At 40.5% G+C, this 204758-nt stretch overlaps 12 protein-coding genes and 1 long non-coding RNA gene across 23 annotated transcripts; 6 read left to right on the forward strand and 7 right to left on the reverse strand.

The window, feature by feature from the left end:
* Positions 1 to 11835: 11835 nt before the first annotated feature.
* Positions 11836 to 27327, reverse strand: LOC114361823 (extensin). 2 transcript variants are annotated; one of them, XM_028317012.1, is made up of 5 exons: positions 26428 to 27327; positions 25503 to 25703; positions 24452 to 24646; positions 15487 to 16719; positions 11836 to 14277 (listed from the first exon to the last, which is right to left on the reverse strand). In XM_028317012.1, the coding sequence occupies exons 1-4, from the start codon at positions 27076 to 27078 to the stop codon at positions 16219 to 16221; spliced, it is 1548 nt and encodes a 515-aa protein (XP_028172813.1). In that variant the 5' UTR covers positions 27079 to 27327; the 3' UTR covers positions 11836 to 14277; positions 15487 to 16218. The 2 variants fall into 2 exon arrangements, with proteins under 2 accessions (XP_028172813.1, XP_028172814.1); XM_028317013.1 differs by having other exon boundaries at positions 26443 to 27326.
* A 4896-nt stretch (positions 27328 to 32223) lies between these two features.
* On the forward strand, positions 32224 to 33905 carry Rpn3 (regulatory particle non-ATPase 3). Its single transcript, XM_028317014.1, has one exon. The coding sequence runs from the start codon at positions 32320 to 32322 to the stop codon at positions 33805 to 33807; it is 1488 nt and encodes a 495-aa protein (XP_028172815.1). The 5' UTR covers positions 32224 to 32319; the 3' UTR covers positions 33808 to 33905.
* Positions 33906 to 34707: 802 nt separating this feature from the next.
* On the forward strand, positions 34708 to 36413 carry Dnaaf6 (dynein axonemal assembly factor 6). Its single transcript, XM_028317026.1, has 3 exons — positions 34708 to 35016; positions 35209 to 35414; positions 35822 to 36413. The coding sequence occupies exons 1-3, from the start codon at positions 34920 to 34922 to the stop codon at positions 36077 to 36079; spliced, it is 561 nt and encodes a 186-aa protein (XP_028172827.1). The 5' UTR covers positions 34708 to 34919; the 3' UTR covers positions 36080 to 36413.
* Positions 36414 to 38400: 1987 nt separating this feature from the next.
* LOC114361832 (serotriflin) lies at positions 38401 to 44446 on the forward strand. Of its 4 annotated transcripts, none has more exons than XM_028317029.1 (7): positions 38401 to 38585; positions 38984 to 39155; positions 39547 to 39680; positions 41268 to 41413; positions 42861 to 42895; positions 43270 to 43429; positions 44197 to 44446. In XM_028317029.1, exons 2-7 carry the CDS (start codon positions 39071 to 39073, stop codon positions 44426 to 44428), a joined length of 792 nt encoding a protein of 263 aa, XP_028172830.1. In that variant the 5' UTR covers positions 38401 to 38585; positions 38984 to 39070; the 3' UTR covers positions 44429 to 44446. The 4 variants fall into 4 exon arrangements, with proteins under 4 accessions (XP_028172830.1, XP_028172831.1, XP_028172832.1 ...); XM_028317031.1 differs by having other exon boundaries at positions 38435 to 38585; positions 38992 to 39155; XM_028317032.1 differs by having other exon boundaries at positions 38435 to 38585; positions 39004 to 39155.
* Positions 44447 to 44531: 85 nt separating this feature from the next.
* On the forward strand, positions 44532 to 50865 carry LOC114361828 (PH domain leucine-rich repeat-containing protein phosphatase 1-like). The gene is made up of 6 exons (XM_028317025.1): positions 44532 to 45275; positions 46271 to 46862; positions 46966 to 47159; positions 50098 to 50339; positions 50400 to 50600; positions 50661 to 50865. The coding sequence occupies exons 2-6, from the start codon at positions 46337 to 46339 to the stop codon at positions 50863 to 50865; spliced, it is 1368 nt and encodes a 455-aa protein (XP_028172826.1). The 5' UTR covers positions 44532 to 45275; positions 46271 to 46336.
* Positions 50866 to 55321: 4456 nt separating this feature from the next.
* LOC114361825 (protein outspread-like) lies at positions 55322 to 112184 on the forward strand. Of its 6 annotated transcripts, XM_028317017.1 has the most exons (16): positions 55322 to 55508; positions 67653 to 67725; positions 68905 to 69069; positions 86734 to 86865; positions 87273 to 87433; positions 87729 to 88082; positions 88155 to 90995; positions 93153 to 93595; positions 102479 to 102689; positions 103388 to 103557; positions 104461 to 104631; positions 105977 to 106129; positions 106633 to 106732; positions 107638 to 107716; positions 109357 to 109470; positions 109838 to 112184. In XM_028317017.1, the coding sequence occupies exons 1-16, from the start codon at positions 55350 to 55352 to the stop codon at positions 109933 to 109935; spliced, it is 5424 nt and encodes a 1807-aa protein (XP_028172818.1). In that variant the 5' UTR covers positions 55322 to 55349; the 3' UTR covers positions 109936 to 112184. The 6 variants fall into 6 exon arrangements, with proteins under 6 accessions (XP_028172818.1, XP_028172822.1, XP_028172816.1 ...); XM_028317021.1 differs by lacking the exon at positions 107638 to 107716; XM_028317015.1 differs by lacking the exons at positions 93153 to 93595; positions 102479 to 102689; positions 103388 to 103557; ... (4 more) ...; positions 109357 to 109470; positions 109838 to 112184 and adding exons at positions 92022 to 92232; positions 95861 to 96030; positions 96952 to 97128; ... (3 more) ...; positions 101475 to 101588; positions 102196 to 102315 and having other exon boundaries at positions 88155 to 91435.
* On the reverse strand, positions 112180 to 115862 carry LOC114361827 (sesquipedalian-1-like). Its single transcript, XM_028317024.1, has 4 exons — positions 115798 to 115862; positions 115500 to 115685; positions 114872 to 115015; positions 112180 to 113925 (listed from the first exon to the last, which is right to left on the reverse strand). Exons 1-4 carry the CDS (start codon positions 115823 to 115825, stop codon positions 113768 to 113770), a joined length of 516 nt encoding a protein of 171 aa, XP_028172825.1. The 5' UTR covers positions 115826 to 115862; the 3' UTR covers positions 112180 to 113767.
* Positions 115863 to 116370: 508 nt separating this feature from the next.
* On the reverse strand, positions 116371 to 122524 carry IPIP (Inositol phosphatase interacting protein). 2 transcript variants are annotated; one of them, XM_028317023.1, is made up of 5 exons: positions 122096 to 122524; positions 121380 to 121565; positions 120098 to 120241; positions 118604 to 118767; positions 116371 to 117538 (listed from the first exon to the last, which is right to left on the reverse strand). In XM_028317023.1, exons 1-4 carry the CDS (start codon positions 122298 to 122300, stop codon positions 118610 to 118612), a joined length of 693 nt encoding a protein of 230 aa, XP_028172824.1. In that variant the 5' UTR covers positions 122301 to 122524; the 3' UTR covers positions 116371 to 117538; positions 118604 to 118609. The 2 variants fall into 2 exon arrangements, with proteins under 2 accessions (XP_028172824.1, XP_028172823.1); XM_028317022.1 differs by lacking the exon at positions 116371 to 117538 and adding an exon at positions 117545 to 117734.
* Positions 122525 to 123993: 1469 nt separating this feature from the next.
* LOC114361831 (lipase 1-like) lies at positions 123994 to 125323 on the forward strand. Its single transcript, XM_028317028.1, has one exon. It carries the CDS (start codon positions 124097 to 124099, stop codon positions 125321 to 125323), a length of 1227 nt encoding a protein of 408 aa, XP_028172829.1. The 5' UTR covers positions 123994 to 124096.
* A 432-nt stretch (positions 125324 to 125755) lies between these two features.
* LOC114361822 (mediator of RNA polymerase II transcription subunit 13-like) lies at positions 125756 to 154741 on the reverse strand. The gene is made up of 27 exons (XM_028317011.1): positions 153959 to 154741; positions 152295 to 152457; positions 151550 to 151672; positions 150997 to 151116; positions 150775 to 150867; positions 149811 to 149973; positions 147903 to 148192; positions 147172 to 147351; positions 146503 to 146714; positions 145336 to 145467; positions 144671 to 144860; positions 143437 to 143595; positions 142374 to 142829; positions 141312 to 141531; positions 141034 to 141108; positions 140796 to 140936; positions 140456 to 140622; positions 139574 to 139803; positions 138138 to 138283; positions 137009 to 137286; positions 136343 to 136413; positions 135646 to 135791; positions 134794 to 135071; positions 134178 to 134429; positions 131806 to 132056; positions 131144 to 131297; positions 125756 to 128888 (listed from the first exon to the last, which is right to left on the reverse strand). Exons 1-26 carry the CDS (start codon positions 154666 to 154668, stop codon positions 131165 to 131167), a joined length of 5379 nt encoding a protein of 1792 aa, XP_028172812.1. The 5' UTR covers positions 154669 to 154741; the 3' UTR covers positions 125756 to 128888; positions 131144 to 131164.
* On the reverse strand, positions 126577 to 131142 carry LOC114361833 (mediator of RNA polymerase II transcription subunit 13-like). The gene is made up of 4 exons (XM_028317033.1): positions 131115 to 131142; positions 130304 to 130554; positions 128965 to 129118; positions 126577 to 128909 (listed from the first exon to the last, which is right to left on the reverse strand). Exons 2-3 carry the CDS (start codon positions 130507 to 130509, stop codon positions 128986 to 128988), a joined length of 339 nt encoding a protein of 112 aa, XP_028172834.1. The 5' UTR covers positions 130510 to 130554; positions 131115 to 131142; the 3' UTR covers positions 126577 to 128909; positions 128965 to 128985.
* An 8597-nt stretch (positions 154742 to 163338) lies between the features above and the next one.
* Positions 163339 to 166664, reverse strand: LOC114361829 (uncharacterized). Its single transcript, XR_003656632.1, has 2 exons — positions 166160 to 166664; positions 163339 to 165885 (listed from the first exon to the last, which is right to left on the reverse strand). It is a non-coding gene; the product is annotated as an uncharacterized LOC114361829 (long non-coding RNA).
* Positions 166665 to 187861: 21197 nt separating this feature from the next.
* LOC114361821 (uncharacterized protein K02A2.6-like) lies at positions 187862 to 190838 on the reverse strand. The gene has a single exon (XM_028317009.1). It carries the CDS (start codon positions 190804 to 190806, stop codon positions 187876 to 187878), a length of 2931 nt encoding a protein of 976 aa, XP_028172810.1. The 5' UTR covers positions 190807 to 190838; the 3' UTR covers positions 187862 to 187875.
* Between the last annotated feature and the right edge of the window lie 13920 nt (positions 190839 to 204758).

The raw sequence follows: 204758 nt of genomic DNA on the forward strand, positions 1-204758 counted from the left end.
TTTATTTTAAAATATAGTGACTGGTTTTTATGTTTTTACAATATTTTAATAACTAATAATAAATTATACGTGGTAAGTAGAGATCAGTACGTCAATAAATAAATAAGGGTATTTTTGCTATCGGTCTGAATGACTGTATGTATGTCTGTTGTACAACAAAAATATGAGGCCCTCTGGCCTAAATATTTTTTTTGTTGAGGGACTGATATCAGTTAGAGTTCTTTTTATTGAGGTACTGATAATCCGTTTTTTGCTTCATTAGCATTTCAGAATGCCACCAGTGTCACCCTTAAAACCAATTGCGTAGAATCTTGTAACTTAGTAGGTGACGTAATCGGTAAAATTTTATCTTGTATTTAAGTAGGTAGGTACCTATTTATTAGGATGGTCCTTATTTTTCGACTTTTGAATTATCCCCGAGGCACTTTCTCATTTGATTATATACCTCTAAATATGAAATTAGCTTTTTTTGGATTTAGAGGTCGCTACCAGCTGTCAAAATATTTACAAAAAGCTTTGAAGATCTTAAATCATGGTTTTATAAATGTTTTATTTAAGTGTTTATATCACATTTTACGTGCAAATGAACATCGCATAGATAGAATAGACAATCGCTTCTTGTCCCCTTCTCCCCTCAACCCCTCTTCTGTACCGACCATGGNTTAGAAGCCCCTTATGCAAGTCGTTTGGGAGTTCCTCTTACCCTCCAGATGTTTTCGAAGACAGGTGTCAGGACGTTAACGGCGAAGTTTACATCGGCTTACATCATTTCAGCGGTGATAAGGTCGAGTCCAGGGGTCTTGCCAATTTTGAGGGATAATATTATGTATTAATTCCTATTATAGATAGGATTAATACATAATATTAATACATAATTAACTAGGAGATAGGATTTCATTTTAGAAAAGGGTAATTTTGCTTATTAAACGTTATTTAGTTAATCATTCATTAGTAAAATTACAGTATTATTGATTACTCGGTGACAAAAGTCGGGGTAATCAAGGTCGGGGTAGTCAAAAAATTAAGGTTTATCCTGAGCCCTGCCGAATCTGTAAGTTGAATCCCATATGTTTTAATACACCAAAATGCGGTGACATGGACCATTATTCCTGTACATTCTCAAGAACTTTCCATGTAAAGAAACCTAAAAAAACAGGATAGAGTAAATCAATCGTGCACTGAACCAAGGTCGGGGTAATCATATTCTTATCTCGATAACTCCGAAATCCTGCGACGAGTTGCGTTACCGATCACCTCGGCACGCAGGCCACCACTAAAGGTTCACGGGGGAGGATAGAGCTCGTTTCTAAATTGCGTAGCTAGGGACGTAGGCGCACATTAGTGTCGTGTCGGGGTAATCACGGTTAACGCCCGGACACAACTTCAAATAGTTATTTTACAAAACCTTTTAGTCATATAGTTAGCCACCAGTGTCACCCTTAAAACCAATTGCGTAGAATCTTGTAACTTAGTAGGTGACGTAATCGGTAAAATTTTATCTTGTATTTAAGTAGGTAGGTACCTATTTATTAGGATGGTCCTTATTTTTCGACTTTTGAATTATCCCCGAGGCACTTTCTCATTTGATTATATACCTCTAAATATGAAATTAGCTTTTTTTGGATTTAGAGGTCGCTACCAGCTGTCAAAATATTTACAAAAAGCTTTGAAGATCTTAAATCATGGTTTTATAAATGTTTTATTTAAGTGTTTATATCACATTTTACGTGCAAATGAACATCGCATAGATAGAATAGACAATCGCTTCTTGTCCCCTTCTCCCCTCAACCCCTCTTCTGTACCGACCATGGTACCGACGCGTCGAGATAATAAATAATATTATCATTGTACATAACATCTTAGTTCATAGCAACAACAATAATTTTGTAATATTTTTATTATTCGGCTATAAAAATAAATTAATCTAACAAATACATTTACCCCTAAATGTCTTTTAAAAAAAATAATTTTTAATTACGTGGTGGTGGCCCGCAAAATATAAGAAAAATTTTTTTTTTCGTAGGAATAAGGAACTATTTATATTATGTTATTGCTATTTATCTAAATAAGACAAAATATATGTTTTATAAACACTTAAGAGTCATTTACAGTAATAAAGTTTGAAAAAAATATTGCTGTGAAGTACAGAATCACTTTCGTGGCATCAAAAAATACAAAACGTTAAAGCTTCCAAACGAGACTCACTATTTGACTGATTTACTGAGAATACAATCTTCACATCAAGCGCTACAATTTTTGTTTACAAAAAGTTGAAATAAGTTAGAAATAGAATTCGCCACGAAGGTGACGATGAGAACCGTGGCGATGAGAAATACCCATGTATTACCGTAAAAACCTCCGGGTAATGCACTTTGGGCAACACACTGGTATTTTGGCATGCCCCAAGTGAAATGAAGTCAACCTTGCAAACATGTACTTAGGTAAAAGGAAAACGTATTAAGGACTGAATAAATTGAAAACAAAATTCTACATTGTCAATCTGGTGCTTTACTACGATCTCCTTTTATTTGTGCGATATTTCTTTCGTCCTATTATTATCAAAAAATATACAATTCCTAATAACGGTGGTTTCATACTTATTAATTCCCCGATCAACCAAACATCTTGCTTCGATCTTAACTTTTGCTACCGATTATTTCCTATCAACAATATTATCTCATGTAGAAGCAGTAGGTGGGAGAAACTAATCTTTGAAAAAATGCAAATGGTGCATTGTTTCATTATGTCAGTGAGCAAAGGTAATGTTATAATTGAAACCAGAAAACTTTTAATTGGAAGATTCGAGCTAAACTGTTAAAATTCTCTACCAAGAGATTAAAATAATTGCTGTACAAATGGAATTTGAGCAAATGAGAAACGGTTGGAATTTAGAAAAATATATACTACGTTAATATTAAGTTAAAAATAACTTCAACTACTAGCATCTACTTCAAAATGATGCATTTAATTCAGAGTGCGACTATAGACTTAAGAATCTTCAACTAAAAGTGTTCGGAAATTGCGGGCTCCGTCTGTTTGGGTATTTCGAAGCTCATCTTCTAATAGTTGTTTGTTTTAACTTAGGTACCTACTTTTCTCACAAGTCTGCAGCTAGCACTGCGTTTTACTTTAATTAAAATTTAATTACTTAGGTAGATACTTACGTGTTTTTGCTTCAATAGTGAGCTTGTCACTCATAGTCATGTTACCTACCTATGCTAATTAAGGCATTTGGTAAACAAACATCCGTTCATATTTACAATTATCTAGTTGACAAAAGAAGAAGTGGTTAGGTCGACTGCTATCTGACGCATAAGACATTAAATAATCCCAACTGATGAAAATTTAAAACTTAAGTTCTAACGGATGCCAAGTTTAATATAGCTGTACAAAGTTCTAGCTTCCTTAATCAATATACCATTATTACACTACATTTTTCGTAAGCAAGCGATATTTAACTGTTAGCCTGACAACACTCGACGCTGTCTTTCGAGTTGCAGTCATAAGTTGGGTGTGATTTAGATGCGAACTTCGCGACTACGTTTCCTGAAATAACACGAAGTTCAGCGCAAGTCTCACGTACCTACACTGAACGCTCGCGATATGGAACTAGATTTGATAAGACCGTGGTAAGAGAAGTGTGTTAAATTCATTTACCTAACAGATGTAAGTCCGTGCTATCTGCTGTAACACAAAGTACATTTTTAATGTAAAACGTGTGTAGATTACGTCCCGTTCTTTAAAAAAGTTTGCATTTATTTTTATGAAAAAACTGCACGTTTGTTTGTATTCCAAGAGAATGAAGGAGATCTAGAAACTAATTAAATATAACTTCTTTATGCTACTTCAGGATTTTTCAATTCAAAAATGATTTTTACAATGTTACTTAAGTAATGCACTACTGCTCAGTGAATTCCTTGAATGACCTGTAGAAATATTTTTGAACTCGAGGGCAACATTCAATATAAATTTAGGACGTGCTCCAAGCTATTTCATATTATTGCAGCTTATACACTTAGAGCCACTACCACTAGTAAATTAGATTTCTTCAGGTTTACTACAAGCACTACGCGAGCACTCTTGTCCGGCCACATAATTTTCGCGGTTTTAGGGTAACACGACGAAAAAGGAATGGAAGCGCTTTGAAGTAAACATTTGTGGGAATGTATCTGTGAAACCTGAGTTTACTTACCTTGTTTTTGTTTAAAAATGTTAAGCGGAAACAGCGCTTACTAAACTTTTTCTTAGTAATTAATATTAAGGATGATCAAAAGATTAAAGAACGGACAATTATTATGTGAAGATTGAGGGAATTTACAGTATGTCCCATTCTGAGGTCCCATTAAACCACTTAAGTATAGAATTAAGACACAAACATCTAAGTATATGACTTAGTCGATTGTGGTTTTTATTGAAAAGAAACTGAAACCTGCTTTTTATTTACCATATTATCAGATTAACATAATGCTAAATACTCATATATTTAGATAATAATTATGTCCCTATGCCGTAGTCTACTACGATTTATAGCTGGTTAACCATAAATAAACAGCCAAACCAAAAACAACATTGAAACAATAATTGTACAGTTAATAATTTACAAATCTGTTGCAGCTTCGACATCCAGTGGCATGTCGGACTGAAATAATAATAGGTAGACAATTTTAATATTTATTTAGCTAATGAGTTAATGCATAAAGCAGCTTTAGATTAATAATGTTTCAAATTAATAATCATAATTTCTGTCAATTATGTAATAAATGGTGTCTAATAAATGTCTTTTTATTGACACACCAGAATTCCATCTAACGTAGGTATATTTCACCCTCATTAATCACTTTCTTGAATAAGTTTTCCGTTAAATCTTTCAGACGTCTCATCTCCCGAAATAAGAAGATTCGCATACAAACTGCCTCCTGTAACTTTGCCGCTCTTCTGAAAAACTTTTGAGACTAAATGCCGCATGTACGAGTATTAAGGTAAGTGCCCCCTACTTCGGTATATTAAGGCTCTTACGACTTTAACAATTTATTTAAAAATAACCAAGCATGATATCAGTATGAAAGCTTTTGTATGCTAAACTGTGGTCTTTTGACAGTAACTTAATACATAAATTGTAGTTATATTGTTTGAACTTTTTTTAATATTAATTGTTCTGCGGACCTCTTGTTTGGATCCTGTTTCGTGATAAAATTTTGCTCTGTTTCTAAGTTCGTGAACTCATATCCCCTATTTCGGGATAAAGTTTTACGCATCGAGTTAGGATATTTTAATAATGATTAAGGGTTGAATAAATTTAAAAACGATAGTATAAATTTAGAATAAAAGAATTTTGTGAAATTGACGACATTACTTACCTACCTGAAATATTCATAAGAAATAATGTGAGTCTGTCTAGCTAGGTAGGTACGTACCTTCGTATAAAGTTTTGATTTATTATTCTAACAACATTAATCATCAGAAATGTAGGGGGGCCTTACCCCCCCCCCCTCCCCTTCGTAGTCATAAAATTTAGATTTTTTATTTCTAACGATATGTGAAAATATTCATACAAGTCTTAAGTTTAAAAAATGAGGGGGGAGGGGACTAACCCCCCACCCCTGTAGCTGCTTCAAGTGAGGGTAGTCCCCCCCCCTGAAAATAGCCCCATATACCCCAATGACTCATAATAAAAAATAATTAATTTATTACTTAGGTAGGTAAGTATTAAAAACTAAAAAATATGTCGATTTCTTTGATGTTATGTGTCATACAAGTACCTAACACTATACATTTATATATCACGAACTTGGGAAAAAGTAACAATAATTACGGTTCCTTGTTTCGTGATACTGATTATTCCAAATTCCCCAAGTAAAATTCATGGATTATTGTCAAATTGTGTCAATTAACTATTATCTATCCCATATAAAATACAAATAAACCAAGAAAAATAAAACGAATCGAATTAAAACCAAAATTACGCTGGTAGTACTTATGCTAATTTATCTTAAAATTGGTCATTTATGTGAACTTCAAACTCGTGTCATATAAATTCTAGTGAACGAAACATATACTGAATTTAGATCATGAGAAACTTAAATAAATGTATTATTTGTTTCATAACTTACATTTCAACTATCATAAATAATTATTTAAAAACCAAGCATCAAAATATTATCCATAATATCCTTGATTCGGTAGTATCACGAAACAGGGGACACCCGAAAAATAATATGTACGCTATTTCGTGAGTCAAATAATCGCAATTTTAAAGGAATTCTACGTTTTCATATAACTTTTTTCTAAGCCAAATCAATTGTCAAGGAACACATGAAACCACTATTACAAGTTTTATGCAAATGGACGTTTCTTCGCCTTTCTATAAGCTTAAGAAGTTGGAGCGCTAACCTTACGGTGAGAGCAACATTTTCACGCCGCACGGCTGTTTTTGGCTCTCTGAGAGTTTGAAGCTTCGTATTGCTCTCATTTTTGGCGCCACAATGTTGGTACTTGGTTTTTTAGATAGCTTAAATAATAGAGTTTTTGTAGTAATAAAGAATTTTTATAAATAATATTCCATTTGCTTATTATTTGAGCTAGAAAAAAAACTTACGAACTTACGTACTATCACGAACTAGTAGCCGTTTACCTTACCTGTGTAGGTATGGATGGATGTAGGCACGTCAAGGTAAGCACTGTATCATAGATGATATTAACAAAAATATCTTTGTTTGTGATGTACTTTTGGCCAGATTTATCAAGTAAGTACCTACAATAAACATTAAAGTAAATTAATTATTTTAAAAATGTAACAATGTCGTGATTTCCCGGAGGAATTTCCACCAGTTTTCCACTAAAATCACTATTTAAGTCTAGCGCCAGTATTCACAAACGATGTTTGCTTAAGTGAAGCGGCAAATCGAACGCACAGCGTTGAAAAGAGCCTTGTGATTGGTTCGTGTGAGACCCTGTGCGTCCACGCGCACTGTGAGACCTCATAGTAATGTTGTGAATACCGGCGTAAGTTACATTTTATAGGAATTATTTTGTTAACATTATTTTTGTTTTGTTACAATAAGTAATTGAGTAGGTAATCCAATAAGGCCTGTAACGAGATAATTACAGTGTTTTCTTCACAAAAACAAACATTACAGTTAAAACTGCTAAAACATCCGCCAAAAATCCAGAGACAATTTCCTGCGTTAATGAATAAAGTCAAGCGAAGTAAAAAGCGTTTATCAAGCAGTTGCGACCACTCGGTACCTAGTTTAATTAAATTTTTAATTTATTGTGAAGAAGGTCGCATGTGGCGCACTCACCGCCTTCGCAATTTGGTGTTTATCTATTTATAAGCGTTTCGGGATCCGGTATACTTACTTAGGTATCAATTACAAAACGCTTTATAAATACCTTATGTATAAATTACATTTTTATTTCATGCACTATTGAAATATAAAGGTTTAAAGCCCGCTACGCTACTTATCAAGAAACGATGCAAATTCTCAAAACTCTACATTTATAAGTCGTAGGTAGGTAATTGTTCTAGGTCCAACAAAAGAATCTACCCTATATGAGTTGTCTTCTGAAACAACTTAATGAAGATACTTACCGAAGTAAAGTACCTACTTCGTTCGTTCGTTTCAGCCGAAAGACGTCCACTGCTGGACAAAGGCCTCCCCCAAGGATTTCCACAAAGACCGATCCTGTGCCGCTCGTAAAGTATTTACCTAACTATTAATCTTTTTGCACTTAATTTTCAATACACGAGCTATATTAAGTTAAGGGCAGGTCTACAGGTAATCTCAGGAACTAATGGCCCTAAGTATCCTGTAAAATCTTTCATGAAACATTGCAACTAGCCTTACCCACTTTATATCGCGAGACACATTTAACAGTTCCCGTGGGAACTCGTATGTAGGTCTAACTAAATTCAGTGCGCGACCAAAAGCCTAGTTAAGTACAGTACCTAGACAGCATCAGACTACCTAGGTACTCGTACTTTACCTATTCCTACTAATATTTAAAAATATTTCTAAGGATGTATGTTGGATACTTTATCACGCAAAAACTACTGAACGGATTTTGATGAAACTTTACAATAGGCGTTATTGTTTATACATCAGAATAACTTAATTATAGGCCAGTAGAATTAAACACAAAAATTGATTAAATCGGAAATAATTCCTACAAAAGATTTTTTTGCTTTAATGGCTTCATTGGTTGCCCATTAAGACTCTCCTAAGTTTTCGACTTCGACGGAGTTGTGCTTAAGTGGTGGGGACCCCCGAAAGGGGCGTTTTTTCGGTTTTCCGGTTATACCGCGTAAAGGACTTATCCTATCGAAAAGTGGTCTTCATGACGGTTGAAGGGCACTTAATCCTGCACTGAATAAGACCAAATTCAAATGTTTTGGACAAACCGTTCCCGCGCTAAAGTTCGGAAAAGTAGAAAATATACGTATAATTAATGACCCTCTCCACGTCCAATGGCTTGTTACCCACAGGCTTCCAAGTCTTGAAAAGGGCCACCTCAACCAGTGTAACCCTATCAAGGCTTACGAGCTTGATGCGCCTATCCTTGTGCGTCCCAGCCGTTCCTTAACTGCGGTTGGTGCACCTCTTCCTTGCACTCTCCTGAATGACCCTGTGTTACCTACTGTGGCTGTCCCTCTTCCTTGCAGCCTCCTGCACGACTACGTTGCCTAGCCGTATGCCTGGTCCAAGGTTCGACGCCACAAAATCAACTTCGCACGCGTGAAAATAGTTTAAATACTATTTTCCGTGCTTGCAACATTTTTCTTTACTGCTTCGGCTCTATTAGTCGTAGAGTGATTGTATATATCCTATAGCCTTCCTCAATTTATGAGCTATTCAACACAAAAATATTATTTCAATCAAACTAGTAATTCTTGAGATTAGCGCGTTCAAACAAACAATCAAAAAACTCTTCAGCGTTTTAATATGAACTTGTTGTTGTTGATTTTTGGCGTCAAACCTTAGACCAGGCATACGGCTAGGCAACGTAGTCGTGCAGGAGGATACAAGGAAGAGGGGCAGCCACAGTAGGTAACACAGAGTCGTTCAGGTGAGTGCCAGGAAGAGGTGCAGCAACCGCAGATAAGGAACGGCTGGGACGAAGAAGGATCGGCGAATCCAGCTCGTATGCCTTGATAGGGTTACACTGGTTGAGGCGCTCCTTTTCAAGACTTGGAAGCCTGCGGGTAACGAGCCATTGGACGTGGAGAGGGTCATTAATTATACACATATTTTCTACTTTGCCGAACATTTGCACGAGAAGAGTTTGTTCAAAACATATGAATTTGGTCTTATTTAATGCAGAATTAAATGCCCTTCAACCATCAGGAAGACCACTTTTCGATAGGGTAAGTCCTTTACGCGGTATAACTGGAAAACCGAAAAAGCGCCCCTTTCGGGGGCCCCCACCACTTAAGCACAACTCCGTCGAAGTCGAAAACTTAGGAGAGTCTTAATAGGCAACCAATGAAGCCATTAAAGCAATAAAATCTTTTGTAGGAATTATTTCCGATTTAAAAGCTAATTCTACTGGACTAATAGGCTATAATTTGTGACAAACTGAATTCCACGCGGGCGAAGCCGTGGGCAAAATCTTGAAAATTATTTTTGTTGCAAAACTGTTTGGTGGTTGAATAACTAGACTGCATCCCACTTAATATCAGGTGCGATTGTGGTCAAATATCTGCCTTGTTATGCATTAAAAAAAATGTCCTCAAACTGAATTTAAATCGGGTGTCGTACACTATAACAGCGGCGGTTACAAACAGTCTGAAACGAAGGTTATATTTTTGATTCAACAACAATAGAATACCGATACAATTTGGCCGATGTCGCAGTAACGCGCTCACGTGCCCGCCAAGATTGATGACTGTTTGGGACCGGGAGGCGACACGATAAGGTATCTGAGCGATATGAGTGATTATGCCGGTGTATTGTTACTTTTTGTCCGTGCCATAAAATTGATATAAAACGAATTTATATCAATTTTATGGTGGGTCACTTTTCGATATTTTATGATGGCTCGACCATTGTTAATGGTTCTGGCGCTGCTATCTATTACTTTCAGTGTTTACAGGGACTGTCCATGACGTGCGTTTTTACTCGCGAGTTGCGAATCGCGCGATAGAGGTCCACATGCAATCGCGCGTTTCGCGCTAAGGTGCAATTAACTATGTAGTTAATTAACATTTTCAGAAAATTAATCATTGCTTTTATTGACAGAAATTCTTGATTGTAGAGTCTGGCTGTCACCATCACGTGCCTTACCTTAATATTGGAATTTTATCATTTACCTATTTGTCTTTACCTACCTAGTTTAATTAATCGCAGTTAATTTTGTAGGTTGTTCACAAAAAACTTCAGACAGCGTAGTTAAGTAAGTACCTAAGCTTTAGATAAAGTGTAAAATTCTGAGAACTCTACCCTTTGATCCTACCCGAGAAAGAGATCCCACAAGTGGTTAACTATTCAATTAACAAACTGTCTGCAATTTATTAAAGTTTTTCTACAAACACCGACGAGTGCAGGTAAATTACTTTATGTAGGTTGTTAAGTTCTACTTACTTATTTAAGTACCTACAGTAAAATTATACGTTTTGTTTTTTGTGAAAAATTGTCTCATTTACATAGGCCTAATGCAAAAAAGATAGGCAAGTAAATAACGTTATTTAGTACGTTTAAGAAGTACCTACCTATATCTAAACGTCCCACAACACGTGCCTTGCCTAGCAATAGGTAGGTACAGTCGAGTTCATATTGGCACTGCCAATGTTTCAAAATATTGTTAGAATTTTAACGATCAAATATTTCAATACAAACTCAAACATCGATTAAATTTAATAATATAAACTGTTCATTAACATGTTGCGGTAGCGCAATATTGACTGCGCTACAATATTTTGAAACATTGTCCATTGCCAATATTTATGAACTCGACTGTACCTAAGTATTCTATTACCTACTTAATTATATTAATTTAACTTGAGTCCGCTTTGCCTGAACGTAAGTAGGTTGCTTATTATGGAAACGTATCGCGGTACCCACCTAGGCACTAAGTCATAACTTGTTAGTGCTAGCTAAGTTATGATGACTCGACTGAGAATGGAACTTAGTGTCAAAGGGTTTTAGTGAAATGATTCCGCTCATCCATACTTAAGTAGTGATAGAAAAAGAGTAATTAAGTACAAACTGAAAACGTAGGATAGGGATTGATTTGCATAAAAAAATCAAATGGTACTTAATTGATACAGACTATTGTCTCCTATGCAGACATGCAAGTAAGTAAATCCTAAATTCCTGTGAAAATATATTTTTTCTTTCCTACCTATTTCTTTCCACATCGGTCCGAACGTGTTCTTCCACTTAGAAATAAAATTGATTTACAAGTTTCTAGCTATCGTAAAACTAAAGATGCACAGATTCAGCTGAAAAAAATAACATCCTTTTTCCTGTTGTTATTTTGAAGTTTAGTGTCGCGTAGAAAACTTGTAAATAAATATCGGCACGATTTTTCCTGAAGGACACGAAGACAGATGACCCCAATTAGTTTGTATTGAATTGATATAACATAGAACTTATAATTACGAATACATTCAGTAAATTATTAGGTAGATACTAGGTAGGTAACTGAAGAAATAGAAGGCCCCGATAAAGCAGTGTGTGAAAACGATAGTAGCTCTGGGTGTTAACGCGTTGGTGACCGCAATAGTACCTACCTACCTTGAGTAAGTAATTTCCAAATCGATATCTATTATTAAAAGTTTAGATACTCAAGCTTGTCTAGGGGTAAGTATTTTTGTAAAAAAAAAGGAAATTAATTAAAAAAGACATCAGATTTTGGTTGTTTATTTGTCAGGAAGCAAATGATTCACAGCATTGGTGGGATACAAAGGTCTTACAATACTGGGCCGAAACATTCTTTTTCCTGAGCTCGTTGATCTTCAAATTTATTAGTAGTACAACAGCTTAGAATACATTAAGTACCCAAATATAAAAATGTGGGAAAACAACGTTATACAATAGCTGTAGGATAGTACAATTTATTTATTTAGTAAAGCGAGTTCTCTTTTTTTATATAATTTTATAATAACTACACACCTTACTAAATCACAATTTCTAATTATGTCAAAAATTATTTTATCACATTTATAACATTCTGTACAAAGTAAAAAAATATTTTCATACTTCCACTAGTAAAAATAAAGCTGCATGAAAGTTTGCAACGATTAATTTTACGTGGATGATCCGTCGCGTTCGCTTCGGCGATCGCTGCGGCGACTGCCGGACCACCGCGGGCTACGTAGGCGCACTTACACATACAACTATTAAGTTATTCCCTCTAGGTTTAATCTAAATTCAACTCGTTTTAAATATCATAATAGAATTGTTAAGATATAAATAACACAATAATTACGTTACGTGGACTTACAACCTTCATAAGGAGTGACATTTCATGTGTAAAATTATAGTAGTCCCTTGATTACACTAACAGACTCTATATGCTATTATAGTTATGGATTTAGTATAGATTCACGGTGAGGGGGTGATTTCTCTGTTAAAAACATTTTGAACTTATGACAGAATTTATTATAGTAACATGAATATTTGATACTCTAGATTTGGCAACCCAAATCGTAGCTATTAGTAGGAGTAAGTAGAAACTTTTAAAAATGAGATGATGTGTTTTTAGATTGATATGTAAATACAATAAATACAGAATCAAAAGGGTGCGTGTGTAGACACACTTAAATGCATACAAAAGAGAAGCCACGCCCCACCGTGCGAGGGGCGGGCCGGAACTGAAAGAGACAGCGCGACAAGCGAATGATCGGCCGCGAACTACTCCCACCCATGCGCGTGACGCATCTGACCCGAATCAAAAACATATTTTTTATTATAATTATGCAAAAACAATTATACAACCCTTCTAATTTGAACTTTCTCAAAACGGGGACTTTAAAAAATGCAAAATTGTGATTTGTGACAGTGATCATAGAGAAACAATTGAATATACTCTATAGGGACACTCGAATCGTTACAAAGTAAATTTACAAATATACTCAATCTCTAAATATTAACTAATCATAATATAAACTGAATTATTTACAAATATGAACACGTCAAATGTGACGTGTTCAAACTTACAAAGATGTTGTTATTTACAATGACTATTTTAACATTAATTTTAAAGAGCATTGCATGTGAGCTTGATCAAAATAATCCCTTGTTCAACATCATAAACGGATCACGCCGCGTGCGATGCGATCTCTCGAATGACAATATTGACGTATTTTTTGGGTAGACAGTCCCGTGATTCAAGATTGTATGGGGCTTCCTAGTCATTAGTCACTTTCAAACGATATAATTACAAATTTTAGAAGCCCAATCATTAACTAACGTTAGAAATCAGTCTTGGGTCAAAGGAAACAATCAGTATTACTTTTATACAAAGTTCGTCTCATTTTCAAATTGAACTGTTCATTAAAGTTAGTCACATGGCTATAGTACAAGTTTGGTATGATCTCTTAGATTGTCTTAAAATACAGTTGTGTGGATTATTTTTATAGGAGAACACAGAATTTTAGGGAATTCCATTCCTCTCTTCAGTTAGAGTACCCCAATAAATGTCTCAAAATTATTTATAAAGTAAGTGTAAGATTTTTTTTTTACTTTTTCCTTCCCAACAGCAGCAGATATTTAAACGCAGAGCTTTAAATACGCCTTCACAATAGAAAGCTACATGATCAAATAACACTCATGTCCCTACTGTAGCGATAACTGAACACAAGTTTTATAATTAAGTTAAACAATATCTAAACTTATCACACTATTTGAAAACCTTTAAATATGTCTCTTGTACTAATCAAAATGTACTAAATGTTTGATCATGTTACATTTCAATCAAACTTAGTCAATACGAGATATCTAACCCACACTGTATTATAGTGTTAATTTGAAAAACTTTTTTTTTACATTTTATACCAAAATCCATTACAATATCATTAAAGTACCATTATTTGTCAATCACTTGGTAAAGCGCTGATCAAATAATGCCGTAATCTAACTTTTAACGCATATGGCACACTAATTGTTACAATGTATGACTTACGTCTGAATGAGTCCGCGATTTTCTAGATTTTACTTAACAACTGTTCTCTTTCAACATTTTCATTGCTTATCAGATAAAAAGGCAAGAATAAAGGATATTTAAACAAAACAGCAAATAAGCATATTTAATCTATGTACTGTGTTACGCGTCGAACGGCCGAATACTGAAACGCCATTTAAATATTTGACAGCCTCTCAAATAGTTAAGCAGCTCCTAAACTTACATTTCGCATACTCAAAACAATATCTGAGCAGTTCTCAATTTTTAAGCACCTCTCAAATTAAGTTGCACTCAAACGCAACTCAAATGAATTTTCGCATACTGAAACGCCATTCAACGCTAAGCATTACTCAAACAACTGTCAAATCGTCTTGAGCAGCCGTTAAATTTGAGAGTGCTTGCGCGGTATCTTAAATCCTATTCTTATACTTAAATCGACCTAAATAGTGGTAAATAATGTATGTGTCATCGTTATCATTTCTTTCGAGCCTCGAGGAAATACCTAGATCTAATCGCAGGAACGCAATAAGGCTACGCTATTGAAAAATATTATTATAATGACATGCAATTCCGAGCGAGGTTCCGCGTCTCTAAAGAAACGGTGTTGTTTCTGGATTCATAATTTGGAAGCTCTTTGAAACCCCTCACCAAATGCCATACAACCAGTGGACCAAATACTTATTATAACCCTACTGTTCTACGCAACGGGAAGTTATGAACGTGTACTAGGTGATATCTTCCACATCTAACAGCCAACTGTGCATCGTATAGTGCACGAAGTAACAACCAAACTAACTGCTATGAAATCGCATTACATAAACATGCCTATTTCTGAGGAATAAGGGGACATGGCATAGCAGCATTTCCAAGAGTTGTTGATTTGTCAATTTGATGCTCTGTCAACAATGATAAATGTCAATTGTGGTTACGTTTCGGTCCACGATCGCCACTTAATAGATTTCAACAATAAAAAGTATCACCTTTAAAATTTTTTTTAATTAAATAAAAATGCAAGCATTAAATTTTTTTATATGATAAAACGAGATTTATATATAATAGAAACTAAAAATAAACTGTTCTATGTTAAGTTGATTGAGTATATTTCCATAAAAGACAATACATAATCAAACGATGCTGCGTGTAATGGATAAAAAACGTAAAGTTATCATTTGTGTAAATGGAAACATACTTTTTTTGGTAAATGTTGCCATTATGTAAACATTTAAGAGCTGCTTAGCTGATCACGGCTTCAAATCCGTTGAGTAGCGTTTGAGAATACCATTTAAAATTGAAGGATACTTAAATTTAGGAGCCCGTCAGCTGAGTGACAGATTTGAGTAGTGTTTCAGTATTCGGCCGGAAGCTCATTTGAACATTTGTACAATTCTAACAACCTGCTGCTGTTATTGTCAGCATAATAAGTCAATTTAGATGGAATTCCCTCCAAATTCTAACAGCTAGCAGCCATAGTATGTTCGCAAGATAATTGCAGTTCCGATTTATGCTCTAGTTCTGAGTAAAATTATTGCTGTAATTCACTTGTCTCACTTTGATTGACTATAACTAATTTATGCTTATAACATTACGTTAATAAATAAATAATCAAACTAGGCAACTGGAACCACTAGACTTATGATAGTTTATATTTTTGTACGACGATTAGTTAGTATGTTATTATGCAGAATATGTATAACTTTAATGACATAATATGTATTCAAGTATAGTATTATCATAACAATTTCTTCTATAATATTATGAGTTTCAGATCTAGGGAGGAACAGTATCAGAAAATATTTTGAATATTGCCTGTCGAATCGATAAAATTTACTCTTCAATTTTTCCTACCCACGACACTGGATGGCTAAAACGTCAGTAAAAAGGTCAATCAGCCGTAAAGACAAATCGAAAATGCAATTATTCTTAAACATAAAATCACCAGTGTCCATCGGTTAGTCCAATAAGCGCACGTTGAAACTTTATCATAGGTCGACCGAACGCTTCGACCTACGATCGTCCGAGCGCGAGTTTCGATTCCGAGGGGGTCGCTACGCACAACAGACCCGACACTTTGGTACATCGGCCGAGCCGCGGCGCTTACTTGTCGGCGGTGTCGGGCGGGGCGCCGCCGAAGTCGAGCTGGTAGCCGCCGGCGCGCGTCATCTCCTCCATGCTGGGCTCCTTGCACTCGTGGCCCGCGTGGCCGGCGGCGCCGCAGTTGTAGCAGGAGAGCTTGGCGGGCGCGTAGAGCACGGGCACGAAGCCGCCGTAGGGCGCGGGCCCGGCGGCGTAGGGCGGCGCCTCGCCGTTGGCGAAGGGCGGCGGCGGCGGGCGGTAGGCGGGCGGCGGGGTGGGGTAGGCGTAGGGCCGCGGGTACTGCAGGAAGGCGAGCGGCTGCGCGGGCGCGGCGCGGCGCGGCGGGGCGGGGGTGCCGGGCGGGGAGGAGGCGGCGGAGGAGCCCGAGTCGGAGGAGGAGCGCGGCAGGCCGTACGCCGGCCCGCCGGCCCGCCGCCGCACCCCGTTCAGCTTCTCCAGCGAACGGTAGTGGTGGGCGGCTGTGATCTCGCGTAACCTCTCGTCGCCGATGTTATGTCGCATCTGAAGTGGAAATTGAAACGTTGGAGCATGTTTGTGCATACGGAGCTTAGCACTGTGCTCGAATGAGGCAGGGTCTATGCAAATATACACACCACGTATGGAACCACGTATGACCGTCCTACGTAGACGGCCACTTTCCACTCTTACTTTACCATTTAAAGATATTGTGCTAGTTCAGGCGTAAGTTGTCTCAGTACCTACATGTGGTCGGAATCGACTATTGCACATCTACGCATTGTTTTGAGCTTCGCTCTATCTAAATGCCGGTAGCACGGCGAGGCGGGGCGGCTGTCACCCGGTGAAGACAACAGAGGCTACGACGGCCCACCCGGAGTCCGGATCCAGGGACAGAGTCCTAGGTCGAGTTAACTGCATCCAGCGTTCGCCCCGTTTTGTATCTGAGCGTCGATGTGACGTCAAGGTCACCAGATGGTGCGCAGTTAACTCGACCGCGATGTAGTTTATAATTACCTCGGCCACAGTCATGTTCTCAAAGTTGGCGGCGAGGTGCGGCCGCGGCGGCGAGCGGTCCCTCGACAGGCGGCGCCGGGAGCGCGGCGAGGTGGCGCGGCGAGGACACCAGGTGAGCTACTCCGAAACGCTGTTTACGTAGTTTCGGGTCTATCTGTCACCATCGTTCAATGCTGGCATCTCGGGTTGCTTGAGAAGGATGGCAACATTCGAAGCTTCGGAAAACGCTTTTCGGAGTAACCCCGCAGAGTCGACGTCAGCCCACCCGTACCCGGAGAGTAGTTTATAATTACCTCAGCCACAGTCATGTTCTCGAAGTTGGCGGCAAGGTGAGGCAGAGGCTCCGGCGGCCCGGGCGGCAGCGGCGGCGACCGATCCCGCGACAGGCGGCGCCGGGAGCGCGGCGAGGCGGCGCGGCTGTCGCCAGGCGAACATACCAGGAGGGCTACTCCGAATCGCTGTCTACGTAGTTTCGCGTCTATCTGTCACCGTCGTTCATGCTGGCATCTCCCTTTGCGTGAGGGGGATGGCAACATTCGAAGCTTCGGAAAACGTTTTTCGGAGTAACCCCTCTGAAGCTACGTCGGGCCACCAGGACCCGGAGGCGATGGGTAGTTTATAGTTACCTCAGCTACAGTCATGTTCTCAAAGTTGGCGGCAAGGTGCGGCAGCGGCTCGGGCGGCCCGGGCGGCAGCGGCGGCGACCGATCCCTCGACAGGCGGCGCCGGGAGCGCGGCGAGGCGGCGCGGCTGTCACCAGTTGAGGACACCAGGAAGACTACTCCGAAACGCCGTTTACGTAGTTTCGCGTCTATCTGTCACCGTCGTTCATGCTGGCATCTCGCTTTGCGTGAAAGGGATGGCAATATTCGAAGCTTCGGAAAACGTTTTTCGGAGTAACCCCGCAGAGGCGACATCGGCCCGCCCGGATTCGGGGGCGGGGGGTATTACTCGAACGAGTTAACTGCGCACCTTGCTGGAATGCGACTCTTCCTTGCACCTACCCGCGCATCAACTCGCGTAAAGGTACAAGTCTACTAGATGGACTGCAGACCGCAGACAGCAAATCTCTATGAAATCTGCAACGCGGCGCGCGCCACAGCTGCAAGCCCGGCGGCCCGGGCGGCAGTGGCGGCGAGTGGTCCCGCGACAGGCGGCGCTGCTGTCTCCCGGAGATGAGACCAGGAGGGCTACTCCGAAACGCTGTCTACGTAGTTTCGGATCTATCTGTCGCCGTCGTTCATGCTGGCATCTCTGTTTGCGTGAGAGGAATGGCAACATTCGAAGCTTCGGAAAACGTTTTTCGGAGTAACCCCTCTGAAGCTACGTCGGGCCACCAGGACCCGGAGGCGATGGGTAGTTTATAGTTACCTCAGCNCCCGACACTTTGGTACTTGGGCCGAGCCGCGGCGCTTACTTGTCGGCGGTGTCGGGCGGGGCGCCGCCGAAGTCGAGCTGGTAGCCGCCGGCGCGCGTCATCTCCTCCATGCTGGGCTCCTTGCACTCGTGGCCCGCGTGGCCGGCGGCGCCGCAGTTGTAGCAGGAGAGCTTGGCGGGCGCGTAGAGCACGGGCACGAAGCCGCCGTAGGGCGCGGGCCCGGCGGCGTAGGGCGGCGCCTCTCCGTTGGCGAAGGGCGGCGGCGGCGGGCGGTAGGCGGGCGGCGGGGTGGGGTAGGCGTAGGGCCGCGGGTACTGCAGGAAGGCGAGCGGCTGCGCGGGCGCGGCGCGTCGCGGCGGGGCGGGGGTGCCGGGCGGGGAGGAGGCGGCGGAGGAGCCCGAGTCGGAGGAGGAGCGCGGCAGGCCGTAGGCAGGCCCGCCGGCCCGCCGCCGCACCCCGTTCAGCTTCTCCAGCGAGCGGTAGTGGTGGGCGGCGGTGATCTCGCGTAACCTCTCGTCGCCGATGCTATGTCGCATCTGAAGTGGAAATTGAAACGTTGGAGCATGTTTGTGCATACGGAGCTTAGCACTGTGCTCAATTGAGGCAGGGTCTACGCAAAAAACACCACATATCCACAGCCACTTTCCAATCATTTAAAGAGATTGTGCTAGTTCAGGTGCCATGCAAAAACTAATAATGTGTCTCAGTACCCACATGTGGTCGGGATCGGCTATTCCACATCTGCACTGTTTTGAGCTTCATTCTATCTAAACGCCGGTAGCCCGGCGAGGCGGCGCGTCTGTCACCCGGTGAAGATACCAGAGGCAACGACGGCCCGGCTTGAGTCCAGACCCAAGGACGGAGGGTATAACCCGGTCGAGTTAACTACACCCCGCGTTCGCCCCGTTTTGTATCTGAGCGTCGATGTGACGTCAATGCCACCAGATGGTGCGCAGTTAACTCGACCGCGTTGTAGTTTATAATTACCTCGGCCACAGTCATGTTCTCAAAGTTGGCGGCGAGCGGTCCCTCGACGGGCGGCGCCGGGAGCGCGGCGAGGTGGCGCGGCGAGGACACCAGATGAGCTACTCCGAAACGCTGTTTACGTTCGCGTCTATCTGTCACCGTCATTCATGCTGGCATCTCGCTTTGCGCGAGAGGGATGGCTACATTCGAAGCTTGGGAAAACGTTTTTCGGAGAACCCTTCTGAGGCTACGTCGGCCCGTCTGGACCCGGGGGCGGCGGGTAGTTTGTAATTACCTCGGCAACAGTCATGTTCTAAAGTTGGCGGCGAGGTGCGGTAGCGGCTCGGGCGGCAGCGGCGGCGAGCGGTCCCTCGACAGGCGGCGCTGCTGTCGCCCGGAGATGACATCAGGAGGGCTACTCCGAAACGCTGTCTACGTAGTTTCATCTATCTGTCACCGTCGTTCATGCTGGCATCTCACTTTGCGTGAGGGGGATAGCAACATTCGAAGCTTCGCAAAACGTTTTTCGGAGTAACCCCTCTGAAGCTACGTCGGGCCACCAGGACCCGGCGGCGATGGGTAGTTTATAGTTACCTCAGCCACAGTCATGTTCTCAAAGTTGGCGGCAAGATGCGGCAGCGGCTCGGGAGGCCCGGGCGGCAGCGGCGGCGAGCGATCCCGCGACAGGCGGCGCCGGGAGCGCGGCTGTCACCAGGCGACCATACCAGGAGGGCTACTCCGAATCGCTGTCTACGTAGTTTCGGGTCTATCTGTCACCGTCGTTCATGCTGGCATCTCACTTTGCGTGAGGGGGATAGCAACATTCGAAGCTTCGGAAATCGTTTTTCGGAGTAACCCCTCTGAAGCTACGTCGGGCCACCAGGACCCGGAGGCGATGGGTAGTTTATAGTTACCTCAGCTACAGTCATGTTCTCAAAGTTGGCGGCAAGGTGCGGCAGCGGCTCGGGCGGCCCGGGCGGCAGCGGCGGCGAGCGGTCCCTCGACAGGCGGCGCTGCTGTCGCCCGGAGATGAGACCAGGAGGACTACTCCGAAACTCTGTTTAGGTAGTTTCGCGTCTATCTGTCACCGTCGTTCATGTTAGCATCTTGTTGTTGTTTCAGCCAAATGGCGTCCACTGCTGGACAAAGGCCTCCCCCAAGGTTTTCCACAATGAACGGTCCTGCGCTGCCCGCATCCAGGCTCTTCCCGCGACCTTTACCAGATCGTCGGTCCACCTAGTAGGAGGCCTGCCCACGCTACGTCTTCCAGCCCGTGGTCGCCACTCGAGAACTTTCCTGCCCCAACGGCCATCGTCTCTACGAGCTATGTGCCCCGCCCACTGCCACTTGATTTTAGCAATTCTGCGAGCTATGTCGGTTACTTTGGTTCTCCTACGGATCTCCTCATTTCTGATTCGATCACGCAGGGAAACTCCGAGCATAGCCCGCTCCATCGCCCTTTGGGTGACCTTGAGCCTTCTTATGAGGCCCATAGTAAGCGACCACGTTTCGGATCCATATGTCAACACTGGCAACACACACTGCTCGAAGACTTTCGTCTTGAGACACTGCGGTATTTCGGACATGAGTATATGGCGAAGCTTCCCGAACGCTGCCCATCCGAGTTGGATTCGACGATTGACCTCTTTCTCGAAGTTGGACCTACCTAACTGGACTGTTTGTCCCAGGTATACATAATTGTCGACAACTTCGAGTGTAGAGTCTCCAACCTTCAGAGGAGTGGGTGCAACACGGACATTAGACATGATTTTTGTCTTGTCCATGTTCATTCTGAGGCCCACTTGTTGAGAGGCTCTACTGAGGCCATCGAGCATTGTGCCTAGATCCTCCAAGGTCTCAGCCATGACTACGATATCGTCCGCGAATCGAAGGTGGGTGATGTACTCGCCGTTGATATTTATGCCAAATCCGTTCCAGTCCAGAAGCTTGAAGACATCTTCCAGGGCGGTGGTAAACAGTTTTGGAGATATGACGTCTCCCTGTCTTACCCCTCGCTGCAACTGGATAGGTTTCGAGTCCCGATCCTGGAGGCGGACCGACATTGTGGCGTTTTTGTACAAACCCCTCAACACTTCGATATATCGATAGTCAATTTGGCACCTTTGGAGAGACTGTAGCACTGCCCAGGTCTCGACCGAATCGAAGGCTTTCTCATAATCCACGAACGCCAGGCAAAGTGGTTGATTATACTCCTCGGTCTTCTGTATAATCTGCCTTAGCGTATGTATGTGGTCTATGGTACTAAAGCCTTTTCGGAAACCGGCTTGTTCGGGAGGCTGGAAGTCGTCGAGCCTGCGAGCGAGACGATTCGTAATGACTCTTGAAAACAGTTTGTAGACATGGCTCAGAAGTGAGATGGGTCTATAATTCTTCAACAAGGTTTTGTCACCTTTTTTGAAGAAGAGTACCACCACACTTCTGTGCCATGTCGTAGGCGTTTTTCCTTCGAGGATGACGGAATTGAACAGCTTCTGAAGAGCCCTTAGTACCGGCGTTCCGCCTGCCTTCAAAAGCTCAGCCGTGATTCCATCATCACCCGGTGCCTTGTTGTTCTTTAGCTGTTTGAGAGCCATTCTAATCTCGTACAGACTGACGTCCGGGATATCTTCGGTATAGTGTCGGGTCAGTCAGTTAGCATCTTGCTTTGCGTGAAAGGGATGACAACATTTGACGCTTCGGAAAACGTTTTTCGGAGTAACCTTCCCGGACCAGGGACGGCGAGTAGTTTATAGTTACCTCAGCTACAGTCATGTTCTCAAAGTTGGCGGCAAGATGCGGCAGCGGCTCGGGCGGCCCGGGCGGCAGCGGCGGCGAGCGATCCCGCGACAGGCGGCGCCGGGAGCGCGGCGAGGCGGCGCGGCTGTCACCAGTTGAGGACACCAGGAAGACTACTCCGAAACGCCGTTTACGTAGTTTCGCGTCTATCTGTCATGCTGGCATCTCGCTTTGCGTGAAAGGAATGGCAACATTCGAAGCTTCGGAAAACGTTTTTCTGAGTAACCCCGCAGAGGCGACATTGGCCCGTCCGGATTCGGGGGCGGGGGGTATTACTCGAACGAGATAACTGCGCACCTTGCTGGAATGCGACTCTTTCTCGCATCTACCCGCGCATCAACTCGCGTAAAGGTACAAGTCTAAGATGGACTGCAGACCGCAGACAGCAAATCTCTATGAAATCCCCACAGCGGCTTGCAGCTGCGGCGCGCGCCGCCATGCGATTTCATAGCAGTTGGCGGTTGCAGTCTGCGGTCTGCAGTTCATCTTGGACTTGTACCTTTAGCCCCGTTCGTACCAGAGCCTCGATGTGACGTCACGATCGCCAGGTGCGCAGTGAAGTCGACCGCGTTGTTCTTTAATAATTACCTCGGCAACAGTCATGTTTTCGAAGTTGGCGGCAAGGTGAGGCAGAGGCTCCGGCGGCCCGGGCGGCAGCGGCGGCGACCGATCCCTCGACAGGCGGCGCCGGGAGCGCGGCGAGGCGGCGCGGCTGTCGCCAGGCGAACATACCAGGAGGGCTACTCCGAATCGCTGTCTACGTAGTTTCGCGTCTATCTGTCACCATCGTTCATGCTGGCATCTCCCTTTGCGTGAGGGGGATGGCAACATTCGAAGCTTCGGAAAACGTTTTTCGGAGTAACCCCTCTGAAGCTACGTCGGGCCACCAGGACCCGGAGGCGATGGGTAGTTTATAGTTACCTCAGCTACAGTCATGTTCTCAAAGTTGGCGGCAAGGTGCGGCAGCGGCTCGGGCGGCCCGGGCGGCAGCGGCGGCGACCGATCCCTCGACAGGCGGCGCCGGGAGCGCGGCGAGGCGGCGCGGCTGTCACCAGTTGAGGACACCAGGAAGACTACTCCGAAACGCCGTTTACGTAGTTTCGCGTCTATCTGTCACCGTCGTTCATGCTGGCATCTCGCTTTGCGTGAAAGGGATGGCAATATTCGAAGCTTCGGAAAACGTTTTTCGGAGTAACCCCGCAGAGGCGACATCGGCCCGCCCGGATTCGGGGGCGGGGGGTATTACTCGAACGAGTTAACTGCGCACCTTGCTGGAATGCGACTCTTCCTTGCACCTACCCGCGCATCAACTCGCGTAAAGGTACAAGTCTACTAGATGGACTGCAGACCGCAGACAGCAAATCTCTATGAAATCTGCAACGCGGCGCGCGCCACAGCTGCAAGCCCGGCGGCCCGGGCGGCAGTGGCGGCGAGTGGTCCCGCGACAGGCGGCGCTGCTGTCTCCCGGAGATGAGACCAGGAGGGCTACTCCGAAACGCTGTCTACGTAGTTTCGGATCTATCTGTCGCCGTCGTTCATGCTGGCATCTCTGTTTGCGTGAGAGGAATGGCAACATTCGAAGCTTCGGAAAACGTTTTTCGGAGTAACCTTTCTGAAGCTACGTCTGGCCACCAGGACCCGGAGGCGATGGGTAGTTTATAGTTACCTCAGCTACAGTCATGTTCTCAAAGTTGGCGGCAAGGTGCGGCNAGCGCGGCGAGGCGGCGCGACTGTCGCCAGGCGAGGACACCAGAGGCGACGTCGGGCCACCAGGACCCGGGAGCGGCGGGTAGTTTATAATTACCTCAGCCACAGTCATGTTCTAAAGTTGGCGGCAAGGTGAGGCAGAGGCTCCGGCGGCCCGGGCGGCAGTGGCGGCGAGTGGTCCCGCGACAGGCGGCGCTGCTGTCTCCCGGAGATGAGACCAGGAGGGCTACTCCGAAACGCTGTTTACGTAGTGTCGAGTCTATCTGTCACTGTCGTTCATGCTGGCATCTCGGGTTGCGTGAGGGGGATAGCAACATCGAAGCATCGAAGCTTCGGAAAACGCTTTTCGGAGTAACCCCTCTGAAGCTACGTCGGGCCACCAGGACCCGGCGGCGATAGGTCGTTTATAGTTACCTCGGCTACAGTCATGTTCTCAAAGTTGGCGGCAAGATGCGGCAGCGGCTCCGGCGGCCCGGGCGGCAGCGGCGGCGAGCGATCCCGCGACAGACGGCGCCGGGAGCGCGGAGAGGCGGCGCGGCTGTCACCCGGAGATGAGACCAGAGGCGACGTCGGCCCGCCCGGACCCGGCGGCGGAGGGTAGTTTATTACCTGAAATTGGTTGAATAATTTCATTACTAGTTGATTAAATAATAATCGCCTAGCCCAGGATGCGGGCCATTATCGTCTTATTTGTCGTTCAGGTTCGTTTAAGTCTTTATTCGACGATAAGATTATATCGTGTCACGCATCCTAAACTAGCGGGTTGTCTTCACTGCAAGAGAACAACCTTTCTGTAATTTACTAAAGGCAAATGGAGGATTTGGGCTGTATTCAATTAACATCAGGTGCGATTGTAGTGTTATACCTGCCTTTTTCTACATAAATAAAATATTCCTGAGATGGTGATAGTTAGGGTAACCTGATGTTCACATTTCTCCCTTATTCACCTCTTATGAAATCCATGATAATTATATTCAACAAAATAAACTTTGTTGCAGGCATGTTCTAATATTATTTTAGTCACCGATGTAGGTATTTAAAAATAACTGTTTCTGGCAGCGACGGTGTTCAGGCTGCTTGACATTATCAAGCCAATATTAGAGCTCTAAACTAACAGATGATGTTTTTAACTTAGACCTCTATTTGACCATCCAAACAGCAGTATTCACTCAGTTTACATGGTCTTATTCACAGCAATATGTGAAATGTTTATGAACACAATGCTATGGTGTCAATTACTAGATTATTTATTTACAAGTTTACAACATTGTTGGGCAAAATATTTAAGTAATCAATAAGCATTTTAAAGCAATACAACATCTCACTTTAACATAAGACTATTTAATAACAATATTATATCATGACTGTCCCAAGTAACTGCTATTTCCCCAACAAGATTCCAATTGGATATTTTTTCATAGACATTTTTCAACGTTGACCAATTGCTTCATATATTTTTATTTACCTCTAAAGGCTGATTGATTGGTGAGACTATAATATTTGCAGGCCACCCGTGTTGTCCTATGTATTCTCCCATGTTGTACTGTGGCATCGGTAAGCCGGGGGGTGCATGAGGGACTTCCCCGAGCATAGGCACTACACCCCCAGCCCCGGTCAATACTGGTGGAGAACTGAGCTCTTGAGGCACTGCGTCTGAACTGGGCGGCTGAAATAATGTAGATAAACAATTTAGTGAGGGGAATAAGATAATAAGGGTATTTCGTAATAACAATATTACAACACTTTTCTGTTAGATGAAACCCTGATAAAAGGGCCACATCACTAATTCAAATATTGTCCTAATCTGTCATCTTTCCTTCTATTACAAAAATGTAAGTATTGTGATTTTATTCAATATTGATGAGTTGAAAATGCTATTTGTTAGTTTACTACGAAAATAGCGAGTTTATCAATTAACAAGGATTTGTTGAAGAGCTTCGGGCACCAAAATGGTTTGTTCGTCAAAATCTACTTATATAAAAGCATGCAAACATTTTACATAATATGAAAGTGTATTTTGCTAATAAATAATATTGACTTTATACAGCACTATAGCATAACCAACAAAATTGAACTAAAACAACTAATAATGAAGCTAAAAATTATTGGATTGCGTTTTCTCTATCCTATTTTAACAAAATTGGTTGTAGACAATTTTCAATTTTGAGGTTATTTATTATGTTCTATAGTAAATAGTCTTTATTTGTCCCGTAACTAAATAATAAATAACTATGATTTCATAATAACTAACTGAAGTTTGATACATTGAAATGATAAATGAATAGCCTTGGAAAACATTTATTTACTGAATGTGACCACTAAATTAGATATCACATAGACATAGCTTCAAAAACATCAATGACATAATAATGGGATGAAAAGCTACTTACAATATTGACACTGACCTGCACCCCAGGTGTTTTTACAAACACTAAGCCAGGAGGCGGGCCCAAGCTAGACAAGTTAGGCGGTGGGACAGACATGTTGGCTGTGACACTAGGCTGTGTATGGCATACACTCACAGGCACTAAATTTATATGCTCTTGCTGCTCTGGAAAATTTATCCTCTGGTCTTCTAGTTTCAATTTATCTAATATCTCACCAAAATGTGATTTCTGGTCAAATGTGAATGCTGGATGATGTAATGCCATAGTATACAGAAGTAAAATCTCCTCCAATAGCTCTCCATAGAGATCTTTCAATAGACCACTTTGCTCCAAGCTAACCATGGCATTGTACAATGTGGTAGCACAGGCAAAATTACATGAGCGCAACAAAGACACATACAAGGCCATTTTCCGTCGGGTTCTGGAGTCTGTGTTGGCGCCCCCGATGTCGGCGGCAAGGTCTGTTGGGTTGTTGGCTCTCAGTTCGGCACCACGCAACTCCTGGAAGTCCCGCTTACCGAGCTCCTCCAGGTAGGTGCCAATAAAGCGCAATTCGAATGGCAAGCACATGTTTAGTAACGTACACATTGCATCTATGCGTTTATAGCTTTCCAATTCTTTAAACCATGATACCACGTCCTCTTTGCAAACCATTTCCAGAACACATTGAAATTTTATGTAAAGAATCAACCGGTCCCCTTCAGCCGAAGCTTGTCCGTTTCTTATAATTTTTGGCACACACAATTTCTGTGAAAATACGATGGTTGTAATCCAATAATTTTCGACTGTAACATTAGTGATTAGAAGCTTTTTATCAGTATTTCCCAAGTACAGTATTGGTTAAGCAACTACAGGCAATGCTAGTAGTTTTGTCTCTTCTCTTATCTATGGAGCAGTGAACCAAAATACGATTTCACTCTAAAAGGTCTTACATACATAAAACACTTTTTATTCAAAACTACGACGTATTACAACGGAATCGAACATAATATTCCTTGTTCTGTTGCTGCACATTGGCACAAATTTTGACAATAGTATTTTACTATGGTTTTCATAGACGACAGTGACGATCGCGTTGCTAAACATGTGTTTCATACACTGAGCTTCAAATTTGAGCTCACAATTTTAAACTAAACAATCTAAAACGATATCTCCACTCGATCTCATTTTTAATCTAAATATTTATTATTTTCATACTTCGTCCCGTTTGGTGTACTGTCGGCCGTTTGGTGTGGTGGTTCTAAAACGGACTACTATGCCGAGAGGTCCCGGGTTCGATTCCCGGCCGGGCAGAAATTGAAATGATGAATTTTAATTTCTGTGACGGGTCTGGGTGTTACTATGTATAATATGTATGTATTTAAAAAGTATTTATGTAGTATATCCGTTAAGCTAGCACCCATAACACAAGCATATTAATTGCTTACTTTGGGGCTAGATAGCGCTGTGTGAAATTGTCGAAAGATATTTATTTATTTATTTTATACTTCGTCCCTTGTTCCTTCTGCCCCCCTAGACCAAAGAATACTCATACTCCAAGAGCCCTAAATTTTTTTTTTATCCACAACGAGGAAGCTCTTGACCTGTATCTCACCAGAGCCCCAATTACGGTAACTTTTAACGTCAACAATCCAGACACGCTTCTCGATTCTGCGATACGATTGGTCAAAACAGCTGACGTACGCTGTTGAACGACCAATCGTATCGCAGAATCGAGAAGCGTGTCTGGATTGTTGACGTTAAAAGTTACCGTAATCGGGGCTCTGACCAAGTGACGATCACGCCGAACGTGCAAGCGAGCTTCACCCGGAATCCTTAACCACAGAGGAACTGGCTATCTTAACTCTAACTGCCGGAACATAACAATGCTGTTAACATTGTTGTTATGGCGACAGACTTAGGTAAGATGGTGGTAGCTAGCCAGGCGGACTTAGAACAAGCCCTGCCACCAACCAAACCGAACGGAAACATCTGCCCCCACTGGGAATCGAACCCGGGACCTCTGCGTCTGAAGCAGGTGGTCTTACCACTAGAGATGGGTTTCCACCCGGGTAAAAACCCACATGAGGGTAAAAACCCAATAAAAACCCGTTTCATTCCACCCGTGGGTGTTTACACCGGGTGAAAACAAATAATTTTATAATTATTTCAATTGGTATCTTTTCTTTATTTTTATTGAATTTTTATCATTTAAGTTTATTGATTAATAAGTAATAAGTCAACTCTCTCTTTGATGACATTACGGTATAAAGTTACAAATAACAACACCAACTACAAAGTACTTCTGCTTAAAAACTTGAAATCGAACCGCCCTTCCGCCACTGTAACGCATTGTAACGTTTTTCAAGACCTCTCCCCCCAGATTGCATTACGTAACACTAGAACACCCCCTTAGCAACAAATACCACTTCTCACTTTAAAAAAACGCTATTTTTGTTTTCACCCACCAGAATAGGTGATAATGGGTAAAAACCGGGTTTTTACCCAATTCACCCAGTTTTAACCCAATCGGGTGAAATGGGTTTTTACCCACTACCCATCTCTACTTACCACTAGACCACAGGCGGTTAAATGTTAGATGTGACAGTTGTAATGTCGAAAGATGGTCGAAAGGCCCTTTTTTGGTTTTGATTCGATCAAAAAGTGCCACTTGTTTAGACCTACAGACTGTACCGCCCCCTAGACAAGCTGCACTATTTGATTGAATCGAAAATCGAATCAATCCGTCATAACTCCATACTAAAAAAAGGCCTTTCGACCACTTATCGACTGGTTTGCGATGTGCACTTTGTTTAGCTCTACTAGACCCACAGATTTTAACACCTCATAGCTTCGACGCTTCAAGAAAAACTTTGGGGATGTCCGAAATTCGAAGCGCGTATCCACCCACACATTCGTGCAACCTTGCGAGGAACACATTATCCCATATGCCGCGCAATGGATCGCACAGATGAGAGGATGAGAGAGAGTATGACAGATGGGCAATAATGATGTAGGAATCAAGCATGTGCAAGTGGCGACGCGGTTGTCATTGCAGTGCAAATGTGCTGTGCACTCTCATTCATTATAACGAAGTTTGAATTCCTATAGATGAATATTTCGAAATGAACTGAGTTAACTTCGGAGAACTTATGTTATGGCGCAAGTACACTATGCGGGAAATTGGCCAAGATATAGTAGTTTGAACACCGTCTCGGTTACTTTCTCCTTCCCCTTCATATACATAGATGACCCACGCTGAACTGTCCCACCAAACTCAATGACAGGGGGGCGCTACCATCGTTCAACTGTATGGTTTCCAACATGGCAAAAATCGGAACCAGCGATCCGGTATAGACGGTGGCGCCCCACTGTCAATGTCATCGACAGGACAGTCCAGTATTTTGGAACTAATTTCAAAATCCCATCAATCCGTCGTCTTGGCTCTTGGCTGGATTTCGAAATTACAACTGTCACGTAAAGTCACGTTTTGCCTCTTATCTATGGAGGTAGGACAACCCTATGTGTAGATGTGTATGAACCTTTACTATCTTAAGTTGTGAGAACATTATAGTCAGGGAATTCCCTAGGAGGAAAAATAATCATAAAGATAATATACCTTTCCGAAGGAATATTATAAATCAATGTAATTATTTCAAAGTAGAACATTATGTCGTTTAACGTTTGTTTCGATCAATGTTATTGGATTGGATTCCAATGTTTGGACAAGCTATCCATGAGGGCATAAAATTTATCGACATTTTTGAGCTCAATGTTATTTGTTTACAACATCACTACTCCACCATAAAGAAAAANACTAAAAGGTCTTACATACATAAAACACCTTTTATTCAAAACTACGACGTATTACAACGGAATGGAACTTAATATTCCTTGTTCTGTTGCTGCACATTGGCACAAATTTTGACAATAGTATTTTACTATGGTTTTCATAGACGACAGTGACGATCGCGTTGCTAAACATGTGTTTCATACACTGAGCTTCAAATTTGAGCTCACAATTTTAAACTAAACAATCTAAAACGATATCTCCACTCGATCTCATTTTTAATCTAAATATTTATTATTTTCATACTTTGTCCCTTGTTTCTTCTGCTCCCCTAGACTAGTGGCATTTTTTTTTATCCACAGCGAGGAAGCTCTTGGCCTGTATCTCACCTGATGGTAAGTAATGATCAGGCCGAAGGTGGAAGCGAACTTCACCTGGAATCCTCAACCACGGAGGAACTGGCTATCTTACCTCTAACTGCCGGAACACAACAATGCTGTTAACATTGTTGTTATGGCGACAGACTTAAGTAAGATGGTGGTAGCTAGCCAGGCGGACTTAGAACAAGCCCTACCACCAACCAAACCGAACAGAAAAATCTGCCCCCACTGGGAATCGAACCCGGGACCTCTGCGTCTGAAGCAGGTGGTCTTACCACTAGACCAAAGAGGCGGTTAAATGTTAAATATGACAGTTGTAATGTCGAAAGATGGTCGAAAGGCCCTTTTTTTGGTTTTGATTCGATCAAAGTGCCACTTGTTTAGACCTACTGTACCGCCCCCCTTACAAGTTGCACTAATTGATTGAATCGAAAATCGAATCAATCCGTCATAACTCCATACTAAAAAAGGCCTTTCGACCACTTATCGACTGGTTTGAGATTGTAATGTGCACTTTGTTTAGCTCTACTAGACCCACCGATTTTAACACCTCACTGCTTCGGCGTTTCAAGAAAAACTTTGGGGATGTCCGAAGTTCGAAGCGCGTATCCACACATTCGTGCAACCTCGCGAGGAACACGTCATTATCCCATTCTTCCATATTATACCGCGCAATGGATAGCACAGATGAGAGGATGAGAGAGAGTATGATAGATAGGCAATAATGATGTGGGAATCAAGGATGTGCAAGTGGCGACGCGGTTGTCATTGCACTGCAAATGTGCTGTGCTCTCTCATTCATTATAACGAAGTTTGAATTCCTATACAATAGATGAATATCTCGACGTGAACTCAAGTTAACTTCGGAGCACTTATGTTATGGCACAAGTACACTATGCGGGAAATTGGCCAAGACATAGTAGTGTGAACACCGTCTCGGTTACTTTCTCCTTCCCCTTCATACTTCGTTCAAGCCCTTTGACATAGGCGCAAAAAAATTCGAATGTCAGGCTCAGAATACGGAACAATTCTGTATTCTGAGATGTCAGGCAAGGCGAAGCGAGGTTGCACGAAGTGAAGTGAAGTGCGACTCCACACTATCTACCTACTTCGGGCGAGTAGTCCCGCTGAAACATATTTGTTTTATATACCCCCATTTATTCTTTGCACGCAGCATACACACGGTATAGATTATTCCAGCTTCCCTTGAAAAGTGGCAAAACGTGACAGTAGTAATTTCAAAATCCCATCGCTTCGTGTCGTCTTCGCTGGATTTCGAAATTACAACTGTCACGTAAAGTCACGTTTTGCCTCTTGTCTATGGAGGTAGGACAACCCTATGTGTAAATGTGTATGAACCTTTATTATCTTAAGTTGTGAGAACATTATAATCAGGGAATTCCCTAGGAGGAAAAATAATCATAAAGATAATAGATTATTTCAAAGTAGAACATTATGCCGTTTAACGTTTGTTTCGATCAATGACCATTGCTATTGGATTGGATTCCAATGTTTGAACAAGCTATCCATGAGGCCATAAAATTTTTCGACATTTTCGAGCTCAACATTATTTGTTTACAACATCACTACTCCACCATAAAGAAAAACCATAGACAAAATAATTATCCACAGACAAACTTGACTGACGTTACTCGGCATATTTTTGACAGTAGGATGACAATTGAATTTTAGTGATTCGGGTTGTTTTGTCTCGAAAATAAAAATTTTGAGAAATTGTCGACGAAAATGGCCCCCGTGGAGCAAGATGTTGAAATGAAAAGCGTGGAGAGTCCTGCAGCAGCAAGTGATGTTGAAATGAGCGAAGTCAAGAAAGATGCTGATGTGCTCAGTGTTCAGGATTTGAGAGAACATGTAAGACAAATTGACAAAGCCGTAACATCGAAGGAGCCCAGATTTGCGATGAGAGTTCTTCGTTCTCTTCCGAGCACAAGAAGGAAGTTGAATGGAAATGTTTTGCGGGCAATTATCAGTCAACTATATCCATCAAGTTCTGACAAGGAAACCCTACTCGCCTTTGTTGAAAGCCCTGCTGCAGGTGCGGTAGAAATCGAACCACCTCGCTCCAGAAGTGCGCCCAAAACACCTGCGCCTGAAGTGGATGTATACATCCATCTTTTAGTGTTGCTACGTTTGCTGGATACAAACAAGCTAGAAGAAGCTACTGAATGCTCACAGCAATTGATGAGCAAAGTGACAGCTCAAAATCGCAGAACCCTCGACTTGATCGCCGCCAAGTGCTATTTCTATCATTCTCGTGTTTTTGAACTTACCAATAAATTGGATTTGATCAGAGGGCTGCTGCATGCCCGTCTACGTACATCTACCTTGAGAAACGATTATGAAGGACAAGCTGTGCTTATAAATTGCTTACTAAGAAATTATTTACATTACTCCTTGTACGATCAAGCCGATAAGCTAGTAAGCAAGTCTGTATTCCCGGAAAATGCCAGTAACAATGAGTGGGCAAGATTTTTGTATTACTTGGGCAGAATTAAGGCAGCGCGTCTAGAGTACAGTGATGCTCATAAACATTTAGTGCAAGCCCTACGGAAGGCCCCTCAAACTGCAGCTGTTGGTTTCCGTCAGACAGTTCAGAAACTGGCCATTGTTGTGGAACTTTTGTTGGGTGATATTCCTGAGCGTGCTATTTTCCGACAAGCACCACTCAGAAAGGCATTGGCCCCCTATTTCCAGCTTACTCAAGCTGTGAGACTTGGTAATCTTCAAAGATTTGGTGAAGTCCTGGAGAACTATGGCCCACAGTTCCGTGTTGACCATACCTTTACTCTGATTCTACGTCTCAGACAGAATGTCATCAAGACTGCAATCCGCTCAATTGGTTTGTCCTACTCAAGAATATCACCGAAAGATATTGCAAGGAAACTTGGTCTGGATTCTGCGGAGGATGCTGAGTTCATTGTTGCTAAGGCAATTAGAGATGGTGTTATTGAGGCTACTCTTGACCCAGAAAAGGGATATATGAGCAACAAGGAGAGCTCTGATATTTATTGCACAAGGGAACCTCAGCTGGCTTTCCATCAGCGCATATCATTTTGCTTGGATTTACATAACCAGAGTGTGAAGGCTATGAGATACCCTCCCAAGTCTTATGGCAAGGAATTGGAAAGTGCTGAAGAACGCAGGGAGAGAGAACAGCAAGACCTAGAGCTTGCTAAGGAAATGGCTGAAGAAGATGATGATGGTTTCCCTTGAATCATATTTAGTCTGTAACTGAAATCCTTTAGTGCATACTTACATTGTTTGTCAATCTAATTCTGAATATGCAAATATACTTTTGTGCTACTAATTAATTCTAATTTTTTTATTTTAATTTACTTTACTGTATTAATTATACCTACTGTAAACAAAACACCTACTGGTCAAATTAGAATTTAAGTTAGATTGGATTGATTAATTAATATTAAAGGACTCAGTGTTAAGGTTGCAGCCAAACCAAGTAATTTTAGAACTTATCAGCTTTACCTAGGCCAAATTAGTCAGTTTTGTATGGGCTAAAATTTATCCCAATTCCCATGTATAGCATAATCAGTTAACTGTAACCATATTTGACATGTAAGGAAAAACTGGCTTGGACCACAGAATAAGTAATAGTCTTGGACTCAAGTTAAAACATAGTCTCAAGTTAAAACTAGTATGTTTAGAATTGAGTTAGGCTGGTATCCAAACTTGAACCAAATTGTAATGTGACATGGTATTTTTTCATTATTTGCAAGTCATCAGGTTATGTGACAGCAGGGTCCCAATGATAGACTGAACAGCAGTGCTGTACCTATCACTTTCGTATTGAATTGAAAGTTGGTACTTTTATATTCACTATTCTACTGTTGCTGTTGCTCATCTCTGCTCTCACTATATTTTATGATTATAATGAATTATGATATTTTTTATAAGCCAGAGAGTAAATAATTGTACTTAGACTTTAATTCCGCCGATTTAATAAAAATAATTATTTTGTGTAGTCTGGTCTGGAATCTGGAATTGAACCTACAACAGTACAACCCATTGCGTNTGAGTACCATTGAGTTATAATGTACTACCTGAGTACAACCCATTGCGTTCATGGCGTCTAATCGCTATCGCGCTTCGGTTCAAAAAGAGTAAGCGACTGCGGTAAGCCGTAACTATAGCAACATGTTACCATGTACGAATATAATGTCATATTGATCAATCAAACAGTCAAAACAATCCCGTAGTAGACTCCCGCTATTGTATTGATATCAGCAATACTTGAAACGAAGTAGAGTCGATACTCAAGTAAAATACATAGGTATACCTATTGCATTTCCTAAACCCTACCAACCAAAATGGCAGACTTCTCACCAGCTGCTATGGAAAAGTTGGCAGAATTACTGCGACCACCAGAACCCGAGGTACTTCAAGGGAATGACCTAAATACTACAGGTAAAAGAACGCTCGATATCTTAAGGATGTCTGGAAGAGATCGCTTTATACGATAGGACCGCCTAAATTAGCTGTCTAGTTTCTGCATTCTTTTCTTGTTTGGTTTGATGTTGAAGTGTATGTTTTCTATCTAAAACTTAACAAATATCCTGCTGTAACGATTATGATACATTACGTTTCTTTCCTCAACAGACTACGAGATAACTTCCAACAGAGGAAAGCTACCGCCCGCTGATGTAGCCAAAAACACACCAAAAAACATTGAAGAGTTCGAATTACAGCAGGAGAAGGAGGCGGAGGAGTTGAGTTTCGTCGGAGGAGGAGTGACTGACCGAAAGACGCCTGAATATAAAATGAATTATCAACAAGCCGTCAGCGCAGAGGATGTCTTTCTTCAGGTAGGCTTTACCTTTCCAATTTATTAGTAACTTATGTAAGTAGTCGTAGACTTTGCTTAAGCCTTAATTATAGGTAGGTACCTAGGTACTTATACCCTAAGACGATTACGTTGGTGACGACGATCTTTTCTTGTTAGTCGCTTTTTGTAGAGCGTCAAACTGTTAAACTACGAACCACCATCGTGATTGACCACATGATTGTGTTATTTTACTTTTATTGATGCCTAAGTACCCACTCTATCTGAATGAGTAGGTAGGTACATAAACTTTGAACATCTCAGACGAAGTCCTACCTACTACTCCTTACAGAGTATTCCTGATTGAAACCAAACCATGAGGGTATCGAGATTTTTACATAGGTAAAAGCAGGCAAGAATTTTACTGACGTCTATTTCTTCATTTTGCAGATAGGCCCAAAGACCCCTTCGTCAGCCAGTTGCGAAAACCTTATAGTGCGGATCAAAATGCCGGGCGATAAGAAAGAAAACGTGGACCTAGCGGTGGACACCACCAGCGTTACGGTGACGTCATCTCAGTACTACCTCAAGCTGCCCCTCCCTCACGAGATAAACCCAGACACGTCCAATGCTTCCTGGGACTCGTCTCAAGATACCTTGGTGTTGACCTTGAAACTGGACAGGGAGTTTGACTTTATTAATTTTTAACCGACTTCAAAAAAGGAGGAGGTTATTAAAACTACTTATTTAGGGAAAAAAAGATTGTAATAGCCAAATCTACATACGGTTCAAGATCGCGTATCCAAGGTAGGATGAGTTCACATTATGTTCGATATCTACGGATCTGAAGCTTGTTATCTGTTATTATCTCTTTTACGACTCAATGCTGAAGCTTTGTGTTTCAGTTTTATTATTCGTTTTGAAACCAATTAAGTACTAATTAATACGTTATAATATCTAATGATTTATGTATGTGACATTATTTAGTTAATTAGTAGATAGAATCTATTGTATACTTACCTTACCTAGTTATTCAATAAAAAATTAAAGCTACTTACTTTGAGTTATTCTGTAGTTAATGTTTTCTTCAGTTCAAATTGTTCATGTTTGATTAAAAATCGATTAAGCTTCAATTGTATAGGTCAGTTGTAATTACGTAACAGGCAAAGCGCCAAGGCGCCAATTTGCTGGGAAGACGATACTGTACTCTACATTAGTCAGTCAGTGTCAATTGACCATCTCTGAATATGAGATTCATGTTTTGAATTGAAATAGGCCGTCGCTATTTAATGCATTTGACATTCGCAATATTAAGTAGTTTGTGACGATAATGATCTAATGTATCTCCTAGAAGCCCATTTGTACCTATTACCATTATTACCTAGTCGGGGAGATTGTTTAATGACATTTAAGTAGTTGGTAGAGAGACCCAACTACCTAACCTATTTTAAATTAACAGATGGAGCTTGGCAATTGACGCCTAGCTTTGCTTTCTTCTAAAAAAGAACTTACTTATCAGGCAACAAAATGGTAGAGACACAGATTCATCTGATAAAAGTGAAAATGTTATGTTGAATTCTCAAAATTATTGTATTTAAGCTAACGGAGCTCGTTCTCAATTATTCAATAGGTCTAATCTTAACGGTATTTAAAACGGGAAAATGATTAAAATGTAATACATAAGGTTAAAAGTAATCTACTGATCTTTTAAAATGTGTCGCTACAATGTAGTTCGGCTACATAAGTAGGTAGGTAGGTAAACACTTAGAGTAGGCGCACACCGTTGATTTTTCGTCGGCCGATAGTTTAGTCGGGCAGTTGATCAGTATGGGCATTTATGAGAGTGCGCACACTACGCCGATTCGATTTGGCCGATTCTTCATACAAATTAAAATCGGGCACAACTATCGGCCAACTAAAAATCAACGGTGTGCGCCTACTCTTATGTATTGTATAGGTACATAACTAAAGTATTTTGTATCGTTTATTTTTAAAGTGTTTTGTAGACCATATTAAGCATTTTTTGTCCCTAATAGTAATCGCTCGATATTTACAATCTTTATGTCACTTTCCTTTTAAGAGGAGGCTGTTCATCAATTTAAAGGTCACTTATAATTATTATGGCCTCAAGATTTTTTCTCCGTCATTAGTATTCCGTAGGTATTTAAATGTAACTAAGTACCGGTTTTTTGATGATTCTAAATAGGTTTAACAGGACAAGTTTACATCCGGACAGACCAATTTTTATATCCACACGTGTACCTAATAGATGTCCAAAGCCCTAAGTGGATTTGTTTTAGCCACAGATATGGAGTTTTACCAATCAACAGTTCGTGATCAATCAAATTTAATATTAAGTACTAGCACAGAATAATAATAAGTACTACGGTACTAGGTTGAATCATTTCAGGCGCCAAAAAATCAGCTCATTACGGTTTGAGTTGTGATCTCATGAAAAAGAACTGTAAACCGAAGAACTGGCTGAAAAGAAAGCAATTAAGGACTGGCTGGAAAAGTAAGAAATTTTATTTTTCAGAAAATAAAAAATAAAATGCCATAGAGAAAAAAAGAAAATTATGGCGGGAAGAGGTGAAAAGTTATAAAAAAAGCGTCGTCCGTTAAAAGTTTTATTTGTACGCATTACGCAGTGAGTGAATATAAAATGCGGCAATTAAAATTATTTTAGAGTAATTAAGAAATACCTTCGTCAAGTAAGCATTGTTTTTAGTAATGACTTTTTGCCGCAGAACGGTTTACGAGAAGTTTGAAAGAAAAACACGGTAGGTAAGTAATTATCTCATTACGATATCATGTTTCTAAGTTTCTAACCACAAGTAAGTAGTAGCCATTTACAGAGGGTAAAATGTGGCGTGAAAAAGTTGCAATTTATACACCGTGTTACTTTGCATTCTTGCCATATTCACAGTAGTCCAGTCATTTAAGCNTAAGGTAAGGTACTCTTAAGTACGTTCTTCGCGTAGTTCTTCTTCGCGAGATTTTTTGTTTACGTTAAGTAAATTAATATCAAGGATCATTTGGCAGCCGGAGCATTGGTCCGGTCGTGTAGTCCAAATCAGACGGTCGCGGGACGCAGAACTGGCGCTACTTAAATTACAAACACGCACAGTCTGGTTCAATGGTTAAAGCTACATTGTGAGATCGAGATGTCGAGTTAACTGTTCTGAATTTTAATGATTTTACAAAAGTGCTGAAGGTAAGTTTATTGCTACTTTTTAAATTTTCTTTGAAAAAGTTTAAGTAAGATGTTATAAATCTACCTCGCTACTTACAATAAAATATGATTAGTTAAATAAGTTTAAAATGCAGCTACCAATGAGCTACATTTTAATAAAATAGCCAATAATAATTTAGACACGCTATGGTAAATAAATTCATATTTCTACCTAAAAACTTCCCGCTTGAAATTACAATAGAAGACCAACGAATCGTTATTTTATGGACTTTGATTCCGCAAGGTGAGTCTTGATTGATGAATTCATTCCCCATTTAATTTTATACTAACGGCCTTTCAAATCCACGGCTGTCAATCATTTTATCGTGCCATTATGCGAAAAATTTAGTTTTAAACCTTAATCTAATTTACACTTACAGAAATATAGGTATTTATTTAGATTCGGTGTATAGTAAATCGGAAATATACTGCGCAGTCAACATTTCGACTGTAAAAAGTGATTGATTATGTCGTGTGCTACGTGGTTCTTCATTGTCCTAGTATTCCATGTGATGGTAGTACTGCAGAGTTCACGAACATGGGATAATATACGTGAGTAGCTTAATTAACTTATCGTGACTCGACTAATGCTTAATACTCGTTTGCTATAATTTCGGATTCAATCTTAGATTTTGCACTTTTAAATTATAGTTTTCTTAAATACAATGTACCTACTTGAACTTAAATAAATAGGTAGTTACTTGCTCCGCATAGAGCGCAGTGTATTCTTAAACATTTAGAAAAAAAAAGAAGTGTTCAAACTTTTATCACATCAATTTTATTATTTATCGAGTCTCTTTACTGACAAACGGCCATGACTTAAATGCTCGTATTCATGACACTCATTTAATTTTGTCCCCAGCGGGATTCAAACCCGCCATCATTAGTTGTATTTTAAAAATTAAAAGATCACGACGCTAAAGTGAATTAATTACTCTTTCAGAGCTTTTTCCAGCAAGTAAAATTCCTGATAACGCTTTAAATCCGAAACGGTCCATAGTCCGAAGAAAAATCGTGCTCTACCATAACTTCTTGCGAACCAAAGTCCAGCCTCCTGCAGCAAACATGTTGATGATGGTAAGAAACAAACTACACTCGACACCGAATAAATCGCACCTCCCGCGACAAGCACTTTCAAACGTATGCATCCCCACTTCCCACCAATAATGGCACCATTTAAAATCCTAGTTCTAAACTTCATTTCATTAATGGAAAGGTTTTTACTTACCCCAAAAATGTGTATTTAGAAGAAAGGACGCTTGAGCAAACTTTTATGGCTATAAAACTGTTAAGTTAAAATTAATCGCTATCCATCTGTTAAAGAGGACACGTGAGATCATTATTTTGTTTAATACCATTGGTCTAATTGATCCCAAAGGTGAGCCCCAAGTGAGGTCTTTTTTCAAGTCGCATAATTATGGTAGGTATACACCAATATCGTTGGGGCACCATGATTGTGTCAGAAGAAAATCTTTAAAGTTCACGTCGCGGAAGGTGCGATTTATTTGATGTTGAGTGTACCTATTTTTGTATCTTTATCATATTTCAGAAACATTCAGAAACGACGAGACTCCTTAGGAAAACAAGTCCAATGACTCTACTTATTTTATTGAGCGATAAAATTTATTTTATCGCTCAATAAAATAATATTTCAATAATTCAGTTTGTATAAAAGTAGTTGCCTATGATTTAATGATTTGGTTAAACATTGGCCAACATGTTGCAAGTTAATTTTACTACTTATTGTCGACATGTACAATATTAACTTTCTAGTTAATTAGTAACGGGTAAACCGCATGCTTTTCTTGGGCAAGCCGAATCAATTGGGCAGGGCAGGGTAAATAGTTATGTGCAAAAGTAACTTAATATTCCATTAAAAATGGCTGGCTTGATTGAAAGCGGTACACAGACGTGATAAAAATCAATAATAATACAAATAGAGTCTCGAATACGGAAATAATACAATTATCGATACGGGTCTATTATACGGGATAGCTGAAACAGCGGGGATAGAAATAGTTCTATCCCCGCTGTTTCAGCTGTGCTGTGAGATAAATCAGTAATTTGCTCTATCTTGAATATTAGAAAAATGAAATTGGGAACTTGTAAGAGTAATTAAACTTAATTTAATTAAACCTTATCATAAATAATTTTCTGATCCTGATTAAGCAGTAAAAAGGTCGCGTGTATAAAGTGCAGATTTAAGTATAAAAATCTGAACATTAATTTTCAACCGTAAACATTAATTAACTCCACGTTTTTCATTTTTTTATTTAGTTTTTAATTTACTTGATTATTTTAATTAAAAAAACTAAATAAAAACGCTTAATTAATTTTAACATCTTTGTTAATGCTAACCGAATGCTAGATAGGCTTCAAATAAGTTACGTTGACGCGGAGCTTTTCCAGCTCAGGGTTTTTTCAAATCTTTGATAGACGACCATAAAGATGCTAGGTAGGTATGTAATGTTCGAAATTCTATACGAATCTCAAGGTGTCTTTCTACCAGACGACTAGGTAACTATTTGAATTTGATTTTTATAAATCCTATCAGTATTCAACAGGCGTATGCGACAACTTGGTTAGAAGGCATTAACAAGCTTTTTACTTAATCGCAGAATAACTTAGTAAAAATTTATTTCTTAAGTTATTTTCATTTTGCAGTCATGGCACCCATTGGCCGCGAAGCAAGCGCAACAATATGCGGACAGATGCGTGTTTCTGAAACACAACGACGCCAGAGAGAACACTATCCCGCAACTTGGCAGTTGTGGACAAAATTTGTTCGTGTCTAGCCAAAAAACTCCTTGGTAAGATATTTTTAATAAGTTTTTGCGTATACTATTCATAAATTCATTTGAGTCAAACACGTAAATAAATTGATTCGCGTTCCGTTTGAAGAATGCTCAAACCTTATGTAGGTCAATCCGTTTTAAAGTTGAAAGTTGCTCTACATAAGGCTCTACATAAACCCAACCTGCCCCCCGGTTGTTAATGACTTTGGTCACAGATTATCCAATAGCTACGGTTTTGTGACAGTATATTTAAATAATAGATTAGCTAAGTAAATTTTAATATCGCGTAATACGGTGATTGACAAAAGAAACATCCTTAGTATTGTAAAAACACAATGTTTACATCTGTGATGGAGTTGAACCTAACTGTTCATCGTGTATCAGCTATATTTTTTTGCTTCAATCAATAAAACATAAAGGAACAATAAAAATTCAATGAAGAGTCAATATGAGCCAAGGTTCAGTTAAGTCCATAAATCTAAAGATAAATTATATTATCCGGCCTGTTTCTCTGTTTTTTGTCAGGTTTGACTCGATTTCCTGTGTAGTACGAACTCGTCACGATGTTTCGATTTTAAAAATACAGTGCTTAAATTCGTGATAAAGTAATTACAGATTTCACAGGTTATAAAAGTGAATAGAATAAAAGGTAGTTTTTTTCCCTATAGATCAACTTTATCAATATGACTCGAGTTTAATTGAAGGCATTAATGTGTCCAAGTTGAAAAGAAAATTAACGGACTTGATCAAGCGTGAGATAGACATCGTATGTAAATAAAGGCTGTTATTATGTCGCAATTCAATCCCGATAGCAATATAATAAGCCAAGTTAACGTGACCTTAAAGCTCTAAACGTAATAATAGTAACAATTATTGTGCTTGTTTGAAAAACAAAATAATGAAACGTGATCAACGTATTACACAATTAACCGTATGAAAAAATCCTTTGTTATGTTATGATGCAGTAAAGTTTATACAAATGTAAAAATAATTAACAAGGATAATGCATGGTTGATGATACGATGTCGTGTCAATCTAAAGGCACACCAAGCTTAAACGCTACGAACTTGACAATTAGTAGGTATTTTATCCTATGACAGATGAAGTTACTTCTGATGTTCTTCTGAGATGTAAACAAATGCCCTTGCATTTGTTTAATTTATTGCCTCTGCCTGCTAAGAAATATTTAGGTACTCTATCACTAACTAACGTGAAACACCTACTTTACCTAAGAGGGGACATGTAAGTTCCTCTCTAGTAATAATATAATGACTGATGACGAATGTTATTTTGTATTGCTGTGCCCAACCGGGTGTGCATTTGTATGTTAGTACCTAGTACCTAACAATATACAGTGTATTCATTATGTGCAATAAATAAATAAATAATTATTAGTCTGACAGAAATACGAAAGAATTTTAAAATGCTGCGTATTTTTTTCAATTCTGTCTTTAATTTTTAGGTTCTTCGCTCTCAAGAGCTGGTTCCTCGAATACCAGAACTTCNCATTCAAAGATTCTTGACAATAGTAGGTATTTTGTCCTATGACAGATGAAGTTACTTCTGTTGTTCTTCTGAGATGTAAACAAATGCCCTTGCATTTGTTTAATTTAAATATCTACTTTAGACACTAACTAACGCGAAACGTAAACTAGGTGTGAGGGGACATGACCTAAGTTCCTCTCTAGATAGGATCATTCGTCATCAGTCATATGTACGAGTACTTCGTACATATGACTGATGACGAATGATCCTGTATCATTATTAGTCTGACAGAGATACTTACGGAAGAATTTTAAAATGCTGCGTTTTTACAAATCTGTTTTACATTTTTAGGTTCTTCGCCCTCAAGAGCTGGTTTCTCGAATATCAGAACTTCACGTATGGGTTGCCAATACGCGACCTGAAGGCTGTAGGGCACTACACACAGATGGTGTGGGCCACAAGCCATAAACTGGGCTGCGGCATAGCGCATTGTGCAGGGGGACCATGGGGACAGTTTTACAACTACGTTTGTCACTATTGTCCACAGTGAGTATATTTTTCTTTTTAAACTTATAAAATCACGTTGTGTTCAAATCAAGTTCCGAAGTTGCCAATATTCGTTTACCATCTCGTATATTTACTGTTTCAGTTAGTTAACAATTAAATCAGTTTTATGATTAAACAAAGCTTTCACTTTTTGAAACTTTGGTCAACTATTCAAGATTTTATCTATCACTTCGTAGCAAATGACAAAATTTTGCACCTTTTTGCTTACAATGTACATTGTACACCTTTGTATCTTTCTTTTTATTTTAAAAATTGTGTAACTAATGCGTTACTAAGATCGACCTATGTAGCGCCTAGTTTGAAGCTACAAGCAGATGTGGTTGAAATCATCAATGCAACTACTATTTCCCACGTGCCAACGTTAAAAATTTCACGCACCATTGTCAAGTCAAATAAAATAAATTATCACGTAACTTGATCATTTAATTTGCATAAATTAGTTAATTCAGTTATCTAATTTTGACCTACTAAAATATAAATTATGTGCGTTAATACGCACTTAGTTTAGTTTTTACTTCTCTAGCTAGGGAAATGAACATCAAAAGATTTTTCTTTCGTTTAGATCTTACATTACCTAATACATAGGCTAGTTTTACTTTTTGATCAATGATCAATGACTCGATTGAGTTGTATATAATAGATGTCTACTTGTGTCTAATAAGATTTATTTATGGCCAATTTGAATCGGAGACATTCGATTTTTTCAACTCTTTGACGTCAACGTTATCAGTTCATATATTTTTCAGTGGCAACATTATACCCACTCCCGAGTTCCCGTACAAAGCAGGTATGCCATGCCAGGACTGCCCACAAAGCTGCGTAGCTGACAAACTCTGCACCAACCCATGTTTCCACCGTGACTTTTACTCCAACTGCGAGGAACTGGTCGGGCTAGCTGACGTATGCCCTCAAGGATTCTGCAACGCGACTTGTCTGTGCGGAAATAACAGGATACATAAGAATTACCCTTGGAAATAAATTGATTAAAAATGATCATCGTTTTGTTTAACTTTCTCTAAATTGAAAAAAAAAGTAAGTAAGTTGTTTAAAACGAGACATAGTGAAATCATGTTTTTAAAGAATTCATCTAAAATAGTTAATAATAATAATAACTAATTTATGAGCGACTCTATTTATGAGACATTTGATATTAATGAAAGTAATATTAACTTTCCCTATTAAAATATTTCAAATCTTATATGAATTATTAATATTGAAGACAAATTGCGTGGTTTAGCAGCATGTAAGCCCAGTTCTAATATGCACATAAATCAAAACCATCATAAAACAATAAAAATGTTTGATATGCAGTTAACTATGAGTATTAAGAAATAAAATGATGATTGAATCAATTCGTCTCTGTTAAACTTGTTAAACTTGTAGAGAGCGCTGAATCAGTATGGATTCCGTATATAGACTGTTTTTGTACGGCTGATCTGTGATCTAAGAACGCAGGGAATGCTAGGTATTCTGTACAGAAAAAGAACTATGTGTGTGGTGAGATGGTGAGATTAGCAGACAGATACTTCGCAAGTTGATAACGGAGATAAATAAATACTGAGACAGACAGATACGTGATAAGTTTAAGTTACTTATAAGGAATCCGAGCGAAAAATATCGCAGATTTTCCTTGAAATAATTCGCTCTACATTGGCGAAAAATGGAACGAAGAGTTGACTATGGCGTGTGCGTCGAGTGCGAGAACTTTCTTATGAGAGTCGCCCTGTGAAATCATGTTTTGGGAATCGTCATCTACTTAGCACATCCTTCCGTAAATAGGACAATAAAGCTACAGGTTTGCTACAACCAGCGTGGGACTTATGAGGTGAGCATTGTACAATCGACAGCACGTCAGTCTAGATACATTTTATTGCAAAGTCACACTTATTAGAACTACGTAAGATGCCACTGTGTTTAGTTGGATGTGCCGTCGTCTGTACTTTGTTTACGTCGTCGAGGGTGAACAGCACGGACGCGGCAGGTGAGTCAGCAGGTGGGGTGCTTGCTGGCGCGGAACCATGTCTGGTACTCCTTGCCCTATTTATGCGTGGGCTACCATTATTTCAAATGAAGTTAAAGTCAGTTATGTTGAATCACCTCTATTATTTTTTGTTTGTTTTTTTTTTCTAAATTTCTCCAAATGTGATTGAAAATCAAAGGGGTAGCCTAGATGTGCTAAAATGATAGCTGTGATAAAATAGAAATGAAGACTTTTGCAAAAATACATATCTAGTCCAGTCATTTAAGCTTAAATTAGGTAAGAATCTCGGAATTCGAGATACCCAGCTGTAAGCCTGTAAATACTTGTATATTGACACCCTAAATTAAAAGTTGTCTCAAAACCTACATATGGTAGGGTGTAAGCAACTATTAAATTTTAAGGTCAAAGGTCACAAAAATCGTTTTTTTGCGCTTTTTTTGGAAATATCTCATTTCCTATGGATTTTTTGCTATTTGTATTTAACTATTATCAATATTTTGTATTCTACAATATTGATATGTAGGTTTGAGACAACTTTTAGGGTGTCAATATACAAGTATTTACAGACTTACAGCTGGGTATCTCGAATTCCGAGGTGAACTTACTATAATGACTGGACTAATCTAGTTATGAACGTTAAGTTAATAGACATTTTATTTTATAATTTGCTTTATTCCTTTTGCAAAATGTATTCTTCACCAAAACGTGCATCCCGAAACGGATGTGTAAAATAACCTTACATGTCATTATCGGAGACAATTTGTATTCCACCGTGTTCCCGATTGACCGAGCAACATGTTTCCCACCCCCACCACTTTTCCGACCCAATTGTAATGCAGCGCGGGCGCGGGTCCGGCGCGCGGGCATTGCGGCGCCGGCCTCCGTCCCCGCGACCATCTGCCGCCATGGTCTGCGACGACGGCTTGCACGCCTCATCGCCCCACGCCCGCCGCAAATCGCTACGCCGGCTCTCATCCACGCGCGGTTTCAAACCGAGAAACCCAAACGAATACGGATGGATACGCGTTTTTGACGGCCTCCAACCCTTCGCTGTTGACGCTCCAAGCAAACTCGTCAAGGTCTCCCTCAACACCACCGTCGAAGAAGTCAATAAGAAACTGGGACTTGGAGAAGAACTGACCCTGTGGCTTCAGATCGGTGGAGAAAAATCGAGACGACTGGAACAAGATGAATATCCTCTAAGGATTCAGGAGCATTTCTTAGTGACTTACGGCTGGAGCTCCGAAGCTAGAAGACAGAGATTGGCAGTCGACCCTGAACTTCGGCATTCTCTGCAATGGTGTGCCGGCCCGGCCGATCGCTCCGGTGGTGTCTTGAGATCTGGGACCATTCACATTTTGAAAGGACACGTCTTCCCGCAATGGAAACCAAGGCCAGCCCATGTAATCGGTTCTCGATTACATTCTTATGGTATGTAGAGTTTTTATATTTTGGATAATGTAGAATCTCCATAAATAAATATATTTACATACAAATGAGATTTTGTGCTTACTTGGTATTCTAACAATTTCAGGCTCTTCGTGGGAGATGTTGGAGTTAAGCGGTGGAAGTATCGAGCTTTGCCCTCCGAAAGCTCAAAAACTTGTGCTGTGCGTGAAACCCCGTTGCCTAGGCAACAACACGCTTGGAGATGCTGCTCTGAATCACATATTCCTTGGATTCAACGCTGCTTGGGAAAGAAACATGTGGTTCTGCTGGTTGAAGGAGGTAAGGCCTTCTATTGTTATCTGTTGTTAGCATGTAGAGTGTAGAGAATGATTACGTAGAATGCATGTTATCACAAGAATATCATTGTACCGTTTTCAAAATGCTTAGATAATGCAATTGATCTAGTTTCTAGGGTACTAGTTTGTAGGTGCATCTGCGTTTGATCGTAGCGCTCCGCGGTATGTGCAAACTCTGCATATGATTGAGGATTTGATTCCGGAACACTTCTTAAACTAACGAACCGTAAACATAATAGCGACAAATTGATGGAAATCTGCTGAAGGTTTAAGCTTTGACATTTCAATGTGCAATTTTACGCCATTCAGATAGGGCTGTCTAACAGTGAAAAGTGAAACTTTAATCATATGAGAAATTGCTAAATATTTCGGTCACAAAGTCTATAGATTCATCGTTACTTTCATAAAAATTTCATTAGTTTAACAGCGATTTGGGGCAATCGTTATTATCTCACAGTTTATTGGTCCAACGCATAAAATAGCTCCAATTGATTTAGAAATTAAAATTCGTCTTTAGATTTTATCAGAATTTTTACAATCGCATCTTGATGTTTACACCTAGTCGAATCATTAGTACATTTCACACTGTAAAAGTGCATTAAATGAAGATTATTTTCTGCCGTTTCTAATCTACAATTAATGAGAAATAACTGACAGAAAAGTCTTCTAATAATTGTAAGAAGCATTGTTAATTACAAGCAATAATGTTCATTTTGGTTGCAATTGAGAAAGATACATTTATGATCTAATGTAGATGATTAAGGAGCTATTCTATTAGACTCTACCAAAAAACGATTATCGTATGAAAAAGTGTGTTAATTAGAAATTGTGCGCATCACCCTGAAGAAATGTCACGGTCGAGATGTCCAAGTGCGCGGGCGCCGTGGATAGCGGGGCGGAGACAGGCACTGCAGTCATCACTCGCATTAGTGAAAAGTCACTCGAATCGGCAGCACTCTTATAAACATGCAAAACGTTATTTTCAAAGCTGTAGAACACGAAAAATGTGAATAAATCAGAAAGCTAGCAAACAACTTCATCATCTACAATCGTGACTTCTACAGAGTCTATCAAGGACGTTTAGATAATGCCATTTGTGCAAGCCACGACACTTGTGACCGGAATATTGAAGACGCAGACAGGTCCCTGTGTTTGGGAATAATAACAATGCTGATCGCAGTTCGTCGGCCCCGTGGTTACGCACCGAAACAGCCAGCTTTCTTACCTTTGATATGTCACCTGATGTAAGAAATCCACAGTGACTAGTGCAGTGTCAGTGATGGTGGAAAGGAATACAGTGAACATGGATGATGAAGAAGCGGATAGTTTGGACGTGTTTAGTCAGGATGCAAGTGAAGATTTTTTGGATAGCTTGGAACCTAATGTGCTTTTGAAGGATAAATATAATATTGTGGTATGTTTCAGTGAATGTTTTTATGGTGATATCGTTACATTTTATTTCCTACTTTTTAAAGATCGTTAATGAAAAATACTATTGCTCAATTATTCAACCCCAGAAGAAAAGTCACACTATCACTCGACGATGTCTGGTACTATTTATTCTCCACACCATAAAGTATATTTACATTCAAACAACAAACCTGCAATAATATTACCATCCTTTGAGACCGGTGATTCGCTTGCGTTGTTTTTCAATGAAATAGGGGCATAAAATTTACCGTAGTCTCAGACAATCGCGTGCCACAGTCCAATCAGTAGGTTTAGTCAAAAAACCACAAAGATGTTTACAAAGATTACAAATCATATAACATTGCTATATTAAGTGTTAGAATTTTAGGGCACTAAAATTAGAATGATTTTATAGAGATTATTTTATCTTTTCTTTTCTTTTGCGGTACTCTCTCTCCCATTGCACTCTAGCTAGAGTGTTCATTTTATCTTTTATCTAAGTAATATATAGTATTTTCATTATTAATCTCGAACGCAAAATATAAATTCAATAAGTATCAACCTCTAATAAAGATATTACTTTTAATATTTTTTGGTCATAAGGTGTTTAATTCAGGTATCTTGTGGGACCAGAATAATAAACAAACCAAATTAATTTCCACCACCAAACTTTACAATGCGTAAATAGGTAGTGGTATCATGACATGTTTACGTTTAGATGCATACAATACGCTATTTAATTGCGTAACATTTGTAATGAGAACCATGAAAAGATTACGAGCATGTGCTATTGTCCCAGTAAATAGTGTAATACTTTTTTAAACTAACCACTCAACGTTTGTGAATGCATGGTATGAATAGGGAATCTCGTGCCCCAGATTATTTGCCGGGCTACTCACGGAATTTCATTATGTTGAGAGACGACGTAGATAGACTTTATTTTTTGACCTTAATTTTGAGCTCTTGAGTCTTGATACAGCCTCACTCTCCCTAAATGATGATGATGGTGATTTATAGACAGCCATGTAAAGAGGAGCAAGAAGGCTAAAAATGCAAGAGAATTCGAATCTTTCAAAATAATTATTTAACTTATCGCTTCACGCGTCAATTTAGATAGAGAATAGTTATCAATTATTTAACTACTTTTATCGATTATTATGTTCTTCGTAAAAAGGAGTGCACAAAGCATTTTCCTTTTCACCACAACATAATTGAATGAGCGACGTAATGAATGAATGATAATCATACCCTGTATGTTATGAACAAGCGCATATTATGAACGCACATGGCAATACGTGAATACACTTTCGATTGATGGAGAAGTGTGTGAAGTTTTATTTGTCCTTGACCTTTCTTAAAAGTTTCAAAAGGTACTTTTGTGATAAGCAGAAAAAAAGTTTTAAAATACAATATTAATTGGAACATAGGTAGGCACACTTTATTACAGCAAAGAGTAAATTAATTTAAAAACTTGAAGATGGAATATTGTTATATCGGCAATTTTCTTACAGGCAACCCAAAGCTCACAACCACCAAATGTACTGGACCTCAGCGGCGGTGGCGGCCGGGCCACCCTCGGCGCTGCGCTGGCGCAACACGCAGCAGGAGACTTTGCCATCAGGGTGCTGTCAATGCGCACCAACGCGCTTTCCTCGCTGCCGCCCCAGCTGTGGTCTATGCACGCACTGACGCATCTGGACATCAGTGACAATCGCATCACTGATCTGCCTGAAGAGATATGCCAGCTGACGCAGTGAGTACATTGACTTACTTTAAGAACTGCTTTCTGTGCACCAAATGTACTGGACCTCAGCGGCGTTGGTGGCCGGGCCACCCTCGGCGCTGCGCTGGCGCAACACGCAGCAGGAGACTTTGCCATCATGGTGCTGTCAATGCGCACCAACGCGCTCTCCTCGTTACCATCACAGCTGTGGTCCATGCACGCACTGATGCATCTGGACATCAGTGACAACCGCATCACTGATCTGCCTGAAGAGATATGCCAGCTGACGCAGTGAGTATATTGACTTACTTTAAGAACTGCTTTCTGTGCACCAAAAGTACTGGACCTTAGAGGCCATGGCGGCCGGGCCACCCTCAGCGCTGCGCTGGCGCAACATGCAGCAGGAGATTTTGCCATTAGGGTACTGTCAATGCGCACCAACGCACTCTCCTCGCTGCCGCCCCAGGTGTGGTCTATGCACACACTGACGCATCTGGACATCAGTGACAATCGCATCACTGATCTGCCTGAAGAAATATGCCAGCTGACGCAGTGAGTACATGGATTTACTTTAAGAACTGCTTTCTGTGCACCAAACGTACTGGACCTTAGAGGCGATGGCGGCCGGGCCACCCTCAGCGCTGCGCTGGCGCAACATGCAGCAGGATACTTTGCCATCAGGATGCTGTCAATGCGCACCAACGCGTTCTCCTCGTTACCGCCCCAGCTGTGGTCTATGCACGCACTGACAAGAGAATGTTTTTATTATGCGACATTTTTACCACCATATTCTCTACTATTCTCGTGTATCTTCCTTCTTTTTTTCAAGCAAGAGCTGAAAATCAGTGTTCTGCTCATTTTTAGAGCAGTGTCTACACTGAGCTCTCTGCTTTTTTGCATCGCTGCGGCACACTTACACCTNCTCCATACAAAAAAAAAGGAATTTGTCAATAACTTATTAAATAATAACTTTATCAAGAAACGTTACATAACATAAAATATTCCTTTTTGGTAAAGGAACACATTGGCATATTTATTTTTTCAAAATTCGGCGCTTGATTTTTGAGCGACGCTAAGTCTATGAAGCTCTAATATCAGCCCACCGTGGGTCGGCGTGCTTTATCTGTGGACACTGTCATGTGACCGGGTGGGCAGGACTAATCAGTCATCATAACTAATAAGTAGGCACTATTTTACCAATCGTTGCGTTATATTTATAGAAGTAATAAGATTATTACACATGCTGTTTAATTGCTATGTAGAGAGCTTGAGGCACCATAATAAACAGCCTAAACAAAGAAATTCAATAATTTTATTTTTATGGTGTTCTCTTCCCGTTTCCATAGGCTGGGTTCAACCATCCATCTTACTTTAACTTTAAGAAACGTCAAAAATCTATCAAACTCCATACAAAAAACGCCGGTTATCGATATAGTTTCGGTTAAAGTTGTAACTCAGACTTAGTTTTTTTTTTATTTCTGGAGTGATCTGAAATCTTTATAAATACCTTCTGTGTAAAGTTTGCAAGATATAGCTCTTACTTTGAAGGCATTTAGGTGTATGAATTCGAGAAAAGTTAGTGAGAATCGAACGAACGACACGGATGAGAAGTGTCATTTCTCCACCAACCCATCGTCAAAACAGCTCAAATAACAGAACATAATTGTGGTGTTCCAGGTTACAGGTTGCAAGTATACATTTGCATAGCTCTAGAATGACGATAAACGTCAAATTACAGGCCCCGTGGAACTGGACTGCGGCCAAGGCTGTGTTTACAGTAAGAGCGGGCAGTGGTCAAGTGACACGTCTCTAACATTAGTCAAACTCTAAGTGCGTCATAAAACTTTCCTCTTTAGTGCAAAATTATAATATCACATATAAGAACTGAAGATCGTCAAATTTTAGTCTCCAGAAAAATGCAATCTATACTATCTATACTAATATTATAAATGCGAAAGTAACTCTGTTTGTCTGTCTGTCTCACTTTCACGCTTAAACCACTGAACCGATTTTGATGAAATTTGGTATAGAGATAGTTTTAGTCCCGGGAAAGGACATAAATTCAAATTCAATAATTTATTTGCTAGAATACATCATTACATAGGATAGTTTTTATCACGGTTTTTGAAACAGGGACGCGCGCGATAAAGTTTTTCTGTGACAGACAAAATTCCACGCGGGCGAAGCCGCGGGCGGAAAGCTAGTGTCAAATATGTGTGCAATTATTGTGTCTCTGTCAAAAGGAGGAGGTTCTGAATTCGCTTGTGTCTTTATTAGGAGATAAAGTGACTATTACAACTTGTTCTTTTATACATAATAATATAGATACGATACTCCTCATAAATAATAAAGATGGCTATCTGTCTGTCACCCATGTACCTATCTGTTTAATCACAATAAAGAGTAGACTATCAATTCAATCTCTCTTGGCGATCTTTTGATGAGCAATACTTAGGTAAGCCCGTATTCAGAAACATTACTGTGAGTGTGACTGTGTGTGAGGTCTCAAAGTGCTCGTTGACGCACAGGGTGAAACACGAACGACTGTGTGTGAGGTCTCAAAGTGCTCGTTGACGCACAGGGTGAAACACGAACCAATCACAGAGCTTTCAACGCTTTGCGTTCACTTAAGCAAGCATCGTTTGTTAATAAATTGTCGGCCGTTTGGTGTAGTGGTTCAGAACGGATTACTATGCCGAGAGGTCCCGGGTTCTATTCCCGGCCGGGCAGAAATTTAAATGATGAATTTTAATTTCTGTGACGGGTCTGGGTGTGACTATGTATAAGATGTATGTATTAAAAAAAAAGTATATAAGTAGTATATCCGTTAAGCTAGCACCCATAACACAAGCATTAAGTTGCTTACTTTGGGGCTAGCTGGCGCTGTGTGAAATTGTCCAAAGATTTATTATTATTATTAATACGGGTGTTAATCTTTTTATTAGTCTTTTATCATTTGACGATTTTCAAGTAAGTACAGTATTAGAACAGTTTTTGTGTTTTTTTTTTCTTTTTAGCAATTTATCCAGCTATTGTCAATCTTTTTCTTTTGTTCATCATGGGCACATCCCAAGCTTCGGTCCGATGCTCCGATAAACAATATTGTGCCGACGTTAAAGCCCTATAAATCGCAATTAAGACCAACTGTGGGCTCCACGCTTGTCCCCGTGCTTCGATATTTGCTGTTATTGATACGATGGACGAAACGTTTATAGGATTAATAGTAATAATTTCAATGCCGACATGGATGAGGCACTATTGGCCGTGGACTTCATTAGATTTTAGATGCAGAATGATAAATTAACAGTCTTAATAAATCTTAAATACTTACTACATAAAAGCTTACGATGTATTGAACTTTTTTCGTTTAAACATCGTAGAATCTTGATATCTTCAAGCGATTACAATCAGGTTTCAACATAATATGCTATACGTCTGGGCTATATTTAATTCATTCATGCCACTTATGAATCATCATCAACAGCGATCTCCAACCCGCCTGCCAAGCGTGGAGATTATGGCAAATCCCTCCACCATAGTGGAGGAGGCTCATAGTCCAGCAGTGGACTGTAAAGGGCACTTATGAATAGAACCTGTGTATATGCACATAATGCAACCTGATTCGTCTCAAAATTATGGTTTTTCACTATCACTTACTTGAGTCTTCTCTTACTCATATTAGCATTTAAAAATATTGCGCAATAGTCACATAATGTATTCCAAATCGTAACATAAGGATAATAAGAAACAAAGTTATAAAATACGGTTAGTAATCTAATAAGTCATTCTGAATCAGCTTCGGAATCCATGACGTCAAAGGAGCTCCAAGAAATGAGATCCCAAACTTTATGAAAGTCCAAAGTACAAAATTATAAATGCATTTTTTTAAACATTTACCTCATACCTTTGTAAAGGTTTTCATTATTATTAATCACACTTCATAATCGCCTCTTGCATTTTAAAGTAGATGCTTAGATATTAAGAATAAAATGAAATCAATAATTTATAAAATCTTCGTTTTGTATTCCGTTGCAATTGCTCCAACAATATAAATTTATAGACCTTTTAACCGCACATCATAGCTTTAAAAATGCTAATGTAATTCCATTATTGAGAAAAATCTTGTCATTAAAGACAAGCTGTTTAGTAGCTTAATGAACAGCTGAATAATGGCTACCGTCTGCTTGAGATAGTGCGGGCTGCGCGCGCGCAGTTATCTACTAGCGCCCTCTGCGGCGACGTTGAGAAACTAAGCGGCGTCATGTGGTCATGATGACAGATGCTGCTGTCAGGCGCCTTGGGGCTGGCCAGACCAGGAGCTGGTCCACATTAACACCCTCATTTATCAGTTCCCACCAGTTAGACTAAGTATCAAGATAGGAGCGCCTTTATCAGTGTTGTGGCCGTTAACGGCGATTTAACTTGCGGGGAAATGTAATTTGTTCGATTTATTAAAAAGTTAGTGCCATATTATTTATAATCCTATTGGAATGTTAAAATATGATTACGCACTTGAACTTTACAATATATCTTTAGGTACTGTAAGGATCTTCAAAAAAGGAAAATCTAGGATTCTACTCACCTTCCATTACTACTTCACGCATAGACGATGTCTAACCGTCTCCTAGCTACCATGTTGTGCACAGGAGAGGCAACGGAGGTTCAGTTTGCGGTGAAGTTTTCGGATCCAGAGGAAAGCCCAGCTTTCCCTGTCCCCTCGCCTTACTACCATTACTCATGAACACAGTTACGACAATAGAGTAGTTATAGTAGTGGGAATGAAAGGTGGGAAGATTAGTCCTTTGACCCTAGTTTCTCCCTCAACTACGGGACTATTCCCACCTCTCGTTTCCACCGCTGTAACTCCTGTGTAGCCAGGATCTACAGCTTGACCGCCACTAAAAACCCAACCAGTGAAGGTCATATCTCCCTCAACTACCATAACCTTAGCCCTATCTTCTCACTGTTTTTGTATCTTCAAATTTTCTAACCCTCAATTTTCTTCCACAGCCAGACACAGTGCCCCAAGCCAGTGTGGACATGACGACCGTCTTAGAAGTGAGCGAGGCGGACGGAGTTACCGGCCACGCGCACAGCCTGGCCATCACGGCTCCGGAGAGGGTCACCTTCGTCAAGGGCACCTGCCGGGAGGAGGCCCGGTGGTGGGCTGACGTGCTGAGCGTCTACCCTCGGAGTAAGGTAAGAAAATCTTTCATTATTTGACGTTACCAACATAGGTGATACAGGTAGCAGGAAGGCGCTGGATGCAGGCCGCTACCAACCATGCGATGTGGAAGTCATTGGGGGAGGCCTATGTTCAGCAGTGGAAGTCCTGTGGCTGAAATGATGTTGATGATGATAACCAACATCCTCAGCAGGGCGCTGAAGATATAGCAGTATACAATTATCTTATCGAGGCACTTTATCGATTTTAAACTGTGACACACATTTGTCGTCTCAAATCATCCTAGCATCCATCCACGCATCCTAGCCTGGTAGGTCATTTATTAGTCTCCACGGTAGGAGTACGACTCTCTCTTAATTACCAAAGGCAAATGGAGAACTTCACATGGTCTGATGGTTTCATAATGTCCACATAGTCGCCCTTTACGACCTCCACTTAAAATATTCTCCTTTGTCGGAACCAAACGGACCCGTTTCTTCTTTAATTGAAAGAAGGAGCATACCTTATTTATTTTCACCAAATCATACGACACGATGGAGGTCTTCATTATACCTGCCACAAAATGAAGTCATCTGTTCATCAGGCAAAGAATAATCATTACCAAATTGACACTATTAAAATGCAATGAGGCGTACATTAAAATAACCACTCGTTTTAAGGACCCGAAAATATTTAATGAGTAGTAATTGAAGATCTGTTCTTTGAAGGTCGGCGTTAATTAGTGTTAATAACTCCGAACTGTTTAAAGTATCGACAGCTTCATTAGCCTTATTAGTGAGGCTTGTACTCGAGGGGACTACAGATTACCTAGCTCGTATAGAACCGCCAGTACATTCCGAAGTAATAGCGCAACTCACTAGCGCCTTTGTGCGAGTCCAGGCGCGTCTGTATCACAGCTCCAAGATGATTCGAACTCAAGAAAAAGTTCACAAAAAAGTTGTCACTTATCTGTCGAATGAGCACTAACGAGCCTTTCTACAGAACCTGTTAACGCACATCTTCCTGTTTGTCCCGGTTTTTGCTTTGTTATTTGTTCATAGAACAAGCTTTTTTACTTTGAAGTTACCATTACTTGAGGAAGTATTTTTTGTGGTATTTTGTAGGCGTCATCTTATTTTGCTGTTCTCTTTGTCACTTGCGTATTACATAAAGAATTGAGATAATAAGAGCCATGGCTTTTAGCGCAAAACAATTACTCACTGACATTCAAAAAGTGGAGCACTCAATCATCTTAAACCAAAAAGTTGACTGAGTTATTTGCAGATACCACACGAGTGTGTTTATTTTCCATCGATTATGATAATAGAGCACATTATATCGCAATTTTCTGATCATGAATAGTCTTCTCTGATGGGGAAGATGACATGCATCGTATAAAAATATTTTACCGATTAAGCAATTATAATTAATAATGTTAATGGCGTTGCTTTTTTATTTGTGATGTGCAATTATTCTAAACAGTAATCCAATGAAATAGATTATGCTGAGATATTTACAATTATTTTTTGTGTGAAGGCAAAACTTGATTTTCAACGTGCTATTAAAATTTATAATCATAGGTGTGTTTCCAAATAGAGACAAGATGTTAATTACCATATAAATTCTCTCTTTAATGAAGGAATGTCTAATCTTGTAAAATTCTACTAAATCACCTAAGCTCTATGACTTTAAACCTCTTTATACACCATCTTACTTTGACTTTAACAAATGTCAAAAATCTGTCAAACTATTCAAAATCCGGCTATCGTCATAGTTACGGTTAAAGTTAGGTGACAGAACTCAGCATTATTCTATAACATTACTGCCATAAACTCCTCGATAGCGTCTACAGTACACATCCACAAACAAATTAAGGACAGCTTTCCCGGAGACCACTCCCCAGTAATATCTTCCGTATATTAGTCCCATTAGCGTCCCGAGGAAAGCCGGGGCCCAAAACACTGTGTTTACATTTCTAAACGAACGCCGACTGACAGTAATGAGACGAACGCGCAGGGTTGTCTCTGGAATCGGGAGCAATGCAATGTTATCTAGTTAACGATCAGCCATAAAGACTAACTAACTAATGCCTATTATTATTAAAGATAATTTAGGACTTCTTAAATCATCGCCTTTTGCAAAATTATAATTATTACCACCCATTTCCCCACAGCGGCTAAAAATCAAAATAAAGTTAGAGGTAAGATAGGCAGAGATATGGATAGCTGAGGTAGTGAACTCAGAATAAAGAGAAGCCAGTTTCCTCTGTGGTTGAGAATTCCAGATTCCAGAAGCTCTCTTTCAGCTTCGGCCTGATCATTACTTTCTATCAGATGGGCGATGCAAGCTAAGAGTTTCCTCATTGTGAAAAAAAATACATTACATTAGGATTTTAGGTTCATGATTTTAATTAGTAATTTTATTTTATAGTAAAACCGAAGGTAGAAGTGCGCTTCACCTGGAATTCTCAACCACAGCGGAAACTGGCTCCTTTCTTACCTTAACTTTATTCTGAGTTCAGTACCTCAGCTGTCCATATTTCGAAACTGTCAGCCCTACCCCCATTTCCTTTGGCGAAAGCAGCGCGTGCGCCGACGACCGGGCAATTTGAGAAATAGCGGAATATGTTAATCAGTAATCGGGCACTTCCTATAACGACCCGCAAACGACACGCTGCGCCGGCGCAGGAAAACACATGTGGGCCTCGGATCATAATTGCGTCAATGATATGTGAGATAAGGGCTTACGTAACTTCAGCTTGGGGCCATAGAGCGATTAGGTAAAAAAAGTCCTATAAGTACCATGAGTATGTAATTTCAGGGTCTGTCTCAAGAAGCGAAACTCAAAATATAATAATAATAAATTTAAAACAACTCAAAATAATAATAATAATAAATTTTATTTCCAGAAAAATGCACTTTAGTTACATATGCTTACAAAGTAGTTTTACTAATAGGAATTCAAGTGACTTACTGGTAGTCCCCAAACTAGGTAGTCCTGTCTTTTGGGGACTTGATATAGCCTAAAGCTCCAGAGGGTGACCAAGAGATCAGGTCTTAGTTCATATACCTATAGCGGCCGCCCACGACTACGTACGCGTGGTTCATGTTTTACCCCCTTAGGTGTTGAATTTTGCAAAATCCCGTCTTAGTGAGCACTTACGTTCTAAAAGGAACCCCCATGCAAAATTTGAGACTCCTAGCACTTCTAGTTTCTGAGATTTCGTGATGAGTGAGTCAGTCAATCAGTGACCTTTCGCTTTGATATAAGACCCACACTTATCTAGTGTGGTCCATGGTAAGTACTCTCCAAAGTTAGAGCCAAGATCCCATGTCCCACAGATTAACGTATTTATATTTTCGTTTAAAAATTTCTAAAGCTCACTTTTGGGTAAAACGACAGAATATTAACACATCAGAAGTCTTATGTTTGTTATATCATCGTAGAAAATTTTAGTTTGTAATTATTACGTAAAAATACTTGTTGTAATGGCTGTTTTGATTAAGCCCTTAATTATACCTACTAATATAACACTGCGCCTAAGAAGGAAAGAAAAAAAATAAGAATGTAAAAATGTCGTCGTTGTCGTTTCGTGAGATCCACAATAAAACTAAGTAGGTAATATAATTAACTATAAAACTCATGAATATGGAAATGTACGTACACATCCGTTTTTTGTGTCATATTTTATTAAAATTTTGTTTGCATTACTTATAATAATTATTATACACAATGCTGAATTAAAATAATTATAATAAATGGAAATTAATAATGCTGCTCCTCAAAAACTCCTTTAAAATAAAAGGAAGTGACATACGCTCACCGAATTAATGTATTTTAATGTTAATACATAGTTATAATCATCATAAATTCATAATGTTTGCCAATCATAGTGCAATCATGTACACACTTCGATTCAGTATTAAAATATTCATACCGCGATTATGGTAATTCGTCTTGTTTATGTTAAAGTACATAATTTGTTTAAATATTACTCTTATGAATAATTAAGTTAAGTTCAAACCTGTCACTTTAACGGACAAAAATCCAATTTCCTTTCTAGCGTTATATGAAATTGCTATACAAGGAATCGTTATTAAAATTTAAAATAGCTGTGTATTAATAATTAAATTAGTTTTACCATATACTTCCTATGTTCAATTCATTTCAAGATATTGTACCTAATACTTAACTTTATGTACAGATACAATTAAGTAAAAGCAGATTTGCAATAACACTTTCTTTTTTTTTTTGTTTAAATTTATTTTTACATTAAAAGGAAGAGCATGTCAAATGTACTAACACCCGCATAGGTGCTTTCTGCATATTTATTTTTATATCGTCTAGGAAAAATGAAAGTTTTTCCCACGACTATATGCATAGATTTCGATAAAAGCTTTTGAATAACATTTCCAAATTTAATTAAAATCCATCTAGTAGTGAAGTAGTAACAATCATTCGTCCATATAACGGTAAACTTATAGAAAGAAAGCTTTATACGTGGTTCAAGTCACTTCAAGTCCACACAAAAAGTAATATAGACGCCATGTCGCCTTCAGTCAATGGAGACTGCCCAACCAGTGGCTATCTGACAGATGGACATTAACCGGCGATTACCCAGTTGACGAACTGGGTTGATCTCGTTGAGCATTGGGGGCGAGACAACTGGGTGAAGGTTGAATCGGTTTGGGATGCACACTCATCCGTTGCTGGGCGATTAGACCTTTTGTGGCCTGCAATAAAACTAGTAGTTAATAATAAAATAATAATATTTTAAATCTATGAATCATATTGCTTGCATTGCATTATGGAATAAAGTGACATATTTTAGGGGATGGTAGGGCGACCCCGAATTTCGAATCAGCATTCCGATGCCGATATCGTTGGTAGATAGATTTAGACTCTCCGCAGACTGAAGACTTTTAGTTGACCGATATTTGGGCCGGATACTAATTTGTATGAAGAATCGGCCGATGTAATGTGCGCACTATCATACATTTCCATACTGATACTGCCCAACTATCGGCCGATAAAAAGTCGGTGGTCTGCGACTAGGCTTTAGATTCGTTTTGATTATCTTCTTAATTTATTGAAAAGAAAAATAGTAGATTATTTTTGTTCCATTCAGCATCCAGATTGCTATCAATTTAATAAACACGCATTCATGAACAAGGCCAGTGAAATCCAAAGCCGGGACCGTCAGCAGTAGAGCGTCAGCCNCGTCAGCCTCGACCATTGTCAGCTGGACCTAGTGTTGGGTTTCCACCATTGAGATAGATAATGCGTTTCTACTCTATTATGTTTGTAGACAGCCCGCAAATCAATGGATACCTGTGATATTCAAGTAGAGCGAATAGGCAATGTTTTTATGGCGTAAATTGATGCCACTATAAAAGGCTTCCAATACAACTTGTATTTGTATTTGATAAGGCTTCTTTTTTTGCATAATGCTAAAGCAAATAAATAAATAGAAAGAAAGAAAGATACATTTATTACAATGGACATCACACAAATACAGGCAATTACATAGACATGACAGTGGCACATAATAATGGAAGAAGAAAAAAAATAAAATAAAAAGAGTAAACTGAGCAGTGCCACCCACTCACTAACAAGATGCCCACTGCAACGGGACCCCTACTATGAGGTTTCACAGTGCGCGTGGACGCACAGGGTCCCAAAAATCTATTCATTAACAATACTTGAGTGGCTGAGTGACATACACGAACCAATCACAGAACTCTATTCAACGCTGTGCGTTCGACTTCGCATAGCTTTGCTGCTTCAANCGCTTCAATTAAGCAAGCATCGTTTGTGAATGCGGGACCTACGTATAAGTAGTCACAGGTACTATTTAAAGGCAGTAACTCTTCTTGATATTTGAACAACGGGCTTCAACTACACAATGCATACGTAAAAGTAGTTTATTTTTAAACTTACCGCTAAAGTTTATTAATGCAGCCGTCTGGTGCTGTTAGTTGTTGACTGACAGCGCGAGGTGAGATACACATGAAAAAGTTACACAGACTGTACAGATAATAGAGCTGGCAAGAAAAAAAGCTTTATTTTCCCTCTTAAAGTAGAATTTATACGCAAATGGTTGGGTTTCTAATCGCACACAAGGTGGACCGACGACCTCATAAAGGTAACAGGAAGGCGCTGGATTTAGGCCGCTACCAACCGGGCGATGTGGAAGTCATTGGGGGAGGCTGCTGATCATAAGCAGTGGACGTCCTGTGGCCGAAATGATGATGATAACAAAATAGGTATCGCCTAATACCTAACCAAAGCTTTTGTCAAGGTGACTTTAATATTGTAAAGATATTCGCAAGTTCTGAGTTATCTGATATCTGTATCCATTACAGCAATTACACATCCTTCCAGAGGAAATAATAAATTCAGCCGATGATTCACATTTCCAAAAAAACTTGACCTGGATCCAGTGATCCTGAACTCGTTGCCCTTATCGGCGCGTGAGTCATGCGCCCGCGCACGTAACCCGATGCGCGTTTGCATTTGGGCCGAACTGGACGAACGTGTGCTTGTGCCTTTATATAGAGCTAGATTTATTATGATTAGGAGTCCCTTCTTCTTCTACTGAAAATACTTGAGAAAATAAGGCATTTTGAAGCGACGTCAAACTTATTACATTTTTATAGATTCATATGTAAGATGCCAGTATGTTACTTACTTGATGTGCTTTCGGTATCTATTTACTTTCTTGAAAGCAAATGTTTCGATGTAAGAAAATTGCAAATATGCATTTTTATTTTCTCAGAATTTTGTTAAAATTATACGCAAAGTAAGGACCAAAATAATGTTAATTTGCAATCAACTGAAAACACGTACACTTTAGCAGGTCGACTTGATTGATTAATATGATAGTGGATCCGAAAGATTTGTGTCGAAGATTATAATTTACCAAAAAATTTTATAATTAACATTTTAACTCTTGATAATCTCAATATTATTGTTTCAAAAACATAACCCTCCTTCTGGCGCAGTCGGGTAAAAAAGGCTTTTTTTGCTGGTGCCAAGTCTAGTCGCTACATAGAGCGTTGCGTAACTTTGATGTATGGTTTTATAACTGTTACTGTTATCGTAGAGTTGGTCTATTATTGGAATTTAGTTAGTTTAAGACAACATGCATCTATGGTTGTTTATGAGATTTCAGCATCTCTACATGTGCTTAATTTAAATAGCTTTTAACACATTAAAAATATGTTATACTTGCGCTTGCACAGCGATCTATTTTTTTAAACAAAGGCACATAATGTAACTAAAATATCCAATAGTTAAACATTTCAAATTATAGGTACTCACTCGTAATCAAGTAAAACAGATCGTGCTTTGTTTTTTCGGGTTATTGATTGTTCTTCTTCTTCGGCGAACTTCGTACCGCCTATGTTCATCAGAAATAATTTAGAATGCTACTAGGGAAAATTTCAAAGCCTATTAAATACAAACAAACAATCTTTTTCCTCTTTAAATTAATATAGATAATTTTCGCTTATTATCGTCTTCTCTTTCACAAACACCGCAGTTAGTTTCTAAACTTTTTTATAGTCTCCAAGCAGAGCCATCTCTAGTTTGTTTTTCGAACTAGTACACAATTAACGTTGGTTTTTTGCCGCACGCGGAAAAGGCATTGGGCGTCGCATGCGTCTGATGAAATCCAAACATGGGCTGAAGAAGAAATACTGCGGCGATTAATATTGAGGAAGTGCGTCCGATGCAGGGCTACCTCAGATTAAGGAGCTGGCTTTTTATTTTCACTGTTTAGTAAAGGAATAATAAGGCTGAGTTGCACCACGTTACTTTAACAGTAACTATGACGATAACCGGTGTGTTTTGTATGGAGTTTGACAGATTTTTGACGTTTGGCAAAGTTAAAGTAAGATGGTGCAACCCAGCCTACATGTTTTGGACGTGAATTTAACTTTATATTCTCCTGTGCTCCATAGACTTACGGAATGACGATGGAGGTATGACCGATTTATGGGGGGGTAAAAGTTAAAGTATTTGTTTATTTACATAGATCTTCATTATTAGGAAAATCATGTTTTAACGAATTATCATTTATGATTCTCTAGCTCTAACGTTGGAATACAAAATATTTTTTTTTTTACCCTTGATATCGGACTATATTTTTTCTGCTAATCAGTTTCACACACTAGCTCAAGCTACTCAAACGTGAAATACTTTTAATCTGATAAGAATATTTTTTCATGAAATCATTGTATACAAAAAAAATAAAGCTTTTTCCATTTCGTGGCAGCCCTGCCCAGCACGAGGCAATCACGGCACTTAATTGGTATTAGTTCTAAGAGAAACACGATGCAAACATAGGTAACACTATGTGATGTGTTTATAATTGTCCACGCTACTTCCCGTTCGATTATTTGTTGAGCAAAAAGCCTATGTGTTTAGACATCCTCCAATCAAATGTAAATAAAACAATTGAATTTAAATAGACAAAATATTTAAAATATTTTGTGCCAGTAACACTTCCTCTTACCCTCCTCTGACTTATTCAAAACACTAATTTTCAGTTTGTGTTCTGCACACACTTTATTCATATTTTCAAAGATTTTAGCTCTTGCAGGAATGAGGAAATAACGAAACATGCAACAAAAAAAGTTTCTCATTCGAACCAAAAAGCTGGCCAACATTTGGACCAACACGCGTTACCAAACATTTGCATCAAGTTCGTGACCACCGGCCAAGGTCGCTGACCCCGGAGCAGTGTCAGTGTTACAGATACGATACCACGATACACTAATATGGAGGCCTTCAAAGGAAATTAACAACGCTTGAGAAATTTCTTTGTTATCCGAAGAAATTATCAATATAAGCTCGTACTAATAGTAACTAATTAATATACCTATTCGCCTTATACATAACTGCAAAGCATATAATGTACTAGCTGTCCCGCGACTTCGTACGCGTGAAAATGGTTTGAATAATATTTCCGGTTTTGCAACATTTTTCTTTACTCCGTCCCAATTGTCTGTAGGGTGATGTTAATAGCCTAAAAGCCTTCCTCGATAAAATGGGCTATCAAGCACAAAGATATCAAATTGGACCAGTATTTTTTTATCCACACAAGGGGATATCAATGCTTTGGTAAGGCTAAATTTAAACTAATATAGTCAAAGTTTGTCACCTATTGATGACTTATGTACCTAGACTTGTCACAGTCAAGTATTCATTACCATAATAATACAATCTTAATACGACCTTGTCTCACAAAAAGATACCTTATCATTCCAGCAAGTATAATACAAGACTACAAAACTATAAATGCAGCTTAAACCATATAATCTAAGAAACTTACATCGATTTTATTAAATCATAAACCGAATTACAAATTTTAATGATGCCAAGCCAAGTTCCATACAATGCGGCTGATTTACAACTTGGCTATTATCATAGGATTACAGGTAGCAAATGAGGTTAATTGTATTCAACGCGAAATTATTCATATTTATCATATTTTATGTCTAACAGTCTAACACTCCTACGCCAAACAAACAATATAAGCCTGTTATTAATGTAGTACATTACAATCAATTGCCTACTTCTTTTATTTTACATAATATTAAGGCTAAATGACTCTACCTACACTTAAGACATTTAGGTAGCATAGCAATATCCCAGACAAACAATAGTTCCAAAAATACCCCTTTAACTTCGACATACATTAATTTCTTCCAGATTATCTGAAAACCTACCTTACCTTTTTTTATTTTAAATACACAAAGGATGACTACAGTCAAAACATTAAGGAATTTTCCAGACTAGTTCCGAAAATTACCCCTTTAGGTTCGATCTACATTATTTCCAGATTCAGAAAGAAAATGTTATAGAATTTGAAAGAATCCAGTGCATCTGTTATGAGAGCATTAAGATTATGAATGCATGTACTCTAAGCCTTACAAACAGATTTCAACATAGCTTTTTACCGCTCTATAATAACACTTATGAGCACGATCATGGTAGTTATTAAATAAATTAAATATACACGAAATGAAATGTCGTGAGTGCGTTAACTGTTATGTCCATTAAAAATATGTACCTAAGCAGCATAAAATTAAATATTCATAAAAATTATTAAGGTAATCTTGAAGAGGGACATGGATCTGACCATTTTGCCTTTATAGGGCTATGCTAGACTTGCAAATCAATATCTAATTGGATCGGACCAAAGGTTACTCTTAAAATTATCTGTAACTTTCTGTATTTATATTTTTGTATCTTATGATTGTATAGTTTCTTCTAGCTTGAATTTTTGGGGGGTTTGCCCACCTGCCTATAGAATATACAGGGTGACATTTAAATCGTTGGCATCCTTTTAAACTAAGACTCTAATACTCACTATAGATGGCACTATCATCAACCCTTATTTTATCAGCCACTTAATATTATTATAGAGTTAAAAGGCACAAGTGATAGTTAAGCTTATTAACAAACAAGCTATTAAATTATTACTAAGCTAAGATGTAATTATAGGCATGAGACAGTATTCAAATAGGGACATTGATGATATTTTAGCTGTAAATAGTTATTTTTTCTCGTCGGATGATCGATAACCTACGAGAAAAATCTGTACCTGTATTGAACGTAATTTTTAATTCGTCTGTGAGATTTTTTCGCCTATTATCTAATTTCAAAATCTCTACTCTCTAGTCATATGGTTCTTCAAATGTCCAGAAAAATACAAATATACAATCCTAATACAAAATTGGGCTTTATTTTAAGTCATCGTAATTGTCTTAATTCTTTTTCTTACTTTGTTTGTTTACTTCATAAATCTATGATCACGGAACGGCTTTGGATGAACGCAACTATCTGAGCTATCTGACCAGATGGTTAAGAAAGGGAATCTTTCCATATAGCAATTACCAACACCTCGAATAGTCTCTCCACGTTGTTACCAAAAAACTCGACCCACAATTCGCCAGTAGCTTGAATGTTGTAGGTACGAACATCAATGTAAACACTATGGCATCTTAATTTTGGTACAAAACAGCCCCGTTTTGTAACAAATTAATATAGTTTGATGTGTTGTCTGTGCTTTAAATTTAAAAGCAGATGCAAAACCAGATGGTATTATTTACAAAACGCTTGTATCTATAAAATCAAGCAATATATCAGTTCAGCGACCCCCGCTGTCAGCGCGCAATCGGCCCATCTCTACGGTAACGGGACGAGGCGCCGGCGCACTTTTATTGTTGTTTTACGTTCGCAGCAATTACTTTTAAGTTCTCGGCTTATGTGTATCGATCCCTTAATTATAAATGCACATATTCACAGGTTAATAAACTGACAAATTGCTAATTTTACGATCGGCTGCTGAAGCGTCTTAAATTGGCATTAACGAACTACTAATACTACTATTACTGTAGGTCTTTATTATAGGTATTCAAATCAGATCAAATAGTTTATTCAGTAGGCTTTTTCCAGGGCTCTTATACACGTCCCAAATATAGCTTGCCCTACCACCACTTCGGGACAACATATGGCTGGTGCTGACAAGAAGTGGCGGAAGAAACTCAGTCACTTTGTCAGTTAGTGAAATCTATACAGTAGAAGATCACTCTAGTCCTGCAGTCTGACAACAGGGTTGATACTAGATGCAACAACAACTTCCAACGTTGTAGAAACTTGCAAACTACCTTCAAAGCGAGATCCAATTGTGAACGGTAATTTCCCGCGAACGGCAATTAGTCCATCGGGTCTATCGGCCATATCGACGCCAAGCTTTCGAACAATTAACCGATGTCCGACAATTTCTACCCGCGTTTTCCCACTGGTATGTGGCCAGTTAGAACGTAGGAAAAGCGGCCGTCGATGAAGATGTATTTGGTTGAGGAAAACCTTAATTGATCTAGTCAAGATTGCATCTCCTTATCTAGGGGTTACTAACGTCTCTGCGATATTTGTTTGTAGTGGTTTTCCTGTGTAGAGTTAAGAGAAAAACGATAGCTTAGATGTCTTTTCGCGATCATGGTACCGGATTCATTCTGGCCATTAATAATTTAGGGGTGCCTACTGCCTACGCCACTCATTCTATCTTTTCTACACGCATTACAATCCTCCCACGAGAAAGACAAACTAAACTAAATAAAGCTTTATATGATTTTGAGGTGTTAACAGGATTTGTTTTATTGTTTCAGGGTCGACACAAGAGAAACGCTACCTTCCCCGGCGGACAAACGGCGAGCCTGCTCCAATCATCGACCACCAGAAGTGAGTATCGCCCTGTATTAACTCGGAAGGCTTTGCATAGACTTGGTAGTTTCTTTTTAAAGACACACAATCCTGTCCTAGTCCTGACTTACCAAGATTATCTACTGTAAAAGCTCGATGTTGATCTGAAAACTAGTTTGAATAGTACTTACCTTCGTGGTGGCACGCCGTCCTGCCGTCATGATATCAATAATATCGCAACGTCCATTTATCATTCACTGAATGTGTTAATCTAACAGTAACGTTTATAACAAACAGAGTCGAGGGCCGTATCAGCACGCATTACTCATTCGTTCATTAGACCGCGGCTTGACCTCAAAATAGGCAATAAATAACGAGCCAAAGGCTGCGGCCCTCGGTGCACTCGCACTGCACGACGAGAGATAAAAAAAGCCCATATTTCCAACTAGCCCGGGGTCTTCTAACCGTGAACCTGTCAGATATTTCAAAAATCGCTGCTCTATAAACATTCAATTGGCACTCCAAACGAACTGTTTATGATCTGACAAAGGATGCACGTTTTTACACGTTGAATAACAATGAAAGGTCGGGATTTATTGGTTTGTTTTTATCGTTGATTGAATGTGGCTATTATTGGAAATTACCAATGCCAAAGGATTTTCGTTAGATAACATAATGACTCTCTCGATAAGATTTGTATGTATATTTGTGCTCCTATTTTTAAGCAACTATTTATGTTGTTAATGTACCTATACCTATTTAATTATCTTCATTTGTAATATCTAGTAACGCTAGCGAGGCACTCAAATGCAATCCACTTCATCAGTACAACAGGTTGGCAGCTGTTATAGTATGGTTGTTAGTGAGCGGTGGTGATAATCGCTACCATCAATTAACCCTCTGTCCCGTGTATCTTCTCATACACATACTTACTTGCCTTAAAAATTCCAATTAACAAAAAAGTCACAATTGCTCTATGTAGCCAGGCGACCAATCTACTACTACTGCCTTAGTACTTTCTCCCTAAGAGCCAAAGTTCAAAAGTCTCCAGAGTAGACAAAGTCTGTAGATCCTAGCTACACAGGAGTTGCAGCGGTGGGAACGAGAGGTGGGAATAGTTCCATAGTAGACAAGTTCCTAAATCTTCCCTTTAAGAACCTGAGGATTTCACAAGCCTAGAGTTGTCCCCGGTCCCTGATATCCTCTTAACCTCCCCAGAGTACTCAGCAGACGCGTCCACCCTCCGCGACGTGGCGGACGGCTGCCCGGCGGCGCGGCCCCGGTACTGCGCCGGCAGCACCACCACCTGGCCCGGCCCGAGGGTGCAGCCTCCGCAGCCCGAGATCCCCAGTCTGGCAGCCCCGACACCCATCGACACCAAAGGTACTGTCTTTTTATCCACAACGAGGCAGCCTGCATCTCACCTGATGGAAACTACTTTTTATATCCTCGAGGATGCTCTTGCCCTACACACCTCTACGCCTATAGCACACCTTAACCGTAACAGTGGAACTCATATATTATCTCAAGGTCTTTTTTTATTCACAACAAGGAAGCTCTTGCTCTGCATCTCACCTGATGGTCAGGCTGAAGGTGGAAGCGAGCTTCACCCGAAATATTTGTTACATTTACGCCTATAACACACCTTAACCGTGACAGTGAAACTCACACATCTAAGGCTGACTTTGACAGTAACTATAACGATAACCGGTGTTTTTGTATGGATTTTGACAGATTTTTGACGTTTGTGAAAGTTAAAGTCAGATGGTGCAACCCAGCCCTAGTGTTCATACTACCACGTTGCTAATGTGGGAATCTGAACACGGAGTTTTATGTTCATTTGTTTAGCTACCAAGATTTCATGATAGATATGTAAAAAGCTTCATAATTGAAAGATTATGAAGAGATGCAAATGAAAGGCATCTGAAATGCATTATTGTCACAGGTCATTGAACTCTACCATTGCATCTTAATTTTTGAAACAGTTCAATTATCAACCGCACGCCTCCGGTTCCCATAGAGACCTCTTAATCGAAAAGCATTGAAATTTATGTGTTCCTCAAATCCTGCATCCATTAACGTTTGTTGTCCTTTTATTTTACCATACAACATCGGATCGGAGTCATTAAAATTTACTGCTTGAGTCCTTCGGATTTACGGCCGCCGTCGAATTGTAATTGAGACCCTTAATCCGACTATTAAGTTGAAAATACGCCAAATCCACCCACGAGGTGTGATAAAAGTGAAAACAGTTACGAAACGAAACCGCATTATGTCACAAAAGAAACAGATAATGGAACCAGTATGTAAAACCACAAATTGTATGTTTGGATTATTCGTTTGCGTAACAGGCAATAGACTATAATAGAAACTGATGAAAATAACCATAAAGAAAATTCTAATACGGCAGATAAATGTCATTAGTTAAACACGAATTTTAATTTTAACATAATTTTTAACGCAATAGTTACAGTATACGAGTACGTAATAGTCGACTGTATCTGATACTCGTATATCAGACCATAGGAGCAATATTCTTGCAAATTCGCAATTCTTAAAACCACAATTCAATTCCACAATATTGTTTGATGTGCCAAGTCTGTCCAAGTGTCCAACATTGTATCTTCCAAGTACACGGCATTTGAACGCAGCACCAGTCTCGGATACATGTTTGTTAGATTAGTACAAGTCTCTACCATTCCGATGCTTCTGTTCTTAACGATTACTAATCGAGAAGTCGGGATGAACAGCGACATCGATGGCGCACCGAGAAAGCCCTCCAGGAGGCTTCTAAGACATTAGGGAGCATGTCGCCGCCATGCCTCCAGTGGTTCCGTAAATGGCATAATTCAATATTCATTAAGTATACAAGTCTTATTTGGGCTTTGCTAGCTAGAATACTGCTGCTAAAAATACTTAAAGAAGTTTCTATTTAAATTATAAAAAATATAAAAAACATCATATTGTAATGGATACGTTCTTTGATGAACTTGAATCTATTCATGTGATCGCGTTCCCATTAAAACATCCCATTATTTTCCTTTCTTTTAAGCGGGCTCAATTTATAAGCTACACCTATTTTTGAGTTACGACGCCTGACTCCTCCGATACGCCAGCCGGGTGACGTCAGGCCGTAACTCAAGCGAGCATGCATCAGATACGGCCTTTGTACAACCATACAGTCCCCACACCACATATATGGAGCCCTGTACTCTGTAGCTATTTGCATTTCAAATTTTAGCACACAGATAAATCCTAATTATGAATTTATTAGACACCTACGTGCGCATTACATCATTTTGAACTTAAACGCGTAATTTTGTGGTTGTTTAATTTATTAAACAACGCATTCTGAATATTAAGTTTTGCCGTTTTCGGTCGCATAGGTAAATAAAATCTATAAAGCTGCACACATTGGCTACGATTTATTATCTTATTTATTCTAAACGGGATATTTAGCTTCAACTGATGTCTAGATAATGTTAATTGAGGATTTGTTCTCCAACTCCAAAAGGCAACTCAAATTATTTTATCTGTTACATCTTGACATGACCCACTAAATTTGAAAATTATAAATAACTTGAAAAAATCGAACTGCCTAAGACGGGAATTGAAGCCACGATTCAAGTTATTTATAATTTTCAAATTAGTTTGAGATGCGACTCTTAACGCTAAAAATTAAATAACTATGACCCACTAAAGTTTGAATTGATAAACCCATCCACAAAATAATTTATTGAAACACTAAATATTATATTATTAAATAGGCTTGAAATGTCTGGTTTTTGCTTTCACCTATTTATAAAATTAAAAACACACGTGATTCATTTTCTTTCATTCCTCAAAAGTTTTCATGGAATTTTTCACACATTCCATGACAAAGAAATCATTTTTTTTTTGTTATAGGAAGTTGGCATAATTTGAAACATGCAGATTGTCATTTCTTTTTTAGTGATGGCTCATCTGTCAGATAAAAGGATTGCTTCACCAATGCGGGTCGAAGCCCCAAAACAAAACCGCTCGCTCATCATCGTTTAGTTCGCACGTCCCAGACATTGTTATCGCTAACTGTACCGTACGCTCGTTCTAATCTAAATCAAAGCTCTTTAATCCTCTTACCGATGGTGGTTAATGCATCAAGTCGTTCCGCGCGTCGCCTGCGCAGACGGCAGGATTATCTCGCCGCTAGTGATGGGAAATGTCAACGGACTAAAGTATTTATACCCAATCAAACTCGATTTAGTCTAAATAATTGACTTTTAACATCGCAACTTAAATATTATTGGGTGATTGAGTATCTGTAATTGGCAATTGCCCTTTAAAATTGGAAGTATTTAGGTTTAGATTAACTAGGCCCAGAATTACAATAATGACGCACATATTTTATTCGAGAATCTATTTTATTTTCATGTTTATTTGACACACATATCCTCCAATAAAATATAATAATATGCGTTAAATTACCATGAAAATAACATAGATTTTATTTCCGGAAATCACAAAAACTAGTTAATAAATTCCTTGCGTTGTAATTTATGTTTAATTAAAAGCTTTCCTGAGCTCTACATTGGCAAATTTTTAGACAGTTCCCTAAAATTCCGTAGTAAAAGTGCATTAGCAGCGTTACAGGCTCTTAATGAGGTCCGAATATTTGTGTACATGAATTCATACCAAATTCAGAGTATTTTTACTCTACTCTCGTTACTCGATCACCTTCAATGGAGTCATTCCCCATCACTATGGCAAGCCGACAGGTGCTCTAATGCCCCTCGCCCACCATAAATTCCACACAATCAGAGCACGCGTTAGATCTCATTAAAGTCCGAGTAAGATACGCCATCGAGCCTTATTTTAATGCGTTTGGAGTAAATCTTACTTAAATACTTAGCGAGTCGCATTATGTCAATAACCGGTCGGCTCTTGAATCATGGTTCTGTGGTTGAATACGGGTCTAATTTTAAAGGCTTCTTTTGACTAATGNGACTAAAAGGACCTACTTTTTCTATTCGATTAAACCACAATTTTGCGATCATTTCCTTTGGATTATTCATTTTTATTCATTTAGTTTAATTTTAATAGAAAATAATTCAGCCACCACCTACATAAATTAAATAAGCTTAATATAATTTGTTGAAGCTTACCTAATATCTTAAGTATAAAATTTAAATTCAAATTCAAATTATTAATTAAGTATAAAATTAATCTCAGACGTCTTTTATTTGTTTGAAATGCATTTTTTATTTTATACAGACTATGTAGGTACACTCAGGAACCTTATTAAATTATTAACTACTTACGTTTATCAGCGTTTGTGCAACAATTACTAGATTGTACAAACTCAACTTGTTTCAAAACACCGAATTGGTCAAATTCCACCTAGATAACAGACTCCAAGAACATTATCTTTGTGCCTCTGATTCAACTTTGTTGCAAGGAATTCATTTATACACCATAAATTTTGATTCCGGCATTGCAACCGTCAATTGCAGAGTTATTTCATAAGCCAGGTCTCTACAGTTAGCTTCAATAACATATCTTATTTCAGACCCGCTGGACAGGTTTGGGGATCTGTCATACAACAAAGGATGGCGTTTTTCGCTTCCAACAAACTTTTTTGATACTTTCGAGTACAAAATAATATAGAATATTACGTTCGAATCTCCATGCCAGTGGTGGCTAACTGTAAAGTTAATATGATTGGTATCTTCCCTCACAGACGAGTTAGTGACTTTGCAGAAGTAGCAGTAGTGAGAGCATAAGGACGGAATCATCTAAGTCCTATCTCCAATCTTCTGTCTTTCTTTTATACACTGCTACTACTGCTGCTACTGTTATAATTTAGGCATAGATACAATTGACAAGGGAAATGTATACCTATAGAATATGACGTTTTACGCTAGTCTCGCCCGGTGTTTTTTTTAATAATTTCTCATTAACGCGAGACGCTCCCGCTCCGCTTTCCTCAATGACAAGGTCTCAAATCAATAAAAGTCTAAAGTTTCAAAGTACGACTGTACCCATAACAGCTAGCATTGTGCTCGGTCTGTAATTAAAGGCTGCCCTAAACGCCGTTAGATCAGTAATTAGGATCGGCCAGGTGCGTGCGCGCATGCCTGAGATAGGGTTGCCACTTGGCAGATTTGGGTCAGTCCCATGATCGTCATAATCAGTTGTCACAATGAAAATCCAAGCAGTGATCATAATCAAGAAAAAGTTAAACTATCAAACTCGTAAAGAAATCCATAGTTGGAAATGACAAAGCTGTAAATAACATTTTCGATAGACCTACGGATAACATTCTTCATAATATATTTTCTCAATCCATCGTTTTAATTTATGATGTATGTATCTGCTAGTCTGTGACGGAGCTATTTATTTAGATTGACTAGTACTAATAAAGATGAGTTCTAACTCATCGTCGACTCTAGCATTTCTACTACCAGTAAAACAATACAGAATGTGGTCGAAGCATACAACAAAATAACAATATTCCAATCGGGATCGACCAGGAGTTACGGTCGTGGGAACAGTTCCGTGTACCACTGCGCAGTAAACAATACTAAATTATTTACATTTTATATACGGAGTTTATTAACATAAACCACGAAGCTGCTAATCAAACATAAATAAGTTCAAAGAGGCATATGAAAGTCCATAAATTTAAACGCTAAGAAGACCAAGGCCGTAGCAAGAATGCTGGTAGAGTCAGCAATACAGACCTTACTTCCACTAACATTTGTTTGATAATTTAGTTACATTCTTATGAAAGTCATGTCTATTTTATGGTAGGTACACAAGGCGAAATATACAGGGTGTTAGGTAAATGGGTATATGAGCCGACACTAGCCCATGTTAACATGGTCATATAAATGGCATGGTGAAGTCAGAAATTTGACATCTTCATTTTATTTTTTTAAATTTTCATACAAAATAAATATTATAAATTCCGATTTGTATGAAAATTTAAATAATTAAAATGAAGATATCAATTTTCTGACTTCACCATACCATTTATATGACCATGTTAACATGGGCTAGTGTCGGCTCATAAACCCATTTACCTAACACCCTGTATTTTTTCAAAGTTTGGACAAAAACAACAGACAAATAATCAGAACCTGGAGTGATCGTGTAATAGGTTTTGTAGAACGGAAACCTGATAAAATTATTTTTAGAGATGCTTGCTAAGCTGTTTAAATATCGCTCATAATCTCCTTTCTAATATTATAATAGGTCCGTTTTTCTTATCACAAAAAATAATTTGCTGACGGTACCGATAGACACGCTGCATAATTTATTTTCTAACGGTGCAACATTTAATTGACGGTTCGTTGCATGCTGGTGCTGTGACTCATACGGGAAAGATGCCGGGAGATCTTCAATATGCTAGATTGTCCACTGATAACGCCTTTTTCGGAAATATAGCCCTTGGCGATAACTGAACATCGGTCTTATCTATTAGTATGTAAATACTCATTATTATACTATGCTAATTGTATCTATCTATCTATCTACATAGGTTTACCATCTAGACTGACTGGACTGGTCGCAAATTAGTGATGGCCCGCAAAAAGCTGTGTCGGTATTAAATGAGATCCCACAGGACTTACATCTATCAACTAATACCACCTTTTTTTCCCCACCGCTGTAACTTTGCTGTGACTTTATTACTTTACCTACGATTACATGGAGGTATTTAAACATTAAGATAATTGAAAATGCCCCAAAAAATATCCCATACATTGTTTTTGCGACTAGAGAAGGTCATCCTTCTTAGATTAATTTTTCTCTACTAAAAATCAGTAGCAATTACAACATTGGTTCGGTGGCTTGCTTGGTAAAATTAAAACCACAAACATACCGCATATAATTTATTAATATTAGTTTAAATGACAGAATATCTTCTCATAAACAGCTAAAGTTTGTTCAAAGCCCGCGATTTATCATAATATTAGTCAACAGCAAACAGAAATGGTATTTAGGCACACTTGAGAATTCACAATAACTGCAAAACGGATTTGGAGAACCGCCATATTTCATAGCCAGATAAGTAGAATGTTAGCTGGTAGTTTTAAGTTGTAATAACAACGATAATAGAGTTAGAGGCAATAGGCGCGTTTTGTATGGACTCCATGAAGAGAAGTGTCAGAGAAAATCGGAGATCTACTTAATTATTTGGTAACTGTACTAAAGTAAGAAATACTTCTTTCAAACCATTAACTTTCAACAATAAAAACACCTTATGCTTAGATTCTCAGACCCTTTGGAAATATTCTTCAATTTTTTAATCAACATATTTTTTAAGCGAATCATTCTCTTTGTGATTTTCTGTCTGCTCAAAGAATGTTTAACCATCGCAACTTATTGATTCTTAGATTTAGACACATTCTTATTCATAGAAAATTAAGTTACTCTAGTCCCTATAACTGTGCTTACAAGTCGCATTTGCAATAGTACGTTTCTGGAATTATGAGTAATAAAATTTCGCACGTTATTTACTTGTTTTAACATTTTATTGGTGGAATAAAAATGTATGAAAAGTAAATTGTGCTGTCCTTGGGTACCTTCCACGTAATAAATTGTGGGTATTGGCCATAAAATGTATGATGCTTAAACCATTTGTATGAGTTAATTTCTGTATGCTCTCCAACAAGTTATTTGTCTTGATTTTCACTTAAAAGAAATTTAAGTTCAGCTGCTGGTTTACATTAAGCTAATCCATTAATTAATCCACACAAAATCATTATGCCAAATTACAATTACTACTTAAAGCTAACAGATAGACAATACAATAATAAACATTCTTATGAAACCTAAACGACCATGACTATGATGAAAAATTCTAGATCCTAAGACAGACTAATAAGCAATATCTCACGGGGGCCGAGATAGCCATCAAACCTTCAACACTTTGTATGTAACCCGGCACTGCCTAGATCACCTGCTGTTTGACTGCGTGGTGTTTATTGTTTAATTATAGCTTAAACCGTTGAAACCTTTTCTTTGAATGCATGTTGATTACTATTTAATTAGGTGTTTGATTGCTTTTCAGTTAGTTATTAATTTGTTGACTGAAAGTGGCTAACATTTAACGTTTAATGATAATGATAAATTATTTCAAGTACGGATTTCTTATATCTAAAATTAGCAACACTGCCAACTAATTGTTCTTTGGAATATTGGATATGATGGGCTGTAATTTAAGGATCAATAAAAGAATAATAATTTTCCTTTAAAATGGAGAAGGGTTTCCACGCTTTTTACTACACGTGTGCCTATGAGTACTTACTGGTTGACGTTTTGGCTGTGTTGCTACAGCGATTCTCTCTTTCAATCGTAATAGATAAAAATACGAATAGATACGCATGAACATACTTTTCATAATACTTACAGCAACGTTCGTATACCTCCTATAATAAAATGATCTTGCCCATCACAGCAACACTTGCCTCCAGCACAATTCGAACCCGCAACCGCGGTTGGCGTTGCGCGCTTTACGACCGACACTCGATCGTGTCAACAAATTGCGATTGCCGGGATCGGCGCACGCGCAGCCGTAGGTTTCACTTTCGCGCGTCGGGATGCACTGTGCAGCCTATTGATCTGGGAAATGAAACAGGTACTTATGTTGTCCACAAAAACATAGGTTATTCCATATAATTGCACTCATAAAGCATACACACAAAATTTACCACTTAAGTATGTAGGTACAGTCGCGGAATGAAAAGGTTCGTCACCTTATAGTGTCGGTTTTCGCTTGCACTAGGTACTGTAAGAGTCAAACCTGCCAACATAACAGTGCAAGAAACAGTGCTGCTACCATTTAAATAAATATGACGTTTGCTAACGAATAAGGTTTTGCTTGTTTATTTTTCTATCCCATCAGTGCAATGCAATGATGACATNAGGAAGACAGTGGAATATAAAGCATGAGTTGAGGGGGTGTGTTGATGAGCACCTTCATGCTCTATAACGTAGAGCTGGCTAGCTGGAACCGCTATGATAGAACTGTCATTTATATTGAAATGTGATGTTGTCTTTAGCTGTGTAATGGCTGTGCCGAACTCTCTATTGTAAATATTCTACGTGTGCTTTGATACCAATATATTTATTATGTTACTACCAACCACTGTGTTTATTGCTCTGTAGCGGACTTAATATATCCCGAACACTAATAAATATGAGTTCTAACTCATCGTCGACTCAAGCATTTCTACCAGTAAAAACAATACAGAATGTGGTCGAAGCATACAACAAAATAACAATATTCCAATCGGGATCGACCAGGAGTTACGGTCGTGGGAACAGTTCCGTGTACCACCGCGCAGTAAACAATACTAAATTATTTACATTTTATATACGGAGTTTATTAACATAAACCACGAAGCTGCTAATCAAACATAAATAAGTTCAAAGAGGCATATGAAAGTCCATAAATTTAAACGCTAAGAAGACCAAGGCCGTAGCAAGAATGCTGGTAGAGTCAGCAATACAGACCTTACTTCCACTAAAATTAGTTTGAATAATTTAGTTACATTCTCATGAAAGTCGTGTCTATTTTATCATACAAGAAAATTTGGACAACAAGTGATTTTGCTATAAGTTTTGTAGAACGGAAACCTGATAAAATTAAATTTAGAGCTAAGTAGTTACTAAGGGTGAGATAATGTTTATCGCTCAAAATCTCCTTTCTAATATTATAATAGGTCCGTTTTTCTTATCACAAAAAATAATTTGCTGACGGTACCGATAGACACGCTGCATAATTTATTTTCTAACGGTGCAACATTTAATTGACGGTTCGTTGCATGCTGGTGCTGTGACTCATACGGGAAAGATGCCGGGAGATCTTCAATATGCTAGATTATCCACTGATAACGCCTTTTTCGGAAATATAGCCCTTGGCGATAACTGAACATCGGGCCTATCTAATAGTATGTAAATACTCATTATTATACTATGCTAATTGTATCTATCTATTTATCTACATAGATTTACCACCTAGACTGACTGGTCGCAAATTAGTGATGGCCAGCAAAAAGCTGTGTCGGTATTAGATGAGATCCCACAGGACTTACATCCATCAGCTAATTATACCACCTATTTTTCCCACCGCTGTTACTGTTTGTGACTTTATTACTTTACCTACGAGTACATTTAAACTTTCAGAGAATTGAAAATGCCCCAAAAAATAGTTTTTGCGATTAGAGAAGGTCATGTCCTTCTTAGATTAATCTTTCTCTATCAAAATTCAGTAGCTATTGGTTCTGTGGCTTGCTTGATAAAGTTAAAACCACAAACATGCCGCATATAATTTATTAATATTAGTTTAAATGACAGAATGTCTTCCCATAAACAGCTAAAGTTTGTTCAAAGCCCACGATTTATCATAATATTAGTCAACAGCAAACAGAAATGGTATTTAGGCACACTTGAGAATTCACAACTGCAAAACGGATTTGGAGAACCGCCATATTTCATAGCCAGATAAGTAGAATGTTAGCTGGTAGTTTTAAGTTGTAATAACAAGGATAATAGTTAGAAGCAATAGGCGCGTTTTGTATGGATTCCATGAAGAGAAGTGTCAGAAAATCGGAGATTTACATAATTATTTGGTAACTAGCGGCCGCCCGCGACTTCGTACGCGTGGATCCCGTTTTACCCCCTTTTCCCGAATTTTCTTTGCTATAAACCTCACGGAGCCCGAGACCTTTCCAACGAATGCAAAACCGTGGAAATCGGTTCGTGCGTTCTGGAGTTATAGCGTCAGGGAGGAAAACCCGACTTATTTTTATATAGTAGATGTAAGAAATACTTAACTTCTTTCAAACCACTATAAATAAAATACCTTAATGCTTAGGGATAACTCCTAATTGACATGCCTCAGCACCTTTTGAAAATATTCAAAAAAGTTTTTAATCAACATATTTTTTGTTATGCAAATCATTCTCTATATGTATATTGCAGTCAATTACATTTGTGATTTTCTGTCTGCTCAATGAATGTTTAACCATCGCAACTTATTGATTTTTAGATTTAGACACATTCTTATTCATAGAAAATGAAGTTACTTACTCTGTATCTCTTTAACTACAGGGTGTTAGTTAAATGGGTATATGAGTCGACACTAACCCATCTTAACATATGCATATAAATGATATAGTGGAGTCAGAAAATTGATATCATCATTTAATTTTTAATTTTTTAAATGTTCATACAAAATATAATTTATAAAATCAGATTTGTATGAAAATTAAAATAATTAAAATTATGATATCAATTTTCTGACTTCACCATACCATTTATATGCATATGTTAACATGGGCTAGTGTCGGCTCATATACCCATTTACCTAACACCCTGTATACTTACAAATCGCTATTTGCAATAGTACGTTTCTGGAATTATGAGTAATAAAATTTCGCACGTTATTTACTTGTTTGAACATTTTATTGGTGGAATAAAAATGTATGAAAAGTAAATTGTGCTGTCCTTGGGTACATTGCTTGTAATAAATTGTTGGTATTGGCCATAAAATGTACGAGGCTTAAACCATTTGTACGAGTTAATTTCTGTAAGCTCTCCAACGGGTTATTGTCCAGCATCTAGACAAGCGAAAAATCTAGACTAGATTTTTCACTTGAAATAACTTTACAGTTGGTGGTTTACATTGAGCTAATCTATTAATTAATTAATTCATACAAAATCATGCTGCTACATCTTAAGTTACTACATAGAGAATACAATAATAAACATTCTTATAAAAACCTAAACGACCATGACTATGATGAAATATTCTAGAATTTAGATTCTAAGATAGACTATTAAGCAATATCTCACAGGGGCTGAGATAGCCATCAAACCTTCAACACTTTGTAACCCGGCACTGCCTAGATCACCTGCTGTTTGTTTGACTGCGTGGTGTTTAGTGTTTATTATAATTATAGCTTAAACGGTTTAAACCTTTTCTTTGAATGCATGTTGATTACTATTTAATTAGGTGTTTGATTGCTTTTCAGTTAGTTATTAATTTGCTGACTGAAAGTGGCTAACATTTAACGTTTAATGATAATGATAAATTATTTCAAGTACGGATTTCTTATATCTAAAATTAGCAACACTGCCAACTAATTGTTCTTTGGAATATTGGATATGATGGGCTGTAATTTAAGGATCAATAAAAGAATAATAATTTTCCTTTAAAATGGAGAAGGGTTTCCACGCTTTTTACTACACGTGTGCCTATGAGTACTTACTGGTTGACGTTTTGGCTGTGTTGCTACAGCAATTCCCTCATTCAATCGTAATAGATAAAAATACGAATAGATACGCATGAACATACCTTTCATAATACTTACAGCAACGTTCGTATACCTCCAGTAATAAAATGATCTTGCCCATCACAGCAACACTTGCCTCCAGCACAATTCGAACCCGCAACCGCGGTTGGCGTTGCGCGCTTTACGACCGACACTCGATCGTATCAACAAATTGCGATTGCCGGGATCGGCGCACGCGCAACCGTAGGTTTCACTTTCGCGCGTCGGGATGCGATGTGCAGCCTATTGATCTGGGAAATGAAACAGGCAGTATGCAGACTTATGTTGTCCACAAAAACATAGGTAGGTATTCAATATAATTGTAGGTACTCATAAAGCATACAAAATTTACCACTTAAGTATGTACATACTAATATAATAGATTCGATAGAAGTAGGTACGTGTTGTCAGGAAAGACCTTTATGGAACGAAAAAGACTTACAAATTCTGGTAACCCTCAGCATAATTTTGCGCATGGCATGGACTTCTACAATGCCCGAAGGACGTGTGTAGTTAATACCTTGCCAAAACCATGAGGAAGCTTTTCGTAAAAAGCTTTAAGTAACTACTTCATAAATAACTACGTCACACCTTTTTACAGACCAAGTATCGCTTCCCACACGAATAGAATGTCGATTCATATGACTGATTCTGTTACCCACGTTTGCATTGCCATAAAATTGATTGAGACATCAAATCATAGATGCATTACTCCAACACTCGTAACTTACTGATCATTACGTGAATGCTGAAGTATGACGAAACGGGCGAAAGTGGAAGAAAATAGTTGATTCACCGCCAAGTAATTACTTACACAATTATTGACAAAGAACTTGTAATATCTATTATGCCAGCTTCACAATGAAGAAGCTATCACCACAATTTAATTGGGTTCAGTAGAATCAATCTCAAATTCTCAATCCCTGAAGACAAAATCGGCCCGGATTGGGTTGGTTGCAATAGATAGATATTTATTTGCATCACCATAATGTAACATAGGGTATAGCTGAACAACAATAGCTGAAGACGCAAACCTGGTGTCAGACTGTGAGCCGCCATAGAGATCAAATAGGTCACTTGGGCCGACTTCTTAAGGTGCTTTACGAAGCACGGAATTGATTCAAGCCTGCAATTTCCTTTCCATACTAAAATCATGAAGTGATATTTCTATTTGGGTTTTTGGCAACTTAAAACTTTAATATAGGGACAAAAATGTACATCATATTTGGGCATTAGCTCATCGATCTTACTGCTCTATCTTTATCTTGTGACGTCAACTCAGAACCCATCAGCTTCAATGAATCGCTTTTAACGTCTTGAACGCCTCGATTGTTTGTGCCGTCGTCATCTGTCGAAAAAGCTATTGCTAATATTAAATGTCTAAAGAAAGTGATGACTCCAAGCGTTTTGCTTTTCTAAATACCGAGTTGGAAAGGGTAATTTGCTATTAATTGCGTTATTACTCATTACATAAGCATCGCAACTTCGTCTTCTTGCTGATGTAAGTAAGATAAGATGTACTTAAATTACTAACAAAGCTTACCTGTACAAAAAACTTTCGAGTTCGAATCGTTTGCGTATTCGAATCGCCATCAAAAGATTTAGTACGAAAACTACAGCAGCGCCCTTGTGAACTTGTCCTAAAGTGAACTTAGTATGAGAAATGCTTGCAAGAAACTTATTTTGAGAATGAAAGTTGTCACATTATCGTTTAATTCGAAGGTTGAGCATCGAATTTTGTCGAATACGCAAACGATTTGAAGACGAAAGTTGTTCAAGCTAGAGATACTGAAGTCCATAAAAGTGATGGTAGGTTGATAGGACCACCTCGTTTCATTGAGCCTCTTGATATTCAGTTCATAAATGCTGCACTCTCAAAAAGCCCGTCCCTGTCTTCATTTATCATCCCAATTTACAACCGTGCAGGCCAATTGAATCACTTTAGTTTTCAAAACCTTAATTTTCTGCGCTTAAAAAACACAATCATTCATTTTGCCAAGTCCCGAAAATGACACGCACTCCTGTAATTCGTTTAAAGTGGTGTAAGTGTACAAAATGTTGCAATTAAAACCAATTTGGACACATACAGCGGTCCTAATTACCAAGCCGGCACGATGAAGGAACACCATCGGCCTCCCTCTACACTCGGAGTAATGGTGCAAAAAAGGACCAGAGTCGCATTTACAGTGAACGACTTTACTTTGATTTGACGATTTGAAAACATATTCATTTGATTACCTACGAGAGAATTGTCAAATCAGGCAAGATACCAAATATGAAACTTTCCTGCTACCATACTTTTACCAGTTTCTCAAATATTTGAACATGTGCCCATGCCCATTGCAGCCCATTGTCAAATTTTGATCCTTCAAAGTCCGTGCAAAGTAGGAAGAAGACAATTAAAATTGTATTTACCTTCACGTGGACCAGACCTTTTCCTTTTAGAACAGAATCGGTTAACCACACCAATCTCAAATTGTCCAACCTGTTCACAATACGCTACTCCAAAGGCTACAAAAGCTCGTGAAATTCGCTTTAGTGACGTTGCCTGGATCACTCTACATTTTAGTCCTAGACCAAATATGTCTTTACATGTAAAAGTCTCTCCACGAATCGTGACGTGGTGGATCATCATCAGCGGCCAGTCCATAACTCATGTATGAGTAATGGAGGTCGTTGCCTCCGTAATACTGCTTTTGTGAACTCCGCGTTTTTTTGGCGTCTTAGGGACCTCATATAAGCAAGCATTTGTTGTAATTCGCTACAAAGAACGCCGGGCGTTTCGACAAGACACAGTACAGTTGGTATGCTAAGAAAGGGATGTTTCAGTTTTATAGATTTGCTAATAAATACTAACAAATATGCTTTCTTATAGCTCATTTGTTGTGAACCAGTTTTTTTTACATAAAAGGCATTTGAAACAATCTACTAAAAAAAACTAAAGTAAATCTGTTATTTATATTCCTTAAACTCTATCATACATACTACCTACTACTTACCACCAACCACCAAGTGTAATACTATAGCATAACTTTTTATGTAGTTACTTTTGTAGAGTAACTAAAATGAGCAAACGTAGTACTTTAGCACAACACAATAAACATCACGCAATAGAATGCGTGGAACACCCAGGCATACATTGTGGTGCACACTAAAAAGGTTCTATGAGAAGTACTTACTACAAAGTGGAAGATCTTCTTAATTAATTCGGAGCCTTATACCAAAGACGTAAAATTCAAAATCCATTGGGAGAATTTGTCATTTGTAGTAGGTGGATGTGCTTTCGAGTGTACGTCTAAGACATTAATTTTAGCACTAGGTTAGACCACAAAACCGCGGGGTGGAACGAGTGCTAGGGCTGGCTCAACGACAGTTTAACTTTCCCCCGGGACAAACTTGACCTTCGCTGGTTGTGTTTTTATTGGCGGTCAAGCTGCAGATCTTGACTACACAGGAGTTGCAGCGGTGGGAACGAGAAGTGCGAATAGAGCCGTGAACTAGTCTTAACGATAATCAAAAAAAAGTGATACTTATTGCGAATTTTAGAAAAGTGTAACCTTTTTTCAGTGATTAGTGTGAGCCGCACAAAGTTTAGGTTACTCAGATTACTGTCCAATCATTATCCCGACCACATTATGGCTTTAATCGACCTTTTACAAACGTAATAAGAGCACTTATCCGAGTATTCAGGCGCCACCCCTGCAAGCGGCGCACGCGCAGTGGGTGTCGATGATTTACGCGGCTCGTCCGCTTCATTCATATTTATTGGTGCGGTAATTTTTTCACCAGTAAATCTTAACCGAATGACATATGTGACACCCCATCGAACTATCCCAACGAATACACAATGAAACTTTATTATAACTCCACTATGCCTTTAAGGGCATAAGTGTGCATAAATCGACTCCATTATGCGCTGTAACTCCTTACTTCGTAAAAGAACGTTTAAATCAGATGCATAGTTGCAAAAAACTGTTTAAGATTCCGCACGTTGAAGGCTTTCATTTGCTTGTAAATGGTAGCTACGGAATATAAAACCGTATTCGTAGTTACGAGACTATAAATAAGTAAGTTAACTTTAATTTCAAGTGACCTTATCATTTTAGTATTTGCGGTCATGATTTTGGCGATTTATTTTTCTGTTATTTAATGAAACCGTCTAAATAACTACTTGTATGTAACTTCATTCAAACTGGCTATAATATTGCATAATTGATGAGACAAAATAAACCACACTAATGAAATTGAAATCTATGAAAATGTACTGTTAATTACCACCTTTGATTAACCTAACCGCGCTAAATAATTAAATATGCAAAAACAGCGTCATTATGCAACGACTTTATCTATAATGCACCCATCTAATGTTCTTAGCCCGTAATGATGATTTATCCCGCCACGGATAATAATATGTCTCTATAAAACAGGATAAATTGAAACGTTTATGCGCGCGCGCCGCCAAAGCGCTATTCACGCCATCTTGTTTATTTTGTCAATTAATGCAGAGATTTTCAAAGTACCAATTTTGTTGGACTTAAAAGACTAGATAGTTTTCACAAATTTATTTTTAGAAAGAATTATGGACAAAAAATGAAGTGCTCACCGACCAACATAATAATTTAAACTCATCAAAAGCAAATCTCCTACACGATCTAAGGTTTTGTTGCGCGTTATTCGTAACATTAAAATGGGCTCGCGTGATCCGGCAGACGATCTCAAAACTTCCAAAGAACAGCTCTACAATTTTAAATAATGACAGGTTCATATACATATAGTGTTTGATGGGAGACCGCCGGGTTCCTACCCACTCGTCTCGTAAATAATCAGCTCAAGTTCGGGTTCCCAACTGTGTTGGAACCCCCAGCCAGCTGGGTTATCGGCAGACTCTTTTAGGATTATAGATATCGCTTTAAAACAGTGTTGAATAAAGTTGAATAAAGCATACCAACACCCCATTAAAATCGAAAATAGTTACTAATAAATTGAGATGATACAATTCCAATATTACAATCTAATGTATTTGTTTATAAAATGCAGAAATCTTTGTTGCATTCTAAAGTTGTTACAGAGTTCACTCACTGTTTACTTTATATGCCAGTAATGAAGCTTAACAAACCAATACTATATCAATTTTATTATCCTCGACAGTTGAATCCGTAATGGGTTCATTCCACCCCGACTTTGAGAACCGCTGGATTAAAGGGTGCATGAGTTTACCACACGCCTCACTCCCCGGCCTTGAGACATGCGATCGGGTCGTTAAGATCACTTCAATTATCCTGCCTGCCCGGGTCAGGCTGGTTTGAAATGCAGACTTTTTACGACTGGATACTACACAGATGGTAATTCCTTGCGTCATTCGATAAATTGATGAGATTGCCGCAATGATATGGACACGTTTAATGTCATGCATATTGATTTTTATTATTATTAGCAACTTTAGTGTATATTCCTTCACGTGAGTCACTGTCTTCGGTTATCGAACTTGAACCTATAAACAAAAATAGAACATCACAAAGAGATTTTATTTTCAGGGTAAAATGTTTCTTACGCCAAAGCGCCATGTTTTCTGATGCTGGGCTTAACCGCTGCCTAGATAGTTACAAGAATATTTCTTGGCATAGCGACATAATGTAGATCATAAACTGTACGTTACTGACAAACACTAGCTGTATCTCACGTCCAAATTAGTCCTTACTATAAAATTAAACGTGTCTATTTGTTTCAGTTTACACCGACCAACCAGTGTCCTCGGCGTCTCCCCCGACCCGGGACAAGATCAACGGGGAGGAGAAGGCCAGGTCCCGCCGCAGGGACACCTGGGCCGAGCCCACCACCGCTCCAGTCAACGACGACGATGGTGAGTCTGCTGAACCAGAAAAAGAATTACGACTGTGCGTCATGATTCTAGGAAACCTACAAATGATGACGCAAATTACGATATAAAGATAAATAACTTAGAATTTTATGTGACGTAAGGCATCTTTCAATCTAATAATTACCCTTTTTCAAACCATACTTCCTGGTTTATCTAAAGTTATTCTTAGACTAAATAACTAAATACTATTGACATAATTTTCATACCGAGAATTTTTTTAAATGAGTGAACGTTAACGTCTTGGTCGTCGGAACCGTGATAATGATGCAAAAATTTAAAAAACTAGGTTAATTTAAATAAAGGTTTCCCATTATTGGTAAATTCTTGGCACTTGGTGTGTCCCATTGCTTAAGTCAAAACCTACACACGAATAACGCTAATTTGTCCAGCAGGTGTCGGCGTAACATCGCCGCTTCTGCAGCAGCAGTGCCAGCAATACGACGAGCAGCTGCGAGACATCGCCGCGTCGCTGACCAGGCCGCGCTCGCGCCGCGCGCTGCCGCCGACCCTCGAGAGACCCACAAGACTGCCGCCACCAGACCGACTACCGGTAAGTCGTCTACCTAACTACGAGGGGTGTTCAAAAAGTAATGAGAATGGGATAGCCATCATAAAAACCTGAAAAAAAATGGGCAGATAGCTTAATTCTTTACTAGAAACTGGTAAAAAAATCATTTAAGTTCACCATTGCGTTTAAGAATTACTCGTATATTCATCTGAACGCGACCAGCCGGATGATTTTCTTGACTCTCCCTAAAGGCCTAAAAAGGACACTGCCTCGTATAATGAAAATATTAATTGTACGTAAGTTAACAGCAGTTTAACCTAAATATCTTTGCTCATAGGTTCGGGGCACTCCAGATGGTGGCGTGCCACCCGAAGAAGGTAGCTCTAGCTCTTCAAGCGAAGGCAGCGAACCAACTGACGCTGCAGAAGTCACCGAAAGCGGCGAGGGGGGAAGAGTCGAACTGCCTGCAGAGAAACTCCTCCATGCCAGGGCTGGCTGGCTTCAAAGAAGGGGGCCCGGGGGCTGGTCGCGACACTGGTTCGTGCTGAGAGGAGCAGCACTTCTGTACTTCAGGGACCCTCACGCGGAACACAGGGGTCTCATGGATGGAGTCATTGACCTCAGCGGAGTAGCAAGAGTGGTAGAGTTGCCGACATCTGCATCTACAAATGGATATGCCTTTGAAACAGAAGTAAGTCACAGCAATTTTTTTTGTTCAATTGTTAGATATGATGAGATCGCTAACTTCAATTTTGCTTTTCAGACTTGGGACGGCAAACATATAGTACTGTCTGCAGTAACGGCCGGCATCAGAGCCAACTGGATGTCAGCTATTCTGAGAACAGCTGGCCTTCCTGACTCTGGACCTCTAACTCTGATACTCCGCGAGGATTCAGTGGATCAAGCTTCTGAATCATCAGCGTCACCTGTTACACCAGTCACTCCTATTACTGGTAAATCGGGGCCATTCTCCTCGGATGAAGAATATAGAACGGCATCCGAAGGCGGGAGGAGGGACAGCGCAGACTGGGGAGATGTGGCCCCACAACCTCCACCTTCTCCAATCTTAAACAGAACTCCTATTTCCAAAGTAAAAGAAAAAGTTCGCGCTCGAAACTATCTTCAGCCGAAGACGGATAACACAAAAGCGGACAAAGATGAAACCGATGCAACCAAAGAAAAAGAACGACCGTCGGACGAGGTGGACGAAAATGAGAAGCCTACGGAGCCTCGCAAACGTAGCTACATATCGACAATCGACAAGCAATCTATCGAAATCGAAGCTCTGCGTAAACAGCTCAAGCTAGCGCTGAGTGACGTCAACGCAGCCGAGTCGGAGCTCGCCAGACTGCGGCAGCTCAAGTCGGAGGCTGCTATGAGAGAAAAGAAAATGGAGGAGCTTGTTACGACCTTACAACAAAAAGAAGAAGAACTATCGAAAAGAACGAAAGAGGCCGAAAACCTTAATACAATAAAGCAGCTATACAATCAGGACAAGTCGATGTGGGAGAATAAGCTAACGGAGACACAAAATGTCCTCAAAGAGTCTACGGAGCACTGTGAGTTGCTAACGAGACAACTAACTTCTGCTCAAGAAACTGTCAAACAACTTCAAAGGGAATTAAACGACTTGAATGAAAAACTCCTTAAGAGTGTCAAAGAAAATGAAAGTTTGTACGCTAGGATCAGAGACCTTGAAGGGCGCGTTGTAGCAGAATCGCCAACAAGGGAAAAGAGAAAGAGCATCGGGTCCCTGAGCGATTTGACAAACATGAATCAAGATTTAAATATAGACTCATTGGAAAAGAGCAGACTGATTGAAGAATATGTCGACCTTAGAGAAAGATTCATGAAAGCCATTCAAGAAATTAAAGCTATGAAGAAGGAGCTTCGCGAGTCCCACAATATGTACGATGAGCTAGAAATTACAAATATGAAATTAAGAAATGAGATGAAATTGAGGGAACAGTGCAGCAGATCAGAAATAGATTTAATGGCAGCTCGTATATTAGATTTGACTCAGAAACTCACGGCGTCGGACAAACAGGTCCGCACTCTAAAACATAAGATACAGAAAACTGAGTCGAGAGAGAAAAGGCGCAGTTTATCACTTAAAGGTAGAGAAGCTTTAACACTCGGGAAGGAAGTCGAAGAGAAACTGACGGAGTTAGAAAACAAAATCACCATGTTGGAATCAGGGGAACCCGTTCCCACGATAAACTCACCATCAAAGAGCACCTCCCCATCCAAAGAGAAAGGTACGAAAGCGGAGGGCTCTGATGAAAAGCGCATGAAGCGGCTGGCCGCGCGACTCCGGAGAAAGTCTCTCGACAGCGCCACGAGCTCCGAACCTATGAAAATGCTAGTCAGACTCAGCTCACTCGAAACTAAAGTGGCCTCCGCGCTGGAAAGCCGACGAGACCTCGGCAACTCGTGCGAGTCATTAGGACAGGCGATGAGATCCACCGACAGTCCTGTCCTCAACGAGAGTTCGGAGTCATCTTCTCTGGTCGGCACCCAGTACCAGAGGCACCTTCTCGATCGGCTGCAGAGTCTCGAAAGCGTCGTCATCCATTCGAGGAATAAGGTCAACGAGTGTCTCTGTCAAATGAGTGCGATGCGCGCCGCCAAGTCGAGGAGGTCGCCGTCCCCGAGCCTCGAGAAGAAATACAGCGTCAGGTCGATGGAGAAATGCCTCACCGAGGTCAGCAAGCGACTTCAGGAATGCTTCGACCGATGCGTAGTCGACCCGGAGCGCTCCGACGACCGCGAAATCAACGACGGCGTCGCACGCGCCGTATCACAACTGGAGGAGCGACTGAGAACCAAGTTGCTGGAAATATCGAGGCGAAAGGCGGCACTCTACGAGGCCGGAGAACTGACGCAGAGACGCAGCCTCGAGCTGCTAGCGGAGAAACTGGCGTACGAGGCCGTCCTCGTCGGAAAGATACAGGAAGCGCTGGAGGCGGCGGACGGCGGGGCTTTCTTCGCACGACTAGTTCGGGCCGAAATCGCCGAGACCGGGAAACTCGTCGACGACCTCCGACGACGCATCGCGGGCGAGACCCGCAACTCCTCGACGAGGACCTCCCTGGACTATCTCGCGAGAATTCTGTCGCGGCGGATCGACCTCGCCAGCGGCGCCCGCGACCCGGCGCGGCCGAGGCCCATCGATCTGGCGATCCACGGCGCCGACCTGGACGCGCTGAAGGCGGCGCAGCGCGAGGTCGGCGAGGCGGTGGACCGGTACCGCGCCGAGCGGCTCGACGAGCTGCGCACCGCGCTCGGCGGCGACGAGGCGGAGCGGCGCTGCGGCGAGGCGACGGCGGCGGCGCGCGAGGCGCTCGGGGCGGAGCTGGTGCGCGCGGAGGTGGCGCGCGCGCTGTCGCGGGCCGCGGCCGCCTGCGAGCGGCGCCTGGACGACGCGCGCCGCGCGCACCTCACGCTCGCGGCGCAGGACCGCGCCGACCTGGAGCTGTGGTGGCGCGCGGCGCACGACCGGCTGCGCGCCGAGATGGAGGCCGTGGCGCGCGACGTGGCGGCGGCGGGCGGGGCGGGGACGCCGGGCGGCGCGGGGGCGGGGACGCTGCGGGAGCTGGCGGAGGTGCTGGCGCTGCGGGCGCTGGTGGACGCGCGCGTGGCCGTGCTGGAGGGCACGTACCGCGCGTCGGGCCCGCGGGACGGGGACGCCGCGCGCCGCTCGGCCGAGGACGCCGTCTCCTCGCTGGACGCGGACCCCGCCGAGGAGGCGGAGTTCGTGTACCTGTTCCAGCGGTTCTCGAACGAGTGCCGAGCGCTCTTCTCCGGTGACTGTTCGGGCAACAGTGACGACTCGATGAAGATCGGCGAGAGCCTCGAGCGGGTGGAGGCGGCGGTGGCGGCGGTGGCGCGGCAGCTGGCGGGCGCGGAAGACGCGGGCGAGGAGGGCGCGGCGGGCGCGGGCGGCGTGCTGGAGCGCGTGGAGGCGCTGCGGCGGCGCGTGGAAGCTCTGCAAGCGCTGGTGCCGTGCCAGCACTGTAAGCAGCTCCAAGACGCGCTGGACAGGTGAGTTCGATACCTTATCATCATGACCATATAGTTAGTTAGTTTTGCAGGGCAATCGAATACCGCACTTAGCCTCCTGATTGGGCCATTGTGCGCGATTTGTGGTTTATCTTCCTACTCCAACCACCCCAGATCCCCCCAGAAGGCGAGCAACCCGTCTAGGCTGCTGCAGGCCTCCTGTAGCGACGATGGTGATCGAAGAAATTGAGCCTGTTGTTCTTCCACGCTACTGCACTCCATGAGCACATGCTGCGGTGTTTCCTCTGCCTCCATGCACCTCATGCACAGTGGGCTGTCTGTGACACCTATGTTGTATATGTGCTTGTTTAGCATACAGTGTCCGGTTATGACACTTAGGACCTTGCGGATGCTGTCCCTGTTTAGTCTCATGAGGCTGCGGGAGAACTTTTTCGATACGTCCGGAACCGCATCTTTTGTTTGCCTGCATCCTTCGCTATTTTTCCATTCTGTGTGGTGTTTTTCTTCTGTTTTGAAAAGCAGCCAGTTCCTGATCTGTGCTTGTGACCATATACTTTTCACCGTTTCTCCGTCGAGCAGGATTGACTTAATCCTTCTTCTCCTCCAGGCTGCAGGCGGAGCGCGCGCGCGGCGAGTGCGCGCTGGCCCAGCAGGCGGGCGCGCTGGCGGCAGCTCGGCGCGCGCGGGCACAGCTTCAGGCGCAGCACGAGCGCGAGCGGGCGGCGCTGCGGGAGCGCGCGCGCACGTTACAGCGCCGGCTCGCCGCGCTCGACTCCGAGTACTCGGCGCAGCTTGAAAACTTACGCGCCGCCTACCAGGTCAGTATTTTTATTTTTTTATTTTCATTTATACTTCAGCACACAAAGTAACAAATGCACTGTGGCGGACTTAATGCCGGATGGCATTCTCTGCCAGTCAACCACGGGTCATGCAGAAAGAGTAAGGCGGTGCAAAAAATTTACATTTTTGATAATAAACCTACTTACATAAGATTACATAGAATAAATAACATAATACAAATAAATATAATAGACATACACATAAATACATAAACTTAATAATGTTATAGATGTACATTGTACACATCACTCATGTCTGAGATAGCGAGAAAATTGAGAAAAAAGGTCATTCCTTGAAATGTTTGCGCAGAGCCTTTTTGAAAGTAAAGGACAATGGGCAAAATGGTACCCGGCTCCAATAGATATGTGTCTAGTATCGTTTGAAAGGTCTTACCAAGATGAACAACTTTTACTATGACCACCAGCCTCAGATCTGGTTGTGTTCGAAGATAAACATACTTTTTTGCGGAATGGTACCCGGCTCCAATAGTTATGTTTGTAGTGTCATTTAAAAGGTCTCACCAAGACGAACAACATTCAATATGGCCACCAGCCTCAGATCTGGTTGCGTTCGAAGATAAACATACTTTTTGTGTAACCAAAGTATCAACGTGTCCATCGTATGGTACTTAGGTTATGCGAGGCATGAAGGGTTTACTGCTCCAGCATCCTTCCTAAACTCTATAACAATTATTGATAGGGATAATTGTGAAATAAATATTTTTATTTAAAGAACTACTACCCCCTTATTAATAAAAAGTTACACCCAGGAAGAAACATGGACTGAAATGTCATTTCCATACCAAATGACAATTTAAGCCAGAGTTAACTAGGGTGTAACTTTGATTAATAAAGAGGNGGGCGGCGCGGGGGCGGGGACGCTGCGGGAGCTGGCGGAGGTGCTGGCGCTGCGGGCGCTGGTGGACGCGCGCGTGGCCGTGCTGGAGGGCACGTACCGCGCGGCGGGCCCGCGGGACGGGGACGCCGCGCGCCGCTCGGCCGAGGACGCCGTCTCCTCGCTGGACGCGGACCCCGCCGAGGAGGCGGAGTTCGTGTACCTGTTCCAGCGGTTCTCGAACGAGTGCCGAGCGCTCTTCTCCGGTGACTGTTCGGGCAACAGTGACGACTCGATGAAGATCGGCGAGAGCCTCGAGCGGGTGGAGGCGGCGGTGGCGGCGGTGGCGCGGCAGCTGGCGGGCGCGGAGGGCGACGAGGAGGCGGCGGCGGGCGGCGGCGCGGGCGGCGTGCTGGAGCGCGTGGAGGCGCTGCGGCGGCGCGTGGAAGCTCTGCAAGCGCTGGTGCCGTGCCAGCACTGTAAGCAGCTCCAAGACGCGCTGGACAGGTGAGCCGTCGATTCCTTATCATTATCGCCGTATACTTTTCACCGTTTCTCCATCGAGCAGGACTGACTTAGGCCGGCAATACACGGACCGCAGTCAGGGTCGACAGCTTCAAGCTACGATTGCACAGTGAACTGCAGAGTTTTATGGACGCACATATACAAACTCGAGCAGTTGCAACTGATTCGGGCGGTCGACAGCACGGTGAATTTTCATCGTGCGGTCAAGCAGTCGCCAGCCATACACTGGATGCTCGAGCTGTCGACAGCTCTCGCGCAGTTACCTCCGTCCACTTTCTTCGTTCCGCGGCGCGCGCGCTTGTGATTTGTTGAGCAATTAATACCAACTGCTCGAGCAGTCATCACTGGCAGCTTCAAGCTGTTGACTCTTGACTGATAGAGCGGTCCGTGTATGTTGATCACTGACTAACTGCTCGAGCTGTCCGTGTATTGCCTGCTTTAGTGCTTGTTCACGTAGGCACGCGCGGGCGCGGGCGCGGGAAACGTCGCGAGCTCGTGTTCACATTGACGACCAGGCGTTCGCGCGAGTGTGATGTACCTACTATCGTTTCTAGCGACAAGTGAAACGCGCGCGCCGCCGCTAGTTTGACATGAACACACACAAACATCTTCACGCGTTGAAATTACCGCGAGCGCTCCGCGCGCGCCAGTCGCTAGCTTGCCCGCTAGTTAGACCGCACGTGCGTTTCGTACGTGAACACTTGGAATCACTACATAATATGTTTGATATTTCGTCACCGCGCCCGCCACCGCGCCCGCGAGTCAACGTGAACAAGCACTTATAGTATTTTTCACCTAAGATGATCCATCCCAAGTAACATTTTACTCCATTTAAGAGTTCACATTTAGTTCCAATGTGTACTTAAAGCATTAGTACAGTTCACTCATGATGTATAAGCTGTATTATTGCAATTAATTACACCTATACCTGTCTAAGGGACTTATAGGAGTGTAGACTAGTGTAGAGTTATACTTTTATACGATTGTTGGTGTTATAATACTCTAACAACTATCCTTTAGTCAGCCATCTGACTAAGAGCATTATAGGAGGGTAGTTTAAAATATATATTGGTTATGGCTATTGGAGCGGGTACCACTTTCCATACATTTGTGCCCATCATCCTTTGGAAGAAGATTTGCGTAATTTGTTTGTCAGTATACACCTAAGTGTTAATGTTATAATGTCACAAGCATAGGGATCTAGAGAGATGCCAACTAATACGCGGAATCCGAAACGCAGTGTCGCATTAGAAATTCACACACACAAAGTAATCAAAATAAAAACAATACGTCGCGAAAAGTGTGGTGTCATCATGCATTCGTTCGCATACCAAATTACAAGTAATGTACGTACAGCACCACTACAAACGCGGTGACGTGCGATTGAATGCATTCTGTTATAGTTCCAAAATACTGAACTGTCCTATGCATGACATTGACAGTGGGGCGCCACCGTCAATACCGGATCGCTGGTTCCGATTTTTGCCATGTCGGAAACCATATAGTTGAACGATGGTAGCGCCCCCCTGTCATTGAGTTTGGTGGGACAGTTCAGCTTGGGTCATCTATAGTTTGAATTGAATGTGCTCATTATCCACAATAATCTTAGCACTACGCAAGCAACGTAAACTGTTTACACAAATGACGTCGCTGTTGTCATCATTGCTGACGCAAGCAATGTGTTCTGTTTTTGGGCATATTGCTGCGACACTGGCCCCGCCCCCTTTTCACATCTCCCTTTAGTTTCTGTGATTTGTGGTCACAAGTTTTGCTAATCGATCATAAGTGGAAGATTTTTTTAAATCCACAACGAGGAAGTTCTTGGTGTTTAATACTGAAAAAGAAAAGAAAATTGTCAATGTCATCAACAGTGTCACCGGAAAATTGTTTTTTGTGAAACTAAAGCAAAATAAAGGATATTTTACCTCGTAAAATACATTGTTGGACTTTATTCACTTGGCCCGTATCTCACCTGATGGTAAGTGATCAGTGAGTGATCAGGCCGAAGGTGGAAGCGAGCTTCACCCGGAATCCTCCACCACGGAGGAACTGGCTATCTTACCTCTAACTGCCGGAACACAACAATGCTTTTAACATGTGTTGTTATGGTCTGCCAAATATTGTTCCTGAATAAAGTGTACACAATTTGATTGCATAATACGTTCACCATATAAACTGACAAGGTAGCGTCTATCAAAAACCTCTTCAATGAGCTCACATCCCCAATCTACATATTTCTTTCTCCAGAGCGCAGTAGCAGCGGACACGCACGGCGACGGTCTGCGCGCGCGCTACCAGCAGGAAATCGAACAACTGCGCGCGCTGTGTGAGAAAGGACTATTGGCCATGGAGAGCTCGCACCGCCGCATCGTGCGCGAGATGGAGGACAAGCACCGCGCCGAGAGGGAGCAGCTCAGGTCTGACACAAACTATTTCATCTGAGTCATTTTAAGGCCTTGCTAATAGAGAGATTGACACACGCGTTGAACAATTACCCCCTTACTAATAAAACTTACACGCTCGTTGAACAGTTTTAAAGTGACGTTTAGTATGGAAATGTCATTTTAAAACATTGTTCAACAAATGTGTAACTTTTTATTATAATAATTAGTAAAGGGGTTAGTAATTGAGTCCCAGACGGCATTCATTAAAATCATAACAATTGATTATCTATTGGGTCTAGATTCGCGGGCCTTGAAGGATTAAAAGGACATTTTGAAATTAAATATATTAAACTAACGTGTAACTCCACTGCAGGCACACAACTCTTAAATTTACCAGAGGCGATTGAGAATGGTCCTTCCCTATTCTGCCTGAACCACACGGCATGTATTGCTGGTCACTTTTGCATACGAACATCTCGCTTGGTGTTAAACAGCAGCGCCATCTACCGAGTCTATCGATAATAATCTATATCGATGGCTTGTTTAACATAGTGCTTGCAAGTAGTAAAATAAAAAGTTTAAACAGATGCCGATATCCTAAGGCTATAAAAACTGTTGGCATCAAAAAATATTGTTCTCTTTCCGCACTGACTCTGGTCACAGTAATAAACCGAGTAAACAAAAAATCAACGACTTTAATTGGGTCTAAAACCTACAAGTCTTGGTTTAAAAAATCTAAATACATAATTAGAGTTAAGAATCAAATTGAGTTAAGCAAAAGATCGCATCAAGATTTACCATAAATGATGGCGGGCGAAGCTAACTCGCGCGTGCTGCACGCACACAAAATCGCTCTAATCATCATCAATTCGTTTTCATAGACTAAATATGTTTTTCATAAACTAAAAAATTAAATCTTAAAATATTTTCTAAATGTTTTAATTCTTATTCCAGGCTGGACAAAGAACAGGCCCTAGCCGAGGAGACGCGCGCAACCCTGGCCGCCTTGGATGCTATGCGCAAAGCACACGAGAGCGAGGTGCGGCGCGAGGTGGACAAGTTTAAAGCAGAGTTCCTATCGCGAGGGAACCACCCAGACATCACGCAGCTCAGCTCGAGGCACCAGTCAGTGTTAGATTTGTTCTCTTGTTGTAGATATAGAAGCAATTGCAGGTTGATACGCGAACTAGTGGGAGGAAAATTGAAAAAGCTAAAAGACTTTCATTAGCTGGCGCCACTGGCGAGTGATAGGAGGACCTTACTGCAATAGTCCCCCTACCGTTATAGCAGAGTAAATACAAATGAGTAGGTCATCTTCATAGAAACGCACCGAGCGCGGTTTACAATTATTGGAGCCACTGTATTAGCCACCACAAGCAAGTGGCAGGACTTCACTCGCTAGTAGCGCCATCTAGCGAGTGATAACTCTATTCGACAGTGGCGCTACTAGTGGTGTACGCGACGCGATAGCAAGGCGCACAAGTTCAAGGCGAATTTCCTGTCGCGAGGGAACCACCCAGACATCACGCAGCTCAGCTCGAGGCACCAGTCAGTGTTAGATTTGTTCTCTTGTTGTAGATATAGAAGCAATTGCAGGTTGATGCGCGAACTAGCGGGAGGAAAATTGAAGGTATAAGCTAAAAGACTTTCATTAGCTGGCGCCACTGGCGAGTGATAGGAACTTACTGCAAAGTCCTCCTACCGTTATAGCGTTTACCAATTAGAGCCGAGGCACCAGTCAGTGTTAGATTTGTTGTCTTGTTGGAGATATTAGTTGGGGCTGACGCGCGGACGGACGTAAAGTTGAGGACACTTCAATAAGTTAAAATCGGTTTTCGATAGTTCTACCACTTCAGTGCTCACCAGTTGACGTCACTGTGTTAGTCACAAGCAAACCTGGCGCGGTGGAACCACCTTGAGATATCAGCTCGGTACCAGTCAGTGTTAGATTTATTGTCTTGTTGTAGCATTAGCACGGGACTATTCCCACCAACTGTGTAGCCAAGATCTACAGCTTGATCGCCATTAAATAAAATCCAAGGGGCGAACTGAAGTTACTGGTTGTGTAATTTAACGAATTAGCAGCGATTGAGGGTACCCCTCTTAAGTTGAATAAGGGTTTCCTTAAATACGCTCACCATAAGACGCCACTGGCGACTGATAGTACTGATATTGCAAATGAGCTTCATTGCTCATCCAGTTGGCGCCACAATCTTAGCCATACGCTAGTGACAGGAGTTCGCCAGTGGTGCCACCTGGTGAGCGCAATCACAGAAACCCTCATTGAGTCCAAAAAGTGTATTTTTTTTAAATCTTCAGATCTAAATAATAGTACTCAAAAAAATAATCTAAACTATCTTCAAACCTGACTAACCCCATCTCACCCCACAGGCAGGAGATGGAAGAAATCAAGCAAGAGATCCTGTCGCTGTCGGACAAGTACTCGGTGAAGTGCGTGGAGTCGGCCGCGCTGGAGGAGCGCCTCGCCGCCGCCACCGCGCAGCTGGCGCACGCGCACAACCACATCATGCAGCTCGACTCCAGGTGAGACTCAATAGAGGACCAGGAACTGAACCTTGCGTGACTCCTACATAAACTATGTAATTCAAGACACATTCAATAGAATAGGACCGACTACTGAACCTTGCGTGACCCCTAAATTACTTTGGTAATCGCATAGTTACTCCAGGACATATTCAATGGTAGATCAAGACACATTCAATAGTATACGACCGACTACTGAACCTTGCGTGAACCCTAAATTACTTTGGTAATCGCATAGTTACTCCAGGACATATTCAATGGTAGAGGACGAGAACTAAACCTTTACTTAAGAATCAGAGTATATTTTATTAGGTTCGCTATTTTTCGATACATGGACGATGATTTGGTTACATTATGATGACATTGTCGTAAGCCTTACAGTACCTCGTTAAATTTTGAAAACGCCAATTCTTTTTAATCATTCTGTATTGGCGACTGCGTTCCATATTAGTGATTGAACGAATCTAAAAAGTTAATTTTTGATATTTCCAGAAACAAACAGCTGCGCGCTCACCTCATTTCCGAGGCCAACGAAATGAAGAACGGTACGGAAGCGTCCACTCTCTCGCAGCTCATCGAAGACACTGCGCCGGTATGTACCGTTTTCTCTTACTACCTGCACTCCACTGAGTTCACGGCGCACGCTTCGGGCTAGCTATACCGCTTTTTCATCTCACATTCGAGCTAGAATGCCCACGCTTGCATGACGTCATCGCACGTAACTCACTGATTGGTTAAAGTTTCTTGATGGTCAACGTCACCAACTTCGTAACTATTTTTTCTTTTTATTTTAAAAGTTGGTCATGTTAACTAAAGAAATATTTAGTACAAGGTACGAACAGATTTTGGTAAAACTTACTGAAGTTCTCTTATAGTTATGAATTGAAATCTAATTTTAGAAAACTTCTAAGTGTAAATACTATTGGAAATCTTTTGAAATTCGGTCTATTCATTATTATGGCAATCGCACGAATTGAGACACGTGGATGGTAATTCTATTTTTTCTCTAATGATTGAAACAAATCACGATCAGTAGATGGTATATCGGTTAATGCAGTGGTTCCCAACCAATAGTGGACCGCAGTAGTCAAAATAGTGCACATATGCAACATATTATTATGTGCGGTAACCCGTACAAGAACGATTTGGATTTTGTAAAGAAGATGTTTGCTCAAAAATCGTATTAGACGAATAAAAATAATTCTATTCTATTCTATTCAAAAATCGTATTGATCTTCAAAGTTAAAAGTTACATTCAGTGTTTGATATTTGTTTTGGGAGTCATTTGCTTTATTTTTGCGCGGCGGTCCCTCGTCCATAAAGGTTGGGAACCACTGAGCTAAACACACTCGTCTTCTAATTCCTGCGAGCGCAGTAGTTGTAAAGTCCACTGTAATGCAACGGTCATGGTACATTCGGGTGCACTAACAGCATGGGAGGGCGGAGGCGCCGCTGTGGGCTCACCTGCGGACGCTGGCAGCGGCCTGGCAGCGCGCCAACAACTATACAGGTAAAATACACCTGCTGTGAGTTTACTTACCACAGTATTAGAGAACGAATCTCATATTAAGCATTGCGTATACGGAGATAAGTTTAAATCGATACTGACGTTGCCAATTTAATACGGATTGGGATCGCACGTAATGCAAAACCGGCTTTAGTCACACTATCAACTCGAGCTCGATACGCGGCCTAATCCCTGGTGACATATTTAAATATTTTGGGGGACTAATGTTTCCCCGTTAACCCGTTTTCACCAACAATCCCTAATTTTTAAGTAATTCCTATGGTAACACAACAGAAATTTTGTTTTCAAAGGGGTTTCTTAAATAATAGGGATTGATGGTGAAATGGGCATAAGTAGCATAATGGCTTTTTAGGTATTTTTTATGACCGAAGGCTGGTAATACGAAAGTAAGGTTATCGAAAGTAAACTCATAGTAGGTTTTATTTAGTTTTAATTAATACATAGGTTATAGAAATATAGGCCAGTGTTGTTTCGCGATTTCCCCATTGCATTCATCCATTACATTTGGGAATGGAGTGTTTAATATAAACAATTTAGCTTTGCAGTCATTAAAGTTTCCTCATCTGTGTCAGTTTCGAGTGTCGAGTGTGCACGATAAACTAATGTACAATATTTTACTTTAACTTATTATTGGTAATCATTTCACTTATATTTCCCAACACTTTGAAGTGTATGTCTATAAAATTTGTAATCGGCTGTTTAATCGGTTTATGGATAACTCAACACACTATTAGAAATAGCACAATTACCTACTAACGAAGGGCTTACTTTACAAGAAAGTAACGGGTTTTAAAATCAGCCGCCGCCCCCACCATCTTCTCTTCCTTTAGACAAAACTACAATAGATAAAATGTACCCTGAATGTAAAGGTTGACGCATACTAATCTAGCCTAAACTAGAGCTGTTAAGGTTTGGTCAAACCAACGCGTGCAGCCTGCGTGCGATGGCGATCAGATGTCGTGTATGAATTTGCAGCGATGAGTTCACATCAACGCGTCATTAGTCGCGGCGATCTATGCACGCATAATGACGTATGCTTTATGCCAGGGGTGGCCAACCGGTCGATCGCGAATATTAGTCCAGTCGATCGTGGCAAGGCAAAAATACTATACATGATTGTGTATTAAACTATGCTGTTCCATTAAAATTTCAAGAAGTATGTAAGTGTTAGATCGCCCAGGGTTTCGTTAGTAAACAGTAGATCTTATGTCTATCAAGTTGGCCACCCCTGCTCTATGCAGTGATCGCCATCGCCATCGCCGACGCAAGCTGCATGCGTCGTTTGGTTTGTTTTAGCAATACCGAGTTGATTACATGCGTCAACTTGTACTTATTATAAATAAAAACCAAGCCCTGTATACATGTATAATTATACCATTATCTAACCTGTAACCTGCTAATCCAGGGGAAATCGTCAAGGGCGAGCCCTCTGCTGGAGGCAGCGAGACCGACGCGCCCGGCCAAGATCCAGTTCGCGAAGACAGAGAGCACCAGAAACCTGCAGCTGTCGCCCGTCCAGGTGAGGATTGAACCTTATAACGAGGGCATTAGAGTGCTAAATTGTATAACGTCGTGTTTGGAAAAGTTTGTAAGCAATTTTTACGTTCGACGTTCTAAACTTCTTGAAGATTACAAATACTGAAACAAAAATATTTGTTTCAATGATGAGCAGATTCATTGACATTTATGGAGGTTTTAAATTCATTTTAGGAAGATTTTATATGTATAGTTCCAAAATAATGGACTGTCCTGTCGATGACATTGACAGTGGGGCGCCACCGTCAATACCGGATCGCTGGTTCAGATTTTTGCCATGTTGGAAACCATATAGTTGAACGATGGTAGCGCCCCCCTGTCATTGAGTTTGGCGGGACAGTTCAGCGTGGGTCATCTATATCTTCATATGTAAATTTGATGTGTAAAAGGTCTGCCTAATTTGGGTAATTCCTTAAGGTAAAGAAAAAATAACAAACGGCATTTGCTACAAACGAGTTTGCAAAAAATTAAGGTGTTGAAAAAATATTAATAAGTCAATTAATTTTTGTATGGTACCTAATACCAATAAAGAGTACCTACCTTATATTTCTGCAATACTGATTTTTTCTAAATATCGATGTCTTTTGCAGAACTAAAAGCGACACAACGCTGCTCGGCGAGCAGCCGCGTGCCGCTGGCGCCACTGGCCGGGGTGGTGGCCGAGCGCAAGAAGCGCTTCGAGCTGTAGCCGCAGCGCGCCGCAGCGGGCCGCAGCGNGTAGTTAATTTTTTTTTATTATATTTCTAATAAAATACAAATATTTTTTCAAAAATATTCTGCATAATAATATGTAGTATGCTTAATATGGATAACCTTGAAGTGTCATACGGATCATCTTACGTGAAAAAGACTATAATCCTTCTTCTCCCCCAGGCTGCAGGCGGAGCGCGCGCGCGGCGAGTGCGCGCTGGCCCAGCAGGCGGGCGCGCTGGCGGCAGCTCGGCGCGCGCGGGCGCAGCTGCAGGCGCAGCACGAGCGCGAGCGGGCGGCGCTGCGGGAGCGCGCGCGCACGTTACAGCGCCGGCTGGCCGCGCTCGACTCCGAGTACTCGGCGCAGCTTGAGAATCTGCGCGCCGCTTACCAGGTCAGTGTGGACTTGAGTGTTAATCGAATAATGTTATTTATAACCTACACAATAATGTTATTTGTAACTTATTGTACTCGTATCATTTACAACCCGATCGAGGTAACTGCACCCTCGCTGGAATGCGACTCTGCCTCGCACTCGCACTGTACCAGAGCGTCTATGTGACGTCACGGCTGCCAGCTTCGCAGTTAACTCGATCGGATTGTAAATCACACGAGTACAATAAGTTAATTATTTTTCTTGACTTGGCAAAACTTGTGTCATTGTAATGGTGCGTCCAGACTGGGCGAATTTACTCGCGCGGCAAATTCAACATCCTGCTCACTCAAGAGCAGAGTGAGCAGGATGACCAGCGTGCCGCGCGAGCAAATTCGCCCAGTATGAACGCACCATTACAATGACACGAGTTTTGCCAAGTCAAGAAAAATAAAGTCATCTTTCGTTACGATCATAATTAGAAGATGGTCTTCCAAATGTTGTTAATAAGCACAATGTACAGTGAGCCACAGTTCCAGCTACCCATTTCCGTTTTTTCTCTCGCTCTCATCAAACGGCGATTCTTTGCGATAGAACGAGACATAGTCGGAAATGGGTACACAATGTCTGATTGCATATAACTTCACCATGTAAAGTGACAAGGTAGCGTCTATCAAAAACCTCTTCAATGACCTCACATCCCAATTAATCTTCCCCAGAGCGCAGTAGCTGCGGACACGCACGGCGACGGTCTGCGCGCGCGCTACCAGCAGGAAATCGAGCAACTGCGCGCGCTGTGTGAAAAAGGACTATTGGCCATGGAGAGCTCGCACCGCCGCATCGTGCGCGAGATGGAGGACAAGCACCGCGCCGAGAGGGAGCAGCTCAGGTTTGACACAAACTATTTCATCTGAGTCATTTTAAGGCCTTGCTAATAGAGAGATTGACACACGCGTTGAACAATTACCCCCTTACTAATAAAACTTACACGCTCGTTGAACAGTTTTAAAGTGACGTTTAGTATGGAAATGTCATTTTAAAACATTGTTCAACAAATGTGTAACTTTTTATTAATTAGTAAGGGGGTTAGTAATTGAGTCCCAGACGGCATTCATTAAAATCATAACAATTGATTATCTATTGTGTCTAGATTCGCGGGCCTTGAAGGATTAAAAGGACATTTTGAAATTAAATATATTAAACTAACGTGTAACTCCACTGCAGGCACACAACTCTTAAATTTACCAGAGGCGATTGAGAATGGTCCTTCCCTATTCTGCCTGAACCACACGGCATGTATTGCTGGTCACTTTTGCATACGAACATCTCGCTTGGTGTTAAACAGCAGCGCCATCTACCGAATCTATCGATAATAATCTATATCGATGGCTTGTTTAACATAGTGCTTGCAAGTAGTAAAATAAAAAGTTTAAACAGATGCCGATATCCTAAGGCTATAAAAACTGTTGGCATCAAAAAATATTGTTCTCTTTCCGCACTGACTCTGGTCACAGTATAAACCAAGTAACCAAGAAATCGACGATCTTGGTTTAAAAGATCGCGTCAAGATTTACCATAAATGATGGCGGGCGAAGCTATCCCGCGCGTGCTGCACGCACGAAAAATCGTTCTAGACATCGATTCATTTCGCGACAGGAAGCAAGCCAGTATATTTTAACCAGTAAAAAGTTGTTCCAGGCGTCTGTTGATTAAAAGTTCAAAAAATCTGTTTTTCATAAACAAAAAAAGTAAATCATAAAATATTTTTTAATTTTCTTTTTTCCTATTCCAGGCTGGACAAAGAGCAGGCCCTAGCCGAGGAGACGCGCGCAACCCTGGCCGCTTTGGACGCTATGCGCAAAGCACACGAGAGCGAGGTGCGCCGCGAGGTTGACAAGTTTAAAGCAGAGTTCCTGTCGCGAGGGAACCACCCAGACATCACGCAGCTCAGCTCGAGGCACCAGTCAGTGTTAGATTTGTTCTCTTGTTGTAGATATAGAAGCAATTGCAGGTTGATACGCGAACTACCTAGCGGGAGGAAAATTGAAGGTATAAGCTAAAAGACTTTCCTTAGCTGGCGCCACTGGCGAGTGATAGGAGGACCTTACTGCAATAGTCCCCCTACCGTTATAGCAGAGTAAATACAAATGAGTAGGTCATCTTCATAGAAACGCACCGAGCGCGGTTTACAATTGGAGCCACTGTCTTAGCCACCACAAGCAAGTGGCAGGACTTCACTCCCTAGTAGCGCCATCTAGCGAGTGATAACTCTATTCGACAGTGGCGCTACTAGTGGTGTACGCGACGCGATAGCAAGGCGCACAAGTTCAAGGCGAATTTCCTGTCGCGAGGGAACCACCCAGACATCACGCAGCTCAGCTCGAGGCACCAGTCAGTGTTAGATTTGTTCTCTTGTTGTAGATATAGAAGCAATTGCAGGTTGATGCGCGAACTAGTGGGAGGAAAATTGAAGGTTATACCTTCAAAAACCGGGATAAAAACTATCCTATGTCCTTTCCCGGGACTCAAACTATCTCTATGCCAAATTTCATCAAAATCGGTTCAGTGGTTTAGGCGTGAAAGCGAGACAGATAGACAGACCGACAGACAGACAGAGTTACTTTCACATTTATAATATTAGTAAGTATAGATATTAGTTGGGGCTGACGCGCGAAATGACGGACGTAAAATTGAGGGCACCGCAAAAATTTAAATGAGCGTTTCCAATAGTTTTACCACCCAATAGTTCTACCACTTCAGTGCTCACCAGTTGACGTCACTGTCTTAGTCAGAAGCAAACCTGACGCGGTGGAACCACCTTGATATCACGCAGCTCAGCTTGAGGCACCAGTCAGTGTTAGATTTGTTGTCTTGTTGTAGGTAGCATTAGCACGGGACTATTCCCACCAACTGTGTAGCCAAGATCTACAGCTTGATCGCCATTAAATAAAATCCAAGGGGTGAACTGAAGTTACTGGTTGTGTAATTTAACGAATTAGCAGCGATTGAGGGTACCCCTCTTAAGTTGAATAAGGGTTTCCTTAAATACGCTCACCATAAGACGCCACTGGCGACTGATAGTACTGATATTGCAAATGAGCTTCATTGCTCATCCAGTTGGCGCCACAATCTTAGCCATACGCTAGTGACAGGAGTTCGCCAGTGGTGCCACCTGGTGAGCGCAATCACAGAAACCCTCATTGAGTCCAAAAAGTGTATTTTTTTTAAATCTTCAGATCTAAATAATAGTACTCAAAGAATTAATCCAAACTATCTTCAAACCTGACTAACCCCATCTCACCCCACAGGCAGGAGATGGAAGAAATCAAGCAAGAGATCCTGTCGCTGTCGGACAAGTACTCGGTGAAGTGCGTGGAGTCGGCCGCGCTGGAGGAGCGCCTCGCCGCCGCCACCGCGCAGCTGGCGCACGCGCACAACCACATCATGCAGCTCGACTCCAGGTGAGATTCAATAGAGGACCAGGAACTGAACCTTGAGTGACTCCTACATAAACTATGTAATTCAAGACATAATAAATAGTATAGGAACGACTACTGAACCTTGCGTGACCCCTAAATTTCGTTGGTAATCGCATAGTTACTCCAGGACACATTCAATGGTAGATCAAGACACATTCAATAGTATACGACCGACTACTGAACCTTGCGTGAACCCTAAATTACTTTGGTAATCGCATAGTTACTCCAGGACATATTCAATGGTAGAGGACGAGAACTAAACCTTTACTTCAGAATCAGACTATATTTTATTAGGTTCGCTATTTTTCGATAAACATGGACGATGATTTGGTACATTATGATGACATTGTCGTAAGCCTTACAGTACCTCGTTAAATTTTGAAAACGCCTATTCTTTTTCATCACTCTGTATTGGTGATTGCGTGCGACTGCGTTCCATATTAGTGATTGAACGAATCTAAAAAGTTAATTTTTGATATTTCCAGAAACAAACAGCTGCGCGCTCACCTCATTTCCGAGGCCAACGAAATGAAGAACGGTACGGAAGCGTCCACTCTCTCGCAGCTCATCGAAGACACTGCGCCGGTATGTACCGTTTTCTCTTTCTACCCGCACTCCACCGAGTTCACGGCACACGCTTCGGGCTAGCTATACCGCTTTTTCATCTCACATTCGAGCTAGAATGCCCACGCTTGCATGACGTCATCGCACGTAACTCTCACTGATTGGTTAAAGTTTCTTGATGGTCAACGTCACCAACTTCGTAACTGTTTTTTATTTTATTTTATAAGTTGGTCATGTTAACTAAAGAAATATTTAGTCTTGTACGAACAGATTTTGGTAAAACTTACTGAAGTTCTCTTATAGTTATGGATTGAAATCTAATTTTAGAAAACTTCTCAGTGTAAATACAGACTATTGGAAATCTTTTGAAATTCGGTCTATTCATTATGGCAATCGCACGAATTGGGACACGTGGATGGTAATTCTATTTTTCTCTCTAACGATTGAAACAAATCACGATAGTATATTATCGGTTATACAGTGGTTCCCAACCAGTAGCGGACCGCAGTAGTCAAAATAGTTGTCAAAATAGTCGAAAGATTTCGAACTTTGCGAGCGATTCGTGAGCGAACTTGTAAAGAAGATGCTTGCTCAAAAATCGTATTGATTTTGAAAGTAAAAAGTTACATTGAGTATTTAATTAATATTTCTTTTGGGATTCATTTAGTTTACTAAAAATATTATGATACATTATAGAGGCTCTTTAAGAGCAAACTATTTGACGATTTGTAAGTACTAATTAAATAGTCTATACAAATAAAGAAATTTAGACTTTGACTTTATTTTTCTTTAAACAAAGCGGTCCCTCTTCCATAAAGGTTGGGAACCACTGAGTTAAACACACTCGTCTTCTAATTCCTGCGAGCGCAGTAGTTGTAAAGTCCACTGTAATGCAACGGTCATGGTACATTCGGGTGCACTAACAGCATGGGAGGGCGGAGGCGCCGCTGTGGGCTCACCTGCGGACGCTGGCGGCGGCCTGGCAGCGCGCCAACATCTATACAGGTAATTGAACACGCCTGCTGTGAGTTTACTTACCTCTATGGAACGAAGCTCATAACTCGATTAAATCTTAATGCTTCCAACTGGCATTTTTTCGATTGAAAATATGACCGAGATTGAATACTTTTAATGCTGGGTTGCACCATCTTACTTTAAATATAACAAACGTCAAAATTCTGTCAAACTATAGAATTTGTTTAACACCGGTTAGATACGGTTCAAATTAAAGTAGTGCAACTGAGGTGAGGTTATGTCCGTTGTAATTTACACTTTTAAAACAGTCAGTCAGTCGCCAGGTGGCGCTATATCTCCGTGACAAATACCTACACTAGCTAGACTACTTTTTATTAGGTTTTTTATTTAGGCTAAACACTAAAGCTGGGTTATCAAAATGTAAACTCACAGTAGGTTTTATTATTAGTTATAATACATAGGCCATAGACTAGTGTTGTTTCGCGATTTCCCCATTGCATATTATTCATCCATTACATTTATAGGAATGGAGTGTTTATTTTAAACCAATTTAGCTTTGCTGTCATTAAAGTTTCCTCATTTGTGTGAGTTTGAGTGTGCACGATAACAGTTTGAACTAATGTAACATAATTTGGACTAATAATAATATTACACGGTAGACAACTTATTATCGCTTATTTATCCCCAACACTACGAAATGTAAATCTATAAAAAAATTATTCAGCTTTTTACAATAGGTCTAAATATTACTCAACACACTACTAGAAATAGCACAATTACCTACTAACAAAACGCTTACTTTACAAGAAAGTAGCGTGTTTTAAAATCAGCCTCCGCCCCCACCACCTTCTCTTCCTTTAGGCAAAACTACAATAGTTTATGTATGTACCCTGAATGTAAAGGTCGACGCATACTAATCAAGCCTAAACCGGAGCTGTTAAGGTTCGGCCAAACCAACGCGTGCAGCCTGCGTGCGCTATGGCGATGGCGATCAGACATCGTGTATGAATTTGTAGCGATGAGTTCACATCAACGCGTCCTGTCATTGGTCGCGGCGATCTATGCACGCATAATGACGTATGCTCTATGCCAGGGGTGGCCAACCGGTCGATCGCGAATATTAGTCCAGTCGATCATGGCAAGGCAAAAAATACTATACATGATTGTGTACTAAATTATGCTATTCCATTTGAGATTTCAAGAAGTATGTAAGTGTTAGATCGCCCAGTTTCGTTAGTAAACAGTAGACCTTATGTCTAATCAAGTTGGCCACCCCTGCTCTATGCAGTGATCGCCATCGCTGACGCGAGCTGCATGCGTCGTTTGGTTTGGTTTACCAATACCGAGTTGATTACATGCGTCAACTTGTAAAGCCTGGTCCGTGAGCACGTGGAATTTTGTCCATTGCCCCAAGCTACCCATCCTTATCGCTCGCGCGTAATTATGTTGCTGTCGCGACTGAGCGACGGGCGCCCGCAGTGAGTGTGCGAGCGCTACAGCAACATAACTACGCGCGAGCGATAAGGATGGGTAGCTTGGGGTCATTGGACGAAATTCTACGTGCTCACAGACCAGGCTTTACTTATTGTTCAACCAATGAAAATCAATCCCTGTATAGGTACGTACATGTATAATTATACCATTATCTAACCTGTAACCTGCTGATCCAGGGGAAATCGTCAAGGGCGAGTCCTCTGCTGGAGGCAGCGAGACCGACGCGCCCGGCCAAGATCCAGTTCGCGAAGACAGAGAGCACCAGAAATCTGCAGCTGTCGCCCGTCCAGGTGAGGATTGAACCTTATAGCGAAGGCATTAGAGTGCATGTTTTTTGAAAAAGCTTTTAAGCAATTTCTACTCCTTAAGATAAACTTCGTGAAGATTACAAATACTGAAACAAATATTTGTATGATAAGCAAATACATTGACATTTATGTGGGTATTCAAGTTCATTTTAAGAAGGTTTTTTACACGCATCTTCATATTATGTAAATTTTATGTGTAAAGTATTTGATTCTAACGAGTTTGCAAACAATTAAGGTGTTGAAAAAATATTCATGTCAATTAATTTTTGTATGGTGCCTAATTACCAATAAATAGTACATACCTTCTATTTTTTCTTAATTTTTTCTTAAATATCAACGTCTTTTCCAGAACTAAAAGCGACACAACGCTGCTCGGCGAGCAGCCGCGTGCCGCTGGCGCCACTGGCCGGGGTGGTGGCCGAGCGCAAGAAGCGCTTCGAGCTGTAGCCGCAGCGCGCCGCAGCGGGCCGCAGCAGTCCGCAGCGGGCCGCAGCAGTCCGCAGCGGGCCGCAGCAGCCCGCAGCGACGCAATCGCGAACTTATTGCCAAAGGTTAAGGAGTTTCACATGTATTATGTTACGGAATGTATTGTCACGTCTCACCCACCATGCGAGCACCTGGCCACTTTGCTTAACGTCCCACATATAACGTCGATTACGTAAAAACATTATCTAGCTTAGCGAAGCCCAAAAGTATTGCCGTCTTTTACATTTGTTAAGAATATGAAAAGCATAGCATGTCTTTTATTATTAGATTAAGTTCAGGTAATGATTTTACACAGTCGTAATTGTTTGATTTTAATAAATTTATGTAATTTTATGTGGTAGTTGATATATTATTTGCACGTTGCGACAGATATATAGTCAAAATATCACGATGAAATGTATTACAGTAATAGTTTTAGCAAGCAGATGTGGAATTAGCAACTTGTTCCTATTGAGATAGTATGACGATTACTGATTTCACAGCTGCGCGACTTATTTTAAGTTTGTAGCCAGGGATCGTTCATTTATTAATGATATTTTATTTAATATCGCAATTGTTTTTAAAACCATGTATTGTCCCAGTAACAACAACCTATTTATTGTTCGTTAATTACAGAAATTGTACTATATTAACACAAGCTAATACTGCTTAGGTCGTAGTATCGAAGTCACAAAGTATTTAGACGCGAAGGTGACCACTCGTAACGATCGGTAACTTATCACAAATATTTAATCGATTTATTGCCCCGTCGTATAAATTCGCTTAGTTTTAAGCATCGATAACCTAAATATATTAAAGTACTGACGCCCATATTTATATGCTTAGCCTAGTTCGTAAGGTATGGAATAAGACCAAAAACAGTTCTCCCTATACTAAGTGGCCAGCATGTTTTCCCACCCACCACACGAGTTGTATATAACATTAAAGTTTATGTGTTGTTTTCTTTACGTAATTTTAATTAACTTTAGTTTGTACATTGTTTCTTTCTATTTAAATGTCTTTCCTTCTGTTATTTAAGTTCTTTCGCTAATTTCTTAAGTTAGTTTTTAGATGATTGGGTTAGTGATGTTTCAAACTTGTAAAAATTGTAACATTGTGTACATACTAACGGTTCTGTCGCCCGACCGCTGTCCTGTGGACCGTCCGTTTATCTATAAGGAATCGTTACCAAATATTTTCATATTTATGACATTTGTGCTCTATTGGATGTTTGGGCATGACGCAGTGCTTTGACGCTTTTCATTAAAATTAAATATGAAAGATGTATTTATAAAAATACATATTGTGTAGTATTTGCAGTGATATTCAAATTTTTTGTTTGTTCGATGTGACTGGCTATTATTGTTCAATATTAGCTAGAGGTCACTGACGTAATTCGGCGTGACTGCAATGTAGAAAAATGTCAAAGTACTGCGGCGTCTCGCGTTAATTTTTTTGTGTAGATTTTATACATAGTCTTTATTCGTGGACATGCATGATAATATTTCGTCGTATAACATTGAAGAGTTTCTATATCCGTGCGTTTAACATGATGTCGCCTTTGTGACGTGTTTTCTGGGTTTTATTGTTTTCCAAAAACGTTAGATAGGTATATATTTTAACAGAGTATTATTCTTTATCAGAGGCTAATGTACGGACTGCGTATGTCTGCTAAACACGATGTTTAACGCATATTATATTATAGAGGCATATATCGTTTGAACATGTTATTTAGAGTTTTTAAATTATGATTCGTGTTTATCACCGGTACCTATTCCTTGTGTCATCGTGTTATCTCGTTACCATATTTCTAGCTGGGCATTCGACTCTGTCTTCCACAAGTTTTGTATTAACTCACTTTGTTGTGTATAGAGTGTCACTCGCGTCGCGCCGTGAGCTAGGGGCATGTATAGTTATGTATCGTATTGCTCAATGTTGTCTAGTTGCGTTTGAACATGTATACCAAAACTGTGGGTCGCATCGCGCGCAGGCGCAGGGTGCCTAGTGGGAGCGAGATGGATATAAAAACGTTACACTTTTGAGAAAAAACTGCTCAGAAAGAGTGTTTCTTTCACTCTCCACCAGATAGCGCCACTCGTTTACTTCAACACGAGAGTCTCAAACTCGCACTAAGCACTCTGTTCACTAGTGTCGGCTCTCCCTTTGTATCAGTTGACGTTAAACTGTTTGTTTATGTAACAAAGATTTTTACAATAAACTACTTAATACAATAGTCTCGTTTTATTTACAAATTAGGTACTAAGCGTAAACATTCTTAAGGCAAGTTGTTGAATACAAAAAGCAATAAGTTTTAAAATAGAAAAACATTAATCTATCGGTGCGTTTGGCCGAAAATAGAATTGTAAGCTTATAAGAAAAATTGCGATCGCTAAGCGGTAAGTGCTATCAATGCTAAAAAATGTATGAAAAACGTCACTATTGAAGTTAGCAAACGTGTCCTCGTCAAAAATAGGCTAAAGTTTTCGGCAGTTGCCAAAGCAATCGCCATTTTGCTTACAAATTCTATTTCCGGCTAAACGCGCCCAATGTAATTAATAAAACTTAATTTATAACAAACTTTTAAAATGAACTTATGATTTTTATTTCACAAAATGTATATGACTATAGAATATTATGTATATTATGATAATAACCTATTTTGTCAGGATTTATTTGAACACAAAAATGGTGATCCTGATTTCCTATCTTATGGATTAAATCGACCGCTACACATGCTACCTAATTCCAAAATCAATCTGATGTGTACTAAACAAAATTAAAGTCCGGTCGCCGAACACATATAATTTCGCCAATGACTCCAGGCTACCCATCCTTATCGCTCGCGCGCATGTAATTATATTGATGTCGCGCTCGCACACTCACTGCGGCCGCCCGTCGCACCACAGTCAACTAATATGTAAAAAGTCGAGAGTCGCGTGTATAGCGGTTACTTGAGTAATAAAATTCATTCCAGCAAATGATGTCCAAATATAAGTAATCTCCAACCGTATCTCGCAAATTATGAATAATATTTACACCAGCTCAGTTTGATCGAGTTCATTTATATCACAGAATATGTCATCGCGGTAACATTTCGAAGAGTCTCTTGAATAATTCAAGTTTGAATTAGTCTCCAAGCAATTTCTTAGAAATCCATTTAAAATAATATAGAATTTCTATGCCGTGCTCGCGTCATTTCTCACTCACGTTCTGATTCTTTACTATTAATTCCTTTTTAAGAACTGTCAATAAAACTGTTAATATAATACATAATATTTAGAAATGTTATTTAAAGGAAAAAGGCACTACCATTTAGAGAACCAAACAAAACATATTATTATGGTGGTATTTATGTCTGGTTATGGTTGTGCTACAGTACTTAGATGGTCTGTCAAGGTCACTATGAATAAACTAAGAATAACGATTATTTATTGCTCTTTCGACTATATCTATTTCATGAATAGATCATCTCAATATATCAGAATCGTATGATACTGTCAGGAAGGCAATTCTCGTGATGCAGCAACATGTTGGGATTTCGTGTAAAACCTTCAGAATTTAATAAAAGGAACACTGATGTCACTTAATTATTATTGCAGTGTCATCCGTACTCACTTAAAGATCTTTTAAATACTCGAAATATTCAAAACTAATCGATGACTATCTCCAGGACAAGTTCACTTGATTTTCAATAAGAGGAGAAGGGTACCAATATTCTATTCCTATTTAAAAATACATTATCGATTGCTTCGAGAATCTTTCGAGAATCGCCTCCCTAGCCCTAGTCAAGTCAACAAAAAGTTTCTACCTTACTCTACAGCTGTATTAGAGGCTTGTCGGACTCAGTTTTGGTCTTCATTATCTTGGCTCGCCACTCGTTCCGGTCGGCCAGTATGCGGCGGCCGTACGACGTGTGGATGTCGCGGAACGGCACTTTCTTACGGGGCACATCTGGCCGAAGGTTCTCTTTGTCTGAAATAAAAATATATCTAGTGAGATATTATCTCCAGAAAGACGAACAAATGCTGTGCCTGCTGTGCTGAGATCAAGGATTCATCTAACTATGGACGACAGCTGTAGAGCATGTGGAGAACATGCAGATGAGAAATAAAAAAAGAGACCAAGGAAACCGAGAGCCTGTCTACTCTTGAAAAAGAAAATTAAACAGTAACCTGTGTGTGACTTTGTATATTGTTAAGCTCATTTTATAATAAAGTTTTGTTACAAAAACAGAATAAACAAAAAAAGCAATAAAAAAACTATAAATACGGCAGCTAATTTTATTTTGTATCTGAATATACAGACAAGTTTTTAGCAACATTTACATAAGGATGATTAAACTCCATATACATAGGACGTGTCCTTGGGCGGATTGTGACTAATTCGATTTAGGTAATTTTACGTCTTTGGTAGCTTATGACGTCTAACCACGTATATAAAAAAACGGCATAAACTATTGTAAATGAGAAAAATTGTGACGAGACGATGGATGACTGGTACTACACCGCAAAAACTTATACATGAATTTCGTTACAGGTGCTTCGATAATGTAGGTATTTCTTATGAGAGATGAATAAAGGCTTGGGAAAATATGAAGCTCTAATAAATCAGCACCAATACTTTATTACAGTTTTACCTCATTTCACATTGTGTAAAAAATATATTGAATCAATCAATCAATCAAAAAAGTATGTTAGTTTTTTCCAGAACCACGTCATACTAAGTATAGTTGAACGATGCTAAAACGTCAAGTACCTAACAAAAATCAGAATCAGAAAAATAACTTAGTATTGTCCAGTAGCATCCTCCTGTAAATGTCATAGCTGGGACGGTTCAGTGTCGGACAACTATACTATAAGAGAAGTTTAGACAATACCATCCTAACCTTTGAGATCCAAATAAATAATTTGCTACTCACGATGTCGGCTGCCCGGCACGGCCTTGCCCTCGGTCTCCAGGCCTCTATTGAAGGGGTTGTAGCGCTGCCCTCTAGGAGGCGCTTTAGGTTCCTCCTCCGGCGGCGTGATGGTCACCAGAGCGGCCGCTTCTGCCGCTGCTTCCGCTGTACCAATAGTAAAATGAATAAGACGTATAGCTCTGTTTATACACAGAATGCAATGGAAAAGGCAAATAATAATATTATGTTCTATTCTAATATGTAAAACTCATTTTTTTTATTACATGTAAAAATAAATATAATGTGTGTGGGACTCTCATATATTCTTTGTTTTCTCATAATAATCTAAAAAAGTTTCAGTATCTTCAATATTTATCCACCTTCTATGGGTGTGTTGTCCTTGTCAATGTCCCAAGAAATCAAGGTCTATTTAAACTAAAGATAAGCCCTTGTTGGGTGTACACTAACTTTAAAATTCTTATCAAACCAACTATTTATTTAATAGCCGAGAGTAATTAGACAGTTGGTAATTAGGTACATAAGAATACATGAACATTATAATAATAACATCTCTTTGAAATTATGTACACTTGGATTTTTTACATAACTTGTTATTGCCAGCCTATTAGGAAATAACATTATTAATTACCTTGAGCCTCATCCAGCTGTCGCTGTAACTCAGCCACCATCAGCTTCATGTAGTCATAGCTGGCGCAGGCCAGCGCCTTCATCCACGTCTCCATGGAGGCCTGCGAGTTAGTGCACAGGTAGTAGGTCCGACCACCCTCACACTGGAACACTATTTTGAAGCTGTACGCCTCTTCTTCTGTTAATTCTGAAATGTTTAAAAATTAATCAGTATTTTTTAAACTTAGATGATAATCTCTCTATCCTTCATTACAACAAAGTAATTTGACCGGTAAAGATTATAATAAAATTGAAATTACCATAATTTAGATGGTGCCACCTACACATTTAATAGTAGCAGGCCTCCGTCACTCGCCTATGCCGGCCGAGATAATTACCTACAGCGCGCGACAACTTCAAGTTGCAAATCAGTCCGGGCCGCCACGCGCCTGTTTGCACACGCGTAGAGATGTGCCGCTGAGAAAGTTCTCGTTCCCGGCAATATTCCCAGTGAGAATATTCNGAGGTCACTGACGTAATTCGGCGTGACTGCAATGTAGAAAAATGTCAAAGTACTGCGGCGTCTCGCGTTAATTTTTTTGTGTAGATTTTATACATAGTCTTTATTCGTGGACATGCATGATAATATTTCGTCGTATAACATTGAAGTGTTTCTATATCCGTGCGTTTAACATGATGTCGCCTGACGTGTTTTCTGGGTTTTATTGTTTTCCAAAAACGTTAGATAGGTATATATTTTAACAGAGTATTATTCTTTATCAGAGGCTAATGTACGGACTGCGTATGTCTGCTAAAAACGATGTTTAACGCATATTATATTATAGAGGCATATATCGTTTGAACATGTTATTTAGAGTTTTTAAATTATGATCGTGTTTATCACCGGTACCTATTCCTTGTGTCATCGTGTTATCTCGTTACCATATTTCTAGCTGGGCATTCGACTCTGTCTTCCACAAGTTTTGTATTAACTCACTTTGTTGTGTATAGAGTGTCACTCGCGTCGCGCCGTGAGCTAGGGGCATGTATAGTTATGTATCGTATTGCTCAATGTTGTCTAGTTGCGTTTGAACATGTATACCAAAACTGTGGGTCGCATCGCGCGCAGGCGCAGGGTGCCTAGTGGGAGCGAGATGGATATAAAAACGTTACACTTTTGAGAAAAAACTGTTTAGAAAGAGTGTTTCTTTCACTCACCACCAGATAGCGCCTCTCGTTTACTTCAACACGAGAGTCTCAAACTCGCACTAAGCACTCTGTTCACTAGTGTCGGCTCTCCCTTTGTATCAGTTGACGTTAAACTGTTTGTTTATGTAACAAAGATTTTTACAATAAACTACTTAATACAATATTCTCGTTTTATTTACAAATTACTAAGCGTAAACATTGTTAAGGCAAGTTGTTGAATACAAAAAGCAATAAGTTTTAAAATAGAAAAACGATAATCAATGCGTGCGTTTGGCCGAAAATAGAATTGTAAGCGATTATAAGAAAAATGGCGATCACTAAGCGGTAAGTGCTATCAATGCTAAAAAAATGTATGAAAAACGTCACTATTGAAGTTAGCAAACGTGTCCTCGCCAAAAATAGGCTAAAGTTTTCGGCAGTTGCTATAGTAATCACCACTTTGCTTACAATTTATTACAAATTCTATTTTCGGCCAAACGCGCCCAATGTAATTAATAAAACTTAATTATAACAAACACTTTTAAAATGAACTTATGATTTTTATTTCACAAAATGTATATGACTATAGAATATTATGTATATTATGATAATAACCTATTTTGTCAGGATTTATTTGAACACAAAAATGGTGATCCTGATTTCCTATCTTATGGATTAAATCGACCGCTACACATGCGACCTAATTCCAAAATCAATCTGATATGTACTAAACAAAATAAACTAAAGTTCGGTCGCCGAACACATATAATTTCGCCAATGACTCCAGGCTACCCATCCTTATCGCTCGCGCGCGCGTAATTATATTGCTGTCGCGCTCGCACACTCACTGCGGCCGCCCCGTCGCACAGTCAACTAATATGTAAAAAAAAATCGAGTCGCGTGTATAGCGTTTACTTGAGTAATAAAATTCATTCCAGCAATAATGTCCAAATATGAGTATATCTCCAACCGTATCTCCCACATTATGAATAATATTTACACCTGCTCAGTTAGATCGAGTTCCTTTATATCACAGAATATGTCATCGCGGTAACATTTCGAAGAGTCCCTTGAATAATTCAAGTTTAAATTAGTCTCCTGTTAGAACAAGTCTTTAGAAAGACCAAGCAATTTCTCAGAATTTCACATAATTCTATCCATTTAAAATAATATAGAATTTCGTCATTACGCACTCACGATCTGATTCTTTAAAATTAATTCCTTTAAAAATACTGCCAATAAAACTATTACAAATATGTAGTAAAGTTATTTAAAATAACATATGGCATAGACAACCAAAGAAAAACCATTGCATGGTGGCATTTATGTCTGGTTGTGGTTGTACTGCAGTACTTAGATGGTCTGTCAAGGTGACTATTATAAAACTATGAATAAGGATCTTTTATTGCTCATTCAACTATGTATATTTCCCATAATGGCGCAGTTACACTACGCGGGAAATTGACCAAGACGAAGCGCGAGCACGGCACACCGAAGTATGTGTGACGCACGACGAAACTAACTGAAGTGCTTGTTTGCCATGTCTCGATCAATTTCCCACATAGTGTAACTGCGCCATAACTAAAACTCATTTCATAAAGAGGGAAAGAGACATCTCAGGGAGGCAATTCTCGTGATGCAGCAACATGTTGATATTTCGTGTGAAAAATCTTCGGAATTTAATTAAAAAAACACTGATGTCACTTAATTATTATTGCAGTGTCATCCGTACTAACTTCAACTTAAAGATCTTTTAAATACTCGAAATATTCATTCGATGATTATCTCCAGGTTCACGTGGTCAAGTTCACTTGATTTTCAATAAGAGGAGAAGGGTACCCATATTCTATTTCTATTTAAAAATACATTATCGATTTCTTCGAGAATCTTTTGAGAATCGCCTCCCTAGCCCTAGTCAAGTAAACAAAAAGTTTCTACCTTACTCTACAGCTGTATTAGAGGCTTGTCGGACTCAGTTTTGGTCTTCATTATCTTGGCTCGCCACTCGTTCCGGTCGGCCAGTATGCGGCGGCCGTAGGACGTGTGGATGTCGCGGAACGGCACTTTCTTACGGGGCACATCGGGCCGAAGGTTCTCTTTGTCTGAAATAAAAATATATCTAGTTAGATATTATCCTATCCTACTAATATTATAAAGGCGAATCCTACTAATATTATAAAGGCAAAAGTTTGGATGTCTGGATGTCATGATGTCTGGATGTTTGTTACTCTTTCACGCAAAAACTACTGAACGGATTTTGTTGAAACTTTACAGTATTATTGTTTATAACCCAGATTAACATACAGGCTATAATGTATGACGTAATGTGACAAATTAATTTCAATAAATAAATAAGATGTCTCTAAAAAGCGTCATCTATCGTCATTGGTTGATCTACAGCGCAGGACAAACTACTTTCTTTGACGTTCGTAAATATTCATACGGGGGAAGCAGTGAAACGCCATCTAAGTATCGGGGGTAAAACGAGCTCCACGCGTACGAAGTCGCGGGCGGCCGCTAGTTAGTCTCTAATAATAAAGACGAACAAATGCTGCGCCTGCTGTGCTGAGATCAAGGATGCATCTAACTATGGACGACAGCTGTCGAGCATGTGGAGAACTTGCGGAGTCCATGAAATACCTACTGTGTGAATGCGATGCGCTAGCTAGAACTAGGATGGGTCTCCTGGGATCGGCTTATCCGGCACCAGAAAATTATGGGTCCCTCTCACCCAAGCACTTGATTAAAGGTAAAGGGAAGCACAAAAGATCCCAATGGGGCGACGTGCTGAGCTCATGCGCGGCCCTAAATAAGAAAAGATAGGAGATCAAGGAGACCGAGTGTGTCTGCTCTTGAAAAAAAAAAATAGTAACCTTAACCTGTGTGTGACTTTGTATATTGTTAAGCTCATTTATAAGTGTTTTGTTACAAAAAAGCAACAAAAATAATATAAATACGGCAGCTAATTTTATTTTGTATCTGAATATACAGACAAGGTTTTGGTAACGTTTAAACGAGGACGATTACACGTCTATACCTCTCTATAGAACGCGTCCTTGGGCGGATCGTGACTAATCCCATTTAGGTAATTTTACGTCTTTGGCAGCTTATGACACCTTATGAGCTTATGACGTCTGACGCCCACGTCTATGTAGGTACTACACCGCAAAAACTAATACATTAATTTCGTTACAGGTGCTTCGATATTGTAGGTATTTATTGTGAGAGATGATTAAGTCTTGTGCAAATATCAAACAATATAATAATAATCAGCACCAATACAGTTTCACCCCATATCACATTCTGTAAAAAATATATTGAATCTAAAAGTATGTATAAAGTTTGCTACTATGCCACGCCAAAAGAGCATACCACAGCTACTATTAAAAACGGCCCTCTCTTTGCGACCCAAATAAGTAATTTGCTACTCACGATGTCGGCTGCCCGGCACGGCCTTGCCCTCGGTCTCCAGGCCTCTATTAAAGGGGTTGTAGCGCTGCCCTCTAGGAGGTGCTTTAGGTTCCTCCTCCGGCGGCGTGATGGTCACCAGAGCGGCCGCTTCTGCCGCTGCCTCCGCTGTGTCAAGAATTAAACAAAAAATACTTTAAGAATGGAAAAGGCAAAAAATAACTTCTAGGCTAATGTACACATTATTACTATGCTATCTGTATTGCATGTAATGGTGGCCATACACGTTAGGGTTTGCATGATGGTTACGACCATACATACTTAACCGACAGGTATAACCGAGTTATCTACAACGCATACACGTTAGGGTTTACATGTACAATATAAATTTATTTAACTCAAAAGTGACTGACTGACAGTGATCTATATACGCACAGCCCAAACCTAGCAGTAACATTAAGATTTCTTGCAACAGGGAGAACACATGTGTCTTAAATATTCACCACCATTCACTGCCACAGACTATAGGAGACTGAGAGAAAACTGTGCATGCAAGCATGAGAGGGCGCACACACGCTCCGTTATGCATGTGCGCAAACATAACCGAGCGGCAAAAATATCTTTTTTGATATTCGTTAGGTTGCATGTACACGCACCAATAACTGTACAGTTTTATAACATACACGCTAGGATTTGCATGTCGGTTAAGCATGTACGGTCAAAACCATCATGCAAACCCTAACGTGTATGGCCATCATAAGATGTATATTTTGAAATTAAAAAAATAAAATAAATAAGGATCTCATGATATGTGACAAATTGACAGTCAAATACACATATCAAAAATTTTATCATAAATACAATTTCTTAGTGAGAAGAGTAGCTTCTCAAACTAAATTTTTAATAAACAACTTGAAAAAAAAACCAAACTGTCAAAAATTTAGTAGTATAGTATTCAACAAATAATAAGATTTCCCTTTTTTTCTCATAATTGTAAGGAATTACAAAAAGTTTTAGTATCTTCAATACTTATCCACCTTCTATGGGTGTGTTGTCCTTGTCAATGTCCCAAGAAATCAAGGTCTATTTAAACTAAAGATAAGCCCTTGTTGGGTGTACACTAACTTTAAAATTCTTATCAAACCAACTATTTATATAATAGCCAAGAGTAATTAGGCAGTTGGTAATTAGGTACATAAGAATACATGAACATTATTATAATAACATCTCTTTGAAATTATGTACACTTGGATTTTTTACATAACTTGTTATTGCCAGCCTTTTAGGAAATAAGATTATTAATTACCTTGAGCCTCATCCAGCTGTCGCTGCAGCTCGGCGACCATCAGCTTCATGTAGTCGTAGCTGGCGCAGGCCAGCGCCTTCATCCACGTCTCCATGGAGGCCTGCGAGTTGGTGCACAGGTAGTAGGTTCGCCCGCCCTCGCACTGGAACACTATTTTGAAGCTGTACGCCTCTTCTTCTGTTAATTCTGAAATGTTTAAAAATTAATCAGTGTTTTTTTAACACAGATGATATCTCTCTCTATCCTTCATTACAACAAAGTAATTTGACCAGTAAAGATTAAAATAAAATTGAAATTATCATAATTCTGATGGTGCCTACATGTTGGATAGTAGTGAAATCTATGATAATCAAAATTGCAGGTAGCTTTATGAATATTCACATTTAGAAAAAGTGAAAGTACCCTCACTTTAGTTTGTTTCTACCAAAGAAAAAATGTAGAATCCTTCTTGCTTATTTTTTACTTCACAAGAAATATTTACCTACCTACATTAAAAAAACCAAACTTTATAGTTTGTTTTGTAAAATTACTTATAATAAAATTAAAATGGACAACGGCTCAGTATAAAATGCAGTTATGTTCATGTTTTATCTGTTAAAACTAAGGTTTTTCCTGTACTGTTGTAGTAACTGTGTAGTATCATTATAATCCCAACTATAACTTTACCGCATGAAATAAATATCAACAGAAATACTAATATCTAAATAGTAACGTACCAATAGTGCACCCTTCCAGTATAATGACCCCTATAGGTTCCTTGTCGCCCTTTTTGTCGAAGTAAAACAGCAGGTTCCCTTTGAGCGTGAACCAGCGCTTCTGGTAGCTCTTGCCGATCTCGCCCCGCATGTCCAGCCAGCCGTCGCGGTCCACCGGAGTCGCAGACGACGCGAAAGCGGATAAATTCTTCTCATTTATCTTCATTTTTAATAAATAACGCGTCTGAGGAAACACGAAAGCCTTGCGGAACACGCGATCGGCGTGCACGAATAGCTCAGATATGGCGGGTGGATATTCACATAGTCGTCACGAACAACAATTATGATTAGCTATGATTGAATCAAAATTAATTTAAACCAAACAAGAATCAGTCAGTAGATCATTTTTTTCTTGATTTTTCGTCACTTTTTCAGCATTTTTTACTACTGTCAGCTGTCACACATGAATTGTGTCACTGTCAAAAGTGTCAACTGTCAATGTGATAAGGTTGTTCCGATTCGCACTGTTATAGATGACCCACACTGAACTGTCCCACCAAACTCAATGACAGGGGGGCGCTACCATCGTTCAACTATATGGTTTCCAACATGGCAAAAATCTGAACCAGCGATCCGGTATTGACGGTGGCGCCCAGTGGGGCGCCACCGTCAATACCGGATCGCTGGATGACATTGACAGTGGTCAATGTCATCGACAGGACAGTCCAGTATTTTGGAACTAGGTATATACGAGTCTCAGAATACAGAACAAACCAGAAGGAGTGTTCGATAACATTTCTACGCGGCAACTTGTGTCCAAAATACTTCCCCTCCCGCGCCCCTCTGCCCCCTTTAGTGTTACTAGCGCCGTGTGACACCCCCATTTTTGGGGTAAAATTATGTAATTTTTTAAAGAGATGTTAAACAAGTAAAAAATAAGTAAGTGAAATAAGTACACACGGCCAGTGTTAACTATCCATTTCCGTTTTTGCTCTCGCTCTTATCAAATGGTGATTCTTTGCGATAGAACGAGATGACATGACTGGNCTTTTACTAATATTTTTTATATTTTATGTTTGATCTTTTTACATTATAAAATAATTACACTCATCTTCCTCATTGGAAATGTGCTACTTACGGATAAAACATGATCCCATGCACTTTCTTCGTAATTCCAGTAGCATTCTTACATGTTGGAACGGCACAAGACGGCATAATTTAATTATAAAGTGTCAATCTGACGGATATGTAAACAATGCGCGCGCCGGCCATTGACTGATTGCTCTAAAGTCAAAGTAGTGCGATTTGGAGTACTTTATATGAATACACATTTACGCCCGTTGACGGTTTCTGGTTTGTTCCGTATTCTGAGATACGAGTATACGATAATGAAAAATCCAACTCCTGTAAAATTAAGTTGCCCAAAAAATAGCAACGCCCGTTAGGGAACTCCATCCAGAATCTGGTTAATAAGTTGGTTAAACAGCTATAGCTGGGAAGGATTATCTCTTATTGTTGTAAATGTGGTAAAAATGGTCTTAAAAGCAAGTTTTTCAAAGTGAAAACTTTCTCGGAATCATAATATAAACATTTTATGAAAACGTTAACTTGATAGAAGCAACTTTTAGGGACTGATCCGATCATTATATGTCTTCTTTCTGTATTACGAGCAGTATTTAATACACAGTTAAATCTGCTGAAATTCGGGTTTTAGTAAAGTATAGGTATACTAATAAGATTAATTACTTACCTACCCACATACTTATTCCTCCCATGCTAATTACGTTGTTAATGCTATTGTCTTTCTGAGTGACAGATTTTTTATAATGGGTTAATGTAACTTTAGAGTAGGTAGGCTTACATTTTCTTTAAATCATGCAATGCATTTATTAAAATACAAATCAATTAGTATAGGATTACACAGAATTTATGCTGCATTTAAATCTTAACAATTAAAAATCCTGATAAAATGTACTAGTTAATTAGAAACAAAACTTGTAAATTTGTGATCGTCAAACCAAAATGGAAATAATTCAAGTCGTCCACGTGTTGAATTTCTTTTGTATACTTCATCTCACAGCTAGTGATGAGTCGACGTCAGCTCACGTAATCGCTTCGGACCTACTGGAAGAGGGAAAACTGAATTTCAGACAAATTGTTAACCAGTGTGGGTTTGAATGTGACGTACACGAGGTGGTCACGCAGGACGGGTACGTGCTCACGCTGTTCCACATACCAGGAGATAAGACGCGACCAGTGTTCCTCCTGTCGGGGAACTTCGGCTCAGCTGACGACTACATCGCACGAGCCAACATCTCCCTGCCGATCATTCTCGCAAAAGCTGGCTACGACGTATGGGTGGGCAACTGGCGCGGCTGCAAGTATGGCCGCCGCCACCTCACACTCGACCCTGACCGCGACCGAGACCAGTTCTGGAACTTCAGCTTCCACGAGTATGGGCTATACGACGTACCTGCTAATATAGACTACGTTTTGAACAAAACCGAGTCGAAACAACTCGCCTGCATTGCCTGGTCGATGGGCACCACAGCGTTTTACGTCCTGGGGACACTACGACCGGAGTATAACGATAAAGTATCGGTACTGATATCTTTGGCCCCGATTGGCACCCTGCACCATTCCGTGCCCCTTCAACACATGATCGTGATGTTTCCACTCCTGAACGCATTTTGGGAAATAACGGACACGCAAGAGATGTACGGCGAAAATTCCACTTTTGTAACCGTTTTACGGTACGTGTGCCGATCCAAGGAGTTGGGTTATGAGCTGTGCATGAAAGGGTGGATCTTCGATTCCTTCGGGGCCGATCCAAAGAATTTGGAGCGAGAATTTACCCCGGTGATGTTTAGTCATTTTCCGTCGTCCATCTCCACGAAGGCGATGCGGCATATGGCGCAGGTCGTGATGGCAAAACGACTCGTGCAGTACGACTACGGGCCGACGGAGAACTTCGAGCGGTATGGGTCGGCGGAGGCGCCGAGCTACGAGCTGGAGAGGAATGATATGCGCGTGGTGCTGGTGTCGGGCAAGAATGACGTCATCTCCACGCTGCCCGACGTGGAGCTGCTGAAGGCTTCGCTGGCCAACGTGGCGGAGCACGTGTTATTGAAGCCTGCAGAGTTTAGCCACTTCGACTTCGCGTACGGGAGGAGCTCCCATAAAGTCTTGTACAAAACACACATCCTGGGATTTCTGAAAAAGTATTTTAGTGTAAATGAAGAAGAATAATTGCATGCATAAAGTTTTGTTTTCTTATTTTGGCAGATGTGACTTTTTTTCATAAGATCAGTAAAAGTTTAACTGCAAAGAAAGATTAGGAAATTCATAAAAACCATAGCACACTGATAAAATCTATATATATAAAAGAAAGTCGTGTTAGTTACTTCACTTATAACTCAAGAACGGCTGAACCGATTTAGCTGAAAATTGTCAGGGAGGTAGTTTAGAGCCAGGAGAAGGACATAGGATACTTTTTATCCAAACGAAATAAAAAAAAAGTCTGCTTATTTATTGCCATTAAGGCGGAACAAAGTTCGCCGGGTCAGCTAGTTAAGCATAAAATGAAACAATGCTTTTAAATATGTAATATTTTATTCATAATTATTATTACCTATTTTCACAGTTATTTATAAAGTTATATTAATATCAAGTATTACACTAAGTTTGTTTTATGAATTTCTAATGATTGCTCCGTTTAGAAAATTTGATTTCCATCAATCATCAGATTTGACCGCTTACAACTAATATTTGACAAAATGGTGTGGTCTATTTACAGTACAATCCCAATTCCCTAAAAAAATTGACAAATTCACAATAACAAAAAGAGGTCAAAAACGAAACTCTAAAATAATTCATTCAACTACAAACCTCACCTAACAACTGTACAAAATATTACGAGTGGTTTCTTTAAAACGTGCTCCATTATACATCGGCAATGTGGGCAAATAATTACGTCGATCCTATATACAAAATGTCGTTTACAAAAACAAAATATAAACTATATACAACATCATTAAATATTCTCAAATGCTGTAACACATTTAAAACATTTCATATTCAACTAGGCGTAATTCAGTTAATTGGCGGCCGGACCGCTGGCGCTGGCAAACCAATCTTTAGACACTAAGCAACAAAACGGGACTTCACATTACTTGAACCAATTTAGATTTCGGTAAATTTGTTCAGCTCGATAAGCCGACTTCCGACTCCCACCGACTGGGCGCGGAAACAAGGATCACGTCGACCGGCGAGTAACGCGTCGGACATATTTACACGCTTGCACGGCACACCTCCCTACTTACGCTTTAATAATATATTAAAATAGAAAATTTTATATAACTACCAAACTGTCGGAGATTCGGCGAATCAACATCGCCGTCGCGGCGGTCGCTCCGTTACATCTTTATAAAACGACGACGTCTAATTATACAAACGCTACTCAAACATGATCTAGGGGGCTCTCTTTACAACTATTTATCTAAACGTAAACTATTGGTGTTACTTATTATAGCATTAAACCAGAGGTTTGTTTGTCATAAGATAATCTAGCATTTCTGTGTATAAGACCGTCTGCGAGCCCGCTGCCCGTTGTGCCCTCGGGACGCTGTACTGTACATGAACGAATTACCCAGCTGCTAAGTCAAAATGGTCAATTCGTCTAATATAATTGTCACTAATTTGTAAACCTACGTGATTGCGAATACGAATAAAGCTCGAAATTAAAACGATAAAAGTTCCATGGATTCGAAGTAAAAATCTTATAAAAATAATACACTTTAATGAGTAAAACGAATGTCAACGATGATTATTTTGTATTTTGTAGTATAACGCGATGGCGAAATGAGAACCCTGTCAAACGAGATGGTCTGTGGAGTCCTATTCAATAAAGATGTTAAAATATCTAAAAACACTACACATAGCTAACTCCTTTGGTAATTCATACCGGTTTATTACAATAACGTAAAATAAAATTATATATTACATTATACATAGCACAACAACGTAATAGTAATATTAAAACTTCAGTAGATAACTTGTGACGTATGTCCGCCGGAACTACGACTCGACTACTCTATGCAGTGTCGCACTACACATACATACTGATAACATCTATGAGAATGCTTTGAGATGTTGATAAAAACAAAATAAATAGGGCGTGTACGGCGCATAAACGGATGAGTCAAAAAAAATATTTTTAAATTCAGCAAAGATATAACAATACCTGTTCTGAGCTATAAAGCTTCAGGGCAGTTTATGAGAATGCCAGGACTTAATTGTCAATAACAATTGTATGTTAAAAATATTCCGTACAAAATGTATGCGTAGTTGAGCTGTTAAAGCAGATCATATCACCTGCCATGATTGAGTAAAAACATTCTAAAACACTAAAAGGTTAAAAATAATACATAAATTCTTCAGTTTAAGAGATTGATACAATAAAATTAACAGATGGGCTTTAAAATGGCTATCAAACATGATCTTACACTACACAAAGCTTGTAATGTTAAATTAATTTTCACTGCTCCATAAAAATACCATAAAATGGGTACTAGTCTACACAAAATGAGGTTCATGATAATTTCAAATGGAGAGATCAGGAAGTATTAACGTATAGAAAGACAGAGTGGAAGTTGTTCCTTTAGTAGAAACTTCAATTAATGAAAATGAAATGCCCTTTAATGAGAAATAATCTCATGCCAAATTGGACCTCCAAGTGTCATATCAAACTATAACAAACTAGTATACCCGGCTTATCTAGCAATTTTAAAAATTTTCTATATAATATATAAATAGTTGATATTTGATGGATTCCATTGTGGTAACATCTCGTCTGGTCATTCACCTATCTACTTACTAAAAGTTGCTCGTAAAAGTAAAATTCATCAGAGAAACTATAATACATACAAGTATATCGGATTATTATCAAGATAAAAATATTACAAAATGCATCGGTTACACGCGCTATCACTATTTTCCTAGTCGTGCGATCGGGCACTTTCAGCGACAACTTGTAGTAACTAGAGCACTAGGCAGAGTGACCGCGACGCCACTGGTCACCGCCGCAGTCGAGGTTCGACGCGACTATCTTTGGATGAGACGCCAACACCGGGCGACGGCCCGTCCTATATTAATTTACCTAAGTACCGGCCGGCCGGCGCCGCCCCGGGCCGCGCTCGTGGTCAAACAATAAATAATGAAAATAAATAATAATTTAACAGGAGCCGCGCGGTCGTCGGGGGCCGGCCGGCGCGGCGCAGCCGGCGGCGACGGCTCGAAACGTTTCGAGCCACTTTCGCCGCTAACTGTACTGCACGTGCACAACAATTCTAGCCTAACGAACAGGTACGAGCGCAGTCACGCGTAACCATGAAACCCGCCGCCGTTCCACTCACTGTCTCTTGCACTACGTTACACTTCACGCACAAACTGAACACCACGCCGCACTGATATTATAAGACACCATTACTCGTTGTAGATTTGCACTTGCGATCACTTGAAGATTGCACTAAGTGATCTGGTAGTAAAGATGGCGCCACTAATGGTAGGATAGATGCCACTTATTCAACGGGTAGTAGCACTAGACGTCGCCGCTTTCTGTTGGGCAAGTATTTGGAGCCATAGATCACTTTATTGCAGAGGCAGGCAGTCGTAGTGTTGTCTGTAGAGCTGACGGCACAGCGCACGCCAACTGACAGCCTTTTTTGAAACCAGTATGGTCACTAGGCAGCCGTAGCGCTTGCTGTGTTAATTGCGCGCCAGCTCCTTATTCCGGCGCGGTGTTATATTCCGGCGCGGTGTTATATTCCGGCGGCGGCGGCGNCGGTGTTATATTCCGGCGCGGTGTTATATTCCGGCGTGGTGTTATATTCCGGCGGCGACGTGGGAGGCGGCTAGCCGAGCGCGGCGGCGGTGTGGTAGAGCTGCATGAGCACCTGCACGTGCAGCGGCAGGCAGGAGCGCCGGTCGTGCGTGCTGCCATCCAGCGCCAGCCACGATAGCGCGTTGTAGCCTTCCAGCACGTATCTGCAAGCGTAAATGTGTTTTAGTACATTACATAACCAATTTTTTTAATATAAAAATAAAAGGGTTTTTGTGGCGGTCAAGCTGTAGATCCTGGGCTACACAGGAGTTGCAGTGGTGGGGACGAGAGGTGGGAATTACATAACCAAATAAATGTGTCAGAAATATCGCTCTGTCCAGATTGTCTAAAAGCCTAAACGTAAATGTGTTTTAGTACATTACATAACCAATTTTTTTAATATAAAAATATACATAACAGGGTTAATAAAAGGGTTTTTGTGGCGGTCAAGTTGTAGATCCTGGCTACACAGGAGTTGCAGTGGCGGGAACGAGAGGTGGGAATTACATAACCAAATAAATGTGTCAGAAATATCACTCTGTCCAGATTGTCTAAAAGCCTAAACAGTGTCATTCCAATTTTTTTTTATCCACAACGAGGAAGCTCTTGGCCTGTATCTCACCTGATGGTAAGTGACGATCAGGCCGAAGGTTTTGAAAGGAAGGAATAATTTGTTGTTTGACTATCCATTTTAGTAGTAAACACGTACTTATTCATCATCATTTCAGCCATAGGACGTCCACTGCTGAATATATAGATAGGCCTGCCCCTATAATTTCCACGTTGTTCGATTGGTAGCAACCTGCATCCAGCGCTTCCCTGCTACCTTTACGATGTCGTCGGTCGTCCCACGCTGCGTTTCCCGGTACGCGGCCTCCATTCCAGAACCTTGCTGCCGCATCGGCCGTCAGTTCTGCGTACTATGTGCCCTGCCCATTGCCACTTCAGCTTGCTAATCCGTCGGGCTATGTCAGCGACTTTAGTTCGTTTACGGATCTCCTCACGTTACGAAACACGTACTTATTACAGCTACATAAGTGCTGCATCCGAATAATAAATAGTACGCACCTCAGTGGTGGTCTGCGAGTCCAGCGGGTGCCCGTTGTGGTTGTGCCGCAGAGACAGCGAGTACATCTCATCTGATCGAAGATCGTAATTATGTTGCTGTCGCGCTCGCACACTCACTTCGGGCGCCCGTCGCACAGTCGCGACAGCAATATAATTACGCGCGAGCGATAAGGATGGGTAGCTTGGGGTCATTGGACGGGATTCTACGTGCTCACGGACCAGGCTTTAGATGCAGCGCGTTCTTGAGGAAGGCGGCATGTTGTCTGTAAGGCTACACGCACCTCAGCACGTCGGTGGTGGTCTGCGAGTCCAGCGGGTGCCCGTTGTGGTTGTGCCGCAGAGACAGCGAGTACATTTCATCGGACTGGAGGCTTCCGGCGTGCAAATGCAGTGCGTTCTTCAGGAAGGCGGGACATGCGTCTCGCAGGTGGGCACAGCCCGCCCACCACCACGCCGGCATCCCACCCAGCGGCGCCGTCGACACCATGTAGCCTAGGGCTAAAGGCTGCTGCAGTACTGTGCCCACTTGCTCCTGGAAGAAGAGAAGGGTTTTGTTATTGGGTGAAGATATAATTGTAACTAATGAGGATTTATACTTGATCAATGAAAAAATTGATTTATACATGAAAAAAAGTTGCATAAATGGTTCATCTGGGTGAATTAATTCCTAGGTGAACAAAAGCGACCGCTTTAGTCGACTCAATTCACCTGGAAAATGAAACTGGATAAAATGAGGACACTAAAAATCCACTTTGTTCATCCAGGTGAATAATCTACAACTGAAGCTACTCAATTTGGTTGATAATGACAGTTTAACTATTCCTTGGGACAAACTTGTCTTTTACTGGTTGAGTCTGTATCGGCGGTCAAGCTGTAGATCCTGGCTACACAAGAGTTGCAGCGGTGGGAATTCTCCCGTATTTTTATAAATAACTTGAAAAAATCGAACTGCTTAAGACGGAAATTGAACCCACGACCTTCCACTTGCCGGGCGACTGCTCTTCCAACTGAGCTACATAGACACTGGATGAACCCGTCGAAACTTACTTCTCCTCTCGGTCGGCGCGGGGAGCCTGGGCCGCGTGCACTCACCGCGGCGGCGTCGTCCTGGTGGTGGTAGNCGGCGGCGGCGTGGGAGGCGGCTATCCGAGCGCGGCGGCGGTGTGGTACAGCTGCATGAGCACCTGCACGTGCAACGGCAGGCAGGAGCGCCGGTCGTGCGTGCTGCCGTCCAGCGCCAGCCACGATAGCGCGTTGTAGCCTTCCAGCACGTATCTGCAAGCGTAAATGTGTTTTTAGTACATTACATAATGGTTTACACTAGAATCAACAGAAGATGAATGCAGAAACTTTTACACAAGACACGTAGGAAGAAAATCAAGGTATCTTACGTAGGCTTAATTTCCTTTCAAATTCAAATATTTTATTCAATACATAGACCCTTTCCAGGGCTCTTTCACACGTCCAAAATATACATAGCTTGCCCTACTACTTCGGGACAACATATTGACTGGTGCTGAGAAGAAATGGCGGAAGAAATCAGTCACCTTTGTCAGCCTCTTTTTTAATAAAATACAGTAATTTATAGTTTACATGACACGCAATAAATGCGAGCTAGGCAGGTAAAATCCACACATTCTTGTCATTTAAATAATCGTTTACTTTATTTATAGTATCCTTTTTTCATAAGAACTTTCTTTCTTTTACGCCCAGCGCGTTCATGCAGCGTACATGCAGCGCGTTCTTGAGGAAGGCGGCATGTTGTCTGTAAGGCTACACGCACCTCAGCACGTCGGTGGTGGTCTGCGAGTCCAGCGGGTGCCCGTTGTGGTTGTGCCGCAGAGACAGCGAGTACATTTCATCGGACTGGAGGCTTCCGGCGTGTAGATGCAGCGCGTTCTTGAGGAAGGCCGGGCAGGCGTCTCGCAGGTGGGCACAGCCCGCCCACCACCACGCCGGCATCCCGCCCAGCGGCGCCGTCGACACCATGTAGCCGAGGGCTAAAGGCTGCTGCAGTACTGTGCCCACTTGCTCCTGGAAGAAGAGAAGGGCTTTATTATTGGGTGAAGATATAATTGTAACATCTAAAGATTTATACTTGATTAGTGAAAAAAAGGGTGAACTAATTCCTAGGTGTACAAAAGCGACCGCTTTAGTCGACTCAATTCACCTGGAAAATGAAACTGGATGAAATGAGGACACAAAAAAATCGACTTTGTTCACCCAGGTGAATAATCTACAACTGAAGCTACTCATTTTGGTTGACAATGACAGTTTAACTTTCACCTGGGGCACACTTGGCCTTCACTGGTTGAGTTTGTATCGGCGGTCAAGCTGTAGATACTGGCTACACAGGAGTTGCAGCGGTGGGAATAATCCCGTATTTTTATAAATAACTTGAAAAAATCGAACTGCCTAAGACGGAAATTGAACCCACGACCTTCCACTTGCCGGGCGATTGCTCTTCCAACTGAGCTACATAGACACTGGATGAACCCGTCGAAACTTACTTCTCCTCTCGGTCGGGCGGGGAGCCTGGGCCGCGTGCACTCACCGCGGCGGCGTCGTCCTGTAGGCCTAAGATGCGCGCATCGACAATGACATGATATGATATGACAATATTCGATCACGTAGATAATTTTATCGTTTTCCCTAACATGGGACCATCGACAGAGAAGTCTATGGACCCGCTATCGCGTGATAACCCAATTGTTGCCATATTAAGAAAAATTAGCGTTATTATGTTGGCCAACCTTGAAATATTTTAGCTCATTCGTTCAATCTCGTTCATTTCTGCTATTAATTCGNTATAATATTGATGATCAACATTTTGTATGTAAACTTAAAATACAAATAGGATTAAGTAAATGTTTCTATTTATGTAATTGTAATAATTGTGTTTAAATAATATTCTTTCTTTTTTCAGACAGTGGATGAAGAAGTGTGGGATTATGAGTGATTATTTCATTCTAAAGCAGACATAAGCAAGTCTCGCTCACTGTCATGAAAATTCACAATAACAATCAGCAAATAACTTCAAGGATACTGGCTAGGCTAACCAATTCATGGAATTCTGTTAGTGTTTGAAATTATCAATAGCTATTGTAAAACAAAAGTTTTCCAAATAAAGATTTTGTAAATAATGGTTGAATTATTTTGAAATTACACTGCAATAATGAATTTATTGCCTGGTTGGTAGCGGCCTGCGTGATGTTGTCGGTCCACCTTTGATGATGAATGTACAAGATTATCATCCTGTCACATTAAAGCCCTTAAAAAAGTTCAAACGGAGGAATTAGATTTATAGTAATGTGGAATGTATGTATGGTATCACCGTCAAGTTATAAAATTAGTAAAATTCATTTATTCTCATTGTTATTATAGCAATTTTTTATTGATTACATATCCCACCCAATGCTAATTTCTGACAATGACCTTGCCACTGTTTGAAAATAATATAGACATAAGAAGCTCGGTCCCCACATTCCGCCCCATTTTCAATATTTTTTACAAGATTATGCACACATGACAGTAGGTACTTAAATCAAGCTAAACACACTGTGGGGTATCTCACGTCATTTGCAACTTAATATTTGTCTGATGTACTGTTGTTGACTGCCTACCTAAGTAGGTAAGTAAGTAATGGTTATTTTACAAGGTAGGTAATGTAATAATTAAATGTGGGTGGGACTGTGGGAGCACTTAGATTTTGCAATTAATGATTATAAACTGTCGCAAGATTCGCCTCACATCCATTGCAATAATTACAAAATGCTGCTTCTGATAAACTTGAACTCTTGAACTCTTGAACTAAAACTCAATCTCCACCTAGAAGTAAAAGTATCACAAAGGTGCTAGATTCCTTTCTTTGAATTTTTCTAGCCTCAAATTAATCGTAAAATGTCATTTACCATTGTAAATGATAAATAAATAGAGTTAAAGTAGCTTGCAAAAAAGTTAATCTCCTATCGTCTTGCTATCGTGGGCAAGGATCGAGGACGATAAAAACACCACATCCTATCCTATCGTGATGTCAAAATATGATATAGTTAGCGCTTCATGTTAGGGCTTGCCAGGTTTATCGTGGTGGTGGCTGGCGGGCGGGGAGCCGGGCTCCTCTCGGTCGGGCGGGGAGCCTGGGCCGCGTGCACTCACCGCGGCGGCGTCGTCCTGGTGGTGGTAGTGGTGGTGGTGGCTGGCGGGCGGGGAGCCGGGCTCCTCGAGGTCGGGGCGGCGCGGGGAGGCCCGCGGGGAGCCCTGCGGCCACATGTTGTTGAACATGTCCCCGATGAGCAGCTCGGCCATGTTGTCCTCGCCCATGTCCTCGTCGGCCATGTCCACGTCCAGGAACATCATGTCGTTTTCCACGCCGTTCGCCATCGGCTGCTCGAACGGCATCGGGTTTGACTGGAATGAAACATTTTATGTTAGAAAATTTGAAATTGAAAGTTGCAATATGATGCTGATCTTCTTCCTCGCTACTCTTTTGGCATAGTGTTCATGGTCGTCACATATAGTTTGGTGGCAATAAGCTTCACAGTCGGTCGCCATTCCCTCCGTATTGCAGCCTTTCTTGTAAAGTTGTACATCGGTTATGGTTTTGACTTGATCGGTCCCACGTATGGGCGACCTGTCGCGCGCTCTTATGCCTTCAACTTTAACCTGCACAAGTTACAAGCTAAACAGATGTGTCATACTTTAGACGAAGAAAGAAACACTGTTTGAATGAATTAAATGATAAGCTGAACTCCATAAAATTGTAAATGCGTACCTGTGTGGTAGCCGAAGTGGGGAAGACGAGTATATGCGTGGCGGAGACGTCTCGCGGCGTGTGCAGGTGCGACTGGATGGATGCCTGGCTGAAGCGCTCGTCGGGCGTGAAGCGGTCCGCCATGAGCCGCAGGCACGAGTCGGGCTCGGTAGACACCAGGCACGCCGACACGATGGCCGGCACGCCGCTTGGTGCTAGGACCGCGCACGCGCCGCATAACTCGCGGAGAACTGATGACGCTCGGACGAGGTTCTTGCGAGATAGTAGCCAGCTCCAGCCTGGTAATGAAGTAAGAGTTCATTGACTTTGCTGCTTTGTTCGTATAGAACGCACATTAAGCTGATAATCACGTGGCGTGTGAGTAAAAAATGTAGTCTGATATAGCGCGGACGAGGTTCTTGCGAGATAGTAGCCAGCTCCAGCCTGGTGAAAAATCACGGGTTCATTGACTTTGCTGCTTCGTTCAAATAAGCTGTTATCACTGTTACACCTTACGTAATTGTAATAAAAGCTGTTTTGGCAAAAATATTCTCATGTTATTTTTTAGCGGGTTAAATCGGGTGGCTTTTGGATATGACGTCACCGACAGTCTCCGTGACATTACATTGAGTTTAGACGACATACACATAAATGTAAATAAATAATAATTATGTATTTACATTTAGTTTATGTAAATACATAATTATTATTTGATTAGTGACTCGGAATTTCATCGGGATTTACACCACAAACCAAGTAACACATTTTAATTCCAAATAAACAAATAACACACGAATTGAATACCAATCTTCGTACATCGTATTGTTGTGTATTACGGTGAAGCTATTGACAAATAGAACGAGTGTGCATTACCTTTGAGCTCGCCGTGCCCGATGCGGCCCACGCGGCCCACGACGAGGCGCCAGGGCTGCGCCGCGTGGCTCATGACGCCGAGCGTAAAATCCATCAGCTTCCGCAGCCCTAGCCGCCGCGCTGGCCCGCCGCGTCGCAACCGAGACCTGCGCAAACATTATATTACGTTAATATATTAATTACATTTTAAAGTCTCAAATATTCTCAAAAAAGCAATGGCGTTTTGGATTTCCAATAAAACATGAGAATGAGCAAAGCGGGTTTACTCTGCTATCCAAAGAATCCCTCTCACATAAAGCGAGATGCCAGAGATTGACCCGAAAATACGCTAATGGCGTGGGCAATAACCCCAGCAAAAATGATCAGACCAGACCAACTCCTTCTGATGTAAAAGATCAGTGTCTAGCACCATGGCCTCATCGATCACTAGCTATTGAAAGCAGTGTCTAGTTTCAACATTATCGTCTGGTCAGCATGACCAAATTTTTTGTCTTTGTCGTGTTCCTAAAGTGAAGACTAAATGACTAAAGCCCGGTCTGTGTTGCAGTCGCGCTCGCACAGTCGCGACAGCAATATAATTACGCGCGAGCGATAAGGATGGGTAGCTTGGGGTCATTGGACAAAATTCTACGTGCTCGCAGACCAGACTATAGAATGAGTGGAGTTTAAACGACCTGATGATCACTATCACCAGTACCTGNTGACAATGTCCTTTGGATTAGCAAGTTGTAATATGGTGCTGATGAGGATCTTCTTCCTCGCTACACTCTTGGCAGAGTAGTCATGGTCGTCACATCTGGTTTGGTTCTCTCGTATTGCATTTGCAGCCTTTCTTGTACATCATTGAGTGCGGTTTTGACCTGATCGGTCCAACGCATGAGCGATCTTCTTCTTATTCGTTACGCTCTTGACACAGCGGTCGTGGTCACGTTAAGGCGTTGGCGCCTGGCGAATGTGCGACCTGCCAGGCGTTGTTGTGCCTTCCACCTCCCCCTGCACGACAAATCGTTAAACAAAACTGTGTCGTCTCCACGTGTGACAAAGAGCGCGAGATCACAACTTTGGATGACGGAAGAAAGACATTATTTGATGCAAAGTTCAGATGACAAAATGACCCCTGACCTGAACCATAAAGGCGTGTCGTAAACATACATCCTAAGGGCTATATTTCACCGGGACACCACCAACCAGTCGCCGCTACCAACAAAATGTATACAGCTCTATAGAGATTTACTCACCTGGTGTCCGTTTGGTTGCGCAAAGCTGTATTCATTTTGTTGGTAGCGGCGACTGGTTGCGCCGCCATGGTGTCCCGATGAAATATAGACCTAAGTTAAACTCAATAAGATTGTAATATTTGTACCTGCGTGGTAGCCGAAGTGGGGAAGACGAGTATATGCGTGGCGGAGACGTCTCGCGGCGTGTGCAGATGCGACTGGATGGAGGCCTGGCTGAAGCGCTCGTCGGGCGTGAAGCGGTCCGCCATGAGGCGCAGGCACGAGTCGGGCTCCGTGGACACGAGACACGCCGACACGATGGCTGGCACGCCGCTGGGAGCTAACACCGCGCACGCGCCGCATAGCTCGCGGAGAACTGATGACGCGCGGACGAGGTTCTTGCGAGATAGAAGCCAGCTCCAGCCTGGTGAAGAATCACGGGTTCATTGACTTTGCTAATGAGGGTTTTCGCGTATGAAAGATCCGCTAGATTTCGGGACGTGGATGTGGGGTCTGACTGCTGCGTAATTGGTGGATTTTGACATATCTGTCAAGGTCATGTCAAATATAACCAATCATGCAGCATTTGGTCCTCGCATCTACGTATTGCCATCTGGCGGATTTTTCATACGCGAAAACCCTCATTTGTTGAAATAGAATGCACATTAAGCTGATAATCACGTGGCGTGTGAGTAAGAAATGTAGTCTGATATGCTGTCATAAGCAGCCTTTTAAGACAAATATCAAAGTATGACATACATTCAGAAGACGGTTTTAGATACGTCACCTGAACAGTCATATCATTTATCATTACATTATGTTTAGATGATATACACATGCATTTTACAGTCATAATGTATTATCTGTGCTTTGTGTTGTCATACTGGGTTTTCCCTTTTTGTAAATATGCATACCATACAGTAATAAATAAGAATAAGAATATTTTTATTGATGTAATACACTGTAACATTTTATATTGAAGCCCTGGCTCCTAAACTAGTGTAAACTGTATTTCAGGAGCCAGTGTCTTCCCAATAGGTGAATACAGACAGTTGTTAATATATATTTCCTTCTTTCATTTTGTCTATAACTTTATAAAGTAAAGCTAGAGACGTATTTTTATACCAAATACACAATATCGCACAAATCGTATAACTATCTCCATATGATAGGTGCAGAAACGTCTTGTATAAAAACATATAAAATACGTTACACAGGTAAATATTGTTAAAGCTGTAAATTAAATCAAGGTGTAAGAAATATTTGGGTGTTTACCTTTGAGCTCGCCGTGCCCGATGCGGCCCACGCGGCCCACGACGAGGCGCCAGGGCTGCGCCGCGTGGCTCATGACGCCGAGCGTAAAATCCATCAGCTTGCGCAGCCCTAGCCGCCGCGCCGGCCCGCCGCGTCGCAACCGCGACCTGCGCAAACATTATATTACGTTAATATTATTAACTAGCTGACCCGGCGAACTTCGTACCGCCTTAGCGTAGAGATTTTCTTAATATTTTTTTTCGTAAGAACCATCCTTGGACTTCCACAAACATTTAAAAAAAAGAATTATCGAAATCGGTTCAGCCGTTCACACGTGATGCCGTGACAACGCGAAACGGGTTTCATTTTTATATATATAGAAGATTACATTTTTAAGTCTCAAATACTCTTAGAAAAGCAATGGCGTTTTGGATTTCCAAGAAAAATGAGAGTGAGAATGAGAGAGCAAAGCGGGTTTACTCTGCTATCTAAAGTTTCGAATCCCTCTCACATAAAGCAAGTTTTTTTATGCATAACAAGGCAGTTATTTGACTACAATCGCACCTGATGTTAAGTGGGATGCAGTCTAGGATGGTACATAGTATCTGCCCTGTAAGTGCCTATTCACTCTCGCCTTGAAAAGGCCCGACTTATAGTCTTCGGAAAAGACAGACAGATGCCAGAGATTGACCCGAAAATACGTAAATGGCGTGGGCAATAGCCCCGCAGAAATGATCAGACCAGACTAACTCCTTCTGATGTAGAAGCCCAGTTCTCCACCATAGTCTAATCGATCACCAGCTATTGAAAACAGCGCTAAGTTGCCACATGTCGCCTCCCCAACTCCAGCATGGGAAATGTAGGCCAAATCTTTAATTTGCTTCTGGTAAGCTAAATAATATGCTTGTTACGATTGGGTTCCACTTCAGCTTGCTAATCCGTCGGGCTATGTCAGCGTCTTTAGTTCGTTTACAGATTTCCTCATTTCTGATTCGATCTCGCAAAGAAACACCAAGCATAGCCCTCTCCAAAGCACGCTGTGCAACTTTGAGCTTCTGTATACGTCATAGTACGCATAACTGACGGCCGATGGGGCAGCAAGGTTCTGGAATGGAGGCCGCGTACCGGAAAACGCAGCGTGGGACGTCCACCTACAAGGTGGACCGACGACATCGTAAAGGTAGCAGGGAGGCGCTGGACGCAGGCCGCTACCAATCGATCAACGTGGAAAACATTAGGGGTGGCCTATGTTCAGCAGTGGACGTCCTATGGCTGAAATGATGATGATGATGATGATGATTGGGTTCACCACAATAATCTAGGGTCGGCGGGGTTTGATTTTTCGTAACTCGGATCTGGATTCGGCCAGGGTCGGCAGGGTTTGATGCCGCGTTCCTCGGATCTGGATTCAACCTATCTTACCTAAAGCTATGGGCTATTAGCATTATTGTGAGTACCTGGGCGGCACGTGTATGTTGATGGCCACGGTGTCGAGCAGCTCGCCGCGCGCGTCGGTGGCGGCGGCCAGCAGCCAGCGCTGGTCGTGCGACAGGCAGTAGGCCAGGAACAGCACGGCGCCCTGCTCGCCGAGGCTCTGGCCCCACGTCTCCGCCACCTCCTTCAGCGCGCGCGGCGGCGCCAGCACCCACGCCGGCGAGAATAGCTTGTACGGCGCTCGGTTTTTTTCCTGTGCGAGATAGTAAAGTTGTTATGTAAATTGAAACTCTACGTAAAATTCTACGTCTGCGGACACGAAACTGGTGACGGCCGAGCGATGATCGATGAGGAATAGTATTGCGATCGCCGCCGCGCTTTTCGTGGGCGTCACCATATACTGTCATGTTGTATGCATCGCCCCACGCCGAGCCGCCCTGCTGTCACAATCGCTCGGCCCGTCGCCAGTTTCGTGCCCGCAAGTTCACATTAAACGAGTATTATGTAAAGGTCGGGCAACGAGAGTCGAGGCGAACTTGGTACTATACTAGCGTAATATTTCCATACAGGAACACATAACATTTAAGTGGAAAATCGCTAGCCACCTCATTCTTGCTAACATAACGAATGTGTACAAGCGAGACAAAAAGAGCTTCTCGGTCAAACAGGAGAATTCCTAGAGTTGGGTTACAAATCAATGAAGTTCTAAAATTAGAAGGAACATCCTATACTTACTTGTACAAGGAAATGAGTACAATGGGTCAATGGACCATTCTAATGGCCATCAAATATGGTAATCCTCATTTTTCTTTTGTTTTTAACTTGTTCACCCGTGACGTAGTTTTGACCCTTTCACAAATACATAGTGTAGTTGCCAAGAGGTGACAAAATAAAAGACAACTCACGTCCTTATTCCCTAGGAAGAGGTTGGCGTCGGCCGCGGTCCCGAAGCCGGTGAGCGACTTGCCGTTGGGCGTGTGCGCCAGCAGCCGGCGCGCGCCGCTGAACACGCTGAAGGCCAGCGCGCGCGCTTCAGTCCCGCCTCCCGCATAGAATGTAATAGTGGACACAACTCACGTCCTTATTCCCTAGGAAGAGGTTGGCGTCGGCCGCGGTCCCGAAGCCGGTGAGCGACTTGCCGTTGGGCGTGTGCGCCAGCAGCCGGCGCGCGCCGCTGAACACGCTGAAGGCCAGCGCGCGCGCTTCAGTCCCGCCTCCCGCATAGAATGTAATAGTGGACACAACTCACGTCCTTATTCCCTAGGAAGAGGTTGGCGTCGGCCGCGGTCCCGAAGCCGGTGAGCGACTTGCCGTTGGGCGTGTGCGCCAGCAGCCGGCGCGCGCCGCTGAACACGCTGAAGGCCAGCGCGCGCGCTTCAGTCCCGCCTCCCGCATAGAATGTAATAGTGGACACAACTCACGTCCTTATTCCCTAGGAAGAGGTTGGCGTCGGCCGCGGTCCCGAAGCCGGTGAGCGACTTGCCGTTGGGCGTGTGCGCCAGCAGCCGGCGCGCGCCGCTGAACACGCTGAAGGCCAGCGCGCGCGCTTCAGTCCCGCCTCCCGCATAGAATGTAATAGTGGACACAACTCACGTCCTTATTCCCTAGGAAGAGGTTGGCGTCGGCCGCGGTCCCGAAGCCGGTGAGCGACTTGCCGTTGGGCGTGTGCGCCAGCAGCCGGCGCGCGCCGCTGAACACGCTGAAGGCCAGCGCGCGCGCTTCAGTCCCGCCTCCCGCATAGAATGTAATAGTGGACACAACTCACGTCCTTATTCCCTAGGAAGAGGTTGGCGTCGGCCGCGGTCCCGAAGCCGGTGAGCGACTTGCCGTTGGGCGTGTGCGCCAGCAGCCGGCGCGCGCCGCTGAACACGCTGAAGGCCAGCGCGCGCGCTTCAGCCCCACCCCCCGCGCCCGCGGTCCCTTCGCCAGCTGCGCCCGCGCCCATACCCCACGCTTCGCAGATGCCTTCTAGCGAGATGATCTGTGGATAATGCGATGTATATTAATACCATCTTTTTGAGATAACGACATATCTAAATGTCTGGCAAAGTCTGGTCCCCGAGCATGTAGAATTTCGTCCAATGACCCCAAGCTAGCTATCCTTATCACTCGCGCGTAATTATATTGCTGTCGCGACTGTGCGACGGGCGGCAGCAGTGCGTGTGCGACAGCAATATAATTAATTACGTGCGATCGATAAGGATGGGTAGCTTGGGGTCATTGGACGAAATTCTACGTGCTCGGCGACCAAACTATAGATATGTGGTACAATTAGGGTAAAAACTTTAATTTTGTCAAATCGGCGAACGGCAAAACATGCCGTCAACTAAATTATAACAGTGAACAAGCGCTTCTTACTGGTTAAAAAAAAGTAACTCTTATCAAGTTTCCCAAAGGTGGTTTTGAGGTAGCATGTAGCAACAGTTCTTTTCCTGACATTAACGCCCGTATTCACAAATATTACTATGAGGTCTCATAGTGCGCGTGGACGCACAGGGTGACACACGAACCAATCACAGAGCTCTATTCAGCGCTGTGCGTTCGATTTGCTGCTTCACTTAAGCAAGTATCGTTTGTGAATATGGGCGTATTTGTTTTTACTTAGCACTAGACACTAAGCGAGATTTATAGCACATTGGGAGCCATGGGAAGCTCTTAGCTCTAACCTCAAGCGGTCGCATTTTGACCGCGTAACAATAAAATTGATTATCTATTTGTGTCACGATTCGCGAGGCTTGAAGGGCCACACCCATTCCGTAGCATCACTGATTATTCACATTTTTACTTACACCAGTCAAAATACATTGAACAGTAGTGACGTACCTTGATAAGAGGGTTATGGTGCGCCAGATGGTGATGCGCCCGCGCCGCTAGCCTTAACAACGCGTGTAGCGCAGCTGGCCTATGCGCGTGCGACGCCGGCGGCTCCACTAAATACAACACTAGCGCCGGCGGCCCGCTTTCATCCTCCTCGAAGGAGTTGACGCAACCCGTAGCGGACGCTGCGTTGGATTCTTCGTCCGTAGCGGTGGGCGTGGTCTGGTCGGACGCGGGCGGGCGCGGCGCTGGTGCCGCTGGCGTGAGGTTGACGGAAGCCAGTAGAGGCAGTAGTGTGGTTCGTAGCGCGTCGGCGTACGCTCGGAGGTAATCGCCGAGGCGGCCGGGCGGCGTGTCGCCGAGCCAGTCGTCGGTGCGCTCGCGGTCGCGATCCGGCGCCGCTCGGTAGATGCCGTCGCGCGCCACGCGGGAGAGCGGCCGGTGCCGGCCTAGACGACAAGCCTGCAAGTTTGATAAGATCTTTAAGCTATTATCATGTTTAGGTTCGCGTCTACACAGCGGTACTATTACGAGCTCGTAAAATGGCTCAGTACATACCATCACAAGTCTTAAATTCAGTCTAGCTTAAATGATATTTAATTGGGTTTAAATGTACAAATAGTTTCCATTGCTAGTCTCTACAGGCCGCTTGTACGTGTTAAGATAAGTCGCCGGGCCTATGCAAGAATTCGGGTCGTTTTTTTACATAAGCCGTGTACATTTCTCCGGCGCTGACTAAGAAATATTTCTTGTCTGCGCTAGAACGACATGCGGCGGACACGCTCTGTGACAAATGTTCGTACCTAGCTAGAGCCTAGGAAATTCTTGTTTTGTCTGCGGTAGACACGGTGAAATTTCTTAGCGTGTACAAGAAGCCTCAGGCGTACCTTACATACAATACATCATAGAAAACAGTGTTACGACAACACGTTGTCTGCTGCTGCCGAGTGTATTCGGCTGAGACTGCAACCACAACTCTAAGTTGCGGCGTGTTTTTTCTTATTTATGGCTTTCTCGGAAGGCGTGTTTACCATAGTGACTGTGCTGGAGGTGGAAGTAGGGATGTTACCTCGTAGGCGGCGGCCAGGTCGCGGAAGAAGGCGCGCGCGGGCTCGGCGAGCGCGTCGGGGTCGGCGCACAGCACGACGTACTGCACGTCGCGCGCGTACGCGTACGGCTCCAGCGCCAGCCGCTCCCAGTGCCGCAGCGCGTACGGCGACAGCGACACCTGAGGGAATCATTTATTACTTAGTTATTACATAATTAGTTCATATATTTATTTATTTATTTATTTTGGCTTTTCAACAATGAGTACACTATTAAAATTTAAAACACATAACCTAAATTACATGTATAAGTGCCCCATCACTTAAAGAAAAGCACTGCATCAGCTAAATAATTTGTATCTACGCAAAAAAAAAATGCAAATACTACCTACACTACAGTACAATCACAATATTTATGATCCATAATCTTTAAAAAACCACAATAATAGTCACCTGATAAGGAATCGGAGCTGTATATTTAATGTAAAAATGTAATCTGTAATGCTCACTCAACACAACTACTGCGACACAGGCCTGCGAGCCTAGTGCAAAAGCTGTGGTTCATTACATCACAGGAAATGATATTTGTGAATAAAGATTATTTATTTATTTATTATTTATTAGTATCCACTGCAGAAATACGACCGTCTCTGAGGTCATTACGGTTGTTGTTTAATATGTCGACTAATTTTGTACAAAAAACAACCAGCTCATTAATCCACCTAAGGGAATTTAGCACTTTAGTCTCCTCTGCAAAAGAACGACCCTCTCTAAGGCAATTACGATTTTTGTTTAATATATCGACTAATTTCGAAGTTAGTAGGGTGCAGTTGTCCGATATTAAAAAATATCTGACACTAAAACACATTGGTCCTTCGAGCCGGAATTTTCAAAAATCTCCACACCAACCATTACAGCTCCTATCACACCAGCCACTGACCCAGTCGCGCTCGAAGCCCACCAACATCAAACAACATAATGGTTCTTTGAGCCAGATTTTTTTATTAAAATAAATAAACAAAAAAAACACCACGCCCTATCAGCCACTGGAGCTGCTATCACAGCAGTTACTCCTAGTCACGCTCGTGGCCCACACATACAATATAATGGTCCTTCGAGCCGGATTTTTAACAAAATCTCAACACGCCAACATCAATTACTTACCCAAGTTACTCCTAGTCGCGCTCGTGGCCCACACAAACAACATAATGGTCCTTCGAGCCGGATATTTTTCACCAACTCCCTATCCACACTCACCCAGTCGCGCTCGTGGCCCACCAGCAGCGGCGGCACGGGCTGCGGCTCGCACAGGTCCTCGTTGCCGCGGCCGGCCAGGCGGTGGAACTGGCGCCACGTGAGCGGGCCCGTCACGCCGTCCCACATGCGAGCGCCGCAGCACCGCTTCTGGATCGCGTCTTGGAGCAGCGGCCGGAGGCGTCGCATCAATCTGGAAGTACATAAAACGTAATTAAAATTTCTTAGCAATTAGAGGCGCTTCTCATATACATTTAAAGTTAAAACATCTTGAAAAAAATCGAACCCACGACCTTTCTCTTGCCGGGCGACTGCTCTTCCAACTGAGCTACTTAGTCACTGGATGAATCCGTCGAAATTTTCAAGTGTAATAAGCTGTTACGGCCGCGTTTTATATCATCAATGTTGGGTAGTACTGGGTAGTGCATAAAACGGTTAACACAAGTCTACTATGCGTAGGCTGAGGGGTAAATAGTCGCTAAGCGTGAATTACTCTTTATTCTGCGAACGTGTTTAGCATATTTCGCGGAAAAACCACCTCAGTACTGATAAAATTCATACACGCAGTAAAAACAATTACAAAGTATATGCCGAACGAGCACCACTGGGTTCCTGAGACGATCAAGTAAACATAAACAGACACAGGTATATAAGGTATCGTATCTCACCTCACGACGTCTCTCGACGAGCGCGGCGCGCGCGCACCGATGAAGGGCCAGCGGTGCACCGCGCCCGCCGCGCCTGAGCCGCCACCCGCCGCCCGTAGCGCACGCGCCGCCGCCACACCGCCGTCAGAGTATCTGTAATAACACACATCTTGTAACATTTGCTTCCAATACCATGAGAGACAACTAAAATAGAAAGACAAATAAAATCATAACACGGTGTAAGTCTTAACGCGACGTTTATTAATGAGTTGACGTTTCGGCTGCTATGCTATAAACGTCGCGTTAAGATCAGTGTCTTCCTATTTTAGTTGAAATGGAACGCGAAAGTTTAAAATCTTATACAATGAGGGACACACTGCCGTAACATCGAAGTAACTATGTACACCAAACATACTGCCGTGCTAGCAATATCAGCAGTATCTCCAATGTTTTGCTGTTACAAAACACCTGTCAGCTCATCTGAAAAGCTTATTGTGGTTTTGCCAAAAAATGAAGTCATTGCTGATATTGCTAGCACGGAAACATGCGGAGTTTTATTTCTGTGACACATTTTTGGTTAATTTCTGTGATACAAATCGATGCAATATCACTCGCAAAACTGTTAGTTAATACTACTGAGATCACAAAGTTTAGTGGCACGGTGTTCTTCAGAGGGGAGCTTTCTATGCACTGATATTACTATAGCAGTGGGGCTACTCCCTCAAACATTATTCAAAATTTTGAAGGTATGAATCTCTCTTGTGCGATGCATATTGCTTCCATCTTGAACAACCGCTACAACCCGAAACGTTAGGGAAAGGCTCCTTAGCAGCCTGAAATCAAACACCTTGGTCCTTCGAGCCGGATTTTCAACGTGACTAAACAGGGCTGGTTACTTTGGTCCTTCAAGCCGGATTTTCAACGGGACTAAACAGGGCTGGTTACTTTGGTCCTTCGAGCCGGATTTTCAACGTGACTTAACAGGGCTGGTTACTTTGGTCCTTCGAGCCGGATTTTCAATGTGACTAAACCAGGCTGGTTACGCAGACTGTACTCACTCGAGCAGGTTGAGGCGCAGCTCGTCGGGCGGCGGCGGCTGCGCGGCGCGCTGGGCGGCGCGCGCGAGGGCGGAGGCGGCGCCGCCGGCGGGCGCGGCGCACTGCATGGGACGTGTGTGTGTGTACTCACTCGAGCAGGTTGAGGCGCAGCTCGTCGGGCGGCGGCGGCTGCGCGGCGCGCTGGGCGGCGCGCGCGAGGGCGGAGGCGGCGCCGCCGGCGGGCGCGGCGCACTGCATGGCCACCACGCCCGCCACGTCCGCCAGCCGCCCGCCCCCGCGCGCGCCGCCCGCCCCGAGCGCCCCTCCCGGTTCTGGCGCCAGACCCGTGATCTCCATTTCGTCCTGAAAGAGAAAAAAGAGTTTAGAAGACTGGATTGAAACCCAAATTAAATAACAACAATTTGTAGACAAATTTACACAAAACGGTAGAATATTTGTTACAAATTCGTGACAGATATTTCAAAATTGTCTAAATACAAATATTTAATTTTCTTTCAATGTCACTCGACTCAGGAGACTGGACGGGAAATTGAGCAGTCACGGTTGGGCACCGCAATAAAAACTGCAAGACATCTGAATGGTGACAGAGTGTATATCTGTTACACACTCATCATCAGGGCAAGCAGGAAGGCAGAGCTGGAGAATGCCACCGCCAATCATCTCGGCTGGAATCTGCGATCCCACATACACATTACAAAGCCCCACTCGTCTGTAGACGATATAAGGTGATTCGTCAGCTGCCCACCTGCAGGTGACATAAGGTGGTTAGTTAACCGACCACCAACCAACATCAACGTACCTCGTAGAAGAGGCCGGCGGTGTGCGCGCGGCGGCGGTTGACGACGGCGCTGAAGCCGCACGTGCAGCGCGCCGGCTCGTCGTCGGCGGCGCCGGGCGACGCGCCCGCGTCCCAGCGCGGCACGCCCGAGCAGCCCGCCAGGTACGTGGCCGCGTCCGCGCCGCGGATGTTGCCCACCACCTGGTACATAAGACAACTTGTTACCAACACTATCAACTGAAGTCCGGTCGCCGAGCAGATACAATTTCATCCAATGACCCCAAGCTACCCATCCTTATAGCTCACACGAATTATATTGCTGTCACGACTGTGCGACGGGCGGACGCAGTGAGTGTGTTCGACGACCGGACTTTATCAGACTTCTAAATTAAAAACACAAGCTGTTAAGAGTAAAAATTTAGTCACCATAATGTATTTTTACTGGCAAAAACTTTTCAGACAACAGTAAAAGGCTGGGGAAGACTTAAGGAATGTTTATGATTACTCTTTTGTGCTGTTTATTATCCAAAGTAACAGAAGACATGATCACAATCATTGCAACGTAACGTATCTTTTGGTCTTGTCACCATTGCATGCATTACTTGTTTGTGAAAAGATGTGTTGTTGGTAGATCTTTGTCAATAATAAATAAACGTAAATGATTTGACTAAAATACTGTTTTCTTTTTTCATCAGTGTGCAATGTTTGATATGAGTATCAATTAGCTGTAGCACAGTAATTTCATTTCTCACCTTGGGCCCCGCGTTGCAAACACACAGCGTGCAGCTATCAAAGTTATGATCTCGGAACACGTTGAGCACGGTATCAGCCAACAGCACGTTGACCAGCAGCGGGCAGGCGGCGTGAGCGGGCGCGGGCGCGGGTTCAGGCGCGGTCGCGGGCACGGGCGCGGGCGCGGGCGACGCCGCCACGCCCGGGCCGGCCGCGCCCGCCGCCGCTGGCGTCGCGCTGCCCGAGCCGCGACGCCCTCGGTTGGATTCCCGCGACTCGCTTGATGGTGACGCGCTGCGTTTTACGCCCGCTGCGAATGAGAGGAACGGGTTAAAACGACATGAGATGTAGGCGTATAGGCATTGATAACTATTACTTAACGGTTCCTGTGCTATATCCGTTGAGTACCAAAATCAAGTCCTACTACATTACAATTGTAAAATCATTTTAGAGAAGTACAACTTGACTTAAGTAGCAGGATGGCACTGGATGCTGACCGCTACCAACCGGCCAGTATGGAAAACTTGGGAGAGGCCTGTGTTCAGCAGTGGACGTCCTATGGCTAAAATAACAGTAATAATAACAGCTAAAATAGCAGTAACAGTGATGCATAGTATTTTATGTCAGCTAACACCATTTCGAATTGCTCTAACTGACCTTCAGCGAGCTGGGCAAGGTTGAAAAACAGCGCAGCCCGGGATTGTTCTCGAGGCAGCTTGAGCTGAACCTCATGGCCTATTGTTTCCTGCATTTAATTTACTCTAGTTTTAATTTTAATTGTAACTTTGAAATTTTGGTTGTAGGAAATAATAAACAATTTTTATTATTTATTATTATAACTACACTCAGCATCAAATAAATCGCACCTCCCGCGACAAGCACTTATCAAACGTATGCATCCCCACTTCCCACCAACATTGGTACCATTTGAAAGCCTAGTTCTAAACTTCATTTCATTAAAGGAAAGGTTTTTACCCCAAAAATGGGTCTTTACAAGGATCCAGAGTCACTTCTTCAAAAAATAGGTAGTTACGCTATAGCCATTTTTTATGACTATAAAACTGTTAAGTTGGGATTAATCGCTATCCATCTGTTAAAGAGGACACGTGAGATCTTTATTTGGTTTTATAACCATAAAAATTGGTCTAATTGATCCCAGAGGTGAGCCCAAAGTGAGGTCTATTTTCAAGTCACATTTATGGTATATGTTAATCATTTATTTAGAAATGAAATGTATTTTTCTTTAAGGATATTTATTGGGCTTTCAAATAACACCAATATTGTTGGGCACCAAAGCTGTAGCACCACTGTGCGTCGAGTATTTGAGATCTAAAATTCATCGACGATTCATACATTTTTTGTTCAAAATCAAAAATGTCGGCCAATAAAAAAAAAGTGCTGTATTCTGACAGAATACGTCCGCCTTAGCATTTGTTACTATGGCACCAAAGCTGTAGCACCACTGTGCGTCGAGTATTTGAGATCTAAAATTCATCGACGATTCATACATTTTTTGTTCAAAATCAAAAATGTCGGCCAATAAAAAAAAAGTGCTGTATTCTGACAGAATACGTCCGCCTTAGCATTTGTTACTATGACACCAAAGCTGTAGCACCACTGTGCGTCGTAGTATTTGAGATCAAAGTCAGTCGTTTCATATATTTTTAGAACTCAAATACTACGATGCACAGTGGTGCTACAGCTTTGGTACCATAGTAATAAATGCTAAGGCGGACGTATTCTATCAGAATACAGCACTTTTATTTTTTGGCCGCCACTTTTGATTTTGGACCAAAATGGATGATGTCCTTTATCTGAATGGTGAATGGAGTTCGTGAAAAGTTGATGACGTAACCAACCAAGCACAAAATTTCCTTCGATGAACTTTTACCTTTATTTGTTCAATATAAGGTACAAAATAGACTCACCCCGCTCGGCGTCGGCGCGGCGCTCGGCGCGCGGGCGGTACACAGCATTGGGCGGCAGCGTGAGCGGCGGCAGCAGCTGGCTGGGCAGCTGCGTCAGCGGCGCGTACTTCGACGAGCCCACGTACTTGTACAGCGTCGGCGGCTTGAACACGTACGACCAGTCCTGCGCAACGGAAACAAAGTTAAATGACGTCGCATATTTAGGAACGAATTAGATTTTAATGTTATAGGTCTTAAGCCGTTTTTCCAGCGCGTGTTTTGCCCTACACAATCAATAAATACATGTCAACATTCAACAAAATTGTCTCCAAAAATGTTTTAATGTTGAGATGTTTTTGTTGATTGTGTAGGGAAAAACACGCGCTGGAGACCCGGTTATAATATTTTTTAAAAATCTTCGGTAGGCGGGGAATTCTACATAACTCGTAGAACTGATGACTGCTGGGTCACAAAAGTTCTCTAGTGGCGACCATGGACCGGAAGACGTAGTATAGGCAAGCCTCCCATTCCGTAATCCGACGATCTTGTCAAGGTCGCAGGAAACTACACTGACAGTAATAGACGACATAGGTTTGAAACGAATCAACGATGTACTCGACTATTTCGACTACAGATTCACTAATATGGGTGGTAGGCGGGGCTTTTTTATGTGATAGGAGGCAAACGAGCAGACGGGTCACCTGATGGTAAGTGATTACCGTCGCCCATAGACACCCGCAGACCCAGGGGCGTTACAGGACGTTGAAGATACGCTCTCTTCTTGAAAGCTTGCAGGTCGTATCCGTCCGGAAACACCGCAGACAACAGTCCATTCCACAGTTTGGTTGTACGGGGTAGGAAGTTTCTAGAGAAAGGTACTGTTGTGGACTGCCAACCATCTAAGAACTACGTAAGGGCTACGTATCGGGTGGAGACGGAGGTGACTCGGTGGGAGCGGAGTGAGCCGGGCCAGCTGTGTACTCGCCTCGATGGGGTCGGGCGGCGGGCTGCCGCCGGGCTGGTGCGGCGCGGGCGCGTCGTCGGGCAGCGTGAAGCCGGGCGAGGGCTGCGCGTGCGCCTCATGCTCTGTGAGCCGGGCCAGCTGTGTACTCGCCTCGATGGGGTCGGGCGGCGGGCTGCCGCCGGGCTGGTGCGGCGCGGGCGCGTCGTCGGGCAGCGTGAAGCCGGGCGAGGGCTGCGCGTGCGCCTCCATGCTGGGCGGCGTGGGGAACATCTTGCTGAGCTCCTCGGCGCGCACGCAGCGCCCGCCGGCGCAGCGCGACTCCTCCGCCGACTTGTTGGAGTCCGGCGGCGTTTGTACTTGCAGCTGGGGGCGAGGGAATGACGGTTGAGTCAACACTAGAACTTGTGGAGCCAATCTATTGAGTCTATGTTTCACATAGCTTATTGTTAGGTCGGCATATTACACAAGAAAGACTCCAAGAAACAATAAGCGTTTTTGCAAATATGTAAATTAAACTGGGTTGCACCATTTTACAAACGTCAAAAATCTGTCAAATTCCAAAATACACTGGTTATCGTTATAGTTACGGTTAAAGTTTGGTGGTGCAACTCGGCCTTAGTAAGTTAATAATAGCCTCAAACCATATCAATAATACCAGAACCACAAAAGAAGACAACCATTTTCTGACACACTGAAGTCATAGGCAATAAGAACCATTTCCCCACACAAAGACAGAAATCACAGACAAAGAGAATGAGAAGTATAACATATAAGGAGTATAAAGGGGCACACTCACAAGTCTTACCGTCTCATCGCCGCTGTTGGCGTCGTCGGAGTTGTCGAAGATCTGCTCCAGGTCCTTGAGCGTGGGGCACAGTCCGTCCGACGTGAACAGGTTCTTGTACTCTTTTACGTCCTCCTGCACAGGAAATAATGCATGAGCCTCACGGGTATCTACTTTTAAAAAAAAAAGAAACTATCAATGAGATTTTTGAAAGATGCTGGGAATAAAAACTGACAGCATGCGCCGCCATTAAAAATAAACACGAAGTCGGTTAAAAAGTACAAAATTACAGAGTGTTAGCGACACGTCGACGCGCGGTCGCGTCCGTGTTCCGGCGAGAACTGACAGCGGGAATGCGGGGTGAAGGGAAGGGAGAGGACCATGGCATTGCCGTTTCGGCGGATGTGGTAACCCCATAGCCTGCTCTGTCGTTCGCTCGCAGTCAACTAAGTATGAGTCGTGAACATTGTTCCGTAACTTTGTGAATATAGTACACAGAAGTGTGTCACGTGTGAACCACGAGCTGTCAAACGAAACCGATTTTAGAATGTCACCGGATGTCAATTTTGTGTTAGTTTTCAGCGTGCCAATGAATGCTAACGACATTTCGTTTTAATTGCAAAAAATCGTTCTGTAACATCGCATAACGTATCACTTTTTATCACACAGTGTTGTTAAAAGTTTGCTGTTAAATCTCGCTCGCTCAGTCCTTTCTTGCTTATTCCGCTAGGTATATAACTTTATGGTGTGAACTCACGTGGTCCACCTTCTCCTGCTTGACGTCGATCGGCGCGGGCATGGCGGCCATGCTGGTGTGGTCGTGCCCGGCGTACAGGTCAGCTCCCAGCGCTGCGCCCAGCGCCAGCTCCTCGCGGAATAGCGGCGTCTCCGTCTTGAACCGCTTCACTGGGTGGTCCAGCCTGAGAGGAGATCAAGGTTAGAGAGGCACGTGGTTGGTTTGATACACATTGGGAAAGATATCTTGGGATACAAAGTCGTCGCCAGATATTTAACGAAATACTATGTGTATAAAGTTCAGATAGAATTTCGTCCAATAACCTCAAGCTACCCATTCTTATAGCTCGCGCGTAATTATATTGCTGTCGCGACTGTGAGACGGGCGGCCGCAGTGAGTGTAGCTTGGGGTCATTGGACGAAATTCTATGTGCTCGGCGACCGGACTTTAGCCTAGTGATTCCGGCAGAGTAAAATTTTAACACCCGCAGTTTTTATGTTGATGGAGAAATATGCGAACATCAGGATTCCCCAACACGTGTGGCCAGCGGGAGTACTGTGCTTACCACCACCACGATCTCTAGAAGAACTCTTAAGTCTTGTCGTCTACGTTTTACACAATAACCACTAGTCTCGAATGACATTATTGCGCTAAACACGTGCACTGTATACTGTAGCGAATTAAGATGCACGCCCACAAGGCTCAATATGAAATTGGGCGTGGCCGTGACCTCGCATGTTACATCACGTTTACCTCTAGAACACAAGTTTAGAAAAGAAGAGACTTAACAAATATGTCAACAATGTCAACGTGAAATTGTGAACTCCGTCAGTTTATAATAAAACGTGTGAGATTGTAAACTAATATTTTAAACTATTATGTTGCATTTTTTACTACAAAATTATCACTCCACGGGATTTTACAACAAAATGACTGCCCGCGACCATGACTCGTGCAACCGAGTTGAAACGTCGGGAGGGTAAAATTATCTTATTTACCGTAAAGTTTTGTTGTAAAATCCCGTGGAGTGAGAATTTTATTGTAAACTAAGTCGGTTAGGTAAGATAGTAACTACGTCAGTACGCTATAAGCGTCGTAAAATGGTGTCGTCCTACGTTGAACACAACAATCATTAGTCTCGCATGACACTGCTGCGCTGTAAGACGTGTTATGTATACTGTAGCGAATTACGACGCACGCCCGCAAGGCTTAATATCATAGTGGGCGTGCCCGTGCCCTCGCATGAATAAAATGGAAATTACATATTATGCTCATGTCTGGGAATCGAGTTTTCAAGAGACGAGAGACTTTTAATAACAGAGTAGTGACGTTATTATGACTTACAAACGTTTTTAGTCAGTAGTTTCTGGACATCACGCTTTAGCTTTGCTGTAGTTACCGGTTCGAGAGTTACAAAAATACCGGTTCTCAATGCATGCTCAATGTTCAAATGCTCAAATGCTCAATGCATGATGTAGCCTGTAAGCCAAGCCATCAACTACCTAGGATAAAAAAGGCTAGAGGTACAAGTGAAATCCGCAGTGGGTAACCGCGTATCTGACTGCACCAGATAGTCTGGCAACAGGGAGAGATGACGGGAGATCGTGTATCCGCCGCACAACCGACGTGAACGCCTGAACGTGACCACGACCGCTCTACCGCTGAGTGACTGTGGGAGCACTGACCAGGCGAGCACGGTGCTGTAGTCGTAGAGCATGTGCAGCGAGTGCTCGTCCTCGGCGGGGTCGAGGCGGCGCGAGGGCGAGGCAGCGCCGGGAGTGACTGTGGGAGCACTGACCAGGCGAGCACGGTGCTGTAGTCGTAGAGCATGTGCAGCGAGTGCTCGTCCTCGGCGGGGTCGAGGCGGCGCGAGGGCGAGGCAGCGCCGGGAGTGACTGTGGGAGCACTGACCAGGCGAGCACGGTGCTGTAGTCGTAGAGCATGTGCAGCGAGTGCTCGTCCTCGGCGGGGTCGAGGCGGCGCGAGGGCGAGGCAGCGCCGGGAGTGACTGTGGGAGCACTGACCAGGCGAGCACGGTGCTGTAGTCGTAGAGCATGTGCAGCGAGTGCTCGTCCTCGGCGGGGTCGAGGCGGCGCGAGGGCGAGGCAGCGCCGGGAGTGACTGTGGGAGCACTGACCAGGCGAGCACGGTGCTGTAGTCGTAGAGCATGTGCAGCGAGTGCTCGTCCTCGGCGGGGTCGAGGCGGCGCGAGGGCGAGGCAGCGCCGGGAGTGACTGTGGGAGCACTGACCAGGCGAGCACGGTGCTGTAGTCGTAGAGCATGTGCAGCGAGTGCTCGTCCTCGGCGGGGTCGAGGCGGCGCGAGGGCGAGGCAGCGCCGGGAGTGACTGTGGGAGCACTGACCAGGCGAGCACGGTGCTGTAGTCGTAGAGCATGTGCAGCGAGTGCTCGTCCTCGGCGGGGTCGAGGCGGCGCGAGGGCGAGGCAGCGCCGGGAGTGACTGTGGGAGCACTGACCAGGCGAGCACGGTGCTGTAGTCGTAGAGCATGTGCAGCGAGTGCTCGTCCTCGGCGGGGTCGAGGCGGCGCGAGGGCGAGGCAAGCGCCGGCCGCCGCGACAGCTCGGCCGCGCACTCGCCGCCGCCCGGGTGCGGGACGCAGGTGCCAGCTGATGGAGACTCCTGTAGGGTGACGGGAATATAAATAAGTATAGTGGCTCTCTATGAGGCCTACTATGCAATACAGCGACGCGAGCACGATGTTGGTGAACCGTCGACAGTGTTTCATAGTATTCGTAACCCACGGGCCTCACACATCGCGATAACATGGGGCGACAGCGGAACGAAGTCTTGTGTCTATGCAAAAAAGCACCGAAGTATACGCTAATACTTGGCTACACACATCGCGACAGCGCGAATCTTCGGGTTATAGCGATGTGTGTAGCCTAGGGGTAACTGCAAGCAAGTGACACCAAACGTCTAACGGGTCTATCAACCGATGCCTCCATGAACAGTAGGCCTCAGGCTTCATGCCAATACATAATTAAAATACGTATGGATAGTCTATGATTGATAAAATATCTCGATAAATTTACATTATGGTGCACCTCTTATAATGGACCCCAAAATTAATAATGTCAAGACCCAACTTTCAGTTTTACGTATTGACGTAACATGTGTTAACTGCATACAGCATAACCACTAAGGTGTTGCATATGCGGCGGGGTCACTGACCTGCTTGGGCGGCGGCGCGGAGGGCGGCGCGGGCGTGGGCGGCGCGTGCGGGTCGGGCGTAGGCGCCGGCGTGTGCAGCGTCGTAGGCATCGCGTTACCGCTCTGTACAATGTACACAAACTGAATTAGATTTGCGATTTAATAAACTTCACAAAGTTTGAACTATACGACTAACACTTTTCATTCTTCGCTATGGATTAAGTGTATAGAGTCTATAGAGCAACGGTTCCCAAACTTTTTAGTCTACTGCCCACTTTGAGAATAAATTATTTTTTAGCGCCCCCCATTTTTGTAGTCAAGAGTCGAGCTCAGTCGGTGTCTAAGAGTCCTCCTAGTAGATGATGCCTTCCAAGCCTCTACACAACGTCCCGATTTTTTTTCTGAGTCTCTTACCGCCCCCCTTTAAGCCTGCAGCGCCCACAAGGGGGCGTTATCGCCCACTTTGGGAAAGACTGCTATAGAGCAACAATACTGCAAATAGAACACTAAAACTCGATTTTCAATTAGTCTGCCGCTATACGCAGTAAGAAACTAATGCCCGTTATAATAAGAGCGATATGACAATGCCCGTTTTCACCATCAATTAATAGTCAAACGAACTTACCTGTACGTGAAGTTCGACTGTAATTATGCGAAGTTGTTGTCTCGTCCGAAGATGATGAAAGATAACTAGTGTAGTCCCGGCTTACATCCTCTGGCGTCACACAATTTTAAAGCTAAAATAAAATATTTCTGAACGCAGTCGTACCTAGGTCCCACCACGCCATCTATACCTGTCAACTCATTCAAGTTTAAAGTAATTAGGTTTAATTTTACAACTGGGGCGTTTTGTAATTACTTACTCTTAATTATTACAATAACCAAGGGTTTGGGTGGGACTCATCATCTTCGGACGAGACAACAACTTCGCATAATTACAGTCGAACTTCACGTACAGGTAAGTTCGTTTGACTATTAATTATGCTCGTTGTTGTCTCGTCCTCGATGATGAAAGATAACTAGTGTAGATGTTCAAAGATAAAAGTTGTAAAATTAAACAATGATCGCCGCTATTTTCCTTACAGTTCGTCTCCGAGTCCTACATCCATTAGGAATTGCAGTATCTTTTGGGAGGCGATATGTTTTACATCTTGTGGGCTTAGGATGTGTTTGCCCAGGTGTAAGCTCCGCTTGCGCATCAAAGGTCCGCAGCCGTGAGAATGTGTGGTGGCGTTTCATCTACCTCTTGGCACATCCTGCGCGTTCTTGATTCGGACAGTCCCATAGTGGACAAGTGCTTGTTTAAGCTGCAGTGTCCAGTGAGGACTCGAACTAAGATGCGCATTTTGATCCTACTCAGTCCTATGATCTGCTTAGAGCATTTTCGGTCATAGGCTTTTATGAGAGCTTTGGAATGAGTTAATCCTGGCGTGTCTGACCATGCCTAAAGGATTTGTTTAAATAGATGTAGGGTCATTCAAGCGAGACTTTTGGGAATGCCACAAAAGGGTTCTGGACCATATTGTGTTCCCTCCGCTCGTCGCTTAGTTCGTCGGCATTTTCATTGCCACGATTCCCGCGTGACCTGGAACCCATTTCAGCGTTACTCTGTTTCGTTCTCCTAGGGTTTTTAGTCGACTCATGCAGTTTTCTACTAACTTTGAGGTGATTAAGTTGGAGTTTAAGGCCATCAGCGCGGCCTGACTATCTGAGTTAATGTAAATGGTTGGCATAATTTTATCGCAACTTAATTCCGTTGATATACTAATAAATTGATTGAATAACTCAATACTAACTATATTAACAGTTAATCAAGTACATTATTCAAGTTGTTGCTTGGTCTAGTAAATAATTGAACGCGAGAGGCGTTGGTCCCTCTTGCTGTCAAGAAAAAAATCCCCGCCTTCGTCTGGCAGACAACCCACACTATTGGACTATACTTTAAGCGAATCACACACACAGAGTTTGGCAAATATGTCTCGGAATGCAAATGGGAACCACAACCTCTGGAAGGCAACAAAGTACCTCCCTCAAAGTGTTCTCCGCTTATTAGGTCCGATAATACATGAGTGCGAACTGACAAGAAAAATCTCAGACCTTTGCTACATAACAAGCCGGTTTATTTAAACCCATTGACACGGATAATCCAAAAAATCCACAATTCAATTTAAAAAAATAAGATCAAGCATTGAACTTGATCCGAGACTTGCAGCTATGATGCCTGCCTTTGATTCATCCGACCGATTTTGGTCATGGTAACCACTTCGACTTAGCTGTCTTAGCGGCGCTGGTGCGCCCGAAGATGACTTACCTAGCCGATATTTGCGGCAAACTCCTCGCACATTGAGAGTTTTACATCATCGGTTTTACGTCGAGTTCAGTTGTGCGCTACTCCTTGAATTCGCGGCCTCGCCTCTACACAACACAATCTCCCGCCATTCTAGGTGCTGTGCTGCCAAACCTTCCCATTGTGATTTGAGAGGGCCCATTTTGCATCTTTTCGTATGCTGCTTCTGGACATCTTTGTACTTGACTATCTGAGGAGTTGACCACCATGTTTCCGCTTACCCTCCTCAAGTTCAAAAAAGAATATTGATTCCTACTACGCTAATTGAGGACGAAAGACGCAGGAGGACAATGACTGACGTAGCCCACAGGTCGCTAAAATCAAGTGGCAGTGGGCGGGGCACATATCTCGTAGAGCTGATGGCCGCTGGGGTAGTAAAGTTCTTGAGTGGCAACCACGAGCCGAAAGACGTAGCGTGGGCAGGCCTCCTACTAGGTGGACCGACGATTTGGGGAAGGTCGCAGGAAGTGCCTGGATGCGAGCGGCGCAGGACGTCTTTCGGCTGAAACAAAAGAACTAACGCTAAGAGAGATGGCTAAACTAAAGAAATAGCAAAAACCCTCGTAAAGCACTTGCATTTGATCTGATCACCATGAAGTCCATGGTATTGACAATGACCACACTGAGTGAGAACCTCGCAAGTCTCTTAACTTTGGAAATGATCCATAAGACTGGCAAGTCGCCTAACGAATTCTCTTATCGCTCAATTAGTCTGACATTTGTATTGTTAAAATTATGGAAAAGAATCATTCTTGCTCGTTTATTCCCTTGCCTAAGTATGACCGACCAATATAGTATATCCGAGCATAAATTTTGGCAGAATCCATACCAACCATAATCAGTACAATGTTTGGAAAAGAAAGAATCCTGTACGTCTGCTTTCGCTGCGGCTTCAGTCGGGTTTATCATAAAGGACTACTCTATGAAATTAAAAGGTACCTTCTAGCACACTTCTACTACCTGCTGATGGATTCTTATCTCAGTGACAGACAGTTTAAAATCAAACTCGGTGACAAAATCTTCTCTTTTTAGCTGCAGAGCTGGAGTACCCCAGGACTCTGTACTTGGTCCGATACTCTATAACATCTACTAGTAAAGTAGCCCAGACACCAGAAAGCTGCGGCCTTCCTCAAATGTAACTGTGATCTTAAAGGGACTAGACTGTTGCAAAGTCAGCTGATTGGCTGACCAAGTGGCGCATGTAATTAAGCCTCGAAGTCTCACCATATTATCATTTAAGACGTGAAACGTATCCTCCGGCCAATCTAGACCTCGACCCATTGCTGCAATCAACCTACATTAACATCCTGGACCGTAGGATAACATAGAAAGACCATAAATATAAATAAAACAGAACTGAATATAATATTCCACCAACAGTCAGCTAATCAAACATTAACTATGTGCCTCCAAAGAGCTCAAAAATACATGTTAAGGGTACTTTTATCTGCACATTGGTACGCTCGCCTTTAGGAAATACACGAGAACCTGATCTCAGCCAAACCCGCTATCCAAGTATCAAAGTATCTATGATCAAGAGAGCTAATTTACTATGATAAACCACTGCTCTAGTGGCTCAAACCCCAACCAACTGCAAATCACCTGATTAGTCTTGACGACAGATACTAAAAAAGCAGATTTGAAAAAAATACCCAATGAACAATGGTCAAACAAGGTCACGCCGCCGACGCCGCCGCCGCCGAGGTCAAAAAGTCGGCGCGCCGCCGCCGGCCAATTGTATATCGGCGCCCACCTCTACTCTAGATTGAAACTGAACAATGGTTATTATTTGTGATTTACCTAACATTACATAATTAATTTATATACATATGTCGATGACACGTTGAGGATGTTTCAGCTGTAATATTATGAAAATGACATAATCAAAGATCAGTGCAAGCACCTAAATACAAATTCATACAACGAATTATATTATTTCCTTAAATTAGGCTGCCTACTACATTTTAAGACAAAATAAAAGATCATAGTACCTGTCTACGTATAATATTAATCTTGATTTTGGGTAGTGAAAGATACCTCTATAGAATACCTACAGAAATCTATTATTTTGTAGCCCAAATACGATAACGACATGACCATGCGAAATTCTTTCAATCTTAAATTATTGTAAGTTTGAAACTCCACAACCCACTAAAAAGACTTAAATTCCACGAACTTAAAAGTAATATTCAAAATAAATCGTAAAATAACATAATTTTATCGCTCGCAAATTGCCGATTCAAAAAGAGTCAAGTTCAAGGCGCGTTTCATGCGCGTACGCAGCCGTTGACGCACAATGTGTCAATTATTTTGATTTTATGGCTTATTCTCTTATTTGCTAACAATCCTATTAAATAAAGACCATGCTGCTAAAACAGATGTTATTATTAATGAAATAATAAACTATGTTTTTTTTTTGTTATTTCAGCGTATGACAGTCTACTGTGGAATTTATGAACGTTGCGGTTTAAAATTATCTTCTCTTGGTTACAATGTAAAGGTATAAAATATAACTGTTTTGTAAGTTTAATTTCACTATTTAATTTAATTGTATTACAATAATTTAATTGTATTAAATAATTTAACATTACATTTTGGATCAACGCATTACAGGAAATTATATTAATTTTAACATATTTTTTGTCAGTGATTTATCATTTTATGACAAATATGTACTAAATAAATTTCGTATGACTCAATATGTTTTTGCATCACTCTTCTGTCTCTAAAAATAAATCTTTTTTGAAATTACTATTCAAATTTTTTTTTAGAATCAATAAATTCAGGAGTGCTATTGATTGTACTGTCCGTAGCAGATGTTCATGACATAAGCACGGCCTTAATCAAGTACTTTTGTAAGTGCATTTATATGTTATTTATGTGTATCAGCTATCTTATCGCTATTGTACAGGTTCTAGTTAGGTTTAAGAATAGGAATAATTTATTAATTTATGCCTTTAAATAGCTATATTTGAATAAGTATTATGCAAAGTTTGCTCTATGGGTTCCACGCAACATTACTTTTTTGTAATTAAAGCATACACTTACACAGAGCAAACAAACAGATAATATGTTTATTATACACGTTTGTATTGTGCATACATTATACAGAGTGGAAACGAAAAGTGATCACACACGATTATTTCTAAACTATAAAAGATACCGAAAAACTGGTAATTGATCCTGAAAATGCTTTACGAGCTCTTTCAAACGGTGTAATAGGTTACGGAATAAACTTAATCTGTCAAATAAAAAACAATGTTTCCAGCTCTACAAAAACCGAAACCGTTAATATAATATTCGCACGCCATTCCCGATTTCATTTTTGATTGATGCCTAGTCAAGGCAAAAAACCACCAAATCTATACATAAAAAGCGGTCTGTCAGTACGGTAAGCGACCTGCCCCAACGCACCGCTTGCGCACGCGTCTGTGTGAGTTGCGTTTGTGTGAGCACAGGACGCGGTGGTATTTTGAGATGTAACGTACCGTTGGACGCGCAAGAGTCCTTGGAATTTGAGAAATAAAGCAATTATGAGTTCTTTATTAGATTTTTTATGGTCCGAGTTAGATAAGTTATTAATTTTGTTAAAATACGAAAGTATATAGTCTTTCCCGAAGACTATAATACGGGCCTTTTCAAGGCGAGAGTAAATAGGCACTTACAGGGCAGATGTACCATTCTAGACTGCATCCCACTTAACATCAGGTGCGATCGTGGTCAAATAACTGCCTTGTTATGCATAAAAAAAAGCTTCTGTTGTTTTATCCGTAAGTAGAGTTATTTAGAAGAGTTGCATTTACTTTGATAAATCATATTACAGCTGAGAAAAATAAACAGGTAAAATCGTCAAAAACTCAACTTACCTAGGTAGTAGCTGTTTAATTTATTTAGTAATTGATGAAACTAAAAAATTCGTTTTCGTTGTAACACTGTAAGGTATCTATCATCAGAAAAAACTAATAATTAAGTAAAATATTTGTGATTGACTGTTATTGTGAGCATAGACGAATTTAACTGTTTAGGAAAGCTCGTTCACCTTTGTAATTGATTTCTGACTGAAGATTTGGAAACAAGATTGCAATTTTAGCTCGTACCTATAAAACTACACTGAAGTTTGAATTTACACTTTAAAACATACCAGTAATTAATAGTCAAACGAACTTACCTGTACGTGAAGTTCGACTGTAATTATGCGAAGTTGTTGTCTCGTCCGAAGATGATGAAAGATAACTAGTGTAGTCCCGGCTTACATCCTCTGGCGTCACACAATTTTAAAGCTAAAATAAAATATTTCTGAACGCAGTCGTACCTAGGTCCCACCACGCCATCTATACCTGTCAACTCATTCAAGTTTAAAGTAATTAGGTTTAATTTTACAACTGGGGCGTTTTGTAATTACTTACTCTTAATTATTACAATAACCAAGGGTTTGGGTGGGACTCATCATCTTCGGACGAGACAACAACTTCGCATAATTACAGTCGAACTTCACGTACAGGTAAGTTCGTTTGACTATTAATTATGCTCGTTGTTGTCTCGTCCTCGATGATGAAAGATAACTAGTGTAGATGTTCAAAGATAAAAGTTGTAAAATTAAACAAACATGTTCAAATTGTAAAATTAAACAAACATGTTCAAATAAAAAAAGTATTGTTTTATTCAAAGTTTCATTAATTAGTAACTATTACCCTTAACACTACTTAATCAGACATATTTTTCTTATGAGCTAAATAGCATTCATATAAAATTATTAATTTCTAAAAATTTTCACTGCAAAGTAACTATTATTTATAATGAGTCTATTGTAACACCTTCAAAATACTGTTTGTGGATTCCCCAGACCAAGCAGCTGTTCTCCGTATAACATCAATATTATCACTTTTTTTTTTTTAAACATTTCAGATGTTGTAGCGTGCCTAATGCTTTGAATGTATGGTAAAGATTGATGTGTCTATACCACTTTCTGTCATGCACTTCTCTATCCAACAGCTGATTGTGCTGGAGGAAACCTTTTTGTCTGGTTTTCTAAGATGTTTTATTGCACCAAACTAATCACTAAGTGCTTGAGCAGGACAGATCTCTACTTTATCCCTAAAGAAATGTAATGTAAATGGCTGACACGTATCAGACTTGACCAGAGGTCTTTATTAATTTTAATTTAATTTATCAATTTTAATTGTTACACAATCATCCTTAATAACTATGTTGTTTATTTCAATTAAATTTAATGTTCGCATTCTTTGACATGTGGCTAAAATTACAATATAGCAGTCTATTTTTATATTCCATTTCAATACCTATACTTAAGAANTTTAAGAACTGTGGATACATCTCATGTATCATTATATTTAGGAGCACTAGGTCTTAACTTAAAGAATCCTTTAAACAATCTTTTGATATTTTCATCTGTTTCGTCGAGGTGAGTACCTATAAAATTAATGACAATGCTGATCTAATATAATTCAAACTACCTTATGACAATACCTCATAAAAGTTTTTAGTTAAATAAGTAATAACATCTGGAAAGCTTGGCTTATTTGTTGATAGCCATAATTCTTGTGCATACTTAGTCCATGCTACAATACATGGTTGGTATTGTTTTAATGTATTAACAGATATAGACACTGACATGATCTCGGATCTCATAATCTCACTGATTCCAGATTTTATGAAGGCCTGCCTGATAATACTCCTGCCATCAGTCTAGGTTCTTGTGCACAGGGTGTGGTTCTTTAGAATTTTGTAATATAAGTAAATCTTTAGTAAGTTTCAAAATTGATGGTTTGTGAACTAGCTATCTCATGAACATAATATGGTGTTCCAATATGGAACTACCCCTATGCCCTTTATCTGAAAACTATTTTTTCCACGGTTTTAAGGATCATGTTGGAAATTAATATGAAACTTCAGTTGATATCAACAAAGTGTAAATGCATCAATTGCAAATGCATCCAGGTCAGGACGCGGTGATACAAAACAATGACATTTCTTGTTAGTCTTTATTGCGAAGATCATGGTTCTCAAAACCAAGCCGTCGCCAAAATAAAAGAAGAAGAAGAAGAGATCTATGGATGGTGTTCCTAAGGTTGAAGTTATTTGTTCAAAATGTAATTAATTTCCCACTCTATGTTACCTGGTGGTTTCCTTGATTCAAAAAACTGCAATTACATTAATTTTGGTGTTTATGTACATAAACTGATTATAAATATCTCTTAATTCACACCATTGCCATATTTGTTTTGCAAGGCTATGTAAATGTAGATATTGAATACCACCTAGTCTGTTTATACATATGGATAGCAGTAACATTGTCTATTCTAAGAAGTATTTGGTATTTTGTTAACTTTGATGCAAAGCAGACAGGCAGCTTTTAACTCAAGAGCATTTATATGAGAGCCTAGTTTGTCCTCTGACCATACTACGCCTGTAAGACTTGTACCACATGAAGCTCCCCATACTGTCATAGAAGCATCACTAAATATCTCGGATATTTAAGTATTTTTTCTAATAGTATTCTTAGATTCATTTACACTATTGCTCCGCCATGTCAAGTCCTCTCTACATTGATTGTGAAAAGAAAGTATTCATTTTTATCATTATACTTTTTAACTGCAAGAAATTTTAGTTAATTATTTGGTGTATAAAATACCATATTTTATGGCTAGACATATAGCTTCAAGCTTACTTGGCACATGAACTTATTGTGAACATCACCTTTGACTATAACTCTTTAATCAATTTAAAGAATTTACTTTCTTTTAGTTAGATAATATACATTAATGTCACTTGTACTGTATTAAAGAAACCTTACTGAAGTTAACGTTACTGTTTGAGAATCAGATCACACTTTTCTTTGTTAACAATAAAACTTTATGTGGATAAGATCTAAAATCATGTTCATATTATTAAAACATAATATAGTCTTTACCAATACCCGGATAATTGTCAATTATAAATAATTGAAATGCAACTTTTCTCTCATAGAGCAGCTGTAATTTGCTGTAATTTTCTAAAGTCCAACAACATTTACTTAGTAATGTTTTCCTTCATAAAAATAAATAAATACTTTACCTTAAATACTTTTTAACAACAGTCATTTATATTAGTCAGGTAATATGCATCTTTGTGATCTAAAGTTACTAAATAGGTAATAATTATTCTGTATAAGCTTACATACTGTGCGATAATCCTCTAGTTTAAAATGTTCAGTATTCACAAGTGTTAAGTTTTTCAAATTCAAAATGAAACATAGGTACCATTTGGTTTCTTATAACAAAGACTGGAGAACAGAATCGATCACTTGTAACCATCATGTTTCAATGGCATTCGTACTGAGTAACAATTTAAATTTTAATTTAATCTGCCGTTGGTCTACCAATAGCAAATTATTGTTTAGGGGTAGAGACCCCTGTTGAGGTAATTATTTATAACCCTGGACACAATATAATATCACAGGATCACTAGTGATTTGCTTCCAATTGTTAAGAATAAAAACTGATTCTGCCTACCTTAGCATTATTTTTACCCTCGTCTCCTTGCTGGTTTTGACGATTGCATGTCGGCCCGCCTGACCTCTGGAACCTCTGTGATCACATCCGAGGAGGGCCCCACCAGTTTGAAGCACAATTGTTCTCGTTCTAAGCACTGATTTCAGGTCACCTTATGAAGTTCTTCTTTTTCTCATTCACTGTCACCTTTAATTCCTTTCATGATTATTGAACTGCCCTTGCAGTTTTTATTTTTTCAATCAGATTATTATCAAACAAAATCTCCATTCTCAGTTTCAAGTAATGAGTCCTTAGATTGATACTTTTTATTGTTGAGAGTGCCAAGTTTCTACATCAATTGGTTTCCGGAACATATATAATCACTTAGCTGCTAACCCGCTTCATTCAGTTTCTTAATACAGTTTTAGTTGTTAATGATCTCCAATACACATCTATACAGCATGGCCTACACAGGCCAAGACTGTGGACATTTGTTTCTGTCGGGTTTCAATTACTTGATCCCTTCTCTTAGCCCTGTCATTTAGAGCAGCGGCAACTTCCTTATTATGTTTTTGAGCACACATCTTGAGTACATTCTGGAAGGCTGGATTGTCTTTTGTAACTGTTTCTTTTTCATCTTTTTTCAGACCTTTCTCCAGGATCTCGCACCATCTCTCAGCAATTTGTTTGAGCAGAAGTGCATTCTTAGGGGCTGGAGCGGGAGCCACACCTAGTATATTTAGTACTTCATCCCCTAATTCCTTCTTTTTGTTGTAATCCTCGTCAAGGATAAGATCCTCAAGGAATTCTGTTTCAGGATGATCATTCTCATTTTCACTTTCAATTTCACCTTCAATCTCCTTAACTGTAAAAGAAACCTGGATTGTCTTTTGTAACTGTTTCTTTTTCATCTTTTTTCAGTCCTTTCTCCAGGATCTCGCACCATCTCTCAGCAATTTGTTTGAGCAGAAGTGCATTCTTAGGGGCTGGAGCGGGAGCCACTCCTAGTATATTCAGTACTTCATCCCCTAATTCCTTCTTTTTGTTGTAATCCTCGTCAAGGATAAGATCCTCAAGGAATTCTGTTTCAGGATGATCATTCTCATTTTCACTTTCAACTTCACCTTCAATCTCCTTAACTGTAAAAGAAACACTATTGAATGGAAGCTCCCGGTACTGTGCTGCATTGTACCGCGAAATTTACATGCATTCCCTCCGGATGCATCGAGGTTTGCCGACAACGTGTGCGTCCGTCATAGAAAACATAGTTGCATAGCTTGTCATGCATAAAAGTTGCGTGCATTCCCGAAGAATGCCCTTGGTAATTATTGCCAACCGTGTGTGTTCCCACAGAACACCCCAGTGGTTGCATAAATAGACAAGTATTGTTNGTATAACATCATTTTTTTTTTTTTTTTTTTTTTTTTTTTTTTTTTTTTTTTTTTTTTTTTTTTTAAACATTGCAGATGTTGTAGCGTTCCTAATGCTATGAATGTATGGTAAAGATTGATGTGTCTATACCACTTTCTGTCATGCACTTCTCTATCCAACAGCTGATTGTGCTGGAGGAAACCTTTTTGTGTGTTTTTCTAAGATGTTTTATTGCACCAAACTAATCACTAAGTGCTTGAGCAGGACAGATCTCTACTNCATAATTCTTCTAAACATAAAACATCATCCAATTAGAGAAACATCCAATCCTTAATCAATGCCCTGATCGAGTTTAAGTTTTCAGAGTACGAGCTTAAGATTGGTCGATTGTATTACTGTTGCGTAAAATTACATTTCTTTATTACATATGGAAATTATTTAATATAATCTTCTGTCTTATTTGCTATCGCTCCCCGAGCATCGCGCCATTGACTTTCTTGGTGCCATTAACCGAATAACCCATTGCACAAAGAACTGGCACTTTTCAAGGTGAACGCACACATATGCACCATGCATGCGCACGTCTCAAAATAATATCCCACACATCCCCACGCCAGAAAACGTTTTCGACCTTCCCACTCAAATATAGAGTCGCTTTTACAAAAATCCCGAGTCCAGACAGCGAAGGGTGCACCCACACATGAAAACGCAGACGGCATAAACAGAATGCAGTCTGGTTGCACACATACACAGCTTTGTGTTGATTTCGTAAAAATACTAAATTAAATACTAATGCGAAAATACTGTGTGGTTTTCAGTACGTTTATGTTAATACAAATTAAGATGCACACATTACTAGTGTACCTACACCACTATAACACTACTGTGTACAGTTTTACACACACATGAAGCCATTTCAGGGAAATACGTGTCAGTGTGAGTGTGAATATGTACACAGTTGTCCTGAGGACAGAGTCACTTATGTCTGTGTGATGTAACGCAGTATTGTTATAATAATATTGTTTGGAAAAACAATGTTTTGTAATTTTACTAGATAAGTTTTATATGTTATTTTATTCGTTATTTATGACTTGATTAACCTATTTATTTGTTAAGTCTGGCCGATTTCCTTTGTTTTTGAAGTGAACGTTTTGTTCTGAGATTGTAGTTTATGTGATTATTGAACTTTTGAATAATGATAATGAAAATATTAGACGGTAAATAAGTGTGGAAAATTAAATAAATGTTATTATCTTTTTTATAATGCAATAAAACTTTGTTGGCTGTGGCCGAGCCACATATAAAGTGGTGAATTTAGTTGTTGTATCTAATTTATTTTATTATCCATCATAGTTAGATAGAGTTGGAAAATTATGTAATTAAAAGATAACAAAAGATCTGTATTCACTCTAGTCATTATGAATGGGTCCCGGAAAATAATAACATAGTCTATTTACGTTAAATTTTCTCATTATTATACATTTTATCATACACAATGTCCTGGCGTAGACATAATAAATCTATACTAATATTATAAAGCTGAAGATGTGGAACATGACGCTCAACCACCATAAGGAGTTAGAGCATTTAATTTACACAATCTTGGTTTGTCTATATATACTGGGCAGGGTAAAAAACTTCGTCACCGCGATGCAGGATTGTATGCGCGGTGGAGTTTGCCATAGTAAGATCGTAACAGCGCCATCTGTTGGTACGGTTTGTAGTGGCGCAATTTATTAATCACAGTTTGTTTATTTGGTTGAACGCGCTAATCTCAGGAACTACTGGACCAATTTGAAAAATTCTTTTTGTGTTGGATAGTCCGTTAATCCCTGAAGGCTTTAGGCTATATATCATCACGCTAAGACCACTAGGAGCGGAGCACCAATGAAGAATGTTTCAAATCAGTGATTTTTTTCCTTTTGAGAGCTGACGCTGCGTAAACGGTTAAAGTTTCGCATAAATTATGTATGATAGGATTTTCCCCTTTTTAAAGTTCTACAAAAAAGTCCGCTACAGCATATGTCTATCTTTTATGGTTGGCTCACTGTAACCTTTTTGTCTGGATGTCTGGATGTTTGTTCCTCTTTCACGCAAAAACTAATAAACGGATTTTGTTGAAACTTTACAGTATTATTATTTATAACCCAGGCTAATATATAGGCTACAATTTATGACGATATGTGACAAACTAAATTTCAATAAATAGTTAAGAGGTGAGAAATATCCTTAAAAACGCCATCTATCGATAGAATACCAGTGGTCGTGACGTTCTCTCTGCCGTCACGGCTTATACTGAGCAGATGTCATTTTGGTGCATGTACTTTACTGTTTGGTTTTGTTATATCTATTTGTTATTTTATTTTGTACTAGCATCGAATAAATACTTTTCTTTCTTTCTTTCTTTCTTTCTATCGACGTGCTTTTGACGGTCGTAAATATTAATGAGAGCGAAGCCGTGAAACGTATCATTAGTCCTAATTAGGAACTATATATTACATTTATAGAACTGTTCATAATATTTAAAATTTAGTCATTATAGATATTTTATGTAATTGAATAATTCACTGTGTTTAAACGAGCAAATCAAAGTCTAAATTAGTGACCGCCATCTATCGACGTGCTTTTGACGGTCGTTAACATTCATGAGAGCGAAGCCGTGAAAAGTATCATTAAAATTTTATGTAATTGAATCATTCACTGTGTTTAAACGATCAAATAGTATTCAAACATTTAGATAATAACGTTAAAAACCATTTAAAAATCCTATGAGAACTTTTTCGACTTCTACACGGACGAAGTCGCGGGCAAAAGCTATTTGTAAAATCATCATCATCATCATCATCAAATCATTTCAGCCATAGGACGTCCACTGCTGAACATAGGCCTTTGTAAAATAATTAGACTAAATTATTAAAAGTGCCTACCCAAAGTCATTAGTCCACGCGGACGAAGTCGCGGGCACAGCTAGTATATTAATAAAACAATAGTATGTAAGTACGTAAATATGTAACATCTTTTTCAAAACCAAAATGCGTCTTAACAATTTTTTATCCTCTTCGTTTGTGGTTCGAAGAAACATCTAAAAAACGGCTTTAAAATATCCAGCTCTTTTATGTTTTGCCAAAGAATCTAGATATTCGCGTTCGTAGAACTGCGAGTCCTTTTGAAGGGCATTTTCTATGCCAACGGCCCGGGGCAAAAACCTGAGGTGGGTAAACTTTGCAAAACAAATTTTATTACTTAAACTTATGTGAATTGCAGGTTTGGGAGTCGATGACTTGTGAAGCGTAAATACATTACATGTATTTTTGTTTATTATTTAACCAGCTTTTGCCTATGGATTTGCTTGCGTTAAAGTGAAGATCCCATTTTGGAAAATCTCTTGGCGAACGCCTACTTTATGGTCACTTTCTGCATCCTTTTAGCATAATCCGATCAGTTGTTTCATTTGTGTGTTGAAAGATCAGTCAACTGTAAGCTAATTGAATCAATACAAATATTTATTTCATTTGATGATTCTGATTCTGATTCAAAATATTTAGCCTAGGCGCACCCCTTTAGTTGGCCGATAGTTGGGCCCGATTATTGAAGAATCGGCCGATACCAAATCGGCGTAATGTGCGCACGTTCATACATCTCCAATACTGATTAACAGCCCGAATCAACTATCGGCCGACTAAAAGTCGGTGCTCTGCGCCTAGGCTCAGTGAGACGAACTTTTTTCGAACTACAACGCCAGTTTCGTGGGTTTGAACTCCGTAGGAGACTGATTTCTTACCTTATTTCCCATATAATAATAAACTTACCTTGCTTGACTTTAAGTAATATTAGGCGCACACCGTTGATTTTTCGTCGGCCGATAGTTTTGCCCGATTTTAAATTGTATGAAGAATCGGCCAAATCGAATCGGCGTAGTGTGCGCACTCCCATACACGCCCATTGCCCATACTGATCAACTGCCCGACTAAACTATCGGCCGACGAAAAATCAACGGTTTGCGCCTACTCTAAAGATATGACAGATAGTAAATTATGGATCGCAAATGTCTGCTGTCATAAATCATAAGCAGATACAAATTAATTGTGACCATGACATATTCTTCTTCTTCTTCTTCACGACATAGCAAAAAGCCTGTTCAGTTAGGCGCCACATATCGTTTCAGTTTTATTATGTAAATTAAGTATTATTATAATGTATCTATGTTATAAAACTCATAGTCGGTCACTTTTGACCGCAAAAATCAGTCAAAAGTGGTTTTAACTGATGGACTGATATCACTTTTGACTGATTTTTATAGTTAAAAGTGCGTTATCAAAAATTTCAAATCAGTCAAAAGTCGAAAAATCAGTCAAAAGTGATATTGACCAAGAACATCAGTCAAAACCACTTTTGACTGATTTTTGCAGTCAAAAGTAGTTTTGACCGATTATGAGTTTTGACTGTAACACAACATAACATTTTTGACTGTCTATATTAAACAATGCAAAGGTCGCAGCCATAGTGATAGTGAAATGTATGTATGTATTTGCTCATACATAAAAATACATAATTCAGCGTGGCTTTACACGTGCATTCAAATACTACTCTCATTCACATGGATCTTAAGTTATTTATTTTTATGTAAAAATATTCTCACGTTTGATTTTTAAAAATATCCTAGATTTACAGGTTGTGGGTAGACGATGTTTCGATAATTCATGGGAGATTTATTTCTGGCTGATTTAATTTTGCTAAGGCTAAAAGGTTCATAAATTTTTGTATAATTTATGAACTATTGACAAATAAAAAAGCACTCACTACTTACCTATAACTAGGTTTTGAGTAGTAGTATCTTCTGGTAATCGCAATCCGTAGAAAATTTCCAGCAAGTTATGGGTTTGATTCCTACTAGAGACGAAAGCTACTGTCATGAGCACGCGTAATTTATAATAACCGACTTTATTTCTGTAACTTTTCTAGTAGCGTTCATCGTTTACAGTGCAACTTTGTTGCTAACTTTTAAATTTACAGACCTTAAAATATACACACAATACAAATAATCAAAAACACAATTTACGTTGAAATGGTAGATACTTACCTACTAACTTGTTCTTGGCTAGAAAGCTATTTCTTAATACAAATATTTACATTTTTAGGTATTATGCGACAAAGTGCACCATCTGTCCACTTACTTTTTATATTTATATGATAAATAGATACAGATGCGATCCAAGCATGATCATCTGCATTGATCTATTTACCAATACCATAGTCCTGAATCTGCGCACTCGGCCCGCGCACCATAACGCATTGCGCTCTTTTTGTTTGCATGCGTAATGAGATAAAATCGGCGGTGATCTGACGAACTCCAGGGCGGGAGAATGCTGAGTGTCCATTGTTACACGGCTTTATAAAAAAAGTCAGGGATACAATTTAATAAAGATCTAGCTGTTCGTCAGATTTAATGTAGAATCGGTCCAATAGTTTCGAAGCCTATTGAACCTACTTACAAACAATCTGATCTTTCAAAGTTTTATAGATAAAGATTTAGTATCGTAAACCCGTGGTCCTGGTGGTTGTTAGGGTGACAAAATTTAAAGTCAAGTTCAGTCCAAAATTTTCGAAAAGTTGGTACCATAGTGTTTTTAGTTGACGTATTTTTGTGTTTTGAATCGTGAACATTTCAGTTTGCTGACGAAATTGCTCGTGCTCAAATTACCGCAGATCCAGAACTGCTTTAAATCCACGTTTCATCCCTAACCGAGGATGACTTTCAGAAAATCCTATCTTATCGGATGGCCTTGCCATATCACGTGACTTTCAGCGCTATCCGTCCAGTGGATCAAGTTTTGTGTTAATTGTTCCTTAACCGATATAATATTTGAACGATCCCTCTAAAACGGGTTTTTCCCGTAATTTTATTATTTATTATTACGTATGATAACCCCGGACAATGGAACCGCGGTCCGATCGTTGCTCCACGGAGGCAGGGTCGGGCAAGGGCGGCAGGCCGTTGCACTGCAGACCGACGCGGGCGTAGACGCACCGGTTGAGCTTACGTTTTTGGCTGGTTTAAGGCCTATTCAGACCTAAGCGGTATTCGCTACCGTCTGCGGCAGAGAAAACGCTCTAGCCGCGGTACTTGATACTAAATACCTGAGCGAAACCCGCGCGGTATGTACCTCTACCCACAGCGGCAGCGAATATCGCTCAGGTTTGAATAGGCCTTTATGTTGTAAAAGTATAGATTCTTTTTCTTGTTCAAGTGCTATCGGTTTGCATTTACTATCGGAGCTAATGGGTTACTCCGAGAGCGATGCAGTGTTTGTCTTCACGGGCTATTAATTAGTCAATTTTATTGATTTATTAAATTCTTTGAGTTGGCTTACTTGTAGGTAGTACCTGTAATTGATGAATGGTTATATTTTTTTAATAATTTCTATCAGACTTTAGGGATCAAGTTCATGATCTAGGCGTATAGATGCGAATTTTGGGCATTGTGTAATAAGGCGGTTCCATGCAAGCTTGATGTGTTTGGTTGTCGCAGATTATGATAACGCATTTGTGCATTTTGATTTAGGGATAGAAATAAAATGAATGAAGTGTAAGTTAGCAAGTTCTTTGCACCACAGGTTTCTAAGAATTTTTTTAAGAAGTTATGAATAAGTAGATATTAAATCAATGCAATGTGTACCTTTTGCTGTATAGAGTTAAAACTACCTATAAAAAGTAGCTAAATGACTCACCGACGGACGAAACTATTAACTAATTGACGCTGGAAAGAGACGTCGAACCCGCGAATTAAACAATTGAAGGGAACTGATATAGGATTAATAGGTCTTTGGCGATGGGAATTTAAGTTTTCCGAGAATGTGTTAAGACATTTTTGCAAAGTAATAGGGTTGGGATTTTGAAGTTGTTAAAGGAACGATATTTTTAAGATTTTCAGCTGCTTGAGTTTCCAATTATTTCAGTAGCACTGTTTTTGTATTAGGATGCAGGTATTATAACTTACCTGTAGATATGGTGCGTAGTGGCATATTGATCGAAGGGTTACAACAAGTTATTTTTTTATGAATACATTCCAATTTTTTGAGTTTAAGTTACTCTGGTGATATTGCATCATAAAAATCGGCTGAATTATAGGTGCCATTGGTCTGAAAATATGCCTTTAGAGAGAGTTTTGTTCAAATCACTAGACGCATAAAACTCCGTGTCATTATTGTTGTGATAAGTATTCAATACTCATACTCTTAAAAATGCGTCCCGTCTATAACTTCTCAAGTCTATAGCAGCGATAAATTCGCAAATACCAGAACAAAAACAAAACGCGTTGATTTGGTCTGTTTACAGCGGAGCTGTCATGGTGAGCGAAACGCACAGCTTTAATTGGGCCTGACGCGTTGTCTGTGCACTTTATGGTTTAGTTGAGGACTGAAACATTACTGAAATAGGAGGAAAAAAACTAATATATCCAATCTACTTTGAACTCAGCTCATTGCTACTATCATTTGGGCAAAAATCCTCCTTCCCCACTTGCCCTTGCTCACAGAACATAGAAACCTCTTTCCATGTTCTGTGCCTCTGCTTATGTAACAAATTCTCTAACTAAAGTAAGTTTAGTTAGACCCCTTATTTTGTGGGATTACTTGTTTTCTGTTCAAATCCTCGGACAGTGACATTACGAGTTACATTACCATAGCGACCATAATATCGTTGCTAGTATGCTAGTCACTTGACTAACCTTAATTTTAGATGTCAGTCGCTATTGGTTTCAAAAATAAATTAACAATACCTAAACTCTTAAGTCTAGACAAGTTACTATTACTTGCATATATCGATTCGACAAAGGCGATAAATTCAATTGAGTGACCCCTTTCTATTCTATTCTATTCTATTCCTTTTCGAAGCAAAGCAGTCTCTAGATATAAAAATAACGTTTTACACGCTTCACAAAAAAATGTGCTGAAGATTCCTGAAGAAGTCTAAGAAAATGAAACTATTTACAAGTAAAATTTATACGTTTTATTCCAATAATTTTCAGCGTTACTCTGAACCGACCAAAACTGGCAAAGACGTGCAGGAAATCAGTGTACCTAACCAAAACGTCATATTACAACAGCTTCCGAGAGATGATTTTGCGCATAACCCGCGTTTTCATTGCGCTGGCGCACGTTCAAAACTTCTGGAAAACCGGACAAGTGCGAGTCGGACTCGCACACCGAGGGTTCCGTACAAACTTCTTGTGTAGACTGCATCTCATTTAACATGAGGTGCGATTGCGGTTAAATACCTGCCTTTTTCTGTATAAAAAAATGCTTGTTTCTGAAATTAAGGTTTTCGAGCAAAAAATGGCAAAATATCACGTTTGTTGAATGGGAGCCCCGTTCAATATTAATTTTATTCTATTTTTAGTAATTTTTGTTGTATAGCAGCTACAGAAATACATAATCTGTGAAAATTTCAACCGTCTATCACGGTTCATGAGATACAGCCTGGTGACAGACAAACAGACGGATAGTGAAGGGTTGGGTGGCACCATCTTACTTTGACTCAAACTCACGTCAAAAATCATTCAAATTCCATCCAAAAAACACCGGTTACGGTTATAGTTACGGTTAAAGTTAGATGGTGCAATTCAGTCTTATTAATAGGGTCCCGTTTTTACCCTTTGGGTACGGAACCTTAAAAGATAATGAACTTGATGATGTAAAATGTTGTATGCATTCATTGACTCTGCCTTTCCTTGTTTTGATTCATAAAAAGCAGTTAATAATGTTTTAAACGGAAAAATATGATATTTTTGAAATTCATATTAAGTGACAATGAACTTTATATTTGTGGAGTTATTTTATTTTAAGTTTTTAAGCATGAACAGTACAAGATAATTTATTTTTGTACTACGTGCCTACGTGTATGCCATACTAGTATGTCATAATAAATATATGCATGCTATTATAACAAGCTATTCTTTCTCTAATAGCAAGCATATGAGATGTGTGTGAGAGAGAGAGCTTTTATTATTCTATAGTTTGGTTGGTTGTTGACCTGACTTTTGACTTTTTTTGATGGGGGAAAAGAGTCTTGAAGTGCAAATCTTAGATATTAAAAGTATACCTCTAAAAACTAATACAAACATACTTACTATTATTATGCACGTATATTTAGCCATGTATACTTACCAAGTAATACCGATTATATTCTTTTTAAGCCTTTCCATTTGAATCAGAGACATGTAGAGGCTCCTTAAGAGCAAAATGACGATTTGTAAGAACTTTACATTTATTAGTCTAAACAAATAAAGAAATTTTGACTTGACTTGACTTGAATCACATAGGACTACGTTGTAAGCTTACAACACAAGCAAAACATTAAATATAACGAAGGTTGAATGACTCCCCGGGCCTTTGAACGCGTGACCTTCTAGACGCCTACGTGCCCCACTAGGTTATTTGGGAAACATTGAAGACATGAAAACCAATTTCAATTAACAGTGTGTTTATCATGAGTTTACATTTATCATCATCATCATCATTTCAGCCATAGGACGTCCACTGCTGAATATAGGCCTCCCCCAATGCTTTCCATGTTGATCGATTGGTATAAAAACTCACAAAACTCATTTATTTATGCAAGTAGGCTTTTAATAACCTCCTCCTTTTTTGAAGTCGGTTAAAAAGCATTTTACACGTCCCAGTATTAACCCTACCACTGCTTCAAGACAATAAATAGACCAGTGCTGAGAAGAAGCAGCGCAAACTATTGTCAGCATCTGTTTCAAGGGAGAACTACGTAAAAAATGACAACATAGCGCCCCTAGCAGTTACTTTCAAGAACTAAAATCTTCGTTAGATTTTTTGACGCAATAAACACAGGAATGTATTTTTAGTAATAAAAGTTGTTAAAAATATTTAGGATAAAGATGCATCTCAAACATAAAATAAGTTGAAAAAATCGTATTGCCTATTTAACCCAATATGTATATGTAGATAAGTCAGAGCAGTCGCCCGGCAAGCGAAGGGTTGTGGATTCGACTCCCACCTTAAGAAATTAAAAATTTTCAAGTTAAAAATCATAGTAAAGTTAAAGAAAGCCTACTCTTGGTAACGATGAGTCATCTTTGCCTTTAAAATGCTAACGCCCGTATTTACAAACATTACTATGAGGTCTCACAGTGCGCGTGGACGCACAGGGTGACACACGAACCAACAGAGCTCTATTCAACGCTGTGCGTTGAGCTGCTTCACTTAAGCAAGCATCTTTGTGAGTACGGGCGTAATACTCGTATGATAATTATTGCTTAAGATTTAAGTTTGATAAAGTCGATGCTCTCTATACTAAAGACTTTATATTAATATGATATATTTAGACGTGAAACATTAACATAATATACACTTTCATTAACATTCAGCTATAAAACAAGCCCATTTCGTCACCCCTGAAGGTCACTGTCCTGTTTATATACAAATAAGCGTACATAATACATTATTGCTTAGGGCAGACGGGCGGGGTCGCTGGCCGATCGATTAGGATGCTGCTTGGGCCTTGAGTTAGGCCAGGCACGGATTTGGGAGTGATGAAAATATCGAGTGTCTTTTTTAAGTTGTTGTTTGATTGACTTGACCTGGTGAAACGCTTTAAAGAAACATCTGGAAGGTCAATGAAGCGCTAGACGTAGATAAATGTTATAAATACAATTTTAATTATGAGAGTAAACATTATTTACCGAGATACCTTTGCGCTTTGTTATTCAAAATATGTCGTGTGGCCGGGTTGAAAGGACTAGGAAAATCAAGGAGGAAATAAATTTGTTAGTTGTAATAAAAACCTCTGTTGAAATTTTTTTATTATTAACTATGACGTACATAAAAAATAATATGGTATGACTAATTGACTATGGAGTTTGAACAGACGTTCAAATTGTAGATATCCAATCCAGGCTAAATAGCAAAATTAAACTGTACCTAATTGCGGAATATTTTACTTATTATTGCAAAAATATTCCTTTTAAGGCTTTGGTATCGTTTTCTTGTGATACGTAGCTGTGTTTCAAGATTAATAAGACCCCTTAATTTTCTATAGTCTTACCGTATCATCCGATCTGGTAACCGCAGGACCGGTCTTTGTGGAAATCCTTGGGGGAGGCCTTTGTCCAGAAGTGGACGTCTTTCGGCTGAAACGAACGAACGAACGAACTCCATCCGCAACACGATTGTTTGGTCACCCTAAATCCACCCCTGTCCCACGAAAAGCGAAAGTTCGTTTACAGGCCGTTGTCTGAAATAAAACCCGACTACCCGCGTGCATTCACCTGCTAGATAGACCTGAGGGTAGCCGAACTTAGGGTTAGACTTGAGTTTACGTGAAATAATATTAGGAATGGGAGAAAAGCATTTTATCTGGCGCCAACAGATTATCAAGAATTGAATTCGTGACAACGAACTTTAGGTCTAAACTTTAAAGTTGAGTGGCGATTATTAAAAGATTGTTGTTACTGCTATAAAACATAGCATTAGGTAATACCAACTCAATTGACTTAATATTAATCAATATTAAAGTAACTAAAATCTATTAAAAGGTTTCTTAGGCTATGTTAAAACTTATTCATTAACTTCATTATAGACGTTGAGTCTTTTATAATGGTGTAAATTTTCTAGTTAATTCTATAGCATTTTTTAAAATACGAAATAAAAAAACACTATCTAAGCTCATATCCTTTATACCTCTTTTGAGCATTAGAAAAAATACCAATCGATCCTTCCATAACTGATAGTAGAATTCCATAAGATACTCCGCAGAATTTATAGTAGAACTATCTATTTCATGAGATTGGAAATAAATCTATATATCTATATATACAGGGTGTTTGGTAAATGGGTATATGAGCCGACACTAGCCCATGTTAACATGGGCATATAAATGATATGGTGAAGTCAGAAATTTGATAGAATCATTTTATTTTTTTAAATTTTCATACAAAATAAATTTTATAAATTCCGATTTGTATAAAAATTAAAATAGTTAAAATGAAGATATCAATTTTCTGACTTCACCATACCATTTATATGCCCATGTTAACATGGGCTAGNGATATGGTGAAGTCAGAAATTTGATAGAATCATTTTATTTTTTTAAATTTTCATACAAAATAAATTTTATAAATTCCGATTTGTATAAAAATTAAAATAGTTAAAATGAAGATATCAATTTTCTGACTTCACCATACCATTTATATGCCCATGTTAACATGGGCTAGTGTCGGCTCATATACCCATTTACCAAACACCCTGTATAAAAGAAAGTCGTGTTAGTTACACCACTTATAACTCAAGAACGGCTGAACCGATTTAGCTGAAAATTATCAGGGAGGTAGTTTAGAGCCAGGAGAAGGACATAGGATACTTTTTATCCCGTTCGAAATTTAAAAAAAAGTCTGCTTATTTATTGCCATTAAGGCGGAACAAAGTTCGCCGGGTCAGCTAGTTGTACATAAAAAGGGTAAGTAAAATAACCTCCCTCTTCAGAAGAAATGTCTCTCATTGAAAGATTTCGTCCATTTACTCTCGTAATATAGGTGTCTGCACGTGTAAAGGTCGTGCACTGTCTGCCGAAAGCTCTAGCCGAAGTTCACGAGCTTTTACGAGTGAATTCATCTACACATATTATAAAGCAAGAAAGTTCAACTGTGAATTGACTTTCAAAAATATAGAAGGGAGATCTTATTTATTATAGAATGTATTTGAATGTTATTATGGATTAAAGAATAGAAAGAAATGTTAAAGGGAACAGACGGACAATTGTTTTGCAGCTTGAGAGTTCAATATTAAAAAGCATGAATAAATATTGCAAATAATGCATAACTATTCCTGCAATACACTAAATCTAGAAAATATTATACCTAATAAATAAATAATTTATTTTCCCTCACAAACTTAGGTTAACACTACAGTAGGTACAATATAATTAAATTGTAGTAATTTTTTCGACAATTAGTATATAATATAAATGTTTTATTTTAGAAACAGTACTTTGGCATTATTTGAAAAGAGAATACCTACAACAAAATGCTTAATATTTTGCACATCAATTAATTTACCTAACAAAATCTAGTAAAATTGAATTAATTGAAATGATTATTGAAAGACTCCGCGTAGCACAGTCAAATCAAACTTTTCGATTATTATTATTAAATAAAGTATTATTACATACGCTACGGTAATAATCTTAACGTATTATTATTTGAACACGTAAAGCAAACATAAAACCAACAGCCCGTAAAAAACGGGTGAAAGTTCGTAGCCTCGTAGGCTACGGGGTCGTTAGCCGTAGTCGCCTACGGCCAATGAACTTTGCTACGAAAGTTGCTTACGCAATTTGGGCGGATCACTCGTAGGTTCAAAGCTATAGAATATAGATAATACTTGGGTTTTGGCTTACTTTTCCTTATTTATTGAAGTTGAGAACTATTCTGAAAGTGATGGATTTTGATAATAAAGCTAGGCTTGTTGAATTTAGTATAAAAAAGTCATAAAAAGTATTTTCTGCCAATAGGTAGGTTTCTTAGAAAAAAAACGTTTTTTCCACATCTATTTATTTTCGAGATATTAGACATAAGTCCAACCACAAGGTGGACCGACGACCCCATAAAGGTAGCAGGAAGGCGCTGGGTGCAGGCTGGTGGACGTTTATTGCTGAAATGATAATTATGATGACACATAATCAATGTAGTATCTAATGTTAATTAAATAATTAATGTTTATTGTCCGTGGTGCATATCTTTTCATAAAGGTTACTTAATCTTTGTTTGTCACCTGTCGTCCGCTTTGCAACGGAGGGAAGTCGAACCTTAACTTCGAACTCCTCCTATGTTCTTCTGATTAATTTCGTTGCGGGTCCAAGACAGTTTAACTTTCCCCCGGGACAAACTTGACCTTCACTGGTTGGGTTTTTATTGGCGGTCAAGCTGTAGATCCTGGCTACACAGGAGTTGCAGTGGTGGGAAAGAGAGGTGGGAATAGTCCCATTAATGTAGTTCACCATTAAGTTTCAAAATGAAATGAATATACTCTATACTACTATACTCTCTGTAGCCTTCATCCTGACAAAAATACAAATACCATACAAATAGTACTAATTATTCCTTTACCAAATAAGTTATTTAAAACCTTTTTCAAAATTTACAACCTGAATAAGACTACACGTTTCGAAAATGTGTCTCAATCCGAAACACTCTATCGTTGCCCTGATTATGATAATTGGGCCGAAGGTCAAAGGACGGAGCTTTTGTAAACTTTAGGCTGTTCATTTGACAGTTAAAACAAGTTACAACATTGATAAAGCTCTGTTAGTTTATATAACTAAGGCTGGGTTGCACCATCTTACTTTGACTTTAACAAACGTCAAAAATCTGTCACACTCCATACAAAATACGCCGGTTATCGTTATACTTACGGTCAAAGTTCGGTGGTGCAACTCGGCCTAAATTGTTCAATAACACGTTGAATTGTTCAAAAAGTAACATGTTGATAAATTTAAGGAAATTAGTGTTAATAAATTAATTATTTATTGTTTTAATTAGGAATTTGGGTTATCGTTATATTACAGCAAAACAAGTTTGTTGCTTTTAATTATTAACCATTATTGTTTTTGTGTTGTTTTAGCTGCAGACTATGAATAATTGTGAGGGATTTGAACCTTTGGAGCTATTTTGTTAAGTTAATCTTATGTTTGGTAATTAATAGAAATAAATCTATATTTTTAAATCAGTTTTATGTCGCTTGTAAGCGTTTTAGTCTCGATAATAAACTAATAATAATTATTATTTTGATTAATGTCACAAATAATAATTCAGTTACCTTAATGTTTGATTATAAAGAGTACAATCCACTCTCTCGTTAATTCATTAACTAATTCACTAATCCTTATTTAAATACGCATTATTTTTACATTGTTATTATTACATAAACACACTCATAGTAACAGTCAACGGTTGTAATATAAGTAGGTTATCGAAAGGTCAACGTCCGATAACACCCATTCAGTTATTAATTTTTTGTGTTCATATAAAAATGATAACTTTTTTCGTCGCGTGGAACTCTGGCCGAGTTTAATTTTGTACAACGGAAGTATTGTTATGATAAGTAATGTATTAATTTAGTTTGCCACGTGTCAGTTAGTTTAATCTTATATATATAAAAGAAAGTCGTGTTAGTTACACCACTTGTAACTCAAGAACGGCTGAACCGAATTAGCTGAAAATTGTCAGGGAGGTAGTTTAGAGCCAGGAGAAGGACATAGGATACTTTTTATCGCGTTCGAAATAAAAAAAAGTCTGCTTATTTATTGCCATTAAGGCGGAACAAAGTTCGCTGGGTCAGCTAGTTAATTATAAAAGTTTATTTTAAGAATGTCTCTCTCTGTCTAATATCCGTCGCAAAAATGTCGAAAACTGAAAGTAACGTTAGATTTATGTACTAAAAAAACTCAATATAAAGGTGGAAGGATGAAGGAACTAGGATATTGCTGAAGATTAATGACTCCTCTATCTTTTCCTTAGAAAGGCTAACATCCGGCTAAAGGCTAATTTCTGACTGAAATAATGATGTTGTACAAATTACATACATTTCTATTGCAAAATCAGTCCTAACTACGTATATGAGATACTACAGTTTAGTTTGACCATGTCATTGTCTGTACCTACACACATAAGGTAGATACATTTCTAACATGTTTTAATAACTGCAGTTGCAATTAAGGGCATTCTTTACGTCAGTACACTGTAAGTCCAAATTAACAACTCGCAAAATGTTTTATGGCGCAAAAACTGCACGCAGACAACAAAGGCGCCTAAATCACGCGTCGCGACGGCACATCGATCGGACGGTTACTCGATTCGGGGAATCGAGAGATTGGATGAATAATCGAATGGAAAATTTGACATTTATAAAACTCAAATCCTGATACACCGAGCAACTCAGACCACGGCCGCCGTCTGAAAATCAGCGTCATGTGGTATGCACTTGACACATGCTGAGACGGGGACCTTTTTGCTGCTGCAGCGCCGCCAAGTAACTGTCCCGATTAATTATAATTTTAATTATCATTCTTTTGACTGGTACTGTAATGTTGACCGTTTGTTTTATGTATGTACTAGCGGCCGCCCGCGACTTCGTACGCGTGGACGGGATCCACGCGTACGAAGTTTACCCCCTAAGTTTAAGTTTTACCCCCTTCATCTATCTTACGCTGTTTAGATTTTTTCATACAAATGTTTTTTCCCGCTAACTCCCGTTCCCGTTGGAATTTCGCAATATCCTGTTGTAACTAATAATTTTGATAAAGACAAGTTAGATTTCAAATAAAAACAAAAGATTTCGAAGTAAAATAAGCATTTTAGTTAAAAATAAAATTGTCTCTACCTGTAGCGGAGAATAATGTTGTGGCAGGCCTTTGTTCAAACGATCATAGCAAATGTTGTGATAGGGATAGAGACATGCGATTTTTGGTTTTACAAAGATAATACGATAGAGAATAATACAAAGTAATAAAAACCACCTGTTATAGGGGCATTTTTTGGAGAAATTTATCAAATAACCAAAAAAACACGAATTTAAAAGCAGATTTTTTTCAAAAAGTATCTTTTTTTATTATTTGTTGGCATTTTTTGTGTATTTTATGTATTTTTTTAGTATCGCCTGTTATTTAGCATTATTACTGTTTTTATTTTATCAGGATATACCGCTTAGTTTAAAAGTTATTACGTTTTCTTTACAATAAGTAATTGGAAGAAAAAAAAATCTATAAAAAATTAAAAAAAAAATCTAAAAAAAATTTTAACCTCTTTTTTGTCGATAAAAATAGGTCTAGTTTCATATATTTTCATATGTACACTTTAACGTGACTCACACTGTAGATGTGTATTCATGTGGCAGCAAAATAAACGTCTATTCTATTCTATTCTATTTCTATTCCTTGTAAATACATACTATCGATTTTAAGATTGAGAGCGATTTGATTATATCCGAGTCATGTATAGTAAGCATAGTTAGTATAGCAAATTAGGCTTTGCGTCTTTACAAGGTACACAATCATTATATTCTTAGACAGTTTCTGCTTGCTGCTTTTTTCTAAAGCACAGGATCGTCATACCCTTAAATAGTTTCTGCTTACGGCTTCATTCAGTTAGATTTCGATTTGAAAATCCGAAATAATTATAGGCTAAGAGTATATTTTAATTCTGTATAAAAAATACATTGTAAAATTCTACCCAAATCCGTTCAGTAGTGATGAAATAACAATTTATCTTTTTAACCTCCCAATCTATCGCATTAATAAGATATGCCTTTACCTATTGTTGTAGACAATTACGTAAGAAGGTAAGTACGTTTTGTTGTATAAATTAATCCATGTCACAAAAAGCTCACAAAATACACAAAGTGATAGGGTACCCAGATAGGGTTGCCAGGTCCAAAAACACAAAAGCCGGACTATGTGCTTAATTTGGCCGGACATTTTACCCTATAAGCCGGACATACTTTTTAAAAAAACTGTAGTAACTAACATGTACAGGGGGGTGCAATTAGCAGTCTTATCTTATGGCGGCAGCCACATAAAAAGCCTAACAAAATCCGGACAAGCCCCTAAAAAGCCAAACATGTCACCTGGGATCCCTACTCCCAGACCAAAAGATAAACAGACATAAGTCTTCTTCGCGTTAAAAATGTAGAGTTTGACATGGATATGGTTCACAACAATGATCTTTAACAATCTAGATCAGGTAGATCACACAGTTGACCGGCTTTCTACACGTAACACTAAGCAGTTATTAGCAAGTAGATCGAGGCGTAGTAACGCAGGCATAAGCTTATTCATTGTGAGATAAGGAACCGTAACGCAAACCGTTAGAGTTAGAGCGTACGCTCACGGACCTGCACGTTTGTTGTTTTAACATTGTGACAATCGTGATACTTACAAGAGGCTGACAAAGGTGACTGAGTTTCTTCCGCCACTTTTCAGCACCAGCCCATATGTTGTCCCGAAGTGGTGGTACGGGAAGCTGTATTTGGGACATGCATAAGCGCCCTGGAAAGGGCCTATGTACCAAGAAAACTATTTGATTTGATTTTTTAAATACTCAGCAATCCAAAGTGTGTCTTATGCCCGTTTTCATGACAGGCATTTTGTTATCATATTGTTTGTTTTAGCCAAATGACGTCCACTGCTGGACAAAGGCCTCCCCCAAGGTTTTCCACAATGAACGGTCCTGCGCTGCCCGCATCCAGGTTCTTCCCGCGACCTTTACCAGATCGTCGGTCCACCTAGTATCATATTGGTCACTTAAAAATTAGGAATTGATGGTGAAATCGGGCATTAGCCTCCGACTATAGAACATACCATAATTTACTTCGGTTTTATGCGGTTTCTCGTCAGTTCAGCTCTACCTCACCAATCAGCAGTATCGGGGCTGACCCGGCTGACCAACCGGCCGACAAAATGTTATTATACCTTGTTCGCTAATATATCTATCAAATGCTTGCAATCTGAAAAAGTCGGAATGCATGTTAAATTAGACATATGATGTCAGAAAAGTCAAACAACTTTGAAAATCAGTGGACAAAGATAACATAATATACATTGTACACAAGTTGATCACTGTTTCTCGTATCCGATAATCATCATCATTTCTGCCGTAGGACGTCCACTGCTGAACATAGGCCTCCCCCAATTTGGATTTATACTTTTTATATCTTTCTCTATTCTCGGATCGTCAGCGCAGGTCCTAAGACAGTCCACACACACCCACATACCGCGGCGAAACAGACGATTCGGCCGTGTCTGGGGTACTTTACATTGTGAAATGGTAATCATTGTGCAAGATTAGATGTACAGAAGACACATCAAGCTGAACAGTGGCGTCTTATCTCGTTGTAATACAGGGTATTTTGAGACAAAAATGTAAAAGCTGATGTGCTGTTGAATGTACTACGTAATGAGTATTGAAAATGAGTAAAGCTCCTTTGCCTTAGTCTGTCACATAAAAATAAATGTTCTGGATTTTAATAAATGAGACTGGATATTTTACTTATTATGTTATTGGACATAGGTATATGTATACCTGCACAATTAACCATGGAAACAAGGAAATTGACTTAGTTCTGGCAGATCCTAAGTATTTCTTCCCTTCCGTAGATAGGTACCAAAACCTATCCATCCAAAATACAGTTGAGATTTTGTTTATTTTGAAATATTCTTATTTTTGTAGTTACTAGTACTTCAGTAGATGTAAACCCAGTTTGGAGCCTTTGTCTACAAGTATATAAATAAATAAATATAGCACCCATATGATCATCGATACGATTTTATCTTCTTAGAATTCTTCCTTACCAAGGATGAAACGGGACTATTCCCACCTCTCGTTCCCACCGCTGCAACTCCTGTGTAGCCAGGATCTACAGCTTGACCGCCAATAAACCCAACCAGTGAAGGTCAAGTTTGTCCCGGGGGAAAGTTAAACTGTCATTGGACCCGCAACGAAATTAATCAGAAGAACATAGAAGTTCGAAGTTAAGGTTCGAACGTTTATCAAGGATGAAAGTGGACTTGACACATTTCCTATACACAAAATTGTATTAGAAAGTGTAAACTATGTTAAACTTATTCCGAAAATTATCTGGCGATTGACAAATCGGTCCTCATACGAATAAAGTCGCGTGCGACCCAACGTGACCGATTCCTTCAGAAAATCTGTACTTGGGACACATGGGTTTCAAGTTCAGCAAACTATATTTGACTCAGATTCAGGATATTTTATGTAGGAGAGTATTTTCAATGTATCGCAAAATGACACGGGACTGTCCGAGTGATTTCAATATAATTTTACCTTGCCAATATAGTAAGTACCTACCTACACAGGGGGTGGGGGTGGATTTTGGATACGTGTTATGGGTTAGTGCTATTTGAATTGTTGACAGAATATTTTTTATTTAATAAGTTATAACTTAATCTAGGCATTTCCTAACTTAGTGGCATGACGTCTCAATTACAACTGAGTAACACAAATCCAAAGGTGTCTCTTGAGCAGTGAAAACCTCTGAAATTCAGTTATTTTCAGATTTGCTCGTCAAACTCTACAGCCGTGTGTCCCCAAATACATTATAATGTCTTATTTATACGGGGTAATTGTCCCGCTCGCCCGGGCAGCATAGAATTTTAAACTACATACTTTTATATAACCATCGGATCCTGAGCACATGTGAAGACATGAGGGACAAATTTCTACTAGAACGGGCGCGTTAATATTTATAGAAAATTTGGGATTCAATAAGTTAAGTGAATTTTGGAACTAAATTAGAATAAATTTCAGGATTGATGACTATGCTAGAAAATCGTTTGAAGTTGCCGTGGAGCAAATACCTTTAATAAATATCGAGATCACAATTCTGACTTTTTGAACCGTCATGGGTCCGATTTGACATGATATTATTATAGCACTAGCGGCCGTTCGCGACTTCGTACGCGTGGATCCCTTTTTACCCCCTTAGGGGTAGAGTTTCGTAAAATTCTTTCTTAGCGGATGTTTACGACATCTACCTGCATGCCAAATTTCAGCCCGATCCGTCCAGTGGTTTGGGATGTGCGTTGATAGATCACTATGTCAGTCAGTCACCTTTGAGTTTTATATATTTAGATTTCATATTTTTTTCCTTTTGGTCAACGTTACAGACCTATATCTACTAGACTAGACAGAAACTAACAAGTTAATAATAAAGTGGCGCTAAACTAAGCCTATAATAACTTTTTTTACCGTGTGCAAGAAACACGTTTTCATGTCGTCGTAAAAAGCGGTCATCCTATTAATAATAATAAGCTAAAATTATGCATAGGACTGTGATGAAACAGCTTGTCAAAATTATACATTTGTGATAATATATAACCTTACAAGGTTGGCATCTGTCTAGGCTAGTTGCTGAGCGAAGCTGGATTAAAGCTAGGTGTAGTGCTCCTGTAACACGATCTCACTGGCTCGGCAACTCACTGTGTGCGCAGGCGGCACGTCCGCTCTCGCCCGTGGCTCGCGCTGCAATGACCGCGCGCCCCGCCACACAGTAGGCACGAGACAATGTCATACGTACTAAGGATTGTAGGTTCTACTCAAACACTACATCTCTTCCTTATCAAAAACTTTATTAATCATTTGATACAATCAACCTTGATTACACTTAATAGTATGTAAGTTACCAATTTACTGTAACTCATCGAATTGATTTAGATTTTCACTGTTGTTTGTCAGATTACGTTCTTGATTATCTTGTATTGATTTCCACTCTCCTTCTACTCTCTTTAAATGTAATATGTTTCTCCTCAGGGTCTGTCCAGTTTCTTCATTTCTGACGGTAATATCTCCATTGCTTGCTGTCTCAACTATGTGTGGTGCTGGGTTATAATTTGGTGCAAGCTTGTGACTTTTGTTCATTTCTTTTACATAAACTCTATCTCCTTCGCTCAAATCCACATTATGTGCATTTCTTCTCTTGTCTCCGTATTCTTTTCCTTTTTCTTTTTGTTCTTTATCTTTGTCTCTAACTTCTGTGTCATCTCCTGTATGTATATCCTGAAGCATAGGTATTTTGTCTCTGTTCTGTCTTTTGTAAAACAGTTCTGTTGGTGTTTTCCCTGTTACAGAGTGAGGTGTTGAATTATACATCATGAGGTAATCATTCAAGCTATCTTGTAAATCTTTTTTCTCAATCCTGCCAATCTTCAATCGTTTTAATATGTCTCGATTTTGTCTCTCTACTTCGCCATTTTGTTGGGGCCAATAGGGCACTGTACTAAAAAGTTTTATATTACATTCGTTGCAAAAATGTTTAAATTCCACACTCACAAACTGTCGTCCGTTATCTGCTGTTATGGATGATGGATAGCCCAGGCGGCCAAATATTTCTTTCAATAGCTTGATTATTACAGCACTAGTAATGGTCTTCGTTATCTTTACTTCCTTGTAGCGGCTATAATAGTCCACTACGACTAATAAATAATCATTGCTAGGCAATGGCCCTAGTAAATCCATTGCTACATCCACCCAAGGTGCATCCGGGAGTTCGCGACGTTTCATAGGAGCTGGCGGATTAGGTAACCCTACTAAAGTACAGCCCTTACAACTCTTCACCAGGCATTCAGAATCCTTGTCTATCCTTGGCCACCAAACTTTACTCCTTAAACGTCCTTTCATGCCGACAATCCCAGGGTGCCCTTCATGTGCAGCGTCTAGGACTCTTTTCCGAAGTGTGGATGGTATAACTATTCTATTTCCTCTTAGGAGTATGTCACCGAAAAAACACAATTCATTTTCAAAGATCTTATATCCTTTGACATTATCTTCCCAGTTCTTGTCGTAGATACCTTGCTTCACTTTGCGTATTTCCGGATCTTGTTCTGAATGCATTTTAATTTCGGCCATAGAAATCGCGCATGGTTTAGCATTTTCTACAATCTGGTTGACATGTTCGTCGTCATTAGTCTTTTTGCAATCTGAGGTTATGCACAGTCTTGATAATGGGTCAGCGATGTTCGTCTTTCCAGGCTTGTATATGATGTTGTACCGATACGCCTGTAGCCGCAGTACCCACCTCTCTATCCTAGCACAAGGTTTCGACTTCACTCCAAACAAAACCTCCAAGGGTTTATGATCAGTAATTAAGTCGAACTCCTTGCCGAATAGAAATATATTGAAATGCTCTATAGCCCAAACCAAAGCCAAAGCCTCTTTTTCAGTTTGGCTGTATCTACGCTCGCATTCGGTTAATGTGCGGTTCCCAAAAGCGATAATTCGGGGTCCTTTTGCATCAATTTGAACCAAAATTGCGCCTAATCCGACAGGGCTGGCATCAGCAATAACCTGGGTTTTGTCGTTTAGGTCGTAATATCCAAGGTTTTGAATTTTGGTAAGAGCTTTTTTTAAGTTCTCAAAAGCCTGATTCTGTTCTTGGGTCCATAACTCTTCAATATTAGCATTTTTGCCAAATTTCTTCCTCAATAATTGTTTCAATGGCTCCGTCATCGTTGCCATGTTAGGAAGCCACTTGTTAATATAGTTAACTAGGCCCAAAAAGCTTTGCAACTCCTCTATAGTCTTCGGAACTCTGAATTTGGTCACACTTTCTATATACTTGTGTAAGGGCCTAACACCTTCCGGAGTTAGTTCATGTCCCAAGAAGTTTACCTTTTGAACTTTGTACAAGCATTTCGCCTCGTTCAAAAGAACATTATTTTCCTTAAGGACCCTTAACACCTTTTCTAGGCGCAAATCATGTTCCTTTTCAGTGCAACCGAACACTAATATATCGTCTATAAAATTTATAGCTCCGTCACATTCAAGGAGCATGTTTTCCAATATTTTTTGGAACAATTCGGGAGCACATGTTATCCCGAACATCAAGCGTTTGTATCGGTAAAGTCCCTTTGAACTAATGAAGGTAGTAATATGTCTGGAGTCAGGATGCAATTCCACCTGATGGAACGCGTTTTTTATGTCCAGCTTCGTAAAATATTGTGCCTTCCTTATCTTTGGCAAGAGGTGTTCCATTGCGGGTAACGGATGATTTTCCCTCATAATTGCCATATTGGCACGCCTCATATCAACGCACAAGCGCAATTCACCGTTGTCTTTCAGAATAGGTACCATTGGCGATATCCATTTAGAGGGTTCCCGTACTTCTTCTATTATGTCACTGTCCAGTAATTCCTTTATTTTCCTTTCTATCTTTTCTTCAATCGGAATTGGGATTCGACGATATGGTTGTGAAACAGGTTTTTGAGTATCATCGATAGGAATTTCTACCAACACATCCTTAAACTTCGGGAATGGCTCGTTTCTAATTTGGTTGATGTCAACACCTATTTTTAGGACACCCAATTTACATGCAGTGTCTTTGCCCAGTAAATTTCTTGAGCCCTCCGCAATAACATATATCCTTGCGCGTTCTTCCTGCATATTTACTTTGATCGTGGTTTCAAATGATCCGATGATTTTTAACGGTATTGTACTGCCATATGCCAGTAATGTTTTATTCGGGTTTTTTTCCTGATTGAAACAAGCAACTCCTTGCTCTTTTAAAGCGATCCATGTTTTTTCAGTTACTAGGTTATATTTAGATCCGGAATCAATCAGCATTTTAGTTCTTATACCTCCGACATTACATTCTATATTTGCATCATAATTGATATTAATTTTTTCTAGCACATTGACCCCTTTTATTTTGTTTTAATTTGAATGAAATAAAAAATAATAGCCTGACCTTTGTCCCCGTCGCCACTTGTAGTGCTCCTGTAACACGATCTCACTGGCTCGGCAACTCACTGTGTGCGCAGGCGGCACGTCCGCTCTCGCCCGTGGCTCGCGCTGCAATGACCGCGCGCCCCGCCACACAGTAGGCACGAGACAATGTCATACGTACTAAGGATTGTAGGTTCTACTCAAACACTACACTAGGTTTTAGTCAGACAGAAGTATGGAGTACTTTTTGCTAACTAGATAAATACTATAGTGTTCTGTTCTTAAAATCAATATTAATCAAGTTACTATAATAGCATTTTTAGAATAGAAGACAAAATTATGTTATTATCTATTTGAGTAGGACAACATTTAGTTTTCTTACCAGTTTAGTTATACAATTCGCTTTTATATGAAAAAAGTAATTAAACATTTGTTTCGCTACATCACTGAAAAACATTTTATGCAGTTAAAGTAGCAGACTGCAACTACATAGGTTTTGCTAAAAAGTTGTCAAAGTTGAACAAACTTTCTTTAAACTCAATCAAATTCAAATTTAAACCATCATTCTGTTTTATCAACTTCAAACAAATGACAGAGCTACAAATACATTACAAACATGCTTAATTAACTTGAGATGGAGGCATTAACTGACCATACATTATTAATTCCATACTTACATTATTCTAGGTAACCAACAATCCAGAACGAGCGTGCATCCTCCAGATGTCCATTTTTATGTTAGTAGGACCGACGAGTAACTGTGCGGCCAGGTGCGCGACCGGTCCATCCCTGAGGTAACAAGTGCATTGTAGTGTGAGTGTCGTAATATGCAGTAAATATTCATATTAAACGCACTTTTGTATGCATAATGTTGAATCCTTGTTGTATGCTTAGGCTGCACCAACTTACTTTAATTAACCGGTGTTTTTGTATAGAGATTGACAGATTTTTGACGTTTGTCAAAGTTAAAGTAAGATGGTGCAACATAACCTTATTGTTGCAGTTTGACAAAGACCCAGATTCTATTCGTTTTCTCTGCGGTGTAAAAATGGATTAAAGAATACTTTACCATCACTTACCATTAGGTGAGGTACAGGCCAAGAGCTTCTTCGTTGTAAATTTAAAAAAACAACAACACAAAAATAAAAATTAACACTGTCGTAATCATCAAATTGTATAGTCATGTAACTTTTATAGTAACTTGTATTATTCACCTACTTCTTCTTCATTTATTGATGGCGATGGACTTGTGTTTTTTCGCCACTGAGGGCACACTGTTCCGCCAACTTGTACCTATTGTATTTATGATTTGACAGTTGCACTTATTTACAATTTTATATTCTTCTTTGAAATCTTAATCTTATTTAAAAATGATTTTGAAATTATAATTTGCAGTAGTGAAGCTTCAAGTGAAGTCAACTCTGTTAACGATAATTTAAAAGTTTTTATGCAAATTACAAAGAAACAAGATGGAAAAACTAAGAACAGTGTAATTTTACGCAATGTATTATAATATTAAGAGGAAAGATTTGATTGTTTGTTTTTATTGAATAAGCTCCCAAAGTACTAAATCAATTTGAAAAAATATTTCACCTATAGAATCCTACATAATTCCAGATGAACATAGCCGGTACGAAGTTCGCCGGGTTAGCTAGTATGTAATAATGCTGTGCGTTTTTCTGGCGTGCCACAAAAGCCTCTGAGGCTGGTCTGAAATGGGTTTTCTATTTTTAATTGTGCTCCCGCACAGCACCTGGTCGCGCCGTTATACGCCCTGTTAATAATCTGTGGCAAGGACGGTTTATACGGCGCGATCTTTTCAAGGCGAGAGTTAATAGGCACCTACAGGGCAGATATGTTTAATCCTAGACTGCATCCCACTCAGCATCAGGTGCGATTGTAGTCAAATACCTGCCTTGTTATGCATAAAAAAAATCTCGAGACATTGCACACTCCATCAGTATCGTGACTGGGTAGCTAACACTAACCAATGCAATACTTCTCTAAAACTAAGGAAAGCTAATGGATACTAGACAAATTTTAGAGACAAATTAACTGATTATATTCCAATTTTAATTTTTCAAAGTCAGTTAATCATTTAGGTTAGTAAGCAAATAAGATGTCATAAGTTCATATTTGCTATAGGCCATACAAGATAACAGTCACTGCATCCCAATACCCATGCCACTGCATTAATGCTGTGAATTTGTATAAAAAAATGCGAGTCGCATTCATGTCTTATCCCACGAGACTTTAAACGCTTTTATTTAGCTCACCTGTCTCGGTCTGTCTGGCCGGGAGAACAAGTCTTGCAAGTTGAAGACCCCCTGCTAGTGGAATTTCACACACTTGTGTCCGTGGTACCACAACGGCTTTAGTATTGTGGCATCAATGGAGATTTAAAGCTACATTCAAGGGAATGTAAAACGAAAAATACTGTCTCAATTTAGATCAGTTTAATAAGCCTAATACAGCATATAATGTTTCTATTGTTCAGGCAGTTGTCGAAAACTTATGGGTCCGATATCCGAGCTTAACATGTATAAAAATCAGTTTCTAGATATTTTTTAATGATGCAAAAATAACGATTGAAAGAAAGGGTTGTGTTCCTGCACTGGAGACTGTGACTGAAAATGGTGATGATGATGGCTTGAAGCCGAAATATTAATAAAAACATGCTGGAGTAGAGGCCGACAAGGAGGAGAGCCGACCTCATAAAAGTAGCAGAAAGGCGCAGGCCACTACCAACTGGTCAATCTGAAAATCATTGAGGTAGGTCTATGTTCAGCAGTGGACGTCCTGTGGTTGAATTATAATGATAATGATGAACTATTGATTATCTCATCATACTCCTCCTATGTTCTTCTGATTTTAACTTTCCGGGGGATCTGGGGGCACGGCAGTGCCCCCGCCAAGTCGAGCGCGAAGCAAACACTGCCGTACCATCCTTTACTGGAACCATTTCGCCGCATTTTCAGGCCTCTATTTGAGAACCTTTGGATAAGACCAGAATGCAGAAACTTTCGTCATCTAATAAGCTATAATCACATACTTAAAATCCAAAATTTCAAGTCTGTAGGTCATTTAGTTCCGAAGTTAAGCGAAAGCAAAGTTTCGCATTTATGACACTCACTCACTCACTCACTCACTGATGATCATCAAAATAGAACTAGTACTTCCCATTACCTCAGAGAGCTGAAATTTGGTACAGAGTTAGGGTTTAATGACTACATAAAGGGAAAACTATAAAAACTAGGAAAATCGAAGATCTGGAGTAACACCACATTCATATCAATACTACTAGCGCCACACCGGCACCGTGGTGTTCGCCTGTACCGCTCACCGCTAGATGGCGCTAGCACTTTGAGCGTCGATTTTCTGCACCGCGGTGTCCAGATTTTTTTTCCTTTCTAGACCCCCCGTCGATTAAGTTGAATGTTGTGTAATTTGCATTTCGTTGATTTCGTTTATTAGATTAGTTAGCTAAGGTTAAGTTATTAAAACGGTTCTTATTCGTTGTCAATTTTAATAAAGGTAGTTGAGTTTATTTGTGTTTAACGACGACCTTAAATAATTATGCCACTTTCTACAAAAAGAAGTGAAATCCCACCAAAAACATTCTGTAAAAAACTAGCCAAGTCTCGATGGACTGCTGCTTGTTTATCTCTAAAAAGTAATGAAATCTAGACAAAGTCGTGCCAAGTCTATGGTTCCTTACTGCAATTTCTTTATTATTATAGTTAATGTTGGGTGACTTGGCCGTTGAACAATCTTTATAGGATAATAATAATACATAAGTATTATTGAAATACGCAGCTTTATCAAGCCTACTTGACTGGTTATTGAATCAACGTTTTCCAAGTGGCATTTTCCATCGTCAATGGGCCGCTACGACAGATTGGTGCAATAGTGTCATGGAGCACCTGGATTTGTACCCTTCAACGGCCAAGCCACACAACATTAACTATAATAATAAAGAAATTGCAGTAAGGAACCATAGACTTGGCACGACTTTGTCTAGATTTCATTACTTTTTAGAGATAAACAAGCAGCAGTCCATCGAGACTTGGCTAGGTAGTTTTTTACAGAATGTTTTTGGTGGGATAAACTTGACCTTCACTGGTTGGGTTTTATTGGCGGTGTAGATTCTGGCTACACAGCAGTATTGCAGCGGTGGGAACGAGAGGTAGGATTTTGTCCCGTTTGTCTTTACAAACTGTCTAGCTCGCATCAATCATTATTTTATGATTGACTATTTATATTTTAAAGACTGTAAATCCTTGAAAAAGGGGTGGACACTGGCCCATTTATGTCCTGAAGCAGTGGTACGGTTAATACTGGGAAATGTATAAGGGCTTTTCAAAAGCCAATTTGCAAAAAAAAAGAGTTTTATACATAAGAATCGTACGGTGTAAACGGTCCTAGCCCTTGCCTAGGTATGCGCGCACACCTGCTCCGTTGTGCAAGCTCGGCGTGACTCGCAACTATGAAGTATGAACACATTTTAGCACTTGATGAGCCTCTGATGGACTTTGTGTAATATTATGTCAAAGTTATGAGTAACTTTATATATAGAATTTTGGTTATTTGTCACTAGCTTTCCGCCCGCGGCTTCACCCACGTAGAATTTTGTCTGTCACAGAAAAACGTTATCGCGCGCGTCCCTGTATCAAAAACAGGGATAAAAACTATCCTATGTCCTTTCCCGGGACTCAAACTATCTCTATGCCAAATTTCATCAAGATCGGTTCAGTGGTTTAGGCGTGAAAGCGAGACAGACAGACAGAGTTACTGTCGCATTTATAATATTAGTATAGAGTATAGATTATATTTTGAAAACTTCAGCCATCCAAAGTCATGTTGAGTAAGATCCGGTTTCTGAATTGATATTTCACATGCTTCAGAGTGCTCCACATCTTCTTAACAGGGATTAATTTAATATGAAAATTTCATACCTACTTGATTAGAAGATTTATCAATCAAGCCAAAAATTTCAATATTTAAACGGGCTTAAGCCTATAGTCCACCCACAAGGTGGGCCGACGACCTCATAAAGGTAGCAGGAAGGCGCTGGATGCAGGCCGCCACCAACCGGCCATTGTGGAAATCATTGGGGGAGGCTTATGTTCAGCAGTGGACGTCCTATGGCTGAAATGATGATGATGATGAGGAAGCCTATAGTATTTTCTTTTCTTTCTGAGACAAACATTTTCTAAATAGGTATTTTAATCCTGAATGAATTACTTACAAGGGGATATTGCTCGAGTAGTAGGTAATATCTTGAAATCTTGCTGTAATATTACCAACTTTGATCTCAATAAGTTTATTTGATTTCAGATATAATTTAATTTAATTCTGTTTTCAGTCATGTAAACTGTTACAGGCAGTAATTTTATTATGACTGAAAATTACATATTTTTCCACCATCTGCTTTCAAACAAAGAAACACATAAACAGTACATAAAGCTACGTAGGAGGACGCACAACCAAACACATTTCAAACAATAAGGGCCCAACAAAAACAATGCGAAGTACATACCGTTATAACTACAGCACAAAGCGAATTACATAAATGCTTCCCATCGCTCGCCCTTGCTTCGTCTGGGTAGTGAACCCGCGCCAAGGTCGTCTGCGAACGTGTGTGCAGTTAGGGACGAGGTTGGTTTGCGCGAGCAATCTTCATAAACGTTTAGTGGAGGCGTGTCACTCCCCTGGCGTCAAGCTATGGCGCCTGGAATAGCAAGAAAATGTATTTTCTGCTATGAAAATATGTAAACAAAATATAAATTGATAGTCACGATAGCCGAACGGTGAAGGGGTCGGACTGGCCGACTCGTGAACCGGGGAACGCGGGTTCGGTCCCCGCCGCCGCTCGACTAATGTGGTGAGGTCACTCGTGAGACAAGCATATTTAGCTTAGTACGAGGGGCTAACGGGAATATTAGTAATTTGTGTAATAACAAATTACTAATAATCTTTAAAAAAAAAGTAAGTTTAGGGTGGATCTATAGAAGACCGTGGTGAAAAGGTAAAAGCACGGTTTCTGAACTGAGAATTACTAGATATAGCTTGAGCGTGCTGATCATTTACTTAAGGATGAATTTAATATGAAAAGTTTACACTTGATTAGAAGAGCAGTAAGTATGTTCATCAAAACTAAGATAAGATAAGATGATAATTCTTTATTACCTCGTTTTTACATGCTTTACAAACAAAGAAAAAAAAAACATAAGGCTTGATCTATTTAGATTTTTGTATCGTTAACTAAGGATGACTACCAATCTCTTGTTCTCACCGCTGCAAATCCTGTTTAGCCAGGATCTACAGCTTGACCGCCAATAAAAACTAATGAAGGCCAAGTTTAACTACATAAGGATAAAAGAAAAAATCTCTCGAATAATCACGAACATTATCGTCTAACTAAATAATTCTTGAACATCAAATAAAGGCTAATAAAATTCTGAGGCATTTCATGTAGTTGTAATTACTTCGATTTATCAATTAAAATTCATGTCGTGAAAGATTCAAGTTTGAACTGCTCGCACAAAACAACATGCACCTTTACGTCTACACATTTGCAGACTTGTATGAACTGGCTGACCAGCCAACGCTGACCCCCCGCCTTTCATTGACCGGCCCAGACTGTTCCCCTTTTTGAAAGGATCAAGACGAGTGGGGGCTCTTGGTGACTGGTCGACGGGCAGATGAAAGCGCATCAACTAAGGTTTCTTATGTAGTTGAATTAAGGGTTATTTTGCAATAATTATGTATAGTATGATGTGCTATCGACGGACATATTGCATCGGTGTGAAGGAGGGAAAATTAGAGTATTCTGGCTGTTAAAAGTTATGTATAACTCGAGTTCTTGAACTCTTAGGCTGGGTTGCACCATCTTACTTTAACTTTGACAAACGTCCAAACAAAAAGCACCGGTTATCGTCAAAGTTACGGTCAAAGTTAGGTGGTGCAACTCAGCCTTACTCGTAATGTTTTTTCTTCTTGTAGAGCTTAAAATTGGTTTAGGAGGGAGGCATTTTACAATAAATTGATGTACCTACTTAATAAGTATTTTTATTGGATAAATTTTCTTCCATGTTTATGATTGTTTGTTTTTGGAACAAACTGCTTTCCTATCACGTGTGTTACAACAATGACGTCATAACTATTTTGACAGACTCATAGTCGCTAAAAATTCAAAAAAAAAAAGGAATCAGAATCATCCTAGTAACATACGAAAAAGTGAGTTTATGAATTTGTTTAGGAATCAAACGTAGGGCCTATAGATTAAAGGACAGACGATCTCTCTCACCAGTAAAGTACGAAATGATGCAATACTTAGTAATAAAATCTACTCTACCTATTGCATAATATAGTATCGCTTTGCATCATAAAATAAATAAGACATAGAAATTAGAGGTTTAACCACAGAATAATAATAAGTACTACGTACAGAAGTTTTACTTCGCGAAGGTATTTAAAAAAATGTATGATCAATGTCATTAACAATATGGTGTATCTAATGTAGTCTGTATCAAGAGTCAAGCACCATTTTGTTGACAAACGTCAGTGATCGGCACTGCGCCGAAGCTATAGGGCTGACTTCGGTAAAATGATGTGACGTGAGGTGCCAAACTGCGGAAAATGGCGGAGGAAATACATGATTTAGCATGAATTATCATGAATAATATTAACTACTTATTTACCTCTCAGTGTATTGAGGCAACTTAAAAAAGTACATTCTATGTTTTTATTATTATTTAGGCATTTAAATACTGCACAGTATTTAGTACACCATTTTCTTTATTTTCTTCCATCATACACAAGAATACGCGTGCGTGAGTCAATGTTCGCTTGTATGTGAGGCCTTGTCGAATAGTATCCTGTAGGTGGGCCATCGTGCGTGTTTTGTTTTCGATGTAAACTCGCGGAGATGAACAGGCCTGGTTTAACTACTTATAGCTTGCTAGTGTAGTTAAATAGAAGTCCTATTACTATAAGTACTTCTTGTTTGTGATAATTTTTAATTGACAAACATGGCTCACATTGCATTACGGAAGGCAAACTTTTAATCCCTATATACTCGTATTTCATACTTGTGTTATACTCGTATGTAAGCATAACATTATTATTTACATGTAAAACTTGTTTATTATTTGTTACCTTACCGTACACTTTGATGCCCAAATCACTGAAACCAATTTTGTTTGTAAAAGAAGAATCAAATAAAAATAAAAGATGCATACTTATTAAGAACCCATCACAACATATTCAAAGTAATAAACTGAAATCCACGCACGTAAAACCACGAAAAATCCTCAGTTACCTGGAATAATTTTACATAAAGCCTAACCTAATACCTTTCTGAAATTCTAACCCTAAAATTACACACACACACAGAACCAAATTGTGTAATTAAAAAAACGCCCACTCAGACATTGCTGTAGGGTGACGCAACGCGGGTCAACGACCGCAAGGTGACCGAGCCCTGAGGACGATGGGACGCCCTTCCGAAACAATGGGCGTTTAGATTGGCGAAAATGTTTCGGAGATATCTATTTCTAGATGTAGATTATTGTATTAAACTGCTCATCATTGAGTTATAAAGGAGTCTTCTATCGTAAGCAAAATTCTTGCTCCATTTTGGGAAGAATTAATACTAAAGTTTGCTGCAGCTGCTGCATTAGTTCTGTTGTCTAACCAAACAGCACTTGATCGTTAACTTTCGGGTTCGGTCCCCGCCGCCGCTCGACTATTGTGGTGAGCTCACTCGTGATACAAGCATATTTAGCTTATACGAGGGGCTAACGGGACTATTAGTAATTTGTGTAATAATAACAAATTAAATACTCTTTTTTATTGATTGATTTGATATTTGCCAGAATGTCAAAGTCGGAGTCTGCCATTGACTTGGCCCACTTTTAGCGTGGTCGTGGTCGCTGGTTTAAATTTTCAAATAGTTTTTCTTCCAGTGACTGGGCGCACCTTCAATGTTTTATTAATACAATAACCACCAAATCAACAAAAAAATACTCTAGAATCTTAGAGGTGGGCCCAGTCACTGCAAGAAAAATTATAAAAATTCAAACTAGCAACTTGGCCCGTGGACCAAGGTAAAAGTGGGCCAAGTTACTGAAAGACTCAAAGTTCGGCTCGCGAAATCTAGTGCGTAGTAAGTACATATTTACATTTATAGTTACCGCTTATGCTTTTTTATTTGGGTATTGCAGTGGCCAGAATTAGAGCAAAAAGTGAAAAAAGTGTCAAGATTTTCCAGTTTTTCGGGCACCACAGGTCTTGCACAGGGCTTTAAGGGTTGCAAACTTAGGTGTGTACTTCTCTCACAGAATTTAACAACATTATAGAAAAATCTACATGCGTGTTTGCGATTTTTTGAGATTTTTCTTGAGATTTATGATTCTGCACTGCACTTTTTTAATTTTAATAATTTTGTAGACTATTTTTCTGTTAAAAACTCTTCCAGCTAAGGTTAATATTTGTGTTAGGTGCGATTCCACCACAATACTTACCTTAGTTAGTCCATCCCTCAACGGGAATCGAACTGACGACCCTCTAAATGCTCTTTACATAATACTTGAGTCACTCTTCAAAAACTCTTCGAACATGCTTATTATCGTAGTAACATAATTTTGTATGACTGTTGTATGACAATGCATGAGTGTCGTGCACAAATGATTTTGTGATGCACCGCATCTTCATTTTCATAATAATACGTAATAATTGCATTGTAAAATATGTAGGAACTTTCCGTCTTTTTTGTATGCCTAGACCTTCATGGTTCTATATTTATAATTTATTATCATTGAAAAGAACAAACACAGTAGTGGAAAAATAAATATATTATGACTACTTACTTCCTATAAGATGCATATTGCATAAACAAGACTAAAGAGTAGGCGCACACCGTTGATTTTTCGTCGGCCGATAGTTTAGTCGGGCAGTTGATCAGTATGGGCATGTATGGGAGTGCGCACACTACGCCGATTCGATTTGGCCGGTTCTTCATACAATTTAAAATCGGGCACAACTATCGGCCAACTAAAAATCAACGGTGTGCGCCTACTCTAACAGTGTGCTTACCATGAGTTTACGTTACGTGTGCTTGCTAGCGACTACGTAAAAAAAGTCATTAAATGTATGACAGATTGTACAGCGCCCCTAGCGGCTACTTTCAAGAACTAAAATCTTCATAGACTTTTTTGATGCAGTCGCTAGCGAGCACACCTAACGTAAACTCATGGTAAGCACACAGAAGTCATTCTTATTTTCGATTAATAAAGTAGACCTAATATAATTCAATTATAGGTGCCTGAGGTAAAGGAGCGGCATGGGAGCAGTGAAATTGACATATTAAGACGTGGCAGAGCATACAAATCTGAAGCATATCTGAAGTCTCGCGCACGTTTGTCGTCTCAAAAACATCCTAACCGCTCCCTTACCTCATGCACTGATTGAGTTAAGCACTGGACCTATAGTACATAGTTTAGTTTTATGTCATTATCGTTCACAGAGCAGGTTGGAATGACACATCTTGCGGTCTATCTAAAGCCTGGTCCGTGAGCACGTAGAATTTTGTCCAATGACCCCAAGCTACCCATCCTTATCGCTCGCGCGTAATTATGTTGCTGCCGCGCTCGCACACTCACTGCGGGCGCGCGTCGAACAGTCACGACAACAATATAATTACGCGCGAGCGATAAGGATGGGTAGCTTGGGGTCATTGGACAAAATTCTACGTGCTCACGGACCAGGCTTTAGTAAATCTCTTCCATCCAACCATGTACCAAAAAACGTCCCCGTGGGCGTCCCCCGAACACCCAGACTGTATTGTTATACAAAACATCATTATTATCAGCTAAGACAAAATTACCATTACAATCTTTGGGATCTCCAGACGATTTAGAATTTAGGAGTTAAAGCGACCTCTTTGGTTACGTCAAAAAAGTGGTCCGACCCAAATAAGTGCTCCGGAGGTATCAGAGCTATATAATGGAGGTAATGAACAGTAAATTCACTCCTTTTACACCTAATTACCGTATGATTTCGGCAGAGTAGAGTAGAATCACTAGAATCACCCCATCCTTCCTGTGGATGTCGTAAAAAGTGACTAAGGGAGAAATATGCGAAAGTTAGGCCGGTACGTTAGGGAGAGTAAACCAAATTTTTTGGCACTGGTAAGTAAAGTAGAGGGTCATGGTCTTGCAGCAGACACTAAGAGGTAATGATGATGGTGATAAAGAAAATATATTCGCAAGGGGAAAAGGTCTAGAAATAGGAAGTATTACTAGACCTTACTAGACCCCTTGCGAATACTCACTAAGTAGACCGACGATCTGGTGTAGGCCGTGGGAAACACCTGGATGCGGGTAACGCAGGACCGCTCGTGGTGGAAATCCTTGGAGGAGGCATTTGTCCAGCAGTGGACGTAATTTTTTTAAACGAACGAGGGGAATAGGACAATGAGCCTACTGCAATTATAATCTGTTGTAGTTACAGAATACGAACAAAAAGTTAGGCAAGCGAACATCGACCGCAAGGTGACCCCATGGCAGGGCGTTTGCTACGATTTTGGCTTGCACATAAAAAGGCGATTAAGAAAATTTAGTGCAAGATAATAAAATACTGTTTCAAAACAGATATCAGTACAGGCTTTGGCTCTTCTTCTTCTTCTTCTTCTTTTCAGCCAAATGACGTCCACTGCTGGACAAAGGCCTCCCCCAAGGTTTTCCACAATGAACGGTCCTGCGCTGCCCGCATCCAGGCTCTTCCCGCTTTGGCTCTAATTAGTCATAATTTTTGAATTAACTTATTTGAACCCTCAGCATTTTGGTTGCGCAGGACTGTTCTAAGTACTCAGCTAGAGGCATCAATTACTCTGTAGGCATATGATTACTGGGAACCACCACGGAAAGTCTGATGAGTAGACCACCATGGATTGCGCACCCTGATAAACGTATCGAGTAATTTAATCGATTTTATGCAATAAGCTCATACATTTGACGTCTAAAATCATCAATAAGATATTATCACGACGCGCACCCTAGGGTGCGCGATCTTTCGTGAATGAAAATTTCATCTGAAGCAGTCAATTTTTCCAAATGGAAAAGCAAGTTTTGTTTTTCAACACTTGTTGTTGTTTGCGAAAATAGCACGTTTTACAACTAACTACAGAAAGAAAGAAAGAAAGATACATTTATTACAATGGACATCACACAAATACTACACAAGATGCATTAGATGTGAAACAGAAACACTTTTATTAATTCACAAACGAAAGCTGCACCTTTTTCTCTGAACCCAATTGGTTTCGTGATTTTTATTGAAACTTTCTCTTCAGTAATGATGTACATCCTCTCCCGTAATCCAGGGATATCCGCAGCATTTATTGAGGATATCCTACCTGCCTGAAGCTACCGATTAAGTATGTCTGACTTTGAGCCAAAGCACACGATACGTTTCGGCGTCGCACCGCTCGTGTGCCCTCCACAGATCAGTCGTGAGCTTACCATGAGTTTACACGTTAGGTGTGCTCGCTAGTGAGCGCGTAAAAAAATTCTATGAAGATTTCAGTTCTTGAAAATAGCCAGTAGGAGCGCTGTACAATGTGTCACACATTTTAATGACATTTTTGCGCAGTCGCTAGCGAGCACACCTAATTTAAAGTCATGGTAAGCACACCAGTTTACGTCAAACGAATTCGATATCGACTGCGTTAAAAAAGTGACATTAAATGTATAACGGATTGTACAGCGCCCCTAGCGGAAACTTTCAAAAACTGAAATCTTCATTTATTTTTTTAACGCGGTCGATATTGATTCCGTTTGATAAACCTCACACTGGGCGTAGTGATATTTCTATGTGAAACGACGCAGCGACACCGCTCCGGCGTCGCATCGCCGCCGCTACGCATCGTGTGCTTTGGCTCTTATTTAAGTCCTGGTAAAAGTTACGGTAACGTGAAAGGTTTGTGCCCTGGGGCGTAGAGTTTTGACGCGTACACCAATAATAATGATTTTGAACACGATCCGAGTGTAAGCCTCCTTCTTGGAAGAGAGAATGAGAAAAAATAGGCAAAGTTGCAATAATTAGGCGACTCTACATTTGGATTTGGGAATTGCTCCCCCTATTTTTTTTTTGTAATTTTCACATAGATCATAAAAGGAATGAACGCAATTTATCCACGTCTGATGTTACGTATTGGTTCTGTACGGCTAGCTCGAAAAACTTTCGAGTTCAAATCGTTTACGTACTCGAATCGCCATCAAAAGATTTAGTACGAAAACTACAACAGCCCCTTGTGAAAGTGTCGTAAAGTGAACTTAGTGTATGAAATGGTTGCACGAAACTTATTTTGAGAATCAAAATTGTTACGTTATCGTTTAATTCGAAGGTTGAGTATCGAATTTTATCGAATACGCAAACGATTCGAAGACGAAAGTTGTTCATGCTAGATGTACTGATATCAAAACGAAATTAAATAAAAACATCGAATCTAAAAAATGAACGATAACCAGCCAGCTTTTTTAGCATTTTAATTGAGGTTTTATGAGTTTCTAGGCATATTTTGTGAATATTCTGGTCTTATATTCTTTTCAAAGTTCTCCGAGAGTCACTCATAGTATCAATATATTTGAAAACTAATTTTAAACCAAGTTACGTAGGTAATTTCTTGCGCCTAAATTTTAACTGTTGCAAGAGTATTTTATTTTGGAGGTCATTTCAATCCAAAAAGTGTAACGACCTGTGACTGGAGGTGACCATTTTGACAAGGTCGAACGTGTAGTAAATCTTACGTCATTTTGTTCGGTAATTGAGAATGTTACTAGGTATGC

This window comes from Ostrinia furnacalis, unplaced genomic scaffold (assembly GCF_004193835.3).
Source record: "Ostrinia furnacalis isolate ACB-3 unplaced genomic scaffold, ASM419383v2 OfSCF6002, whole genome shotgun sequence".
Lineage (NCBI taxonomy): Eukaryota > Metazoa > Arthropoda > Insecta > Lepidoptera > Crambidae > Ostrinia > Ostrinia furnacalis.

Bases quoted from the DNA above. Each gene is read 5' to 3' on its own strand.
- LOC114361821 (XM_028317009.1), bottom strand. From the start codon at position 190,806: ATGCTGATTGATTCCGGATCTAAATATAACCTAGTAACTGAAAAAACA.
- LOC114361828 (XM_028317025.1), top strand. From the start codon at position 46,337: ATGGTCTGCGACGACGGCTTGCACGCCTCATCGCCCCACGCCCGCCGC. The intron at 46,863-46,965 runs GTATGTAGAGTT...TAACAATTTCAG, and splicing joins TTCTCGATTACATTCTTATG to GCTCTTCGTGGGAGATGTTG. The intron at 50,340-50,399 runs GTGAGTACATTG...ACTGGACCTCAG, and splicing joins GAGATATGCCAGCTGACGCA to CGGCGTTGGTGGCCGGGCCA.
- LOC114361832 (XM_028317029.1), top strand. From the start codon at position 39,071: ATGTCGTGTGCTACGTGGTTCTTCATTGTCCTAGTATTCCATGTGATG. The intron at 39,156-39,546 runs GTGAGTAGCTTA...TTACTCTTTCAG, and splicing joins ACGAACATGGGATAATATAC to AGCTTTTTCCAGCAAGTAAA. The intron at 43,430-44,196 runs GTGAGTATATTT...TATATTTTTCAG, and splicing joins GTTTGTCACTATTGTCCACA to TGGCAACATTATACCCACTC.
- LOC114361833 (XM_028317033.1), bottom strand. From the start codon at position 130,509: ATGGTGTCGACGGCGCCGCTGGGTGGGATGCCGGCGTGGTGGTGGGCG. The intron at 129,119-130,303 runs GTGCGTGTAGCC...TTACGCTTGCAG, and splicing joins ACCACCACCGACGTGCTGAG to ATACGTGCTGGAAGGCTACA.
- LOC114361823 (XM_028317012.1), bottom strand. From the start codon at position 27,078: ATGGTTTGCAAAGAGGACGTGGTATCATGGTTTAAAGAATTGGAAAGC. The intron at 25,704-26,427 runs GTAAGTAGCTTT...ACATTATTTCAG, and splicing joins TGCAGGTCAGTGTCAATATT to CCGCCCAGTTCAGACGCAGT. The intron at 24,647-25,502 runs GTAAATAAAAAT...AACCAATTTCAG, and splicing joins CAATCAATCAGCCTTTAGAG to GTAATAAACTACCCTCCGCC.
- LOC114361827 (XM_028317024.1), bottom strand. From the start codon at position 115,825: ATGTGTAGGTGGCACCATCTAAATTATG. The intron at 115,686-115,797 runs GTAATTTCAATT...TAAACATTTCAG, and splicing joins GTGGCACCATCTAAATTATG to AATTAACAGAAGAAGAGGCG. The intron at 113,926-114,871 runs GTGAGTAGCAAA...TTTTTATTTCAG, and splicing joins CGTGCCGGGCAGCCGACATC to ACAAAGAGAACCTTCGGCCA.
- IPIP (XM_028317023.1), bottom strand. From the start codon at position 122,300: ATGAAGATAAATGAGAAGAATTTATCCGCTTTCGCGTCGTCTGCGACT. The intron at 121,566-122,095 runs GTACGTTACTAT...TAAACATTTCAG, and splicing joins ACTGGAAGGGTGCACTATTG to AATTAACAGAAGAAGAGGCG. The intron at 120,242-121,379 runs GTAATTAATAAT...TTCTTGACACAG, and splicing joins ACAGCTGGATGAGGCTCAAG to CGGAGGCAGCGGCAGAAGCG.
- LOC114361825 (XM_028317015.1), top strand. From the start codon at position 55,350: ATGACGACCGTCTTAGAAGTGAGCGAGGCGGACGGAGTTACCGGCCAC. The intron at 91,436-92,021 runs GTGAGTTCGATA...CTTCTCCTCCAG, and splicing joins CTCCAAGACGCGCTGGACAG to GCTGCAGGCGGAGCGCGCGC. The intron at 100,052-101,474 runs GTAAAATACACC...CTGCTAATCCAG, and splicing joins GCGCGCCAACAACTATACAG to GGGAAATCGTCAAGGGCGAG.
- Rpn3 (XM_028317014.1), top strand. From the start codon at position 32,320: ATGGCCCCCGTGGAGCAAGATGTTGAAATGAAAAGCGTGGAGAGTCCT.
- Dnaaf6 (XM_028317026.1), top strand. From the start codon at position 34,920: ATGGCAGACTTCTCACCAGCTGCTATGGAAAAGTTGGCAGAATTACTG. The intron at 35,017-35,208 runs GTAAAAGAACGC...TTTCCTCAACAG, and splicing joins GAATGACCTAAATACTACAG to ACTACGAGATAACTTCCAAC. The intron at 35,415-35,821 runs GTAGGCTTTACC...TTCATTTTGCAG, and splicing joins CAGAGGATGTCTTTCTTCAG to ATAGGCCCAAAGACCCCTTC.
- LOC114361831 (XM_028317028.1), top strand. From the start codon at position 124,097: ATGGAAATAATTCAAGTCGTCCACGTGTTGAATTTCTTTTGTATACTT.